Source organism: Sorex araneus, chromosome 2 (assembly GCF_027595985.1).
Source record: "Sorex araneus isolate mSorAra2 chromosome 2, mSorAra2.pri, whole genome shotgun sequence".
NCBI lineage: Eukaryota > Metazoa > Chordata > Mammalia > Eulipotyphla > Soricidae > Sorex > Sorex araneus.
This window is the reverse complement of record NC_073303.1, coordinates 284,820,637-285,105,859: the sequence shown is the minus strand read 5'-3', so window position 1 is coordinate 285,105,859 and position 285,223 is coordinate 284,820,637. Positions and strand designations below refer to the sequence as shown.

The 285,223-nt window shown below is 40.9% G+C and overlaps 3 protein-coding genes and 1 non-coding gene across 5 annotated transcripts in view; 2 read left to right on the top strand and 2 right to left on the bottom strand.

The window, feature by feature from the left end:
* The first annotated feature begins 42,535 nt into the window (after positions 1–42,535).
* Positions 42,536–62,486, top strand: PLAAT1 (phospholipase A and acyltransferase 1). Its single transcript, XM_004602998.2, has 4 exons — positions 42,536–42,930; positions 54,072–54,210; positions 56,549–56,817; positions 62,312–62,486. Exons 2-4 carry the CDS (start codon positions 54,072–54,074, stop codon positions 62,405–62,407), a joined length of 504 nt encoding a protein of 167 aa, XP_004603055.1. The 5' UTR covers positions 42,536–42,930; the 3' UTR covers positions 62,408–62,486.
* Positions 62,487–68,868: 6,382 nt separating this feature from the next.
* On the bottom strand, positions 68,869–199,584 carry ATP13A5 (ATPase 13A5). Its single transcript, XM_004602997.2, has 30 exons — positions 199,457–199,584; positions 182,444–182,617; positions 181,285–181,431; positions 180,985–181,055; positions 180,795–180,875; positions 165,725–165,794; positions 160,748–160,882; positions 150,837–150,909; positions 148,717–148,845; positions 137,955–138,125; positions 137,313–137,470; positions 134,535–134,723; positions 130,258–130,319; positions 127,556–127,706; positions 120,923–121,009; positions 120,128–120,284; positions 116,576–116,693; positions 111,981–112,105; positions 110,995–111,155; positions 108,520–108,645; positions 107,081–107,160; positions 103,515–103,557; positions 101,183–101,292; positions 98,447–98,543; positions 96,077–96,149; positions 88,099–88,273; positions 85,316–85,518; positions 75,734–75,822; positions 72,728–72,808; positions 68,869–70,764 (listed from the first exon to the last, which is right to left on the bottom strand). The coding sequence occupies exons 1-30, from the start codon at positions 199,517–199,519 to the stop codon at positions 70,504–70,506; spliced, it is 3,660 nt and encodes a 1,219-aa protein (XP_004603054.2). The 5' UTR covers positions 199,520–199,584; the 3' UTR covers positions 68,869–70,503.
* A 39,218-nt stretch (positions 199,585–238,802) lies between these two features.
* The window catches only part of ATP13A4 (ATPase 13A4), a 159,856-nt gene continuing 113,435 nt past the window's right edge, over positions 238,803–285,223 (bottom strand). The window contains exons 19-30 of one of the 2 annotated variants that reach the window (XM_055127706.1): positions 281,916–282,079; positions 280,997–281,119; positions 279,212–279,291; positions 277,331–277,373; positions 276,767–276,876; positions 271,798–271,894; positions 269,783–269,855; positions 254,714–254,885; positions 253,624–253,817; positions 252,450–252,538; positions 248,214–248,294; positions 238,803–241,052 (exon numbers count right to left, since the gene is read on the bottom strand). In XM_055127706.1, the coding sequence (XP_054983681.1) occupies positions 240,840–241,052; positions 248,214–248,294; positions 252,450–252,538; positions 253,624–253,817; positions 254,714–254,885; positions 269,783–269,855; positions 271,798–271,894; positions 276,767–276,876; positions 277,331–277,373; positions 279,212–279,291; positions 280,997–281,119; positions 281,916–282,079 (1,439 nt within the window). In that variant the 3' untranslated portion in view covers positions 238,803–240,839. The remainder of the gene's footprint in view (positions 241,053–248,213; positions 248,295–252,449; positions 252,539–253,623; positions 253,818–254,713; positions 254,886–269,782; positions 269,856–271,797; positions 271,895–276,766; positions 276,877–277,330; positions 277,374–279,211; positions 279,292–280,996; positions 281,120–281,915; positions 282,080–285,223) is intronic. The other variant, XM_004602996.2, reaches the window with a different exon arrangement.
* On the top strand, positions 260,740–260,846 carry LOC129402868 (U6 spliceosomal RNA). The gene has a single exon (XR_008628902.1). It is a non-coding gene; the product is annotated as a U6 spliceosomal RNA (small nuclear RNA).

Genomic DNA, 285,223 nt, shown 5'->3' with positions numbered 1-285,223 from the left:
GTAGAATGTCTGCAAGCAGTTTCTGGAACCAAAAGCTGGTATCGGCCCCGAGCTCGAGATTCCACCAGTGTCCCGCTGTTCCAAGTACATAATAATGTATTCCCTTGTATCCCATTCCCACGCCACCAGGTCCCTGTCAGCTTAATGGACATCATACTGTGGTTAACGCCACGCCGTGTTTCTTCCCGAGAAAGAAGGATATTTATTCTCAGCCGACTTGGGGATATGGCTTAGTTCAGTCTATAGAGATGGCTACCACTTTGATTGCCTTCAATATTTCAGCAAAAGACTTACTATTCTTGTTAGGATTTGCCCACCAAAGTCCGACCCGTTAAAAAGGAACCATTTCATATTGGTGATGATTAAATGACATTAGGTCGCGTGGCCATGGCAAGCGGCCTCGAGGCTTTGAATTTCTGTATAAAGTCCAGGGAAAGTACAGCCAGAAATTACACGTCGCTACAAACTTTAACCCTATTATGGTCCCCCCAAAGTCCAACCCATTACAAAGGAACCATTTCATATTACTGATGATTAGATGACATTAGGCTGCCGCGGCCGCGCGGTTTTGGGTTTCTATATAAAGTCCAGGGAAAATTCTGCCTAAAATTCTATCGCTACAAATCTTTTACCCTTCAACAAAAAACTCAGTGCTATTGTTTGGAGTTTTCCCCCCAACGGTAAGTCCCTGCCAAAAAGGAACATTTACACGTTGCTGACAATCAAGAGATATTAGGTTGTGCGGCCTGCTATCGGTCGCGACTTGGCTGCGATAGCAGCCTCGCGGTTTTGGATTTCTATATGAAGTCCAGGGAAAATTCTTTTGGTAATTGCATCACTCACTGGCAGCGCCTGGGCCAGAAGCTCCGAGCACACAGTTTGGAGGCATTTTGGGGGCGCCGCTCGTGTCCAATAGTGGTTCAGTTGCCTCCGGGGTCGATCTCACGCGGGGCCGGAAAGGAGCGTCCCACATGGCTCTGTGCTTAAATGTCGGCCGGCACGGGGTGGATCCGGAAGTCCCGCCCCATCGCTTTCCCGGGCTTCCTGCATAGTCTAAAAACCGGCTATTGCCTCCCTGCATTCAACAGAGAGAGTTGAGAGAGAAAAGACCATACCCCGCTGGCAGCGCCTGGGCCAGTAGCTCCGAGCACACAGTTTGGAGGCATTTTGGGGGCGCCGCTCCTGTCCAAAGTGGTTCAGTCGCCTCCAGGGTCGATCTCGCTCGGGGCCAGAAAGTCTCTTTCTTTCTTTCTTTCTTCTTTCTTTCTTTCTTTCTTCTTTCTTTCTTTCTTTCTTCTTTCTTTCTTTCTTTCTTTCTTTCTTTCTTTCTTTCTTTCTTTCTTTCTTTCTTTCTTTCTTTCTTTCTTTCTTTCTTTCTTTCTTTCTTTCTTTCTTTCTTTCTTCTTTTCTTTCTTCTTCTTCTTCCTTTCTTTCTTTCTTTCTTCTTCTTTCTTTCTTTCTTTCTTTCTTTCTTTCTTTCTTTCTTTCTTCTTTCTTTCTTTCTTTCTTTCTTTCTTTCTTTCCTTCTTTCTTTTCCTTCTTTCTTTCTCTTTCTTTCTTTCTTTCTTTCTTTCTTCTTTCTTCTTTCTTTCTTTCTTTCTTTCTTTCTTTCTTTCTTCTTTCTTTCTTTCTTTCTTTCTTCTTTCTTTCTTTCTTTCTTTCTTTCTTTCTTTCTTTTCTTTCTTTCTTTCTTTCTGTGTAGTTGACCAGTTTTCTCAGAAGCATTTGATGAGGAGGTTTTCCTTGCTCTAATTAATGCATCTATCTCCTTCATAAATGAGCTGTGTAGTGCTTGAAGCAATTTTATAGTGGGTAGTGTGTTTGTCTTGCATTCAACTGACCTGGTTTAGATTCTCAGCACCCCATATAGTTCCCTGAGGCTGCCAGGAGTGATTCCTGAGCACAGAGCCAGTAGTAAGCCTTGAGTATTGCTGGGTGTGGCCCCCTAAACAAAAACAAACAAACAAAAATTATAAACCATTTACACATTTGAAAGTTACCTTTGGATCACTGTGATCCATTGGTCTGACAGTCCACCTTTATTACAGTACCATACAGTTTTCATTACGACTGCTTTATATTATAATTTAAAGCCAGGAAATATGGTGTCTCATATTCGTTTTCCTTTGAATTACTCTATTATGAGAGTTGTATGGTTCCATAAAACTTTTATCGGCATCTGTGCTAAATCCTTGTAGAATAGCATGGGGCATTTTTATGGGATTGCATTGGACCAATCTAATACTTTGGATAGGGTGCTCATTTTAATGAAATTAATTCTTCAAATCCATAAATAGGAAATATGCATCATATTCTTGAGTTTTTTATCCCCTTTCAGTAGTGATTAATAGTTTTTTATATAAGACTAAATAAGACTCTTTTAGACTTTTTAAAATAAAAATCAAACAATTGTTTATTTGCGCATTGGATATTGGAAGTGCTCCATTATTGGTGCTCAGGCCCAATGACCTTGTTCTGCTCCAGCCCAGCAGTTCCAGGGGACATTTCAGATGCCGCTCAAGAGCGACTAGGGCTTGGTGGGCAGTACAGTGCTGGGGAATCGAGCCCCACGCTCCACATGTGCAAAGAGTGTGCACCAGTCCTTTGAGACATCTCCCTGGACTTTAGATCTGGCTATATTTCCTTCTGGAATGAGTTCTCAATTTTGCTATTAGCAGGAAGTAATTTACTAGCAAATCATCTGAATCCCGTTTAAAAGCTTTGTTAGATTGGGATCAACAATTACCCTTAATTAAGAGTCTTGCTTTTCTGGCTCACAGTGGGAAGCCCATAGAGTTCATTTAGCAACGTCTCCTTGAGTTGATCCAGCTCTGTCTCCCTGGACATTACATCCATTCCCTCCCTAAAAATCACAGTACACCTCTCCTTCTTTTCTGCTGTATCCCTGGTCTCCCTTCTGCACTAGTATTTTATTTCGCTAACAGCAAGGGGACAACTATGTGGAACTTTTGGACATCCACTTTGGGCAACGGACTCCTCCTGGTTCCCTGTTCCATGAGTCCCAACTACTTTAGCTCCCCTGTTACTGATCTCAGTCCCTCCTCCTTTAGGGAAACTTCTCTACTTAAGTCCTGACTCCCTTGCAGCCTGTCCAGATGGTGTTCAGGATAAAGGCAAGTCAATCACCACGGGGCTCACTTGGCACAGAGCTCTTGACGTTTTCTCTCATGAGCTGCCTGTTGTACAACTTCTGAAATCAATTCTTTTAAATATCCTGCCTGCTTTTGTATTGGTTTGAAGTGTAGGCTTCTTGACTATAGACTGAACACGATGGCCACTCAATCAATACCTGTATTGCAAATCACAATGTCCAAAAGGAGGAGAGAGCAAAAGGGAATGCCCTACCACAGACGTGGGGTGGGGTGGGAGGATGGGGTGGGGGTGGTGAGAGGGATACTGGGACCATTGGTGGTGGTGGAGAATGGGCACTGGTGGAGGGATAGGTACTTGATCATTGTATGGCTGAAACGTAAGCATGAAAATTTGTAAGTCCGTAACTGTACCTCACGATGATTCACTTAAAAATTTAAAAATAAAGTGTAGACTACTCATAGCAGAAGCCAAAGATGAGTGTTTTTCAAATTTACTTTTATCTTCATTGTTTAACTTTAATTAAAAAAAGCATACCTTGTTGATCTTGTAAAAAGTACTATCCGAGATATTAATTTCTAATATATGTTCCATGAAAAATTAAAATAATTCTGTTAAAATAGCTTGTGAAATGCATTTTTCTTGTCAGCAAACCCATAAAAGCTAATATGAATTGTGATTTTTTAAGAGACCATGTTAATTGCGTTTTTACAAATGTGCTTGACCACATAATCCATTTTTAATCAGATTATCTTATGAAAGTAATAGACAATGGAACATCAGTGGGGTAATGCCTTTCTTTTACTTCAACTTGTTAATTTTATTAAAAAATTATATGCCTGATTTAAAAGCAAATATGATTACAACTGGCTTTGAAATTAATTTTTATGTGGAAGTTAAACTTGGTTTTGCCTTTCTTTATCTCATGTTTTCCCATCCAAAATTTTTTCAGAAAGTCCTCAAGACACAGGAGATGGATGTGTCCATATGTGTCGAATCCCATTACTAAGTTTGCAATTGGGTCCTTTGAATATTTTATGCCGCAACACAGAAGGAAGGTTTTTGAGGGAGTAGTGCAATTTTGCATTATGAAACCACGTATTTCATTTTGACACTTTTTTTCCAAATGAAAAAGAAATTTTTTAGACACTATAAAATAAAGTCAGCATTTTTCATTCTGGGAAGTTATCATCTTATCACGCTGTTTGATAAATGAGGTGTCACTAAAGACGTGAGACTGATGAGCTTTCAGTGGCAGCAGCCTTAGCAGCTGCTGGATCTCCTCTTTTCCATTAATAATTAAATCATTTTAAGTGTGTCTTACAGAGCCACCCTCCTCTAAGACGGTCATGCAGCAAAGCTCTTGTGTGCTGTTAGTTTGAGACAACTCCTCCAGCCCCCAAGAATTGCTGAAGAATTGAATACAAACCGAAGAGAAATAATAGACTCAAGAATAATGGACTGAAAGAGATTCAGACTCATGGTGTGGGGGTCACGAAGATTGTACAACTGGTAAGGTGTGTGCCTTGTCCATGTTGACCCAGATTCCATCCCTGGCACCATATGTGATCCCCTAAGCTCTGACAGGAATGATTCCTGAGCACAGAGCCAAGAATGTGCCCTGAGCATTGACAGGCATGGCCCCCAAATAAGACAAAATAGGCTCAGGTAAAATTTGGGTCTCCTCTAAATCTCTACTGAGTAGTTTCCATCTCTTGAACTCATATTCTTCAGTGTGAAAAAGGAGTATGTGATTCCAAAGTCTCTCTCTAACTCTTCCATACTGTGGATCTTGTTGAATAAGCCCGTGTTAACTAAAAAGTGGTAAGAATGTCACTTCTATAGAGGACTGCCTCTCTGTAGGAGGGAGACATTTTGAAAAACCTTGGGAAATATGTCTGTCAAGCAACCTGTAAGTTTATTTTAGCTTGAGGCCTGTAAACAGAATAATTCTTACCCTTCAAATTTGGCCTTCATGACTTAAATAATTCCCCTAATCACCATCAATTTGTCAGCTGTCAAAACCTCACATTTTGGATTTTTGTCAAATGACAAAGGTGATGACTTTTCTCCTGGAACTTTATTCCACATTAGTGTCCCACTGATAGAAAAAGATTACCAGCCTAGAAAGAGATTTTTCTCCCCCAAGATGTAGTGGAAATGTGCAGAGAACTAAAACAAAAGGTTTTTGAATCCCTAAATGAATCCATGAGGGAAAAATAAGTCATTCTGATTCTAGTTACTAACAAAGACAGACAAAGCAAAAAAAAAAAAAATCAGTTGCTATGTTACTTCTCATAAGGCCCAGCTCAACACAAAGTGAAAAAGGATTTCCTGCTCCAGCTCTGCATTATCCTCAGTTGCCTTACTTGTTTGTATAGTCACAAAATTAAAGGAAAGAATCAGAGACCCAAGAATTTGCTCTCCTTGGAGACCCAGATTCATCTAGTACGGGCACATGCAGGATATGCTCTGTGCTCTTGCCCTATCTGAGAGCCAGGTGCCAGGGGGACATTGCAGGCTATTGTCTCTGAAGTTATACCAGCCTAGGAAACGCATTCACCTGGAGTTGTCGGTGGTAGTACCAGAGGCTGGTTCAAATTGAGGAGACTCGGATTAGCAAGAGGAGATGCGGGAGAGGGGGTAGGCCTTAGAGAAAGGTAACATCAAGAAGAGGAAGAGGAGATATGCGGGCTAATCTAAGGCAAGGTGAATGAGTAGAAAGTGGGGTTTGGGTAAGTGTTATGGGGAAAAAAATCCAAGCGGAGGATGTAAACACTCAGTACCCTTTGATGATTTCCTGTCTAAGAGGCTTAGCGGGGGCGACTGTTCGTTTCTTCTAATCCTTCATTCCCTACATTTTAGCCTTAAAGGGGAAGCAGAGTTATGTTTTCTCCTTGCTGGGTGATTAGACTCAGCTTTTTAATTCTGTGACATCATGGAGCATTAAGTGAAGATTTTGGTGAAGTTGTGTGGCAAGGGGGAAATTTTCTTAATTCCTCTAGACTTCCGTTTTCTCCCCCTGTAAAAATGTGGGTAATTTAATAGAAATAATATAAATGAGGATAATAGCTTTTACCTTAAATGGTGATGGATCTTAAATGGATGAGTACAAGTAAGGAACTTAACATGGTGCACATCAAAGTATTACATCATATTTTATTGCTTTCTTGCTTTGCCTGCTTCAAATTAGTTGTCCTTAGTAACTACCTGCTGAAGTAGGTAGTTACTATACTGTCACAGTCACTGTCACTGTCATCTGGTTGCTCATCGATTTGTTTGAGCGAGCACCAGTAACATCTCCATTGTAAGACTTGTTACTGTTTTTAGCATATTGAATACACCATGGGTAGCTTGCCAGACTCTGGCGTGCGGGCAGATACTCTTGGTAGCTTGCTGGGCTCTCCGAGAGGGGTGGAGGAACTGAACCGGGGTTGGCTGCATGCAAGGCAAGCGCCCTACCTGCTATGCTATCACTCCAGCCCAGTTACTATACTATACTAAATAACTATAGTCATTTCCAGGAGAAACCTCCTCTTATCCTTCAGGTTCAGATACCTCCAACTTAGCAGGGTGCCTGGCTTGTGGTAGGCACTTTCTGAATATTTGATTAATGAAAAAGTGACTGCAAAGAAATGTACTTGTACAAAAAGTTTAGTCAAAATGACATCTGCACTTATATATTCATCGCAGCACTGTTTACAACAGCCAGAATCTGGAAAAAACCCAAGTGCCCGAGAACAGATGACTGATTAAAGAAATTTTAGTACATCTATACAATGGAATACTATGCAGCTGTTAGAAAGGATGAAGTCATGAACTTTGCATATAAGTGGATCAACATGGAAAGTATCATGCTAAGTGAAATGAGCCAGAAAGAGAGGGACAGACATAGAAAGATTGCACTCATCTGTGGAATATAAAACAACAGAGTAGGAGACTAATACCCAAGAATAATAGTACATAATACCAGGAGGTTGGCTCCATAGCTTTGAAGCTGGCCTCACACTCTGGGGGAAAGTCATCCCAGATAGAGAAGGGAACACCAAGTAATATGTGATTGGAGATCCTGCGCGGGAAGGGAGATGCGTGTTGAAAGTAGACTAGAGACTGAACAGGATGACCACTCAATACCCCTATTGCAAACCACAACACCCAAAAGGAGAGAGAGATATCAAGTTGGAATGCCCTGCCACAGAGGCGGGGTGGGGTGGGGAGGATGGGATTTTGGGGGTGGGAGGGATATTGGGTTCATTGGTGGTGGAGAATGGACACTGGTGGAGAGATGGGCTCTCAAACATTGCATGAAGACTCTCTCTCTACTTTTGGGCATTGTAGCTTGCAACACAGACACTGAGGAGTGGGAAAGGAGGGGTATACTAGGGATATTGGTGGTGGGGAATGTGCACTGGTGGAGGGATAGGTGTTTGATCATTGTGGGATTGTAACCCAAACATGAAAGCTTTTAACTATCTCATGGTGAGTCAATAAAATTTAAAAAAAAAACATTGCATGAGGGAAAAACAAGCACGAAAATGTGTGAATCTGTAACTGTACCCTCACTGTGACTCACTAATTAAAAAATAAATTAATTTAAAAAAAAAGAAACTTGCACTCCTGGAAAGCATCCCTTGATCTTGGTGAAGGAGAATCATACAGTCACCATAAACCAGTATACTCGAGGTGAAGTTCTCTTGACTGATTTGGCTGGAAACTCTGCCACAGATGCCTGAACACTCATAGTATATGGCTGTGGTTATGTAGGCAAATGTATTTATTTTTACTACTGTTTCCAGATTTGAGGTTCAAGTCTTTTCATATGTGTATGGGAGCACAGCTTGCCTCCCCTTTGGATATTTTCACACAAACGTATTTAACTCTGGGCCAATAGAGTAGTAATAGCACTTTGTCCTGTCTCCCATAGAAATCTCTCCCTGAAGAGAGCAATTACAGCAGAATCTTCACTTCATCTGCTCTACGATATCTGGATGCAGGGAACTCATTATTCTGGTACCAATTTTCCACCCTGAGATTCAGCCACTCACTGCCTGGTTTGAGGTCCTTTCTATGAAATAACTAGCACATTTAATGTCTTTCTTGTGGGATCTCATTTCATATGCAGAAAAAAGATGGGTGGCAAGAAGGTGGTATGTCAGTGGTGGTGCAAACAGCAGGCTCAGGAACTGAAGCCAGTATTGGAGGAGGGGTCCCTAGAGGCTCATAGAAATGAAGGAGGTAAGAAGAAAGGCAGAGTCAGTCACTGCCAAGCTCCTACAACATGCTGTTCATGCTTCTTATTATAGAATATGTCACATTTTATGGAATTTTTCTGTTTATAAAAGTTGATCCCTATACATAGATAGTAGGCTTGGTGATGTAGATAGACACTGTCTTATTTCAAAAGCTTAGCATAGTCTATGACACACTGTGATTCATAAAAATTTTGAATGAGTGGTTAGAGAAGCAGATGGGTAGGTAGATGGCCAGGATATTAAGGAGAGGGGGAAAAGTGGAAGTTATTAAATGGGAATGATACAAGAACCTATATCCCTGCCACTTCTCAGGGTTCATCCTAGTGTAGAATATATCTGGGTTTGAACATGAAGGAGACTGGGCCCCTGCCCCTGGAAGGGGAGGATGGTGGTGGGAGAGAGGCATAATTTTCAGTCAGAAGGTGAGTTTAGTTTGACAGAGTATCACTTGTATCAGTTGTCATCCCGTTGCTCATCGATTTGCTCGAGCGGGCACCATAACGTCTCCATTCATCCCTGCTGCATGCTAGTGTAACTCAATGGCATCTGCTCGCTCCAGGGACACAAAGAAGTTTGACAGAGTAAGAAGTTCAAACGTGTCACTAACTGGAAATAGAAACACACACACACACACACACACACACACACACACACACACACACACACACACACACACCCCAAAATTTGGAATGGTGGCAGTAGCATGAAAATGAATTCAGTGTACCTAACCAGAAATACATCCATCCATATATATGCAGTAATTTAATGACACTTGATGTTTCTATATCAGGCAGGTTGATGGGAGGACTGTCTTTCTTCAGAGTCAGCCCTAAGGGAAATATTCATCCCTGAACGTTCCTTGAGATTCATCTCAGGCTAAAAGTGGGAACAATATTCCAAAGTGAATGTCTTACAGTAGATACAAGGGCCAGGAGGATTGCCCCATAGCTGGTATCCTGCTTCATGAGCAGAGGGGAGAAGGCAGATGGAATAGAGAAGGGATCACTAAGAAAATGATGGTTGGAGGAACCAGTTGGGATGGGAGATGCATGCCGGAAGTAGATAATGGACCAAACGTGATGACCTCTCAGTGTCTGTGTTGCAAGCCATAATACCCAAAAGCAGAGAGAAAGTGTGGAGAATATTGTCTGCCATAGAGGCAGGGGGAGGCTGGGATGGGGGGGTATATCCGGGATATTGGTGGTGGGGCATGTGCACTGGTGGAGGGATGGGTGTTTGATCATTGTGAGATTGTAAATCAAACATGAAAGCTTGTAACTATCTCATGGTGATTCAATTAAAAAAATAATAAAAATAAAAATAATTTCTTGCTCACATTCACTTTTTTCTTTTTGGGTCACACTCAGCGATGCACAGGAGTTACTCCTGGCTCTGCACTCAGGAATTACTCCTGGCAGTGCTCGGGGGACCATATGGGATGCTAGGGAATTGAACCCAGATCAGTTGCGTTCAAGTCAAACTTCCTACCTGCTACGCTATTGCTCCAGCCCCTATCCCATACATTCTTATCACTCAGGAAAACAGGCCAAACATGGTGCCGAGGCCAGTCATAAATTTGTATGAATTACAGTGTGTGATAGACTATGTTCAGTTCACTCATTATATTCTAGTCTAGAAATGCAGACCTGCATCTTGGCTGTCCAGACAAGCAGAGTGTGGTGAGAACCTGAAAAACAAAACTAATAAAGAGGGGTGGTTGGAATTACAAACTGTAAAGCTACATGGCTGTGTGTATTAACTTATTTACTCTAGGTCACAAGTCTCCTGTTGCTTAGCAGTTGTTATGTCTCCTTTCATTGCATCTTCTACCCTAGATGTATTGGTGGCAATTCACTTTTTTTGGTGCAATGGATAGTGTCTTCTATGTTCTCTTAAGTAGTTTAAAAACTCAAGTCTTAGGTATTCTGGAAGCCCTCTTGTTACTTAAGAAGCTTTTAGTGTCCTTTGGGAGAGAGTGGGTAGAATCAACATTTACTTTTAAAGAGGATGACCTGGGTAGAAGATAATGGTATATTTTTGCAGGCAAAGCTTGCAAGATCTGAGTGGCTTGGCCAGTCCCAGGATATGCAATATTCCAAGACCCCATTGCCCACTGTAGGTTGTTCTTGGCCTCAGAGAAGAGATTAATATGAAGGATAAATCTAAGCTGATATGACACTTTCCAAAACAAGGGTTTAAACCAAGAGAGAGGTTCGTAGACCAGATCATCTGGCAGTTTGTGAAAATAGAGGATCTTTTATATAGAGTCGAAAAGAGAAGAGAAGAGAAAAATCATGGATCAGTAGACCCCTCAGGACCAATCTGCACTGTATCACTGTCATCCCGTCGTTCATCAATTTGCTCAAGCGGGCACCAGTAATGTCTCCATTGTGAGACTTATTGTTACTCTTTTGGGTATATCGAATACACCACAGGTAGCTTGCCAGGCTCTGCCGTGCAGGCAGGATACTCTTGGTGGCTTGCCGGGCTCTCCGGGAGGGATGGAGGAATCAAACCAGGGTCGGCCACATGCAAGGCAAATGCCCTACCCGCTGAGCTATCACTCCAGTCCTCAGGACCAATCTAAGGAGAACTATTTCAAGTACTTGTATGTATTTTGAAGCATTTACATAAAAATTAGCAAAAGAACCCAGGATCATGTGCAACGTAGTTGACTTTGGTTACTTGAATCCTAGCTGTGGATGTCTCTTGTCACCTGAACACAGTCTCACCTGTATTCCATCCCCTGAAGTGGCTTCTGGTGGCTTTGTATTTCATCCAGACATTACTGTGTATATGTAGCAGTGATTATCCAATCTAGATTGGATTGTACTTCTTTCTTAGAACTGAGGGGCACTGGATAAAGATTTCTCTAGATGTGGCAACCTCAGCCACCACTCAGCTTGTGGGCTTTTGTTTTAGGGTTTCTGTCCCTCGATTTTGCTAAAACAAAGACAATGGAGAATTTGAATCAAGTAACTCAGGCTGATGTAGGTTATGTCCATTATCAGTACTCTTCTAGTCAATGCTTATTAGAAACACTACTGAGATTAAGCAAGCTGAGTTTATCACTTGTCAAAGAGAAGGAGATTGCACCAGACAGTTCGGTGAGGTGTCTCAGTAAGAGGATGTAGGTCCTTTTTAAGACTTAAAATATTTGGTCTTTTATTAGGCAATTTTGTAGGAGATGTGCAAAAACGTAGGTTTGCTCTGAATTGAGCATGCTTACGAAGTGGAACCAAGTTTATGAATGGATATCCAAATAAGTCTTATTATAAAAGATGAGACTAAAGCCACATTAAAGAAGCAACTGTCATTCTTCGCAGCCAGCAGAGTTGAGGGAGGAGTTGGAGGAAGTATTTGGCATCTTGTGGTTTACTCGGTGACTTTGCTTTTGTTTGTGCTTAGAAGAATATTCTGAAGTGGTCTTAAAGTGATAAAGTGGTCACTTTATCTGATCAGACTGGCCTTGTCTGAGGTTGGTATTCTCTGAGAGTTTGTTTTGTGCTGAAGAGGGGAGAAGATGGTTTATCATGAGAAGCAGTCTGGTGACTGATGCCAAGTTAGACAAAACCTTTTCTACAACTGGGGTTGTTGCTTTTACACCTTTCCCAGGCTTGTCCCAAATGTCATGGGCTACAAAGGCCCTTTTAAGTCAGAAAGGACAATTGACTCAGATGTTTCAAATAAAGAGATTTTATGAAGAAACTGCCTCTAAAGGTGTGGACTGGGTTAAGGAAACCAAGTAAATCACTCTAAAACAGCAGCAATGGTAACTTTAATACCATCACTACAGTCACTACCTTAACCTATATCACAGAAAGAGGGAATAATTATTTTTACTGGAACCATGAGAACTAGGGCCCTAACAATAAAGCAACCCTCCATCAACAAATGTTGGAGACAAGTAGCAATTATCTACAATGCTTTGATGAAATAATCAAAATGGGCCATAAAGGATTTAACCAATACTCTGTAGTGGGAAAAGAGTGCCTTTTACTGACTGAACACAAGAATTCAATCTATCAGAAAACTTGGGTGAGAGTGAAAAATAACCAGCAGGGTTTCCATTTCAAGGGGTAGCCAAAGTAAATTTGAGTCATCAATATGTAATTGAATCATGCAAATCATTGATGTGAATACTATAGAAAAAAAGACAGTAACATGTTTCAGGTAGTACGTTATGACAAAGGGCTGATAAAATACAGAGAACTTGCGGTTAGAATTTGGTCAACATCAATGATCAGATTCAAGAATAGCAACCAACACTGTCTTGCCAATTCATTGGCAAATAAAAAATCAATGTTGGATTTGAAGGAATGAAGTCTGCATACTACTTCCACAGACTAGCTAGACCATCGGAAGAAACCGTAGATCATATTTAAAAAGTGCAGGTATTTGTTGGCTTCAAATGTCTTAAAGATTAAGTCGGAGCATGGCTAGGTAACTTGGAAATGGAGAAGCACACAGTGACTGGGTTTACCTCCTGCCTGGGGCAGCAGGTACCCCAGCATTGTCACTCTAAAGGTGTAGAAGACCAGAAGGGAAGGGACTGAAAACTTTCAACCTATTAAAACAATATGGAGGATTTTAAATTAAAAAAACTGAGATGGTTTTCCAACACTTTCTACTTCTGCTGTAGAAAAATATACCAGGCTCGTCTTATTCAGTGATGCTTTAAGGGCAGTTAAGATTTATTTTAAGCCGGTATGGGGAGACATGTAGACATGAAAATTACTATCATGAATGGGGAAGTTAGTGTTATTCACAACTTGCAGAAACAGGAAGCGCAGTGTGCCACTCAGGAGACCCCATGGAGAGCCCCAGAGTCAGTCACCAGTGCAGGGAGTGAGGGCAAACACAGGTCAGAGTCTTTATTCTGCTTTGCAGGAGGAGAGAGCGAAGCAGAGTAAGCCAGCACAGCACTGAGCCTGAATAATTACAGCAGACTCTCCTAGTTAACTGGTTCATGGCTGGAATCATTAATTTTATGTTAACTTGGCTGAGCCATCGTTACCAGATATCTTGTCAAACATTATTGGGGATACATGTGTGGAGGTGATTTTAGAAGAGATTCTGTTTAAATCAGTGGACTTTGCTAAAAGCAGATGTACTCCATTCCATGTGAGGACTTCACATTACTAGTTGAAGCCCCAAATAGAATAAAGTCTCACTTCCCCTGGGCAAGAAGGCATTTGTCAGCTGACTGTCCTTACACTCAAATGGCAACGTTTCTCTGAGACTCGAGTCTGCTACCCTCACTAGCAGACTTTGGATTTACTTAGCCTCCACAATAAAATCTAAGTCATATATATATATATATATTTCCCATCCCACACCCTCGGCCCTACCCTGTCTCTCTGTTTCTATGTATCTCTATGTCTTGAGGAAATTTTTAGTACAGATGAATACTGATCAGAAGTTTGAAAGCTGGGTAACAGATGTGATTGGGGGATGTAGACTCTGGATTAGTTGGTTTTCATTCAATAGGCACATCCTTTGGTGTCCAATTCTCTTCCTCTGGGAATTGGTTTACACTAGGAGCAGTGTCCCTCAACTGCCAGCAAAGCCAAACTTCAAAGAGTAATGTCTCAGACATTACTGAGATATGTTTCACCTAAGTGATAAAAAGGGTAAGGTATGGAAAACATGGAATAGAGAGGCTACGAAGCTATGCTTATGGACACCAGTCTGGTGCTTACTCTTTTCTTTGTTTTCGTCTCTGTCCTCCTGTCCTTTTTTTTTTTTTTTTTTTTTTTGGCTTTTTGGGCCACACCAAGCTATGCACTGAGATTATTAGATTATTCCTGGTTCATGCACTCAGGAATTACTCCTGGCGGTGCTTGGGGGACCATATGGGATGCTGGGAATTGAACCTGGGTCGGCTGCCTGCAAGGCAAACGCCCTGCCTGCTATGCTATCGCTCCAGCCCCTGGTGCTTACTCTTAACGCACTTTGCATAATAGAATGAATGCTCAGCGATCCAAAAAAGAAATTTTTCAAGTCTACACAACCATTGAAATGGTAGGGGAGAAAAACAGTATGGTCATGTGCCAAGATCATTAACTCAAGTGGAAGGAAACTTGCCTAGCGATTTATAAGTTTACCTAAGAACTTAGACCCTTGAAAACAGACCTACTTAAAACAGGTTGAACAATGGAGCTTTGAGAGATCTTTCAGCAACAGTTCTGCCAGGCTGAGATTGTTTTCTTAACAAGCAGAGATGCTCAGAACAGAGGGACAGTGATAATGGGACCATCAGAAGTGATGCAAATGTGGAAGCTAAAGAATGACCCAGGTGAGTTTGGAGATTGCCAGATCCGAAAGTGAACACCCTTAAAAGGTATTGTCTTTCAGTGAATTATCTACAAGTTCTGCGGCTTTGCTTTCTTATTCCTCTGTCTAATCTCCTGCGGGAGAAATGGCAAGCCATTTACTCAATTTCCTCTATCAAATTATCTTCTTGGGCAAAGACTGACAGCATTTCCCAGACTTCTGTGCAGGTGAGTGTGACCTTACAACAGATTCAACGGATTGTCAGCAGCGTTCTGACGTATGGTTTCCAAGCTACGGTTTTTAAGAAGTAAGAGGTGCCTTATCCCTGCTCGGCTTCCTCTGTGGCTGACTGGCATGGCAACCCCCAGGGTGATCTTGTAAATCACAGGTTGAGGTGACAGATGTACAGTCAGCATGGGTTCCCACATGACAGAGGAGGGCCAACCTGTAGGCCGGGAACCCCTAGGTTGGGACTGTTAACACGAACAAGGAAATGTCTACTATTGTGGAGCCTTTGTTTACATTAAATTTATTATTACTATGACCCTAACTAAAGTTAGGGTAAATAAAAATCATTTTCTCCATTTATAAAGGGCAAAGAGACATGTTCCCCTGACTCCCTTTTCTTAGCATTTCCTTGGAGACATAATAAATCTGCGGTTTTTTTCCTCTAACCTTTGAAATAAAGATAAATCTCACGAGGGATTAAACCCAGCCTGCAGTTTTTACAATATAGAGATATCTCCAAAGTCATGAGCCAGATAACCTCTTTTATGTTAAAGTGCACCTCTGGAATTAACTCGGGGGGACTTCTCACCAGATGAATGGAAACTGTCACAAGCTTTAGCCCCATCATCTCTCCAGGAAACCAGACACAATTTAATTGTGCTTTCTACTACTTCATGGTATAAATGTGAGAGATTTGTAAAAAATTTTTTCTACTATCTTATGTGCATGCAAATCTGTCATTGCTCACTTACTTGATAATAAATTGTGCTCTTGGGGCTGGAGTGATAGCACAGCGGGTAGGGTGTTTGCCTTGCACGTGGCTGACCCGGGTTCGATTCCCAGCATCCCATATGGTTCCCTGAGCACCACCAGGAGTAATTCCTGAGTGCAAAGCCAGGAGTAACCCCTGTGCATTACTGGGTATGACCCAAAAAGCAAAATAAAATAAAATAAAATAAATTGTGCTCTTTCCTGTATACTGTAATGAAAGGGGCATTTTAAAATTTCTCCAACATTAACCAGAAATTTGCAAATGGGCTTTACTATAACCAAAACTTAAAAGTATTTCCATTTGGCTTATAGTCAAGCATCTTGTGAGGAGGAAAACAGAAACTGGATAGATGACAAAATGACAACCCCTGTTATAAAGTGGCAAAGCCCTTGGTAACAATGTCACCTTCAGTAACTTGGCAAAAAAGAACAAGTGTCTTGCTTAGGGGGATAGATTAAAAAAAAAGAGCCAGAATGTGTGCATGGTGGTGTGTGCGTGAGGTTAACAAGAAGAAATCAGTACATGTAAAGATTGTCTGTTCTTAAAGTAGAAATCAAAGGTGATTGGAATCTAGAAATTGGTCTGAAAACCAATTTGCTGGATTCCAAACAAGAGAAAACACAAAGGTTTTGAGCATAAAATAGTTATTATAAGAACTTGCTGATTTAATGAAGGAAGTCATTCCTGTGTCACAGATCAGTTTAAGGTGCCCTCTTTCTGCCCAAACTTAACTTAGATCTGCTCCCGGATACTGTCATGTTGAGAGAAAACATACATTATATACCTCACTTGAGCTCTGTGTCCAGGACAAAATTCGGATAAATTCATTGGCTCACGGCATTTGATAGACTAGAAGCACATCAGGAACCTACTATAGTTTTGAGGGAAATGTGCTGCTACAAGTAAGTATAATGCTAATCTTAAACCCTCTTGACTATGAATTTTTGATACTCCAACTTCTCATAGGACAGAGCTAGAAGCCTCAAGTGATGGAGTTCCTCTCAGAAGGCAGGTTCAAGGTTTTTAAAGAATTTCCTGCACTAAAGAAAAGGGCACTTCACAAGACCCATCCATTCATATCAGGTCCTTGGCTGCTGTGTCCTGAGTTGACTGTAAGTCTTGTCCAAAAAGAAACTTTTATTTGCATGTGTTGTCCAAATCTGCCCCTGTTTGATGGGATGACAGGAACTTTTCTCTATTGCCAAGCCACAAGTTAGATTATCATATGGCTCTCCTATGGATGGATGGAAAGGACCAGGTGTTATCAAAATATCCTGGTCTTGGAGATGAAAGATGAACTTTGTTCCCATTGGGACAACAAAAGGGTAAAGATTTTAGGAACTTCCACTGTGTATTGTATATTGTCTTTTCTCATTCAATTCTTCCCACCCGCCCCCCCCAACTCCCTTTTTCAAGAGTCTTCTGGAAACACTTAGAATATTTTTCTAATCTTCCAAAGCAGAAATTGTTGTCTATTTTTATTTTTATCCCAGATAGAAATATGTTTTAAGATAGGACAAAAATTCTGAAGCATAATGTGTTCCATACACATATACTCATTTGGGAAAGCATAGGAAAGCACTACTAACAAAGCTGTCTTTAAAAATAAGAATTCTGTTTTATTTTCTTGCAATTAAGATTTCACCCTGAGTCATAACAGTCACATTTGTTATCTCCAGTTTCTGCTTTTATGAAGATAAGTCCAGTATACTTAGTATAAATAAACATAGGTCATTATTAATTATTTCTAACACCAGCATATTCATGTCATTTTCTGCAAAGCCAAAGAAAGCGACAGTGTCCTCCCAGAAAAATGCATTTCTTCTTGCACTGTAGTGCTGGGTGACCCACAGTCACGCTGGCTTAATCATGCCTGCATCTGGCAATCAGTCACTCTTCTGGAAACTACATCCCATTAGGGATCAGCACAAAAAGACTCATGCCAAGTAGAAATGGGCAGAACACGCAATTCCAGACTCTGACAGTGATTGAACAAAGATTATGCCAAATCTCTGCCTGGTGTCCCAGGATATGAAACACGTACAAAGACATTGCAGGATAGTGGTTCAGGTTTCCTTCAAAATAAAACTGCCATGATTTTCTCATTGTATTATTTATTCACTGCAAATGGAGACAAATTATTTGATAGTACAGGCTTTGTCTGAATCTGAAGACGAAAGCCACTGGCTCCAATCTGCTGTCCAGAATTCTGAGTGTATAGTGAACTGTAAGGATTCGGGTTGTTTATCATTCCCATCTTCAGAGGCTAGGGGCCCCTCAGGCCCATCTGTCCTCCCATCTGCGGGGAGTCTTGCTGCAGTGGCAAGAGTCTCTTACCCACACGCCTGGCTGTCTTCCCCCGGGGCCCCTCGGAGGGGATGGGCTCCAGCTTCTCTCCCCTCCCCGAGCAGAGCTCCCGGTGGACAAAGACCACCGGAACCTAGCCACAGCCATGCTCAAGGTCCCTCTCCACATGTTTGGACTAGCCTCACGCATGAAAGTACCGGCAGAGGAACCCAGGTGTGTGTAATCCCATCATCGGCCAACATCCAGGGACTTAAAAGCAAGCTCCCAGAAGTGATATCTTATAACCTACTTCTCCCTCTGGGATAAACTAGCAAGCTACTGAGAGTTTCCTGCCCACATGGGACAACCTTGCAAGCTTCCCATGGTGTAATCATATGCAAAAGCCAGTAACAAGCTGGATCTCATTCCCCTGACCCTGAAAGAGCCTCCAATGCCGCATCGTTGGGAAGGCCGAGAAGAGAGAGGCTTCTAAAATCTCAGGGATAGGACGAATGGAGAGGTTACTGAGCCCACTCGAGAAATCGACGATTAATGGGATTTTGTGAACGTGATCGTGATTATTTATTCACTGCAAGGACATGGGACACCAAAAGTGAGCTGTGTTTCCCAGAGGAGGGGGTCACATGACATGAAAGGCCTACTCCAAGTACTGAGAAATAAATAGAGAAAGCAAAGGAAGCTCCTTGGCAGGCTCATAAAGATGCCAGAAGAAGCTAGGCCTAGGTTGCAGAATTCGGTTCCAGAATTCCTGGAATTGTGTCATGATTTTCCCAAAGTGAGATAGCCATGATGAAGTCAATGCAGATAGGAAATCAGATGTCAATCAGATGCAGGTAGGAAAGCCCCCTCCCCCATGTAGCCCTGATGTAGGCATTATGTAACTCCGACATAACCAATCAGTTAAGTAGTGAAAAGTCCCCTCAGACTGTGGCCAAAACTGTGGTCCGTGGAAAGCCCCTGTTATATAATGCTATGGTATAAAAGCCCCTCACTTTTGGGATTTGGGATGGTTAGTTCCAAGAAGGCTGCCAGCATGTCAGTGAGCTGGACAAGGGCCCTCGCTCGAGTTAACCAATAAAAACCTTTTGCTTACTGCATCGCAATCTGTCTTCATGTCATTTCTTCTGTGGGATCTCGGCCAATCTAATAGCACAGTGCAAGGGCCAAGAACTAGGCATTGAATGGTTCCACCATGTGGGATAGTATTATTAAAAGCAGACATACTGTATAAAGTCTGCTGTTCTGTTCCTACTACTTACCTTGTTTTGTCCCCTCTTCCAAGGACTTTATGTAAACCCTGTCCAATCTAAATAGATACGTCCTAGTACCACAAAAATCACAGAATGTTGGTATCAAAAAAGCAACCTGAGCAACTTTATTTTATTCCCTTGCATTTAAGAACTAGAAAAATTCAGTTCAAGAAGGGAGGCATGAATTATTCCACTTCAAACAATTACTAGATATCACTCAGGATGAGATTCCCAATTTCCTGTCTCCTGGCATAAAGGTTTTGTCTTCTCTCCTGAAACTTTTACATTTCCATTCAGATCATAAACATTGGCAGATACTTTATCAACTAAATCCAGGAGGATTACACTGGAGTTCTAACTTTCAGTGCTGCTGAAAAGACACAAATGAGGCAACCTCTCCATGCATTTTTTTTGAAGGAAAACAAATTGTTCAGTGTGGATTATTTTATGAATTGCATCCTTTGTGCTCATAGATCTTCCTCAAACAGAGATTTGCTGTTCAATAATCTGCAGTGAGAATGGATTGACTTGTCAAAAGAAGGACTTTATCCTCGAGATAAGGAAGTTTGCTCAGGTAGAGTTACATATCAATGACAGTCCAGTGAAAACTGTTAAGGTTGATAATTGGTTGTTAATTCATTTTTTCATTCATTTATCTATTTATCTACTGTGGGGGGGGGGCGGTATTTAAAGGCTATAATGATAAGGTTCACAGAGAACATGAAAGTAAATGAGGTTGTCTGCCGGCCAAAAAACTAGCTTCTAAAATCTTAAGAAGAACCAAACAATGGATATTAAACAGGGCATTTTGAATTGGTAAGTGGCGAGAGGAATAAGGTGTTTTTTGGATTGAAAATGTTAGCTGGCACATTTTCCCATGTATTCAAAAACTGACACATTTTGGAGGCCGGAGAGAGTGGATAAAGCACTCATCCTATACACAGCCAACCCAAGTTTGGTTCCCAGGACCACGTATAGGTACCCCAAGCACTTCCAGGAGTGATCCCTGAATGGACAGCCAGAAGTAAGCCCATAGCACCATGAGGCGTGACCCTAAAAACAACCACAAATGACGCGTTTTTAATTTTTTTTAAATTTTATAAAGTAGTTCATAATATTTTATTACATTTAATATTCAAACACCAATCCCACCACCATTACTCCTTCCCACCACCATATTTCAGGTCTTTCCATCCCACACCCCAATGCCTGCTCCAAAGCAGAACCAAAATAACATACTTTGTATTGTTTGATATGAAAAGCCTCTGAAAATGCTACAAAAAAAGTGTCCTTAGAGGAAAGAATGTGTGGGTGTGGGCTGTTGTATTTCACCCAGGAGCCATTAAGCCCTTCTATAAGAGATCACTAACACGTTGTTAAAGTTTGAGCCCTGTGTGCTTTATATATATATATATATACATATATATATATATAAAATTGTTGCACTATTTTTACAGATATATATATATCTGTAAAAATAAATATGTACATTTCTCTCTAAGATTGGTTACCTCCTACTTTGAACCCTATCAAATGTGGTGCAGTAATATTGGAGTATGGGTAGGGTGTGTGGTTTGAAGTATCCATGGAGTCCAGGATAGATTCACTCATGGGTGAGGCTCTGCCAAGAGTGTGGAGAGCAGCCATAGGCACGGTGATGGTTGAGTTCTGGAGGATTCGGCTGCTGAGGCTGGGCCCCGTGGGGCAGGGAGGGGTCTCAGCCGCCCCACTCCGGGGCGTCCTGAGTGAAACAGCCTGGCGTGGGGTCTGGTGGCATAGTTATGGCGAACAGGACACTTTTTTTTTTTAAACAAGACTTTAAAATTTTTTATGTTTCACTGACTGGTAGTAAAACATATATTTAAAGGGAACAATCTGATACGATTTTATTTCTTTTGACATCCATGAACACCTCAGTCAAGATGATGAACAGATCCACAACCCTGTAAAATGTGCTAATCCCTCCCTCTCAGCCCTCCCTGAATACACTCCTGGAAGCCAAGGAAAACCCTGACTGCTTTCTGTTACTACACATTAGGTTGCATTTTCTATGATATTATGTAAATGGTATTATCGGACTCTTTTTGTGTATGTTAGTTCGTTTTATTTTAACAGGACAAGATCATTAATATTCTATTTTTTATTACAATTCATAGCTAATAATTCACAGAATAAATACACAACATGTAGTTATTTTTCTTTTATATCCTTTTTTGAGGGAGTGGGGAATTGTTTTGGGGCCACACTTGGCAGTGCTCCGGACTCTGATCTCAGCAATGACTCCTGGTGGTGCTTGGGAGAATCAAATGTAGTGTAAGGGATCAAACCCAGGTCAGTCATAGCATCATAGCAAGACAAGCACCCTTCCTGCTGTTTTATCTATTATCTATCTATCTATCTATCTATCTATCTATCTATCTATCTATCTATCTATCTATAACGTATACATATATATATTTCACACAATTTAAATTTTTCCATCAATCAGTTATTAAAAGTTTAGTTTGTTTACATTTGGGGCCTATTACAAATAATACCTTAACCCAAATAAATCTCTGTAAGTATATGTTTTCATTTATTTTAAGTAAATACCAGGAAGTGGAATGCTGTGTCATAGGATAGATATAGGTGGCATTTTCTAAGATACAGTTCAACTATTTTCCAGAACTGCATGCCATTTTGCATTCTCTCCTGCAAAGTGCATTTCTTCAGATCCTTGCCAATACTTGGTGGTGTAGTTAGTTTTTAGTTTTTATTAATCTTCAACCATTCAGAAAGTATACTCATATTTTAATTTATAGCTATTGTTTTACAGAGAGGCTGTTAGTCTCTTTGGAAATAACCTTGATCCTCATTTACTATTTGTGTTCAGATTATATACATGATATCACAAAGAGAGACAAAAGGCACCATTGTGGAGAAAGCTATCATAAAGGGGAAAAAACAAGTAGCATGTGTACACACAAACACACACACAAACACACACACAAAAAAACAAACAAAACCAACCAAACAAAAAACATCAAGCTTGACATCGGAGTCAGAGGAGTCTTTAGTCCTGGGAGACAGAGCAGTGAAGGGAATGGAGCTCATCTTGCTCCAGTCATATTGGATTAATGAGTTTGCACTGGAGATAGAATTAATACACCACTATGGCAGAGGTACTTGAAGTGTGCAAGCACCTCGTCAAGGGTCTCTTTGCCTCATTGTCCCTATCACTTCCAAGGCTGACAGCAGGGATTTCTGTAGTTGAGTTCTTCCCAGTCTTCCTGTTGCAAATAAGGAGGAGAGGTGAAGTCTTTGCTCTGAGAGTGGTGTGGAACACTCCTGGGTTTGTCCAGGCTCACCAAAAACTCAATACCCAGAGCAGATTTAAAGTTGAAAAAAAGTTATGTTTATTGAGAATAAAGATTGGAGGGACTTTCAAATGGAGAGGCATGGGAGAGAGTGCAGTAGAAAGGTTGTTTTCTAGGGGTCTTCAAGCTTTTCTTCACAGTAGCACTGCTTGGAGTGCTGGTCTATTGTGAATAATATTGGGTTTGTCCTTTCAGCCATGCTGCAGGGAACTGGTTTGCCTTAAAGCAATGTCCTTGCTGTATGGACACAGGAAGACAGTTAATATTATGCTTTGTAACTTGGGAGTTGAGTGACTCCAGTAATATTTACTCCTGGGCATCTGCTTTCTCGACTCAGTTGCCCTTAGTTTCTAGCACCCCAAAAAACAGGGTCCCGATGAGGGACGGAATGGACCCAGGACAAGCTGTGAGCTACCCTGGCATTGAAATGGGCTAGGCCAAAGCACCAAAATACTCAACTATGAGTTGAGAACATGGTCATAGGCAAATGCTGTCATGATCCAAAAGTATTGACAAGACTAGGACTCTGCTGGGGTTAGGAAGACTAACCTGGCCTGAGGACTGTGGTCTGGAATATATAGTGAGATGTCCTCAGGAAGAACCAAACTTTAAGTTTGATATATTTTTTACTGTGCTCATACAGAATGACATTGCTGGAAATATTAGAAGTAGATTTACTACGACTAATTTAGTGGATTACTAGCTAAGGAAAGAAGAAAGCGACATACCCTGGATGGGATCCGGCCCTTAAGCAGATCTCCTAGTAATCTGGAGTAATCTCTTTAGATGAGGTTTTGTTAATCTCCTGGAGGAGTGGTTTTACCCCTCTTTGTTGATTTTTTAATGATCAACCCACCTTTATGTCACCACCCAATATGATTGCTATATAAACTAAGACTGTAAGAGAAGTAGGAGAGAAGACACAGAAGCAGAGCACAAAATGAAAGAGAATCAGGGAGTCATCGGAGCCAGAAGCAGGGAAAAGAAAGAGCACAAAGCGAGTGAGAGTCAGAGTCAGAAGGGACGGAGTCAGAAGTAGGGGTCAGAGTCAGAAGTAGAGGTCAGAGTCAGAAGTAGGGGTCAGAGTCAGAAGTAAGGGTCAGAGTCAGAAGTAAGAGACAGAGTCAGAAGTGAGAGTGAGAAAGGCTCCAGAGAGAGAAGCAGAAGGGCTCTGGAGAGAGAGATTGGAAGAAGAGAGTTCGGAAGAGACCAGAGGAGAGACAACGGAGACAGAGATAGAGAGACAAAAGAGAGCACAGAGGCACACATAGAAGCAGAGCACAAAGAGGAGCCATCCCAATCCGGTTCGTACACAGCAGCTCAAGAGCACCGAACATGAGCAGCAAGAGAGAGAGAGCCCTGGAACACACATCATTGCACCCATTCTGCACGCGTGTGTGCACGCTGATATTTTTTATACTCTATGACTACTGATGCTATTAAACCTTTAGTTGCACACTGAGTTCGGGTACCCAGATACCTCTAGGTTAGACTTTAAGAGAAGAATCTGACATTTCACTACTCTGTGCTGGGACTCTGAGTAAATCCTCTGGAAGCTGTTGGCTTTGCCAGTCGCTCAGAGATCTTCTTAGGTTGTTGACTTTCTCTGCCCTCAAGGATGGCTTACGTTTTCTGGCTGAGGAAGATTGTTGACAATTTCCATATTTTGGTGTGCGAAGAATTATAAAACAAGGTCACTGATTCTGTCTGAGAAGAGATCTACAGAACTGAAGGTAGCAAGTCATGGGATTTGTTAGGTAAGTGCTTGAGAAGATGAACTGTCTCCTGACAAGTGGCAAGGGAAACTGAAGACTCCTCTTTCACTCCAACACAGGGGCTGGCGGTTTCCCGGTTCCACCAGTTCCTCGTGACAGCCGTAGTATGGTGGGGGGAAATTTCCAATTCCAAGCGCCAACACTAAAGAGTTACTCAGTTTTCGTTGGTTGATAGGATCATTTAATCAAGATTATGCAAATATGAACATAGCCTTAAGGATAATTGAGAAGGTGTTTTAATTTTTTCTGTTAAATTAGAAAAAGTGTACAAAAGGGTGAGAGTCATTGATATTTGATAGAATATATGAGTCTATATTGATAGTCATTGGATGCCGTAGCTTGAGAGATTAAGGTAATACATAAAGGAACAGGAAACCAGATAGATTAAGAAAGAACCCTAAGAGATGGATAATAATGACAGACATTCATTAAAAGTATGATATGTCAGGTGGTATTCTCAAAGTTTTTAGGTCTTTGTGTGTACGTATAGACTCATACATGGGGCTTTTATATATAGATAACAAAGCAAAAGCAAAACCAACACTCTCCTTTCCCCAAAAAACCCACACAGCAAAACAAGCTAAGTTGTCCTTACAGAAAATATGGTTTTTTTTCCCTTCTTGCATAGTGGGGTTGTTGGAGTAATACATAAATCTATTCTCTTTCTATTGCTCTTACCTGTGAATTACTGTCAAAATCATCCCATTTTACTGGTGGAAAAAGCTGAAGCCCAATCAGGATAAATGAATTTTTTCAAGTTACTGAGTTAAGAAGTCAAGATTAAAAGCAAAGCTGACTGTGCCCAAAACTCATGACTCTTAGTCATTCTGCAATGTCAACTCTAGCAAGTAAAGAAAATACTCCTAAATTCAGAGGTTTGTAATATTTTTATCAGAGAATATAGAAAGTGTTTTATGAGAGATATAGCATTTTTAATTGTGTCTTTGCAAGATTGTGATAGTAGAGAATCTGGGATTTGTAAGGGTATGATAGGTTGGAAAGCATTTCTTTCTGACATTAAATGATGCCAAATAAAACTGTTTTGTACACAGTTTTGTTCACTCTAAAGTTGACCATAATTATAGTGGTAGCAGACGTTATCAAAGAATGCTTTTCCTTTTTCCTTCCTAAAAAGATGCCAGTATTCATAAAATTGAGACATTTATTTTGGCATATTAAGATTACTTGACTTCTTCATGCATATTTTCATACTACATTCTCATCAGAATATTTAGATGAATAAATCTGATTTTTCATTGCTCAAAAGAATCAAAACAAAACATATTTCACATCAGCATTCTAATGAGCTTTGTTTTAGTGATTAATTAAGTTTGAAATTAGTCAACACTTAATTGAGCTACAAAAATAGAAAATAATTATTCAAATGCTAGAATTCAGGGTGCTATGATATTCAAGTACAACAAAATCCTATTTAATCTTACCTAATGGGAAACTTAAGCTAATGTCTCATTTAGTTGTTTTTTTGCTTGTTTATTTGTTTTTGCTTCAGAGAATATGGAGATGGGAAAGAGGGAATATGATCAGGTAAGAGAATAGACCCACAGTTAAGCCCTATCTTTTATTTTGACAAGTAATAGATCTTCTTTAGTGGTGTTTTTGTGTACGTGTACTTGACACGTCAGTATTTTTTTTTTAATTGACTCACCTGTGAGACACAGTTACAAAGCTTTCATGTTTGAGTTTCAGTCATACAATGATCAAATACCCATCCCTCCACCAGTACATATTTTCCACCACCAATGTCCCCAGTATCACCCCCCTCACTCCCCTCCTCCTGCCTCTATGGCAGAGAATTTCCCCCATATTCTCTCTCCACTTTTGGGCATTATGATTTGCAATACAGATACTGAGAGCTATCATGTTTGATCCTTTATCTACTTTCAGCACACATCTCCCATCCCGAATGATCCCTCGAACCATCATTGACTTAGCGATCCCTTCTCTATTTTAGCTGTCTTCTCCCCCAGCTCATGAGGCAGGCTTCCAACCATGGAGCAATGTTCCTGGCCGTTGTCTCTACTACTGTCCTTGGGTGTCTGTCTGATATTCTGTAATTTATATTTCACAAATGTACACTTCGGTATTTCAAGTGAGTCATAAATGGTCTTATTGGGATATTTTCCTACATGAACAATTCTAAGTTGCATGACTCTCACAGCAGTTTGGAGAAAACTATATTCTCTCTATTTCTTTTCTTATTTTAGTCTTGTTTGGGATGACACCTGGTGATGTTCAGGGTTATTCCTAGCTCTGTGCGCAGGGATCACTCCTTACAAGGTTTGGGGGACCACATGGGGTGCCAGGGATTGAACCTGGTTCAGTCACATGCACTCCAAGTGCCCTACCTGCTGTACTATCTCTCCTGCCCTGATTCTCCCTATTTCTACTACAGGAAGCTCTCAAACTTAATAGAGATGCGTTACATAATCATCTGGAACAAAAGGAACAAAATGGTGTACATTTAACGCCTATTACATCTGCCAACTAAAAGGGCAGAACATACGCCCTTCTTAGCCAAATTTTATAATCTGTTGTGGTTAGTTACAAGTCTCTGTAGTATTCAATGAGATTATTTAATTATAAGTGAACTTGTTTTCTTAAAAAGAAGTTCATGTTTTTAATTCACACATGAACACAGACATGAGTCTAGACCCAGGCGTCTATGTGTGTTTATATCGCACATGCTCCCCACCCGCCACTGACGTTCAGACACAGCTGCCTGACAGTGCATAGAGTGGCCAAATGAACCAACAGGGGAGACGATTATAAAGGGGAAAATGTAAAAAGGAAATTAGTTACAAAAGTTGACAGGGAACATGGTTAGTAACGGAGTCAGAGAAGACTGACAGTCCTCCGGATATATGCACAGTGTGTGAAACAACTAAAAATAAATTCAGATTAAATTAAAGTCAGGCAGAAGAGGGAGAGCGTGGAGACATCAGGCTTCTGGGCTGGGGGTGGATGTGCTGTGGATGGTGATGATGACAAGTAGCTGCTATTTTTCGGTTGCCTCCTATGGCTAGTCATGATGTTAGGGGCTTGACTGAAGGATTTGCTACATTTTCATATTACAGGCAGCAAACTTTAGAAACTGTGTTCAAACCAAAGGGAGGTGATGCAAGAGGCAAAGTGCGCATGATTTAGGAATTGAGTAGCAGAACTGGAATTTGCTGCAAGAAGCCATCTGCCTAATTGTGGGTCAAGTATCAGACTCTGGTCTTTCTCATTGAATTCAGAAATAGATGTTTCTTAATCTGATATTTACCCTTCAGGCTCTTTCCAGAAGCTTTTAATTTTTTTTTGTTGTTGTTAATAATTTTGGAGGGGGGCTGGAGTGATAGCACAGCAGTTGGGCTTTCTCCTTTCACGTGGCCCACCTGAGTTCGATTCCTCTGCCCCTCTTGGAGAGCCTGGCAAGCTACCAAGAGTATGGAGCCCGCACGGCAGAGCCTGGCAAGCTACCCGTGCGTATTGGATATGCCAAATACAGTAACAATAAGTCTCTCAATGAGAGATGTTACTGGTGCCTGCTCGAACAAATCGATGAGCAACAGGATGGCAGTGACTCAATAATTTTGGAAGTTTAATCCAGTAGGGTTGAAAGTCTCTAGGCCTCTTAGTGACTTTCCATGGAGCCACACTCTTTGCTAATGTTTCGAAGCCGGAAGTGGATTGCCCAAGGGCACCTTTCAACATACATATTTCACAAATGTACGAGAGTTGAAGGTGTCTCAGAAATGTACCTGGGCTTTATAAATTTTCATGATTTATCTTAACTCCAGATAAGTTTTAGCTGGACTTCTTGACCTGCAGTAATCAATTTGCACAAGTATGTCCTATGGAAGAGATTTTAGTGACTTATTGCAAGAGTAGATAAAATACATTGTAAGTGCAATTGGAGGATGGACAGAACTCTTACTATGTGCCTGTCTTGAAGAGCAGTGAAGATAAAAAGGAAGTTTCTTTTCTCTTTTTAGGATTCATCTCTAAGAGTTCTGGGTTAGTTTATCTTAATTAGCACTAAGAAAAGAATTGGACCTCCAGATCATTTAATCCAGTTACTTACTTTCAAAAAAGAAAAAAAAAACCCTCTATTTAAGGTTTTCTATTCTTCCTAATTTTTAAAAAAAAGCAAGAAAAAAATGAATGGGATTAATTGTATAATTTCTCTATAGTTGCCATGCTAATATAAAGTGAAGTAACGCCAGAAATATACCTAGATAATCCTCTGATAGTTGTCATTTTAGTTAAGACTTGTTTTCATCTACATAGAAAAGGAAACAAAAATAATATCTCCCTAAATACTCAGAATGTTTTATTCAAATATAAAATAAAGCAGAGTAGACTGTCCAGTGTTAACATGGGTGCTTCAAAAATTAATTAGAGACTCAGGATCTTTTCTCTACATGTGGCCTTTATCCTCAGAGTCATACATGATTAGCAACAACTACCAGAGACTTAGCAGTGGTAATCTTCCTTTCTGTGAATATTTCATTACTACTCCATGGTGATGCTTCCATGATCTTCTCAGTGCTGAAAAATTAGCTGCTTATTCACACATCATTGAGGGAGGCTGGAAATGCAAGTTTTAGATGAGCATAGTGCCAGTTCAAATAAAAACGGAGTTCTGTTTTGAGAAAGCAATAGAAAAGGCTTCAAAGGGGAAACAATTGGGAAATGTAGCAACCCCCAAATAAATAATCATACTTATAGCTTTGATTCTTCCTACCTCAATTTACTAAAGTTAAATAGCCCAAAGAAACCATACAGATAAATATACACTTAATATATTTTATCCAGTTAACTCTCTCAGCACCCATCAAGGAAATTTTAGCTGTGAGTGGTATTCACATAGCAGTGACCTAACTGACAAAGCTTCTAAACTGCAGAGCTGGGGGCAGGAGTGATAATTCAGTGGGAAAGGAACTTGATTTGCATGAGGCCAACCTGGGTTTAGTTGAACCAAGTACTACAGAAGGTCCATCAAGCCTGCTAGGAGTGATCCCTGAGTGCAGAGCCAGGAATAAACTGGGTGTGACCCAAAACAAAGCAACACAAACAAACAAAACAGTGGAGTCAGATTTGAATCCTTGTTCCTTCTCTATGTGTATGACTGAATTTTCCTCAGCTGTAAAAGGGGGTGCAAGGAACTGGAATCCACCTCCCAAATAGCTGTAAATTAGATAAGCACAGCACAGTCCCCAAGAACTGTGTTTAGTTCATGGTGACCAGGAATAAATGTGAGCGTCATTATTTTCCAGAGATGCTTTCCATATTGCTTGCCCCATCTGACTTTTAATTGTTTTAATCCAAGCAGATGCACAATCATTCCAAGAAGAGTAAAAGTCTATGCCTGACTTTATACTGCAGAGAGTCACTCCCTGCTCGAGGGACACAAGAGTAATATCAGGGTAGATTAGTCTCTTCTGGAAGTTTCATAGACATTTCCAAAGCATGGTCTACATAGAGTCGGTGCCCAAGAAAGGTGCTCCTGTGTGTGACCAGCATGTCCTGTGACTGAACAGCAACCAGAATGGAAACAATGGCCACAGGTGGTCAATAGACTTTGAATGGAGACGCTCAAGGGGAAGTCCCAGGTTCCTGGTGGTAGAGATCAGCCAGTCTTTGACCTGGAAAACAGACTAAGTCTCAAATAATTTATTAAGTTTGATATTCCTAAAAGAAAGTCTTGTAGTTCAGTCATTATCTACAATTTTTATCTTTCCTGATTTGAACAGTTGAAGAGAATTTGGGACTGCCAAAGCTTTGACTTAATTCTATATTTCATTGCTTGGGTGAATTTTCTATTGTTTTGTTTTTGTTTTATTTTATTTCATTATTTTATTTTGGGGGGGGTCCCACACAGAGGTGCTCAAAGGTTATTCCTAGCTCTGCACTTAGGAATTACTCCTGGTAGTGCTCAGGGAACCATATGGAATGCCAGGGGTTGAACCCGGATCAGTTGTGTACAAGGTAAGCCTGTCCATTGTACTATCTATTTCTGCAGCACCTCTTATGTTTTTATTTAATTTTTAAAAAGTATTGATTTGGGTTCTATGAGTGATCTTTTCTCATGCTCACCTATGTTCATTGTGGCATTAGTATAATAGCCAAGATTTGGAGACAAACCAAATGCCCAACTATGGATGAACAGAAATTCCTGTTTTATTCATTTCCAATTATTCACATGCTCTAAAGTTTATTAAAGCCAACATGGTCAGCAGGGATGGAGGAGAGGATCCCTTTTCTTGTCTTCCATGTGAGGAAACAGACTCAGCATGAGGTACCCTATGTGAAATCCTAAGTGTTTCATATTGCAGAACCAGTACCAGGATTCAAACTCTCTCACTCAAGTGGTTAGCTTTTCAGCTCCGCCAGAAAGCAAATCAGCAGGGAGTCTGCTAACAGCTTCTGAGTTGTCAGAGAGCAGAATTTGCAAAGTGGCTTCCGAAATGGTGTTGGTGACAGCAGGTGAGAAAAGAACAGCTGTTTTTATTAGGTTATACTTTTGTGTCAGGGGCTTCCAGAGAACATCCTTCATTTGCCCTCGAGGAGCTGGTGTGATATTTCTTACCTTCATTCATATCTGAGGTCTTGAAGGGTACATGGTGTCAGAGGCATGAGAACTGGCACTTGTGATTAGCAAATGACTCCCTGGTGAGAAACACCAACCGATAGTAGATAAAACAAAGGCACGCCTGTTCACCATGACATTCCTGTAAGATTTCACTCACAGTACCTGCAATCCCAACTTAGTTACTAGGGACACAAATGTGTCTAACAAGCTTCGGGATTCTCAAAAGGGTCAATACTGGAGACTCCTTTCTCTGCTGAAGAGGAGAAAGAAGAGCAGGAATCACAGGCACTGCCTTAGGACATTATGGATCAAGTGAAATGGAAGAGAAAACGAGGGAGATGCTGCCTCATTTTTCTTGATGAAACATTTGAATCGAGCCTTGAACTCTGAGAGATATTGACCATGGAAGCAGGAGACTTCAGCCATACTGAGTGTGGAAACAAGATGGCATCCATCAAGGTCAGGGCATTTTATTATGCCTATAACAAAGGCATCATACCCCTATCTCTTACCGACCCCACCCACAGTGGGGTCGGTAAGAGATAGGGGTAGAAGGAGGAAGAGGATTCCGGAAGGTATAATGAAATATGCAAGGGAAGGGCTGAGGAAGTGCTTCTTATCTTGCAGATGATAGTGTAGGGCAGCATCTGGGAGGTGACAAGTTCAGATTTGCTTTGGACATAATGCCAGAGGCCTGTGGAGCTTACAGTGGGAGGGGTTATATAATGAAGGAAAATGAGCTTTGATCCCCTCACCCTACAAAAAATGGCAGGTGTCTGGTTGCAGAACTCTTGCATATCCTTTCTCTTAGAGTTGCTTCTGTTCTTTTTTTTGTTTACTCGACCCTTGAGTAAGATAATGAGGGTCAAAGTAAGCAGAGTTGGAGGTCTCACCCTGCAGTTGAAAACTGAGTGTAACTGTTGATCCCCTCAAAAACTTTATAGTTGTCCTTTGATAGCCAGAGGGGACTAGTTTCAGAACACCACTCTGGTTCCAGTAGACCCAAATCTGCAGATGACCAAGGTCCTTTTACAATGGCATTCTCCATACCTATAAGCTCTGCATCTTCAGCTTCCACCAGTTAACAATAGCTGTGAGTTGGGTTATAAATGTGAAAACCATGGTAAGAAAGCAGTTCTGTGTTTAAATGAACCCACACAGTTCAAACCATTATTGTTCAAAGGTAAACTTTTATCTTCCTTCCTTCCTTCCTTCCTTCCTTCCTTCCTTCCTTCCTTCCTTCCTTCCTTCCTTCCTTCCTTCCTTCCTTCCTTCCTTCCTTCCTTCCTTCCTTCCTTCCTTCCTTCCTTCCTCTCTCTCTCTCTTTCTCTCTCTCTCTTTCTTTCTTTCTCTCTTTCTTTCTTCCTTCCTTCCTTTCTTTCTTTCTTTCTTTCTTTCTTTCTTTCTTTCTTTCTTTCTTTCTTTCTTTCTTTTCTTTCTTTCTTTCTTTCTTTCTTTCTTTCTTTCTCTCTCTCTTTCTCTCTTTCTTTCTTTTCTTTCTTTCTTTCTTTCTCTCTCCATCCCTCCCAACCTCCCTCCCTCCCTTCATCACTTTGTTCCCTCCCTCCCTCCCTCCCTCCCTCCCTCCATCCATCCCTCCCAACCTCCCTTCCTTCCCTCCATCCCTTCCCTCCCTCCCTCCCTCCCTCCCTCCCTCCCTCCCTCCCTCCCTTCCTTCTTTCCTTCCTTCCTTCCTTCCTTCCTTCCTTCCTTCCTTCCTTCCTTCCTTCCTTCCTTCCTTCCTTCCTTCCTTCCTCTTCAATTTCAGTATCATCCAAGCATTCTGAATATATGAGAAACATTTCCATCAGGGCCAAAAGTTACCTCCAAGACTATGCTGAATATTCGAGAGGTGACAATAATACCACATTAACAAGAATCAAAAACCCAAGTTGAGTACTGGGACACACATTACAAGAGCTCTGCATGTAGGGCTGCAGGGAAACTTCTTTGCAGAGGCCAGGTCAGGGTGCCAAGACACTTTCAAGTAAGCTCTGTGCTTCAGGGCCCATCACAGGCCAATTACAGCAGATCACCTCACTGTACTTGATATGCAAAACCCCGGGCTCTGGCCCCTAAGCCGTGTTAGCTGGATAAGTCAGATATTGAGAATCAGTAGCCAAGGACTCTTGACATTTCTGATGGTAATAAGCTGCAGAGAGTCACTGTTCAAAGTTGCATATTAGGAAGCTGAGTTTGAGGCAGTCCTGGAAGAGTGAAGATTAGTTATCTGATAAAGAGAAGTGAGGGGTAAGCTAGGCAGCCTAGAGGACAGTTGTTTTGTCAATTCTGTGATCACTAATGGAATTAATCAGACAGACAGTTTGGGGTTGGTGAATAGGAAGGTCACTTGAGCTGAACACTCAGTATCAGTGATTTGTTTTCCCGGATGAAATGATTAATTTCTGGCTAAATTTTCCAGTGAGTTCAGTGAAGTGTTAAATTTGATGTATAGTCCAAGCCAGAGAGAAATGGGCACCTGTCATCCATTTTATCTAAACAATGTTTTATATATCTTTTGTAATAAATACACTATAATTTTCTTTGCAGTTGCATTCTTACTTAGAAACAAAACATTCATGCTTCCTCTTTGTCTATAAATCTACTTATTTTAAAGATTTAGTTTCCAAAGTATCTGAGCACCTACTTTGAGAAGAAACTATAGCAATTATTACAGAAAAAATTTATTCAGGTTTCTTAGTCTAGGGGCCAGAGAGATAGTACAGGATAAAAGGTGCTAGGCTTGAGTGTGGTTGACCCCTGGTCTGTTCCCCAGTATCATGTACGGTTCCCCAAGCATCTCCAGGTCTTACTCCTGAGCACAGAGCTAGAAGTAGCCCCTAAGCACTGCTGAGTGTGACCTCTCTGCCCCGAAAAGGACAACAGTGAAATAATTACTCAAAAATATTTATGAATTTGTTTCATTTCACATTAACCAAGAAAAGCAAGTTTTCAGTAAAGATGGGAGACCTGGAGAACAGTGAGGTTGAGTTCCACTGCGATGTATGGTCGAGCTGGAATATAAAACCAGGCCATCTGTCCTCACCACTCAGGAGAGATCTGGGTCAAGGGTCCATACATGACAAGCACTTGAATTTGGTGAAGAATCAAATTATCTCAAGGGCAGTATGTTCACTTTTAATGGCCAATTTCTTCTGATTTTCTGCTTTATAATTCAACAGAAAGAGCTGAAAGCCATTTTCTAATACATTGAAAACCTGCCAATTTGATATTAAGAGACACTACTTGTGAACTGGGGGCAATAGGCCTATGTCCTTAACCCAGATGTCACACTGGAGAAAAGCTTTTACAGCCAAGGGTGACGTTCATTGATTCCACTTTAACTGTTTTTCATTCATGCTTTGTTGCAAAACAATATCTGAGTGGCCAGGCATTCAAATGCCATACACTTAAAAATGCCCGACCTGACAGGAATATAGAACCAATTATGAAACAATGGACACTTTGGTGCCGTGGCATATAGTAAGTTTGTATATCGATACCAGACGTATTTCACACTATTGTAACCACCTAAACTACAATAAGTTTAAACATTGAATTAATTTTTTAATTGAGGCGCTCTAATTTGGAACCTTATTTAGAGTTGAACTTCAGGCATACACTGTACCAATCCCAATCCCACCAAATGTCACCTTCCCTCCTCTAATGTCCCCAGTTCCCTCCCACCCCCCCAGTGTGCCTCTTTGACAGGAACACTTTTCAGTTTGGTTGCTATAGTTTGGATCTCATGCTTTCAGTGTTGTTAGTCCTGTGATTCATATATATAGATATACAGCACGGGTGTACCCAAGACTCCACACCCTACCCTGTTATCTCTCTTCCATCTCTTTTCACTATACCTAGATATATTTCTGTCTGTCCTCATTTCTATAGCCTATGGTATGTCCCCTTTAAGACTTTGCAAAAAGACTGCCCCACAAGTTGCCATACTTTTCATTATAATACATAAAATCTTCACTCTCTCAGAGGAAATGATAGGGGATGCAGTGTGTGATGCACCAGGAGGAGGGGACGTGCTGAAGGTCAGGTGGCACAGGTATCTGCAGGGCCCATAGGTGAGACCTTCTGATTCTGGGGCTCAGGCAGTCTGAGACATTATTTTCTTTTGTGCCTGAGAATTGGAGGTGCAGTATACCAAGATTAAAAAGAAGGTCTCCATGCTTCCTCTCTCTTCCCTCAGAATTCTGAATGGAGTGTTTGTTCCTCTCCTAGTCCTCATTACAGACCTGAAATGTATACTCTGTTAGCTAGAGAAACCATTTTTCACTCATGGAAGTTGTGAAGACGGGAGCTGACTTGGGCATCCAGACCCTAGAATCTGTTTTAGACCGCCACACAATTAGGAAACATATTTTATTTTATATATATATTTTTAAGGATTTTTTTTTTTTTTTGCTTTTCGGGTCACACCTGGCGATGCACAGGGGTTACTCATGCACTCAGGAATTACTCCTGTCGGTGCTCAGGGGACCATATAGGATGCTGGGAATCGAACCCGGGTTGGCTGTGTGTGAGGCAAACGCCCTACCCGCAGTGCTATTGCGCCAGCCCCAGGAAAAATATTTTAAAGGAAAATTAATTTTCTACGCAACATTCTGATTGTCTGATTTACAAATGTTTCATAAAAACGTCATCTGGGTCCTTCGCAAAGCATGAAGAAGGATGGGAAAACAGGTAGGAAAATGGATAATGCCTCTGGCTTCTGTGCTCAGCCCCCCTCCACACAGCTGCTTCTCTCTTCTGCTCCCACTCTGAACCATGCTTGCCTTGGCCATTTGTCTCCTTCCCCTGATGTACCCTTCTAGCAACCTTCTCTAATAGAATTACATAAACAATATTTTCCGCATAATTATTTGAAGATGCTTTCTTTTAACAAAGTAGTAATTGGATTGAAAAAATTAGTCATATAAATGTCTACATTGGCCAGATGTGAAGGGTAAAAAAAAAAAAGCATTCCAGGGGTGGAGGAGAGTGTTTTATTGAGTGTTTCTGGAGCTCATGGTTCACCAAATCTCTAATCAGCCATAGGATAGAAGCAGGGCATATTAAGTCCGGAAGCTTAATTTGCATGGCAGTTTTATCCATTACACTGCTCTCCCTTCACTATCTTCTCTGAAGGCTAGAAGAGTTAAATACTTTTTTTTTCAGGCTCTCCTACAGGTAGGGGTAGTTCCTGATCCGTTGCTAGTTGGAAAACATAAAGGAAGTCTGTTGGAAAAATCTAAAGAGCACCTATCTCTTAAGGGAGAGAGAGAGAGAGAGAGAGAGAGAGAGAGAGAGAGAGAGAGAGAGAGAGAGAGAAAGAGAGAGAGAGAGAGAGAGAGAGAGAGAGATCAGGAAGAATTAAATTCTGACCTCACTGAAGCTCTTTTTTAAGGTAGTAAGGTAGTAGACAATGTCACCTGCATCACTTTGTAGCAATGGACCACCAAAGGAGGGAATGGCAGGGGTACCAGATGCTGAAAGATATCTAGACAATTGCTTATAATGTAACAGACACTGTAAAGCTAAGGCTCATCACAGAGAGAGAGAAAGAGAGAGAGAATAAGAGAAAATTTAGGTTCAGAGACTTAAATGAATTGCACATGTAAGTACTTAAGTTACACAGTGTGTATGGTAAGTCCTCAAGGCCATCCATAGGTTCTTGAAAACAGAGACTAAACGAAATGACATATGTGAAAGTAGCTCCAAGAATAAAGTGGATTTCTGCAAATCTGACCAGGATTTTGTTTTCCTTATCAAGTTTGTAATGAAAGGACGGTGGATGAAATGACATTGTTCAAGGACCAGCTACAGAGATTCAATTGTAATTTGAGTTTAGATTATAATAATAATAAAGTTGCTAAGAGGCTCCAGCCAGTTTTCCATGACAGGTGAAAGTCAAAATGTCTGTGCCAGTTTCAGCATGGAATAGCATTGTCCTTCTGAGTGCATGTCACCTAGGTGAGAGGCTTTGTCTAGCATCCTGTGAGCTTTCCCGGCAATCAAGCTTTCCAGGGTTTGCTTGGTCCCAGCAGGCTTTGCTTGTTTGTCAGGGTCAGGAACTGTCCAGTTGCCTCCCTGGAAACAAAGATAAAGGAGAAGACGGTCTCTTTGCGTACAGGAAAATTGCCATAGAGAGGGAGAAAAAAAACTTCCAGAGAGAGAAGAGGAATTTATAAAATTTATTTTACATGAAATCAATCAATGCTGTTAATCTTATTCTGAGATGTGCAAAACAGAACAAATCTGAATTCATGCACTGATCAATAATTCTGGATCACTTTGTTAGAGCAACGCTGTCTACTAGGCATATAATGCTCATTAACACATACACAATTAAAAATATCTTAGTAACTATATTAAAAACATTTTTAAACAAATGAAACTAAAAGCCAGGGAGATATTACAGTGGGTAAGACACTTGCCTTGTACATGGTCAATAAGGTTTTGCGCCCAAATATCCCACATGGTCCCCTGAGGCCCACCAGGATTAATCCCTGAGCACAGAGTCAAGAGCAAGCCCTGAGAAATGCCAGGAATGGCCCCCAAACCAAATAATAATGAAATTAAGGTTATTTAATTTATTTAACCATCTGTATTCAGATATTGCTTTCACATGTAAGATACACTTTCAAAAACTAACCTGCCAGATGTGGCAAATGGTTCATTGGCAGCCAGATGTGGCAGTTGACTACCCGAATGGGCAGCACACCTTTAGGAAGCCACACGTGAAAACATTTTTAAGGAGAAAACTGCTGTGAGGATAAAAATCTAAAGAGTTAAGAGCTCATTAAAGATTTTGCCTCTGTTCCAATGTGTTTTCAACCAATAGAGATCTTTGCTAAAGGACTAACATCTAGAATATTTGAAGAAGAATTCAGGACTTGCATTGAAAAGGATCACGGGGAATAATGACTCATCAAAGTGACAGAAGGAATAAGTGCAATGGTTCCTATATTTTTTTAAATGGCATGATATTGCATAGAATCTGTTCTCCGAGACTAGTGTAAATGCTTCATTTATTTGGGGGTTCTCCCAAGTTGTACTTCAGAAATCCTGTGGCTACACTACTCATCCAATTCAGGCAAAGGGTTCAAGGTAAGGGTACAAGGACATAGCAGATCTCAGTCTCTGGGGGCCAGGGACCACGAGGGTCACACTGCATGAGCTCCGGGTAGCACATGATGCCAGGAATATGAGCCAGACTCCTGAGCACATAGACTTGCACCTCTGCCCCTGTGTCATCTCCCCGACTCCCTAAATTCTTGATTTTATTACTTGTCTTTATACTGAACATATCTGCACATGTGTGTTTTTCCTTTAATATTATGCTCTTTGCTTTTTAAATCATAGATACAGAAATATAGATGAGGAACACATGTACATTCCCAAGAATAATCAATCTAACCAAAACAATGACATCCTCTCCCAATGTTCAAGAAGTGGGTGGTTCTGCACACATGGAAAAAAAAAATCTAGATTTTTTTTCTTTTTTGGATGTAGGTACAAATGTGGAGGAGAAAGAGATAGATGGTTTCCCCTATCTTTTCTGATCGAAACCTGACGTAAGCACACTGTATTGAGAGAGATACAAGTCCGTGAAGACATATAAACATGTTTTTGCTCAGTAATCCCTAGAATTTCCGAATTTCTCTGTAATTACACGTAGCAGGGAAAAACACGCATGTCTGTGCTAGCAGCTCCCAGCAATCTGTCAGCTTTCTGCAGCACAGTAACCCACTGATCACTGCTTCTGTCCTTCCATAAATACTGCAGGCCGCGTGCCTGTGTGCTTACCCAACTTCACAGGTTTCCATGGATACCGGAATTTTAGTGCTAAGGCACATTTACTATCGCTTTTCTTGTCACCAAGAGTCCTGTAAACACTTGTGCCTTAAGATTTTGTGCAGAAATTTAGCATTTCATACAAGACGAAGTCAGAAATTACCTTTTACAAAAGCGTTGCATGGTTTTCCCTAAAGCAAAGTTGCTGGAATCATTTATACTTGTGGCCTCTTTTACTGGGTGCACTTTTATTTATTAGACTAATAAAAGGTAATAAAGGCTTAACTACATTGTCAGTATCACTTTCAAGTGACAGCTATTTATACTATGTAAATGTTGCAATTAATCAATAAGACAACTTGCTCTGAATTTCGAATGGAGGAAAGCAACTGGGGAAGGCAGGAAGAGGAATATTATGCTTATATTTAGCCATTTTTATCCCTGAACATGGTAAAATTTTATTATCATTTCAAAGAATACCCTTCATGGTTTTAATTTATCATTTTTTTGTACCTATTAGGATTTTTATGTTTTTCTAAAAGTCTTTTTGCAATTTCATGAAGCTGGAAGTCTATGTTATTATTTTCACATTTCCTTCATGTATAACTGAAGCTCAAAAGACTCAAGAAATATGTCCCATGTTACATGTCAGTAAGTGCACAACAGAGAGCAGACCCGAAGGCTCACTGTTCAGAGCTTTCCCATGGGCAGAGAGTAGGCCGGCAACTTTTTTGGATGGCATACTCATTTCCTGTCATCCTTGCCACATGTTGACAGGTGTCTGCACCTCTGACGAGGCTTCATGGAATCAGCCTTTGCTCTACCCCATGCCTTTGATTGGACCGGAGATTTGGCTTATCCTAATGGACAAAACTCAGTCATTTCCAAAGCTGAGAATCATTCAGAAGCACCAGGCACAGAAATGATTCCATAGCTTGGATGCACCCCTCTATGTGAACTCAGTGGGGAAATAGGTTTCTAGCTTACATCATATCAACCAAGAACATAAAAAGGAGATTGAATGAGAAAGCTTGAGAGTTTGGGGGGTGGAGGGAGAGAACAAAAGCCTACCCATTGCATGGAAATCAAGAAAATTCTTCCTTTAACGGCATGGAATTTGGGCAGGTGGAGATGGAACTACAAAGGTGACTTTCTCAACTCTGCCTAATGATGCTCAAGTAGCCAACAGTTTCTGAGTTCTAGTAGCAAATAGCCCAGTCAAGGTTAGTAGATCTCTACAAAGATCATTTGCACACTAGGTCTCTCACACTCTGAATTTCTACAGGATTTTGTTTGTCTCTGTGGTTGTTTGGTTTGTATGTATGAGTGTTTTCATCTAAAAAGAAGACTTCTCAGTCACCTAATAAGTGAAGGAGCTTGAGTAAAGAAAAAGCCCTTGAGAGGAAGATCTGGGCCCTGCCACCTCCTCTCCCTTCCAGAAGCTTCACAACTCTAACCTCAAAGTGAAGTCCAGACCCAAGTAACCACAGGTTCATAGTCAGGATAGGAAAAGAAGATAGGATAGGACCTTATTTGTTTTACAACAAACATGACCTCTCCATAATAGTTATTTCAGTAAGTTGCAACACTTTCAATTCAACTAGGCACTCAGTATGCCATCCATGTGATGCCTGACCTATCATGATTGCCAAAACAATGGAATCTGGTTATTTGGCTATAACCTAATATTTGCTTGCTTCACATAACATGTGCAGTTTGGGGTATATCAGGACTACAAACTCTCCATTGAAGCAGTGTGGCTCAAGGCTAATTCTTCACTCTTTTTGAATGAAAATTTTGATTCTAAGTTTCTTAGTAAGAGCACCAAATGAAAGATAAACTATCTTTCCAGTTCACAGAAATAGTGGAAGCTCTCGGAGCTCTCCCAAACAATAAAGTTGTTTCTGTTTCTCTGACAAATTCCATTTAGACATCACATCAGGTTTATTCTTTACCAAATGCATTTTGTCCATACCGGGCAGGGACCTGGAAATAAAATTTATAAGATTTATTTCCTTTTAATTCTATTATGATGCATTTAATCACAATCCCCCTCCTCACGAAAAGATAATTTATCATTTTGCCCTGACTGAGCAACCCTCTTCAGTCCACATTCATGAATCCATAATGCAGGGAGACTGGATGATTAAGTGTCCGATTAGAGAAAACAGATTAACCTGGCAAACATAATAAATTTAGCTCATAAGCAGGATGACTTTATAAATGCTCACAATAACTCTCCAGTATAAAAATCACGAAGCACTTCCTTCAATGATGACTCAATTGAAATAGTTGGAGAACGTAAAGCAAATGCATGCTTATGGCTCTCTCTTTGAGACAATAGCCGGGTATGGGAAGGCAGATCTAATTCCTTTTACAACATTAGGCATATATTAGATAGGAAACTCACAAGAAATATATTAACTCATAAGAAAGGCTGTAAACTCTCAGGTGGTCTGATTTCCACTTTACCAATAATTCTAGGTAGTTACTACAAGCTTTCAATGACTTTTTCTAGACTCAGTGTTTCCCAAAGTTCCCATGCCAGATCTGGGAATTCAAACAAGACAGATTCACCCTTAACCCTCCCCCCCCCCCCCCCAAAGAATCTGATTTCCTTCAGAAAGGTAACTGCATCTTTAGAGAGTTCTTATTCTGTTTGTTTGTTTGTTTGTTTGTTTTGCTTTCTGGGTCACACCTGGCGATGCACAGGGGTTACTCCTGGCTCTGCACTCAGGAATTACCCCTGGAGGTGCTCAGGGGACCATATGGGATGCTGGGAATCAAACCCAGGTTGGCTGAGTGCAAGGCAAACGCCCTACCCGCTGTGCTATCGCTCCAGCCCCTAGACAGTTATACTGTTGTGATAAAAAGACATAACATTAGCAAGCTGGGGAATTTTTTTTAAGCTGAATTTCACTTACATCTGAGCAAAAATAGGTTATGACTTTTTTGAATTAAAGACCTGTAGGCAGGGCTCCACAGAGTTTCCTCTGCAACTCGCCTGGCCTGCAGGCTCGCATTTCTGGCCTCCCTATTTTAGCCACTAGAAAAGAGGGAAAAAAAAAAAAACAACAGACACTCCTTCTGTGCCACTTTATTTTTAAACTCCCATGGCTGTGTTCCTGGAGCCCTTTGCTGGCCGGCCTGACCTGAAAGAGAGTCTCCTAGGCACACTGTCCCGTCTGCGTCTGCGCAGGTCACGGTGGAATGAAACCTGGGAGCTTTTTAGGGGCACAGCAGGGAGGCGCAGGGCTTAGGGAGCCGCCCTTGAGAGTCCTGTTCTTAATCAGAATCCAAGAGTGTGTGGAACCAGGTAAATTTCTCAAAAGGAGGGGAAAAATGGAAGCTTGTAAGTGCAGGGGCTGGCGCACCCCTTCCCAAGTGGAAGCTGATCTCGAGTGCGGGATTGCTCCAAGGGAATTCTTTGAGCCCCAGTGTTTGACTCAGTCCAAGCGTGTGTGTGTGTGTGTGTGTGTGTGTGTGTGTTTCAACGTCAACGATGCTCAGTCAGATGGAGTAGTGTGTACCCACGATTAGTACACGGAATCAACCAGACGGGCACAGCTCCTTGAACATACCCCACCTTTACCCCTACCCCCACCCGCCGTTGGTAACATGCATGTTTGACACCATCAAGTCCCGGACTCAAACGTGAGACTGGGAGCATAAACTAGGGCTGGAGCTGGGGGTGTGGGTGCGGGGTGTCCCGGAGCGGGTCCCGCTGGCTACGGCTCTGTGCGCGTCTGCGGGAAGCAGGCGGAGCCGTCTCGGGAGAGGGGTTGGGCCAGGGTGCGGGGAGGGGTGAGGTTGGCGGGGCTGCAGCGGGTGCTGCGGGAGGGGGGTGCGGCGAGGGCGCGCGGCACCAGGGGGGCTCCGCGGGGCGGGCGGGAGGTGACCGTGGCCGGCCACTCCGAGCGGGAGCGATCGCCGCCGCCTTGACGTGGTCCCCTGCGAGCGGCTGCGAGATCCGGGCGAGCCCCGGCACCTCCTGCAGCTGCCACGGGGAGGAGCCGAGCATCCGGGCGCAGAGAGAGGTGCGCGGGCCGGGGCCGGAGGGAGGAAGGGCCTCGAGGGCCCAGGCAACCGTGTGCGCCCCAACGGTCAGAGGGGACCAGTGTCAGGCCCAGTGGAGTGGAGTGGAGAGCATCCGACCCAACAGCCACACGAACAAGCAGCCACCGGCCTCTGTCCCCAAGGCAGGAGACTCACTTCCGGTGAGAACCAAGTGTTTGTAGAAGGCAGATCCCGGCCCAGAACCCTGGGCTTGGCTTCTTGGCTGAGCAAGACTTCCACAGCCTGCCGCCCGGCAGCACGGGCGTGAATATGACTCATCATGCAAATAATAATTAGAAAACATTCGACTCGGGAAATACAGAGGATGCTATGGTACTGTGTTAAGATGATTTATGGGCTGGAGTCAAACAGCCACTCTGTTCTGCTCGGGCTGGGGCTCCGCGTTCTCTCATTTATTAAACATTTGCTCGGGGTTACTTGTGCCAGGCACGCTGCAGAAAACAGACTGGAGAGAGAGAGAGAGAAAGAAACAAGAGCTAGTTCTCCCTGCACCCAGTGCAAGAAAATCCCCAGGCGCCTCTAATTGACGCAGGTGTAGGAGGCGGTGAGTTGAGACCAGACACCTTGGAAACTCGGAAGGAGACGTCAGTTTTGGTCGACAGCAAGGAAACCTTAGAGAGGTGGTGGCACTTGCTCTGACTCTTTAAGGGTCATTTGGGAGCACTTGTAGTGGGGTTTCCAGGTCCAGGTAGAGGGGCAGTATTAGCAACAATATGTGAGGATTCTGGGTAGTTTGGTTTGGTAGTTAGTTTATGGAAGGATGGATACAAAATGGAGATGATATGGTGGGCACAATGGGGAACCAGTAAGCGGCAAGTCCTGGAGGAATTTCAAAGCAGAGAATGAGGGTAGCGACTGCTGGGGCTGGGGGGAAACCCTTGCATGAGGGGAGTGAGAAAGTTGGACCAAGAACCCTAGCATCCTGAGTGTCTATGATTTGCTAACCTGAAAGCACGAGGCCTGTGCCACTAACTCTGTTGATGGAACAAGCACTCAGGGTGAAAAGGCAGCTGTAGTGGAAAAGGGTCCAAATTGAGTTGGGGAAGTGTTGGAACAGGGATAACCTTAAAATGGCATTCCAGGCTGCCAGTGGCATTCTTGGGAGTAGTTTGTGAAACACACTCTTAGTGTTCCTGTAATATGGATAGTCTCCTGGACAGGGTCCGTCATTTATCAGCCTGTACTCCGTGCCGCCAATGGTAATTTCTTTTGATGCATCTCTAGGGACCAACACGAAGCTGTAAACCCGGCAGTCTGCTTTTGGTGGTTGAAATGGGAAATTTCTTGTATAGAAATTACAGCAACCTTCATGCCACTTTTTACCTTAAAGTGGCCAAACTGTTCTGTGCAGACAAACTGCTCATAGGAAGCTACTTTTGCCTTACCAGTATGAACACATAGATTACAGTTTAAGTCTTTATAAATGCATCTTGAATTGGTGAGATGCACATTACCTAACTGCACGTGGATAAAGTAGGTAGAGCCCATGCAAATCAAATGGCCCAGAGAGGCATTCGATTCATTTGCGTGAATCTGAGTCTGCGTACCTTTCTGTGTTTCTAGTCCCACCTTGACACATTTCCTGAAGAAGATCAGGCATTTCCCTCCAAGCCCCAATTCTCATCACTCTCACTATTCAAAAACTTCCTATGAAATATATACTCTGTGTGCTATTTCAACTTTTCTATTCAGTGGGTCTTAGAGGAGAGTGGAAACATGAAGTGTTAATACCAATTCCTTCGGTGAATTATGTGAATTGGTGGTACCAAGAATGAGCATGGCCTCTAGAAGACAAGAATTTCCTTCTAGGCCTGTCACTGGCCATTGGTGTGACTTTGCCTCTGAACCCGAACCTATCTGAGTCTGAGTTTTCCTTGCCTATAAAATGATGGTTGTGATCATCTGCTCATTACACTGGACCAGTCTAACTGGATTAGAAAGACTGCAGTGGTCAACAAGGGTCAGTATGCTGTGCCTGGGGAGAGGCCATTAAAACTCAAGTATCTGGAGCCTGACCTTGCCTGATCTATGTCCAGGTATGGGGCTTTTGTCACTGTGTGCACTTGGGTGAGTGCCTGAACCAGGGTTAATGTCAGATGCTTTATCTACTGTCCAGTTACTGTGAATATTACACCTAAGGGAGGTCTGGGGAATGAAATGGGAGAACATTAGCACTGAAAGAACCGTAGATGGATTCCTTCCTCTGCCACTCCCTCCACCCCAGGAGATCTGACATATCAACCCTGAGGGCATTTACAAATTCCCCAATATACATCTACTGCCACAAGCCATATTATTTTCTTATGAGACCACCTTCAATGAAAGAAAGAAACCGGGCCACGATTTATTTGTTAGTTACCCATTGAAGGTTATCTGAGTTGTTTCCTGTTTTGGAGTAATTAAAATAGACTATTGAGTAGCTATCAATGTATATACAGGAAATGCATGAAAATATGCTTGGCGGGGGGACAGAGTGATAATACAGTGGGTAGGGTGATTGCTTTGCATGTGGCCGACCTAAGTTCAATTCTAGACATTCCGTATGATCCCCCAAGCTCACCAGGAGGGATTCTGCAGTGCACAGACAGGAGTAAGCCCTGAGCACTGCTGGGTGTGGTGGTGGTGGTGGAGGATGAGGAGGAGAAGGAGGAAAAGGAGGAAAGAGAGGGGGAGGAAGAGAAAGGAAAGAAGAGAGAAGAGTAAGAGAAAGGAAGGATAGGGAAGGAGGGGGAGGAGAAGAGAGAAGAAGAGAGGTGATGGGAATGGAGGGAAAGAAGATGCTTCTTGTCTTCACTTTTCTGGAACAATAGCAGTGTAATTACTGATTTGTGTGGTTGGTGTAAGTTTTTTAAATTTTTTAAAGCAACTTTCAGCTTATAGCCAATGTGGCTGTACCATTTTAAAGTCTAACCAGCAATGAATGGGTGATCCAGTTACTTCAGATCTTTGTCTGATTTTTCTTTTTTTATTATTATTATTTTTAATTGAATCACTATGTGGAAAATTAAAATCAGGCTTAAGTCTCAGTTATACAATGCTCGAACACCCATCCCTTCACCAGTGCACATATTCCACCACCAAGAATCACAGTATACCTCCCCCTACCCCCCCACCCCTCCAGCCTCCCACCCTGCCTGTATAGCTGATAAATTCCACTTTACTTTCTCTTTACTTTGATTGCATTCAATATTTCAACAAAAAACTCACTTGTCTGATTTTTCTATGGACACTGTGTGTGTGTCTCTGTGTGTCTCTGTGTGTGTGACTGCTGCCATAGGTTTGTGGTGCTCATTGTTGTTTTGATCTGCATTTCCTTAGGGGTTTATAACTTGTTGAACAGAACTTGGCATCTGTGTCTCATTTTGGTGAAAACTGTCTTCCTATTTTTCTTACTGCTTAGTTATGAGAGGAGAGTGTTTTGCTTGTTCTTTCTACCAGTCCTTTCTCAGATATATGGTTTGCAAACATTTCCCCTTATTCTGAAGCATCCTTAGTCATCCTTTCAATAGGAACCTATGTGATGCAAAATTGTTGTATTTCATTTCAGCCAGCCTCTCCCAGTTTCCTTTAATGGGTAGAACATTTGGTGTCAAATCTAAGAACTATTTGACTAACCCAGTTCCTGAGGACTTTTTTCCTGTGTGTTTTGCATCCTATGTTTTATTGTTTTACATAAAATACTTAAGCACATGATCCATTTTGAGCCAGTTGTTGGATAAAGTGGGAGACTTAGATTCGGATTCTTCATCTGTTTAGAAAGAAACACCCAATTGCTCCTGTGCCATTTGTTGAAAATATTTTGTACAGTTGCAAATTACCTGTCTGGTTTTATTTTCTCAGTCTTAAAAATGAAGTGCTTGTATGCAAATTGCAAACTGTATGGGTGTTGTTCAAGCTCCTCCTCAGGTTCTGGCATCCCAGGTACCTCAGAGGGGCAATGAGGAGCAGATGGGGATCCATAAGCACCCCCCCTTACCCCAATTTCAACCAGGGCAGGGTTGTTTTTGGTGTTTAATATTTTATTGGTTCATCTGCTATTTAGTTTGATACAAGATCTCACTGAGAAAAGCAAATTTGATTAGCAGTGGGCTATGTAATATCCAAGATTCCTTTCTCTACAAATTGCTATGATCTGGAGTGATTTGATGTGAGAACCTGTAGCGAATATTCCTGTGGAAGGATGTGTGTTCACGGGCTCTTTGGGTGGCTCTCTCTCACCACCCACGTTTGGTGCTCTCGAGCCGCTGTGTATGGACAGGATCGGGACGGCTGTAGGCAATGGGCAGGCGAAGGAAGAACGAGTACCAGGCTGGTTGCTGATTAGTTACCGTTTATCAATCTCTCCTCTCTCCTCTCACACATTCTTCCTCCCTTGTCCCTCATTCTCTCCAGGTTCCCTCTTCCCTCTAGAGCCCAGGCTGCTCTCTCTCGATTCTGACTCCCGCTGCTTCTCTCTCCACCCTTATTTATGTCTCTCCACCTTGCCCTCTGGGCCCAAGCTCCACCCAATCTGGGAGCAAAAACAACATAAAGAAGCCCTTCCTGAGGTCCCCGGGCAAAATATTTCTTAAGGTGTTTTTCTCCTTTATTTTTGTATGGACACAATGAGAGATACATTGAGGCTTGTAGGACAGCTCTCCTGGGAACATCTTGCCACAGACCCAGGCTACAGAACTCAGGCCAGATTAATCATTCCTAACCCTAGCAGGGTCCATATCTAGTTATTACTTTTTGGCTCATGACAGCATATGCCAATGACCAAGCTCTTAACTTATAGTTAAGCATTAGGCACTTTGGCCAGGCCCATCTCGATGCCAGGGTAGCACGTAACTCACCTCTTGCCCTGGGTCTATCCAGTCCTTCATCAGGACCCTGCTTTTGGGGGTGCTAGGAAGTAAGGGCAGCTGAGACTCAGGTGGAGAGAACAGATGCCCAGAAGGAAAATATCATGTAGAGTCAAATGACTCCCACGTTAGAAAAGCACAATGTTTGCTACTGTCTTCCTGTGCCCATACAAAAAGGACATTGCTCTGAACAAACTATGCAAAGGACTTAAGGAGAAGAGGAAAAAAATATTTACAAGTCAACAGAGCACAAAAAAAAGAAGTTAGAAGTAAACACAGAGGAAAGGGAGCACAGTGATGGGAACAACCCAATAAACCTAAACTACCTGAGGCTATGTTATCCTACAAAAACCCACACTTCTTTACATGTTAACCTTCCATTTCCTCCGAGTGTCTTGAGAGGTTGCTCATATGAAATGTTTCCCTTTAATTCTGTCATCCTTCTTTGCAGATGTGATGGAGCTGTCAAATCCATTAAGTTCACTGTCACTGTCACTGTCATTTCGTTGCTTATCGATTTGCTCAAGCGGGCACCAATAACATCTCCATTGTGAGACTTGTTACTGCTTTTAGCATATCAAATATGCCACGGGGAGCTTGCCAGGCTCTGCCGTGCAGGCAGGATACTCTCAGTAGCTTGCCAGGCTCTCCAAGAGGGATGGAAGAATAGAACCCGGGTCGGCCGTGTGCAAGGCAAACGCCCTACCCGCTGTGCTATCGCCCCAGCCCACATCAATTAAGTTAGCTTATGTAAATCAATACACGAACTATATGTCAAGCATTGAAGGTGGCTTAGCTGTATTTATAATTTTATAAATGTTTGACATTTTGCAGGGGGCACATTCATCGCCCAGAACCACAGTGGCTGAGGGAATGAAAAGTGGACATGGCACAGCAGCCCCAAACAGTAACCTCAGCCTTTCCACACAGTCACCTTCCACCTGCCAGGCTCTCGCCAGTTCACGAAGCCCTGGCTGCAGCTTTCAGTCAGTTTGTGAAAAGCTGCTTGAAACATCTTTCTAAGGCAAAGTACATATGTTCGTATACTAGCCTCTAGAATCAGGACACCGAGACTCAGAACATTTGTGTGATTTGTGCAAAGTTATAGGACAAGTTAGCAGATCAGAGACAAGTATTCACATCTTCCCATTGTGTCCACTTAGATTGCCCTCTATATTTTATTTTATTTTATTTTATTTTATTTTATTCTTTGTTTTTTTTTTCGGTCACACCCAGCTGTACTCAGTCTTACTCCTGGCTCTGCACTCAGGAATTACTCCTGGTGGTGCTCAGGGGATCCTATGGGGTACCTGGGATTGGACCCAGGTAGGCCACATGTAAAGCAAGTGCCTTATCTAGCCCTTCCCCTCTATATTTTATAACACAAGGGTTTCAATGAGAATTTGTCTTTTTTTCCCGTTTTTTTGTTTTTTTGTTTGTTTGGTTGGTTGGTTTTTGGGTCACACCCAGCGATGCACAGGGGTTACTCCTGACTCATGCACTCAGGAATTGCACCTGGCAGTGCTTGGGGGACCATATGGGATGCTGGGAATCGAACCCGGGTCGGCTGCGTGCAAGGCAAATGCCCTACCCACTGTGCTATTGCTCCAGCCCCTCAATGAGAATTTGTCAATAGTTGGCATTTGCGACTGTAGCACTTATTTTCTGTAAAGTGGGATAATAGCATAATAAACTTAAATAGCTATAGGTTTTCTAAGGATTAAATAGGGTTAATTGAGATAGCGCATTTAGGAATGAAGAAGTTATATTATTTAGAGAGCTCTTCATGCAGACCTCGATTATTACTGTAAGCTTGGCTGGGTCTCCAAATTCTAATAGCATCACCGGTCAGTTGATTCCTAGTCACAGGAAATGTGTTTGTTTATATCATAGTGTATTATCTATTTTTCTTCCTATTACCCACATGGCTAAATTGTGAACTGTGATATTAATAAGACTCAGACATATTTGAGAGGGTGGTTAGATTTAATGGTTTCCATAAAGTTGTTTTAATAGTTATTTTTCAACAGATGGACAGCTTACATTTGGCCACATTTCTGTGACAGTGTGATGATTGAAGTTTTCAACAGATGGCACCCAAATACTTGGGAAAACGCCCTCCCAATATTAATTGTTGTAAAAAAAAAAGACTTTGCGAGTGCCAGGGAAATGATAGTTTGTCTTCCCAAGTCCTTAGCTTGTGCTATTATAATTATAATTTAAATGATTTGGAAGTTTTCCTTTCTGGCATTTGGATTTATTTTGTAAATGAGCACACATATCTAGATTAGAGTGAGGAATGACAAGGAGCAGTCTGTGGTCTAATAAAGAGTCAACATGGACAGAACATCAAATCTCCTTTTGATTAAAAACCAATGTGCATGACTTCCTCTTGTAGAGTTATTCTACTTCTAAACCATACATAGAAAATGTAACTGCCCCTAAAAGTCTAATTGTCAGAGACTTACGTGTTCTTTCTGAAGAGTATTGATATATATATATATATATTTTAATTAACTTTAACTTTATTTTTTTATTTTATTTTTTTAAATTTTTTTATTGAGTCATCATGTGGAAAGTTACAAAGTTTTCAGATTTAAATCTCAGTTATACAATGCTCGAATACCCATCCCTTCACCAGTGCACATATTCCACCACCAAGAATCCCAGTATAGCTCCACCCCGCACTCCCACACCCCTAACCCCCCCACACCCCTAGTCCCCCCACCCTTAGCCCCCCCCACCTGTGTAACTAATAAATTTCACTTTACTTTCACTTTGATTGCATTCAATATTTCAACAAAACTCACTATTATTGTTTGGAGAGTCTCTCCCCTAAAGTCAGACCTGCTGAAAAGGAAGCATTAGATAATTTGTTTTCCATTGCTGAGGATGAAGAGGTATGAGGTCGAGTGACCACACTTAGCGGCCTCTCGGTTTTGGGTTTCTGTATTTTAGTAACTAAGTCCAGAGAGATATCTGCCAGAAGTTGCATCATTGCCAACTTGTACTTCTCAGTTACATTATATTCCACATATGAGTGCAATCTTTCTATGTCTGTCTCTTTCTTTCTGACTCATTTCACTCAACATGATACTTTCCATGTTGATCCATTTATATGCAAATTTCATGACTTCATGTTTTCTGACGGCTACATAGTATTCCATTGTGTAGATGTACCAAAGTTTCTTTAACCAGTCATCTGTTTTTGGGCACTCTGGTTTTTTCCAGATTCTGGCTATTGTAAACAGTGCTGCAATTAACATAGAAATACATATGCCATCTCTACTATACCTTTTTGCCTCTCCGGGATATATTCCCAGGAGTGGTATTGCTGGGTCAAATGGAAGCTCAATTTCTAATTTTTTGAGAATCATCCATATTGTTTTCCAAAAGGGCTGAACCAGTTGGCATTCCCACCAGCAGTGAAGAAGAGTCCCTTTCTCCTCGCATCCACGCCAACACTGGTTGTTTTTGTTTTTTGGGATGTGGGCCAGTCTCTGTGGTGTGAGATGATATCTCATGGTTGTTTTGATCTGCATTTCCCTGACGATTAGTGATGTGGAACATTTTCTCATGTGCCTCTGAGCCATTCGGATTTCTTCTTTAGGAAAGTTTCTGTTCATTTCATCACCCCATTTTTTGATTGGGTTGGCAGTTTTCTTGATCGGGTTGGCAGTTCACTGGTTGTGGAGTTCAACCAGTGCATTGTATATCCTTGTTATCAACCCTTTATCGGATGGGTACTGCGTAAATATCCTTTCCCATTCTGTAGATTGTCTTTGTACTTTGGTCACTGTTTCTCTTGAGGTGCAGAAGCTTCTTAGTTTGAGATAGTCCCACTTATTTATCTCTGTTTTCACTTCCTTGGCCAGTGGCGTGTCAGCTTTGAAGATACCTTTGGCTTCAATGTCGTGGAGGGTTTTGCCGACCTTGTCTTCAATGTACCTTAGGGATTCTGGTCTGATATTGAGGTCCTTAATCCACTTTGATCTGACTTTTGTACATGGTGATAGGTGGAGGTCTAAGCCCATTTTTTGCATGTAGCTGTCCAGTTTTGCCAGCACAATTTGTTAAACATGCTTTCCTTGCTCCACTTCGCCTTTTTTGCTCCCTTATCAAAAATTAGATGGTCATATATTTGGGGGGATGTGTCAGAGTATTCAACCCTGTTCCATTGGTCTGCCGCTCTGCCTTTGTTCCAGTACCAAGCTGTTTTAATGACTACCGCTTTGTAGTAGAGTTGGAAGTTGGGGAGGTTGATTCCTCCCATTTTCTTTTTCCCAAGAATTGCTTTAGCTATTCGTGGGGGCTTATTGAGTATTGATATTTTTAAAATTTTATTCTGTAATGGATGGAGCGATAGCACAGTGGGGAGGGCCTTGTATGCGGCCAACCCGGGTTCGATTCCCAGCATCCCATATGGTCCCCCAGCACCGCCAGGAGTCATTCCTGAGTGCAGACCCAGGAGTGACCCCTGTGCAACACTGGGTGTGACCCAAAAAGCAAAAAAATTTTTTTTAATTTTATAAGGTAGTTCACAATATTTGATTATATTTAACATTCAAACACCAATCCCACCACCATTACACCTTGCCACCACCATATTTGGGATGTTTCCATCCCAAGCCCCAATCCCTGTCCCAAAACAAAACCAAAATAATATATTTTGTATTGTTTGTTATGAAAAAGTGCTAAAAATGCTACAAAAAAGTATCCATAGAGGAAATAGTGTGAAGATTGTTCGATTTTGGCAGGGGCCATTAAGACCTTCCTTAAGATATCACAAACATGTTGTAAATGGTTGAGTGATGGGTATATATATCTAAATGTGTATATATATTCATATGTATATCTGAAAAAATATCTGATGTATATATATTTGTATATATATCTGAAAAAATATATATAAATACATATATGTATATCTATTTCCCTCTATGATTGGTTGCCTTCTATTTGAACCCCATCAAATGTGGTGTGGTACTCTTGGAGAATGGGTAGGGAGTGTCTTATGATGTATCGTGTTCCAGGAATAGGTTCACCCGTGGGTGATACTCAGCTCAAGCATGTGGGCGGTGGCCTTGAGCATGGTGGTGGTTGGTTCTGGACTTTTTCAGCTGCTGGGGCTGGATAACTTGGGGAAGGGAGGGCTCTCACCCGCACCACTCTGGGATGCCCAGAGTGAAGCAGCCTGGCTCGAGGTCCCGTGGCATGGCTATGGTGGGCATCATATTGCTCCCTTCCGGGAGAGAAAGCCATGCGATCTCTAAAGAGTATTGATTTAGAAGGGGGAAAAAAATCTCGCCAAACCATTTTTAGACACAACCGTCAATATGTTGATCCTAACCTTCCAAGCTGTTCCACTTTTGCATTGACCACCTTGCTGTTTCTTTTAACTGATATTGGGCCAGTGGAAATCTGTGGGAGTGTTTGTTGTTGTCACAGTGTGTAACGACGCACATGATATTTAGTGGGTGGAGGCTTGAGTGCTTAGACGCATACTGCACAGTTGAACACAGAAAGAAATTCCCTATATCCTATGGTATACCTGAGAGTCTGGGTGAACAGTCACCTGATCCTGGAACTGATCTCTGCTTAAATTAAATGGCAGAGCAAGTTTTGCAATGTAATTTTTTCCCATACAGAATATTAACATCTACATATCCCTCTGTTCTTCTATTTGATTGTGTTGCTCATCCTTTGCTTCTCAATCCTCACTCTCTCATGGTAATTAACGACAAGCATATAGACACTTTAGGATATCTTTTAGGTGGTTATGGAAGACCATTTTACCATAGTAAAATGAATATTTCCTTTCCTTTACCTAAAAGGGCATTATAATATAACAAAAAAATCATTTACAAGCAAATCATTGTCACTCTCACTGTCACTGTTATCCCATTGCTCATCAGTTTGTTCAAGCGGGCACCAGTAACATCTCTCATTGTGAGACTTATTGTTACTGTTTTTGGCATATTGAATATAACACTGGTAGCTTGCCAGGCTCTGCCATGCGGTTGCTATACTCTCGGTAGCTTGCCGGGCTCCGCGAGAGGGACGGAAGAATCGAACATGGGTCGCCTGTGTGAAAGGTGAACACCCTACCGCTGTGCTATCGCTCCAGCCAAGGCAAATCACACTATCCATAAATTTCTGGATTTAAAGGCAAATAAAATGCTTATAATAAAATGACACTGGGGCTAATCAGGAAGCACTGGTATGAAAAAGTAAACAATAAAGACAAAATATTTCTTCATGTTTCACATAAGCCAGTGTTGGAATTATTTGAAGGAAAGGGCAGTGCTGTGGGTTAAAGGCATTAACTGGGGCGGAGGAGGGGTCCCACTAACTTCTCCATCCTTCTGCGTCTATGTCATCAAGTGAGTTTCAGACTGGCAAGTTGTATCAGATCTTCTTGATGTCTGTCATTACAGATGGCGTTTAATGGTTGCTTCAGTTTGAAATACCCTGGCAACCCCAAGCAAGGTGACTTGATCGAAGTGTTTCGTCATGGCTATCAGCACTGGGCTCTGTACTTGGGTGATGGTTATGTTATCAACATTGCACCTCTAGGTAAGGTTTGTTCTCATCAGCTCCAGAGAGATGTTTTGTTTTCTTGTTATACGAGGGAAGAAAGCATGAAATCAAAAGGGAGATAAAATGTAGAAAGTAAAAATGTCTTAGATGATGATCTGGGTTTAGGGAGGGTCATTAAAGTGTCTAGGACCAAGTGGCATTGAAAATATTGAAAGGCCAACTGCCAGCATTACAACTTGGAAATAAAAAAAAAAAGGCAATTGAAAAGCAAACCATCAGGTGGGGAAAATACTTTCCAAAAATAAAAATGTCTTTGTATGTCACACCAAGAGATTATTTCAGTTCATCCAGCATCCATTTATGTTTCAAATGCTATTCTAGGTTCTGGGGCTATGTAAATATCATCCTGTGAGGTAAAGCTTCCAATTTAGTGGAGAGAAAGAGAGCGACAGAGAGACAGAGAGAGACAGAGAGAGACAGAGACAGACAGACAGACACACAAACACACACACTCACAGAGAGAGAGAGAGAGAGAACAACATGCAAAAAAGCAGCGTTAGAACAGTAACAGTAATAATTAAAATGGCAAAAATAAATTAGTAAAATGGGATGAGGATGCTGTGATTTTAAATTATGAAAGTAATATTTGAGAAATGCCTGGAGTGTGGTGAGGAAACAAGGTGGTAATATTTGGGAAATTTCTCAGACTGGGGGGCAGCAACCACCAGAATTTCAACACCCAACTATCTCCCCTAATAAGTAGAGAATTGTGAACAGTGTGTAGAAGAGGAACAAGCAAAAGTCAGCTTTTTTCTTTTAGAAGTATCTACTTTGGGGGCCAGAGCAATAGTACAATGGGTGGGGCATTTGCTTTGTGTGCAAACAATCCAGATACAATTCATGACATCCCCGCAGGCCCCCCACTAGTTATTCCTAAGTGCAAAGCCAGGAGTAACCCCTGAACATTGCAAAGTGTGGCTCAAAAACCAAATAAACAAAGATAAATTTTAAAAAAGTATATTTTTAAGTCATCTAGCAATTGTAAAATAATAACAAGAGACTTTATGCCAATCCCATTAGCAAAGTTAGAAAATGGTGATCAGATCATTGGCAATGGTATAATAAAGTAAACAGAAAGATGCTGTTATGGAAATCTAAATGAATAAAATTGTTTATGACAACAATTTAATAATTTTTCTGACCTTGTCATTGTACTTGCATGAATCATTCTGGGGAATTTTTATAGATCTACACCAACATATATCTGTATAAGGTACTCACTTTTATAATGGTTTAAAAGAGATAGTGCCTTAGTGTTAGTAGTGAAATGGTTAAATGGGTTCTAATTTAACCATAAGACAATGAATGAAAGTTTACGTTGCATGACAACAGAAATCACATTTAAATAAGCTTAATCAAAAAGTCGAATTTATTACTTCACTGAAGGCCATCACTGAGAGGACAGTATGGTGCTTATGTCAGAGTTGCCTCTTTGTAGGGTTTTGAAGTTCATTGTTTATAAGAACTATCAGTGTAGGGAATCAGAAGGAGCTTTGTGCCACATCTAGCAGACAATGCCTACATGGTTATGTTCAGGTACAGGACTTAACCTTTTTGGCCAAAGGAACTGATGACCCAAAATTGAGAGTCCAGGCAACCCCAGTTTGCTTTTTCAGAGGACTGGAAGACCATTGAAATCTGAGTTTCAAATTGGAGCCAACTTGTAACCCTGTTAAAAAAGCAAGTACAAACAGCAAAGATACGGGGTCAGTACCATATCCAAAGATACAGGGTCAATACTGTAACTAGGAGTCTGCTAATTTAATATACTACTGCTATAGCCCAAGCATTCAGAGGCTAAAAAACAGGTAGCATTATAGAATACATGGACTGAGATTGCATCTGTCCTAGGTCAGAAACATATACCAAGAAGATCTCTAATATTATCAATTCATAGTTGGGGTTGGAGTAATAGCACAGCAGGAAAAGTGTTTGCCTTGCATGTGGCTAACCCAGGTTCAACCCCCAAGCACCACCAGGAGTAATTCCTGAGTACAGAGCCAAGAGTAATCCCTGAGCACCGCCAGGTTTGAGCCAAAAAGAAAAAAAATTCTTAGAGAATTTGATCCTCAAGAATAGGTAGAATTTTCTCACCCAATTAGTACTATGTGGAAATGTAAAATTTCAAAAAGCTTTCTTATACTTTCTGTCAATCAGTACTCGGTGTTACTGGTACAGGTTGACGTGATTCTGTTTGGTTTTACATGCATATCAAGGCTGGTTTACTTATTCCAGCCCTTCCAAATTTCTCAGAGATCATTGGTGTTGGTGGGGCTGGCTCATCCCACGTTGCTAACCAGACTTCTGCTTACAGAGGATGGCGTTGCTGCGGCATTTACAAGCGCCAAGTCTTTATTCAGCAGAAAGGCCCTGGTGAAGATGCAGCTCTTGAAGGACGTTGTGGGAAAAGACACCTACAGAATAAACAACAAATATGATGAGATCTACCCCCCTCTCCCTGTGGAAGAAGTCATGCAGCGGTCGGAGTTTGTCATTGGGCAGGAGGTGGAGTATGATTTACTGGTCAATAACTGTGAGCATTTTGTGACATTGCTTCGCTATGGAGAAAGCGTCTCAGAACAGGTGAGCTTCCTTTGGGATCTAGAAGCCCCATGTATTTCTTCAGCTACATAAATAATGCCTTTCACTTGGAAAATTGTAAGTGTATGGCTGCTGCGGGTTCTAAGGCAGCCAACAAAATATGAAGAAATAAGTACCTATGTGCAAACACCGAAGCACAAAGGAAGGGGATCAGGCTGTCTCAGGTCATGTGTCGAGTTCGTGTCCCATCTTGACTAGGACATGACTATCATGAATTTGGTGCTAAAAGGGGCTTATGCAAAATTAAGACCAAAGCTCTCTAATATACTAAGAAAGAATACAGACTTGTAGAGTGGAAGCTCATTTGCTAAAATCATTAATAGCCACTTGAGATGCTTTTTTTTGTGAAGTGGAGGCCAAGTGAAGACATCTCATTATATTGGTTGATGCCCTGTCATTCTTTGTTTAAAGAGAAGTTTTGGCTTTTAAGTGTATCTTTTGACTCACTGAGTTTTGGTGGGCAGGTGGTAGGGGGATGAAGATGGGGTCAGGGAGAGCACTTAACCCACTTTATGTAGTTTGCCACTTTGTCACTTATACCACTGTTGGGTGGCTTGGCAGACTCCTAATGACAAAGTACTGTTGATTCAATGAACCTTTCCTGCCTATCATTGCCTCAATCTGATTCTAATATCGAAGACTTATTTGTTCATTTATGTGGTGGTCCAGGGAATTGAACCCTAGACATCACGCATGCAAGTCAAGTGCTATACCACTAAGCTTTATTATGAGCCTCGACACTGATGTCTTGAACTAAAGATTTGTTAAGATAATTTGAGTATCTTAAAGTGGTAGCTATATTATGTAAACATCTTTATCACAACAGCTTGGGAAACTGGGAAGTGGAATATCATATTTGTTTTTATTAGGAAATAAGTTAATTTAACTTAATAATAAGTTAATTCACTTTATTAGAAATTGAATTAACAAATGAGTGTTCAATTCCCATGTAGTAGTAAATTATTTCTGAGCCAGAGCACATTTTAATTATATAACTATCCATTCTAATTCCTGCTCACCTTCCCATTGAAAGCAGTATAACTAGGAAAGAGTCCATCCATCTTTGATAGCAATAAAAAGTTTTCCCTTACTTGTACTTAATAAACTTTTTAAAAGATGTGATGAGATAAAAAGGAATTAGGGAAGAAAAAGAAATTCTTGTTTTGACTTATTTGTGATCTATCATTTTTTTCATCAAACTCCATAAAGAATGAACCATTCAGGTAGTTAAGAAATAGATTCAGTTGAGCTCTCTGCTTTCTCTGATTCACCTAAATGCATGTAAAATTTTCAAAGGTGTTCCCTCCTCTCCTCTCAATGAAGGACAAAAATTAATCATTGAGGATAATGAGTGGTAAAACACTTATTATTCATTCCTCTGGATCTTCCTTTCAACAATTAGGTAGCCTGGAAACCTTAAAGGTGTTTTCCCATCCTGCCATTTCTCTACATGTCTTTGTTAAGGAATTTCTAAAAGTTTGAATTCTATGCCAACTTTTTGAGCTACTTTCCCTGATTTTTCTCCCAGGTTTCGATAGTTAACTTAATAAACTTCTATTTTTAATATGTTTTCAGAGCTTTAGACAATATTGTATGATGAATAAAGAAAAAGCTTGGCTTTCCTTAAAATGGTTTATCTTTTTTTTTAAAAAAAATTTATTGAGTCACCATGTGGAAAATTACAAAGCTTTCAGGCATAAGTCTCAGTTTTACAATGCTCAAACAACCATCCCTTCACCAATGCACATATTCCACCACCAAAAACAAACTCAGTATACCTCCCACCCCCCCAGGCCCCCCAACTCCCCCCCCCCCGCCACCTGTGTAACTGATAAATTTCACTTTACTTTCTCTTTACTTTGGTTACATTCAATATTTCAAAAAAAAATTCACTATTATTGTTTAGAGTTTTCCCCCCTAGAATCAGACCTGAAGAGATGATGTCTAGAGGTCCCTGTTGCGGCCGCGCGGTTTTGGATTTCTGTATTTTACTAAATCCAAGGAAATTTGTGGCTGGCGGTCGCCATGCCCTTTGCTCCCAGCATGGAAAAGGAGAGACAGAGACAGAGACAGAGACAGAGAGACAGAGAGAGACAGTGGGACTGAGAGAGACAGAGAGAGACACAGAGAGACACAGAGAGACACAGAGAGGGGGGGGGAGAGAGAGAGAGAGAGAGAGAGAGAGAAAGAGAGAGAGAAAGAGAGAGAGAAAGAGAGAGACCTTTCCCCTCCTGGGCAGACCTGGGGCCGTGGCTTAGTTCATATTCATAGTCTAGGGACATTTCTGCGAGAAGCTGCCGGTACCAAAAGTACTTTAGCTGGTCTCCGGGATCATTCTCGTGCAGCTGCGGAGAGGCCGCACACGTGTGGCACTGGGGTCACATCTCGGCTAAAATGGTTTATCTTAAGGTTTATATAAAATTTTGTGTTCTGTGGGTTTTGACAAACATATAATAATGACACATCCATCAGTACCACTATAATATCATTCACAGTAGATTTCTTGTCCTAAAATATCCTGTTTTCTTCCTAATCATCCTTGACTTTCCTCTTAACTCTGACAGCCATCGATCATTTCACCCTCTCTTTTGTAATGCCCATTCCAGAATTTCGTAGAATTCATCACTAAGCAACATGCATTTAAAATTCATGTCTTTTTTACTTTTCATTTCTTTTTATCACTGAAAATATTTCACTAAGTATACCACTAATCTACTGAAGGACAATTTGGTTGCTTTCAAGTTTGGGTCATTTTATTTTATTTTGGGAGGCGAGCATCCCCAGAGGTGTTCAGGGCTTACTCCTAGCTCTGTGCTCAAGGATCTCTCCTGGCAGGGTTAAGGGACCATATGTGATGCCAAGGATCAAACCCAGTAGGCCGTGTGCAAGACAAACTGTCTACCTGCTGGACTATGGCTCTAGCCCTCAAGTTCGGATCATTTTAAACTGCTATAAACAACAATGTAACGGTTGTGTAAATACAGATTTTCAATTGATTTGGGTAAAGAGCAAGGGACATGATTGCTTCCTTGTATGGTAAGGGAATGTTTAGTTGTATAAGAAGCTGCCAGCCACCTTCCAAAGTTTTTGTGCCATTTTGTATGCCAACCATGAATGAGTTTCTGTGGCTCTGCATACACTTCGATCCTGGCTGTCATCTGCACTTTGGGTTTTAGGCTTTCTATCAGTTATGTGGTGGAACTTCCTTGTTTTAATTTGCAAATCTCTAACTCCCATTAAAGCCCCTATTATATGCTGATTTTCTACGGCATATCATATTTGTTAATGTGTCCCTTGAAGTTGCTCTTGCCCATTTTTAATTAGGTGACATATTTATTTTAAGAGGTCATGACATATTTTTGATGAACTTTATCAGGTTTATCTTTTGCAGATGTTATTTTCTTCTTCTCTCCTTTGGGGCTTGTCTTCTGTACTTAAAAATATCTAAAATCAGCATTTCTCAGAGTTATTGTCTAAACAAGTAGCTAAGACGTGTTTGTTTTGTCTAAGCTAGCCACACCCTTGAACAGATCTGGACAAGTTGCACACACAACAAGTATGCAGCCAGATTTGATAGCTTTATAATCCTAAATAAGCTGAGAAGTAAAATATTGGGTTCATACTGGCTTACCAGGAATATCCTGTAAATCTTGCAAGTCAGATCCTGTTATTATACACAACGCCCAGGGATTATCAAAATTACATGGGATTTGGCCATCTCGAACACATTTTGAGATAATCATTTAGAATTTAGGGAACTGCATGCCCCGAAGGAGGTGACTTTGCTAGAATATTGTTGTCTGTGCAATCTCATGGGATTTTTGTTTAGAATCAAAGTGGATTAATGAGATTTCTTTGACACCTCGGTTCCTAGTGACTGAGTGGTCCTCAAGTGACTTAAATTTCCATCTTTCTGAGGTAACCCTATGCGCAGGGTTCTCCTCCTTTTCCTAGAGCTATTCCCTGTTGCAGGACACCTCTGTGGGAAGAAACCCACTGCCTCTTCCATTCCCCTGTATCAGGCCTTCATGGGAGCTGGGCATCAGCTTGAAATTGTTGGAGCAGTGATCTCGATCTGTAGCTCTCAGTCCCTGTCTGATTACTGGTTCTAACCACTTTAGAAATTTTGTCCTACACCTTGTATCTTCCAGGTCCTTGTTTTGCTCCTCTTAAGGTACCTGGGTAACTTCATGCTGCCGTGAGTGTTGACTGTCTTCTGGGAAATAAAGCAAGCAGTCACTCATTTAAGAAAGAAAAAAGAAAGCAACCAAGGAAAATTAGAATTACGATCTAAAGTCAAATTTGTGATGGTCATGTTATTTGCCAGCGTCGTTCTCCCTGGCAGCTGGTGATGGGGGCAGAGCGGGGAATGACAATTGCAGACTTTCCCCCCTACGCACCCCCGGGTGGCTGAATGAAACACCTTAGGTGCCCATAATTGTGCCTCATTTGGCATCAGCCAAGGCTTTTGCTGCCTGTATCCAGCAGGCCATTTGCAATTAGGGCAGCAGCTTGGTGTGGCAGTAACGGGACAGACTCAGTGGTGGAAGCCTAGGGGTTAGAGAGAGCGCATGCTCAAATGTGTGCTGGGTTGGGCTCCCCTGCCGACCAGGTCTCAAAATCATTTTGGGAAAAGCATGTTTTTCTGTGTTTGATAGCCCAGTTCCTAAATCCCTGAGAACAACTCGACAACTGTGGTTTTCAGAATACCTGATGACTCCAAAGCATCTGAATGTGACCTTTGGATCATAAAATTGTACTCAAGCCCATGTGGATGGGAGGCAATATTAGTTGAGTGCCATGAAAGCCATGAATATTCATTAGCCGCCTCATCATGATGATGATTAATACCCTGAAAGCTTGTAAACGTCTGAACTCTTTTATGGACAATTGAGCTTGAGAGTGGTTTATTTTCATTTGTCTACATGTGAATTAATTTTTGACACAATAGTTAGCATTAGTATTGACTTCTCTTAAAATTTATTTATTAGAATAGAAGTTATGCGTACCAAATAAGAGTTTATAGGTATTTGGCATAGATCACATCCCTTAATTATTTTGCTAATCAGAAAACACACACTCATATGTTTAAGGGGTGCCGAATGCAAAATGGGGACACAAATAATTTACAGCACCCCAATATTTTTCCAATAATATAATGCCACTTTTCAGCTCTACTGGAAAGTGCAAAGGATGGTTAGTGTGAATTACGTGTATAATGAGTTTAGAAATTTTCAGGGACTATAAAAGGTAGGAGAAATATATACCCATGTATTCTTATATCTTTGGCATATTTACACAAATAAAAAATTTATTTATTCATCTTTATACAGAACTTTAATTTTGCATTGTGCTTCAAATTTATCCAGTATGTATTCTGTAGTTGTTGAGCTTGAAAAACAAGCTAAAGAGTGGGTTCCGGATGCCTTGTGATGCCTTGGATAAGAATGCTTTTTTATTTTTTATTTCATTATAGGCCAACAAAGCAATAAGTTCCATTGGGTTTGTGACGGCAGCTGCTAGTGTCTTCTCATTGCTGGGCTTGTTTCCAAAAAGACAAAGAACCAAATAATATTAACAATTTACTGAAGAGACTTTGGAACTGAAGGAATTTGTGAGGAGCAGGGGAATAAATTTTTTTTTTTAAATGAGGATGTATACTTATTTTCACTGCATCGTTATTGTTCCAAACTCCAAATGATGGATGGCAAGCTCTTTAATAAATTGCTTACGGATGTTATCTCTTCATCGAGCCAAGAAGATTCTCCTCCCTACCCACAGAGATTTGCTGTGACAGCTTGAACAAGAAACTGTAGCCTTTTGAGTGAGGCCGCAGCGGATCTTAACAAAATCACATCATATTTTATCTTCTACTATAAATATTGCTTTCCTTTTCCCTAGGGGTGACTATTTTGAATTTGCCAGAGGGATGAACCACTTATATGCAATTTTTGAAAGAAACGTTAAGTTCCGTAAATGGTTAGGGTTGACATCTAAATTCACATTCCTTTTCTAGCCAGAAAAGATACTGCTAAACTCAACAATTGGTTAAGGCACTTTGAGGAAGTTTGATTAACAATCCAATAGAAGGTGCATTTCTATCTCTTTGCTCATGCTGAGATGGGATGAGGCCGCGTTGGAGAGGAAGGAAGGGTTCTTGGCTCACCACCTTTCACATACAGTGATTTCCCTGGAAAGATTTTACCTGTCAGGTATATGTAAAGGGAGCTAAGGACAAGCACAAAGGTGTTACAGGAGTAGAATGGTGAAGTGCCAGGTGAATTTAGTCTGTCACTTTAAATCTTACCCTGGAACAGATAGCCAATTAAAACAGATAACGGGTAGCTGGGGGTGGGAGATAAAGCAGAGAAAAGGAAGCTTCTGGCCAATCTCTCTCTTCCCAAGTTCACCTGTGCCCAGATGGACTGCAGGATCTGGTAGGGCTTTGGTTCCCCGGACAGATGGCCAAATATAGGCAGGGCTCATAGGTCTGGACAGATGGCAGGGCTCATAGGCCCAGAGAGACAGCAGATTTAGGCAGGGCTCACGGACCCAGCCACAGGTAGGTACTGAGCACAGGCGTCTCACCCATGCATACCTTCACATGTGAACAGACTGGGGAGAGCTGAGATGTCAAGGAATTGCTGGGGTGCCATGCAAAAGAAGTCCAGCGACAAGATTTCAGAGTAGGAAAGTGTGCGCTGGATAGTGAACAGTGTCCCGACCCAACCGGGCCATTGAACACTGGAAGCAAGCAGACTTCAAGATCTAGTTGTACACGGGGACTGGGCAGTGTCAATGTCAGTGACATTGTACATGGGTAAAAAAGAGGTCTGGACATTTGGGGAAGGACCTGGATCCACCAGTTTGAGCTGTGCAATGAACTCAAACTTTTAATCATCTGAGATTTGCATGCAAATAGTTCATGCAATTCTCAAGAACCCACTGACTGAGGAAAATCTACCTTTGTGGTAACACTTCTACCAGAATATTATGAACTCTTTTCTTTTTGTTTTTGGGGTCACACCCGGCAATGCACAGGGGTTACTCCTGGCTCTACACTCAGCATTACTTACTCCTGGCGGTGCTCAGGGGACCATATGGGATGCTGGGAATCGAACCTAGGTCTGCCCATGCAAGGCAAACACCCTACCAACTGTGCTGTCGCTCTAGTCCCTACCAGAATACTATGCTTCCTTTGATGTTTGAATTACTTCAAGACTTTGACCCCTTAAAGTTTAGTAAGAGGTTCAGCCTAAACTTAACTTTAAATGTATATTTAAGATGCCAGATTCAGAAAACAACCATTTGTGATACTTTTTATTATGACTTTTCATTTAAGGAATATCATGGTCTTGATTTTACTCTCCCACTTTATTGAATGCTGGAGGGAGAGACATTACTTTTAAAATACCATCCCATGTAGTTCTTGTGGGTAGTATGTGGGTCAAAGTCACTAGGCTCTAGAATTACACAACAATATGAAATGACTTCACAAGCCATACCACCCACCAATGGTGTCCTTCAGACCATCATCACAAGTATGACATTAAAGGAAGAGCTCATTGCAGGGAGGTGGAGGGAAGGCAGGTAGTGGGTGAGGGCTAGAGTAAGAGAACAAGGATCATAGTAACTCATTACAAAACAGAAACGCCAATGGAAGTCTTAAACCTATTAAACTGGGCCATAATCTATAAGACCGAACCTTGGAAAAATTCTATAGCCTAACTGAAGACTAAGAATATCGACACAGACAGATCCTGTACTGAAATGGGGGCTAGTAAAGACCCTACTTGTCTTTTTCCCTAGTTCCCTGCATAATCCCTTTCCCTTTCCTGCTGCTAAGGCAACCACTCTAAGTACCTTTATGCCCGAACTCTTTTCTTCCACTATCATTCTGCTGATGCCTATCTTAACCAGCTGTCATGATCCAGCCTTTTCCACCTCATTTTTATGGAGTTCAGTTTTCTGTTTCTTTTATCTCACACTCAAGAAACCATTCATTACAAGTGGACACGTTCCTAATATTGTCAAATTAAAGAGGGATTGGCATACACTGAATGTGTTACTTCCCAAAGTTATACTTACCTTTTACAATGAATACTATCTTACAGATGACTGTATTAAAATAAAGCAAATCTTTTTATTTATTTTTGGTGGGTCACATACCTGGTGGTGTTAAGGGCTTACACCTGAATCTGTGCTCCAGGGTCTGGCCTGGACAGCTCAGACCATTTGGGAAGCCAAGTATCTAACACCGATTGGCTTCATACAGGCAAACACCCTACCTGCTGTCCTTTCAGTCCTGCCCCAAAGGAAGGCAAATCTTAACCCAAAGTAAAAGGAATTGTGTACAGATTGGATACATACTGCATAATCCTCATCCCCTGTCTTTTTCCCAGTATTACTGGTACAATATGAAAAAATAAAAAATAAAAAAAGCTTCACTGGAATATTACTGGAAAGACACTGACTTGGTGGGGAGGGTGTGTCGTATTGAAATATTTTATGTCTGAAACACAACTGCTAACAGCATTCTAAACAATGATCCTTAAATTAAGATGGGTGAAACCTTCTCGAAATGATCATTGATTTTGTTGCATAAAATTTTTTAAAATAAAATCTACTATGATTATACCATGTAAACTATCTGGAGCTACTCAAACATGAGGAATATACATAGGAATGGCAGCCAATGAAGAGTGGACTTGATGGCTGAGGATTTCTGAGTTATCCTCTAGCCAAAGCTTTCTGAAGACTCACTGGAGAAGGTTGTTGGAGCAATGCCAGATAATGTCACAAGCGTTCTCTCATGGGTTACTGGATCTTGGATTCATTTATTCAAGGCTTCAATAGTGACACTTAGAGGTAAACTCACAAAGTTAATAATCTGTTTTCTAATTTCAAGTGGCCACTCTGGATGACCAGCTGCATTTTTCCAGGAAGTGGTCATTTGATCTGTAGTATGCTTATTGTGATTTTATTAATTTTTTTCCAACAGTACTAAATATTTCTCTGAGCAAAAATTGAAGTATCAAATACACTTCCAAACAGCTTCTATGAAGCAACTATTACCCTGGTACCAAAAGCAGACAGAGATACCACAAAGAAAGAGAACTATAGACCGATATCCCTAATGAACACAGATGCAAAGATCCTCAACAAATATTAGCAAATAGAATCTAACAACTCATCAAAAAGATCATATACCATGACCAAGTAGGATTCATCCCAGGGATGCAAGGATGGTTTAACATTTGCAAGTTAATCAACAAAATTCATCTTATCAATAAAAGAAATAATAAAAGCTATATGATCATATCAATAGATGCAGAGAAAGCATTTGACAAGATCCAGCACTCATTTATGATGAAAACTCTCAGCAAAATGGGCATCGAAGGAACTTTACTCAATATAGGCAAAACCATCTACCACAAGCCCATGGCAGGCATCATTCTCAATGGGGAAAAACTTAAAAACCTTCCCTCTAAGATCAGGCACAAGACAAGGTTGCCTGCTTTTGCCACTCCTATTCAATATAGTACTGGAAGTCCTGGCCATAGCAGTTAGACAAGAAAAAGATATCAAGGGCAACAGATAGGAAAGGAAGAGGTCAAGCTATCACTATTTGCAGACGATATGATACTATACTTACAAACCCTAAAAATTCTACAGAAAAGCTCTTAGAAACAATAGGTCAATATAGTAAAATGGCAGGCTACAAATCACCACAAAAGTCCATGGCTTTCTTATATACAAATAATGAAAGAGAAGAAAGAGACATTAAAAAAACAATCCCATTCACAATAGTACCTCAGAAAATCAAGTACCTTGGAATCAGCTTAACCAAAGAGATGAAGGACCTATACGAGGAAAATTACAAAACACTACTTCAAGAAATACAAGAGGACATTAGGAAATGGAGACACATCCCCTGCTCACGGATAGGGAGAATTAACATTATCAAAATGGCAACACTGGCCAAATCATTATACAAATTAAATGTCATACCTATCAGGATACCCATGACATTTTTCAAACAAATAGACAAAATACTCCTGAAATTCATATGGAAGAATAAACCCACACGAATAGCTAAAGCAATCCTTGGGAAAAAGAAGATGGGTGGCATCACCTTCCCCAATTTCAAACTACTACAAAGCAGTAGTAATTAAAACAGCATGGTATTGGGCTAGAAACAGACCTGCAGACCAAGGAACAGAGTTAAATATCCTGTCACAGACCCCCAAATATATGGTCACTTAATCTTTGACAAAGGAGCAAGAAATGTGAAGTGGAACAAGGAACGCCTCTTCAACAAGTGGTGCTGGGAAAACTGGATAGCTACCTGCAAAAAAATGAACTCTGACCTCTTTCTAGTGGCAGGCACAAAAGTCAGATCAAAGTGGATTAAAGACCTCAATATCAGACATGAATATACAAGGTACATAAAGGAAAATGTAGGCAGAACTCTCCATGACATTGCAGCTAAAAGCATCTTTAAAGATGAAACAGCACTGACCATGCAAGTGGAAGCAAACATAAACAAATGGGACTACATCAAACTAAGAAGCTTCTGCACTTCAAAAGAAACAGTGACCAAAATACAGAGAGAGCCCACAGAATGGGAAAGAATATTTACTGAATACCCATCTGATAAGGGATTAATATCCAGGATATACCAGACACTAGTAGAATTGTACAAGAAACATACCTCCAACCCATTAAAAAAATGGGGAGATGAAATGAACAGAAGTTTCCTCAAAAAAGAAATACAGATGGCCAAAAGGCACATGAAAAAATGCTCCACATCGATAATCATCAGGGAGATGCAAATCAAAACAACAATGAGATATCATCTCACACCACAGAGACTAGCACACATTCAAAAAAGAACAAAAGCAACCAGTGCTGGCATGGATGTAGGGAAAAAAGGACGCTCCTTCACTGTTGGTGGGAATGCTGACTGGTCCAGCCTTTCTGGAAAACAATATGGACAATTCTTCAAAAAACTAGAAATTGAGTCACCATATGACCCTGAAATACCACATATGGGAATATATCCTGAGAATTCAAAAAGGCACAGTAGAAATGACATCTGTACCTATGTGTTCATTGCAGCACTGTTCACAATAGCCAAAATCTGGAAACAGCTCAAGTGCCCTAGAACAGATGACTGGTTATAGAAACTTTGGTACATCTACACAATGGAATACTATGCAGCTGTTAGGAGAGATGAAGTCATGAAATTTGCTTATAAATGGATAGACGTGGAGAGTATCATGCTAAGTGAAATGAGTCAGAGAGGGACAGACATAGAAGGACTGCACTCACTTGTGGAGTATAGAATAACATCACATGAGGCTGACACCAAAGGACAGTAGATACAAGGGCCAGGAGAATTGCCCCATAGCTGGAAGACTGCTTCATGAATGGAGGGGAGAAGACAGATGGAATAGAGAAGGGATCACTAAGAAAATGATGGCTGGAGGAATCAGTCGGGATGGGAGATGTGTGCCAAAAGTAGATAATGGACCAAACATGATGACCTCTCAGTGTCTGTGTTGCAAGCCATCATGCCCAAAAGTAGAGAGTATAGGGAATATTGTCTTCCATGGAGGCAGGGGAGGGTGGGAAAGGGGGTGTATATCGGGGATATTGGTGGTGGGGAATGTGCACTGGTGGAGGGGTGGGTGTATGATCATTGTATGATTGTAACCCAAACATGAAAGCTTGTACTATCTCATGATGATTCAATAAAATTTTTAAAAGAAGTTTATCTGAGCATGTAAACATATATACATACGATTCTGTGTGTATATATTTCATATGTTAAGTCCTTGAGTTTCTATATGTGTGTATGTTGTGTGTGTGTTTGTGTGTGTGTCAAGAGCAGAGTTTCACTTTATTAGCCCCTCTCTTCCCAAAAGAAGGAGGTACATGAAAAAAAATTATGATCAAATAGATATCTATTATGTTCTTTTCTTTTTTTTGTTTAGAAAAACAAGGTTGCAGCGTTTGTGTGTGTGTGTGTGTATAAGCGTATGTTATACATTTATTGAATCAAGATTTTTTAAATATGTATGTTATCTAAATGTCATAGTGTATCGACTCAATCTACTTTAAAGGTCAAATTGTTAAATACAGATCAGGAAAGCTGATATACCATTTTTTCCCAATTGACATCCCCTTACTAATCTTAAAGTAAGACATTTATCTTTTTCTCTTTTTGTAATTGCTGCATTAGACACATTTTAGAAATTATCACCCTAAAAGCTGTGCAGTCAATAAAAAGTTAAAAAGCAAAAGAAAGATGATAGATTTTGCATTTGTGCTGCTGGTTTGAGCAACAAACTATAATATTAAAAACAATGAAATGCTGGAAATATTTTTTTCTGCTCTAAATGTTTCAGAATTAAAAAGGTATTATTGACCCTCACTTCATAGTATCAGTCATCTAGTTAGCACTCACTGAACGGGATGTGCTTATCAATGAGTTACCTACCAAATTGCTTATGAAGGATCTATTTGGAGAACACACACACCTTTTAATTACATGGAAAATTCATTAGGAGTAATGTATTCTCAAGGTTTTAATGAGGTTGATGAATATTATAGTCAATGGTAACAATATATTTTTAAAGGCAATAACAGTTGTTGTAGTTATAATGTGCATCCAAAAACTTAGACTTTAAAAAAAATCATAAAATGGAACTAAGTTTGGTTAATAGCTGCTAATAACCGCCCTGCTCTAGATAGAAATACAATGGTTCCCTTCCCGAGGATGAATTTTTAAGTTGAGCAATTCTGAATTTGAGTCAGTTTTTAAAGTCATAAATTGAAGTTTTTCTCTGTCAGCAATAAGGAATAAATACAGGTTCCATGCTTTTAAAATTGAAGAGTACATTTTAACAGTTATTTAATTACTTTTGTAATCTGCTTTGGGCCTTCGAGCTCACTGGCCCCATAATGATATACTTTAGGATATGCCAACTTTGGTGGAGTTTGCTTTTAGATATTAGCTATGACCAAGTCAAGATTATGTAGAAAACTTTCCCTCCCAACTTCTACCCAGTTTATAGGGTTAGTTTTATGAGGTTAAATGCCAATCCTCTGGGAAAGAAACAGAAAGAGGAATTGTATGACACTACAAAAAGATACTTAGATAAATATTATTCATAACTAAATATAGATTTAAAAAATTATGATTGTTGCTTAAAGAAAGCATTGTTGCCCCAATTAATTTCTTTCAATAGATGAAAATAATGAGTGAAAGTTTTGAAGATCAAACTCTTCTTTTATTAAATTTCATACTTCAACTGTCATGAAAAGTTGTGCACATTAGTCAAGATATTTCTATGCAAAGTGAATAAAATTTGTTAGAATAAGAGTATAATCCACAAAGTTTATTTTTCCCTTATTGGCATGGGAAGTCATGAAAATTAACATATTTAAGGGAATAGGATGGCATGTAAATAAACAATAAACATATTTAAGGCATTTGTTGTAAGGCATAACACACTGAGAAATGAGAAATATAAGTCTTGAACTCAGATGGAGGGAGAAAAGATGAGGGTAGACTGCTATCACCTCGCCCAAGTGTTTTTGTACTGGGAGGCTGCGGGGCGGGGGAAGCAGATGCCATTGAAGTATGGACAGCAATTCTGATTACAATCTGGTCCAAAAATGCTGTTCTATGGTTTGGTCTCCCCGTTCAAGCTTTTCTTTCGGAATCTGTTCAGAGCTTTCATAGCCCATGTTGATGTAGAATCCATTTTTGCCATCTCCTGAATAATCTGTCCCTTTTGTGGGAGGCCACGCTGGGTCTTCTGCCAGCTTCTTTTGCCAGGTCCTATACTGGCTTTTGGAATAGAATCCAAGTTTTTTCTTGATCAATAGCCAGAGTTCTCGATTTTGAAGAATGGCATCCTGGAAAATCGGGTGGGAAAATGATCAAAGTCTAATTTATATCTTCCATAGGTAGGCTGCTCACCCCTATGTCCTGCCCCTCAGGTCTCCTTCTGAGATGTCCACATTGTTTCTGTGACAATGGGTAGTGTCTCTACAGTCCCCATGAAGTTTAGCAGCTCCTGATTGTCTGAACAAGTGAGAGCATATGGGATCACAGAAGTCTGATGGTAGCTTACAGCCTATCTTTCCCATAGAGCTCCTGGTTAAAATCATGGCAGGTGGGGCCAGAGCAATAGAACAGCAGGCAGAACTTTTGCCTTGCATACAGTCAACCAAATTCAATCCCCAGTACCTTATACTGTCCCCTGAGCACTCTTAGTGATTCCTGAGTGTAGAGCCAGGAATAAGTCCTTAGCACCCTTGGGATGTGGGCTAAAACCAAAAATCAATCAATCAAAAAATAAATGTCTATAAATAAAAACCTGGCTGGCGAGTTTATTTGGACATATTTTATCACCAGACTGAATTAATAATAATGATGCACTTAAGATTAAACTAAAAATCATGGCTACCTGCCACATGAAAGGTGCCAAATAAAGATTTGGTAAATAAATGGATAGATGAATTTGATATCAAATTATTGTATATTATTTACACAATAACAATTGGTCAAATTTTTTGGTCAAAAGACAATACTTTTGTCTATAACAAATATTCTGTGGATTATGTTTTATACTTGCAATCTTCTTAAAAATTATGATGATTGTATTACATATATTCAAACTGTTTATAACAAAACAAACAGCATATATTTTTCTTTTATTTTTTTAAATATTTGACTACAATCCAATATTTTCTAGTATAGCTAATGTTATGACAAATACTTTGGAACATGTAATTTTTCTTTTGATTAATTTTTACTGCTTCAAAAATGGTATATCTCAGTAAAAAGTATGAGCAATTTTGCACATGTTTATGGCAAAATAAGCTGAAATATCTATATGTGTATAAGTATTTATATAGATAAATAAAAATATATATGGACTAATCCCTTTTCCCAAGTCTCTTAGAGACCCTGAATTATTTTTTCTTTAAACTTTCCTTAAAAATAGTATTTGATCTTTTTACTGAGTAAGTAAAGTCACTTAATGACACTGAATAGGAGAGAAATTCTATAGAGTAGAAGACTGTCAAGGTAAGAATTTACTAGCTTGAGCAATGACTTCCTTTCTTTCTTAATTGAGGAAGCTCTCCTGAAGATAGTTCTTTATTCTAAATGGCCTCATCGAATTTTAGACCTAGAAGGTCACCTGGTCCACTAGACTACTGAGAATATTAGGGAAGTGCAATTCAGTGCCCTCATGTGAGGCAAAATTAGTTAATTTAGTATTTGGCTTGTATGCTCAGAGTCTGGAAGCATTTCTGGTGAGTTTTTGCTATGTTTTTGGGCCACACTTGGCTCTGTGCGGCATATGCCCGGCAGTAGTTAAGGGACTATATGCAATGCCAGAATTTGAACCAGGGTCATGGCCACAGATGCATATGGTAACTTTTATACCATATCTCTGGACACTGGTAGCATATTTTTTGAGAGGGGGGGCACACCTGAAAGTGCTCAGAGCTGACTCATGACTCTGTGCTCAGGGATCACTCTCAGTGGGGTTTGGAGCACCATATGTGGTGCCTTAATGGAACCCAGGTGTGGGCAAGTCAAGTGCCCCCTACCCTCTACACTATGGATCTGGCCTCTGCTGGTAGCATTTCTATGCAGCTTTCAAGGAATTTTAAATTGTTCTCAAAGAAATTTTCCTCCAAGTGAACCTATACAGTTTTTACAAAATATTTTTTTAACTAATACTTAGTAACAGTCACCTTGAGGGACAAAAGAGGTTGTTCTAAAAACTAAGCATCAATTGAGAATGAGACCCTTTATTTGTATATTTCTCCCAAAGTACTAACAGTAATATGAAAACTACATTACCTCTACAAAGAAGACCACACAGAACTGGACGAGGGCTGCCATCAGAATGGAAACCCTCCATGATGTTATGGTTGGGATAAGCTGTTGAAGAGAAAAGTACCAGTATTATACCTTGCACACCCTCCACTTTGAACAAAACCACATATTGACTATCTTATCTAATGTACAGATCTGTACCAACTTTCTGAGCTGGCAAGCAGGCATTGCCTTCTCTACAGAGAAGAAGGTCAACATGTCGCCCAAGGACTGGATGCCACACAGTAAATGGCTGAACCAGCTTACACTAGCATGGGCTCCAACTCAGCTTTTGCACCCTCTGCTGCCTGCTGACAAACATGGAGTAAATGTGCCTTGGGTCACAGACACGAAACTTGACCCACTGGAGCCAGTGTGTTATTCTTCATCTTCTCAAGCAGAGAGAAGGGCATACAATAAAATAATTCCTCTAATACTATCATTCTATTGATTTTCCTGGACTAGAGAGATAGCACAGCGGGGAAGGCATTTGCCTTGCATGCAGCCAACACGGGTTCGATTCCTCTGTCCCTCTCGGAGAGCTTGGCAGGCTTCCGAGAGTATCTCGCCTGCACAGCAGAGCCTGGCAAGCTACCCGTGGCATATTCAATATGCCAAAATAGTAACAAGTCTCACAATGGAGACATTACTGGTGTCCGCTTGAGCAAATGAACAATGGGACAATGGGACAATAGTGCTACATTGCTACTAATTTTCCTAAGGAAAAAAATGATTTGGAACTTACTCTTTTAATAAAGTGATATATTTGGATAAAACATATGGAGATGGAGGTTCAAATTTATTTTGATTGAAAAAAAACTTGAAAATTTTCTGGGCAAATGGTCCCAAGCACCAGATCTGATGGCCTGCTTGAAAGTTGAAATCACCAAGACCATTTGTTTTTCAGGATAGAAGTACTGATCACCAAATACATTCATTGAATAAGCATGAGAGGCACAGTTTTTCATGAGAGGCTCAGTTGGAAAAAGTAGTGACACAGCCCAATTTCTAACCCCAGTTGGGTGGGAATGATGGTATACTTGCTGAGCTTCTTTGAGATGCTCCCACTAGTATCCAAACATTCACCTTTAATGCTAATCATTACTCTGATAAGAACTATCTCAAAGCAATACTTCAACCGCCTCTTACTCCCAAATTAAAACAGCCTCTTGGGGTGGCTGAAATTCTGTACACCCAGACAAGTGCTATTCGGAGAAGACTGTGGGTCAAGAGCTGAGTGGAGATCTACTTGGCTCTTTCCCACTACCGCTGCTATCTGGATATGGGATATCTAGCCCTGAGCCTGGAAGTCACTTGCCGCAGTTTATTTAGAACTGTTGCGTATGTGCCGACCTTTGCTTTGAGCTTCTGAATGACTAGGGAATTACGACTTCATCTTCTAGCTATGTGACCCCAGTGCCAAGCACACTCTGTGGCTTCATAATGTTTCATAAATGACTGCAAGGTCTGGGGTTCATTTCCTAACTGCATTTCTCTATGTATCTTCTTGGTTCACCAATACAGGCTTTTTGCAACCATCTGGTTTGTCTAAAGCACACTGCAGGAGAGTGCGGAGGTATCTTTCAGGAGCCCTTGGTGTTCCCAGTATAACATCCAAATTTCATTGACTGCCTTCATATACCCAGCCTTCTCCTTTCTCCCCACCACTCTCATTATTAGCCGTGTGCCCTGTCTGGGAAGCAAAGTCTTCATTTTGTTTTTATCACTGACACTCTACATACTTTTGCGCATCCAAGAGAAAAGGCTTGGTCCTTCCCTGGCTGCATTCATCACTACCTCCTATTCCCAAAGATAGTCCTATCCTTCATGACCCAGATCAAGTAGCCACTCCCCTAAGAGGCCTCTTTGGATATCCTCCTTGCTCAGTTCAAACCAGTTCTCTCTGACTTTGAATTTTTTATCAATTTGAATGAATTCAGCTGGTCATACTATCACTTTTGGTTGGTTTGTTTTTTTTTTCCTTGGGTCACACCCAGCTATGCACATGGGCTACTCCTGGCTCATGCACTCAGGAATTACTCCTGTCAGTGCTCAGGGGACCATATGGGATGCTGGGAATTGAACCCTGGTCGGTCGCATGCAAGACAAATGCCCTACCCGCTATGCTATTGCTCTAGCCCCTCATACTATCACTTTAACTTGAATAAACTCATCTTGACTACCAAGCTATCACTTGGAGGTTAGAAATTGATCCTTATCTCATGTCTGTTTCTCTCACAATGCGAGGCCCAATAATGAGTTACATAACCTCTTAATAAATCTAACTTAAAATTAGTATGCCCGGAATCAGTGTTGTCTCTGAAAGAAAATACCCGAAGTCAGTGTCAGGATGGGGCATAATTGGCCCGTGAGACTGCTTGTTCTTACTCAACACAGCATGGATGGAACTAGAGGATCACATGCTGAGTGAAATCAGTCAGAAGGAAAGGGATTGATACAGAATGATTTATCCTATATGGAACTTAAAGACACACAGCAAGGGAGCAACAAAAGTCCAAAGGCAACATAATGGAAGAACTGATCACACAACTAGGTTTGGGAGGCTGGTTTGAAAGGGGATGGGGGTGGTGGAGCATTTGGGAGAAGGAGGTAGGAAGGTACACTGGTGATGGGTATATTGTCGGAATTATGTGCATGAGGAAACCATTACTAATAGTATTGTAAATCAAAGAATCTCAATCAATAAAAATGTTTTAAATATACTTTATAAACAACCTCTAGTATATTTTTAAAACAATACATTCTGACGTACATTCCTAATAGTATTATAAACTACAGAATATCAGCAACAAATGAATTTTGAAACTACATTATAGACAATCTCGATTATGCTTTAAAAGCAATAGATCCTGATGTTAATGCTTTACATTAATTGTATTAATATGCAATGGAAGAATAAAGCACCAAGCATGCAAACATGTCCCATTGTGCGTGTGAGTTGTGCCAGAGGTGCAATTGAATACCACTTACCTCCATTCCTTTGTGTATCACTTGAAAATCAGAAAACAGAATGAAAATTGTGATGCCCAAGGCGGAGAGCAGCAAAAATGAGAATATATCTGAAGAGACATCAAACATTATTTTTAGACGCTAAAGGAATGTTTTGTATAATTTGGCACATACTGCAGAATCAATTATCTCTGTTGGGCAAATACCAAATACATCTTCAGATGTTTTGATATATCCTCATATGTTTTAAAATATGTTCTAATACTTATACAACAGAGGTGATGTCTCAGAATATTTCCTCGAAAGGTTGTGGGGTAGAAAGAGGCTAACAAAGTGTATATTAGGCGGTGGCTTCAGTTAACGAGTCCTGGGAAGGAGGGACAATTTGCAGTCAGCAATGGACATAGATGCTCGGACACTGGGCAGTTAGTTCACCATATATGCATAGATATGCAATCCTCATGACAGCAACTCATTCTTTGTTGCCTGAAGAATATTGTCCAGGGACCTTAGATTGACATCCAGGAGCTTCCAGAATCTGCCAAACTTTTCAGTACTGGTTTCTGATGGTTCTTCCTTAAGCTCCATGGAAAATTAAACCAAAAACATGCTACTTCGAGGCCCCCTTACTGTTCAGCTTCTGTGCACTGGTTCACAACCTGTCTTGGCAACTTCTACTTTTTCTTTAAAAGTTCCCTTCAGGGGCTAGAGCAATAGCACAGCGGGGAGGGCGTTTGCCTTGCACGCAGCCGATCCGGGTTCGATTCTCAGCATCCCATATGGTCCCCTGAGCACCACCAGGAGTAATTCCTGAGTGCAGAGGCAGAAGTGACTACTGAGCATTGCTGGGTGTGACCCAAAAAGAAAAAAAAGTTTCCTTCAAAGGCTGCAATCTCTTTAAAGACTCCCTCCTTATTAAGTTAGATTTTAAAAGATGTATCCAGGGGCTGGAGCAATAGCATAGCAGTAGAGCGTTTGCCTTGCACGTGGCCGACCGGGGTTTGATTGCCAGCATCCCATATGGTCCCCTGAGCACCAGGGTAATTCCTGAGTGCAGAGCCAAGAATAACCCCTGTGCGTTGCCGGGTGTGACCCAAAAAGCAAAAAAAAAAAAAAAAGTATCCAACATCCTGGTTTGGATCATCTTCCTATGTCTATAAACTTGACTGCAACCATTTGAAAGTGATTTGAGCTTGTTTCTCTGGGACTCCTGAATTAAAGTGAGAAACTAGCATCACATCTGCTATGTTCTTTCTCTTCAGCCTAATCAAAGTGCTTGACTATGGGCAGTTAAAGTTCCCAGGACACACTGTACCAACGTCATGGTTCTTATCCCCTCCATCCCATCCACTCTTGTGCCCAGAAGAACACCTAAGAAATTTATAGATGGTGTCCAAGCTACTTTTTTGGAGAGAATTAGCACTTGTCGGATACATGAATAGCAATTAGGGAATGGAGAGAGTATATCTGGCAGATCAGGTGCCTTGTGTGTGGTCAACCAGGGTTCGATCTCTAGCAGCCTATTATTACCCCAAGTCTGCCAGGAGTGTATCCTGAGTGCAGAGCCAAGAGTAAACTCTGAGCACAGTGAGACATGGACTGAAACTCATAAAAAACTGCATTTAAACATTTGTATTTTTAAATGTCCATATTTTTAATATAAAAATTAAAGTTTTCTACTATGCAGGTAGGGCGTTTGCCTTACATGCAACCGACCCAAGTTTGATTCCTCTGTCCCTCTCGGAGAGCCCAGCAAGCTACCAAGAGCATCTCACCTGCACAGCAGAGCCTGGCAAGCTATGCGTGGTGTATTCGATATGCCTAAAACAGTAACAACAAGTCTCACAATGGAGATGTTACTGGTGTCCGCTCGAGCAAATCGATGAGCAACGGGATGACAGTGACAGTGACAGTATTATGCTCAGTTTGCCTCACTTATTTTACTGTCAGTGTTCTACTGGGTCCAGGTTGTTTTGCTTTCTTTTGTTTATAAGCCATAGCTGGCGATGCTCAGAGGTTATTCCAGGCACTGTGACCAGGGGTTGCTCCTGGCAGTTGTGAGGAGTACCCATGCGGTGCTAGGGACTGAGCCTGGGGCCACCCTGTGATCCAGAAGGTGCTCCAGCCCATTCTGGCCCTCACCCCCCAGCTCTTTAATGATCTATGCCAACCAGAAGCCACAAACAACTGCTTCCATACAATAGACTCTATTTTTGAAGCCATCAAAACTGCCTTCACCCTCAGACACCTATGCCCACTGTATTTCCTTGACTCACATTAGATATATAGCTTAGCGCAGCACCTCCTGTAAGAATAGAGAGGCTTGCCTGAGAGGGGTGTAAGGCAGAGACAAGAGGCAAGGCCACCTCTCCAAAACTAAAATGATTTGAACAAGCCAGTGATAAGAGGACCCCTAGAGTTGGGCACGTAGAATTTTCATGTACTTTATTGCTTTCAGGACCTCAGCCTCTAAATTCAGGACATAACTTGCTGCTACTAGAATAGATCTGAAGAGTATCATGATGATCTCTCCCATATGCGGCTTATAAAGAAGCACAGTAGGAGAATAACAAATGCCAAAGGAGGCACCAGAAAGATAGTACAGAGGGTAGGGTTTGACTTGCACACAATCAATCCAGCGTTCAATCCCCAGCACCTCATGTGGTCCCCTGAGACCATCAGGAATAAATACTGAGTGCAAAGTCAGGAGTAAGCCATGAGCACCATTGGGTGTGACCTAAAATAAACAAAATAAAGCCCAAGGCATCAGAAACTGAGAATTGATCTTCAGTTGGGAGTTTACCATGAACGGGGAATGTGAGTGATGAGGGACACTGGGGCAATGATAGAGGGAATGATTGAGCGAACACTCAACACCTGTGGGGGTAATGGGGATGTTTTCTGCATGAAACTCAACCATTTACCATTTTGTAAACTATGATGACAGGAATAACTTATTTTAAAAATAAAAATGATGAAATCAAGCACCATTTTCTTGTTCCTTATTTTCTACAACACTTTCAGTCTCTCAACATGAATGGACAGTCATTGAAGATATTTTTCATATACAATTTTATTGTATAGATCTCTGTTCCTGGTTTGTTGAATTTTCTAGCCATAAAAGAGTGTGGATGTGTGATGAAAGTAGATAAAGGACAAAAAGTGATGGCCTCTCAGTATCTGTATTGCAAACCATAATGCCCCAAAGTAGAGAGAATGGAGGAAATTGTCTGCCAGGGAGGTAGGGGGAGGATGGGAAAGGGGGGTATACTGGGGAGATTGGTGATGGGGAATGTGCACTAGTGGAGGGATGGGTGTTTGAACATTGTATGATTGTAACTCACACATGAAAGCTTATAGCTGTATCTCACGGTTATTCAATAAAATAAAATAAATGAAAAATAAAATAAAATCTCAACCAGGAAAAAAAAGAGTGTTGAATTTTGTGAAATATTTTTCCTGTATTATGAACATGATCATGGTCATACATTTGTTTCCCTCTATTTATTACTGTGGATATTACATTGATTGATTTCTATATATTGAAAGATCCTTGCATTACAGGAATAAATCCCACTTGGTCACACACACACAAAAACAAAATGTAAACAAAACTAATTGTGTTCTTGAATGCTTTGCTAAACACTTGAATACCAAAATTCACTCATTATAAAAGTTAAGTTTAGCCATTAAAAAATTCAAAGAAATAATAAAGAGGGGCTGGAGCAATAGCACAGCGGGTAGGGCGTTTGCCTTGCATGCGGCTGACCCGGGTTCGATTCCCAGGATCCCATATGGTCCCCTGAGCACCGCCAGGAGTAATTCCTGAGTGCAGAGCCAGGATTAACCCCTGTGCATTGCCAGGTGCGACCCAAAAAGCAAAATAATAATAATAATAATAATAATAATAATAATAATAAAGAAAAAAATGAGAAAAAAATTTTTGCTAATCACTAGAATAAAATTTTATTATTAAAAGTGAGTTTTAGCCACTAAAACATTCAAAGAAATACTCAAGAAAAAATATTAGAAAAAGCAAAAGTGATAAATTAGAATATAGACAGTTTTCTGAATGATTAAATCTGAGTTGATTATTTGTTTGTGTAGGGGCTTTATCCAGGGGTAGTAAGGGCTATTTCCAACTGGGTTCTCTGAGAATTATTCCTTGTGGCATTTGAGAGACTATGAGTTGCTGGATATTGAATCAGGTTCATGCATGCAAAGAATTTGCTCCAATCTTCTGAGTTGTCTCTATGGCTTCAGAGTTTACTCTTCTAAACTTTTAAAAAGTAAGGAAACTTGGGGCTGGAGTGATAGCACAGTGGGTAGGGTGTTTGCCTTGCACGCTACCAACCCGGGTTCGATTTCCAGCATCCCATATGGTCCTCCAAGCACCATCAGGAGTGATTCCTGAGTGCAGAGCCAGGAGTAACCCCTGAGCATCTGCCGGGTGTGACCCAAAAAGCAAAAAAAAAAAAAAAAGTAAGGAAACTTAAAAAGCAATACACTTCTAGTACAGATAAGTAAAATATAACACAATAACAATCAATATTGCAGATATTAAAAGGGCTTGAAATCATCAGAAATAAGATAGGACACAAAATAATATGCTGAGGCTCAATAATATCAATGAAATAAAATTATCTGGAAAAACACTTGTTTTAAGGAATAACTTATGAAGAAGATAATCTAAATTAATTCTGAAAGAATAATGTTTTTAAAATTTTGGATCACATTTGGAGGTACTCGTGGCTTACTCCTAGTTTTACACTCTAGGATCACTCCTGGCAGGCTCAGCAAAGGGGTGGGGGAGGGGGTGGCGAGTTGAGGGGGGGTAAGGGAGCAAATCAATGCCAGGAGTCAAGGGATCAAAACTGAAATAGTCAGTGACTTGCAGGGCCTCTGTCTACTATAGCACTCTGTCCCCAAGAGGAATTATTTTAAAGGAAGGCTGGAAACCAGGGAATTTACTGCTGGATCATTAAAACTGTATAAGAATAGATTATTCTTATCTATTACTAAGGTTGGAAATTTTCAGATTCAATGAAAAACCTAAAAAACAAATATCATACAAAAATCTGGACCAATTCTATTTGAAATGTTGATATTAAAACTTATAAACAATATCAGTGTAACACTCACCACAAATAAATAGGGTCAACAGTAAGATTTAATTAGAAATTTATTTAGCTATTTAAAACCAAATTAAAGAAAAAAAGAAATAATCATATCAGTAGATTATAGGAAAGCATTTGATAAAGTACACCTTTCATTCTTTATTTTAGTACTGTTAAATTTGGGGCCCACATCCAGTGGTGCTCAGGGTTACTCCTGGCTCTGTATTCAGGAATTCCTTCCTTCCTTCCTTCCTTCCTTCCTTCCTCCCTTCCTTCCTTCCTTCCTTCCTTCCTTCCTTCCTTCCTTCCTTCCTTCCTTCCTTCCTTCCTTCCTTCCCTTCCCTTCCTTCCCTTCCTTCCTTCCCTTCCTTTCTTCCCTCCCTCCCTCCCTCCCTCCCTCCCTCCCTCTCTCTCTCCTTCCTTCCTTCCTTCCTTCCTTCCTTCTTCTTTCTTTCTTTCTTTCTTTCTTTCTTTCTTTCTTTCTTTCTTTCTTTCTTTCTTTCTTTCTTTCTTTCTTTCTTTCTTTCTTTCTTTCTTTCTTTCTTTCTTGTTTTTGGGTTACACATGGTGATGCTCAGGTCTTATTCCTGGCTTTGCACTCAGAAATTACTCCTGGTAGTGGCTTGGGACCATATGGAATACCAGAGATAGAACCCAGGTTGGCCCAGCAAGGCAAACACTCTACCCACTGTACTATTGCTCCAGTCCCTATAGTCAAGGAGTCGTATAACAATATTTAATAACATACAAAGCCATTAATATTTAATAAGTGATTTATAACCCCATTACTTTGGTGATGACCATGTCAAGCACATAAAAAATGATTTGGTAGAAAATGACACCTTGTCAAATACATGTACTAGCAATCACGTTAGAAAATATAACAGGAAAAATATGCAAACAACCAGACAGAGGAAAGGGACATGAAAAAAGCAATCCCATTCACAATTGTGCCCCAGAAAATCAAATATCTTGGAATCAGCTTAACTAAAGAAGTAAAGGACCTCTACAAAGAAAACTATAAAACTCTACTCCATGAAATAAAAGAGGACATGAGGAAATGGAAACATATCCCCTGCTCATGGATAGGGAGAATAAACATTGTCAAAATGGCAATACTCCCAAAAGCATTATACAGATTCAACGCGATCCCTATAGGGATACCCATGGCATTCTTCAAAGAAGCGGAGCAAGCAATCCTGAAATTTATATGGAACAATAAACGCCCACAGATAGCTAAAACAATTCTTGGGAAAAAGATGATGGGAGGCATCACCCTCCCCAACCTTTAACTCTACTACAAAGCGGTAACAATTAAAACAGCATGGTACTGGAACAAAGGCAGAGCTGCAGACCAATGGAACAGGGTGGAATATCCCCACACACAACCTCAAATGTATGATCATCTAATCTTTGATAAAGGAGCAAGAGATGCGAAATGGAGCAAGGAAAATCTCTTTAACAAATGGTGCTGGCACAACTGGACAACCACATCAAAAAAATGGGCTTAGAACTTGACCTGACACCATGCACAAAAGTCAGATCAAAATGGATTAAAGACCTCAACATCAGACCACAAACCATAAGGTACATTGAAGACAAGGTAGGCAAAACCCTCCAGGATATTGAAAATAAAGGTATCTTCAAAGATGACACGGAACTAAGCAATCTAGTAAAAACAGAGATCAACAAATGGGACTACATTAAACTAAAAAGCTTCTGCACTGCAAAAGATACAGCGACCAGAATACAAAGACTATCTACAGAATGGGAAAGGATATTTACACAATACCCATCAGATAAGGGGTTGATATCAAGGGTATATAAAGCACTGGTTGAACTCTACAAGAAGAAAACATCCAACCCCATCAAAAAATGGGGCGAAGAAATGAACAGAAACTTTACCAAGGAAGAGATACGAATGGCCAAAAGGCACATGAAAAAGTGCTCTACATCACTAATCGTCAGAGAGATGCAGATCAAAACAACCATGAGATACCACCTCACACCACAGAGACTAGCACACATCCAAAAGAACAAAAGCAACCGCTGTTGGAGAGGATGTGGGGAGAAAGGGACCCTTCTACACTGCTGGTGGGAATGCCGGCTAGTTCAGCCCTTTTGGAAAACAGTATGGACAATTCTCAAAAAACTAGAGGTTGAGCTCCCATTTGACCCAGCAATACCACTGCTGGGAATATATCCCAGAAAAGCCAAAAAGTATAGCCGAAGTGACATATGCACTTATATGTTCACCGCAGCACTGTTTACAATAGCCAGAATCTGGAAAAAACCCAAGTGCCCTAGAACAGATGACTGGTTGAAGAAACTCTGGTACATCTATACAATGGAATACTATGCAGCTGTTAGAAAAAATGAGGTCATGACATTTGCATATAAGTGGATCAACATGGAAAGTATCATGCTAAGTGAAATGAGTCAGAAAGAGAGAGACAGACATAGAAAGATTGCACTCATCTGTGGAATATAGAATAATAGACTATAAGACTAATGTCCAAGAATAGTAGAAATAAGTACCAGGAGATTGTCTCCATGGCTTGGAGGCTGGTCTCTCATTCTGGGTAACTCAGGGAAGGGACCACCAAGTAAAATGTGGTTGGAGGTCATGTGGGGGAAGGGTGATGCGGGCCGAATACAGACTAGAGACTGAACACAATGGCCACTCAACACCTTTATTGCAAACCACAACACCTAATCAGAAAGAGAGAACAAAAGGGAATTCCCTGCCATAGTGGCAGGGTGGGGTGGGGGGAGACGGGACTGGGGATGGCGGGAGGGATGTTAGGTTTACTGGTGGTGGAGAATGGGCACTGGTGAAGGGATGGGTTATCAAACTTTGTATGGGGGAAACATGAGCACAAAGATGTATGGATCTGTAACTGTACCCTCACGATGACTCTCTAATTAAAAATAAACTAATAATTAAAAAAAAGAAAATATAACAGGAAAAGGTCTTTTACAATAACAGGAAAATTATTAAATCATAGGATTAATTTTTAAAAGTGCAGAATCATAATGAAAACACTAGAACATTTACTAAGAATGGGCCAGAGAAATAGTACAGCACACAAAGCATTTGCCTTGAAAGCTGCTGACTTGGGTTTGATTCCCAGTACCCTGTTTGGTCCCCTGAGCCCCCAAGAAGTGATCGCTGAGTGCAGAGCCAGGAGCTCATCTGGGTGTGCCCCCCTCAAAATAAAACAACATAAAATAAAGCATGAGACATGACATCGCCGTTAAGGTGAAAGCTAAGTTGTATAAACAAAGTCTTCTTAATGTATCAAATTTTCAGATATTTTTTAATTCTGAAAATTTATTGTGGAACTTATCCAGAAGAAAAAGTTTTTAGAAAATAAAGTAAGAAATTTAAGAGAAACAAAGATAAATGAGGGCATACCAATCTTACTAAATTTATAAAACTAAAATTGTTAAAGTATAGTGGTAGATCAAAAAACTGGTAAATATATTATTGCTGAAACAAAACTTAGTCTAGAAAAATTAACTACATTAAAATCAATATATACGTATGGGCATATAAAAATAGAGAGTGTATCTAATAAAATTATGTAAATGAGTAAAGCAAACATATTTGCATAAATATGGTAAAGGTAGTATTACATCCAGTTTTAAAAAAATGAACAAAATTAATAAAATCTGCTTGAAAGCTAATGGCTATTTAGATAAACTAATTGATCTCAACCTTAAACTACAGTCCAAATTTAACATCAAAATTTTTTAAATCTAAAAACCAGAAAAATAATAATTTCTGTGAGATGTGGTGAGAAAATTTTACTGTGCATAAAGACAATGAAAAATGTCACAAAGGAATAAAGAGAACATACAAATAAGAAAAACAGAAGCCCAAAAGAAAATATGGATGAATGAATAAATAACTTAGGAAAGAACTGATTAGTTGAGTGAAAATATGATCACCATCTGTGATCAAAGAAAACACACCGATTACAGTAATCAATCTGGTTTTATAATGCTACTAGGAGACCAACTCGGGCATGAGTTGGTTCAAAAATATTGTACACTAGTTTTGCTTATCTGTGTGTATTTAAAACAATTATTGATGATTCACATTAGGACAGGATTCAGGTGACCATTCAGTAATGAATGGACTGATCGATCCCTAGGCTCTCCCTAATCTCAATTCTTAATTTTATTTTATTTTATTTTTGCTTTTTGGGTCATACCTGGCAACGCACAGGGGTTACTCCTGGATTTGCACTCAAGAATTACTCCTGGCAGTGCTCAGGGGACCTTTATGGGATGCTGGGAATCGAACCTGGGTCGGCCGCATGCAAGGCAAACGCCCTACCCGCTGTGCTATCTCTCCAGCCCCCTCAATTCTTAATTTTAGACTAAGGCAATTGCTTCTATCTCAGCACCTTACTTCAGACTTGTCTTTCTGGGCAAGTGGAAACATTCAAAATATTTATTTAAATCTTCATATACTTACAGTTTCTGTAGACGGGTTGTCTGAATGGCTTTCCCTTAGAAAAGACAAAGGCTAATGTAATGCAGTTTATGGTGGTGATGGGCCACAGCGTGGTACCCTCATAACTTATCGTGGAAGCAGGAGTCCAAGTTGCATTTCCAGTCCAGTTTCTTTCCAAACTCACATTTGTGGAGAAATCACTTTGGTTGATCAGATAACAATCACTACAAAAGAATCACCAGTGTTTAGGGGTCTTTTATTCCATTTTTCTCATGCTGGTTGGAAAAAGAAAACAGGTTAATTCTTCATTATGGTGGGGTTATCTGTAAATTGCCTCATACATATTTAGTTCTCATTCACAGTTCCTGCCTCACAGCTCTCCAACGTATTGGAATTTTCTAAGTGTTGAAATGAATCAAGCTAACTGTTGTAGTGTGAATGAGGAGAATTTGGGGAAGCATCTAAGGATTGGGGTTTGAGACCTAGAGAGACAATAATTTAATTAGAGGGTTGGAGTTCAAATCTCACCCAGGACCTACAGGGAGGACCTGGAGATTGAGTTTAATTGCCAAAGGACAATGAAATAAGTCAATCAAGCCTGCTTAATGAAGCCTCCACAGGGACCCCAAAGAAGAGGATTTGGGGAGCGTCCAGGCTGGTGAGCTACTAAGGTTCAACTGGAGAACGGCATACCTGGAGAGGCAAAGCGGTTCTGTGTCCTCTCTTAGTACCTAGCCCCAAGCACCTCTTCCAACAGGCTGCTTTGGAATGACAGTCTTTGTAAGAGTAATGATCTAGTGAGTAGATATATTTTTTTCTTTTTGGGCCACACCCAGCAGTGCTCAGGGATTACTCCTGGATCTGTACTCAGGAATTACTCTTGGCGGTGCTTGGGGGACCACATGGGATGCCAGGGATCAAACCCAGGTCAGCTGCATACAAGGTAAATGCCCTACCCACTGTACTATTGCCCCGTGAGTAGATAATTTTTCTCTGTCACTGTAAGTTGCTCCAGCAAATTTATTGCACCTAAGAAGGAGCTTCTAGAAATCTGTTTTGTAACTAGTCACTCAGAAGCACAGGGGACAGCCTGGACATGTGACAGGCATATGAAGTCTCAGGAAGGAGTGGTGGGAATCTTTAGTTCTGAAACCAGTTGCTCGGAAACACAAGGAAAACCCAGGGCTTGGCACTGGCACCTGAAGTAGTCGAGGGAGATTGAGCCTCTGACCTGTGGACTCTAGTGCTACATATTAGTATCACAGTATGGAGGGTGGGGTTGCTTGGGGCTATACCTGGCAATGCTCAGGGTCTATGCCTTGCTTTGTGCTCAAGGGTTGCTTCCTCAGTGCTTAGGGGACCATGTGGTACATGGGATCAAACTGAGGTTGTCCACGTGCAAGGCAAGTGCCTTGCCTGCCACACTATCTCTCTGGCCCTATATGTTGTCATAACTGCATTGAATTCTCAGATTCCCTGTTGGTGTCCAAGAATTATTTGTTGGTGTGCAGAAGTCTCTACATTTATATGCTTATATTGATTTCAGGACATAGTTTTTTTTTTTTTTTTTTACGTAAATTCCCAGCTTTCAAGTTGTTTCATCCAAGAACTACTGGTAACAACAAATTTCATCATAGTTTGCTCATTTTTTACAATGACAAAATGAAACAAAACAAAATTTCAGAAGCAGTCCAGATTGCTCTTCATCCAGATGTCCATGAAAGCTTTCTAACTTATGTCCTGAGATTGAATCTCCTCACTCTAATCCACTCTTTTCAGGATCTTCCAAGGATCTGAATATTACTCTCTCCTGCCTATGAATGTCAATAGATTTGTCATACTCTGGTGTCAATCTTTATGGCCTTATCTTTCTCTAGTCTTCCATGAGCTCCTACTCCAATCCATAGAAAAGTTACTTGGTCCGTAGCTATCACAATCTGCACATCTTTGGATAAGTCCTTCTAATGAGGACTTTTTTTTGAAACATCACTGTATTTGAAATTTTATTTTCCTCAGTGATGCATTTAGCTCATTTCTTTGCAACTATTCATTTACATGTTTTAATTTCCCATCGCTGGGATAATCACTTTTGAATATTAAATTGTTTTTTTGGTTTTATTTATTTATGCTAGTTTTATTTTACCAAATTCACAACAAATCTTTAGAACCTAGCCAGGTGGGGCACATAATGTTAGCTCAAAAGAATATTCATGGTATGAATTTCCAAGTTTTGATTAATCTTTTTGCAATAATCATTATTTTCAATAATCAAATCCATAAATGTAGTCCATTGGTTTTGTTGTTCAGTTTGAAACTTTTAACTATGTTATAACTGCTTGTAGATAAGATTTATTTTTCAGCTATGAATTGAAATGCAACACTTAAGTCTTATTATTCCTGGGTCCCTACGGTTCAGAAATGTTCTTTGCCTTAACAGATGTTCAGTTAATGCTTGCTGGATAAATTGATAAAGAAACAATTAGTAGTCACAAAGCAATCTTGTACAAAGGGGATAGATGGCATGAATTATAACTTCATGCTGAATTTGTATTTAATCTAATAGTGTATTACATTGCAGATAAGAAAGTTTATACCTAGTATGGCAGAGCTAGCCAGTGACAACAGCAAGATCCATTGTAGTTTTGGGCTACACTAGTTGTCTCCTAGATGCAATCTTTACTTCTTAGATCATGCACACTTCAATTTTTTTTTTGAAGTTTGGGTGGGTGGGAGGAGCTGGAGAGGGGGTGGGGAAGTGGGGTTTAGTGTTGAGAATAAAAGAAAACTGAAAAGCTAAACTTTACCTGTATTTGTAGACCTCACAATACCAGGGCTGCTGCTTTACACAAAGAAATGCACTGATCTGCACAACGAAGGTGAAACAAGTATTCAAAATGACTGAGAGCAGCAGAGGTGGAGAGAGGAGTTGTCCTGCAGGTCGGTATGGTGCCAGCTTTGGGTAGGCATCTGTATAACTCACTGAAAGACAAATGCGTTTCACCTGTTATCATCCCATGATGGAAACTGCAGAATCGAGATGTATCTTATGTTGACTCTCTACATTTGGTTTAAGATTCAACAAACATAAATGGACATTTTACAAGGCAAGCACATAGCACACTTCCACATTCCAAGATACCAGCTTTCGTTTCTTCTGTGCTCTGATTTTCCCAAGACGCCCTTCCACATGGAGAAGCAGAAACATCTTTCACTAACAAAGGGGAAGTGGAGAGGTGGGGTGAGAAAAGTAAGGAGGCATTTTACAAGACTACTCTTTACATGCCAGGAAGTTTGAAAAAAGCATCTTCTAGAATTCATCCCGTTAGCAGTCTCTGAACATTTAAGTACTCTGGGGTAGTCACTGGAACGTTTTCTTAGCATGAAAAAAGAGGACTTTAGGTGAACATTAGACCCCACTAATAAAATAAACCAAAAGAAATCTTGGTTCCAGACAAGAGAATTAAAACACTATATGCTTTAATGCAAATTTTGTTTTTAATTTAAAGATGTTGGCAATGAGCAACGATTAAACAAATCAACAATACAAGGCAACACCCCAAAATGACCGCATCATTCATAGAGACATTATGTTCTAAAAAATTGATAACTTCTTCATCAGAGCAGAGAAGTGCGATGAGGCCTGGAATTAGAAATATTATATTTCAAGGCTTGAACCATAGCCATGTTTTAGTAATTGTTTTCTCCACTGTCAACATCTTCCTTTATTCTAGCTTATTGCTGGTCTGTGATGTAAGGAAAAAAGCAGAATGTGTATGTTTAACATTGTGCTTAGGCGTCTAGATACAGAGCATTGAGGAGCAAGGGTAGAGCTAGGGAAAATTAAAACGAGAGTGTGTCTCAATTTGCTCAAGGTGTGCTCTGTATTAATCACATAAAATCTCTACTTCTTCATTTTTTTTGCATGTATAAAATGAATATGTTGGAATATTTAAATGGTCTCTAAAGGTTTTTCATACTCATTTATTCTAAAACTTTATTACTATCTAAGGCCTTGTAATCAAATAACCAAAACTTTATGCAACTTGATGCTCCACTTCCTTCTCCCCAAGACCAAAATGAAATCACTAGGATGAAGCAAAGAAACCCTGGGGAGGGCTTATTTTTCAGATGATGTGACAACTCCTTTTTTGAGAACAACTACGCTGTAACATTATTACGTCTAAGTAGCACTGGGCTCTGCTTAGATCAACACAGAGCCTTAAAATACCTTGGTAATTATAAGGATCCCAGATAGAACTGGCCAGTGGAGACTGTGCTGGCGAGGAGACTTCATTCACCCCATCACCTGCTTCCTCTCATTATCATACTAAAAGCCTTGCCAGAGATCACCTTGTCTTCCACCCTTTGCTAGACAGGCAGTGTGTGATATTATCTGTTCACTTGTATATTCCCCAGCTGTGTGTGCTTCTTGCTCTTCCCCTCATACATATGCATGATTTTCTCAGGAAGTTTTATAGGTATGGTAGACTATTACATCATCTTAACACTACTTGACACAATGGCAAACACTCCCTTTGCCCTCTCTGAAGCTTACTTTACAGTCTGGGCTGGCCAGACTCCCTTCCCAACTTAAAAGTTGTTTTCTTGCCAATAAAGCTCCTCTTTTCCAATCGAGCTACTTCTGTGATTTTTTTGCAAAGGACATTTCATCTGTTCTCAAAGAGCTTGAAGTTCAGCGCAAGACACAGATGGGCTGTGTGATAAAAAATTTATGCGAGGGCTGGGTGAAGCTCCAAAGCACATGTGTAGCATATGTGATGCCTAATTTCATTCTATGGTACCCCTAGCACTGCTGGTTTTCACTCCAGTGGTGATGTCAAACATTCCCAGACTTAAGTATCACCTCGCTTGAGCAGAACACCAAATAGGACCCTACCAGGCCTTCACCATCACACAAAGAGTGGTCATAGGCCCTTAACATCTCTGGGGATGGCCCTGAATTAGAAAAAAAATAATAATTGGTTTCACCTTTTTGACTCCTGGAAGTTTTCTGTAAACCACTGGGATAAAGAATGTAGTTGGCCTTGGGAACTCCTTGGAATTTCCTTAGTTGATTAGACTGTTTTTGTTATGCATAAAAAGTCATAAACTATAGTTTATGCTAGTAGAAAAAACTATGGGTGAGCCTGAAGATCATTTGTGCTGATGAGATGACTCATCATGGGCTGCCCATGCCAAGTTATAGACTCTATGAGTAAAGGGTTGGAACTTTGAGTCAAATGATGTTAACCCAGCATTCAGAGATAGGATGGAGGCTAGAGCTTGAGTTCACAACTATGGTCAATGAGCCAATCAACTATGCCTTCACAGTGAGTTCTTATGTGATGTAAGTTCAGCAGAGTGTCCCTGTTTGGCAAACCTCTGCATTAGTGTCATACATTGATGTGCAAAGAGTAGGAGGCATACTACTTCCCTAGGAAGGGGAGAATAGAAGTCCCACATTTAGGACCTTCCCAGGCCTTATTCTATGAAGGTTTTTTGGACTGATTCTAATTTATTTACTTTCGTTATACTGTAAAAGGATTTTGCCATATTTTGCTATGCTATAAAGTTGTAACTATATACATAATAATTTCCTGAGTTCCTTGAGTTGTTGCAAATATTGAACCGAAGGGAACAGCTTAAACCCCCCAAGTTTTTGAATAGCCCTCTTGAAGTGTAGGTGCCATGGAGTCCCCTGAACTTGCAGCTGATATTTGAAGTGAGGGGAGTGTTTTGGGGTTATGCCCTTCACCTGTGAAGTAGGACTTCTTTCAGCAGTTGGCAACAGATGTCATTGTGTGGGCACACAAAGGAAAGGGCATACAACGTGGAATGTGGTCTACTCTGATGACAATTAGACAATGTAGAGTGTGGTAAACTTGGAAGACAGAAACTTCAGTCACTGGCATTTCTTTTGGCCCCAGTCAAGATAGAATGTGACCACAGAGTTCATAAAAGGGGGTGGGTAGCAGAGAAAGGAAAATTGTGTGTCTGTGTATCTGGCTTCTTGATTTTTGGTCTTCTGTTTCTCATGTGTTTATTATATATTCCTGCAATTTTTCTCTCTTTTTATTTTTTTTTCCTAAAATAGGAGTATTGCTATTTATTCAGCCATTGATTATGCTGATTGAATTTCTGGTGGTTTTTTTTTCCCACAGGGATTGTGGAAAGTTGGATTATTGTTCTCATTGCCATAATCTATACTTTATGACTGTTGAATTTGGGCTCTAACTAGGTGAGTTTCTCTGGTCAAAGAGATGCTAAAGAGGGTAGAGGCCTGTTATCCCATTGGATTTGCTCTGCAGCTCAGTTCTCAGATCTGTCATAGAGTAGGCTGGGTCTGTTCATTCATCCTAATACAAGAATGAAAGAAGGGCAGACCCGAATCACTCATGATCTTGACCAAGACTCAGTGACATGCATTCTAAAGTAGAGTGCCTCAGATGAGCTCACCTAGATCAGCTGAATGATGGTCCACTTAAGTAGTCACAAGTGGGCGTTATTAGGCACTAAATGTTGGAAAATTATTATGGAATATCTGATTTTACAGAATCTTCACATAAAATATTTCAATTTTAAGAAAACATAGATTTATAATATTTTATAACAAGAAAAGACACACCTTATAATAAATAAAAATTATTATCTTTTTAAGGTACCTAATGAATTTCAGAGGCTAAGTGCTTTGTGAGTAGTATCTTTGTTTCTATTTAAAAGCAAATAAAATAGGTATTTTTAAACTCATATTGTTGTGAACAACAATTGAGGTTCAGAGACATAGAGTCCCTTGAAAAAGACCCACAGTTAGTGAATGATATTGCAATGACAGCAACTCAAATCTGTTTGATTGTAAAGCCCCATGTTCTCTGCACTGTAGGGTATTGGAATGGTATGAATCTCGTGAATTAAAAAGAATGAAACAAGATGATCTGAAATATGAGCTTGGACAAAAATGCTGTTTATCAGCAGCAAGAAGAACCTTTCTGAATTGTCCAGATTTTCTAAAAATGATGATGATATATGCTATCAGATTGTGTGCAGAGGAATGAAAATTTGTGAAGTATTATATTTTACCAGAATTCATCATTCCCTCCTCTGAGTTTCCATAGCACATTACTCAAATTCATGCTCAAGTCCAAGGTGTCTTGCATTAAATCTAGTTGTTTACATATGCATTCGGTGGGCTGTGAGTTCCCTGAAGGAGGAAATCCTGTCTCATCTCACTCTCTGTCCCTTACTGAACAGAGAAGGGGGCCTGAGGTATGAGCAGATTTATCAGTTTCACAAAGTTTCCTCAAAACAGAGTTCTTAATTGTTTCAGTATCCTTTGGATGTAATATAGCTTTGCTTCTTCTAAATAGTTGACTGAATTTACATTAAGGATGTGTTAAGTCATGTAAGTCAAATGTCATGACACTCATAAACCTACTTCAAATACTTGCAAAATTCTAAGTATTGATCATGAGAGTTTGTTGAGAATTTTTTCTTTATCATCAGATGCTTTAGGGTGAATAAAGACCCAGAAGAATTAGGAGTTACTGAAGCACTACAAGAAATTAGGAAAAAAATACAAAAGGTGTCTAATGGATGCATACTTTCCTTCAACCTCATCCAGATGCCTTCTTCTACAGGGCTTACGTAGAAAGAAATTACCAGACTCCACCTTCTTCATAGAAATTCGTGTGGGACAAAGGGTGGGCATCATTTTAAAGTTAGATAAAGAAATGTTCCCTCCAAAACATTTGCGAATAAGACACTGAGAAGCTGAGCTAACCAGCTAAAGTAAGACAAGCAAAAATATTAAGGAAACTTTAGTAGTTGAGTCACCCTTTAAGGCTACTTTCAAGGTGGATGAGTAAAAGATAGATGGAAACAATGAGAACAGAAAAAAAAAGAAAAAGTCATCAGAACATCTCAGATTCCCGATTTTAGATCTAATTTGAGCATGTCTTGTTGGGGAAAATAGATGTAGCTAGAAGAAATTTCTTTCTGGTTGACTTTTCTACCTATGTGAGGTAAATTAGATTGAAAGACATACATTTTCCCGTTTGACTTACCTCGTTTCACCTCATCTTCTTGATTTTCCCTTTTAACATGTTATATTGTGTTTTAGCTTGCTGATTTTGCATAATCTCTTAACATTTTATGGGAACAAACCAGAGTGCATATAAATGAACAAGTGAATGTATAAATTAAATATGTGATGGCATTGTCTAATCCCAGGCTAACTCAGGAGAATCTTGAGTTTGGAACCTGGAAGTGCAAACATTTGGATAAGATTGTTTGATTTTCAGTCCTACCATCTGTAGAGGGAAGTTCACAGATCTCAAGCTGGCAGTTCAGAGTCCATGATATAAACCAACAAACTCACCTTTTTGAATTTTAAGTCCTGGTATTTCTTTGCACATGCCCTACAATGTGCTAAAGTTGAAAAACACATGCCTTTTATTTATCAGGCTCTGTCTCACTCCTGCTGCTTTCCTCTACATGAAAATCTGCCTGAATTTAGTTTCCTGTTGTGTGATATCACTTGCTAGGAAAGAGATACAGTCACACCCATCAGTAAGAAGCCTATTGCTCTGAGGGTCTATTCCCTGAAGCAGGCAACCCCAAGCAGGTAACACAGGGAATGCCGAGAGGATGCCTCCTCTGCCAGTGTTTGCTCCAAGACTGTCCAGACTTTATCTGAAGAAAGTATGGAATTGTATGTAAACATGAAATATGGACTTTTTATATCCAAAGATGAGGTTGTTTTAATGCCTCAAACTGACCAGGAAATGTTCTGCCTGGATAGAGCTTGTAGTAGTGGAAAGCAAAAGTGCTCAGAGGCAGAAGGTGAAAAACGAATGTGTGAGTTTTTTGGTTTGTCTGTTTTTTTTTTTCATTATGTATTATCATCACTAATGTACTCACCACATACTGCACCAATACCCTTATGTTCATGCATAGTTGGATAAATTACTCTCATTTTGGCTGTGCATTATTCTTCGATTCCTTTTCTGAGACTTTTATTCCCATTGTGTAACCTTGAGGAGTTATCATCCCTCCTCCCTACTCTCTCTCTCTCTCTCTCTCTCTCTCTGTCTCTCTCTCTCTCTCACTCTGTGTGTGTGAACTCTAAGATGGGAAATAAAATTTCACAGGGTGACCCTGTAGCATTAATATCAATTGACATTGTCACGAAGAAAGTGAACACAAGGATATTGGAGTCAGATTCATGACCAATATTATGGAATCAAGTAAAAGTTCAAAATAACAAACTCAAAGTCATCTATCAATTCTTAGGCAGGGCTGGGACTATCTCTCATGGTAAGTCTATTGTACACAGTGTAATTCTCTCCAAGAAATCATCAATTTATGCAGTCACCTCAAAAGAAGTGAGAGAGAGAATAGGTACAGAGAGTATCATTGTATCACTGTCATCCTGTTGTTCATCGATTTACTCAAGTGGGCACCATAACGTCTCTATTTCTCCCAGCCCTGAGATTTTAGCAGCCTCTCCTTACTCGTCTTTCCCAATGATTGGAGGCTCTTTCAGGGTCAGGGGAATGAGACCTATCATTACTGTTTTGGGCATATTGAATACGCCACAGGCAGAGCCTGGCAAGGTACAGAGAGTATTCATCCTATAATGAGAGTTTAGAGTGTGCAGTGGACTGTGTGTACATTCTGCATGCTTTGTATTATCAGATTATCCCAATTCTGTAAGAACATTTCACACGATATTTTCCAAAGGTTTCAGAAATAATGAGTAGTAGAATACAACCACAACCTTCACCCGCGTGCGACTGGCTGTTAACATAATCCTTGGGATCTTTGTGTGTCCTTTTTCTTTTTAGCATCACTAACTATATTCAGAAGTAAATCGTGCAAACTTCTTAGAAGTATGTGACATTGTAAAGTCATTATTATTGTAGTATCATTACAAAACTATCTAGTCATGTGAATATTAATAACATGTAAAATATTTTAATGCATTATGAATAGATATTTCAACTCCAAGAATCAAAATTGATGTCACTTATATCTCTGATACTGGTAAATTTTGTCATTGGGTTGATATAATAAATGACTGTAATATCAGTTTTGTGTTTTAAGATGCTACATGAAATTCTCAAAGTTATTAGTATCAGCATTGCCTTATGGTTTATCTGTTATTTTTCATAACACTCCCATGTTGAATAAGAAGAAGGAAACAATTCTCCCATTCTTTTTCTTTGCTCTTGGTTGAGACAGTCACCTTTCTCACTTATTAAGAGTTACTATCAAGTCCTGAGTCCTTTGATAGGTAATATATTATAAGTGCCATCTAAAAGGAAGGAAATGAGCAATAACTCTTGCAATCCATACCTTGCTTTTGAGAGAATTGCACTAGAATAAAATGCTCACATTTTTCTCTCACACATCAAAGACCTAACAAAAAGTCAGGTTTCCCCTTGATGCAAAGCATAGCTGAACAATGGAAAGTGACCTTTGGGTATTAATTTTTTTAATTCCTATATCCTAATACATTTTTCCGTATATAAGACTTAAGTCTATAAAGAAATCTGATTACATATACCATTATATGAGGTTAAAATCCATTTTTCTATTTTGATATCTTAATATCAAACATGAGAATTTCATGCCTCAACTTACCTTCCAATAATTATGTCAAAAATGCATGGATAATGAGTTTTGGTAGTTAAGATGCATCTTTATAAGACATTTTTATTTGTGTATGTCTAGAATTGCATAGACAAATACTAAGAATACAGTTTAGTTTACTAAATATCTTACTTGTTAAGCAGACCATCAAGGTGATGGCTACATCTTGCATAAGATACTGGTAATTCCCAAAGAGTTGTAGTTGCTGAAAAGGTAAGAAAAAATATATAAGTAACTTCTGCCATTACTTCATTTTTATCATTTCCAATTTTTTTGTTTAAATAGCAAAGAAACAACCATTAATTTTTCTCTCCACTTTAGGGAGAAAAATAACACATCTAAGATATATAACATATCATTGGCTAGAATAAAATCAAATTAAGACTTTTTTACTGATTAACTTAATTTCATATTAGCAGGGAGAATCACTCCATATTTGTAATGTGAGCTAGTTGGGAAACACCATCGACAAAGTAATTCTAGCAGTTGAAATCCCTATCTAAAATTTAGTACAGGTTAATGCTTACAATTTACGATCTTAAACTCTGAAGTTTTTCTTAGAACTTCCAACTTAAAAGTCACAGTCTTAAATCGTCCAGTGACATTTCTCTCTCTCCTCCATGGATCAAATTTTCAGTATTGTTGTCTTGGAATCCAGTTACTTTCACAAGCTAAACAAGTGCTACTATCCCAGGCAAGGCCTGTGTAGACTTTGGTCTCGCACATCTGCTCCTTTCTAAAGCTTCTGTGGATGTAGCTCTGGGGTAGAACACTCACCTTGAATGTGGGGTGTCTGGGTTCAGTCCTTGGAACCACAGAGAGACACATAAAAGTTTGTGTAGATATAGCGCTTTTGAAAGTTTATGTTTATGGCATTGAAGTCTTTAAAGACAAAACTAAAATCATTTCTCTCTGAGAACTTGTCTTACAACCAGGGCTGCCTAAAATGCAGAGTTGCTGGCTGAGCACCAAATTAGATTCTGAGTATATTATAGACCAGATGTCTGAAAATGAATGAAAAAAATATTTCCAACATCTTAGAGGGTAAAATCAAGGCCCAGGAGTTTCTAGGTAAAATCTTTGGGGTACAGTCTTATTTGGGTTTAGTCTTATTTAGCATCTGAGTAAACAACTTGAGTATGTACTATAGATACATTTCTATATGTAAGACTTTCGAACTCAAGTTCACCTCAAATTTTTCATAAGCGGGAGAGATAAGAAGCAGGCAAGGTATTTGTTTGCTTTACACACAAATGATCTGGGTTCAGTGTTCAGGACCCCTTGTGTCCCTGGAGTACACCAGAAATGATCCATGAGTTCAGAGGCAGACATCCTGAGCACAACTGGTATGACTCCAAAACAAAACAATTTTTGATATGCTGAAAATTGTCTCATATTATCCCTCGTGGCCACTATTTTTTTCTGTCTTGTTTACTTTTTTTTTCCATATTCTTTTCCTCCCAGAGTGGTAAAATTATATATGTTCAAGGTGAGAGAGAGATACTCTTAAAGGTAGTTTTAGTTTTCATTCTAGGAACAGCCTTCATACAACCATTAAAATCTTTGAAAATCAGTCAATCTGACTTATCAGAGGGAAATAAAGGCTTTGGCAGATGACAAGACATCATCTGCCCTGAGAGACAGAGATAGAGCTTGAATCTAGATTTCCTAACCCCTAGTCTTATTCATATTTCCAGTTCTTATTTCTGGCCACCTAGCTACCCATTCCTCCTGTGTATAATTCCAGATAATACCATTATCTCACTCACCACTAAATAGATGAATCATAAATTGATCCTCTCAATTATTTAATTATACATCACTCATTCATTTTTCTCAGAAAGTATTCCTGGAGCCTATTGGATTATTTTACAGTAGATTGAATTATAACGGAACTAATGATGATTACTTTGTATCCATACTTATTTCTCCATATATCTAATTAATTCTTAAATAAGTATTTTATCAAATAATTTAAAGTCCTTTTTTTAAAAAAAAATAGCTAAGTTTTGTTAATGATATATCTAAGTGTGCAGTTTCTAAGTAGTTTCAGAAGCCAAGCTCCATAGTATAGTTTATTTGTTTGTTTTTTACAGCTTGTGAGTTCTTTAATATCAAATTCAACAACTTCTTTCTTTTGATCTCTTCTTAGTCTTTTGTCAAAAATATTCTACAGTTGAAGATTGATCTACTTCCGACTGAGGTATGTTTAGGTTACCCTGAAGCTTTCCATACTTCAAGTGAAGAAACAGAGACTCGGACAAGTCAAGTGTGAGGTTATGAAGATAAAGCAACACTCCTAGAAAAACTGCCTCACCTCTCCTGACTTCTAGCCCCATGTTTCATATACAGTTACACCGCAGCCCCAAGTTTCCAGACATCTATTTTCAGAAATGTCTTTTATTTATAAAACATGAAGTCCTGTGAAGGAACTGCACCTCAAAGAATAAAGCAGGACAAATATGCAATTTGAACTGGGCAAGAAATTAATTTGGTTCATACCCAGTAGAGAAGTGATGTACCACAAAACTGGATTATGCCATACATGGTCAGGTACTTAAACACCCCAAAGGATGAAACCAGAGCTGCTCGGCCTTCTCTGCACACAAAAAGATAAAAATAACTGGTTAGGTATAATATGCATTTCCCAGGCTCTTTTATATTTCAAAAGAAGTTCAATTTTTAATAGTCTGTTGATACACATTCCTCTAATCATGGATTCATCCTCTCAATTATTTAACTACACACTCACTCATCTATTTTCTCCTTGAATCATTACCTTACTCATTGATTTATATACTCACATTTACTTGAGGCACCAGTATTATTATGAGTATTATTATGAGTATTATTATGAGGCACCAGTATTAAGAGTCATGGAGGATATTAAGTGAATTAGGCACCATCTTTATTTTCAACAAGCTTTCAGTGAATTAAGAGGATTAGCATGTACATTATAAACACAATACAAAAATTACAATAGGGTGCAAAATGTCATGAGTTGGCTTGCCTGTGACTCATTAAATTCTAATAGTACTTGCTTCCTGGGAATTATAGTGTGTGTGTGTGTGTGTGTGTGTGTGTGTGTGTGTGTGCTTGTGCATGAGAAAGAGGGAGGGGGTGGAAGGGCAGAGAGAGAAAGAGAGAGAGAGAGAGAGAGAGAGAGAGAGAGAGAGAGAGAACTTTAGAGAATAAAACAAAGGGAGAAATGTGCTGACATTTTAGAAAATGTGTATATGACTCCAATATTTTTTTTTCTTTTTGGGTCACACCCAGCGATGCACAGGGGTCACTCCTGGCTCATGCACTCAGGAATCACCCCTGGCGGTGCTCAGGGGACCATATGGGATGCTGGGATTTGAACCCGGGTCGGCCGCGTGCAAGGTAAACGCCCTACCCACTGTGCTATCACTCCAGCCCCTGACTCCAATATTTTAAACAAAATGGCTTCTTTTAACATCAGTGAGGCAAGAAAAATTCCAGGTAGATTATAAAGGACAAATACAAGAGTAAAAACTATTAAGCTTAACCATTAAATATTATTTCTTTGAAAAATTCCATTTGAGTTGTCAGTCTTTGAACTGAAACATGATTGGGTAGTAGGTTAGGAAAGGCCAAAAAAGCCTGAGAAGTAATTTCTAGGGAGGGAGCAGGCAACATGGCAAATAAGTTTCTTTTTATCAAGGTAGAAGTGATTCTACCTGGCAGCTTTGCATATTCTTTGTGTCCAGTCTCTGGTGACTTGGATACTTAGCTGCTCAAAGACTTTGTCAATAGAGCAAGACAATGAGAAGAAAAGCCTAAAACAGCCAAACTAATAACATTTCACTCAGGCACCGCAAGAAAGTTTGGGTAGGAAATGAGCCACAATGCTCCAGGCATTTCCACCAGGCCATGAAGCACTATCATTTGTTTTCAATCCAGAGGGTAGAGTAGAAGACTAAGAAGGGTTAAGCATGGCTGCATCTCATTTTTTACACTTGTGTAAATGAATACACCAGACTCAAAGGAAAATGAAAAAAATATCCACATGTAAAGAATCTTGAATGACACCCCCGACCCCATGACTACTTTCCCTAATGATTATGAACCCCAAGTAGCTCACTCATTTCTTTATGCATTCCACAAACATCCATCAAATACTCAGGTGAACACCGCTCAGGGATGGAAACAGTAGCACAGAAAGAAGTAAATAAGGTACCGTCCTTGCCCTAATAGACTGGAACCTTAACAAGAAATCAATCATGTTTTTGAGGATAAAAATGAAAACTCATGGATCAGAACCTGCATATCTCAAATCATATCTTCTCACTCCTCGGGAGAATATTTGCTCAGGAATAAACATGCATCAAAGATAGACAGGCAAAATGAGCCTAGCAGAACTGAACCATATCTAATTTTTATGAATCTATGAAATATAAAAGCAAAGAGTTTCTACCCTGAAGTCTTACTCAACCATCTGCCACTAGAGAAATTTTGCATTATGCCTTGTGTTTCAAAACTGTCTATTGCACTCATAAATGTGTAGGTCCACATGTGACAGAAAGAGTAGCTAAAGTTCAAATGCCTTCTGGATAGATCCAAGCAGGCGCTTTGTGCACACAGGCAGGAGATTGTGCGGCCTTCACCACTAGCGCTTCAATCTCGGCAACTCTGCTCTGAAAAGTCCTCCAGCACAGCTGCTCTCTTGGTCCCCCGAAGTCCTATATTTCTGATAAGAAATGAGAGTACAGCAGAGGGAAGGGAGCTTTCCTGAGAAAATAAATCGATCTTAGTCATATGCTCTTCCCCACCCATGACCAATTGATTGCAGAAGCGTTTTAGTCATCTTTTTGGAAATTTACTAATTTTTAGTTTGAGCTCCTCATCATTTGAAGGTGACCTGGAGTAAAATTGTCCCTTCTGCTTCCTCACCTATTCCCAAGTCCAGGATGCTTCTGTCATACAGAATAGTAAAGAGGGAAGGTAAGAAATGCAGTCCATTTTGAAACATCATCTTGAGCTTTCAACTGTCTCCATAATTTCTTGTCCATTTATCCTTTACAGCAGAGCAAAAGTCACTTTATGTCACTTTTTCCAGATTATCAAATGATACTCATAGTCCCCTTAGTGTGAGCTCAAGCCTGCAATAGCTCTGTTGTGACATTTACCTCTTCCAGTTCAATTCTGTCTGTTCTCACAGGCAGAGAAGGGGTCGTTTGGTTTGGGGGTGGAGCGGGTTAGGGGAAAGTGAATTACCTGATGAGATGAGGCACACACTTGATGTTGGCTATTTTCGAGGTGAAAGGGGATGCCACAGAAGCCTCCTGCTCTGACAATGAGATGCCAGCATGAGCCATTTTCAAAGCCTGGAACAGTAAATCCATGTTACTCACATGATTCCCAGGACCAGGCCATAACTATTCAAATGCCGTGAGGGTTGTTCTTTATTTTGTGGAAAATTCCCTATACCTTTGCACCCCTGTGTCTTGGAATATAACCCCTGTATCTGGAAAATCCTCCTCCTGATCCACAAAGTTAACTAAGGAGTCACCAACTAAACAAGGATTGAAGAGTGTGTGTGTGTGTATGTGTGTGGTATGGCAATCACAGGGTAGGATATTAAAGAATGGGGAATAAGTGCATTGGTTGTGGAGTTGGATAACCAATGTGAAAATAAAAGCACTCATTAATAAACTTATTAACAAGGTAACAACTATCATAGTTCTTACACTTAGCAAATCAAAATCATGAACCATGAGAAAGATATAGATATCAATCTTCATTTTTCCCTCAGCAACCAACCAGCTAACTTGTGGGATGAGGTATCTTCCCAGAGAATCTTCACTGGAGCTAAGGATTAGATCACACTTAAAGACTTGTAGAACATACATTAGCTCAATGAAAAAAAGGGCTCATTCATTTTTTATCCAGACTGAGAAATGTCCAGAGTATGGAGACTGTGTTAGTCAGGCTGCTCACCTGATTGATTTCTGCAAGAAATTCTGTGGACGTTCAGAGACTATAATTCTACATTTTATTCTCTGGCTGTCATATGTCACCTGATATTTATTTCCCTGCCCCCCCCTTTATATCTATTTTGTATCTTCATGATTTCAATAGAGTTTCATGCATGATTCTTTCCTGTACTAGGAAATGACCTCTTTAGGGGTTGGGACTATATTCTTTACAGCAGAAAGCTTGATTTCTATGCTTTGTTTAAACTCCAAGAAAGTAAGGAGAATGAGTATTTATATTAGATTTTGAGATACAGAATAACAATCAGTTGCTTCTCATGAAACCTAAAGCAGAAAAACTCCTAACACATCTCTAAAGATGAGTATTATTTCCCATAAAACTGAAAAATTTAAGAAGGAAGTAGTACAAGCATCAAATAAGACTTGAGAATTACAAACAATTCTGTTCACCACTTGTCCTACATATTAGTTATGAAATACTATTATGTATACACAAATATTTGAGGCAAGCTCCTGTTTCAAACATGTCTTCAAGATTCATGTTCTACCTTCCTGTTGTAGATGAGAAAGAACATGTTGAAAATCATTCCATTTCAGTGAGATTTCCTGTTCCTGGAGTGAGCAGATATCATTGGGCTACACTAGCATGCAACAGGGACAAATGGAGATGTTACTGGCGCCCGCTCGAGCAAATCGAAGATCAACAGAATGACAAGTGATACCAAGGAGCTTGGTTTAGAATTTCTTCAAGTGCAAGGACTTGTGGATAAAGCACACTTTCAAAGAGAGAAATTTAGTAGCACAGAGTGTAGGGCGCTTGCCTTGCATGCAGCAGGGCTGGTTTGATCCCCAACACCGAATACAGTCCCCTAACCCCCACCGGGAGTGATCACTGAATGTAGACCAAGAAGTAAGTCCTGAGCACAGCTGGATGTGTCCCAAACCAAAATAAAACAAACTCTGGAGTAGATTTCTGATAGAAATAAATACAATTTACACATAATTTTAAGCCTTGAATCATCAGTTTCAAAATTTCCTGTCATTAAGACTTTACCAGATCTGTGATTTGCAGCTAGGGGCTGAGAAGAGTGTATCACCATTAAATCATTTCCTTTTCTTGCGGGTTTCTCAAGCAGGTCTGCTTTCTAAACCACCTAGCCAACTGGGCCAGCCACTTAAATGCTTGGGTCCGGAGAGTAGATCACTCTCAATGTTTCTGGGGGCCACCAGAACCACGGATCACACTCTGTATGCTCAGCACTTGCCAGGGAAACATATGAAGTTGACAGGGAGCCTTGCAATACCAGGAATTGAATGTGGGACTTTGTGCATGCAAAACAAAAGCTCCTTTCCTTTGAGCTTTCTCTCTAGATGCATTTTTTTATTGATAATACGAGAGATTTAACCTAGTTTCTCCAGTAAAGCTCCTCTGGCTTGGAAATTTGGGACTCTAAGTAGCCTCTTTTAAAAGAAATCACTCTAGAAATTGCCAGAAAGCAGCTCGAGTGGCTCAACTTCTCACATTACTACTATATGTCTCCAACCTGCAGTCAGGCAGAGATGGAAGTGATGGGTTGTGACCTGCCAACGTTAATAGAAGTAATTCTACTCACCCCACAGTCATTTGCTCCATCTCCACACATGCCCACATAATAACTGCAAGAAAAAAAGAGGAGTTGATATCTTCCCACTTGAGTGATTTTCATCATAACTATCTCCCATGTTTACAGGTATCTGTATTCATGTGTGTTTGTTTGCATCCTGAACACATGTGGAATCAGATGCAAGGAAAATGAATTGGAGAGAAATTTTCCCACAGACTAGAGTGGAGAGCTGGTATACACCTCAGCTCTCGAAATACACATCTTGAAAATATGAAAGTCCACATCTCAGATGGTGGATGTGGGCGACCAGACACATACTCAGCACACATGTGACAGCAACACATGGACACAGGTAACAAGTGGGCCTGGTCAGTACATGTGCACATGCGTCCTTCCTTTGTTCACATTGGCATTTATAGGGTCTCTTCCAGGCTTCTGCTTATGGGGTTTTCTACCGAGGGAAGAATCTGTTGCTAGGGTAGTTGCCAAAGGGGTAGAGTTGGGAGCAGTTGATGGTCTTTGAAATTCCTTTCTTGGTCTTTTTTTTTTGCTGGAACTTCTCTGGGGGTTGTTTGGGGCCAGTGGGGTGGGAGTGGTGGGTTTGTGCTGGCACCAGGTAAAGGTCTTATCAGGCCTTAGTTTCTTTCTGTTTTAAAACTAATTAATGAATTATTTTTTAAACAGAATCACCATGATAGAGCATTACAAAATTGTTCATGATTCCATTTCAGATATACAATGTTCCAATACCCATCCTTCACCAGTGTAATTTCTAGCATCAGTGTCCCCAGTTTCCCTCCCAGCCCTTCAAGCCACCTTCCCACCCCAGCCTGCCTCTTTAGCAAGGCCTTAGTTTCTATGTCCACAGGTAGGTTTTTGTAGCCAGTGACTACTGGTTTTATTACTTTCCAGGAATCCATTGATTGACATGGGCCGGGGGGCTCGGAGGGGTGGGTGGGGTGGCAGGAAACTCTTCCCTACCTACCTGCCTGTTTGATTATATGCACCAAGGCCAAGTTTAAGAATGTGCAATCATATCATAGCACTTCCTACTCAAGCTAATGCACAGATTATAACCAAATCCATCTGTGTTTGGGTGGCTGACTGCTGCTGAGAGTTCAGACACTAGAATGAGAAACATTTGGAAAATGATCTAACAGATCTAACTAGGGACATATACATATATTCTTGATGCATCTTGGAGTGAAAATGAGATAATATGTTCCCCATCTAGACCCATTTGGTGTGCAGACATAATGACATAAATAAAAGACCAAATATTAAAGCTGTCACCAGAGGAATTTCTGATGCAAGACATACTGTTCTATTATAAGTAAATAATGCCTTATGTGTATTGATTAGTGACAACATGAAACAATGACATCAGTACAGGGAAAAGTTCTCAGAGAACTTTACTGACACTTAAGAAATTACTATTCTTATAGGTCAAATATGATCAAATGCAAATAAATTCATAAAGTCTACTAGTATATGGCTGTTCTCTATAAAAGTTACCCTAAAAACATTCACATGAACTCCTACTTATGGCACGACTGTGCCTTTTTTGGTGGCATACTTTCTTCAGAATTAAAGCATTTGTCTAGTCTCTAGATCACACCAAGAATCTTATGCACATTGCTAATGCTAAAAGACAGGAAGAGAAAAATCAGAAAATAGAGAAGACACTTCATTCAGTGGATTTCTTCCTGAATTGATTTTTCTTTAGGGGAATACGACTTTTCAAAATTAACATTTAAGTTGGCAAATTTTTTTAGGTGTTTGAGAATGGTAAAATTACTTTCTTCAGTCAATATCACATAATGAACATGTAAGTGAAATAGTCAGTTTAGACACTGGTAACTAATCCAGCCTCAAGGCATTATGGGAGTTAATGCGAAGTTGTTAGAACTTCCCGAAGAATGCTTAGGCAACAAAAAATAATAGTAAAAGGCAGTCTCCTGATTTTTACCTACCACTTATCAGCAATTATCTAAAGTTTCACTCAACCCTGTTCCTTTTCACATCCCCACAGTCTATCATTTGTAGTTTTTGCAGCAAGTAATAGGTAGGTCTGGTCTAAGAAAGAACCATTTCTCTGTGATACAATTAGGTTGTCATGTGTGTGATGTTCTTGAAGAATATAAGGAAGAGATATATATATGTATATATGTATATATATATATTTCTTCTTTTGATTCTTACCTCAGTCTCAAGACCTAACCCCTGGCAGGGCCAAATACAAACACCTTTATACCTTATTCCTCAATCATTCCATGTAATAATTCTCACTTCCCCAAAGTTCCTATCTCCAAATTATATTCTCCCTACTGGTTTTGGCTTGTTTTGTTTTGATTAGTTTTAGGGCCACATTCAGAGCACAGTGCTCTTGACCGCACCCAGAAATCACTCCTGACAGGACTTAGAGAACCATATGTGGTCCTGAGGATAGAACCAGGCTGACTGTATGTAAGACAAGTGCTGTGCCAGCTTCAGTATCACTCTGCCCTCTTGTCCTAGTGCTACTACTCTCTGTATTTCAGCAGGAGAGCTTCCTTTATTTTATTTATTTATTTATTTATTTATTTATTTATTTATTTATTTATTTATTTTTTGCTTTTTGGGTCACACCTGGCAACGCACAGGGGTTACTCCTGGCTTTTCACTCAGGAATTAACTCCTGGCGGTGCTCAGGGGGACCATATGGGATGCTGGGAATCGAACCCAGGTTGGCCACATGCAAGGCAAATGCCCTACTCGCTGTGCTCTCACTCCAGCCCCAGGAAATCTTCCTTTAATGTGCTGTATGGATCAACAAATTTTTTTAAAGATCTCTGGAGTGAACAACTTCTACAATGGCCTTCAACTTCTATAATGTTATTAATGGAACACTATGATCTACTCCCTCAAGTGTGGGATGGACCTAGTGACCGGAGACTCTGACAGATAATAGAGCAAAAACAATGCTAAATCCCTTCAGAGATGAGGATATGTAAAACACTGACCCTTATCCTGGACCAACAGTAGAGTGAGTAGGGTGTTTGCCTTGCACAGGGTGACCCAGGTTCTATTCCTGGCACCACATATGGTTCCCTGAGCCCACCAGGAGTGATTTCTGAGTTCAGAGCCAGGAGTCCATCCTGAGCACATGACCCAAAGACAAAAAAGAACAATTAGTGATGCATTCCTAGCCTGTAGGCTCTATTTGCTTGTCCACACTCGGGACAACTAGCTCCATATTGCAAACTTCCTCACAATATGACCCCTGCAGCAAGAACCGAAGGGTTATTTGTTCAACAGCCAGTAAAACACTGAGACTCAGGAACTGAATCTCATGAGTAACACCTGAGTGAGGCAGGTGGCACAACCTTCTGCTCAAGTGCTGAGCTGCCTGCAGTCAGCCACTGCTGGGTTGCAACCTGTGAAAAACGCAGAGCCTGAAGACTCTGCTCCTCCACACCTGAGTTCTCGACCCACAAACATGAATCATAATAATGTATTTCTAAGTCACTAAGTCTTGGGGTAATTTGTTACATTGAACTGCCAACAACACTCTCCTTGCACACAGCAACACCTACTTTAACTTTTGAAATTCTTCGATAAGACTTGATTTTTGCCCAGGTGACATTCTTGCAAAAATGGTTCCATTCACCAGAATCTAAAGAGAAAAATAATCATTGAAATAATGCTTTTTAATAACCAGCACAGTCCTGAAAAAAATCACTCTTGGACACCAGGTTAAGACAACATTGAGTGCTTTGTCATTAGACCAAGTGTCAGGAGAAGAAATAGCGCGATTTAATCCCTTAGTATCTAACTCACTTTCAGTCCTCTATCACAAAACTCTATTGCTTCTTAACAGGGCTGTGTTCCAAGACGGGGGTTAAACTTTAATTAATAATAATTAGTAGAAAGTAGCAGAGCATATGGTTTTCAAATGCTTAGGGAAATATAGTTATTTTTATTGGACACTGTCTCCGTAATTACAGCACAGATGAGAAAAAAGAGAAAGACCGGAAGTTGAGAAGCAGGGTGCTAGTCTCATTTCTGTCCAACTAACTGGGACAGAAGGACATAATTCTATGACAACCCCCGTCTCTTCTTCCCTATGTTACTGAAAAGAAATGTACTCATGTTACATCATTGTGAAGGCCAGCAAATATATAATGCATCATTTGCTCACAGCTCCCATATAAACGCTCAGTGAGTGACTTAACCACTCTGAGCTTCAGTTTTCCCATTTCAAAACAAGGGATGAGAAGTGGCTCGAGAGCTAGTACAGCAGAGAGGGCTCTTGCCTTGCACATGGCTGACCCAGGATCAATCCCCACTATCCCATGTGGTCCTCTGAGCACCACTACAAGTAATTGCTGAGCACAGCACCAAAAGTAAGCCCTTAGCAGCACCAGGCATGGCCCCAAACCAAAAACAAAACAACATAAAGTGGAAAGAAGACTAACAGCTCCCAAAAAGCCTTTGGTCTCTGCCTGGAAAGGGGACAGAATGTTTATGGCGTTGCTGACAGCTGGTTCCTGCCCTCAGCTTGTGCTCTGCCATCCTCCCTCACACTGACAACACAGCCCCACACAGCGCTGTTTCCAAACAGACCCACAGAAGACAATACACCAAGTGATTTTGGAAGCAAACCATGGGTCTTTGTTTTTCCCTGTCTGATTTCAGAATCTGGACATGAGCAGGACAGAGAGAGCAGCCTGCTAGGAGCTGGCTTTCAGAGGGAAGCTGACCCACAAAGTAGGTGGCATATTTAGAAGCCTCTGGATGGGAGGGCCTGGCAGAGGGGCCGGAACAGAACTCAGACTCTGAAACGGAGTCACGTGACTCTGCAGGGCCACGTTGAAGTTTGGTGGGCTTGGACATGTCTGAAGCAGCCACATCCCTTTGGGATGTTTATTCCCGACGTCTGAGGCAGAAGCAATAATGATTATCTCCACCCCTCTCCTCTGTTTTTATAACTCCCGACTTTGAGGAATTAAACACTTTAATTTCCAATACTTACTTTTGGAAGCAGGCTGCTAAAATGCTGAGTTATCACTTGGTATGACTTCCCACTCATTGCAAAATGGTAAGAGCTCACTCTCTCTCCACCAGGCAGTAAACTGTTACTGATGTTAATGTAGGTTTCCTGAAATCAGAAGAACATAATTCTATGACAACCCCTGCCTCTTCTTCCCTATGTTATTGAAAAGAAATGTACTCATGTTACATCAGTGTGAAGGCCAGCAAATATATAATGCATCATTTGCTTACAGCTCCCATGTAAAACAAGACATTCAAAATGTCTCTCCAAATTTAAGGAATATCTCACACTTTGACAGCATGATGATCTTGATCCTGTGCTGGGAGATAATATGTGTGTGTCAGTTGACTAAAAAAATTACTCTAAGTTAGCAGTTACTGATTCCAAGTAAGAACCAAAAGCATTCTTGCTTCCTTTTCATCATCTTCATGCATCCTCATATTTCTTAAGATCTCTAACTATTCACTCATTTATCTGCTCAAAATACTATGCCTAAATTCTTTATTGAAAATAGGTACACTTTCTTGGTGCTGGAGCAATAGGACAGTGGGTAAGGTGCTTGCCTTGCATGTTGCCGACCCAGGTTCGATACCCAGCATCCCATATGTTACCTGGAGCACTGCCAGGAGTGATTTTCTGAGTGAAGAGTCAGGAGTAACCTCTGAGAATTGATAGGTGTGGCCCCCCAAAGAAAACAAAAACAACAACAACAAAGCCCAAAGCAGATACCCTTCCTTCAGAGCCTAACTTCTTTCAGCACCTGACCTCCTCTCTGCCCAGTAGCTAACCTATTGTCTTATGGCACCCAGATTCTGCTCCACACCCTAAGTCCCACTGTACCAGCCTTACTCTTATACTGAGACTCTTCCTCTCATCTTTGGTCTGTAATTGTATCTGTCACTGGGTCTTGTCCAGCTTGGTTCTGACCCAAGAGAAAGTAGCTGGTGAAGTATCTGTATCCGTCAGGCCAACAGCTGACAGTGCTTTTCTTCAAGTACCATTGCTAAGATGACCTTACATTTGTGTAGGACTTTGAACTCAAATAGCTCAGTAGGAAGTGACACAAATTTATTCATTAGTGGAATCCATTTTAGAAAAAGCCTTACATTTGGAAGGAAAAAAATATTTTGATGTGCTGAATTGAGAGAAAGGTGATATAACCCTCCTCCCGCTGACCCCTTTGCAAAAACAGTCACAAAACACATGTTCTCAGGCATTTCATATGAAAGATAAATGGAATCTCCCTTGTTTGTAATTCAAAAGTGGATAGAGGGAGGGGGTGAGAGGGAGACAGATAGAAGAAAGAAAGACTTCCTGGCAGCAACCAAAACTTCAGAGAAGGGTTAAAACTTATGAATGGTGGTAAGAGTGGATTGTTTGTTTAAAAATTGTGATGGCCGAACCAGAGCAATGGTACAGCAGGTAGGGCATTTGCCTTGCACATTATTGATCTAAATGCATCTGTGTAGTTTGCACAGAACCTAAGCTTTCCAAAGAGCTCAACTTCCAGGAAGAATTTTTGCAGTTTCTTATATAGTGGAGCATCTCTTTGAATTCACACAAAGGCAGAGGCTCTACATTTAGTAACGAGTGGTGCTGTACTCAGTTCTTAGTGGGAGACACTTGTCCCATCACAAGAGAGCAGGAAATTTAGGGGATAGAGAAGACCAATAAGCCTAACAACTATCAACTTTGGGTCTTCAGCACAGCACTACCTAAATGCTAATGGATTGGGGTGAAATAAAACTGATTTGAATTTTATTTCCTGCTGTCCAACGCCCCAGTTGTGTGTGTGAGTGTGTGTGAGTGTGTGTGTGTCTGTGTGTTTTGCTTGGGCAAGTTTACCTAAGGAGGCCCCCATTCTCTTCTTTGTAAAAGGAATAACTTGGGTGGCTGTAGAGGCCAACTACGAATCTCACGAAGGAAACGTGGTTCTCAAGTGCAAGTGCATGTCAGAACCACCAAGATTCTGATTTCATCAGTAAACTTTCAGAATTGGAAAGCTTAAAAAGGCTTTCAGGGGATTTCTCTAGCCAGGACTGAGAAAGGCTAGTGAAACGCTAAGCAAGCAGCTAGAGAGAGAATACAGAGTAAGGCAGTTGTCTTGCATGTACTGCCCCAGGCTTAATCTATTCCAGGTGCTCCCTATGTACCTTCCTCCCCCACCCCCCCCCAGCACCACCAGGAGTGACCCCTGAACACAGAGCCAGGAGTAAGCCCAGAGCACAGCTGGGTGTGGCCCCCAAACAAATAAATCAATGCTAAATATTAAATGGAAAACTACATAAAGCTGCAGAGAGCTGTGAGCAATTTTTTACTGTGGGTTGGTGCCCGCTCGAGCAAATCGATGAGCAACGGGATGACAGTGACAGTGACAGTGACTTCTAATGTCTAGATAGTGGGGGCCTGTTCCAGAGCTGTATTCCATCAGGTCAGGCCCATGGAAATGCTCACATTCTTTCCAGGTCCATTCTCTTGGCTCTCGACTAGCTTCCAGGTCACAGAGGCGGGAAGAAACTTTTCCGGTTCGTTGGCTTCAACGAGGATCACTGAGTTTCCCCGGGGAATCATGCCAGAATTTTTTGCCACAGTAATAGCCGTTTGAAGGTTGTCACCTAGATGAAAGTAAGATGAAAGAAAGCCAGTGTGCTTTAGGTATTTCCCGCTTAGCCACCAGAATTTAGAGCTTTTCTTTCAGTCCTCATATCACTTTGTTGGTGCTTTGGGGTGCATGCAGGATTTTCTGTCACACTATAACCAGTGTGATCTCCATCTGTTCAGGTCTCTCTGCCCCCAGTGGTCTGATGCAATGTCTGCCTAGCCCCTCCACCCCCCGTGGTATCTAGCATTATATCCTGAACATGTGTATTTCCCAAATATACATGCATAAATAAATAACCAGGTAAGCCCTTTATTGCAAATCTGCTGGAGGCGGAATGCTCTAAGTTGTAAACATAATGTGGGCTCCGTCGGACAGCTTAAAAGCATCTCTGAGATACAGAAGACAATAAAGCTAAGAAAGAGGTACTGAAGGATGGAACCGTGTTTGGATTTGATTATCATCTGCTCTGCCTGCCCCTCCCTGCAGGATAGTCTAACAGCATCCTAGCCTTTATGCAGACATCTCACTGGTGTTCTTGATGAGAACACATCCATTCTGGCATGTAAATACTGCCTGGGCCCATGATGCAATTCTGGATAAAAAGGGTGGGTGCCTCCAAAGCACCCAAATGCTCTCTGCTTCCAAAGCTCGTGGTTGTGTTGGGGCGGGGATGGGGGGGGGCACATATCTTCTCAGGCAACTGGAGCACCAGGTAACGTGCTTGAGAGTGAAACTTTTTTCTTTCTACCTCAGTTCCATGAACTCCCTGAATTTCACAGGGCACACTTGTCTTATGCCTGAGATGCGCTGTGCTTGTCCAGCCTCCGGAAGCTCTTACCTGTAATCATCACGGTCCTGATGCAAGCCTCCTGCAGTTCTCTGAGCACTGGTGTGGTCTCTTTCTTCAAGCGATTCTCCATTATCAGAAGCCCCAGAAACGTTAACTCTGACTCCACCTTCTCTCTTTAGATTCAGAGGAAAAAAATACATTTGATATTAAAGGGCCCGAAAGAGACAGTATAGTGGCTAAGACGCTTACTTGCCTTGCACAGCTGGTCCCAAATTCAAACATGAGCACTGCACCTGCTACCCCAAGGACTAGCAGGAATGATTTCTTAGTGCAGAGCACCGCCAGGAGGGGCCCAATATCCCCCCCACCACAAAGTTGATTATTAAGGCATTCTCCAGGTTCAAGTTTCTTTTCTTTTTAAAATGTTATGTTCTATCCAGGTGATAATGGCACATATTTAAAAGTAGCAAGAAGGGGATAGTGCAGGAATTAACGCACATGATTTGCACAGTTAGCCCCTGTTTAATCTGTCAGACCACTTGGTCCCCTGAGCATAGCTCAACATGTACTAGAAGAAGCAGCCGAGCACTGTGGGGGTCAGTCCTAGAGACCTGGAACCAGAGAGGCCTGAGTAATCTGAACTGCAGGAAAGGGCTTCACCGCATCTTTGAACCCTGGTATTGAATTGGCAGGCCCAGTTAGCCAAGAATTATTGGGTATGGGTGTTGCTGCCTTCCTGAGCACTATCTGCAAGCTCTCTCCCATTCTATGTGGGGGTCTTGGGCCACACCCAAAAGTGCTCAGACTTATTCCTGTCTCTGTGCTGAGAGACATACTTGGGGGCGCTCAGGACACCATAAAACGTTCTGGGAACCAAACCCAGATCAGCTGCATGAAACATGAACATCCTACCAAGCTGTAATATCTCTCAAGCCCTCCTTTTTAAAAAAACTAAAAAAAACACCCTAAAACTAAAAGCTTATAATGTAAACCAACTATCCTTGTCTTCACAATATCTTTCCTTTCTCTTTTCTAGACTTTATCCACTCTTATCTATTCTGGCTGGGCTGCTTCTTCCAGTTTTTGCCTTTTTGCTCTTTTATTTAAGCAAGAGGAAATTGCTACTTTTAAGTGCTTAGTTTTCTGCTGGTTTAAATTTTTCGGTTTTACAAATCACATATATATGTGTAGTCGGGTAGACAGTACCAGAGCTTGCCTTGTGGGTCACTGGCACTACATATAGTCTCCCAAACATTTTTACAGATCACTTCTGAGCACAGAGCCATGGATATTCCCTGAGCACTGCTGGCTATGGCCCAAGCTCTCCCATCCCCCCAAACACCATAGATATGTATATGTTTAATTTCCAAATGCTTCTTTGTAGCTTTTAATAACTGTTTAATAGCTATTCATTAAGTATCTATAGCATGCAAACTAGTGTGGTCAGAGCTGAACATGGAGTCATTAATTTCAGCTTCTATCTGTGACCTCCAGGAAATAAATTCATGGGATCAGTTAAGAATTTAGAGAACTTTCAGAACTTGAAATTGGAGACTGGAAATATAACTGGGTTATGTTAGACGTGATCTCCCCTCTGAAGTAAAATAGATCTCAAATGATGATGCTTTCAAATGGCAATTTGGGGATCAACATTCTTCCTTGATCTCTTATAGTTCTGTTTCCTGTCGAGAATAGAATTAAGATTGCAAGAGAGGAAGGGGGAGAAGAAACATAGGGCTCTAACTTTTTTGCATACTCTCAAGAAATTCCCTGTGCTCAATCCTGAGACTCCCTTCACCTTCCATTGTACCTGGCATATAGACTTCTGCAGGTGGATCAGCCTTCTAGCACTGCTCTCTCTGACATGGCTTATGGCCACAGAGCCTTCTGTATCATTGAGCAGCTGCCTCTAGCCTACTTAGCTTGTGTCTAGCAGAAAGTAGGTTTCCTTGGGTATTGTTTCTTTTCTATCATAGTTGTAAAAGTTGAGAACAAGAGAAAATACATGATCATTAAACCTTCCTTATAAGAGAGGCCAGAATGATAGTACAGTGGGTAGGGTGTTGGCCTTGCATGCCATTGACCCAGATTCGATCCATGGTATCCCATGATGCATCCAGAGTAATTCCTGAGTACAGAGCAAAAAGTAATCCCTGCCACTTGCTGTGTGTGCCTCCCTTCCCCTCCCCCCACACACGCACACACTAAAAAGGAAGAAGAAAAAAAAGAGATCAAAGTCAGATTTCCTGATAAGAAGACTGACTCAAACTTGAATAGAAAGACAGTGCATAAACTTCTCTGCAGATTGAAGAACAAATTGCTAGGTCTTTCAGCAAATGTCCATTCACTAAATAACTACTTTGCTTTAGACATTGCGATAGACACTTCCAGCATGTACTCAGAAAACCAGAGATGAATTCTGCCTATGTGTGAATACAATAAAGGAAAATTGACCTTAATAGAGAATTTTCTAAATTCCCATCATTTCACCCATGACTTTCTATTAAAACTGAGTTAATAATTGTTCAATACCTAGAGCAAAAATTGGCCCCAATTTTGCTGTGTCTGTTTTATAATCCACCCCCTGTTTACTGCTTCAGATATTTTCATCTCTTGTTGCTCTACAATATTCCTAGGAAAATTCTGTCAGAACCTTTGCACCCACTCTTCCTGGTGTCTGCAATATTCTGCCTCTATATCCTTGCTCCCTCATTTGACTATGCTTTTTTCTCAAATGTATTCTCTCAGAGCATTTCCTTGATTACCCCATGTAAAATGGAATTTTCTGCCATTTTCAATCCTCTGAGCAGTTTATTTTTTAAATCATGGCAGAATGGTTTATGTTTTTTAGTCAGGACATTTATCACTACCTGATCATACTTGAATAAACTTATTTTATTATTTACTTGCACATATTAGGATAGAACATACACTAAAGCAAGGATTTTGTTTTATTCACTTCTTAATCCTCAGATCTTGAAGAACATAGTCATGCTCAAATTTTAGTTCAGCTATAATAAAGTTCAACAGGAATTTCCTTATTTTTCCAATTAAAGAGGGAATCTCGATAAAGTATCCCCTGCCTGCCCCCCACCATTGTCCCCGTGCCCAAGTCCTTTCAAGAAACTCTACTTTGATGCATCAGTTTTTGGAATATTTTGATTTACTTAAGAAGGAAAGTTTTCTAAATATCACTCGATTTTAAAATAATCAAGATCTCAATTCCTTATATTGCTTGAAATTGTAAGTAAATTCCAAGAAGCACAATAAACTCCTAATAGTCTTTGGGAAAACATATGATAATTAGAAATTAAGCATGCTTTTTCGTCAGTTTCTTCTTTTGTTACATATATAATAATGCTTATTTCACTAAAGCATCACAGCTGTGTTGATGTGTACAGCTGGGTGGTGGCTACTCTCACTACATAAAGAGTTGCTTCACATGTGACTTTAATTTTTATTATTAAAATTTATAAATAAAACCCCCCCAAAATTCCCTTCTTGAATGCTAAATCTGAGGGTATCATAAACCTATTTCAGAATGAACTTTGTGATTTTACTTAGAAGATTAAAATGTCATTGAAAAGCTCCTTAGAGATCATTCAACCTGACAATCTGTGGACAGGGAAAAAGACACAGTGTAAGGAAAGGGTAGTAATTGTTAAATATATTAGAGTAGACATTAAAGGTTGTAAATAGTGATACTGAACCAAGGATATCTTCAGCTTAAGCCAAGAGACTAATTCTATATAAATGAGGAACTTTCTAAAGGAACATACAAAAAAATCAAAGATAAGTAACACAAAAATGACTTGTTATTCAATTTCCAAAGTCTTACTCTATTCCTTTGTAAAAAACAAAATTCAAAAATATTCTTTAATATCTGGAAAAATTTGAGAGAAAAATTAATTCACAGATTATGCTCTAATGAGGATGATTCCTTTCACTGTTGTAATTAAGAATATTGACATATATAAGAACTCAATTTTCATTCACTCTTTCTGCAGATCTGAAGGAGCTGTACTATTTACCTCTGAATGAAGTCAAGTAAATTTTTCTGGAGACTTGCTTTTCTCCCCTTTACACGTATCTCTCTTGCTTGTCTCTACTTGCTTTTTTCCTCTCTGGAAAAATCTGTATTCTCTCTTGAGCATGCATTTCCTCTCTCCTCCCATCACATGTTTCTAAATAAGTTTCATTCAATAAAACAATGTTGTTTCACATACTAGTACTACTACTAATAATATGAATTTGAAAATCCTTCAAAGTTCCATATGTCTCCTCCGCCTTCAACCCCTTGGATGTAGGACCCCAAGTCAGTGCCCATATTATGCAATGATATTGGAGGAGGGTTATTTAGTTCAGACTGGGGTGGTAGGAACAAGTCAGAGACAACTCACCACTGGTTGGGAATCAAGTGGTCTTGTCTGCTACATTTGTTCTATTACTCACCAGCCTTGTGCTATGAACTAGTTTTCCCCAGTTGCTTTAAGAGTTGACCATCTTAGATTCAAGGAACAGAACGAGATTCATTCTCCATTTCCTATCACCTTCCTGAGCAAAAGGTGTTCATTTTTTCAACTCCAGGGCTTCTTCATTTCACACACAAAGCTTACCCTTGTGCTAATTTCTGGAGTCCTTACCTGGATAAACTCTTTGCTTCTGAAACCTTTCTCAGCTTCAAGGTTTTATGGGCAAGAGCAATGACGCGGAAACCTTGCACTGTGTAATTCTTCAGTTCATTTTGGAAATTCTTGGGAACTTTCAGGAAAAGGAAACACATCGATGTATGGTTACAATGAAATCCACCCACTCCTAAGCAAGACTTTGGGATGAAGTCACTATTTCATGTTTAATACATAATACATATATGTACATGAATGTACATAGGAACTCCGCACCAGGCTGTTTTTACTCAGGGCATCCCAGAGGGGGGGCGGGTGAGAACCCTCCCTGCCCCAAGGGACCCAGCCATGGCAGCCGACCTCCACTACCCAACCGCTGCCACGTTCTAGGCTGCTTTCTGGACACATTATAAGACACTTCTTACCCATTTTCCATAATTACCACACCATATTTGATGGAGTTCAGACAGTAGGCAACAAATCATAGAGAGTATACACATATATCTATATCTATATCTATATCTATATCTATATCTATATCTATATCTATATCTGCATCTACATATATATCTATATCTATCTATCTATCTATCTATCTATACATACATACATACATACATACATACATACCTCTCGGAGAGCTTACCAAGCTACCGAGAGTATCCCGCTCGCACGGGCAGAGCCTAGCAAGCTACCCAGGGCATGTTTGATATGTCAAAAACAGTAACAATAGGTCTCATTCCCCTGACCCTGAAAGAGCCTCCAGTTGATGGGAAAGATGAGTAAGGAGAGGCTGCTAAAATCTCAGGGCTGGGAGGAATAGAGATGTTACTGGTGCCCACTCGAGTAAATCGACAAACAATGGGATGATAGTGATGATACAGTGATAAGTACATACATATATATAAACTATAAACTATATATGTATATATAAACTGAGAAATGACAAATTAAAAAACACAAGAACATAGATCAATGTGCTCTTATCCTTACATAAATGATACTAAAGATACATTGGTCAAGTGGATTTGTCAAACTGGGTTCTGGCAGGACAGACCTCAGGACTATGTTTACTTAAATGATATAAGAAAAAAAATCGATTCTCTCAGTTTTTAGACTGACTCAGTAAACTCTAGGCTAAATCTGGCTTAACCCTACTTGTTTATATTTGTAAAGTTTTATTGAACACATTTGTGACCATTTATTTATAGATAACTATGGCTGTTTTTAGGCTTATATAACAAGACTGAGTAGTTGAAAAAGACCCATGGGCCTGAAAAATTCAAAATGTTGGGCTGAGAGATAGTACAGAGTTTAAGGCCCTTGTCATTCACATGACCAAGCTTGCTTCAATATTTGGCATCATATAGCACTGCAAGGAGTGATTCCTGAGCACAAAGCAAGGAGTAAGCCCTGAACACTGTCAGGTGTAGCCCATAGTCAATAAAGTAAGAATAATGTAACAAAAGTAGCAGATAGGACCACTTGATCCCCCAAATATTCTTACTTTATGAACTGATGGGCTCCAGTTTACTATCTTTCTGCTGAAAAGGTCACCTTTAGATCACAGATGAGACATTGTCAACATTTGTAAATTTTGACATGCCAATCATAAATAATAACATGCTTATAAAATCTTTATGGTTTATGACATGTTTACTGGAAAGAAGCACCCTATAATGGGAGGGGGGACAAAGGTTGAAAAACACCTGAAGTCTAATTTCTGACGCCAAATGACTCACTAACTTAGGGCATGTTCAGTTTCTTTTCTGCAACACAATTTTCCATATTGTTGGTCACCATGTTCCCATTCTGTAATTGTTTTTTAAAAATTATTTAATAAGCTTTATTAAATGATAGGTGAATCAGGCAACATCCTGTCGAGCAAGTAGAAGAAATCTCCAAAAAGTTGTACAATATGAGGGATTATATAAGCAGATCATTCTGTAATTCTTTAATTATAAAAGTTCTGTGTTTCTAAAATAATCCTGGAAGTGTGGGCATAATTCAAGGTAGTTACCAGTTTTATTTTTCATAAATACCTGAGAAAATAATTTAAGACGATATTAGCATATGTTAAGATCAGAAGTTTGGACTCAAAGAACTGTAGAATGACTAGAAGAGATGGTAAGAGACTGAAACCCTTACTGACAGAGCAGAGGCCATAGTGACTGTTTAAAATTTCAAAAATATACTAGTATGTTTGCAGAAGGAAAAAGAGAACAGAAAAGTACAGACAGTGAATCAGTGAAGGATGGAGTTAACGGCAGTTATAAGTACAATCACTCACAAAAATGGGAGGAGGGGAGACATTTCTAAGGCTAAAAATAATAACAATAAGATTCCCAGTAGAGAAGTTAAAGCAATCATATGCCAAATCTGTAATTCTGTGCACAAGTTGATGGCTATCAGCAATTGTAAGAAGAATATAGATGAAAATCAGGAGGAAAAAAGGCCAATTTTATCCAAATGAACTCATTTGAATGCCGCAATATTCCCATAAAGCAGGCTGTCACTCAGAGAATACCTATGTTTATAAAACTAAGAAACAATACAAATCAGCTCAAAATTTGGCTTAGAAAGATGAAATTGCTGCAAAAATTGATCAATCACCCTGCTCTAACACTATCTAATATGCCCCAACCACTTACTGCCCATAATCAAATAAAACAGATAATTTTCCCTTAGGTAATATAATAAAATAAAATATTTCATTTTTGTCTTTTGGGGCCATGCCCATCAGTACTCTGGGCTTACTCCTGGTTCCATGCTCAGGAATTACTCCTGTCAGGGCTACGGGGAATGTAGGTGGTACCAGGTATGAAATCTGAGTTAGTTGCATGCAAGGCAAGCACCTTACCAATCGTGCTACTGCCCTGGCCCGAAAATCACTGTCATTGTCACTGTCATCCCGTTGCTCGTCGATTTGCTTGAGTGGGCACCAGTAACGTCTCTCACTGTGAGACTTATTGTTACTGTCTTTGGCATATCCAATACGCCACAGGTAGCTTGCCAGGCTCTGCCATGCGGGCGCGATACTCTCGGTAGCTTGCCAGGCTCTCCGAGAGGGGCGGAGAAATCGAACACGGGTCGGCGGCGTGAAAGACGAATGCCCTTCCGCTGTGCTATCTCTCCAGCCCAGGCCCGAAAATAGAATATTCAATCTTTTTTTAATTTTATGCTCTCCTTCTGTAATCTATTTGTGCCCCATAAGGAGAGTCAACTCCCAAGTACGCGTGTACAGAATTGGTTCAGTGTCTTGGTTCCCTCAGAATGCTTCTCATCCTCATCCACCGAGGGTTATGACTCCTCTGCTTCTCTCCTGGCATCTGCTACTGGCTTCACATTTTGTTCATTGATATCCCATCGAGGTTGGGTCTTTCAGAATGGGCCATGACAGACACTGACCACCTGCCTCTCTACCTTACAAGGATCATCTGTGACGTATCAGACTCAGGGTCTACTTCCTACTCACCTGAAGACAACCACCTCTGCATTCATAATTAAGATTTGCTGTCTTTGAGCTTTAGAACACATTATCTCTTCCAAGAGGACATGGGCAGTGGGTACCTGTTTCAGATCTGCAGAACCTGACCAACATCTCCGGGGCACCTTTCATGTAGACATGCAGCTGATCCTCCCCCTCCAGCTGGGCCACCACAGACATCCTTTGCAGGCTCGAGGAAAACGGAAATTGGCACAAGACGGTGATGGCCGCCACGGGACTCTGCCGGTGCACCAAGAAAGGGGAGCTTAAGAAGTTTTGAAATGAGAGTTAGCAAACGTATGTTTTACTCTGCAGTGAGCCAGCAGTGACTCCAAGGATAGTACAAAGTGGTACATTTGTCACTGGATTGGTATTTTTCTGGCTGCCTTGAAATTGAGTCCTTCACCAAGCCCCAAGCTTGACTGCCAAGAGAAATCCAAATCACCTTCGAGGTCAAGCTCACAAGTAAACTCCTCTTTCCAGAAATAGTATTTACTTCCACCTCTGGACTCTTCTTGCTCTTTCATCAGCCTTTATTATAGCACTTGGCACATTGCATTGCACTTATTTGTACCCATATTGATTTTTCTGCCAGTCCACATACTACTCCAACACAAAGCCCAACACTTTTAGTTTTGAAACCAACACTTGCAATTTTGAATTCCTGAACACCTAATGCAGTTATACATAATCAGGAATTCAGTAAATGTTCCTTGAATCAGATAATAGGTAGATTCAGAAATGAATGTATGAGTAAACCAACAACTGATGCTATCAGGATAAGGCAATATAATAGAAATATTCTAGTAGGTTACAGTCAGTGTAGTTTCAACAGTATTAAAGAGAAAAAGTTATGTGACAAAGCAGCAAAAGCATACCTGGCTAGCATTCGGACCTGGTTTTATTATAACGTTAGAGCCCGATGTCCCAATTTTGCAGTAGTTTGCATCGCAATCTTCCATTATCTGTTTGAAAACAAAAATATTCATGAGATTCCTTAGAGAAAAATAACAAGGAAAAATATCTCACTTGCATAGCTCTTTAATCTTTTCAAAGTCCTTTTCACATATTCTCTCTTTTAGGCCAATTATCGTAATACTATCATTGTCAAATTTCTGTTGTGTTGATTTCTACCAAGGACCTTATTGTAAAATGTCAAAAAGTTAGAAATATTGTGGGTATATTTTAAGTAATCGGAGAAAGAAGTGCTAGCTAAAGCCAACACTCTTGCTAAATGGTATGTCTAGAATTTGGAGGAACGCTTAAGTGGAGATGTATTGTCTCAGGAGAGTTGAAGGTGATAGGTTCTCAGGATCAGCATTGAGATTGTATAGGGGGTAGGAGTCAGGTTTGACTGTGTTTGAAGTTAAAAATGAAAGTAAATGACAGGCCATTGATAAAATTTAGGAGAAAATAGTAGTTTTAGGCATAGAGTAGGGTCAGGGTTAGAATACGATTTGGATTAGGAATAGAGGTAGGGATAGGGTTAGGGTTTGGTTTGTGTAGGGGTTAAATGCTAGGAATTTCGTTGTTCATAGTTGAAAATGGAAGTTAAGTATAGGGTAATTGTTAAGTGTTGACTAATTGATAATTTAAAGGGTAGGTGATGGTCAGCATTCTCTCTCTATATATATAATACTATATTTATGGAATTTTATTTATGGTAATAGTTTAAAATGCAAGTATTGGAATATTGTTAAATTTAGGTGAATTGGTAGGTTTAAGCCTGGGATAGGGTCAGGATTAGTGTAGGATTATAATAAGATATGATTAAATTATGTGTTAGGATTGTGTAGGAGTTTTGTGTTAATATTTTCTGTGTTAAAGTTAAAATTAAAAGTTAAATATAGTGCAGTTGTTAATCCTGATCCTAGCCTAAAACTACCAGTTATCTAAAATTAAGAACTGCCCTGCACTCTAATCCTATCTTAACTTGCATTTTTAACTATTACCATAAATAAAATTCCATAAATATAATATTGCATATATGGAGAGAATAAACCCTGAGCCCTTTATATGTGCCCTAAAACCAAATATAATAAATAAATATAATGTTATTTATTAAATTTTGTTTAATTGTTACCTTTTAGCCTATGCATGGGTAAGGTTTAGTATAGACTGAGGTTAGGATTAGAATTAGGTCTAGGGTTAGGTTTAGGATTTTTGTAAGTATTCAATGTTAGTTTTTCTGTGTAGAAACTTTAAAATGCAAGGACATTGGTGGTGGAGAATATGCACTGGTTAAAGGGATGGGTGTTCGATCATTGCATGACTGAAACTCAAACATAAAAGCTTTGTAACTGCATCTCATGGTGATTCAATAAAAAATAAAATAATTCAAACAACAAAAAAGCAAGTTTTAGTAGAAGGTGAGCATGAAATTTAGGCTAATGGGTAGGTTTGGCCTAGGGAAGAATCTGGTTTTGTATAAGGTTAGTTAGGATTAAGGCTAGGATTAGGTTAAGATATGTGTGTGTGGGTGGGTGGGGGGGTGTTATTTGATTTGGAAAAAATTAAAGTTAGAAATTAAATAAAGTATAGAGACATTGTTAAATGTGTTCTAAATGTTCATTGGAAGCTACTGCTAGGGGAAATCTCAGTATAGGCTAGTATTAGGATTAGGGTTCGGGTGGAATTGGAAGGTGCTAAATTTTGTTTGAAGTTAAAAATGCAAGTTAAGTAGATGATTATAAATTTTGTCTAATGGGCAGGGTTTGGTCTAGGATAAGGTCAATGTTAGTAACCCTAGGCTTACTAGGATTAGGGTGTGGTATGCATAGGTGTTCGATGTAAAGTTAAAAATGAAATTATAGTACAGGGAAATTCTAAACTTTAGGCTAGGAATTCATTTTAACTTTATGCTAGGGTCAGGTTTAGTATAGGCTAAGGTTCTGATTAGGAATAAGAAGTGGGGGTGTTTTTTTTTCTTTTTCCCCCTCACCCCCCTTCCTGCGCCTCATAGAATCACCGTATAGCTCCACCCCGCCCCCCATCCCTAGCGTGCCGCCCCCCCCCCCCCCGCCTGTGTAACTGATAAATTTCACTTTACTTTCACTTTGATTACATTCAATATTTCAACAAAACTCACTATTATTGTTTGGAGTATCTCCCCCCTAAAGTCGGACCTGCTGAATGGAAGCATTTGGTAATTTGTTTTCCATTGCTGAGAATGAAGAGGTATGAGGTCGAGTGACTGCACTAGCGGCCTCACGGTTTTGGGATTCTGTATTTTAGTAACTAAGTCCAGAGAAATATTTGCCAGAAATTGCATCACTGCAAACTTGTACTTCTCAGTTATATTATATTCCACATATGAGTGCAATCTTTCTATGTCTGTCTCTTTCTTTCCAACTCATTTCACTTAACATGATACTTTCCATGTTGATCCTTTTATATGAAAATGTCATGACTTCATGTTTTCTGACATCTATATGACCATCTAATCTTTGATAAAGGAGCAAGAAATGTGAATTGGAGCAAGGAAAGCATGTTTAATAAATTGTGCTGGCAAAACTGGACAGCTACATGCAAAAAAAATGGGCTTAGACCTCCACCTATCACCGCATACAAAAGTCAGATCAAAATGGATTAAAGACCTCAACATCAGACCAGAATCCCTAAGGTACATTGAAGACAAGGTCAGCAAAACCCTCCACGACATTGAAGACACTGGTATCTTCAAAGGTTGTATTTAAAGTTAAAAATGAGAGTTATGTATGGAAAATAGTTAAATTTAGGCCAACTAATTGCTTTAGGAATAGTTTACTGTCGGAGTTAGTGTAGGGTTAGGTTTTACATTAGTATTACAATTAGGATTAGTGTTTAGGTAGTTCTGTCATGGTAAGATTTGATTTTTCTGTGATCGTAATTTTAAATGAAAGTCGCAATTTGGGCTATTGTTTACTTTAGACTAACTGTTCTTTATAAGAGCAACCTAGATTTGGGTTTAGTACAGGTAGAATGAAGATTTAAAATTAGGGTTAAAGTTAGGGTTATGTTTTGTGGAGAGTTTAGGTGGTAGGCTTCCTCTGTGCAAAATAAAAAATTCAATTTATGTATTGGGTTCTTGTTAAATTTATGCTAATTGGTAATTTTAGTCCTAGGCTACAATTAGGGTTATTATAAATGTACAAGGGACTATTTCTCAGACTATATTTATGGAACTTTCCTTGTTAAGTAAGCAGCTTAACAAATAAGCAGCTTGCAAATTAGAAAAGCAAATTGAAAATTCTTTATATCTACTGGATATTGTAGCAGCATATTGTGTACCACCTGCTCCTACCTGAATTTCCTAACTTTAATGCAAAGGTCTTTGCTAACATTTGCAACACAATAAAGGGTTGCATTAGTAAATAAATCTGGGAACTGCTATTTAAGCAAAGTAAAATCAATTTAACTTTAAAGTTTTATAACTAAATTGAAAGAAAATGAATTGAATATGTATTATATATGTGTGTATATATGTAGGCATATATATGTATATATGTAGACACTACAGGTCACAAATTAGAATACATATCTCAAGTCTCCTTCATTTGATCTTGGAGAAATTACTTGATTTCTTCATATCTCACTTTCTTTTGAAAAATATTCTGACTTCCTATTCTAGTGCTCTTATAATTCTCAAGGTCTCACCCTTATGCTCAGTGAAAGGTCACTAACCATCAAAATTTATTTAACTTGAGATTGTTTCTCATTCAGTTTTACACTCTGAATAATTTCACACATTTGTGCTTTGTTTAGGATGAATACATTTGCTCTTCAAGACATATTTTATAGAGCTATCCTGGAGTTTTATGTTCCAAACAACTTGTATGTTTCTTATACAGATAGATCAATCTTCTGATGGAGATGTGGGAACTTTTAGCAAGAGGATCAAAGTCACATGTAGTAATAATTGTGTCAGCTCTAGTAATGTGGATAAAGACACTGCTGACAATAATTACACGAATCCCTCACCGTTAAGATTCAGCAAAGTGATTACTGTTTTGTCTTGGTGTCAATTTTTTTTCACAGACAATGCTCCAAATATATCTTCCTAATGTCAGACAGTTCCTTGCTTATCCGGTTTCCCCTTTTGTTATACGGATTCTAGTAAGCTACAGTTTTATAACAATACATCTTTAAATCAGCCTCTTTGTGATGTCTACTTCTCGTGTCTGCAGTCATTTGTTTCCATTCTTCTATGACTCTGCTTCAATGCTGGTTTGGAGTTTATGCACCATAGTAAGTAGCTTTAGAACTCTGTAGGGCGAATGAGCATAATGAATTGCCTACTGAATGAACTATTTGTTGGGATGCTCTTCAATGCTCATACTCCCTTTAGGTTCATGGTCTCAGTGCTCACCACCATCCAAAGGAGAGACATCATTACCCAGGTGCAGAGATAAGGTAAAGACTTAAGAGTTTTAGTTTTTGATTTGGGGGTTCTATAGCAAGAAAGTGGTTGAGTGGAGAAGTCTCCCCACACTGTCAAGATAGCTTTCCTAGATGAGTTTCAACCACTCAACTGTTGTTCACAGTAGGCTCAGGAGGTCTTTCAGTTTAAGATCTAAATTTACGTTGCCCAGCAGCTACCAGCCTCCTTCTATTACAATTTAAATTAATAAAATTTAAAAACTAAAACTTCGACTCCTTGACATTTCAAATGCTAAATGATCAGATTTACTAGCGATGGCAATATCTAGTGACAAGGCCTTATATTCTTATTTCTCATAGGGGTTTTTGGAGAATAGCTCTACTGTGTTTTGGCCCATCAATAAGGATTGTGAGCAAATAGGTTTGGTAAATGATGCACCCAGTATTTCCTACTGAACATTCACAATACACTACAGTATAGTAAATAAATCCTACATTAAAGACATTGACCTAACATTGCTTAAACACAGTTTCTGAATTCATTCCTGTCCTGTTGCACTCATTAACAGAGCTTTTTGTATTGGAAGATAAGAGATTCAGATAGGATCAGGTTTTCCTTGATACATTATTATAAATCTTTTTTAAAAATTATTTTTTAATTTTAATTTTTTAAATGAGATATACAGTTACAAAATTGTTCATGATTTGGTTTTGGTAGTCACATAATGTTCCTTGAAATGTCAACCAAAGTTAGAAGAGCTTTTGTGCTTTTGATTCATGATTGCTTTATACTCTGCAACTGCAAGGAAGGACAAAAGCATGCAATTTGCTGCAACTTGAATGAAACTAGAGGATATCATGTTAAGTAAAGTCACTGTCACTGTCATCCCGTTGTTCATCGATTTGCTCGAGCGGGCACCAGTAATGTCTCCATTGTGAGACTTGTTGTTACTGTTTTTGGCATATCAAATATGCCACAGGTAGCTTACCAACCTCTCTGAGAGGGATGAAGGAATCAAACTGGGTCGGCTGCGTGCAAGGCAAACACCCTACCCACTGTGCTATTGCTACTGTTCTTAAGTGAAGTATGTCATAAAAATAAATACAAATAATGGATGGTCTCACTTACCTGTGGTATATAGAATAACAGGACAAGAGAATGAAAGAGGGGGATACGTAGGTCACAGAATTGAGGACAGGGAAGGAAAGAAATCGGTCAGAGGGTGAGGTGGAGGGAGGGTGGGCAGATATAAGAAGAGGCAGATGGGAGGTAACAGGGGCTGCAGACATGGACCTTGGACACATTGATGGTGTAGGTGTGTGGTATATCTCTACAAATGAACCACAGAACCAACAAAACTGAAAGCATGAGATCCAAACCACAGCAATCAAGTTTAAAAATGTTCCTGTCAAAAAACCAAGCTGCATAGAAGTCAGCCTCGCATGCTGGGGGAAAAGGCAGCTCAGATAGAGAAGAGACCACTGAGTAGAGTGTGCTAGGAGGGCCTGCTCGGGATGTGAGATGCAGGCTGAAAGTAGACTATAGACCAGACATTATGGCCACTTAATACCTCTACTACAAACCACAACACCCAAAAGGAGAGAGAGAGCAAAAGGGAATGCCCTGCCACAGAGGCGGGGTAGGGTGAGGGGAGGGCAGGGTGGAGGTGGTGTGAGGGATGCTGGAACCATTGGTGGTGGAAAATGGGCACTCATGGAGGGATGGACACTTGGCCATTGTGTAACTGAAACGCAAGCACGAAAGTTTGTAAGTCTGTAACTGTACCTCACGGTGATTCACTGTCACTGTCATCCCGTTGCTCATCGATTTGTTCGAGCGGGCACCAGTAACATCTCTTATTGAGAGACTTATTGTTACTGTTTTTGGGGTTTTAGTGAATCACCATGGATATGCTATGGTGATTCACTAAAACAAAATTTAAAAAAATAAAAATAATAGAAACCCCAAGCTGCAGAGTGGAAAAGCAACTGGGGACTTTGGCGAAGGGAAGCTAACACTGGTAATTGGGTTGGTGGTGGAACATTGTATGCCTGAAACTTAACTGTGAATGACTTTGTGGATCATAGTGCCTTAATAAAACTTTTTAAAAAGTGTTTCTTCATTGCACTGAAGTAGGAAACTCTCACTTTACCCAAGAGGTTCCCTCAAACATCTTGAGGTCCAGAGGGTCTCCCTGGATGGTCCCGTCCAGAAGGATAAGAGAGTGGCAGCTGGCCATGGCAGCACACAGAGGGCTCCATGGCAATGCCTTGCCTGAGGTAAAGCTGTGGACCTGCTGGAAGCTGAGAGAGAAGACAAGGAGTGAGGTAAATCAAAATTGTGTGTAGCACCAAAAGATAGTACAATAGTTTGGGTCCATGCCCAGCATGCACCTGATCCAGATTCAATTCCCACAAGCATGTCGTGTCCCAGGGATCACTGGGAGCAGCTCTGATGCACCCAAGAACCACCAGGCTCGGCCCTGGAGATCCCTGAGCCCCAGCTGGCTTAGCAGGTACTCCCTGGCACCATGGGGCCCCAGCAGCGTGCCATCCTTGTGTCTCATGCATTGGACCACCAGCCAAGTTAGAATTGATGGTGGGTTCCTTGTGACTCCTGAGCACCACTAAATGCTCTCCCCCACCCACAAATCATTTTCTATATTGTAGCACTGTAGCACTGTCGTCCCATTGTTTATCAATGTGCTCTAGTGGGCACTAGTAACATCTCCATTGGAGATTTGTTGTTACTGTTTTTGACATATTGAATATGCCATATGTAGCTTGCCTGGCTCTGCCGTGCAGGCAGGATACTCTCAGTAGCTTGCCGGGATCTCCGAGAGGGACAAAGGAATAGAACCCCGGTTGGCCACATGCAAGGCAAACACCCTACCTGCTGTGCTATCGCTCCAGTCACTTAAATATTACTCAAGTAGAATTTCAAGTATACCAAATCTCTGTGCTGAAAACCTTCACTAGTTCCTCACACCTGGTATACAAGGCCTCTCTGTTCCAATTCTATATTACCTAATAAATACTCTCATCCCACATATTAACGCTAGTTCCACACAACTTCTCTGGAGCAAACTGAAACTCTCTGCCAATATCTATACTAGCTCAGGGATTTTCCTACCCGTGAGCCCTTGTTCACCTGAATTTCTTGATGTATAACCAAAATATGCTGCCTGCAGATTGCTCTTTATGAAATCTTTTTTAGAGCTGTATGTGCATTACCCTGTCAACGGTTTGCCACTGGCCAATCAATACTCTAATTTTGGAGTACTTGGACATAATCACAGAAGACAGTTGTTGCATTACGTGCATTCAGAACACTAGGTGGCAGTACTGCGAGAGGATTTTTAGATGACTAGCTAATGAGAAGAAGGGAAAGGGAAGACCCTCCACCAGTACCATTTTTTTGTATCTCAGGTATAAGTATGTTTGGAGGCAAGGGAGAGATCGTATAGTGGACAGGGCATTTGCCTTGCATACACCTGAGTGCTGTGTCACCCTGAGCACTATTGGGTGTGACAACAACAACAACAACAGCATCCAAAAGTCAAAAGTATGTAATGGAAATCCAGGGCTTATTTCTGCCTCCGTTATCTGGGATCGCTCCTGGGGTGGCCATCAGGATCATATATGGTGTGAAGACTTGAACCTGGGGGAACTGCATGCAAGACAGGTTCCCAATCCACTGTACTCTCTCTGGCCCAGTGAGGTTAAGTAGTTTTATTTAAAGAAAAATGCTTAGGGAAATGGAGCGACTGGGGAGAGAAAAAGAGAGAAGGGCTTATGTGTTAGAGAAAAAAAACTCAGGATTCACCAGAGAGAAAAGACTGAAGGTACAGATTTCCGGTTGAGGTGTGGGTCAATCTCCCTGGGGAAGAATGAGTTATAAAGGTAAAGAAAGGAATACACACCTCAGGTTGAGATGAGGGCCAGCACTAGGGTGTTGAATGAGCCCGTCCTTACCTCTTAGAGGGACATAGTGGTGAAGAGTTGCAGGCACTTTGGTGGTGTGGGGTGCAGTCAATGTGTACAGCATTTTCAAATTCATCCCATTTCACTTAACACCACTGAAGCCATCCTACCCAAACTATTTTTATAAATTGGTGTATGTACGGACTAAAATATTTCTCTTTAAGCCCTTTGGCTTTATTCCCTGAAATTCCTGGCTTAGACATTCAACGACAAAAACTCATTTTCTCCTTTTCCAGTGAACTGGCCCAGCTTACTTTTCACTCTTCTTATCTTAAATCCAAGTGACATTATATCTCATTATTTCTATTCCTCTCCAAAACTTCAGTTCTCTGCTCTGGCTAGTAGATTCTCTGTTTGTTTGAACAAAGGCCTGGAGGATCAGGACCTGACGCCATCGCCAGCTTGGGTAGTCCCTGCATGACATGTGTGCCCTCATACTAATCCTTTCGTGGCCTCTGCCACACATTAAGGCTGGGCCCATTTGCACCATTTTATTTGCCAGCACACAAACCTTATGAGGGAGAAGAATGAGTTCTTTTGGAGGAACCCACCTGGTTCTCCACCACATTAGTCCCCGAGGAAGTCTTTACAGTTTTTAATTAGGCACAGCCTGAATTCACTCTTTGGTGTTCTGCCTCATTCATTCAGTTCCTTAATCATTTGGCTCATTCCATTCCATTTTTCATATGGAGTTTGAAGGCCCACTTTCCTGTCTGCTTCTAAACTTAGAACTCATTTAACAAGTAAGACCAATTTGACACTGGTTCCAGCTAATTATTATACATATTTTATGTCACATTTATTCTCTGACACTGGAAAGAAGGATTTCAGTACCACCAATTCCACAGTCTGTCTCCACAGAAAGACCTACCAATTATCAGCAGTGGGGACAGTCCCCCAGAGGTCCAGTCCATCTTCTGTAAGAGTGCCAGTCTAGGACAAGAAGTAGAATTGGTATTAGAACAAGATTTAAACTTTTAACTGTGATTAATGCAAACCATATTTAATGGAAAAACAAAGCTCGCATGAAATCGAAGTATAGCTGGATGTCCAAAACCCTTGCTTGTGTCAAATTTAAAACCAGAAAAATATACCTGAAAGGAAGATTCAGGAAGTGATGTATGATTTCCCCAAAGACCATGTTGATAATCAGATGATTTTATTTGACAATTATGCCACTATGCAATGTTTGGGTTGTTTTTTTTTTCAATTTATTTTTTGTGAAACACTTGTTAAGTAAGAGAGGTTCAGTGGTTGAAAATCCTAAGCAAACAAGCTAGAGTTTGACTTTTCAGTGGGCACCTGCTGTCTTCTAAAGCAGGGTTCAGATTTTTTCCTTTTTTTCTAAGGCTATTTAATTCACAGTCTGCCGTCTGGTTCAGAGCAATTTTCTAAAAATATGGGTGACAGGGTGACTGTCCAGATTGATAATGAAATGTTGATAAAGGGCCTTGGGACTATAGAGAGTAATGAAGTGCTAATAATAAATATTAATTAATGCTTGTGAATGGGTTTATTGTTAGATCAAGAGTAAAAAGGTTGGGAGATTTGATTTGCTGTATTATGGAAGAGAATCTGTCAGATAATATAACAGAGAAGGCAAAATGGAACTGAATATAATCACAGCCCTTTTAATTTGCTCATTGCTTCATAGTTGATCATTAATTATAGACCTCTGGGTCTTTATATGGTAGAATCCTCACTCTGCTAAACACCAAGCCAGAGCGAGACACAGGCAACAGCTGCTTCTTCATTGCCAGGGCAGAGAGGAACACTACTCCAAGTACCAGGGAGTATCATTTTCAGCACTGACATCCAGATCTTTGACACTACTTTTTAAGGCCATCTCAATATAGATTCTAAAATTTCTAGTTTTTTTCTATCAGATGGCATCTTAGAGTGTGTAGCATTAACATACTGCTTTTACAGTGAAGTGCTTACAGTGCCTTCATTTCTTATTACTGAGTAAGTGGGTAGAGACACTGGTAGGTTAGGGATGAAGTATGCAGTGTCAGGACCACATAGCATCTAGGTTGGAAAAATAAAATGAGAATCCAGCCATCTGGAGTCTTCCACTAGACCACAAATGTTAAATGAATTCTTTAAAACATGTGGGAGTACAAAGCTCATACCAAGGTTATGAATTAAAGCCGAGGTCTTATTGCTTCTCTTCCTAAATAGCCAATGTGCTTGCGGTGAGTTCATGCTTGATGAACAACAACAAAACAAAGCGATTTGTTTCCCTTCCCTATACCTCCATTTGTAAGGAGGCCAACTCCTGTGTTTAGACTCTGAATCCCCTTGAGTTGTTCTATTTCAAAAAGAGTTAGTGACTTAATTCAAACTGAAATGTTTCCTTGATGATCCGATTGTGATTTCAAACATCAATATTTTGAACGTAGAAACAGATAACGCCACAGTGAAACAGAAATGGGACCATATTATTACTGTATGTGAAAATGACCCTTTTGCAATAAAACTATCGTAAATTGAAAGAAAACTAAATTATAGTTGAGGTTCTAAAGGGAATAAGATTGAAAAAGAAATCTTAGCATAAAAAATAACCTAGGTTTGGGCTGAAATGAATAGCAAAGCAAAAGAGAAATTGCTTTAGAGAACTTATAACAAAGCAACATAAACTGAAAAAAAAAATATAGAAACAAATATTCTCAGAATCCCAGTGGTGAATATCTTCTAAATTAAAATAGTTAGATAGAAGTTCAATTAATTGTGGAGTGCCTTGTGTCAACATCAAATTGATATTGTTACAATTTTTAAAAAGCTAGAAATAGACTGAGAAATGGCTATTGTTTAGTCTTTATCTTTAAGAGTCAAATTATGGATTAAAATTTTCATTTTTCCACTTCCCAATCAAGAATTCTTTGCACTCTAATATGTTTGCAAACCCAGTCAGAGTTTGGTAGACATACTAAGGAACATTCTTTCTGATACAGGCAAAAGAACACATGATTCACAGAGAGAAAATCTTTCTACAGAAATTCAAATAAATGTCTTCTAAAAAAAGAGAAAGATTGCAAACAGATGATTAGGTCATGAATATATTTCATAAAGCTGCCTCCTCTATTCTAGCATAAATGAGAATGCTGAGTAAGTAATGGGGATCCCTAGGAGAACGCAAGTGGTTCTTACCTGGGCCTGAATAGAAAGTGAAGTTCATTTTTTAAGTTCCCTGTATTAGCTTCTCACTGGTGGTCATTGAGGACTTTCTTGGTCAGAAGAAAGAAGAAAAGAATAGAAATGCAATATTCTAAGCACTATGCCACTTCCAACTGTGGACCAAGAATTGTTAAATATTCTCCCGATGTCTCTCCTGTCCTTCTGTATCCATCCCTCGTTGTTCAGTACAGTGAGTGAGTGAATTCTTATGCTGCTTCCAAATAAGCTCCTGCTTTATTTCTACCTCCCTACCATCCCTTCTGAGCAATTTTCTCCAGATGGAATAAGCAAACAATAAAACACGCCTATAAGACTCATTGTCCTTCTTTTAAAAAACTAGGGGTGCAACAGCCATGGTCCAGAGACTCCCATTTGAACCTCAAAATGGATTAGTGCCCTACAAATATGTCTGGAACCAAATCATTTGCAATCTAGGATTCCAGAAGTGCTCGGCCACAAAAGCGGCCACACAAGTTCTCATGATATTCAAAATGAGCAATAGAAAATAAATTATCTAGCATCTGCCCCTGGAAGGCAGGCTTGAATGGTGGTGGGAAAATTTGAGCAAAATGTAATGCCCCAAAATAGAGAGAGAGTATGGGGGAAATTGTCTGCCATAGAGATAGGGGGAGGGGTGGGATGGGGGTGGGAGGATACTGGGAACATTGGTGGTGGAAAATGTGCTCTGGTGGAGCAATGAGTGTCTGATTGTTCTATGCCTGAATCTCAAACATGAAAGCTTTGTAACTGTATCTCATGGTGATTCAATTTAAAAAGAGAGAGATTCTCCCATTCTCCTTCATAATGAGGCCCCAATTCTTAATTTGGCACTTTAGGCCCTGAGTCACTGGGAGGGTGTCACTCCAACCTCGTTACCCATCAAAAAACCTACAGCCTTGTCACACCTGCAACACTTGGCCTTGCTTCCCACCTGCAACAACCTCTCCTCCTGGTGGTCCTGAAATGTTTGCCACTGATCCTGGGACCCACTCCAATAATCAAAGTCACAGTTCACTAGTGAAAATGCCCCCTCATCCTTGGCAGATACCTGCACCCCCATCTTTGCTCGTTTTTCTGCAAAGAGTCATCTAACTTCATTATGGCTGTCTCACTTCCATCTTACCTGCTTCCCCAGCTAGATTGTAAATTTCCCAGGAGCTGCGAATAGCTTATTAATGGGGCTCTCTGCCAATGTCAGTTAACTAAAATAAATAATAGATATTCTTAGTTCATTTTTCAAATGCAAATCAACAGAGGACATGTAGAAACTGAGCGGCCACCCCATCTCACTTCAATGTAAGACAGAGGGCAAATCTGACCACTGCTGGTCCGCAAGAAGAGAGTCATGGTAAAGTCTCTCAGGACCTGTCCTGCAACAGTCCTCCTCCTCATCTGCATGTCCTCCTCTCCTGTCACCTCACAGAGCCCTGCACAGAAATAGCCTTCCCTTGTCCTGAGTCCCGACACCCTGGGGAGTGAAGAAAAGAGGGACCAGCACCCAAAAGCACATCATTTCCCAAGTCCTCTTGTTCTTACAAGAAACGAACAAGGAAACATGAATATGTGATAAAACACATGTCGAAGCTCCTCGGGGAACAGAAATGTCCTTACTTTTCTTCTTAAAAGAGAGTCATATGAAAAGAGTCATATAGAAGTGTCCTTATTTTTGTCCTGAAAAAAAGATAGTCATGTAGAGGCTGTTATAGTAAGAAATGTTTCGAGGCAAATGAAAGGTATACAAAAAATATTAAATTTTAGGGGAAGAAATGCATGATGTGATGGCATGCCCATCTAGATAGAACTCAATGAAGTGGGCTTCTCGAATGATCTTATGCTAACTCATCCCACACCCTCTCTGGCTTCAGTGCGCCTATTTGTGAAAAGAAGGAGGTGGATTAGACATTAGATAAGACAACATGGCAGGCAGTGCCTTGAATCATTCGACTCCAACCTGGAAAGTTTAGCTCATACTTTGTCAAAGCACACGAGGTTTATTTGCCCACACATATTGATTCTCTGTGGGGAGATGCAGAAGATATTCTTTTTCTTCAGCCTCTTCTGGGCATACACGATGCTCGTGGTCAGGGCAGCTGGCAGCACAGGAGGGACCGTCACAGTGAGGAGGAGGAGGGCCATGATCGCTGTATCATTTGGAGAGACCTGAAAAGGGACAGAGATGCAGTTTTTCAGAGCAGGACGGCACCTTTCTGTCACCAAAGATAAAATATAAAGGAGACTACAACATCAAAAGTGTTCTGACAGTCTGAATGGTCTCGGTGCACAGGTTCTCTGGGTGGGGCTGAATGTCCCATTGCCTACGCAAAGAGATTAACAATGTTTTCCACTGCAGATGGACAGAACCTCAGACCACTACATCAGGACTACCTTTCCCAGACTTTGCTTCTCACCATTTATTGGTCTCTTCACCCAGACCAGACCTTCCTTCTCTGCTCATCACTTTATCCTGATGCTCAGGGCACAGGAGGAGCCATACATTGTAGCATTTCAAACCGAAGACTTGGCTGTTAGCTTATAGATCTCTCTCCTCTGCAAACCTATAAACTCTGTGGGTACAGTGGCCAGAATGAGGTCCTTTGGGAAGTCATCTTAGGATTCATGCTATTTACTGTCGATACAGAGTTTATGCCTGTTTCTGACAGCCAGGAGGTTATTCAGCACCAGTGCATTTGGTAATCTGATATAAGCTATGATCAAGATTCTTCCATGAGCTGGAAAAGTAGCTCAATAGGTCTCCATCATTCTTTGCCTGGGTTTGATCCCCAGTATTCCATGGTTCCCCAAGAACCACCAGGAGATGCCCCATCCCCAAGCACAAAGTCAGAGTAACCCCTAAAACTGCTAGGTGTAACAGAAAAAAACCACCACAACAACCAAAAAACAAAGGCTCCCCCATCATCTCCGCCTTTTCTGGTCATCATTTGCAACAGGGAATTTGATCATAAACTTGCATCATTTTCACAATCACCTACTGTGTTAGTTTGCGTGGTGTCTTACTTTTTAAAGAGACTCCTCTCAATAATTTAGGATATAAATATCTGTTGCTTACTATATTTAATAGATTAAATTAAAAGACTGACGCTTACATAATCAACTGACTTGCCCAAATACAAATGCCAGTGAAATGTGAGGCTCTGAACTCTAGGCCATCTGACTCCAGTGTGTTAGACTGTTCTCAGATCATCACAACCACAGGAAGGTTCACAGAGATAAACATAATTGAAAATACAGAATGATGGAAAAAAAAAAGAATTGCTTGTTTTACTTTTCACGTGTTCTAGATAGTAATGGCTCTACCTTCTATAAACCTACCGAGTTTCATGGAATTAAGTGTGAAGTTAGCTACAAAATCCTCCTTTGTACATTAGAAACACAAAATCAAGTTCAGTAACCATGGCTACGAATCCCATCTCAGTTGATCACAAAATCCATCAGGTCCTGTTGGATCCAGAGATGTGATCACAGAGATGTTTTGACCCTAAGAAATGGATCTGTCTAATCCTGAGCCGATACTGATAGAGGCAGCCGAAAGTTCTGACCTACCAGAATATAGTTTCTGTGGTTAGTCTTAATTGCTTTGGTATGCATTTGATGTTGGGTTCTTTCCATCCTTCACTGTCAGTCTTTCTCATCTGCAAAATGATCTTTCTGCATGTAATCTCAGTGTTTCTGATTCCCGGAGAAACTTTCATACTCCAACAAATTCCACCTCTCTGGCACTGACACTTGACCTTACTCTTTTCAGAATCTATACTACTCTTGTGAGCAAGTCTTGCCTCTGCTCTTGACTGTCCTAGAAATGCTCCCCGAGGCTCATTCCAGATTAAAAAAGACTACTAGGAGCTCTTCTTCTCCTTTAAATTGCAAAAGAAGTGTTGAACTTAGCTACTCCTTAAAAGTGCTTCATCGAACTTTTACTGACCACATAGGGCAATTTATATATATGCTAAATGGAATTAATTAAATAATAGTTTGTTTCATGAAATCAAATATAAAATTTATTATCTTTGTCAGGCTGGAGCAATAGCACAGTGAGAAGGGCATTTGCCTTGCATGCAGCTGACCTGGGTTCAACTCCTCCGTCCCTCTCGGAGAGCCCAGCAAGCTACCGAGAGTATCCCTCCCACACGGGCAGAGCCTAGCAAGCTACCCATGGCATATTCGATATGCCAAATACAGTAATGATAGGTCTCATTTCCCTGACCCTGAAAGAGCCTTCAATCATTGGGAAAGATGAGTAAGGAGAGGCTGCTAAAATCTCAGTGCTGAGAGGAATAGAGATGTTACTGGTGCCCGCTCAAGTAAATGGATGAACAACGGGATGACAGAGACAGTGAAGAAAACTCTTTTAGAGAACACTGACTAACAATGTTAACAAGAATGAAAAAACACTCATAATTGCATCTAATACTTTTAAATTAAGTTCTTTAGAAAGAACTTGGGCCAGAGCGATAGCACAGTGGTTGGGCTTTCGCCTTTCACATGGCCAACCCGAGTTCGATTCCTCCGCCCCTCTCAGAGAGCCTGGCAAGCTACTGAGAGTATGGAGCCTGCACGGCAGAGCCTGGCAAGCTATCCGTGCATATTGGATATGCCAAAAACAGTAACAATAAGTCTCTCAATAAGAGATGTTACTGGTGCCCGCTCGAACAAATCGATGAACAACTGGATGACAGTGACAGTGAATAGAAAGAATTTATCCTTTTGAAAAGTATCATCCCCAATACTTACCCCACGGTACAGGTAAACACCTAGAGCATAGAAAAAGCCCAGGACTCCAAGGCATGCCAGGAACACTATAAATTTGAAGGCATCACTATACAGCTTGAAGTTCAGAGGCCGGGGATAGAGAATGGATCTCACCAAATCCCCTTTAGCTGTATTGTACCCTACAAGAGGAGGTAGAATAAGATCTTTACTACAGTTTCCTCTCAGGCCAACACACATTACATTGAAATAAAGATTGCTTAATAAGGTCATTTGAATATGAAGTACTACTATGGCATATGTGCTTACAAGTCAGTGTGGATAATAAAAGCATTTACTGAAACTTGTTTAGTTTCGTTTTCGCTGTTAGTCTAAACTAAGGCATGCTGATATTATCACATCTACCGTAATGTGCACTGGATCTGCAGAAGAAATCCAACCTGGGGGTTCCTGGGGACATTGGTGGTGGAAAACATGCACTGGTGGAGGGATGGGTGTTCGAGCATTGTATGACTGAAACTCAAACATGAAAGCTTCATAAGCAATGGGATGACAGTGACAGTGAATAGAAAGAACGTATCCTTTTGGAAAGTATCTCACAGTGTATCTCAAAGTGATTCAATAAGAACAAAACAAATGGCAGCAACAATAAACCCCCCTACAAACCTGTTTGCAGAACAACTGCTCTCACTGGTCCTTGTCCAGAGGGTTTGACCTGGATAACTTCAGTCCCACAGAAAAGGACGTGTTTCCGGTAGTCCTCCAAACTGTGGCATTTCCAGCCTGCTGTGTTATCCTCATGGGGCAATGGTGTCTTTGTCACAGGAATACTTTCTCCTAAAGAAAACGGTATCTTATTGTTTCTGTGTGAACTTGGATGGTTATTTGAGGTTTGTGCTTAGCAACTTCAGAAAGTGTTTAAATGGAGATAATCCAGCCTTAAGTTCATTCCTTGAGCTAAATGACTTCTTGAGGTTGTTAGTGATATAAATAGTGATAACCCTAATTATATTTCAAATATTTATTTAAATTATGCCTGTCTTTCCCACACCTGAATTTTTGCAGTGCATAATTTTAAAAGAGGCCTATTTTAGCAGAGTTGTCATGTATATCCCAAAGTGTTCTTTAAGCCCAGCCTTATTCTAGGCAGTGAGGACGTTCTAAGAAATTCACATAATTATTTGCTTTCATCCATTCGTTGATATCTCATTCATGCATTTATTCAGCAAATATGATCAACAGTATACAACTTTGAGTTGTATACTGCCTAGGTATTGGAAATATAAATGAATTAGACAGAAATAGTTCCCACATAAAGCTCAGGTAGCCAGGAAGGTAAATAATGGCAAATAATTAGTTAAGAAACAATAAGGTACTTGTTTTGGCAGTAAGGTTAAGGAAAGATTTCCTGAACAATTAATAAACTGTCAATTTGAAAGAAGAGTAAGGCCACCCAGATCAAGGAGAGAAAGAACAGGAAAATGAATGTGATGGTAGAAGCAAGCAATACTGAAATAACAGTACTGAAATGACAACTGGTGCCATACTCAGTTCTATATTGATTCTATAGGTTGGATTTGAGAGCTTGTTGGAGAGACAGAAACTAATACATAACAAGATAAAGGAAATAGTCCCACCCTTTTGTTGAGTCACAGATTTCCTTCCAGAGCATCTTTGGTCCTTCCGCTTTATGTGGAATCATTCCCCAGACCCTAATTCCTGACTCTCCTAATGAGTTTGCTACATAGAGTTCATCCCTGTGTCTGTGGCCCAGGGGCTTCACTGACAATTCATTTGACTCTAGTTAGTTGCACTGACAAAGGATTAGCTGTTATTAATTCCTTCTCTGTAGTGCCAACAATCTCCAGATAATTTGAAGTTACAGTGGAACTAATCTTTTTTTTATGAATAGGTATCTCAACCACACTACCCTCACCTCTTGAGTTAGAATAAACCTCCAGTCTTTCCTCCTGAGTTTCTCCCTTCCATTAATACTGCTCCATGTCCATTTCTGGTACCAGATATGGGTGATTTTCTTTTTCCTACAACAAGCAATTCTACCATAACTGCTGGTCATCCTACAATTTCACTTACTGTAATGCAATTGCTAACAGCAACTCATCCTACAGGTTATGGAACATATTACTCAAGACTGCATCCAATGAAGAGCAGAACTGGTCTTCAGTAATAAGCTTGGCACTGGGGCAGGGATGAGGAGGATAAGTTAGAGAAGGGAACACTGGGATTATGAAAGAGGCAGGCTTTGGTGTGGGAAGGAAGCTGGAATATTGGTGGAATGTAGTGGGCACTAGTGAAGGAATTGGTGTTGGAAAAATATGTACCTGAAATTCAATCATAAATAACTTTGTAACTTTAGAATTCATGGTGATTTAATTTTTAAAAAGACAAAAAAAAGAAAGAAAAAAATAGTCTTCCCAACATCTGATGCCAAGTATCACTGTCATCCTATTGCTCATCGATTTGTTCGAGCAGGCACCAGTAACATCTCTCATTGAGAGATTTATTGTTACTGTTTTTGGCATATTCAATATGCCATGGGTAGCTCGCCAGGCTCTGCCGTGCGGGTGCGATACTCTAGGTAGCTTGCCGGGCTCTCCGAGAGGGGCGGAGGAATCGAACAAGGGTCGGCCGCGTGAAAGGTGAACGCCCTACCGCTGTGCTATTGCTCCAGCCCATGCCAAGTATAAATCTGAAAAATCTGAAATTCCCATAACCCTTTTCTCTAATTTAATTAACTGCGAGAGTGGCTCGCAGAATTTAGGGAAACACTTAAGATTTGCCAAATTATTAAAAAATACGACAAAAGATGCAGATAAACAGATTGGGTGATGCACAGGGTGAGGTTTGAGAGGGTGCTGAGCAAAAGAACTATCTTGTCCTTTTGAACAATTACAACATGTTCCTTGGATAAGGAGGGATCTACCAGTCTGGAAGATCTCCTGAAGCCCCTACTATTGGGATTACATATAGGGCTTCCTCACAATAGCAAGATTATACCAGTTCCCAGTCTCCCTCTCCTTCACAGAGAACAAATAGAAGGGGTGGCTAGAGGGGCACTAATGAGTCCCAGCTTTGAACCATGGCTTAGTCTGGAAATAATCAAGAACCAAATGGAGCTCACCTACTCTCGGCTCATTAGAGTGGAAGATGCTCCTCCTAGTACTCTTTTCATCTATGGATTTACAAGGATTTGGGGAGCTCTGTGCAAGGAAACAGGGACAGAGATAATACAATGCCTGTAGCACTGTGGCACTGTCGTCCTGTTGTTCATCGATTTGCTTGAGCGGGCACCAGTAACATCTCCATTGTGAGACTTGTTGCTATTTTTGGTGTATCGAATATGTCACAGGTAGCTTACTAGGCTCTGCCGTGCGGGCAGGATACTCGCGATAGCTTGCCGGGCTCTCCAAGAGGGACAGAGGAATTGAACCTGTGTCGGCTGTGTGCAAGGCAAACTCCCTACCTGCCGGGCTATCGCTCCAGTCCACAATACATATCTATTAATTGGTCTTTCTCCTCCAGTCTACTTGTCCTGTTAAGTCATCCCTCATCATTTCCAGATGAACCTGGTTAAGTCCCATTTTTGTCAGCTTATTCTTTTCTCAAGATGCCTTGTGCTTCCCCACTGCCAGTACCAACAAAGCTCAAGCTCTCTTTTGGGCATCTCAATCTGAGTATCTGTGACTATCACTCCCAGCTCACACCGCAGCTTGCATGCCCCATGCTAGAGTCCCACTCTGCAAATATTCTTCTTCTTTCTCTGATGGGAAGGGGACTACTTTAGAGGCAAAGGAAATTGGCTCATGGTTCAAAAAACACAAAAACACAAATTTTAGAGACAAATAGAAATATTAACAACACTTCCTGGCTCCAAGATTTTCAAAGGTAAAAATGAGTTTAACATTTCATCCCTTTTTCACAAACCATTCTATTAGCAAGATGATCTGTCATATTTCTAATTTAGAAACAGTATAATATTGATTATAGTTATACAAATTTAAGTTTTATTTCCTCCCCTGAGAGAAACTGTGGTTAAGAACATTAACATGTATAACTTCTGTCATTCTTGAAGAAAAAATTCTTCATTTTCTGTTATTCTTCATTTTCTCCACTAGCACGTAATGGGTTCAAAATATATTTTTTTAATGCATGGATGAATTAAATAAGAATGATTACCCAGGTTTTACTATAATTGGTTTTACAAAACTAGTTTTCTACCATGGCACATTTTTCATACCTCAAGGTAAAAAAATCCATAAAAGATTTATTAGAGATCTTGAATATTTTTCAGGAAATTCCTCTTAGTCAAGCATTATCCCTAAAACATTTTCTTTATAGAGTTATGGTGGGCTGGAAGGACAGTACAGCAGGTACTATTTGCCTTGCAAGCAGCTGACCCGGGTTTGAACCCTCACACCCTATATGGTTCCCTGATCCCTCCAGGAATGATCCCTGAGTTCAGAGCAAGGAGTAAGCCCTGATAACTGCTGTATGTGGCCCCATTTTTTTTTAAAGAATCATGTTAATTTTTTGTATGGATCTATAAGTTGCATTCTAAATGACTCTGCAAGAGAGACAACCTATTTACAAATTTCCAAATCTTTGCACCTCATTATTTTGAAGACTGGAGCGGTAGCACAGTGGGTAGGGCATTTGCCTTGCATGAGGCCAACCTGGGTTCGATTCCTCCATCCATCTCTGAAAGCCCAGCAAGCTACTGAGAGTATTCCACCTAAATGGCAGAGCCTGGCAAGCTACCCATGGCGTATTCATTATGCCCAAAACAGTAAGAACAAGTCTCACAAGAGACGTTACTGGTGCCTGCTCGAGCAAATCGATGAACAACGAGATGACAGTGCTACAGTGACAGTGCCTTTGTAAAAAAAAAGGCAGACACTTAAAATAATTTCAAATGTTTTTCTGCCTTTGAATCATAGAATGTTAGTCCACAGTATAGACTCAGTGTGATATAAGGGCATAAATTATTGCACATACAGTTGATGGTATGGGGTTGGGCAGGGATTCAATCAATCCAGGATGGAAGTCATTTGGAGCTAATATTTCAGAGATGATTCTAAAAATAAATGATTTTCCACTGAGACCATTTTCAAGTCTCTTTTAGACTATTTAATTATTAACAAAGAGTCTCATATCTTGGACGTTCTTGGAACTCAAAAAGACGGCTGGGTTTACCTAGAAACATGTGGAGGCTTAAGGAGGGTGGAGAAGCTTCAGGAGGAAATGCTCTCATCACTCTTTGTTCATTTGGCTTCTGTTATCTGAAGATTCTGTTGCTATGAAATAGATTTCCCCTCTTGTTCCCAGTGATCTAAATGTCTCTCTTGGTAATAGTGTTGAAAATTGCATGTTACTTGTTTATTCTTATTTCTGGAGCCACTAAACTTAAACTGCTCGAGGGTAGGGGTCCATTCTCATTTGTCTTGGTGCTTCTAGCACATCACAGTATCTGACACAGATTGAAGATAAGTAACACTGCACTGTCATCCCATTTTTCATCAATTTGCTCGAGCGGGCACCAGTGATGTCTCCATTGTGAGACCTGTTGTTACTGTTTTTGGCATATCGAATATACCACATGTAGCTTGCCAGGCTCTGCCGTACGGACAGGATACTCTCAATAACTTGCCGGGCTCTCTGAGAGGAACGGAGGAATCAAACCTGGGTCGGCTGCATGTGAGGCAAATGCCCTACCCGCTGTGCTACTGCTCCAGTCCAGATAGAAAGTAGAAAGTAGAGAAGAGAAACAAAAAGGAAGAGATAACATATTAATTGATTGATTATGAGCCTTTCTACAGGTTACAAATATAAAATAACAACAGTGGGACATTCCTGTGTGTTCTTCTGGGATCACTGTACATTTCATGAATATGCACTTAAATTAATCCTAAATTCTAATGAGAAGAGAGTGAGAGAAAGTGATTGTGGCAGAGTGAATGTCACTCCTTTCCCACTTATTTGTCCTTAAGAAAATGAGGCAGTACAAACAGAGGTTTTGGGGAAAGGAAGTGGAATGGCATATAGGCTTGTTTTATTTTCTTCGGATAACTTTTAGCTGTCCTAATATATGTCACAGTGCACTCATGGTTCCTCCTCCCCACTACAGTGTCAGCTTCATGATGTATAGATATAGTCTACTGTCCACTGATATCTCCCCAGCACCTAAGCGAATAACGTAAACAGTAGAGTTAGTGGACATTCATGGATTGAGGGAATGAACGCTAGAAAAATGAATTGCAATCTCAGCTTCACCACTTTATAGCAGTGTGGCTCTGGGTAATTATTTACCCTTTCTAGGCCTTATATTTTCATATTTTATAGATTTTTCAAGATGGATTAATAATATGCGTAAAATATCAACTAGAGCCTACTACTTATGAAAACTGAAAAAAATTTAGCTAATGTGCCAAGAGGAAAAGTCAAAATAGTAGTCAGTGTTCTGTCCCTCATATTTCCTTTTGCTACTGGTTGCTTTGTGAGGCACAAGCTCAGGAGGGAGATTATTGGCTCAGGAGGGAGAGAGGGAATAATTAGTCAATTACCAGTTTTCGAGTTCCAAAACTCATTTGGAAGTTGTATCATGGATTTTGGCGATAACTTGAAAATTGGAACAAAGCTTTCCTGCCCACCACAACTTTCCTCTCCTGCTTTTCTAGCTGAAAAAGCTACCTGGACTAAGAAGTGGAAAACCCAAAGGAAAACTACATGTTGTATGTTTCTGGAAAAAATAAAATAAAAAAGGTGGGGTATATACCTCAAGGTAGGATAATGGTTATGGAGACATTCTAGAAGTTAGAAGACAGGGAGTTCCATCACTTGTTGTGTGAGTAGACTTAGACTAGGGGGCTACCCAAACCATGAATGGAGTGAGAACAAAAGAAAGAAGAGCTGCTACAGACTACTCACTCTTCTCAGAGCCTTCACCCCTGGCTTGGGGTAGCCAGGCTAAGATGGGGAGGGTCTGCTCTTTGGCAGAGTTGTTCAATTTATATCAGATGCTTCATATTGCACTTTTTCAATGATGGTCAAATTTGGGTTGTCACTGTCACTGTCATCCCGTTGCTCATCGATTTGCTCAAGTGGGCACCAGTAATGTCTACTGTTTTTGGCATATCAAATATGCCTTTCCAGGCTCTGCCGGGGGTGGGATACTCTCTGTAGCTTGCCAGGCTCTCCGAGAGGGGCAGAGGAATCGAAACTGAGTTGGCTGTGTGCAAGGTGAATGCTCTACCCGCTGCGCTATCGCTCCAGCCCATAAAAATAAATTTTCTTACATATGTACATTTATGGAAATACAATGAGATTAAGGAAGAGGAAGATCATACAATGGACAAGTACCCAGGACATGATTACATAGGAATAGGTGATGTCTGGGCCTATAACCATCATTATTTTTACTGCCACAGTTCCTTACATCTAGAAATAAATGCCATCTCCAAACCTGATCCTTCATTTGCTGGCTGAGCAGTTCTCCCTCTTCCTCAGTTTCCACGTCTGGAAATAGGGTTTTATAATAGTTCCCTCTAGTTCAGCTTGTTTGGTGCCATTGCCAAAAAGAGCTTGTATTATTTACAAATGCAAATTTTTACAGAAATGCTACAGGTATTTGCTGCTTTTCTTATGCGAATGAGCATAGGGAAACATTTGCACACAGGGAAAATATGTGAATCACACTTGTGGACTTTAGAAATGCATTTGCAGTTTCATAAATCTAACTCTAATCTGATGGTTTCATCAGTGTTCTTTCCTCAAATTAACACATAAATTGGGAATATATGCTGCCTCTAAAATAAAGCCGTTAGAGCCTCATGGTACTTAACTCTTTTAATGCACATTTTTCTTATGGTGCCAGGAATCCAAAACATAGATCTAGTTGTAAGCCTGAGCACAGCCAGATATGGCCCCCCAAACAAGCAAACAAGGGTAAAGAAACTAAAGGCAGAAAATATTAAAATTGGAAAACATCAAGCTACAAAGTTTTTACATTGCAAACAAAACAATACAAAAAAATAGCTAAAGTAAAAAACAATGCACTGAAAGGAAGAAAATGTTCTCCCTGGAAAAAGGGCTAATATCCAAGATCTATAAATCACTCAAACAATTCAATAACAAGAAAACAAAAACCTCATCAATAAATGTGAAGAGAAAATGAACATATAATTCCTCAAAGAAGACATACAGATGGCCCATGGATTTATGCAAAAGTGTTCATCATCACTGATTATCAGAGTAATTAAAATCAAATTAACAATGAGATATCACCTCACACCAAAGAAAATGTCCTATATTAAAAAACCAACAATCAATGCTGGTAAGGATTCACCTCAGATTCTCTGTTTGTGGTTCTATTATCTGATTCTCTGTGGAAAACACCTACAGATTCTCAAAAACGTTAGAAACAGAACTTCCATGTGACCAACCAATTTTACTTCTTGGCATTTATCCCTACACAAAAGCATGAAATCAAAAACATATTTGAACACCTATATTCTTTGCAACACTATTGACAATAAACAAGATCTGTATACAAACCAAATTCCCACCAATGGATGACTGCATAAAAAATTGTGTGACTCACATACATGATAGAATACTACTCAGTTGTAAGAAAAGATAAAATCTTTACATAAATGAAGATGTCAGAGAAGGAGAGAAGTGGAGGGTGTAAGTGAGAATTGATGGTCTGGAACTGATATAGGGAAAAGACATAAGGGTCTTGGAATCATCTGTGGGCTAGAGGCAAGGTATCTGTATATGTATACATCAACAGGCCCAGCATACTGTAAGCACAGAAATCAAACTTAATAATTCAACTTAGAATCTGTGTCTGCCAAGGAGACAGGTTGGAGTGTGAGAGGGAACTTGAGTTATTGGTAGAGGAACATAGTCACTGATGGTAGGTCTGGAGTAGACAACAATATATGTCTGAAACTCTATGGTTAACACCTTTGTCAATCACTGTGTCTAAATAAAAATTAATATTTTAGATGAAATCTTGTCTATTTTGCCTCAACTTGGAACTTGAGCGTTTCATGCATAGTGTAGTGAGTTAAAAGATTGAATACCATGGTCTCCTTGGTGGAGTATAAGAAAACAAAGGGGGTGGGCTGGAGTGATAACACAGCACGTAGGGCATTTGCCTTGCACGCGGCCAACCCGGGTTCACTCTCCACCATCCCATATGGTCCCCCGAGCACCGCCAGGAGTAATTCCGGAGTGAAGAGCCAGGAGTAACCCCTGTGCATTGCCAGGTGTGACCCGAAAAGAAAAGAAAAGAAAAGAAAAGAAAAGAAAAGAAAAGAAAAGAAAAGAAAAGAAAAGAAAAGAAAAGAAAAGAAAAGAAAAGAAAAGAAAAGGGAATAAATAACGCTCAGCAGAAGCAGCCTGGAGTTCTGCTTACAGAGTGTCTACCAAGCAAGGTATGAACAGGGGTGGCAGGTGATTAGAGACCTACGGGCAGGAGTGAAGGGACATTGGCACTTCATGGTGGGTGTGGTGCAATAACATAGTAAGGCTGGGAGATTATTTTTAGAGGAATAGATCCAAGTGAATATTGCCATTTGTAAAAAGCATTGTTCAGTATTTCTCGCTCTCTGGAATTCTCCAGTTTTTTTTTTTTTTTTGAAAATGAAAGCAAGACTGTGCATTAGAGTCCAACACCTAATACACTGAACTCTGTGACTGTCCTTCACACAGAGGTCTTCATAGCCATGCTCTCGTTGATGCTGAGAGAGATTTCTATTCAGTCTCAGGCTGCTTGGAAATGCAAGACAGTTGCTGCCTTTGAGTAAAGAGGCCAGTATTTCTGGGGCTTACATTTTGAACATTGGGTACTATGGCAACATCCTGAATGAAAGATATGATCAACATGCAAATCCTCATCACTACCATTATAAGGCAGTTAGATTTCAACACATTAAAGGGGTATTTTGTAATTATACTGAGCATATTTATGTTTGCTCCATTTTCTCGTCTCAATTTTAAATTAAGAAGGCTCATTTTTAATGTGAAATCTGTGTTGAACAATTTAGGAATAGATTATAACTTCCTTTACATTTAGGTGATGTTAAAAACTCTGTGTGTGTGTGTGTGTTTCACTGTTTGGAAACAAAAATGCAACAATCTGTAAACATAAGAGAAAACTTTAAGTAGTTTCTATTAGTATGTGTGTAATGTTATTTAATATTCTCTCATTACTATTGTGTGTGTGATTTTTTTGATTTGTGTTTGCTTTGGGACTATATCCTACTGTGCTCAGGGCTTACTGCTGGCTCGGTGCTCAGGGATCACTTCTGCTAAGATTTGAGGAACCATATGCAGTGTCAGGAATTTAACCTGAAACACCTGTGAGCAAAGCAACACCTTCCTTTTCTCTGTAAAAAAAAGAAAAGAAGAAAGAAAACAAAACAGTGGCTAAAATAAAAACACCTCACTGAAAGGGAGAAACAGTTCTCACATCCATCTCTGAAAAAGGGTAGACCTCTTTTCCCAGTTATATTATCTACCTGGCCCTAATATTTTGTACTTTTTGTTATTGTTGCCTATATTATATTTTTCATGGTGTAAGGATGTTTCACACCATAAACAGAAAACTGATTTTCTGGTGAGTGAAATTAATTGGAGATATGATTCCAAAGAACATAATTGTTATACTTCCTTTGTATGAAAGTCCAACTCATTCTCCTTTCCTGGGAAATGTGGAGCTCAATTTTCCATTGAATGAGCATAGTACTATATGAAATCTTTATGTCCTACCAACTATGTGAGTTGGTGCTTTAGGTGATTTTGTTTGGATGTGTATAATTACAAACAATAATATTATAAAATATTTTTGTCTTGGGCTGGAGCGATAGCACAGCGGTAGGGTGTTCGCCTTTCACGTGGCCAACCTGTATTGGATTCCTCCGCCCCTCACGGAGAGCCTGGCAAGCTACCGAGAGTATCGCGCCCGGATGGCAGGGCCTGGCAAGCTACCTGTCGAGTATTGGATGTGCCAAAAAAACATAACAATAACTCTCACAATGAGAGACGTTACTGGTGCCCGCTCGAACAAATCGATGAGCAATGGGATGACAGTGACAGTGATTTTTGCCTTCCACTAAACTCTCAGCACCCCACTCACCTAGAAAATAATTATGTCCTGTATTAGACTTCTCTTTTAGCTTTGTGCTTATTGTATTTTCACACTAGTTAAATGAGTATTTTCACAAAAGAAGACTTGTTTGCATATATATAATTTTATCTGCATGAATAACGTGTATCTTCCTCACCCATTTCCTCATGTGCCTAGTATAAAGCAGTAAGTATAGGTTCATCTGCTTTTCTAATATTTGGCCTCATGTTTGATTGAGAAGACTTAGTGGATAGTTGGTCCGTGACAAATGCCTACCTGTAAGCATGCCTTCATTCACCACGCAGCTCCCATCAATCAAAATAGCATCACATGGCAATGATAATTTTCCTGGAAGGACAAGAATATCTCCGGGAACCAGGAGCCGAGATTCCATCTCCTGCAAACCTACACAACAGCAAAATTTCTATGAACAGGTGACATGTTTCTTTTCTTTGTTTTTTTCTCTTAAGAATAAAATTGAGTGAAGCTGTAGAGATGCTTCCGGACCCCATGCCAGGCTGAGTCTCATCTGGGACACTCCAGAGTGAGGCAGGGAAGACCACCAGCCATCGAAAACCTCCACACTCCAATACTGCCAAGCTCACTGCCGGACTCCACAGGCTCAGGACGAGCCTCATCCAGAAAAGAATGTGTTGAAAAACTCAGGTATGCAGGTTTTGTGACTGAAATTCCCAGATTCTCACAAAGTCAGGGATGGGCTGCCTCCCCTCATCTCCCTGTTCTTCTGGAAGCCTGGCAACTACACCCCTAAATGGCTTCTGACATCATTTAAGCTAATTAACTGGCCATGATCCAGAGACTCATAAATGAATCTCAAAAGAGATTGATAAGCTGCAGAGATGTTGTTGGACCTCAAAGTCACCATCCAGTTAAAAATTTAACTCCAGCTGTATCACCCCTTTCAAAATTTTAGACTTCCTGGAGCATGGGGCAGCATTTCTGGCGTGCGACATTTCAAACTCTACAGCACTGATATACTAGGAGTAGCACACCACATTGGACGGGATGTAAATTAGAAGATAAACAATATCAATTAAGAAAAATATTAACACAGAAAGCTTAACATGTAACAACATGTTCGTAATCTCTTATTCAAGGGCTTAATGGTCCCAGGGTGAGAGACAACAAACTTCAAACATTTTTTTCTAAGCAAACCTTTATCTGACCACTTTTCAGTGAATTATTCATAACAAGTAATATAAAATAAATTACTTTGGGCCTGCTATTATTGGGGCAGACTTGAGTGGTGGTTGGAAAATATTGGAAATAATGGTGGTAGAAAGGTGCAATGATGGTGGGATTGGTGTTGGAATATTGAGTGTAATAAATCAGCATGAAAAACATTATTAAAAATTTTTAGTTAAAAAAGGGAATAAAAGTGACTGAGAATCCTTTATCAACCTATTGGCCAAAAACTACCCTGCATGTTCATTGACCTGTTCCAGACCTGGTCCTTTGAAGTACAATTTCCCAAAGAACCAAACTGAGGGTATTGATTCCTAGACCATATCAATGTATTCACTCAGCAACAAGATCTCATCTTCTTCCTGGTACTTGTGACAGTGCTCTGGCCCTAGAAGCTATTCAAGGGAATTGATCAATGATGAAATGTGCCTTTGCTCTTCTTGGCTGGATTTCTGATCCTCTGTGGCACACTGCCCTTGTATTCAAACATAGGGTACACCATCCGGACAGCTTCCGCTGTGCAAAGTCATGACCATCCTCCTATCCCAGGCTAATTCAAAGTAAAAGACAAGCCTCCGTCCAACCAGCCATTTACAATGTTCTAAGAGCTGGGTTACAAATGAACAGAACAAAATGTGTGTTGCAGGGACTGCTTGGGATGATTAGTTGGGGGAAGCCAAAAAATGAAAGGCTTAGGGGATAATAATCAAATGAATGATGTAAGGTAAGCTGATGAAATTTGATGTAGCCCAGCTATGGGGTAGGAGCCAGGACTGGCATGAGGGTGAGGCATGAGAAATAGCTCACAGAACTCAACAAGGCACTTATTGTCAGGGTCCTGCAGGGGTAGGTCAGCAATTCAATATTTGCAAGCTCTTACCTCCTAAAGCGTGGGTCAGCACTTGTGACTCCACCAATCCCACCCCCACTGCACCTTCCCACCACCATCATTTCCATCATTTCCAGTTTTTTCCAACCACCACTCAAGTCTGCCCCAATAGCAGGTCCAAATTAATTTATTTTGTACCTTATGGCCCCTTTTCTGTTTTTCTTTGCTCTTTTATTCTTTGGATCCACCTTATTCCCAGCCCCAAGTTCATGAGAAAATTCCATTTTTTTTTCATAACTAATCACACATGAGTCCACCCTGGAATACTAGAATGCTAAGGATAGCAGGACATATCACTTACCTTTGCCTTTAACGGTGATTGCAACCTGGACTTTGTTGTGATCCTCCACCAGTTTGTGCAGCTTGACTGATTGCTACCAAGTTAAAGCCAACATTTAAATATTAGATGTTCCATAGCCTGACAACCACCATGCCAATGCAGTACATGCTAATCCTACTTTCAAAGCCAAAACAACTCCAGACAGGCTCAAGTTCTACTAATTTTGACACTCCTGCTTCTCTACTTCAGCCCTTCCCTCACTCAAACCCTTACTTGCAATAGGAAATCCACTCGTTTATTTGATGAATTCCAAGATAAACAGTACCCAACCATGGTGCATAAAGCTAAAACACTGAGGATGACCCGTTAATCTGGGGAAGGAGAATAGGAACAATTTACTCCCCACTTTGCATTCTCTGTTTCTCTGTAAAACAACAGAAGCTGAATTTGATCTGCAAATGATTTCCTATTATAAGAACTTGTGAATATTTAAACTGTGTTTTGATTACATGGAGAGTAGCCATACTTTATGAACTGGTGAGTTTTTACATTAGATAAACCTTCAGATCAGAATCTTATTGCTCTGTTCAGCTGCTACCATGACAAGTGTAAGCCCCTTTTTCTCATCGGAAAGTGGAGATAATATTGGTATCTATCTTTAAGTTTCTTTAGATTAATTAACACTTATCATATATATTCCATTGTATAATATTCATGGCTATAGTAATAGCTCAAGGAGTATGAGAATGATGAATAAGAAAATCGTTGTAAAAGCAACTGAGTACAGTTAAGAAGATTCTCTGGAGGTAGACTTAACTAAATATATTAATAGAAATAATATCATATCACATATAGAACTTAAGAGAATTAACTCTGCAAAAGTTAGGGCACAGTAGTAGTTGAAGAAGTGGAAACAGCATCCCATAGAATAACTCAAGGAAAAGGAAATGAAAGAGGATGTCACCCACATAGTTCCCCATGAGGACTATCAGGGCACATTAGCTGAAAGAGCTTCAGATCAGACCAGCTTAAGAGCCCAGGACAATGACACCTGTCTGTATGGACGTCAGCTATCTGCATAAGGGGAAGAAATCTGAATACCATCAACAGCACTTGAATACAATTGAATTTAATTTGAATATAAAACTTTTTCTTTTAGATGTTAGAGTAAATTATTTATATCTGTTCTACCGACGATGTTTGATGTTACAAGTGTCACTAAGCTCAGTATTGCATGTAATTATCCAACTTTCCTCTCGAGAGAACACAATAAATTCTACATACATATTTATATAGAACAATTTATTATTTACTTGAACTTTGCATGTAAAGCTAAACTTCAATCACTTGGGCCAATTGAGTGGAAGAAGAAATCATATTATTTCTGGGGAGGTATTTGTTGCTCAGGAAGTGCTAACTTGACTTCCTGAAATACTGAAATATGCCTATTGGAGCAATTTTGTTAAGAACCGATAAATCATCCCTGATTCTGTGGCAGAAACACCAAACTGTGTGTCAGGCTTACTCATTGACTTACCCAGTACTTGCATTTAGAAATTATCTTGTAAGTTAGCTGTTTCTTCTATAAATAGCTGAAATTGAATTGATTCATTTAAAGTTTCCTTTATGTTTTAAAGAGTATACTATTTTTTTTTTTTTTTTTGCTTTTTGGGTCACACCTGGCGATGCACAGGAGTTACTCCTGGCTCTGCACACAGGCATTACTCCTGGCGGTGGTCAGGGGACCATATGGGATGCTGGGAATCCAACCCGGGTTGGCTGTGTGCAAAGCAAACATCCTACCCGCTGTGCTATCGCTCCAGTCCCCAAAAGTGTATACTATTGACTTATTTTGCATCTTATTTATATAAGAGAAAAAGTCCTAACCTTCAAAGATGACATGTACAATGTCATGTACATGTCATGAAAATGACCTAGATGATCACTTCTAGAAAAAAAATACACCTGCAAACTTCTACGATGTCACATATGTTGTATACTTCTAAGATAAGGACAATGGTTTGATTATTTTTTCATCTTCAACATAATCCCTTGAAGATAAAATCATACAATTTGTGACACCTTGGATCGAATTGAAGAATGTTAAATGAAGTAAGGTGGAGGGGAGAGGACAAACACTGGATATTCTTACTTATCTGCAGTATATGGAGAAACAAGACAAGGAAATGGAAAATAAAAAAGTGATAGCAAACCCTTGGTCCTGGACCACAGAAATGACTATGTCAGAGAAGGGGTAGTTTCAAGAATGATGAGCAGGTGGATTGGGGGTAACATTAGGTAGAATATTCAATATTTTGGTAAGGTTGTGATAAGGTAACCTCAAAACATGAGTCAACATTATGGTAAGCATATCACCATACTATAATAATCTAGATTAAAAAAATATTTTGCTAAAAATGCAAGGTGGAGAGAGAGGACAGAGAGAGAGAGAAAGAGGGAGAGAAACAGAGAGGGAGAGAGAGAAAGAGAGAAGAGGGAGAGAGAGAGAAATTTGTATTATTGGGTGGTGGAGAGCTGCTGATGGATTTATAGTGGAACAGTATACCTGAAACTGTACTTGTTAAGAACTTTATAAGTCATGCTGCAATATTTTTTCAATATTTATTTTATTTTTAATTTTCTTTTGTTTGGGGGCCACACCCAGTGATGTTCAAGGGTCCCCCTGGCTTTCCACTCAGGAGTTACTCCTGGTTGAACTCAGAGGACCATCTGGGATGGCAGGGACTGAACCTAGGTTAGCCGTGTGCAAGGCAAACATCCTACTCTCTGTACTATCATTCTGGTCCCCAATTTTAATTTTATTAAATCATCATGGATTACAAAGTTATTCATAGTTGGGTTTTTGACATATAATGTCCCATCACCAGTCTGGCCACCAGTGGCAACTTCCCTGCACCATGTTGCCAGGTTCCCTCTTCTATCCCACCACCACACTCCAGCCTCAGCCTGCCACCATAAAAGCACCTTTGAACTTGATTATTAAAGTTTAGGTCTCGCGATTGCATTATTTTTAACACTGTGGTGGACATTGAGCTCTATCATTTTTAAACACCACTGTTGTACCTGAGTCCCCTTGGCCCCTGACCCATTGCTTCTCATTTATCTCTTCTCACCTTTCTCTTCACTCTATTTCTTTCCTTTTTCTCCCTATACTCTGGGGCTAAGGGATCCAGAGTAAAACTTTTAAAAATTATAATACTTTGATTGAAATAGTATCTGCAATGTCCACAATAACAACAAAACCAAATAAATAACAAACAGGGGCTTGAAATGTTAAAGAAACTTAGCCAGAATCTTTTACTTACTAAATATTAAACTTAGCAATCAAATACAGGCTTGCCTGATTCTAAAGTCTTTTCTCTTGATTAATATGTTCTCCTAAACTACTTGCAAATAGCTTTTATTTCCCTGTTAGTAAGATGAACATTAAACATCCTTCCATATAATTTTTTTCTTGCTTAGTGAACTCTTTCAGTCATTGCCATGATAATTTCAACTTAAGTGGATGATACTGAATACATTTGCAAGAAGTAATGTGTGAATTAATAACGGTTGGCTGTAATTCTCAAAACAACCTTAAGGCATAAAGTGGGATTGTTGATTGAATTTAGCATTCTAGATAACCTACCACCCTTCGACGATCCCTTATAAGTCCTTAGACTATCCACCCTGGTTTTCTACTCACAAACTCTTTCTAATCCTTCATATTAAGTCCTACTTAAAAGTGACCTCCACTCAATAAGCCCCTACTATCTCCCCACCACTTTGAATTTGCCTATGTTTGCTAGTGTCCTGATCGTCCTGATCACATTATATAATAGCTGTCTTCTCATCAGGTTTTCCTTGAAGAGGAAGTTTGAAGACAAAAGGGACCCAATAGACATATGTGTATGCCTCAGAGTTTATCATGCAACAGACCCTTGGCAAATATTTATTTAACAAATCTGAATTATTCTCCTTCCCCCAACAGCACTGGAGTAAGATAACGTGAGCATTCTCTTTAAGGGAATCTACTCTGCAATTCTGCCAGCTTGGGTTTCTATGACAACCAGCCAGCTTGGAGGAAGCCAAGGCAAGCTGTGATGCTTGCCATGATTTTGAAGCTCAGTACTGAGTCTCGTTAGGCGCACTCTGGTTTCTTCCGTCCCTGCTCAGTGGGTCCAGGATCAGTTTCCAAGGCAAACTTACATATGGTTATTAATCAGCATCTGTTACTCTGTTTGTCCTTGTGTCTGTTGTGGCTGGATTTTCTCCAGGGATGAGGAATGAGAGCATTAACACAGGTATCTCTGGGGCCTGACTCAATCACAGCTGAAAACAAAGCACCATGGACTGGATACTCCCTGTGCTATCACCAGCCACTGACCGCAAAGTCAGTGGTAGAGTCTGTGACATATATCAGTGTAAATCCAGTTCAATGTCCAGCTTTGAGCTCACACCTTCATCAACCTTGTAAGAAAAGACTTGTAGAGGAGTGCTTCTCAGCTTACATAATGTAAGGTGATATCTTCCTCTGTGTGCCATGATTTAGGGCTAGTGTACGTGACAAAATATTTTATACCAATGTCATTTTCAAAGCAGGCGTTCGGTTAGCTAAGTCTTTATAAGTCAGTGAAATGGTGCTCTTCAGTGCTGCTCAATAAAAAGATTTAGACCTGACAATGGATACTTCTTCCTTTCCTACCCAACTGCCCTTCCCCATCTGCTTTTTGTTAAAGATAATAATTCACGGTCTGTCACTGCCATCCCACTGCTCATCAATTTGCTTGAGCGGGCACCAGTGACGTCTCCATTGTAAGACTTGTTGTTACTGTTTTTGGCATATTGAATACGCCACAGGTAGCTTGCCAGGCTCTCCTGTGTGGGCGAGATACTCTCGGTAGCTTGCCAAGCTCTCCAAGAGGGATAGAGAAATCGAACCCGGGTCAGCCACGTGCAAGGCAAACAACCTACCCACTGTGCTATAATGATGATATTAAATACCACTAAATCCACTAATATTTTATACCACTAATCATTTACTACTACAGGTTTCTTGGAGACTGAAGCTTTGACTTAGAGTCAAAAATGTAGGACTGGGGTCCACAGCTACTGTTACTGAGAATGGGCGGGTCACCTTATCTCCCTCTCACCTCCTCACCCTCCCTCATGTAACAATCACACGTGGATCATTTTACAGTTTGTCACACTCACAAGCACAAGATGCAAAGATGTGGGAGCACATTAAAAATTGAAGAGTGCTGATTCATTTTGATTATTGAGCACTTGCAACTAAAAACAAGATAGAGTTTCAGGAAATTGGCCCGTTGTGTAGCGTGTGCACAAGGTGCCAGACAGGTTTGCTAGGATAAGCTTTTTACTCACAAGTTCTAGCTGCTAATGAGATTAATGTCTACGCTCTGCTTTCTTTTCCTCTCCTTTATATTTTCTTTTCTTTTCTCTTCTTTAAATAATCTTTTTCAGTACTGCAGAAGTCTAAAGCTCGAAATCAGTCACAACCTTGAGCAAAAGCATTTAGGATTCTGTTAAAATGTATAACTTAGAATATTTAAATTCTATTAAGGATTTAAAAAAATCAATATTTAGCAAATTACAAATAGAAAATATTAAATTTTGGTGGAGGAGATCTTTGTTGGGTGAGTCTACATCTGTCTGTTTTCAGGGATCACTCCTGGGTCTATGCTCAGGGATCAACTACTCAGGTGACCATAAGTGGTGCCACAGATCAAAACTGGATTAGCTACATGTAAGGTAAACACCTTACCTACTGCACTATTTCGCTGGCCCTGAAAAGACCTTTGTAAACAAAACAAGAATCTCAGAAATCATAAAAAAATTCTTATTTGGTCACATTCAATTTTTATATTAAAAATAAAGTCAATATTAAAATTAAAATTTCCCACAAATGAGAAACATGCAAATCTCTATAGGGAGAATATAATGTGTCTAATCTCACTAGCAATTGGAGAAATGTTTATTAAAGCATCAAAAAGACAATTTTTTAAAAAGATGAATTAGGGGCAGGGGAGATAAAGCAAGTGGTATGCATGAAGCATTAAATGCAAACCCCAGCCCCACATGTCTGAGCTCTCTTGTGGCCCCCCTAAAACTGCTCAGTCTTATCCCTATACCAAAGCAAAACAAACTTGAAAATGTGTTAGACTGAAAATATTTTAAATATAAATATATAAACACCAAACACTGCTTAGGATATCTGGGGAAATAGATTCTGTTATATGTTGCTGGTGGGGAAGGAATTATTTCATTTAGAAAATGAAACTTTGTAGTATCTATTATCTCCCAAAATAACATTCTTTACTTCAGTAATGCATCTTTAGGTAACTTTGATAAAACAAATATACTAATATATAAGAACATACATGTTACAGTTTCTGTTCAATTTTTTTTTTTTTTGCTTTTTGGGTCACACCCGGCGATGCACAGGGGTCACTCCTGGCTCATGCACTCAGGAATCACCCCTGGCGGTGCTCAGGGGACCATATGGGATGCTGGGATTAGAACCCGGGTCGTTTTTTGTTTTTTGTTTTTTTGCTTTTTGGGTCACACCCAGCGATGCTCAGGGGTTACTCCTGGCTTTACACTCAGGAATTGCTCCTGGCAGTGCTTGGGGGACCATATGGGATGCCGGGGATCGAACCCGGGTCGGCCGCGTGCAAGGCAAACGCCCTACCCGCTGTGCTATCACTCCAGCCCCAGTTTCTGTTCAATTCAATACGTTAGCTGTTACCTTTGAAGATAAGTTATTTTTTCTTATTTTATACTTAATATTTGATATTTAATATTTCTCTTTAATATTCTCTTATTGTCCATAAATGAAAGAATGACTTGATACATTATAATTTACCAAAGAATATTGCATCAATTGTAGACATGATTTGGAATTATTTGTTTGCTTCCTGGGTGACCCTTATTTATGCATCACTAAGATGCAAGTTCCAGATTATCTATCTAGTAAGATCTTATTTTTGTAGCACTGTCATCCCATTGCTCATTGATTTGCTCAAGTGGGCACCAGTAACGTCTCCATTGTGAAACTTGTTGTTACCGGTTTTGGCATATAGAATACGCCACGGGTAGCTTGCCAGGCTCTGCAGTGCGGGCAGGATACTCTCAGCAGCTTGTTGGGCTCTCTGAGATGGGCAGAGGATTCGAAACCGGCAAGGCAAACGCCCTACCCCTTGTGCTATCATTCCAGCCCGGGGATAGTGTAAGGAGCATAATATCACCAAACAGTAAGCCCACATCTTCTTGGGACTCTGATTGCAGGTGACGGAAACTCAACAAGCTAATTTAAGCAGAAGATGGGAATTTAAGAAGATGCAGGGATGTTTTATAAAACCTAAAGTTAAGCCAGAAATCATGGGTGGCATTTGGTTATCAAATTAGATATTCCATTATAGCAAAGTTTCTTTCCAAAACCAGAAGCTAGAAATTCTATTTGGGTTCTTCACATAACACACCTTTATTACACGACACTGGTAGGATACTACAATTTGTTTCCTGCTGTGACTGAGCAGAATGTGTCTGATCTCTTATTGTCCTGATGTCTGCATTCATAATTTTGCTCATGTTCCCAGAGGTCAATGAAAGTAGGAGGTATTGCTCAGTAGGAGAGCATCTGCCTTGAATGTGTGAGGCCCTGGATTCCGTCTCTGATTCTAGCACCTCCTCTTTCCAACATAGGTACGGAGTTCACCAGAAGGACAGTCACTCTTCTCCATAACTTTGCAGCTAAATAGAATGAATCTGACACCAAAAGAATGCATCTAACACCATCAAAGGAAGGTTAGTGGTTATTACATTTTTGTAATTTAAATTAGTTCCTGGAAAAACACACTCAGTCATTCATTCAAAAACAAAACAAAAAAACCAGAATTCTTCTGTCAGTCACTCAGCAGCCCAAATGTCTTTGTTTAATCTTTCATTTTTAGGCCCAGTTTTCTAATTCTTGATATACTTCTACCTTTCTTTCATATTTCATCAAATAGTTAATAATTCAAATTTATAAGCTCATAAACTAGATACAAAATCAGTTAGACAGAATATTTGTTGAGTGAGTGAAATAGAGTTGGAATAAAAGGTCTCTTTCAGTCAGAACAGTTCCCACATTTTCAGGCTAACCCAGAGCCAGAGTTTTCTCTGCTGTCAGCTGTAATCCATATTGCCTTCCTTTCGTCTTATGTTTGACTTATGTCTGATTTCTAAGCTGGCTCTGGGGCGACTTTGCAAAGGGTCTTCTGCTAAGAAAACACCCACGTGCAGTAGTTTGTTCTTTTATGAAGTGCCAGAAACCTTGACTCTGTTGCAAACCGCTTTTGTGACTAGCCATTACAACCTATGTCTTAGTTTCTCGCAGATGAATTCGAGACTGTATGGTTTTAACATTTCAATAGCTGATAAGCCAACACAAGAACCATTGCTCCCCATATCTGGGCCACTAATTCTACAGTCAAATTGTGAAAAATAAAGCACATAATAGAACTATTGTTTGTGGGTTGTCTTCATGATTCTGACGAATCTTAAGCAAACTATCAGAACATTTTTGAGAAAGATACTTTGGGGAGCTGAGATGTCAAAGGTCATGGAACCATTAGTCACATTCAGCTAAATTCTATTTCAGAATCAATTGCATCATTTATGAGACAGCTTTTCTTATTTTGAGAAAGAGTACTTTTTGAAATGATTATAAAGGGTGCAAATACAATGAAAGAGTGATAATGAAGTATAAATTTACCATCATGAATAAGAATTTACCTTACAGAGAATCCTAAGAACTAGCCAGACAGTTCAAGAGGAGCTATAAATATTGGGAGGAATTATAAAACTCCTAAAAACCATGTCCTGATTAAGATCGTGCTTGCATAAGACAAACAAACAAACAAACAAAACAGATAAAGCATCTAGTAAAGAGTGAACACACAATGGATCAAGATATAAGTTCAAGGAAAAATAGTATATCTTGCAACATAAAAGAGAATAGCTGAATAAAGCCTCAAAGAAAGAGGGTTCAGAGACAAATGTAAGCAGGTTAGTACTGCTACCTTTTCTTCTATTTGGTCCAACAAAAACCTTATGGGGGATATAAGCATGAATAGTAGTAAAAATATTTGTCTCTTCATCTAAGATCAAGAATCCTGAAGAAAAGATATACCTTGCTATGTCCATCTTTGCCATATTTTGAGGTCTTTATAAGTAAACACCACATATTGAACATTATTTCTGTAGCTATAATTGTTTCAAATGATGATCAGGATTGGAAGTTGTGGCAATATAAAATTATTATAAAATTAGAAAGGATTACTTTCAAATTCAGCAGTACTGACAGATCATGAGAAATTTGCAAACCAGTACCAGTCTAGAGACTCTCCTTTCAGTAGCATGTTGTAATGTGGTCTTAAGAGATAGAAAGAGACAGAGTCCCTAATCATTATTTGAGTACCCAGATCCATCTATGCCTAAACTAAAATCAGCCTTGAAATTTCTTATGTGAGTTGCTTTATTTAGCTCAAGTTGGATTTCTATCACTGCACACTGAAAGAGATTTGACTAATATGCTTGCTTAGGATGCTATCTCTTATTTTTCTAGAACTATGACTGGCACCATTAATCCATCCCAGCATTCTGCCCCATGTACTCAGGCACAACTCAAAGTCCTTCTAAATACAGTATTCAGGAAAGCCTTCAACTGATGATCAGAACAGGCAAATATATTTAAATCTAAATTTCTGAAGCTCTCCTCTGAGATTCCAGATTTAGTAAACACTTGCTTTTTGCCTTTGTATGCTTATGTTGCTTATGCTTAATAAAACAACTCTCATGAAAACTTCATGGATTTTGCTCCATGTGAAGTCAGAAGCAATATAGAATCCAAGCACAATTTCAGTTCTTACCTGTCGCAAATCGTACACAGTTAAAATAATGGATAAAACGGTCAGGATGATGATGGCCACAGAATATTCTATGTAACTTAAACTCAGCCACAATATTAGTGTAAAGGCTTGGAATACATAGAATGGATTTAAAACCTGCAAGTACAAAAGTAGAGATTTAGGTCAATGATATCATTTCTTTATATAAGTTTTCCCCATTTATTAGAATTGTTTGTAAACCCCACTAATACTTAATAATTCACTTAGCATTTCATTGATTTTTATGTCAAGCACACAGAAAGTGATTTGGTGAAAAAAAAATCATTTCAAGTACTCAAAGGCACAAATTGACCACTCGCATCTATTTGAAATTTTCAAAAACATTTTACTAGCCTAGGCCTCAGAGAGCCAGGAAACCTGTGCTACTATGTCTATTCCGACAGCAAACCCCACTTCAGAGGAAATTATTAATGCAAGTGCAATTTTATGATTTAGTGTTTGTTGTAACAAGCAATATGGAGCAAACTATGTTGTTCCTGCTAAGGGGACAGGCTTAGGGGGTGAGTGAGAAACTAAGGACATTGGTAGAGAGAAGATCACACCAGTGATGGGATTGGGATTGGAACACTGACCACCTGAAACAACTGTATGATGAACAATTTTATAAATCACAGTATATAAATAAATTTCAAAAATTACACAGGAATAAAGCTGCTCAAAAAATTTCTTTTTTAACTAGGCAGAGAGATAATACCAACCCAGGTCTGATCCTGGATACTGCATATGGTTCCTGAAGCACTGCTAAGAGTGATCTCTGATCAGAGAGCCAGGAATAAGCCCTGAGCACCATCAGGTGTGGCCCAGAGCTCACTCCCCCAAATATTGAATCAATTAAAAGAAAGAATGAATACTTACCTTTTAAAAGAAATTGACCCACAATGGAGGAGAAATGTGACTCAGTCTCTATTGCAGGTTTCTTTTCCAACTCATTACATGCTATATTTAGTCAAGGGTACAATGACAGTGAATGACTCTACTGTTTTTATTGCTTTTTTGTTTTAGAGTAATTTTGGTTTCTGTTCATTTTGGTTTTTTGGTTTTTTTTTTTAAGAGGTGGCACTCCCAACTGTGCTTAGGGCTTACTCCTGGCTCTGTACTCAAGAATAACTGCTCGCAATATTGGGGACTATATGGCATGTCAGGAATTGAACTGAGATGTCAATGTGAAAGGGAAGAAATGTACCCACTGTACTATTTCTTCAGTCCTCATGCATGTCATTCGAAAGCAACATATCTTTATGTGACAGAACATAGGAAGAACTTGTGAGCACCAGCAGATCAAGTTTTGAACAAGGAGAGATGCAGAAGAGATCCTACCCAGACCTACAGTGAAAATTATGAGCAAAATGTATCACCACCTCCTAAATGGGTTATTCATGCAAGTGTTCTTGGCCCTAGATAGTACCTTCAACTTTTTTATTTGCTCAATTTCTAATTTTGATCCTGCTGACTCTACTATTGATCATAAGAGCAAACAAGGCAAATCCAGGGACTAGCAAAGGTCACTTGACATAGATTATGAGAATTAGAAAAGATCTTGCAAAATAAGGTTTGGGAGAATGGCACTGATTTTGTTAGCTAAAAATCAGTGCCATTCTCTCATACCTTTATTTTCTCTAATTCTCTAATACAGCAAGTAAACTGTATGTATGTTTTAAGAGTTTCATAAATACTTGGCTGATTTTGTACACTGAAAAAGCATTTTGTTATTTAGTGTTGCCAATTATTTCTATTGCAACATCCTTTTCTTACAAATTATAGTTCTTTTGTCTACTTGGCATAAAATGTTCTAATTATAGATTATGCACCAATGATAAAACAATTTTGAGTCTATATAAACTCAGTATAAAATCAATTAAATACATGTAGAAAAAACAACACCTTCATTAATAATGTAGCTTCTTTATATTATTTTGAAATCAAATGCAATGTAGTTTTTACATGCACTGTTTTTCTATTAAATGCTTAGTAAACAGATGCCTGAAAAATACTAGCATATCAGAACAGATTTTATTATCTTGTCAAAATGAGTGGAATATCTGGAATTATTTCTGTTCTCATCATGGTGTCATTAAATAGTTGCAGCAAAGCTTCCAGACTCATATTCCTCAAGGAGTTTCGTTCAAGGTGAACTTCTGAGGTTGGGTCAGGAATGAGAGCAGAAGAGGCCTCACCTCACTATACCCAATCTATGGCTTCTCTGGTGTCTTCTGGGGTAGTTATCACCCAATAATCTGTATAATAGAATACTATGGGTATTGGACCAGAGATCATGTGATCAAGTTCTGCCTGGACCTTCCCATAGTGAAAGACATTGTTATTAGGCATCATCTGTGTCCTCAATTTCCATGTATAAACCAGCGGTTTGGAATGGATGGCATGTCTTTGAACTCTACTTTTGAGCTGGGAAATGAACATAAAGAGACTAGCACTCCTTTCAAAGTAAAGCAGGTCTATACCTGGGAGACCTCATGGAAATTTGAAAATTTACTTGAATAAGAAGTTTTAAAAGCAAACAGTCTTTGAATAGAGAAAGAAGTATAGGAAAGCCAAAGATATTGAGAAATCTCAGGGTGTTCCTTTCAATTTTGTTGTGGATTTAAGAAGGCACTTTAAAAATAGTCCTATAAAATGCATCTGATTATGCTGAAAAGCAAAATGACTATCTTTGAGACTAGAAATAGACTGGAACCATACAGTGTTGAGTAGGTACTGATAGAATCATCCTGGATTCTAGACAAGCATTCATGGTGATTGGGAGTCCAGTTCTACAGGGAAGAAAACAAAGTGCCCCACAAGTAACAGGGAGCAAAACACAGATTGGCAGAGAAAACCAGTGGTACCAGTAGACTTCTTCTACCCTATGGCAGAGACAGATAAAAGTCACAGTAGGCACGGGGTCATCAGCAGCACTCGAAGTAAGGAAGGAGAAAAGAGAAAATAATCAGGCTGGAGAGACAGTACACCAGATAAAGTGTGCTTTTGCCTTGCACACAACTGGACCAGGTTCTATCCTCAGTACCACATACGGTACTCTAAGCACCTGTAGGAGTGATTCCTAAGTGCAGAACCAAGAGTAACCCCAGGCACAGTCAGGTGTGGTCCAAAAACAAAGAGAAAAAGGAAAGAAATAAAGTAGGAAAGAATTCCCAATGCAGCCATGACCTTGGCTTAGTCTGTATTTGGGTTGGTCCCAATCTCCAGTAGAGGCTCCAGCTCTGATCTGGGCCTTAAGGGCAGGTGCAGAACCATCCAGAAGGGAAGGTAAGCACAGAGGAAAACAAAACGAGGGGAAAGTCTCAGTAAAAGTGCTCTCACCCTAAATAACAGTAGTAACTGCTTCAAAGCATACAAGAAATGTCTTTTTTTAAAAAAAATCAAGAGCAAAGATGAAAAGAAAGAAGATGGAAATAGTCATCAAACAATGTGAAAAAAAAAGATTAAAACCCTCCAAGATCATAGAAGTAATAACATCATCTGATCTTCATCATTTCAACAACTGCACCCAAAAACTTCAATAGATTTTGAAACAGGAGCCTGGCCATTGGAAGGGACTTTTAAAATATGTTTGACTGGTGAAGGGACACGTATTGGAACATTGTAAGACTGAAACCAAATTATGAACAACTTTGTAACTGTGCAACTCATAATGATTCAATTAAAAATTTAAAATTAAAAAATATATAAAAAATGTATTAGAACGTTGGCACTGTGGCTCAGGGGAAGAGAGGTGCTCTAGATCTTCCTTACATGCATAAGGTTCTGGATTGGATCTCTGACAACACATGCACTAAATTAAATTCGATGAATTTGATTTTCAAAAGAGTGGTTAGGAACTAGAGGAATAATATGGTGGCCCAGAGTACCTGTCTTGCAAGTGAATTGTCACAAATTGAAATCTCTGGTACCCCACATGTGTCAAACACAAAGAGCTTGGAATTTTTTGTTTTGCTTGTTTGGGGGGCTAGGGGCCACATCCAGAGGTGCTCAAAGATTACTTCTGACTCTGTGCTATTGGCACTCTGGGGACCTCACTGGGGAGCAGAATTGAGTCTAGGTTGAATGCTGGCAAGGCAAGTGCCCTACCCACCGTTCTACCACTCTGGCCTTGACAGTTGTCCTATTTGTGATCCTTGGTACCAAAAGTAATTTCCAGCTGCACCACAGTCAAGTATGTGTTTGAACCACACAATAATAGGTGTGACCCTCAGTGAGCACTGCAGCTAAAAAGCTGTGAGAGCCTAGTAGCCTGGAAGTACAGCTCTTATGGATACGTATACAAGCACCAAAAGCAAAGGAGTGCAAACCTCAGTGAGCACAGTGGCCACAGTGCTCACTGAGTTCCTTCCCATTAGAAAAAGACCAGTTAGAAACCTCAAAATAATAGACAGGTTTTTAAAACAAGAAAACTGGGGGATTATAGAGATAATACAGAGATTACGGTGCTTGCTTTGCCTACAGACAACCTGACTTTGATCCCCAGCACCACATATGGTCCCCAAGCACTACCAGGACTGATCTTTGAGCACAGAGCCAAGAGTAAGCCCTGAGCACTGCTGGGTCTATCCCAAGCTGCCCATTTTCTCCCCAAAACAGAAAAGGATGGACTAAAGCCAAAGGAGAAATAACAAATGTAAGTCGTGTGAAACACCTCCTTTGTTTATTGCAGTCTATCCGTATGTTGCTTAAGATCCCTGAGTCCTTGGACACTGAAAATAAAGGAAGAGAAGCTGGAACAATAGCGCAACAGCTATATGCACAGGTATGCTATATGCACAGGTATGCAGAAAGCCTTGCTTTATCCTTAACACCTCATGGCCCTCTAGCAATGCCCAAATCCCGGAGTGGTCTCTGAGCACTAACCATTGTGACCCCAAAATAAAATTGAAGTCAAACAAAAGTAAGCTAAGACAACTAACAACCAAAGGTGACAGTTACCTGTTTAACCAGCAGCTTCCATATGGGCTGGATTTCCACCTCAATAGCGTTGGGCCCGCACACTAGTCTCCTGTGGGAGAGGGAACAACTATTAGAGTCATGATATCAGTGACAGGTGAGCACAGACCAAATTAAGCAGAACTAAATTCCTTTAGCGATTGTGTGCCTTCAATCATAACTTAGGTGTGTATCCTACAATAACATACTTCTAAATGAAAGGCAGTGCATGATGCAAAAAAGTGTTTTTCTGGTTAAAAATAAAAATCTTAAGTACTGGGGCCAGAGTGATAACACGGTTTACAGTGGGTTGATTTTGCACAAGGCCAACCCAGATTCATCCCCAGCATTCCAAGCAGAGCCAGGAATAATCTCCAAGCATCACCGGATGTGGCCCAAAACTTAAAAGACAAAAAATTCTTAAAAAAATTCCTAAGTACAAGTCAAGATTTAAGTTGCAAGGCATTGAGTTATTTTCTAAAAATGGATTCTATTTTAAGAGCAGTAAAAAGAAGACACAGGTATGAATATGTTTATAGAGTTTCTTTTGTTCTTGAAGTTATTTTACCATGGAATCTTCAGTATCTGGGGAAAAACCCTAATACATGAATTGAACACAACATGAATGAATTAATTCACAAACTGCAGGGTGCTATATCAAAAACCACTCATATGTACCTTACATGAGAGACCCTCATTTTTGGACTGCAGTTTATAATTTAGAAAGAATCTTACAAAAAGATCATCTCATTTGATCCTCACCATCTAAAGGAAAGAGCCAATAAGCTCATTTTGTCAATGGGGAAAACTACTCAGTTCAAGGGTTTGGATTACATTTGTATATTTTTGGGGTGGTGCTGAGTGGTCCCCAAGCTGTGCTCAGGAGGCCCAGAGACCCCTCCCTCCTGGCCATGTTCTGTTCTCTGACAATCCAGCAGCTTCAGATTTCAGGCCCGATGACACAGTGCTGCTCTGAGCCTGCAGTGCTGGGAATACCCAGGTTATCCCAGTAGGGCTCAAGTGCCTGCAGACTGATGCCCATCAGTGCTTCAACGAACATGTGGTGCCAGGCTAAGATGCATGCAAGGCAAGTTTTAATCCCTGTACACTCTTTCTAGCTCCTATAACCCATGTATCTTCTAATCAGAGATGACAATGTTAAAAGTCCTCTATAAATACCTCTAATCATCTAATCTAATCATCTCTAATCATCCCATTATTCCGCTAAGATTTCATTTTATTGGTTCCAGGGAGGTAGCTCAATGGACTGAAGTGGTTTGCATGCAGAAGCTCTGGGTTGATGTGTGGAACTGCATGGTGCTCAAGCTACAACTTGTAGAGACCCCAAAGTGCTGAGCCAGGAATAACCCCTTCTACCACAGTACTTTCAGGAATACCTACCTAATAAATAAGTAGGTAATCATCACTATTATAAAGAAACCCAAAGGTCAGATAAACTAAGCACTTTCCCAGGTTCTCAGGGCTAGAAGAAAAGCAGAGGCAGTCTTTAGACCGTGCTCTCCATGACCCTGCAACCCTACCCCAGTATGTCACAGGGACAGAAAGAGGAATCCTGGATCTTTGATCTCAGGTGCAACCGAGGGAGAGTTCAACAACCCAGCTTGTTCAAGTTCCAACTCATGCTTTCCCACAGTAATTACTTGCAAGAGTCAGAGAAGACTTCCACTATGGACTTCTGATTCCATGCCAAGGAGTCATGGAGACCCAGGTCATGGGATCCATCCTGGAGTGCTGTTGTTTTCACAGTTCACTCAGCCTCACCCTCAGAAGAGACTGTCATCGAAGCACTGTATGCTCAGGGATTCTTTCCCAGGATCCATGGAAGCAACTTGGGGACCATGGGCCCTCACCTTGGACTTCTGTGACTTGGCTAGGAAAGCACCCCCTCCATTCTTCACTTTGTGACCTTGGGACTCAATCTGACAACAATAACCAGGGATGGAGAAATTAGAGCTCCAAGAAACCCGAGTTTGAATGTCACCAAGCTTTCCTGGTTCCCTCTGCCTGGAACCAGTTTTCCTCACATGTTTGCATGACTCTCTCCTTCATTTCCAACTTTTTATTAGAGTAGTATTTCAAGTAGCACCTTTTCATTTCCTTGATAATTCGATTTAAAATAGCTGGAGCCAGAAATAGCACGAGGGCTCAGGCATTTGCCTTATAGGCTGCCAACATTGAGCACTCCCAATGCCCAACAGAAAAAAATAAAATATCCACCAGAGGCCCCAATACCGAGCCAGATTCTTATCTCCTTAACTCACTTGTTTTTCTTTATTGTGCATTGAATCATCTGATCTCTCAGTTTATTTTTTACATTAATAAAAATTAACCTTGAAAATATATCAAATAAAATTTTTAATTGTTTTATATTAGCAAGATTTTTTTTTTGGAAGCAGGAATTGAACCCAGGGACTCACATATCCCTAACTCCTACCTTTGTAATTTTTCCGTGTGACCTGATGCCACTTCCGGTAACATTTATGGAGCCTGCTCTGCTCTACGGAGTTAGTGGGCTGGCCCAGGACATTAGAATGACAAGAGAATCCTTGCACTAGGTGACACTAGTATGCAAGCAGAACCTCTGGAGGGGACACCTAAGTGAGGCTCCTGCTTCCTATGGGTCAGCTCTGCCATTCTCCCTCCACCTCCAGGCCTTTCAGAGAGATCCAGGGTGGCACCCAGAGAAACGTGGGGTCTCCGAGGGGCAAGATGGCTGCGGGGGCCTGTGCCCACTTCCCGGCCCTCTCCTGGGCGCTGCAGGACGAGAGCAACAAGACGCGGCTGCAGAATTAGCTGTGTGGAAGGATGCAGTAGTGTCTCAGGGGCTGCAGTTCCAGCTGCGGGGACTCCTGGGCACCCGACAGGCATACCTGGCCCTGGCACGGGTCCCTGCGGAAGCTCGTGGTGGGGGTGATGTGCGCGAGGGCCACAGGAGGTGAAGGCCGTGCACCTGCAGCAGGTGGCCTGCTTGGCGGCAGTGACCCAGCTGCACCTGCGCAAGGCAGAGCTGGACATCCAGAGGGAGGAGGCCACATCCAGAGCCGAATGGGCCTCCCGAACATGTCGCAGTACATCCGCTAGCTAAAACCAAGGACTGAGGAGCTAGAGGCCCAGGCCGGCTGCTGAAGGGTCCTCGCGCCTTCGAGGACCCGCTGACTTGGACAGGCTGGGCCTTGCGCGCCACCTGAACAAAGGACTCTCCTGCCTTAGTCATGGGACAAGGGGCTGTTGGGCGTGGGCACAGCACAGCAGGGTGCACAGTCTCTGCTGTCCCCACTGTCCCTCTGTCCCCGCGCCACGCACGCTTCTTCCTCTGTCTGCGCAGCTCAGAGAGTGACCCGGACGAACTGGCCGTGCCCTGCATCCAGGGTCTGGCATCTGAGGCCATGCCCCGAGGAGCAGGGACTGGAGCAAGGCAGGGCTTGCCGTGCCCCCCCCTTCTCAAATGCTCGGCCCCCAGGGTAGCAGGACTCAGAGGGGGTGGTTGGGCTGGTCCTGCCTGCAGTGTTCACCCATCTGGACCTGGCCTAGACCAGGAATCCGGCCTCACGCTGAAGAGCAAGGACAGTGGATCGCCCAGAGCACCGGGTACCAGCCCAGGCTGGGGGCAGCGCCCTGCTGCGAAGCTCTCTTTCGGGACAAGAGTGCCCTGCTGGGAAGGGTCTGGGTTGCAGGCAAGGGTGGCCCCTGCCTCCCCGTCTCCCCGCACTTCCTATGGCAGGGAACCCCCCTCTGACTTCCCGGGAGTCCCATCCTCAGTGGTCCCCAGAGTCCAGGGACAGGGTGGATGGCAGTGGGGTGCACGCATGCTGCCCATCACCTTGTTTGCACACTGCCTGTTCACAAATTCATATGCCCCTCAGGCAGGAAAAGCGGAAAAAAGGAAAAAAAAAACGCAGGGGGGGAGCTGGAAGGAGTAATAATTTTTACATGTAAAGAATAGATGATGGACTCCACTAGAATATCAGCTACAGGGTTTAGACACATACAGATGCATATTCTGATTACAGTCTGTAATAGGGCTTAACATTTCTAATAGCCTCCAGAATATTGACTGAATGAATTAATGGATGAATGAAGGGTGAGCCTCAGTTCATCCCTAAGAGTTTGATGATACGTGTCTAATGAAACTGCTGTCAGCAGCATACAAAACAAATATGTGAATCATTTAGCACATGGTCCTAACACGAGTTCATAATATCAGCCATCATTGAAGTCTTAACAATGAACTATTTTTTTCTCTTCCCTATCAAAAATTTTTGTTCTTATTAACAGCAAAGTATCTTTGAATGGTATCATTTAGATCCTAGCTTGTGCCTCAAATTTCCTTAATTTTCTTTATGGCAGGCAGAGAACATTCTGAACTGTTTTTAATAGAGGTACTGTGACTAACGTAGAGAATGTTCTCTAAATACTGGCGATTATAACGAGACCTTTTGTGACCCACCTCTATAATATCCTCTTTCCTAACAAGACTGAAAACTCAGTCTACAGAATTACTGCAGCTGTTGGGGCTGGAGAGATAGTACATCGAGTAGGATGCTTGCCTTGCATGTGGCTGACCCTGGTTTGATCCCTGGTATCCCCTATAGTTCCTAAAGCACTGCCAGGAATAATTCCTGAGTGCAGATACAGTAATAACCCCTGAAGATCACTGGGTGTGGCTCCAACCCCCCCAAAAAAAATTACAGCAGCTGTGTAAAGTGCTTAGAATGAAGCATGCCCAGTGCCTGGTGCCTTACGTTTTCTCTGGTCTCTGTTGAGATGTTTTCTGCTATTCCCAAGAAGGAGAAGATCCAGCAGATCAGTATTTGCCATCACTAATCATCTTTAGGGTTCATCTGGGTCAGATTTGAATCAGCCTAGAGTGCCCCTGGCCACTTTATCTTTTCCACTATCTCTTGCCACATGGCAGGCACTGTGTTTAAGTTTATAAAGTAATCACAGTTTCTGTGCATGCCAGACAAAATTGTCAAGGACAATAACTAGTGGCAGAGCAAACAGAGGAACCTGAGGCTTACAGTTGTGTCACATGGGGGAAAGGACCCAGGAGCAAGTGAGATTTCATAGCCTGACTTTAAAATCCCGACAAAATGGCCGAGCAAAGAGGCCCTCGAATTATTCCAGGTGGACTCCTAGAACTAAATCAGCTAAATTCATGAAACAGACTGACCTAATAAACAGAACTATTCATTAGAGGAACCATTGCTGAGGAAGCAAAAGCACCAAAAAGATTGAAGAATTTCTTAACAGAAAAACTGCAGAGGGCAATTTCTTTGCTGTTAGGGCTGTAGTTGAAGGATCACCAAGGGTGCCTGCATCCCCAAGATATTAGTCAATCTATGAAATACATTTCTGAAAATCCAAACATGAATGTCTAGGAATGCTTTCTCTGGGAGCTATTCTATGTCCATCCTAAAATTGATTATTTGTTTATCCATTCATTTCTTATCAACATATTCACTAAGTAGTTGGAAATACTCTGTGTGTGGCACTTACGTGTCCAGATGGTAAAGACTAGAGAAAGATGGGGTACAGGGGGAGGAGAGAGAGGGGAGGGGGGAGAACTCGGAGGGGGAGGGGGCGAGGGGCTTCCAGGTAAAGGAAGAGCACATCAGAATAAACAGTGAGGGTGGGGGTTGTTTGTTTTCTTTTTTAACCACGCATGGCTGCTCTGCTCTCATGCCAATAAGCCTCTGCCTAATCCTTGGCAAAGAAAGAGACCTGTGGCTTTCTGAACTCATAAAGCTAAGTCAGAGGATTCTGCATGATCTACTTGACCAAACTGCAGAATTTTGAGGTAGCAAGCTTCCAGGTTTTTCATCAAGTTTCCAGCTGATTTGGATAGCCAATCCCTCCTTTTCCAAACATTTCTGCATTATAAAGAAAAGCACACACAAGAAATTCACAGCTCATGGAACAGGGAATTCAATTGCTGAGATTTGGCAATGGTTATATAGTGTCACACAGTATGCTATACTATATAGGGTAGTAGGGTCCGCCCATTAAAAGGATAATAACAAGATTGCCATGTTTTGAGAAATTGCTTTCTGCAGGGAAAAGCTCTATTTTAGCAGTGCCGGAACCAGCTTCTGTACTTTAATGAAATATTTATACTGAGAAGCTTCATTTTACAAATGGCATAAAAGTCATTTTAGTTTTTTCACATTAGTCCTCCTCTGTGACCTGTCCCTGCCTTTCATTTCCTAAAGCATCTTTTCGAGAGAGCGAGCCAGGCTCTTTGCAGGGTTTCGGGCTGTGGGTGTAATCTAAGCAGGGGCTTGCAGTCAGCTTGCCGGAGGGAAGGACCTGGAGCAACCCCAACATGAGAAATCAGAAAGTAGAAATGCAGGGTGAAGGAGGGGGCACTGGAGCAGAGGTGGTGATGCAACAAATCCTAGGCAGGATATCATCATGGAGACCAGAATGTAGGCTCACTGATGTCACTATAGGAATCTTTTCTGTAACAAGATATTGGAGATAAGTGCTTTTACACTTTTAAAGCAGCCAGACACAAAGAATCACTGTAGCACTGTAGCACCGTAGCACTGTCTTCCAGTAGCACTGTCTTTCCGTTTTTCATCCATTTGCTCAAGCGGGTACCAGTAACGTCTCCATTATAAGACTTGTTGTTACTGTTTTTTGGCATATCTGATACACCATGGGTAGCTTGCCAGGCTCTGCTGTGTGGGCAAGATATTCTCGGTAGCTCTCAGGGCTCTCTGAGAGGGATGGGGGAATAGAATCCCAGTCGGACTCATGCAAGGCAAAAGCCCTACCCACTCTTGCTATGGCTCCAGTCTTTGTTTTCTTTTCCTAACAAAGAATCACAAGTCTGAGAAATTCAGTTTATTTAAAAAAAGAGATTTTTGCTCTCAAAGACTCAAGTTTTATTAAATGCCCTACATAAACTCATGTTTTTCAATAACTTTCTAAATTAAACCGAATAGTAAGAACCATGGCAATCTTACTGGCTTCCAGAAGAATGAATAAGGTTACTCCTCTACCCTGGTCAACCATTCCTGCTTCCTTCCTCTACAATTTGACTGTTTTTCCAGGAAACAGGCTTTGAAAGAAGATAGAAAGCCTTGGCACACAAGCGTGATTTCTGAGTTCTACTTTCTGTAAGTCCTGAAAGGTAAATGAGTTGAGTCTCATACTCTAGGATAACATTGGTTTGTCCTTTCTCCCTGGCCACAGGAAGTTTAGATTTATTGGGTTACAGTGTTCCTGAGGCACTCCCATTTCTCTGTGTTTAACCTCTTCTCTGTGCTCTGCTTCCCCAACCGGTCAATCACCTTTATCCCCAAATCAGACTCTGCTGACTTAGAAGGTCAGATCCTTCCAAGGACTCTGGAATTTGTATTTGTAAGTGAAATATTGCTTTTCTCTACTCCTTATGTCCTTTGCATGTTGCTTTAGAGCAATGTCCTTTTTGTATAGACACAGGAAGACAGTTAATGCTATGCTTTTGTAACTTGGGAGTTAATTGACTCTGAATAATAATTACTCCCAGGCATCTCTCATGTTTTCTCACCTTAAGCCTCAGTTGCACTTAGGTCCTAGCGCCAAAAAAGCAGGGTCCCGACAAAGGGACTGGATGGACCCACGGCAAGCTCTGGGCTACCTTGGCATCAAAACGGGCTAGGCCAAGCACCATAATACTTAAGTATAAGTTAAGAACATGGCCACGGAAAAATTCAGTCATGATCCAAAGAGAAACAACACGGACCTGCTTAGGGTTAGGAAGGGTTCACCTGGCCTGAGCACTGTAGTCTGAGATCTGTAGTAAGATGTCCCAAGGAGAGCCACCCTATAAGCTTAATGTATCTCTTACTGTGTCCATACAAAATGGCTAATATTATTAAGAAGTAGAATTAATATGAATGTTTAAATGGCTGTTGGACTAAGGAAAGGAGAAACCCACCCCTAGATGGTATTTTGCCTTTAGGCAGGTCATCTTGCTGGATGAGAATTTGTCCTAGAAGAAGCTTCTTCTGAGGGAAGGACTTTACATCTGTCAATCCTATGACCTATATGTAATTACTACCTCAACCCCTCATGATTTGGGATTATAACTAGGGCTGTAAGAGTGGTCGGAGGAGGAGAATTGAGGTAGGTAGAGGAGGAATAAGGGAATGGGTGAGACTGGAAGGAGGCAGAGGGAGACAAGATTGGAATAAACTGCAACTGATCAACAACCAGCCTGGCTTTCATTTCCTCCTTCGTCCACCCATTGCCATTGGCCATCCGGGTGTGGGAAGCAGCCTAGACCACTGAGCAAAGGGCGCAAGAGAACGCCAAGGCTTTGAATTCATTTTTTGAATATACATCGCAAAACTGATCTTCTTTATTTCTCTCCATCCCAATAAGCTCTCTTCTGAAATAATATTCACCAGGTAATAGCTTGGAACTGTGCATCTGTGGCAGACTACTCTCTTTTGCTATCACTTGGATTTCTCTTTCTTGGTGCTAATTAGTATTGTTTCCTTCCACCCTCAAGGCATGACAAATGCTGCAAAGTAAATTTGCCCTGCAGACTCATCACGGTGAGCTGATTGTGTCTCTTCCCACCTGCATTCCAAGGACGCCACATTGGTAACTTGAAATCAGACCTGGCTGGAGTATAAAAACTGGTCAACCCTACTCACTAAAACAGTTTCTCCTGTGTTTTAACAGATAGTACAAAGGGTAAGATACTTGCCCCCTTTCCCATCAATCCCAGTTCAAATCCCTAGCAGCACAGACAGTCCCCTGATCAATGCCAGATATCACTCCTGAGCACAGAGCCAGGGATAGTCCCTGAGAATCACTGAGAATTGCTCAAACCCCCAAACAGAACTCTGACCAATTAAACAAGAAGATTACCAACAAGCTGTGAAGTCTCGAGCTATCCCCTATTTTGGGGTGCCTATCCCTCTAGTAGCAGAACAGTTCCCTTTAACTTTCAGGAGGCTAGGAAAAGAAATCATGAGTAGGCTGAGCTGGTCAATTGTCTGAAGAGACAAGTGATTTTTTAAAAGGCCATTTTTAAAGGTTTTACACCAAGGTATTTCTCTTTCTAGATACAATTGTAAAGAGAATAATTTTCTTAATTTCCTTTTACTCCAAGTCATTGTTTCCATATAAAGAGACAACAGATATATGTGTTTCCATTTTACATCCCATCACTTTACTTAATGCATTATTTCTAGTAATTTTAGTGGAATTTTTAGAGCTTTTCATGTACATATATTTTCATGTCATCCTATGGTATTAAGAACTGGTGGAATACCACTCTGCCATTAAAAATACTATATAGCATGCCCTTTGAACCAAATAAATAGATCTTGAGGTTACTGTGTTAAGTGAAATAAGTACAGAAGTAAAATACAATTGTTATATGGTTTCACTCACATGTCGAATATGAATAGTCAAAGTAAACAAACTTATAAGAACTAACAAAACTTGCTCCTAGATTTAAAAAACAAAGACAAAAACAAAACTATGGTTATTACAGGAGGGGAAAAAAAAAGTCAGATGGGAAAGATGAGGAATGTGGTCTTTTCAGTGATGAGATGTCTGCAAAAATTTGGTTGCTAGGGTGTGCAATTTTACACATATAGTAGTGCAAATTCTGTCACTGTCATCCCGCTGATTTGTTCGAGTGGGCACCAGTAACATCTCTCATTGAGAGACTTATTGTTACTGTTTTTGACATATCCAATACACACGGGTAGCTTGCCAGGCTCTGCCTCGGGGGCTCGATACTCTTGGTAGCTTGCCAGGCTCTCCGAGAGGGGTGGAGGAATCGAACACGGGTTGGCCACGTGAAAGGCGAATGCCCAACCGCTGTGCTATCGTAACCTCCTGAAATTCTATTATATTCTAAGTCAACTACAAATCAATAAGAAAGTCCTATAAGGAAGACTTGACTAGATGGGGGTGAAGTCCGGTGCTTTTCCATAGGACTCTGTTTCCATGAGATTCACTTGGTCTGCGAACTGCCTAGCATAGAACTAAGACAGAAAATAGCTTCCATTCAGGAATGAGTGAAGACAGGGCCCCCAAACCTCCAGGTTTTTCTACTCTCTTCCTGATGCCTGCTGGCAATTTCGGTCCAGGAAAAAGGTATCTCATCTGATATCCTGGTTTGCTTTAACTACTAAAAAAATGAAAGCTATTTAATTTATGCATTTTCCCTCAGCAGTTGCCTACTAGAAAACCTAAAGACAATATCGTATTTAGATTACACAGCTTTTTCCCACCAAATATGTTTGCATATTTCTTTCCCTTTCTTCTAAAAGTATGCCTTTAGTTTATTTTTTTTTTGTGCCAGAGGGCATACTTGGCAGTTCTTAGGGCTTACTCCTGGCTCTGAACTCAGATATCACTCTTGGTAGGGCACAGGGATCATATATAATATCCAGGATCAAACCTAGGCAGGCCACATTCAAGGCAAGCAACTTTGGCTGTACTATCTCTCCAGACCACACATATATACATATACATGTATATATACATATATATTACTGATGTATCAAGGTTTTATAATATAACATGCATCCTTGTTAAAAAAAACTATAATTTGATATTTGTATCCACTGCATCATGATAACTGTCAAGTCTAGTGTTCATCCATCATTAAACAATCGAATTATTTAACCTGTTTAAATGACCACCCAACAACCTCCCTCTAGAAACCACAAATTCTGTTCTATCTACATGTCTGGTTTTGATTTGTTTTGTTTGTTCATTTGCTTTTAAAAATAATCTTCCACCTATGAATAAAATCATGCAGAATTTTTAGATAATCTGGTTTATTTCGCTTATCATCGTACCCTTAAGTTCCATCACTATCCCTACAAATTGCAATATCTTATCCTTCTTATAACTGAATAGTATTGCATTACATGTGTGTATCATATGTTCTTTATCTGTTCATCTACCTACGGAGATTTTGGTTGCTTCCATATCTTGGCTATTGGCTCTAATGACCTTGCTTTTCATGCAAGAGAGCTCAAATCTCATAGGAAATTGATAACATTTAAACAATCAGCAATGTTCAATATTTTTAATACCTTGGTCTTATACTAAAAAAACAAGCAAAAGTGTTAGAGGGGAAATATTCCATAGTTTACTTACTTTCTTTAACCTCCTAATAAATATCCCATAAAGTAAAATATGCCTATATGTTTATAATTAGATTATGTCCTCAGTATTTGGAAAACTATATTCTTTGTCTTGCTTATTAGATTGTCAAGTTCTTTATTGTGTAGACAAGATTTAAATTTAATTATGTATGATGTTTATTAAAGCTTGGCATTTAATAAATAAGGATAAATGTGAGGTAGCTACAGTGATGGAAAATCTTTCCTGTGGAAATGGTTTCCTAGGCAGAATAGATCTTAATTTATCAACTAAATTTCCTAAATGCCCTAGATCAATCCTGTAAATGTGTGTGCTTAATACTATTAAACCGATATATTTTAATGACTTTGAAAACTTTTATATATTTTAATGTAGTAAGCGTAACATCTGAAATTTTATATATTAATACCACTTCTAAGACTGTACAATAGTATTATAATCTAGTTGCTCAGTTCATTTGTCATACTGTTCAGGCAGAGAAAAACTTAAAAATACTAACAGCTAAGTCATTCTCTGACTCAGTGTGCCTGCAAATTGTGAAGAGATTCACTGAAAAGGAAGAATTTCTTCTTTCACCACCACTCCTAGCTCCCACTTTAGAGATCATAATTGTGGGAATAGAGTCCAAATATCTTATTTTAAGGATGGAGAGAAAGTTGAGGCATTAGGACATTTGCCTTATATAAGAAGGCCACTCTGGTTCAATTCTTCATATCATGTATGGTCCCTTGAATGCCACCAGAAATGACTCCTGAGCACAGATCCAGAAGTATGCCAATGAGCATCACCAAATATGACCCAAGAAAATAAAAAACAAAATGAAAATTAAAAACAAATACGAACACACACAAATAAATCTCAGAAGAGAACAACATGCTGCACAGATGCCTCCTCACCCTGTGCCACACTGACTCCATTTGGGGTACCTCAGAGTGGGGCGGGTGAGCCTACCACCTGCCCCAACAGACCCAGCAGCTGAGACTGTCCTGAGCCCAATCACTGCCATGCTCGTCTTCACAGGCTCAGGACAAACCCCTCATGCATGACAATAAATTCTCTGAAAAACCCAGGTATGTGGGTTTTGTGACTGAAATCTCCAGGTTCACAAAGAGTCAGGAATGAGCACCCTCTTCCCATCTCCCTGTGCTTCCGGGTGCCTGCCAGTCATGCCCACAAACTATCTCTGAGTGTGATATAAGTTCATTAATGGCCATGATCCAGAGACTCAGAAATAAATCTTAGAAGACAACAACACCCTGCAGAGATGCCTCCAGACCCCCAAATTACCATCTAACTAAAAATAATTAATTCCAGCTCTATCACCCTATTTAAAATTTTCGAATTCCTGGAGTGTCTGGCTGCAAAATACTTTATGCCACTGATGTACGAAGAGTAGCACACCACATGTGATGGGTACAAAGTAGAAGGCAAACGATCTTAATAGAATATTTATATACACATATATATGTACATATGTACATATATAAGCACACAAGGCTTAACCTTTAACAACATGTTAGTGATCTCTTATACAGGGACCTTGTTGTAGGATAATATAGCCTCAGGTAGCTTAGGTTTATTTGGACTACTCCCACCACAGTGCTCCCACTCCTCTGTGTTTATTTGTAACTTCTTTTTTTTGTGCTCTGTTGACTTGTAAATGTTGTAAATGTTCTCTTCTCTTTGAGTCCGTTGCATAGTTTATTCAGAGCAATGTCCTTTTTTGTATAGGCACAGGAAGACAGTAGTAAATGCTATGCTTTTGTAACCTGGGAGTCATTTGGCTCTACATGATATTTTCCTCCTGGGCAACTGTTCTTTCAACCTAAGCCTCAGCTGCCCTTACTTCCTAGTGCCCCCAAAGGCAGGGTCCCGGCAAGGAAAGGGATGGACCTAGAGCAAGCAGTGAGTTATGTGCTACCCTGGCATCGAGATGGGCCTGGCCAACGTGCCTAATGCTTAACTGTAAATTTAGAGCTTGGTCGGGACAAATGCTGTCATGATCCAAAAAGTAGTAACTAGATTCGGACCCTGCTAGGGATAGGAATGATTAATCTCGCCTGAGCACTGTAATCTGAGTCTGTGGCAAGATGTTCCCAGGAGAGCTGCCCTACAAGCCTCAATGTATCTCTTACTGTGTCCATACAAAAATAACCAGCATTAAGATGTTGATGGAGATTTTGGACTGAGGAAAGGAGAAAAACACCTTACGAGGTATTTTGCCTGCGGACAGTCAGAAAGAGCTTTGGAATACCTGTAGGTGGTGTTTCCTTTGAACCTGGTGGGCCCTCAGGAAGAGCTTTCTTATATTGATTTTGCTGCTCCGGCCCAGAGACAAGTAAGGGTGGAGAGACTAGTGAAGAAGAAGGAGAATCCAGAGAGCTGGGATCCAGGAACGAGGGGCTAGGAAGGAAGAGTGCTGGGGGAGAGAGATAAGAGAAGCTGTCAGAGTCAGAGTGCAGAGAGGAAAGAGAGAACCCAGGCTGCGAGATGGGGGGCGGAGAGATGAGCGGGGGAGAGAGAGGAGGAGACAGGAATGAGAAGCAGTGTGAGACTAGAATGGGGAGCTCAGGGAGGCTGGACCAGGCGCGTGCAGAGAGTAGAATAAACGGCAACGGATCAATCAACCGGCTTGGCCCTAGTTTCCTCTTCCGTCTGCCCCAAGGCCTGAGCTTCCCCGGAACCCAAGCAGCCAGAGAGAGAGCTGTCAGGGGCCTCCCCCTCCGACCCTCTCCCCCATGCCCTGGCGGATGTTTTTTACATTTTATGGCTCCAAGGTGAGATACAACAATTTTCACACACTTTCCTCTAAGGAAAACTTTTTAGATCATTTTTAGCAGATTATAACAAGCAATATAAAATAAATTATTTAGCATCAGCCTTTGGGGCATGCTTATTATGTGGTGGTGGTAAAATTCAAAATAATGGTGTAATGATGGGAGGGTGTAATAATGGTGGGGTTTGTGTTGAAATATTGATTGTGAACAACTTTATAAAATAATTTTCTTAAAAAAATTTTTTAAAAATGAATACTCAAAATATTTAATTCCACAGTTTAGCTTGAAAATTGGTATTCCTGCTGACAAAAGAACATCAGATAGTTAATGTCTCTAAAACTGAGTAAGTAATAAAAGTGATTGTTAAGTTCTAGGAAAGACATGTGATGGATTTCCTTTCAGATTCATCAGGATTCACCATTTCAAGTCACAGATTATAGAAAGCCGGGTCTTTGGATTACCTTGACTTAATTAGCAGCATAAGCATCTAATTCATGTGCATCAGTGAATAAATTCTCATAAATATACCATTATTCTCCCACTAGTAGTGATCAAGTCATGATAGTGACTTAATCCTTTTATCCTTATATTCCTTGTACTTTGCAAAGTGCATGTCATAGAGACATCGAGTTAAGATATCAATGAATGGATTTATTTATTCCACAAACTTCTACTAAGCTCCTACCATGAATCAGGCATGGTCTTAGGTGCTACAAACCTGGTAGTAAATGTCACAGTTGGTTGAACAAACAAAAGGCTCATTTTCAGGGTTACTATCCATAATGAAATGCAATCATCATGCCGTTTTTTATGTCTCACAGAGGATTTGGAAGTTAAGAAAATGATATTTATGAAATGACTCAGACTTCTTAAGGGGAGAATAAAAAAGGCAATACATAAAAGATATTCTACAATCCTGGGAGTAAGGATCAAATGTTATTTGACTGCATTTGTTCTTGTAGTCTTTTCTCTTGGATAAGCATGCCCAAGACCGGAACAAGGTGGCATCTCTATGATGCCTATAAATGAGCGGCTTTCTATGAAGTCAGTGAAGCGTTATGCTGACAGTTCACTGATCATTAGCTCTTTGAAATTTCAATTTTGTGCCGGCACAGTTCACTCTCAGAGAGTGCCACAAACCTTACCTGATCTCTTGTTCTTCACTGGTCAGACCCAATCCGAAAGTGTGATGTATGTCATAACAGGAATTGCTGTCCTCCAGCGACCTAGGATATGATCCAGACAAGAACCACATATTAATGCATATTTCTCAATAAATCTGTGTTCGTCCCTTGGACCCTAATGGAGTGGTGAGGAAAAACAAAGTAGACTTACCCAACTTTCTGAAACCTTTTTTCCAAGTTGTCCCAAGCATACCTGATTTTCTGCACTTGTATGCATCGCAGCTGCAATGACAAATGTTATAGGTGTCATTCACAAAGAAAAGCTCATCAGGGGAGGTAAGGGCCCTTTAATACAGGTTTCCATGTAGCACTCACTCTCCCTAATACTGTGCTATAACTGTGAGCCTGGAGGTGTAATAATAAAAATTCTCAGCCATAACACAGTCTTCTTCTTTTTGCTTTTTTATTTAAACAACAAAAGATACCATAATCTAGCATTCTTATCACTTACTTTTAATTCTGGCTTCAGTACGGCTCGATTTATGACAGAGTGACTGTCTGCTACCAGGAAATCTTCCGGGTTCTTGCTTATAGGAAACTTCAGTGTGGATAAGTAGAGGGTCATCACCTTCTTCCTAATATATCTTTGAAATTCATCCTAAAAAAGACAGTACTGTTCATAAAATTCTAAGAATGTATTAAATAAGGTACTCCATCAACCAAAGCTCTGCCAAGTGCTACGTCAGTAATTCTCAAGATGTGGACCAAAGACCAGAGAATTGGACTTATCTTGAAACTTATTTGAAGTGCAAAATCTCACTCTACCCAAAATCTACTGAACCAGAAATTTCGGTTATTTAACCAGCACTCTGTGCTTTAAAAAACCACACGGGAAATTTAAAAAAATGAATGCATTCAAAGTATAGAGAGAATAAAATGAAGATTATTAAATATTTAGGTGGGGGCTGGGTGGGAGGGGGTATATTGGGGTTCTTGGTAGTGGAACATATGCACTGGTGAAGGGATGGGGGTTCAATCAATATATGACTGAGACTTAAACCTGAAAGCTTTGTTATTTTTTTCATGGTGATTCAATATAATAAAATTTAAAAAAAACATGGGGAATTCTAATTTGCACTCAGAATTGAGACCCACTATGCCAGATAATTATTTGGAAAACATACTTTTTCAGAAATGTTTTATAGTCAGAAGAGAGTGTCTGGTTACCTAGATGTTTAAAATGTCTAATTTACTCTGGTGATGGATATAGTGTTGGAATGATGTATGCAAGAAAAGTATAATTCCCAACATTATATATCTAGTACTTCATTTAAAGGATTAAAAATAATGTTTAAAAAAAGATAAATGTTTTATTTTCTCTCAAATATGTATTGTTTAAAAATTGGCCAATCATTCCTATATTACTCTTTTAAGATTTTAACACTAATATCCATCATTCATGTTATGGGTTAAAAGCACTGATAAATTAACCTGATGTGGTAGAAGTTTCCCCAGGCTGACAGGGAGGAAACATCCGTCATCCCCAAGTTAAAATAATATGCAGGGTTGGTTCTGCAATCTCCTATTTTGGAATAAGGAAAGTCCTTATATAATTCTACCCCCCGTAATGCTAGTCAGTCATTATCTGCAGAGCACAGAAGGGCACGCACCGTTGTTCTCAGTAGAACAGTGTCTGCTTCTTGCAAGGAGCATGGGATGCAGTGAGCCCACACCCGCCACTGGGGTTTCCAGTAGAACACCAGCAGAAGAAGCCCGCATGTCAGCACAGAAGCCACCAGACAGAGGGCTCTGCGGAGATTCTGAGTCTGGTAGCCAAACACCTCCTAGAGAGTAAACAAAAGAGGACATATCTTTACTATTTCACATTAGTATATCATTTTGTTCCAAGAAACACAAACTTCAGAAGCAGGGATTGAGTTTGGAGAGAAAACTGGTTTTGGCTGACTGAACCAGACTGATTGCTCACAGCAATAAAACAAAGACTCATTGTACAATTTTGGTGCATAGTACTTAAGGGGGCTGGAGCGTTAGCACAGCGGTAGGACGTTTGCCTTTCATGTAGTGGACCCGTGTTCAATTCCTCTGCCCCTCTCGGAGAGCCTGGCAAGCTACCGAGAGTATCGCAACCGCACGACAGAGCCTGGCAAGCTACCTGTGGCGTATTGGATATGCCAAAAACAGTAACAATAAGTCTCTCAATGAGAGACATTCTGATGCCCGCTCGAACAAATCAATGAGCAACGGGATGACAGTGACAGTACTTAAGGAGAGGAGAAAACTTGCCTATAACCCTTTTTATTTTCCCCCAATTCCAGGACTCCAACCCAGGGTGCAAGGGAAGTACGGTACCACTGAGATACATTGCTGACCCATTGCTTTATAAGCTTTTAAAGTTCACTTCAGATTTTTATAAAATGTCTCATGTATTGGGCCAGATTTTCTTCGGGTATAAGTTAAAAAAAAAAACTCTTAAAGAAGGGATCACTAAGTAATGATGGTTGAAGGGATCATTCGGGATGGGAGATGTCTGCCGAAAGTAAATAAAGGACCAAGCGTGATAGCCTCTCAGTATCTGCATTGCAAACCATAATGCCCCAAAGGAGAGAGAGAATATGGGGGAAATTGTCTGCCACAGAGGCAGAGGGAGAGTTAGAAAGGGGTGGATACTGGGACATTGGTGGTGAGGAATGTGCACTGATGGAGGGATGGGTGTTCGATCTTTGTATTACTGAAACTCAAACATGAAAGCTTTGTAGCTGTATCTCATGATGATTCGATTAAAAAAAAAACTCTTAAAATGAAATTATTGGGGCCAGAGCAATAGTACAGCAGGTAGGGCTTTTGCCTTGCACACAGCCAACCTGGGTTTGATCCCTGGTACCCCATATGATCCCCCAAGCACCATCAGGAGTAATTCCTGAGTGCAGAGCAAGGAGTAACCCCTGAGCATCGCTGGGTGTGATCCGAAAATAAAAAATAAGTAAATAAATAAATAAATTGAAGAAATCACAAAATTGTGATTGGTGATTCATACTTACATACTGGGCTTTATTCAAATTCAATTTTATTTTATAATAATCGATTTTTTCCTCATTGATTTTGCTCAAGTCTCCATTGTGAGACTTGTTGTTACTGCTTTTGGCATATTGGATACACCATGGGTAGCCTGCCAGGCTCTGCCGTGCAGGCAAGATACTCTTGGTAGCATGCGGGCTCTCCAAGAGGGGCGGAGGAATCAAACCCGGGTCGGCTGCATGCAAGGTGAACACTCTACCGGCTGTGCTATCACTCCAGCCTGTTTTATAATAATATGATTAAGAAAAATTTAAAGCCTAAGCAAACTCATGCTTCTAAAACAGTAGGGTGATATAAATTAAGAAATTATATCTGTGAACATGAAAGATTTCTGAAAGATAGTTTATAGGTATCTCAGCCAGAGAATAACAGCAGAAGTAATTCACTTTTAGAATAAGGTAGTTAATATTTGTAATTGCAGGATCAGTCTCTTGAAAAGTGTTCTTTTCCAAGATTTCCAGAGGAGGTTTGGCACCTTGGTATGGTTAATCAGAGTCCTGTGTGTTCCCATGAGTGAATAATAGCCCTGATGAATGCAGATTACCTAGATTAGTCTTCTTCATATAGAGCTATTCTATAGAATAATCCCGTCTTCAGGCAGGGCAAGCATCAAAAAAAAACAAGATATTATCATTAAAATCATTCTCTCTTCTCCAGGTAAGACCCCCTCCTCTCTCTCCTGGAATCCTCAAGACTTATTCCACTCTTCGCATAAGAGATAAATCCTTGGTCTGTCCTATTTACTTTAGAAATGACCATTACACAAATTCTCCATACGCAAGTGATTCAGTTGGGACTTTTCTCCCCCAACCTATCTGATGCTGTTTTTTTTGTTTGTTTGTTTGTTTGTTTGTTTTTCATCTGTCCCACTAGAGAAGGACCCAGAGTTACCCCCTCTCGAGTCTGACATGTCACCATGAACTGTGTAAAGCTGGAGATGTGGTTTCAGGGGAGAAAAAAAACACGGTTAAGCAACCAGATTTGTTCACTGAAAGCCAATGTCTAGTGCCCATTTTCTATAATGAAATTTCACAGCATTGCATTCTAAATTTCACAAACTGAATTTTTACTGTATTTGGAAGACCCAGAGGAATGATGATTATTAATGGCACTGTTACTATTGCTTCAAATTCAGCTGTTATTTTTTTGTTATTGTTTTCCCTATGGCTCTGAACTCCTGTGTCTATATCGCAGTGCTGCACTAGCAATAAATTAAGTTTTTGCTGGCTTTCTACAGCACTTTTAACCCTGGAATATCCTGGATTTTATACTAGCAAAGATCATGCTATAATAAATCTGTTGGCTTAATTTCTTCGAAAATGTTTTTATCTTCACCCGGTCCTTTTCATAAAAACTTTTGAATACAGAACTCTCTGGTAGATAAAGACTTTAATAACAGCTATTGAAAGTCATCCTGAAGCATAACGAAAAGGTCAGACACAGATCTAAGTTTGATTCTACCACTACTAGTCATGTGGCCTTAGGTAAATCCAGTTCTCCTTTAGGGGAAAATTGAGTTCATTTCTCAAAAAAAAATTTTTTTAATGCATATCTCCACAAAGATCCCAAGCTTATTTAGTTTACCACCTCTTTTTCAGGAAAAAAGTTACTGCATCTCTCTAGAAATATTTTTTATAAGCAGATATACAGAAAGCACCCCCCCCCCTATTCTATAGCATTACTACCCACTGGATTACTCCAGAGTAGCATGAGACTGGGAGTGGAGGGGGAAGAGGGGGGAAGTCACCCACATTGGGAAAGACTGCTGGAATACTTGTGATCCAGTGGAAAATGTTTCTGTAAGCACATTTCAAGGCAATTACAAATCTGAGACCCTTTCTACTGCTTCTCAAGACTGTTAACTACATGGAGGCGTGGGAGGGGGGACTGTTCATCGAGCTCAGTGATGCAGAAACTCTGCTCTGATATTATTCATATAAGGCATAAATGCAACTTAGAAATGTGTTTTCTGCTGTTAAGTATAGTTTGGGCTTGGTTTCCTTTCTCACCTCTTATCTTACACAAGTCCATTTTAATTTTTTTCTGTGAATTATAATTTTATTGGACATAGGGGCTACTCCCAACTCAGTGCACTGTGGATCATGTGTTGGCAGGGATCTACCCCAGGTCTCTGTCTGTAAAAGCATACACTCATCCCATTGATCTTTCTGGCTCCAACATGGATGAGTCTTCCAGGCATTATGCTAATCGGAATTAGAGAATGAAAAAGACAGCATTATTATAATTATATGTGAAGTATATATATTTAATTTTTTTTTGCTTTTTTGTGTCACACCCAGCAGTGCACAGGGGTTACTTCTGTCTCTGCACTCAGGAATTACTCCTGGCGGTGTTCAGGGGACCATATGGGATGCTGGGATTTGAACCCGGGTTGGCCGCGTGCAAGGCAAATGCCTTACCCTCCGTGCTATCGCTCCAGCCCATATTTAAAACTTTAAAAGCATTACTAAGATACAGAGGTGAGATTAGTGATGATTACCAGAAGCAGGGCATGGGTACCTCAAGGAAGCAAAATGGGTGATGCAGGCCAAGCAATATCGACATCCAAAGCAAATGAAAACCTCATGGAGCTGTAATGTGCATCATGTGACTGAAGCAAATTCTGTAGAACATAGCTAAAGGTTGCTAAGAAGTTTCTAAAAGACTAATCCCCCCCCCCCCCCGGGACACATTTGATGGTGCTGCAGGCTTACTCCAGATTCTGCACACAGGGAATCACTCCTGGCAGTGCTTTGAGAACTGCACATAGTGCCAAGAATCTAACCAGGGTCAGTTACCTGCAAGACAAGTTCTTTACCCCTTGTACCATCTCACTAGGCCACAAGAGTAATCACAAAACTACAAACAATTCTGTAGCTATACACACTGGTGGATATTAGCTAGTCTTACTATGGTCATTTCACAGTATAAAAGAACTGTGCTGCATGTATGAAATTAATATGATATTTTATGTCAACGTATCATCACTAAAATATTCTAACAAAATGCCCTTATATTTAAAAAATACAAATTCTGACATATACAATAATATGTATGATTTTCACAAAAATTACACTGGGCAAATGAGATATCATAAACCAGGACACTTTTTTATTTACAGGAAGTTCCAAAATGAACAACAACAAAAAACCCTTCTGCTGATAGTTGTCATTGAAGTACATACTTAAGATCTATAAATTTAAAGTATACTCTATCACTGTACATATATGATTATAAGCAATTTTAGTCTGTTTATTAGACTCTGTTCCAAGTAACTGGGAATTACTTTAATTATTTTAATGTAGATAGACTGAGGACAAAAATAGCAGGAAAATTTGAGAAGTGAATGAAAAAGAGAAGAGTCAGGGAAGGGACTTCTATGAGAAAAGGAAGATTTAAAGATCTGGGAAGTCTGTCTCCTGGTTAGATATTGGGAAGTTCTGACTTCATCTGAGCAAAGGTAAAATCATATCCCTAATGAACTTACAATGATATTAGAGATTTCATTGAAAGACCTATTTATTATGGAAGTCATGTTCTCTAATATCAACATAACTTATTTTCCTCTGCTTGAAGGAAAGTAGGAAAGAAGGAAGAAAGGCAGGGAGGAAGGGAGGGGGGGCAGGAATTTGTGACTGAAAGAGTCACTTACAGAAATGTACAGCTGTTGAACAAGGAATGGAAACAGTCTTAGTCTTATTGCTTCTTTGTTGTATTGACATTACAAACCTTGGTTTGTAATTCCTTTCTCCATTGTTTGCTCAGATTTCCCAGATTACTTCCAGTTATGTGACAAGGTATGGGGCTTGAGGTTTTGTCTAATGAGAACAAGACATTTTTGGCTGACATTGTTTTAATCAAATCAACTCTCTGTTGGCTTGCCAATATTGGTGTGATGAGAGTTTTTCACAGTGTATGTTTTTATTTCAGTTAATTAATCTCAAGCATTATTTGATTGATCCAAATTATTGCTTTTTTTGTCAGTGTCACTCATATTTCTTCTAAATGTTTATATAAGTTTTGCAAAAATCCACTGAAAAATTCAGGGTAGAGAAGCGGGTAGGAGCCATACATATACCAAAGCGAAGAAGGGGGGAAAAATTCAGGGTCATGTAAATGTAGATACTGAGAATAGTGAGAATCACAAACTCTAACCCATTCTGCTGAATTTCTGATTGTAAATTTTGCCCCATACTGACAATGTGACCTCAGTGTTTAACTTTACTAAGTCTCCATTTCTATTTCTGTGCTTGGAGAATCTTACTAACACAGACCAAGTAACGTTGTGGAGATTGCCTTAAAAAGGTAAGCTCTTGGGGCTAGAGTGATAGCACAGCAGGTAGGGCGTTTGCCTTGCTCTCGGCCTACCCGGGTTCCAACCCCAGCATCCCATAAGGTCCCCTGAGCACTGCCAGGGGTAATTCCTGAGTGCATGAGCCAGAAGTGGCCCCTGTGCATCACTGGGTGTGACCCACAAAGCAAAAATAAATAAATAAATAAATAAAAATAAGCTCTTGGTCAGTGTTAGCAGGAGATTGAGACGAGGTTCAGTCAAAGAAAGAGAGAGGGAATGATATCTGTCTTCAGTTGTGATACAAGGAGGTCATTAATAGATTGCTGAAGAAAGTGAGAAACCCAGGTTTGATACCACCTATTATTAGTGGGGTACGCTAGCACAGAGGCGGGGTTCATCTGTACATGAACTTGAATTTCATTTTTCCTAAACTGTGATGCTCCTTCACTTTTTTGTTCCCACTGCAATTCTATATTCCACTCACCCAGGGAAGAGAATCTTTTCCATTCCAGAATACAGAGGAAGTGCGTGGATTAGGAGTAACGATGAAATGTGCAAATGCCACTGGACAGAGGACATGCTAAAGGCATAATTTAGAGTCCTACTATCTGGTCTGTCAACCTGCCCTCTTGGCCTCAAGACACTCTTGCTTCAGCTCTTTGCTCCATTACTTACCAGTTAATATGAACTGAGTAAATGACTTAAAATTCACTGAACTTTAGAATCCTTGAGTGGGAAACTGAACTGGTTCTAAAACACAACAAGCATAAGCTGGTGTTGCAGTTTTAAAAGAATAAAATAACTGAGGGTATGGCATGAGAACGCTAAGTTCAAATCATACCTCTACCACTTAACCACGTACACCTGTCTTGGACTTTCTCCTGGACGATTGCAGTTTTTACCTCCATAAATGGAAGTAAGAACAATAACTGTTCTAGGGTTTCTCTGGGAAGCTAATGAATAATTCCCACAAGGTAGTTAGTATAGTTCTAAACCACTTGGATCACTCAACATGTATTGAGTCAATATTGTCTTACTATATTAATATTATAAACATTAACAAAACCTTAGTAGGATTAAAATTAACTAACCACACCAGACTTTTTGTGTGAAATGATTTAACTATGCAATAATCAGAATCTAACGTGCTTCGCTAACACTATAAATTGTGTTTCTCTAAGTGATTGATCCAGTACTTTAAATGGAATTTTTGATTTTTTCCCGCAGATCACAAGTTGTCACAACTGAAATCAAAGACAGATCAAAAATGAAAGTTGCTCACTTTTTAATAAGATGAAATTCAATAAAGCCTTGAGGATAAATACCAAATTGATTCAAAGATTAACTAATTATATTAACTATATATAGTAAGCACACATGCACACCATGTTTTACTTTGGGTGAAATTCTATGAAAGCGATGGCCTTTGATTATTATGTAATGTGACCCTAGATATGGAAATAAGCACCAGATTCTAGTTCAATGAGATTAAATCAGAGCATTACTAGTAAGTAAATCACTGTCATCCCATTGCTCATTGATTAGCTTGAGTGGGCACCAGTAACGTCTCCATGTGAGACTTGTTACTATTTTTGGTGTATTGAATATGCCACGGGTAGCTTGCTAGGCTCTGCTGTGCAGCCGAGATACTCTCGGTAGCTTGCCAGGCTCTCCTAGAGGGGTGGAGGAATTGAACCCAGGTCGGCCACGTGCAAGGCAAATGCCTTACCTGCTGTGCTATGGCTCCAGCCCAGTAAGTAAATAGAACTCTTAAAATTGTTTTCCTGTCTTTTCTTCATAGATATTGTTAGAGTAACCAGTAGCAATGAAAATGAGATCAGCCACATTTTCAGGATAGCAGTTACCAGTCAACTTCATCTAAGCCTGGATTCTTCCTAACTATCCTTTTAGTGAGATCCTCTTCATTTTTTATGAAACTGTCTGGGTGGGACCCCTGCCTGTTTCAAATTGTCCTGAATAGGTATTACATTGGAGGCGAGGATTATATATAATGTTCTCTCTTGGTTTTGTAAATATTTTATTTTTATGTACACCTTCCATCTGTTTATCCACCCAAAATATTCATTATAGACACAGCATGCATAGAAGCAATAATTTGTGATTCAAATCCTTTGGAATGGGTGTTTTAGGTTGTAGTACATAATATTCTCTTACAAATAAGATATTCACAGCACAAATCATAAATTTAATACTCAAGCAAGACAGCATATAGATATTTACTACAAGTACCTTCTGTGAATTGCAGTACCAGTCTCTACTATGATATGTTAGGTTTTCCGTGCATATATGTTCCAGTAGCCCTCTAAACGGCTCCTTTTTCTGTGTAGTTCTCAAACTTTTAGAGAAATTCTAGTTCTCAAACTAGTTCTCTTGCCCTTAAAGGGTCTAAATATCCATCAGACCTTATCATCGTTTAAAACAGCACCAACAAAAAACATAGCACTGAGTTTCCGTTCATTATTCACAATCACCCTCTTTTGTCTTTATCAGAACATGCCAAATTGTGTTCCTTAATGTGTTAGATGGGAAAGCGTTCTTAAAACTCTGTTCTTATCTCTAAGTCAGCCGAGTCTCAAGGTTCTTTTCTTTAATGTTGAATTAATAATGTGACTAGTTAATGGATTGTAATAGTTTTGTCATTGTTCCTCAACCTTGTGTTAGTGGCTTGTCCTGTAGCTGTCGTCACCTTTGTTCATTAGTATGATTTATTAAGCATTGCCTTTTGAGTGTCTTAGGTCACTTTCATTTTGTTTGCATCTTACTGTCATCATCACATCACTGTCATCCCGCTGTTCATCGATTTGCTCAAGCAGCCACCAGTAACATCTCTATTGTGAGACTTGTTGTTACTGTTTTTAGCATATCGAATATGCCAATGGGAGCTTGCCAGGCTCTGCTGTGCAGGCAGGATACTCACAATAGCTTGCCGGACTCTCCGAGAAGGACGGAGGAATCGAACCCGGGTTGGCTGTGTGCAAGGCACACAGTAAGAATTTATTTTTTTTCTTTGACAGAGGAGTGGACTCCCACACGGTGCTCAGGGGACCAAGGACATAAGACAAGATGGCTCAGTACTTAAGGTAAGCAATGCAGTGCTGCTCCACAGGCTGTTGTGGGGGCTGACAGAGCATCTTATGAGTACTGGGGGGTCTCTAGAACTATATCTTGTGGTGCTCGAGGGGCCATAGGTGCCCCAGTTCCAAATGAGGTTCCAACTTATGGCCAATTATGTATCTCTGACTGCTAAGCTACTTCCTTGGTGCTAAGAATTTATCATCCTTTGAGATCCTACTAAGTACCACTCAATCCCCACTACAACCTACGAAACAGGTATTATTATTATGTATTAAAACATGTATTGGGGCCGGAGCGATAGCACAGCGGGTAGGGTGTTTGCCTTGCACGGGGCCGACCCGGGTTCGATCCCCGGCATCCCATATGGTCCCCCAGCACCGCCAGGAGTAATTCCTGAGTGCAAAGCCAGGAGTAACCCCTGAGCATCGCTGGGTGTGACCCAAAAAGCAAAAAAAAAATTAAAAAAATAAAAAATAATAATAAAACATGTATTACCTTTAATCATATTTATGAATGATTTTATGGGTAAAAGATGTTTAAAGTCATTATTGATATCACTTGACCTATTAAACTTCTGAGCTTTATCTGAATTAAGGAAGGCCCTTCTCTCTGTAGCAGTGTGAATCAAAATTTAAACAGATGAACATATTATTATTCTCAGATACAGCAATCACCAAAAGATAAATGGTATTGCTATAACAGAAATACTCATGTGCAGCTTTCCTGCAAGTAAGTGTATAACCGGGGTCCTTGATGGGAGAACGAATAACAAAAGAGCAGTAAGAGGGTACAGGCAGATGAGTAGGGAAGCTTAAGGAACCAGAATTTCCCTTAGACTGCACATACAGCCCAACATGGCATCTTCCATTTAAAGTAGAATTTCATTCATTTGTGGAGTAAATAAAAGGAGGAGGTGTCTCAGGTATCTCATTCATATTCCTCTCTTGGAAGAAAACAGCAAAACAGTGTGATATACAGAGGAACTTAAAACATAGCTGGGCTCACTTCCTCCTGGGCTGCACCCTGTCTTGATGGATGGCTGAGGCAATGTATTCATTTTGCAGAATAAAATTTGGAGCAGAGGTGAACTCTTGCAAAGACTTGTTTCTTATGAAAAGATACTTTTTTTTTTTGAGTATGGAAAGACTGAGATAATCCTCCCTTGATTTACTTTCCAGCCTCTTGTTGAACCCATTTGGTAAAGAGGGGACTATTAACACAGCTGAGCCTTGGCATCCTCCTAACACATTTTACGAATGTTATATTCTTATCTCAGCACCGAATTTGCTTACACCCAGAATCCTTCCTGCCACCAAGTTTCATAGAACTGCAGTCCTTGTTCAACCAGGATGCTGGGATTTCCAGGAGCCCATCACAACACTTTGCCCTTTCCTAACTTACATTAAATGCACATTTCTTCACTATTGTAGAGATCCTGATTTCCAGAATTATATAAATTTACAGTGTTGTGTTGAACTGGAAGACGCCTCAGAATACACTCTGACTTTTTCAAGGCAAAACCTATTAAATTTTTTCTTTTCAATACCATACAGACACGATGTATTATACACAACTTCATCAACTTCTCTTAACGTACATACCTCCGCATTTTTCAAATTGTAAGTTGTAACCCTTGACTCCTTGCCTAAAAGAGACCCTTTATATTTTCTTTTCACATTTACTATGTGTGCTTGCCAAATCTTGCGAGTCAGAAAGGCTAAATTAAATCCATGTCATTTGGAATCAGCGTGAGTGATGGACCCTGAACTAACGCCAGACCTGCTGTCTTAGAATCCAGAGATTCGCCACGGTCTCTCAGGAGGTAATATCCATGACATGAATCAACCATCTCCAGAAAGCAAAGGCAACAAAGCGCAGTCAGAGAAGAACCGGAACCCAAGACAGGTACATACAGGGTGTATCTCCCTGCCTGCCTGACTGTGAGAACATAGAGTGTTTACATTTTTTCTCTCAGGAAAAGTAATGATAACTAATCATAGTAATGGTATGTTGTCAACTATCGCCCATTGAAAACATCCTATCCATAGTTCTTTACAACAGTAATTCTTTACAACAAGAATCATGAGGAGTCACACACACACACTTACATACACACACTCTTATGATCATACATACACACATACACACAGAGGAAGAATTTTATGGAAACACTGTGTGGGGATTCACAAAGACCATCAATGTAGTAAAAGCTCTCCTTCTATCTGCCTCGCTCTTTTACCTAATATTTCTCAAGCCTAGTTGATAGGGATAAAAAGGAAACTTTGATAGAGGATAGTGATTGACAGTATGGTTCAACAGAATATATTTGTGGAAACACTGATGCCTCATTCCATACTCACCACCGTAATGGAAAGTGCTCACCTCCTTTTACAAAAGACTCAAAGAAATTAAACTAAACCAGGAACAGGATTGAAAGCCAGATCAACCTCAAACAAGATCCCCTTCATGGGACCCTGACAGACCTAAGGCTCCAGCTCACTTAGGCTTGTGAAGATTACTGTGGGCTCTTGGAGGTGCCACAGCTGCTGAAGGAACCTCAGTACAGAAAGCTAAAAGAACTGTGAATGGAGGGACTGATGGAACACTTGGGTGGGAGAACAAAAACAATTTTGGGGTCAAATGAAAAAAAATGAGGTGAATGAAAAAGGAGACAGCTAGGGCCATAAAGATAGCACAGTATAGTACAGTGGGTAGGGCATTTGCCTTGCATGTGGCCAGCCCAGACTCAATCCTTGGCACCGCATTTGGTCTCTTGAGCACCATCGGGAAAAATCCCAAGCACAGATCTAGGAATAAACTCTGAGTGCCAAAGAGTGTGGTTAAAAAGGAAGGAAGGAAGGAAGGAAGGAAGGAAGGAAGGAAGGAAGGAAGGAAGGAAGGAAGGAAGGAAGGAAGGAAGGGAGGGAGGGAGGGAGGGAGGGAGGGAGGGAGGGAGGGAGGGAGGGAGGGAGGGAAGGGAGGGAGGAAGGAAGGAGGGAAGGAAGGGAGGGAGGGAGGGAGGGAGGGAGGGAGGGAGGGAAGGAGGGAAGGAAGGAGGGAAGGAAGGAGGGAAGGGGGGGAGGAAGGAAGGAGGGAAGGGAGGGAGGAAGGAAGGAAGGAAGGAAGGAAGGAAGGAAGGAAGGAAGGAAGGAAGGAAGGAAGGAAGGAAGGAAGGAGGGAGGGAGGGAGGGAGGGAGGGAGGGAGGGAGGAAGGGAGGAAGGAGGGAGGGAAGGAAGGAGGGAGGAAGGAGGGAGGGAAGGAAGGAGGGAGGAAGGGAGGAAGGAGGGAGGGAAGGAAGGAGGGAGGAAGGGAGGGAGGGAAGGAGGGAAGGAAGGAAGGAAGGAAGGAAGGAAGGAAGGAAGGAAGGAAGGAAGGAAGGAAGGAAGGAAGGAAGGAAGGAAGGAAGGAAGGGAGGAGGGAAGGAAGGAGGGAAGGAAGGAAGGAAGGAAGGAAGGAAGGAAGGAAGGAAGGAAGGAAGGAAGGAAGGAAGGAAGGAAGGAAGGAAGGAAGGAGGGAGGGAGGGAGGGAGGGAAGGAAGGAAGGAAGGAAGGAAGGAAGGAAGGAAGGAAGGAAGGAAGGAAGGAAGGAAGGAAGGAAGGAAGGGAGGGAGGGAGGGAGGGAAGGAGGAAGGGAGACAAAGAAAGAAAGAGAGAGAAAGAAGGAAACAAAGAAAGAAATAAGGAAACAGAGAGAGAGAAAAAGAAAGAAACAGAGAAAGAAAGAAAGAAGGAAGAAAGGAAAGAAAGAAAGAAAGAAAGAAAGAAAGAAAGAAAGAAAGAAAGAAAGAAAGAAAGAAAGAAAGAAAGAAAGAAAGAAAGAAAGAAAGAAAGAAAGAAAGAAAGAAAGAAAGAGAGAAACAGAAAAAAGAAAGAGAGAAAGAAAAACAGAAAGAGGAAAGGAAAGGAAAGGAAAGGAAAGGAAAGGAAAGGAAAGGAAAGGAAAGGAATGGAAAGGAAAGGAAAGGAAAGGAAAGGAAAGGAAAGGAAAGGAAAGGAAAGGAAAGGAAAGGAAAGGAAAGGAAAGGAAAGGAAAGGAAAGGAAAGGGAAAAAAGAGCATCTAAAGACTTCTAGAGTTAGCTAGTAGTGGTGGGGGGATGCAGGGAGCAAGCAAGAAGCTGTAAGGTCAGTGAGGGCTGAGTCTGGAGGGCATCTGTCAGGGGCCCTGGTGATCATGAAGTGAGACTGTGTTTGTTTGGCTCCTCCCTGGCACCGGACTCACAGCATCTCCTCCCTGGAGATCTGGGGGCCAGAACACAGGAGGAAGGAATGACAACAAGCCTCAACTCAGGAGGTAGATGGAACACTTTCTATTTGTGCTGAGCTCACAGGCCCTCTCTGCCCTCTTGAGTTCTCTGTGGGTGTTTGATTGAAGGAATTTATTATTTGCCCCAACAGTATGTAGTTTTTATTTTGGATCCTCTCACACAATCACAAGCAATTCACTTGAAAATGATGACTGCAAGTAGAAATTAGATTGGGCCATGGGGGACCTTCAGGAAACAAAGACCAAGGACAGATTGCAAAAGTCACAGACTGAGGGCCAGGAATGCATTGAAGGATAAAGCATAAATAAAGGAGACTCAGCATAACAGGGTCCCCAAGTGCCCCATGCTCCCGAGCACCCTCAGAGTGACGCCGGTAACCTCTAAACAGGCTAGTTATGTCTCCCACCTCCAATGAATATTTTTTAAGTCCTAAAGTTAGGGCCTCAAGGAGTAGTACAGTGACTTAGAGTGCCTCATCTGCAAGAATATGGTCATGAGTTTGACTCCCTGGTGCCCTCATGTAGCGAAACGATTCAGGCAGCTCTGATCTTTATCCAGGCAGCCCTGCTGCTCACAGTCACCAGTCCTGCAAGTGATTTCCGGCCACATTGTCCTTAGGTGTGTGTAAGCACCACAAAAGGGGGTCTTACACTCACTACAAAACACAACTAGAAAGATGCATTGGGGCTAGGAAGTGTGGCACTTGGTGGACAAGGATGCGATCAATTTAGAGTGCAAAGCTCAGTAAGCGTGTCACTGAGTGTCATCTGATGAGTCAAAAATGTGCAAGCACCGTGGGCAAGCATGTGTTGCAAGCCCAGCCACTGTCACTACAACACGGGTGAAGGTGGACGGGGTTCAAATAAAATTTCACATACTAACATCCGTCTGCGGGCTGACACAATATCATGGCCAGCTTTAGTTTGATTATTTTAAAAAGAGAATTTGTTTCCAGAATTTATGATACGTTTGTTTCACATAGACACACGTATTTCGGGATTTCCTTTCAAACCGTTAAAGATCTGACAGTATGGTGCTGGCAGACCTGTAAGCTAGCTGTCTCTTGGAGCTGGCCAGCAACTTGCTCTTGAGCTTTTGCATCTAGGTCACTCCCGTGCTCTTCAAGTTTGCCTAACTCATCAAGTTCCTGGGCCCATCTGTGTTCTCTCCCCATGCTCAGGAGGAAGAATTGCAAAAGAGAAATCTCCAACCCCTTCTACCCCCCAGTGTGTCCTGACAACAGGAGGTAAGCATAGCAAGATTCCTGAGCAGAATTCTTCATGCCTTTCTCTGGAAATTTTGGATCATTGACCAAAAAGAAAGCAACTGGAGCCTGAACCTTTATTGATGAATTATCGAAATGATAACCATGCCAAACTCAGCGATTAAGAAAATTAAAATAGGAGGTCACTAATTTTACAAATGTTGTATCCAGTGAGAGAAAGATGGTCATAAAATAATTTTTCTGTGTGTGTTACCAGGCGTCTGCTGGATGATGGAAGTATCAGAAGTGACAGAGTTGTTTGAAAGGGACCAATGCTAAGTTTTCATTCTCTCTATGTCTTTATTCTGAAGATTTTAAAGCACTATACCAGTTTTCAGGATCAGTTCCATACAATAATACCTACATGAGCTACATTTGTTGTTTAAATGTTACTGCAGTGGAAGTGGAAAAGATCATGCTAAGAGAAATTAGTTGAAGGAGAAAGACAAATACAGTGTAATCTTATTCATATGCAATGTATGAAGAAACAAAGCAAGGAATGAAAACTATCTCATGAAAACAAACTCAGGACGTGAAACCAGAACTGAAGGTAGCTAAGTGGAGAGAAAGTAAGAATGGGGGTGAAAAGGACCTATGGACAGTGGTAGAGGGGTAATGGTACTTTGTCTAACAATGAACCCCTAAAACATAAACATTTTCACTCTTGTAAACCAATGTTACTGCAATAAAATTTTTAAAACGTCATAACAAAAAAAGGTATGTATTTCCTAACAGTAATGTTAAAGAATTGTTAAAAACAGGTGAAATTAACTTGTTTTATGTTTTATTTACTGCAACAATGTTGTCGTTTCAAAGTGTAACCTGTGATTGTGGCACTTTAAAAACAAAACCTAGGGCTGGAGAGATAGCACAGTGGGTAGGGCATTTGCCTTGCATGTGGCCAACCCGGGTTCAATTCCCAGCATTCCATATGGTCCCCCAAGCACTGCCAGGAGTAATCTCTGAGTGCATGAGTCAGGAGTAACCCCTGTGCATAGCCAGGTATGACCCAAAAAGAAAAAAAAAATCCAAAAAAAAAAAAACCCAAACCAAAAACCTGTGATTTCAAGATCTAATGCATTATATATATGTAGAGCACATTTTTGCTTGGGTCAGCTACACTGTAGTGCTTTAAGAACCTACATGTGACCAGGAGCAGCCTTATTGAAGAGTGAGAGTGATTTTTGAAAGTTCTCATTTTTCTTAGATTCACAGAGCAGGGTAGGTGGAGAAAAGGCAAGTGTGAATTCCCCACAAATTCTGCAGAGAACCTGGCCATGCAGCAGGAAATCAACGCCCACCTACGCCTGAACCAGATGCGCCGGTTCCCTGTTGCAGCATCCCTCAGAGAACCTGTTGCCGGGGAAGCAACACGTGATGTGGAGGGAAGGGACAGCCCAGACTCCTGGACAAAACCCAGCAAAATGACCTCGGGCAACTTACTCAACCTGCCTGGCTCTCAGATTTCTCTTTCATAAAGGATTAATTTTCTTCATCACTGAGTTCTGAGGAGCAAATAAATAATCAAAGTAAATCTTACACCAAATGGATACTATAGGAATTTACAAGCTTTTGATTGATGGTTCTTTTCCTACACACACACACACACATATAATATATAAAATATATATATATGTTTCCTTCATGCATATAACATATAAAGTGATAGAGATAGTGATAGTGATTAGAGACATGAGAACTCTTTTTTTAAAAAAAAATTTTAAATGTTTAATTTTTTTTAAACATTTATATTTTTTAAATGTTAAAGAAAGTACAAATATCCCTAAATCCCAGGTTCCCCCCACCTCTTTCTCTTCCCTGTTGTATATACAACCTTAACATATATGGTTATATATGTATATATATAAATAACTTAAAATCTTTATTCTATCCTCTTATAAGTTATGCTTTCAATTCACAATTCTGAACCTAAATTATGCAGATTTGTTCTTGAAAAAGAGAGGAGAGGAGATGAGAGGAGATGAGAGGGGAAGGGAGGGGAGGGGAGGGGAGGGGAGAGAAAAGGAGGGGGGGGAGGGGAGAAGAAGGGAGGGGAGGGAAGGGAGGGGAAAGGAGGGGAGGAGGGAAGCCGAGAAGAAGAGGGGAGGGGAGGAGAGGAGAATTTGGTTGTTTTTCCCTGGGTTTGCCCATTTACCTGGAGTTCCAGATAATAAGGGCAGGAGGGGGGCGATAGGTTTTGTGGATATGCCAATTCTCTGCAAACTGGCTGAGTAGGAAACATTCATTGGTTTGATTTACATAAAGATGGCAAGAAGTTATTACATAAACAAAGCAACTTTCAGGAGCCTGGATGGGATAGGGGTTAAGGTGCTCGCTTTGAAAGCAGCCAACTCTGGTTTAACCCCCAGAATGGCCTATGGAACCCCACGCACCACAGAAATGATCCCTGTGCGCAGAGCGGGGAGTAAACCCCTGAGCACTGCTGCATCTGACCCCGAAACCAGAAAGGGAAGCGGGAATAAGCCTCCTGCACCCTTCTCAGCCTCTGCAGGCTCCCCCACTGAGAAAGGTGTCTCTGTCTTGTCTTCGGGTGTCCAGAAGGCTGTCCCAGTAAGACTTAATCATCTCTAGTCCTAATGCAAGCCCTTTGCAGTAGCCCCGAAGGCACCGCGGAAGGACTGCCTTAGAGGGTAAAAGAACACTCACCAGTTCATTCTCCTCTCCCGCGTTGAGCAAAGCCCGGTGTTCCTTCTTCCTTTGCTTCTCCATTTAAACAGGACTTTCAATGACTTTGAACTTTTCGACCGATGTCAGAGCCAAAACCCCAGGTCCAGGTGTACGCAGCACAGTCCAGCTACTTGTCATTGCTGTTCGCAGGTGCTTTTAAAATCTCTTAGCACATACCTTACCTATTAGGCTAACAAAGGAGAGAGAGGAAACATTCTCAGCCACGGGATTGGTCTGTTAATTGATCTGCTTATTATTTTTTCCCTTTTCCTAGGGCTTATTTGCTGAACTGTTTATTAAAGCCTGTAGACTTAAGCTATTGAACTAGAAAAACAAAACATTCCATGTGCTGTCCCTCAGTGTCAGCAAATGGAGAAAAGTTGCTACTTTGTTAAAGACTTGGATGAATAAAAGTTAATCCAGGACATGAATAAAATGAACTGTAGAAAAGTAATGGGCATATTTTAGTTTCATTGAGAAAAAAATTATTTTTGAGTCAGAGGAGGGGTGGTTCAGGCTATATCTGTCAATGTTCAGGGCTTACTCCTGGCTCTGTGCTCAGGGATCGCTCCAGGCAGTGCTCGGGTGACTGTATCTGGTGCCAAGCATTGTTTGACAGAAAATAAAGGAATTATTTTGGAAACTAAGATATCTGAGTTCTAGTCCTTACTTACTGCAAACCCTGAACAAACCACTTAAAATTTTTTTTTTTTTAATTTTAAATTTATTTATTTTTAATTAGAGAATCACCGTGAGGGTACAGTTACAGATTTATACACTTTTGTGCTTATACTTCCCTCATACAAAGTTTGGGAACCCATCCCTTCACCAGTGCCCATTCTCCACCACCTGTAAACCCAGTGTCCCTCCCACCCTCCCCAATCCCATCTCCCCCCCACCCCACCCTGCCACTGTGGCAAGGCATTCCCTTCTGTTTTTTCTCTCTAATTAGCTGTTGTGGTTTGCAATAAAGGTGTTGAGTGGCCGCTGTGCTCAGTCTCTAGCCCTCATTCAGCCCGCAACTCCCTTCCCCCACATGGCCTTCGACTACAATGTAGTTGGTGATCGATTCTCTGTGTTGACCTTTCCCCGGAACGTGAGGGCAGCCTCGAAGCCATGGAGTCAACCTCCTGGTACTTATTTCTACAGTTCTTGGGTGTTAGTCTCCCACTCTGTTATTCTAAATACCATAGATGAGTGCAATCTTTCTATGTCTGTCTCTCTCTTTCTGACTCATTTCACTCAGCATGAAACTTTTCATGCCCATCCACTTAACTACAAAATTCTTGACCTCCTTTTTTCTAACAGCTGCATAGTATTCCATTGTATAGATGTACCAAAGTTTCCTCAACCAGTCATCCGTTCTGGGGCATTCGGGTTTTTTCCAGATTCTGGCTATTGTAAACAGTGCTGCGATGAACATACATGTGCAGATGTTGTTTCGATTGTACTTTTTTGCCTCTCTGGGATATATTCCCAGCAGTGGTATTGCTGGGTCAAATGGGAATTCAATATCTAATTTTTTGAGAGTCGTCCAAATTGTTTTCCAGAAGGGCTGAACCAGTCGGCATTCCCACCAGCAGTGAAGAAGGGTCCCTTTCTCCCCACATCCTCTCCAACAGCAGTTGCTTTTGTTCTTTTGGATGTGTGCTAGTCTCTGTGGTGTGAGGTGGTATCTCAAAGTTGTTTTGATCTGCATCTCTCTGATGATTAGTGATGCAGAGCACTTTTTCATGTGCCTTTTGGCCATTCGTATTTCTTCCTTGGTAAAGTTTCTGTTCATTTCTTCGCCCCATTTTTTGATGGGGTTGGATGTTTTCTTCTTGTAGAGTTCAACCAGTGCTTTATATACCATTGATATCAACCCCTTATCTGATGGGTATTGTGTAAATATCCTTTCCCATTCTGTGGATAGTCTTTGTATTCTGGTCACTGTATCTCTTGCGGTGCAGAAGCTTTTTAGTTTAATGTAGTCCCATTTGTTGATCTCTGTTTTTACTAGATTGCTTAGTTCCGTGTCACCTTTGAAGATACCTTTATCTTCAATATCGTGGAGGGTTTCGCCAACCTTGTCTTCAATGTACCTTATGGTTTGTGGTCTAATGTTGAGGTCTTTAATCCATTTTGATCTGACTTTTGTGCATGGTGTCAGGTCAAGGTCTAAACCCATTTTTTTGCATGTGGTTGTCCAGTTGTGCCAGCACCATTTGTTAAAGAGGCTTTCCTTGCTCCACTTCACATCTCTTGCTCCCTTATCAAAGATTAGATGGTCATACATTTGGGGTTGTGTGTAGGGATATTCCACCCTGTTCCATTGGTCTACGGCTCTGCCTTTGTTCCAGTACCATGCTGTTTTAATTGTTACTGCTTTGTAGTAAAGTTTGAGGTTGGGGATGGTGATGCCTCCCATCATCTTTTTCCCAAGAATTGTTTTAGCTATCCTTGGACGTTTGTTATTCCATATGAATTTTAGGATTGCTTGATCCATTTCTTTGAAGAATGTCATGGGTATATTTATAGGGATCGCATTGAATCTGTATAACGCTTTAGGGAGTATTGCCATTTTGACAACATTGATTCTCCCTATCCACGAGCAGGGTATATGTTTCCATTTCCTCATGTCCTCTTTAATTTCATGGAGTAGCGTTATGTAGTTTTCTTTGTAAAGGTCTTTTACTTCCTTGGTTAAGCTGATTCCGAGGTACCTGATTTTCTGGGGCACGATTGTGAATGGGATTGCTTTTTTCATGTCCCTTTCCTCTGCCTCATTGTTTGCATATATGAAGGCCATGGATTTTTGGGTATTGATTTTGTAGCCTGCAACTTTACTGTATAAGTCTATTGTTTCTAAGAGTTTCTTAGTAGAGGTTTTAGGCTTCTCTAGATATAGTATCATGTCGTCTGCAAATAGTGAGAGTTTGATTTCTTCCCTTCCTATCTGGATGCCCTTAATCTCTTTTTCTTGTCTAATAGCTATCGCAAGTACTTCCAGTACTATATTGAAGAGGAGTGGTGAGAGTGGGCATCCTTGTCTTGTGCCCGATCTCAGAGGAAAGGCCCTTAGTTTTTCCCCGTTGAGGATAATGCTTGCCGTAGGCTTGTGATAGATGGCTTCGACTATCTTGAGGAAAGTTCCTCCAAACCCCATTTTGGCGAGGGTTTTCATCATGAAAGGATGTTGGATCTTGTCAAATGCTTTCTCTGCATCTATTGATATGATCATATGGTTTTTATCTTTACTTTTGTTGATATGCTGGATTATGTTGATTGATTTCCGAATGTTAAACCATCCTTGCATCCCTGGGATGAATCCCACTTGGTCGTGATGTATGATCTTTTTGATGAGTTGTTGGATCCTATTTGCTAGTATTTTGTTGAGGATCTTCGCATCGGTGTTCATCAGGGAAATTGGTCTGTAATTTTCTTTCTTAGTGGTGTCTTTGTTTGCTTTTGGTATTAGGGAGATATGTGCTTCATAGAAACTGTTTGGGGCAAACCACTTAAAATTTGAACTTTTGGTTCTAACAGGTACAGTGTCAATAACGATAGACTCAACATCTTAAGATCTAAACTGCTATTTGTAAAAATTTAATGAAAAGTGGGGTCGGAGTGATAGTACAGTAGCTAGGGTGTTTGTCTTGCATGCAGCCAACCCGGAATTGATCCCCAGCATCTCATATGGTCCCCCTAGCAATGCTAGAAATGATTCCTGAGTGCAGGAACAGGAGTAACCTTGAGCATCGTCAGCTGTGACCCAAAAAGCCAAAAAATAAAATAAAATAAAATAAAATAAAATAAAATAATGAACAGTAGGCAAATTACAGCTTCCATCACATTCAGTAGAAGAGAAACTTTCATCATCATAGAAATTAGTCCAAAAGAAATGAGTCACTGAATTCAAAATTAAAACCCAACAACCAGTCTGTGATTGCTTTCTTGGATGGGGAACAGTTGTGGACTTTTACCCAAAATCTGTGAACCAGTTCATCAGTTTGTCTCTGAATAGCCACTTGTGCCTTTTATTACTGTCCCCCAAAAGGCACACTCAGAAAGGGAAATTCTGATCCTAACAGGGACTTTTTTCAGGCAGGGGGCGTGCCGCAGTGTGACTCAGTGGTTAAGTGAACGCCTTGCCACTTATCAGGGCCGATCAAACGAGAAACTCAGTCACGGATCATGAAACAGTTTCAGTAGAAACAGGCCAGCAGGTTAGAAGATGGTCACTAGGTCTCCAGAAATGGTTTTTAGAGAAAGGAAATAGGGAAACAGTTTTGAGGAGGGTGGGTTTCAGGCTGGTGGGACACAGAGTGGTGGTCAAATTTATTTGCTCAGAGGCTGATTCCCTGAGGCCGCCTTCCATATAGATTTCAGGTCAAGGTTCTCATCTCTGACCCTTTAGGGAAGAATAAGGAGGAACATCCTTGACATTCTCCACAATCCTTCACTAGACAGGCTTTTCAGTTTCTAATATTGGTTCAATTCTTAGTTTCCTCATGCTCAAATTCCATGAGACTGAGTTTAGTTCCCAGTGTGGGGGCTACTTTCCATCTTGGGTCAACCTTCGAAGACTGAACCCAGGGATTAGAACAGAAGCAGAAACCGTCACGTTCAAGTGAACTGTCCGAACTGATGAACAAACAGCACAAGCTGAGCCACTGCTGGAAAGCTGAGCAATGGGGTTCTGGAAAGTAACTAAGCAACGTGAGAAGCCAAGAGGAGGCCTTGGCCAGAAGAAGTTGAAGAGTTCACATCCCTGCCCACCCGTGGCTTCATACACCTTTGTGAGGAGAGGTCAAATGGCTTCTTCTCTGGCCTTGTGTGTTTCCCTTCCAAACCTTTTGGGGACATTATTTTCAATACTTTTGTTGTGCCACACTTTGCTTATGTCATACATCATGTACTGTGACTTGAGAGTAGTCTGTGAGTCTCAGGGTTTGGAAAGATTTACAATACTTCCCTCACAATTTGATATGTTTTGCAGGTTGTTCTCACTCATCAGTGATATATAATTGGACAAGGAAATGTAATGTAATAAAGGGGGGTGGCCTAGATCAGCCTGGACTCCAGAGAAGGACAAGGAGGGGAGGAGAAGGACAGAGAAGGACAGAAATCAAAGGAAGAAGGAAGAAAGGAATGGAAAGTAATGGGGGAATCAATCTGGGTCAGGGCTTTGAAATGTGCCTATGGAGGAGGGCGTGTCGGGAGGAATTTGGGGAATGCTGGTAGAGAAAGTTGGCATGAGTGTTGAGGTTGGTGTTGAAATGTTGTGTGCCTAAAACCATACCATCAACTAACCCTTTGTAAATCATAGTTCTTGAATTTTCAAATATTTAAAATTTCTTATGTTGGGGCTGGAGCAATAGCATAGTGGGTAGGGTGTTTGCCTGGCACACAGCCGACCTGGGTTCAATTCCCAGCATCCCATATGGTCCACCAAGCACCACAAGGAGTGATTCCTGAGTACAGAGCCAGGAGTAACCCCTGAGCATCTCTGGGTGTGACCCAAAAAGCAAAAAAAAAAAAACACAAAACAAAAATTTCTTATGTGTTTTCAAACAGAAAAGGCTTTGTCTTTTCTCTTGTTGAGAAAAAATCTTCAATGCCAAAAGCTGCAAATTTCCAGTAGCAGTGTTCATTAGGGACTGAGTTTTACCGTTATAACGCAACTAAGATTATAATCACTGATTTAAAATAGAAAAAAAAGGTCAACTGATTAGGTTCTAGGAACAAGCGGAAAACAAGATAAAAGATCTCAATCTCTCCCTTTTCTATATGCCTTTACCTGAGATCAGTATCTTGTGACTTTTCTAAAGAGGGACTCAGGGGGTAAGATTAACTATTTTTGTGTGTATGGGGATGAAGGGGTTGATATGTCATAAACTGCAGACACAAGACCCCCACCAGGACCACCATTCCATCTCTTGACTCCAGCATTCTGAATTCTGGTTCCCAGCATCCCCCACCCCTTCCTGTTTTGTTGCTCCATAAACTAGTTGTCTGGTTTATGGAGCAACATAAACCTGTGTCTGGCAGTGGTCAGTCTGTCAAACTGATCCTGGACAGCTTCCAGGACTTGGTTGAGTAGTGCTGGAACCTCTCTGGCATCTGGACACCCTCAGGCAGAGGAAACTGGATTTCGTCTCGTGATTCACTCTGGTTGACCCTTGGGAACAAACAACTCCAGAATGGTGAATCCACTGAGTGTCCTTTAAACCACACTTCCTTAAGTCTTTCCTAAAACTTGTTTAAGTCTTTCCTCCATGCTCTAATTTATACAAAAGGGCAAATTTCTGAAATATATTGCTTTCTCTCTTCTTCTACTGGTAACCCATCAAGGAATCACAATAACACATTACATTTACTTTTAATAAATGTTTACCATAATTTTGAATAAGCACAGTAATAAATACAGACTCCTTTTATCTATACTCTTTTAAGCTTGAACAGTCTCTCTGGACTCTTGGTAAAGGGTTAGAGCACATGGCCTTTCTTGGGCACATCTCACCATATTTCCCAGATTACAGACCTCAGGCCACTTTTTCTAACCCCATAGGGTTCTTTTTAGTTGCTTTCTTTGGGTAAGAGCCTATTCTCTGACCACGTTAGCACTTAGCACCTTCATCCCATGTTCATTGATTTTCTTGAATGGGCACTAGTAATGTCTCCATTGTAAGACTTGTTATTGTTCGTGGCATATTGAATACGCCATGGGTAGCTTGCCAGGCTCTGCCATGCGTGCAGAATACTCTCGGTAGCTTGTTGGGCTCTCTGAGAGGAACGGAGGAATCAAATCCAGGTCGCCTGTGTGAGCAATGCAAACGCTCTACCCACTGTGCTATCACTTCAGTCCACTCTTGATCAATTAAACTTCTTGTGGGACCTTAGACTCCTTAATCTTGAAGCAAGGGTAGCTTACTACTCATCCCAGTTTTATCTAAAGCCCTTGATTGGACCCACCTTTAAGGGTGTTAGGAATAAAGGTCAATCTTAGGACAACAGAACCTTAAGTTTCAAGTAATATGATGAATGCCCAGGAGTTTCAAGATTCACCTGCACACCAGCATTTTTCGGAGTTAATTAGCTCTCATATTACAAAAGTGGACAGAATCCCCTGCCCCCAGCTCCAGGCTGTTTTCACTGGGGCCCTCTCAGAGGGGGGTGGGTTGAGTTTTCCTCCTTGCCCCAAGCAGAGCTCCAGCAGACGGAAAACTCCAGAACCAAGCTGCAGTCATGCTTAAGGCCACTCTCCACATGCTCAGATGAGCCTCACGCATGAAGGACATGAAGGAACCGACAGAGGAACTCAGGTATGCGGGACCCGTGGCTGAGATCTCTAAGACTGCTCGAATAGGGACTGGGCCTCCTCCACCCAGATCCCCCGTTTTCCAGTACCTTGGCAATCACACCCAAAAACTGCCTTTGGCACCATGTAATCTCATCAATGGCCAAGATCCAGAGACTATAAAACAAAGCTCCAGGAAGAGAGCAATGCAGAACCTTGCACAGCAGAGCCTGGCAAGCTACCTGTGGCATATTTGATTTGCCAAAAACAATAACGAGTCTCATTTCTCTGACCCTGAACACGACAGGGATGAATGGAGATGTTATCGGCACCAGCTTGAGCAAATCTATGAACAATGGGACGACAGTGATACAATGATTACAAAAGTATAGCATTATCTGTCTTCCTGTGTCTATGCAAATTGTTCTAAATAAAATCATACAAAAGACATATAGTAGAGAGAAAAGCAAATATTTCACTTACATCATAATGCAGTCTTCCACAAACATTTCTTAGATTATTTAAAACAAATATATGATATTATCTCAAACCAAATTGTTTACATTTACAAAATCCAGTTCTTATAAGCTTGTGCATTTTCACAATTTTTATACAAATATAACTGCACATTTAATCAAAGTGACACATTTTTCAAAATAATTCAAGATTTCAAATGAGACCATGCTTATTTCAAATCAGGGCCATGCTGACACAAGTCTGTAAGGCTATTCTGACACTGATGATGTCCTGACTTCTCTTCTTTAGCTTTAAATTCCGGAAACAGTCCATTTGTTATAGGTTATGTAATGCTGATACACAGCTCAGGAAATCTTATACAGTTTAAGTTTATATCTTTAAAACAATCCTTAAAAAGCACATAGTCTAAAGGACAATCATTAAAAAGTACAAAGTTGTTAAGTTACCTATGTTCACCTTAGTCTGAAGGTTGAATATTTTTCTTTCATTAGAGGTCAGAAACCTAATATTCTGCCAATCATTTGAACTTCAAACTTTCCTTCAGATTTTGCTCCTGGGGACAAGAGTAATGCTATCCCACCTTTAATTTATTAAGTGGAACCCCCTCTGTGAGGAGCCTGAGGTGGTGTGTTATGCATCAAAATATGGACACAAGGCCTCTCAGGTCATTTGCTAGATCATTGATAACATGATTAAAATAATATAGGCATTGAGAGGCCTATTTTATGAGCCATCTTTTCTCAAATTCAAACACAAGCACAGACCAGACAACACTGCTAAGTCAAAAATAACAAAACCAAATTTCAAGAATAACAAAAACCAAATCTCAAACATAGGTACAATCAATCTTTTTTTCATGAATAAGTTGTATAACACGGTACTGGTTAGAGTAAGTTTTTGCATGCCTCTTCTTACATCAGATCTGTTCTGCAAATGGCCAAAGATTTCACTCAGAATTGAAGATCTCAATTGAAAAATCACAACTAAGTGAAATATCACAAGGATATCATGACACAGGATACTAGGCAAAAGGTTGTTCTGTGAGATTTATCTATCTAATTAATCTTTCAAACTAAGTATATCTCTCTACTTAAGTGTATGCCTATCTAACATACCACCCTCTGCCCCCTTTCTTTTTTTTTGCTTTCCAGGCTAGTAGCTTTACGACTGTGGACATCTTGGTCTGTTGGTGGTGCAGGCTTTGCAGTGGGGTCTCCACACTATACCTGATAGTGAAAAAGAATGACTACAAGAGAATCTGGTAGAATTGGCCTAAGGGATGAGATGTGTTTTAATGGATCAGTACTGGTAGTACCATCAGCCACACTTCCAAAGTAGATGATTGTCAGAAAACATTTGCAGTTTATGAGAGAAAGTACCTACAATTTCAAGTTGCAAATGCTGTATGCCAAGAGAAATATTTCCCTGATTAAGCAAATGTTTTCTAATAAATTCCCATGAATGCTGTGTTTCTTTATAAATTTGGGGAATAACATAAAACTGAGTAAAATTCCAATCACATTTTAAATGAACTTCAGTTTGTAGGTTTCTTATCTCATCCTCTAGAACCCTGTTTGTTAAGTCTGATATTTGAGTAATAATTTTCATATCTATTTGTTGTTGACTGTGCCATAAGAAACTAACGTTTGTACACCAGTTCTCAACAAAATGGATGGTTCAGATGCCCTGGTGAAGGGCAGTTCCAGCTGCAGCCACTGTGGCCATTAATGCTAATAATCCCTAATAATCCCATGCTTCCCAAGCAAGCATCAATATAAACCTCCAAGACCACTTCAGTATCTTCTCTAGAAACTTTTTCCGTAATAGACATAGAAAGGGTCTTCCATGTCTGAGCAAGCTTAACAAGCATCCACATAGCAGCCTGGACTTTAAGCAAGTAAAGGGAATCAGTAGCTCTTAAACAGAAGCTTGAATTTAGGCAAGTGAATAATCTGCAAAAAAACACAGAGTAAGGTTTGTTTTTCTTGACCAAACCTTACTTTTCCTGTTAAGATAGCGTGAGGTATTCCCACACAAGTTTGTATAAAGCAAGTTTTACTTTTTTTTTTTCAGCCAGACTCAGTTCCTTTACTAATATTTTGATACTTCCCTATCCAGCCTTTCCTGGGTATTAAAGCCCCAGCAAGCCTCCACCGTTCCAGATGTTGAGGCCGTCGAGAATACAGGGCATTGAAGAAGAAAATCCTCCCCGTGTTCCATAGTACAGTGGTGTTGGAATAAGCTGTAGGAGTTCCAGTTTCTCCAATAATTGTCCTACTCCATGTAAGCAATTTTCTATTTGTACTGGCTAAACAAAAAGGACTTTAATCAATGATCTGTCCATGGGGAGAGAGGCCGGGAGAAGTATTTAGTAGGATTCTACTTACTCTGCTTATTTATTGTTCCCATTGTATCCCAAATCTACAGTCATCCGAAGATTTGACTTTACGAGTTGCCATATTTGGCCGGGAGATATTCGTGACCCACCCAGGACATTTAAGACAATGGCTTCATAACAATTGTAAAGCTACATCCCTGCTGCCCTGTAGTATTTGGGGCCTAAAGCCTGAGCTGATTGGCTAGTGAGACAATGACCTCCCTTGCCTAAACAGATGGGGAAATGTGGAAAATCCAAGAGTGGAGTTTCTGAGGAATGTCTCTTCTCCATGATTTTTCTGGGCCTCTAGGGTCCCATGAAGCACACGTTAACACAGTTTCATTAGCGAATGGCAAAGGTGGTGTATTCTCCCATCCCCTAGCAGCATCTTACTTTCCTGCATAACTTATCCACACCTGCATCACGGCAATCATAACTAGAGACAGAGCAGCTGGTGTTTTTACCAGTATTTTCTGGATCAATACTCTGCCTGCTGGGTGGGCAAACTTCTTCATTTGTCCCCAACTGGACAGTAATGCTTGTTGGGCCTTTTCCATCACTGTCTTGGATCTTGAAGGAATAGGTTTTTCTGTAACAATGCAAGCATATCTTCTTTCCCAAATTTTACTCTTCCTATTTATTCCATTTCCTCTTTTCTTCATCCCTAGAGTAGATGTGCTGATTTATCTAGATAGTATCACTAGCCTTTGTTTTTTGACTGCATGAATTTTTTTGTTGTCCTGAAAGATAAAAAAAAAATTAGGGTTTATAAGACTTTATTATTTGTTGCCTGGGGACTTCCTGTTTATGCCCCACTTTTTGTTTTTGAAATTGAGCTTTTATGAATGATGAATACTTTAATTAGCAATTATAGATGCCTTTAGGTATATAAAGAGTTCATAAGTTTCTTCCATGGGCTCCTAAAGACTAAGAAGTTCTGTATCTTGCACTATTCTGACTAGAAACTGGCTATCAGAAACACTGTTTACCTCTCCTGTTATATTCTTTAATAATTGAGTCACTGCCACCATTTCCACTCTCTGAGCAGTGGAACCCCAATAGCCTGCATCCCCATTACTGCTTCCATCAGTAAAGTAGGTAGGTACACGGGTCAGAGATTCTGTCACTGTCACTGTCGTCACTGTCATCCTATTGTTCATCAATTTGCTCAAGTGGGCACCAGTAACGTCTCCATTGTGACACTTGTTGTTACTGTTTTTGGCATATAGAATATGCCACAGGTAGCTTGCCAGGCTCTGCTGTGTGGGGTCAGAGGTTAAAATGATATAATTTCGGGTAAAATTCACTTAGTTATTTTTAAAAATTGAAACAATTTAGAATGAGAGAAATGATTATCAATTTTCCCTACAAAGTCAGAAAGTCCTTATTGCCATTGCAGACTCATTTGGAATGCTCTTTTCACATATAGATTAGTAAAGGAATGACTATTTTATTTGTCTTGATCAGTTAACTGGCATACATGGCATTGTCCTGAATTATTTTTCCTATTTTATCTAAGTAAGTCTTTGGTCTTTTTTGTTGAATATGAGGTAAAGAGATCCATCCACTATTCTTTCTTGTTGATTTCAAACTCCTGTATGGGAATGTTTAGAGGGAGAAACTACCAAGCCTCATTTAAAGAGATACACACTAATTGTACTTCCTGAATTCTAGCTTGTGCCCATTTTAATTCTAATTTCATAAATGGAGATTCCCAAAATTGGCCAGATCCAGTTTATATCTCCGAATGATTTCTCAGCCATGTAGGGTGTTTAAGTCATCAATGCTTAGCTGAATCTATTGAGTCACAATGACATTCCGATTTATTAAATGACCAAAATATAGTATTGGATATTCCTTCTGAACTAAACAAACCTTTGCCTGAACCAATTGTTTTTTCAGTACTGTAATAATAGCTTGAAGCTGATCATCAGTTTGGGGGGTCTTTAAGATACCATCCATAAAATGAACAGCACAAACACAAGGGAATTCGTTGCCTATCTGCTCTAAGGCCAAGTAACAAAGTGACAAAATGTGGGGACTGGAGTAATAGTATAGCAAGGAGGGCATTTGTGATCCACTCCCCTCCACACCCCCCTAATCCATGTGGTCCCCCATCCCCACCCCCAGCTCCACCAGGAGTAATTCCTGAGTGTAGAGCCAGGAGTAACCCCTGAGCATCTCCGGATGTGACCCAAAAAGAAAAAAAAAAGACAAAAGGTGGGGCTGTTTAACATTCCTTGACGCAGAATGCTATCTGACTGTATGCCCTAGATGATATCTGACTGTATGCCCTAGATGATTTAGCTAATGATAAAGGAGAGCTTTTATAAATTAACCTTGATCAAATATACAGAACATACAGTTTAAACAACAATATCACATTTGATTGTTTTTTTCAGTTATAGGATATTTAGATCAAAAATTTCTTTTTCTTTTTTTTACTTTTGGGGTCACACCCAGCGATGTTCAGGGGTTACTCCCGGCTCTGCGCTCAGGAATTACTGCTGGCAGTGCTCAGGGGACCATATGGGATGCAGGTAATTGAACCTGGGTCAGCCGCATGAAAGTAAAATGCCCTCCCCGCTGTGCTATCACTCTGGCCCCAAATTTCAATTTCTTAATAGGCTCAGTGGCCAGTTCAGAAAACTCTCAGCTAACTTTTGGTATAAGAAGTTCACAGTAAATAAGTGAAACAATGAGACTTTTAAAATTGTTGGGTCATCAGAAAGAAAGAGACAGACATAGAAAGATCGCACTCATATGTGGAATATAAAGTAGCTGAGAGGTACAAGCTTACAATGTTGCGATTCCTGGCAGACATTTCTCTGGACTTAGTTACTAAAATACTAAAATACAGAAATCCAAAACTATGCTGCTGCTGGTGCGGCCTCCTGACCTCATATCTCTTCATTCTCAGCAATGGAAAACAAATTACCAAATGCTTTCTTTTCAGCAGATCGACTTTAGGGGGGAGAAACTCCAAATCAATAATAGTGAATTTTTTGTTTAAATATTGAATGTAATCAAAGTAAAGTGAAAGTAAAGTGAAATTTACCAGTTACACATGCGGGGTGGGGGGCTGGGAAGGTGGGGGGAAGGGGCGAGGTATATTGTGATTCTTGGTGGTGGAATATGTGCACTGGTGAAGGGATGGGTGTTTGAGCATTGTATAACTGAGACTTTAACCTGAAAGCTTTGTAACTTTCCACATGGTGAATCAATAAAAGAATTAAAAAAAAATTGTTGGGTCATGTGGGGCTGGAGTGATAGCACAGCGGGTAGGGTGTTTGCCTTGCACACAGCCAACCCAGGTTCGAATTCCAGCATCCCATATGGTCTCCTGAGCACTGCCAGGACTAATTCCTGAGTGCAGAGCCAGGAGTAACCCCTGTTCATCACCGGTGTGATCCAAAAAGCAAAAATAAATAAATAAATAAACAAACAAACAAATAAATAAATAATAAAAATAAATAAAATTGTTGAGTCTTTTGTTACTGATCTCTAGTGATTATGCAGCTTATCCCATTTGTAAACTGAGTGGCCCAAATCTGTGCCTGAGTATTCCTACTTCTGATTTCAACCTGGCTTTAACATTCCAGTGTTCAACACACAGACAGAAAAATCAAACACAAACAGAAGTGGTCACCATCTATACATACACAATCGCACATACACGCAGCTGATGGATTGATAGATTTATTTCAGCTGTTATTCTAACCCTTCCAGGGTGGCAGGGAGGAAACTGATGTGAGGTATGAAAGGAAGAGACAGCGCCCAGGGCTAAAATAGCTCAGTCACGATTGGAACTTTGTCCCACCGTGTTCCCAGACTGTTTTACTTGGAAACTGGCCAAGAAAGCACTTTTATTTGTATAAAGTTGGCAAGCTAAATTACAGCCAACTGTTGTAAACCTAAGACAGTGAGATGTTACGTTGTCGGCTCTCCTTGCTCTGAGGGAGGGAATTAATGATTTCTTAGCAGACATAGGGAGAGGCTGCCTTGATGCCTTCTGCCAGAGGGATAGTAAAATAAAGTTTAAATCAGTTTCTATTCAGTTACTATAATTTCCAGTCTCTAGGAATCACTGCCATTGAGGGCAGGATTGGCTATACAACACGCATGGGTGCACTCACCTTTTTAAAGTCAGTCAGCATTCTCCATATCCCTGTCTTCTTACATATCACAAAACTAAAGAGTTCCACGGACTATGGGAAAGTTACTTATCTAAACAAACTCTTTTATAAGCTCTTTTAATGTATCCACCTTTGTTGGGAAGAGTTTTCCCCCAGCGTGCCCAGACACATTGCATACTGGGACCGGGCAAACATGGGGCGAAGGATGTTGGGCACTCGGAGAAACACCCTCCTGGGAGCAGCTGATGACAGTTCACTTTATTGGCAAATACACACATATCTTATAGAGGGTCTTGGCTTACAGAAAGGTCCAATCACAGAAAGTTCAGCATTATTGGCCTATCGCCTCTCCAACTCTGCTTTGCCCTGGCCCTATCCCAATCAAGGCTAGATGCTGCAGTTAGGATGACTTGCTAAGCATATGTGACAGTCCTGGGCTCATCTGACTAAGTAGGTCAAGTGAGGCTCAAGGCTGAACGCCCTGTGCTGGCTGACACCCTGTTCTTGCCAACTTTGCCCAGATATTTTCTTGTGCGAGACTTCGCTTCTGGGTTGCTTTGCAAGGTCTGGTCTTATCTGCTCCAGTGCCCATCACGATGCTCCACATCTCCCCCTTTTTGGTTAATTCAAAGGCTACAGTGTTAACAATAGAAAGACCATAAAGGGTTAATCCCATTTAAAGGTATATTGCCTTATCATTTCCCGTGCTAGTAATACACTTAAACTAGCATATTAAATTGACTCCTAGTCATTTTGTATGAACACAGCAAGAGATATAGGAGGCTTAGAGATGGCTCCTCCTGGGCACATCTCAATATCAGATCATAGTCCTCAGGCCAGATTAGTCCTTCCCAGCCCGAACGAGGACCTGAGAAGCTGTATCTGACTCCTCCCCACCAAGGGCCACCCCGGATGAACTTCTGTCAGCCTGGGGATGCATCTGAGGCCTCCTGTGAAGTTCACGCTTCTTCAAAAGACCTAAGGCACTAGCAAAGGGCCGAGAGACTGGCAGAAATTTCAGGGGAAATGCTTTCTTATCTCTCGCCTGAGCCCTAGAGACCAGAGACTGGATTTGGGACCAGGAAGGTTTGGTGATCCAGGGAGTGATCTCACACACTTGTCCCTCAAAAACCTCACCCTGAGACCGGCTAAGTTTCATGCCATGAGAGTTTAAGATCTCTTGCAGGTTTCTTAGAATAAAAGAGAAATTGGAGCTGATAGGCCCCTCTATAGAGGGAGAAAGAAGGAGGGGGTGGAAGGGGATGGGAAACTTTTAGGTGCTCGCCCAGTCGAACCCCTCAGGGGATCTTACGGTTCCCTTGGCATTGGAGCACAGGTATAACCCCCCTTCCAGGTTGCTCCCTTGCAGGGCAAGTCTCCTTCAGCTGTTACGGGATCCACGGAACCGCGGGTTGGAGCCCACTCAGACCCCGTAGCCGAAGCTGTGGGACCTTATTTAGTCGCTCTCCAGACACTCACTTGATGTCCCTTACTCACACGTTCAGAATTCAAAGGTGGAAGGAAAAGAGGCTGCTCCAGGGCTTGTGCTGGCACAAGCTGTGAATGAACAGAGAGAGACAGCTCGGGATAAGGACACCCGTCACGTGCCGTGGGGGAAAGAGTTAGGAGGACAATGAAACAAGGAAAGATGGTTGAGGAGCTGAAGAAGTCTGGTCAGGATCAGTGGAACTCTGACCCAGATCGGGTCAGGGGAACTTACCGTCCAAAATGTCACTCTGATTGCCCTCAGAGGTGCCCCACATTCAGGTGCCAGATGTTGGTAACAGGTTTCCCCCAAAGTGCCCAGACAAGTTGCACACCGGGTCTAGGCAGACATAGGGCGAAGGATGACGGGCACACAGAGAAACACCCTCCTGAAGCAGCTGATGACTGTTCACTTTTTTGCCAAATACACGCATATTTTATACAGGATCTTGGCTTACAGAATGGTCCAATCACAGAATGTTTCGCATTCTTGGCCTATCGCCTCTCCAACTCTGCTTTGCCCTGGTCCAATCCCAATCAAGACTAGATGCATCGCTAAGCATATGTGACAATTTCTGTGTCTTGGGCTCATGTGAGTAGGAGGTCACATGAGGCTCAAGGCTGAACACCCAGTGCTGGCTGACATCCTGTTCTTGCCAACTTTGCCCCAATACTCCCTCTTGTGAAGCTTCGCTTCTGGGTTGCTTTGCAAGGTCTGGTCTTATCTGCTCCATTGCCCGGGTGGTTTTCCACTGAGTTTTATTACTTAGTGTTTTTTTTTAAATAAAGTTTTAACTCTCAGCATGAGTATTCTCGATGTGCTCAAACCACTGGTTCTTTGAGAACACTGATTGTTAGGAGCAATCAAGGGAGAGACTTCCTCTCATCCCCTTCACTCCTGTATGATTCTTCTTAAATTTCTTCCTTTCATACCTTCTGCTCTTTGTGTACTCCTCCTTCTTCTGATTGTGATGGTTGTAAAGCTAAAGAAACCAATTTGCAAAGGGACCAGCCCCTTGTCTGAGGACCTTTCTTAATTCCAAGATCACTTTCTTCTACTGTTTCAAGTCTAAAGTTCCCTTCAAGGGCAGCCAAGTATGATGCTGCTAAATGCTTGAATGGTTGTTGAAAGGCTTCCTGTTTCATTTTTCCTCCTGATGTACACATTGGTGATTTTAGGAGTCTAATGAACTCCCCCTCTTTGGAAGTACTTTGCTCATTATTACCTTGACTAACAAAACCCCAGAACACACTCACCCTTGGAGCTTTGCTCCCTCTTCACCCCAGGACCTTGATTTCAGCTAGAACCAGTCCTGCACCTTCAGTTCTGCCTCCTAGCAATTTGTCAGGTTTTCCCAATTATAATCGACGTGTGACAGTTCCTACTGTTTCAGGTTCCTGTTCAGGCACCAGTTATCAGGTACCAGCTACTAGGCACCAGCTCTGGATGAACAGGTCTACAGCAGGGACTCCAGGAGGGTTAAGGAAAGAGAAATCAGAGAGAAAAAGCAGGGTGTTGGAGGGCTGAAACCTCCTGGAGAGAGAGCCCCTACCATCCTCCATGTAGTGTTTATTGATTAGAACTGGTAATTATCAGGAGAACAACAACATTCTTTGTTGTTCTTCTTGACTTAAATCAACATAACTATCTTGGTTTATCCAGGTGAGACTTTGACATTTTTGAGGGCATTAGTTTATCAGGATAAACATAAATGTAAAGGGCTTTCTGAAGGGGAAATTCTTCTGGGAGAGGGAACAGAGATAGGGCAGATACAGGACCCCTGAGGATGGGGGAGGGGGATGAGGGGGTGAGGAGGTTGGGGGTGGAGCCGGCAGTATTTCATCTCCTAATTTCCGTTTCTGGATTCTTGTTCCCAACAGTATTGTTCCTATGATCTCACCCAAACCTGAGATAATTTTGGTAAATCAAAATTGATTTCAAATTTTATCGGTTAGTTTGAAATATGCATGTCTCTAAATTAATAAAGTTGAATACAGTGATTTTATCCTATCTGTTTATTAACCAAAATGCTCTCATGCCACACAAATGGGGAGTAAATTGACTTTACCTTGCAAGTTTTTTGACTAGACTGAAGATAAGGTTTCTTGTACTAACACTGCCAACAAATGTTGGTATGCATTTTCCAAGTCAGGTAAACTTGTTTGAATGGTAATGATAATAAAATAAGCTGAATGACAGAAATATCTAGTAGCAATTTGTCTCTGCGATTTTTGGTAGTTTAAAATTTTATTTGTTTTTATTTTTTGGATTTTGCTCAATGCTCAAGGACTATTCCAGGCTTGTGCTCAACAATCACTCCTGGTGTTGCTTGGGGGACCATAGGGGACATCAGGGATTGAATCTAAGTTGTCTACATGCAAGGCCAACACCCTACCACTGTACTATATCTCCAGCACTGAAAGCTTGAAATTTTAGAGCTACATATAGGGTAGAGTATCCTATCTTGGGCCAGAGAGACAATACAATGGGTAAGGCACTTGGCGTACATACAGGTGACCTGGATTTCATTCCCTGAAGCACATAAAACCCCTTGAGCACTCTTGAGAGTGATCCCTGAGCATGGCGCCAGGAGTAAACCATTAACATGGTGGATCTATGCCCCTCACTTTCTACATATAATGAGAGTGCATATTTTTTGAAGCTGGCTTTTGTGAAGTAGACTGAAGAAAAGTAACAGGACATAATGTAAATATAAGGAAATGTTTAAAAGGCTAGTGAGGAAGGTGTCTTGGGGAAAGAAACTATGTGTGGTCAAGTTAAATAGAATCTAATGAGGGCTTATGATAAGGAGTTTTAAATTTTGCTTCATTATTTGTAAGATGCTTAAGAAAAACCAGTCCCTAACTTTCTTTTCCTAAAAACCAAACAAAACAAATGTGTTCTCAAGACTGGTTACTCATTTTGCTGTGTTGGGGTCAGACCCGGCAGTTTCGGGTCTTGCTCCTGACTCTGCACTCAGGGACCCCTCTTGCTGGGATTTGGGGAAACTACAGTGTCAGGGATCCAACTATCATAATAATAATAATTATATCATCCAACTATAATCATAGCTTACTTTCATTTCCCTTTTTCAGTTAACAAAGTTTTCATATATAGAGAGGTAGGGGAAGTTAAAAAGACTAATCTTTAAAATATTCACTAGTTGTTCATAATTACATCATCCCCTCTGAATTAGACTAGTTCTTGCTTTTGGTTTTGTGCACAGTTACTCCCAGTTTGGTGTTGGGTGTCTCTGCTGGTGGTGCTCAGAGGACCATATTGTGATGCGGATCAAATCCAGACCATGTAGAGCACGTGTTATAGGCCATTGAACTATCTCTCTAGCCTTTAATTTTATATGTTTATTAAGAAAATAAGTATACTATAATCCATCTATGAGCCAGTCAATTTGTTAAGAATAAGAACTTTTATCATCTTAAGTGCCTGTTTATTGCCCCCTTATTAATGGTGATGGGTTGGAGTGATAGGGCGTTCATCTTGCACGTGGCCAACCCAGGTTCGATTCCTCTGTCCCTCTCGGAGAGGCTGGCAGGCTACCGAGAGTATCCCGCCTGCACAGCAGAGCCTGGCAAGCTCCCCGTGGCATATTCGATATGCCAAAAACAGTAACAACAAGTCTTACAATAAAGACGTTACTGGTGCCTGCTTGAGCAAATCGATGAGCAATGGGATAACAGTGATACAGTGCTTAATGGTGATATTTTCTGTTACTTGTAACTCAAAGACACAAAGTATAATTTTTTAGAATTCTGATGGTGCTGGGGTCTCTGGGTGACATACGTGAAGTGGGGAGGAGAGAGGCGGCAGCCTCCAGAAGAGAGTCTGCCATTGTCACTCTATCCACCTCTGCCACCCCCAGGGGAATGGCTGCGGAAGCCTAGGATTGACACGAGTCTGCTGTGAGCCTTGCTCCTTGCAGGAAAGGACAGCCGGTCCCAGACCTTGCCCACGCCTTTCGGGTCCTTTCCTTTTCCCTCACAGAAAAGTATTTCAGGAGGAGATGAGCAGTGAAGTTAAAATTGGTTTTATTTGGGGGTTATGAGAAAAGCGGGGAGGAGAGAGAGAATGTGAATGTGAGGAAGCAAGAGAGCACATTCAAGAAACATAGGCTTCCCCCGAGTGGAGAGGGAGCCCAGCGCACATAGGTGCACATCCAAAGAGGGGAAATGTGGGTGGCACGGGCTCGGGCGCTACATGGGCTCAGCAGCAACAGGCAGCACCCGGGCTTGGGCAGCAGATGCTTTTACTTCCTTTGAGTCGGCTTCTCCAGGGTTTCTTTCGAACTGCCCCACAGGGTGCTTCCTACCTCATTGCGCGGGCGGTTGCCAATGGGTAGAGTCGATGGTCTTCCTGGACATTCTTTTCCTGGCCTTTGCTCCTGCTGGAGCTTCTCTCCCTGTGCTGGTGCTGGTGCCAAGTGAAGGTCCTGCCAGGCCTTAGTTCCTGTGTGCACAGGTGGGTTTTTGGCTGCACTTAGGCTGACACTTTTATTAGTTCCCAGGAATTCAGTGGAGGAGGAGGTGAGGGGGCCGAGGGGGTCTCTTTCCCTATCTGCCCACCTGCCTGCCTGCTTCAACTCCATTCAAGTTCCACTTAGAAATTGTATAAGAAAACAACAGACATCCCAGACTTGGTGCTAAGGCCCTTCCGATACACTGTTGAAAAATAAAGAATCTCCACCCCTAAGGAAGTTACAGTGGTTTGGGAAAGGCAAACAAGTAAACAGCCTCCTCGCAGGAAGGTCAATTAATTCAAACTGAATGGGATGAGACCCAGTTGACAAGGAAGTGACAAAGGAAGCTGGAAGAGCCAAGATGAGCAAAAGGTAAGCGGGAAGAAAGAACCCGGGGCTAGTTGCAGGCTGGAAACACATTCTAAGCCAGAGAACAGAAGAACAGGATGCACGAAGGTTGAAGAGAAGTGAGTCAAGGTGAGCCTATGCGGGGTGTGAAGTGAAACCGAAGACACTAAAAGGATGGTCTGAGAGAAATGAGTACAGGTGAGCCTATGCCAGGTGTTAAGTGAAATAAACAATATAAGGACAGGTGTTGACTGAGTGTTGACTGAAGGCAGTGGATGTCAATAAAGGAGCACCCAGTCTATATGTCATGTCCGACTGGTCGGTCCTGCCAATGGACTCACTCCTCACCAACACCACAGCTCTTTCCTACTGAAGAACAGGTGCCCTTCCAAGTACAAAATGTTTAGCTTCTCAAAAAATCTTTTTAAAAAATGAAATGATGGGGGGGTTGGAGAAATAGCACCTCGGGTAGGGCATTTGCCTTGCACACAGCCGACCCGGGTTCGATTCCCAGCATCCCATATGGTCCCCTGAGCACCACCAGGGGTGGTTCCTGAGTGCATGAGCCAGGAGTAACCCCTGTGCATCGCTGAGTGTGACCCAAAAAGAAAAAAAAAGACTGACTTTTGGGGGCTGGAGTGATAGCACAGCGGGTAGGGCGTTTGCCTTGCACGCGGCTGACCCGGGTTCAATTCCCAGCATCCCATATGGTCCCCTGAGCACCGCCAGGGGTAATTCCTGAGTGCATGAGCCAGGAGTGACCCCTGTGCATTGCTGGGTGTGACCCAAAAAGCAAAAAAAATAAAAAATGAAATGATGGGGGCTGGAGCGATAGCACAGCGGGTAGGGTGTTTGCCTTGCACTCGGCTGACCCGGGTTCGATTCCCAGCATCCCATATGGTCCCCTGAGTACCTCCAGGAGTAATTCCTGAGTGCAGAGCCAGGAGTAACCCCTGTGCATCGCCGGTGTGACACAAAAAGCAAAAAAAAAAAAAAAAAGAAAGAAAGAAATGATGATGCAATAAAGCAAACAAATTTTTGAAGCTCTCTTCTAAGAAACCTCATAATTATTAATGTTCACAGGTATGTTGGTGGTAATAGGTGAGTCCACTGGCCCCAGGGGTGTACATATCGATATTTGGTCTATTCACAATATAGAAAATTAATTCTTCATTTAGAAATTTGCATAATAAAAGCTAATAATAATAATAATATGCTTGCAAATGCAGCAAATATTAGTTTTAGTCACTAGAAGAACAAATTCTGTGAAGAAATATTTATGTTTTCTTTAAATTCTGCCTCCATGGTAATCTTCAAAAGACACTAGAGCTTAAAGGGTCTATTGTTAGGTGACCATAAGCTAAGGAGAGTGAACCACACCTCAGTGGCTAAGTCACTCCTTTGAAGTCTACTGGTAGTAGTCACCTATTGTGTTTCTACATGTAACTCTGTGTGTGCAGGGGGAGGATGGTGTAAGTTATGAAATGGTCTCTTACAGCAGAAGTGTTAAGCAAGTTAAGCAAGTCTCCAGGTGACCTTATGGCATAGAAATGACGGAGTAGTTATTTGGCTAAAAAGTCATAGAACCCAAGAGGCTGCTTTTTTCAGCTGGGCTCTCTGCATCTTTACAATCTCAAGAAGCAAGATTTTTAATTATCTGAGACTAGAAGTAGAACACAGTGCATGCCTATGAACTGCAAATACAAATATTTTAGTAAGGAGGAGGAAGTTTCCTGTACCATAAGAAATGAGGTGGGGCTCAGAGTCAAGCAGGATGGAAAAAGCCCAACAATAGACACAAAAAGAAAGAGCATTAAAACGTGCACTGCCCACAGACAATCTGAAAAAAACTAATGATCCCAGTGGAAGGCAGAGCTTAGACTTCTGAGGTGTCTCGCTGTCCAGAGTGAAGCGCAAAGTAAATTACAGAGAAACTATGCTTCCAGAGGACAAAGAATAAAACAGATATTGAAAAAGGTTTGCCTAAAACAACAATAAAAGTCACTGAGTGAGGAAATGCAATGGTTTAAAGGGGGAAATGCCTAGATCACCCTTGTCTCAGAGAATAGGAGGGAGAAGGAAAGAAATCGAGTGAAGTGAAAGGGGAGAAGAGATAGATGAGCCTGGACAGGAGTTCAGGGGGTCCTGGTACCTCAGTGATGTTAAGGAATATAGAACTAAAAATCCAAACCGCAGAGTCAGCACCATTGAAATCATGAGACCCAAACTTTGACACCCAGACTTAAAAGATGACTCTCAAGACAGCAGGCAGGGCCTGGGTAGAGGCTAGGAAAGGGAACCTGGGAATACTGGTGCAAGGAAGTTGACACTGTCCATCAAAAACCTAACTATGAATAACTTTGTGATTTATGATGCATTAATAAAATAAAATTGGGGAAAAATATAAATAAATAAAACAACTGAAAAAACATCAGTCAAGACTTAACATCAGGTTTCTTGTTTTTAGCACAGATTAAGTCTGCCTTCTCTCCTCTCCTGATATTTTCTATAGAATTATGCTTTATCCTGTAGAGCTGAGGAGTGAGGATTACATCAGCAGCCTGATGGTGCCTTCAGACTTTCAGATGTCCCAAGATTGCTGCTGTGCTTTTGGCCAGACCCCAACAACATGGGACTAAGTTTACCAAGATTAAACGGCCAAAAGTTAGGTATGTGGGAGCCACACCCACAAACCACTTCCGGATCAGTTATATAAGCTCATTTATTGGCCTTATTACAGAGACCCACGGATCTTGAAAGAGATCAAAAGATGCAGTTAGGGCCGGGGGCATGGAGCAATGCGGGCGAGCAGGCACACCCTGCAGGGCATATGCCGATAGTTTATTTCTCTGGGAAAGATGGAAACATGGGCCCTGATCCAAAGACACACAAAAGAATCTCCAAACCAAGCAGCTCACTACAGAAATGCCTCCGGACTTTAAGTCAGGCTGACTTCACGAGGGTGCCCTCAGACAGGGGCAGGTGTCGTCCCTCCACCCGTCCCTCCACCTGACCCCTAAAAATACTGGCTGCCACCAGCTTCCAGAACCCAATGAGAAGTGCAGGCTGTCATCATTGGGGAACTCGGAGAGGTCCGGGTTGAGTTTCCCTCCCTGACCCAAGCAGAACCCTGGCAGCTGAAAACCTCCAGAACCCAACTGCTGTCATGCTCAAGGCCACTCTCCACATACTCGGACAAGCCTCACCTAAGATGGGATGAACCTCACCCAAGAGCAGACTGGCAGAAAAAACCCAGGTATGCGGGAACCCGTGACTGAGATCTCCAAACCTGCTTGGATTGGGACTGGGTCTTCCCCCCAGGTCCCCAGTTTTCCCGTAGCTTGGCAGTCACACCCACAAATTGCCCCCGGCACCATGTATTCTCATCAACGGTCAAGACCCAGAGACTACAAACTAAAGTTCCCATTAGAGAACCACACAGAATCTCCTGGCCATTATATTCTATCCATAACAAGTAATACGAAACAAATCATTCTAGCATTGCCTTTACAGCAGGTTTGAGTGGTGGTGGGACTGGTGTCAAAATATCATATGTAACCAAAGTAGAGAGGGAGTATGGGGGAAATTGTCTGCCACACAGGCAGGGGAAGGGTTGGAACGAGGGTGGGGACTCAGGGGGAATACTGGGGATTTGGGTGGTGGAAAGTGTGCACTGGTGAAGGGATGGGTGTTTGATGATTGTATGACAGGAGCTCAAACTGAAAGCTTTATAATTATATCTCACGATGAATCAATAAAAGGGGGGAAATAATAGTAAAATAACATTCTGAATTTTTAAAAAAAGTAATGTGGAGTTTATGCCCAATTCAATCAGCTTAATCAATAGCTGAATAAATAGCAATACTCCTACATTTAAAAAAGAGTGAGGATTACAAGACTGGGGAGAGAGTCTGACTCTAACTCTAACTCACATACTTATTACATGAAGAGATAAGGGGCCTACTGGAAGGTATTAAAACCATACTTCACCATCCTCCTTTGCAGAAACAGATTCCTTTATCCAACTTTTCTATGACCTAAAAGGGAAACTGGTGTGGATTTGAGTGTCTTATAGATATCCAGTTTCTTGTGATTTTCTTTAATGACCATGGGACACTTGCTGTTGTATCCCATTTTATGTCCATTGTTGCATGCCTAGATAGGCAAGAATGTTTAGTTTTGATAAACTGATTACTAAACCAGCAATCACAATTCTTTTCAGTGGTTTTACACAGTATACATGTAGTTTTAGTTGTTCATGGTGGTGGTAGCAGAATGACTTCAGTAGAGCAGAGAGGAGGGCCCCAGCAGGCAGGAATTTAGGCTAAAAGATCTTGTTTCTCCACTATCTCCAGCAAGTGGTTTATATGACTGTAATGAGGAAACATGGTAGAATACATGGAAGATAGTAGATAAAGGTTCCCATTGGCTAGCTCTAGGAGAGTTTCTCGGCTGCATTAGAGTTGACTAGAACTTAGATCACCACATCAAACTAAAAGGCAGACTAGGAAACGTGGTCCAGCTGTGGGGCAATAAATAGGAAAAATAGCTTCATTGTTTATCTACCCAAATCTTCCCACACAGACCTAATAAAGATACCAGTGAACATAAGAGATAAATGAATTGAGTTGATTCGGCCCCTTTCCTCAGGAAACTCAGAATCTGGTGAAAGCGCCAAAACCATGCAGAGATGACTACTAGACAAGGAAGGTACAATTACAAAATATGGAGTAGACTGAAAGGTCATAGTATAGGACAGGAAAGAACTAGAAGGGCATCTGGTCTCTGAGTGAGCCCTGTACAGAAATAACAAAGTAGGAAGATTTTGAATCTTGGGACCTTTGCTAACAGAATTAGTTACTTGCATTTCCAAGGAGCCAACTTTGTTTTGAGACTTCACTTTACAGGTCTTTTCATTTTGCTTCCTCATTTTGCAGGTCTTCTCATTCTCTTCTGGTTGTTCTGATGATTGATCTTTTTTAAAAAATAAAAAAGATCAATAATAAAATAAAAGGGGGAGATAGCACAGCGGGAAGGGAGTTTGCCTTGCATGCGGCCGACTCGGGTTTGATTCCTCCGTCCCTCTCGGAGAGCCCAGCAAGCTACCGAGAGTATCTCACCCGCATGGCAGAGCCTGGTAAGCTACCCGTGGCGTATTTGATATGCCAAAAACAGTAACAACAAGTCTCCCAATGGAGTCGTTACTGGTGCCTGCTCAAGCAAATCGATGAGCAACGGGATGACAGTGATACTGTGATACAGTGAATAAAATAAAAAAATAAAAAGAATGAATTGTAGTTGAAGCAATACAGTTACAATTGTGTTGATATTTAAGATTTTGATGCAGTTACTGCATTTTCACCACCACTGAAGTTCCCCAGACCCTCCACTGATATCTTTAGGTTATTTTTGGTATTGAATGACTGTTTTAAAATTGGATATCTCTAACCAGCATGACAATAATATTGAGCAGTGATCACTCTGAGCAAGAACGGTGCTGGAAGGAGGCCAAGTAATATGCATGATACCCTTTCAGTAACAAGTATTGCAAACAGCAGTGCCTAAGAGGAAAGAGGAAAAAGTGTCTGCCATAGAGGCAGGCTGGGGAGTTGATGAGAGATGGGACATTGGTGGAGGGAAGTGGATGGAGCTCAGACATTATACAATGGCAACTCAATCATGACCAACTTTGTAACTTTGTATCTCACAGTGATTCAATAAATTTTAAAGAAATTTTAAAATAAATAAATATAATCGGGTCTCTTAGGCTCTTTAAGGCCGTGTTCTCCACAGAACTAAGCAATGAAGTAGAAACAGAGATAAACAAATGGGACTATATTAAACTAAGAAGCTTCTGCACCGCAAAAGACACAGTGACCAGAATACAAAGGCAATCTACAGAATGGGAAAGGATATTCACCCAATACCCATTCGATAAAGGGTTGATATCAAGGGTATATAAAGCACTGGTGGAACTCTACAAGAAGAAAACATCCAACCCCATCAGAAAATGGGCCGAAGAAATGAACAGAAACTTTTCCAAGGAAGAGATACGAATGGCTAAAAGGTACATGAAAAAATACTCTGCATCACTAATCATCAGGGAGATGCAGATCAAAACAATCATGAGATACCACCTCACACCACAGAGAATGGCACACATCCAAAAGAACAAAAGCAACCGCTGTTGGAGAGGATGTGGGGAGAAAGGGACCCTCTTACACTGCTGGTGGGAATGCTGACTGATCCAGCCCCTTTGAAAAACAATATGGACGCTTCTCAAAAAAATAGAAATTGAGCTTCCATTTGATCCAGTAATACCGCTTCTGAGAATATATCCTGGAGAAACAAAAAAGTATAGTCGAAATGACATTTGCACTTATATGTTCATCGTGGCACTGTTTACAATAGCCAGAATCTGGAAATAAACCGAGTGCCTGAGAACAGATGACTGGTTAAAGAAACTTTGGTACATCTATACAATGGAATACTATGCAGCTGTTAGAAAAGATGAAGTCATGAACTTTGCATATAAGTGGATCAACATGGAAACTATCATGCTAAGTGAAATGAGCCAGAAAGAGAGGGACAGACATAGAAAGATTGCACACATCTGTGGAATATAAAATAACAGAGTAGGAGACTAATACCCAAGAATAGTAGTATATAATACCAGGAGGTTGGCTCCATAACTTGGAAGCTGGCCTCATACGCTGGAGGAAAGTCATCCCAAATAGAGAAGGGAACACCAAGTAAAATGTGATTGAAGATCCCGTGCTGGAAGGGAGATGCATGCGGAAAGTGGACTAGTGACTGAACAGGATGGCTACTCAATACCCCTATTGCAAACCACAACACCCAAAAGGAGAGAGAGAGAGAACAAATTGGAATGCCCTGCCACAGAGGCGGGGTGGGGTGGGGGGATGGTATTGGGGGGCTGAAGGGATACTGGGTTCATTGGTGGTGGAGAATGGACACTGTTGGAGGGATGGGTTCTCGAACATTGCATGAGGGAAAAACAAGCACGAAAATGTGTGAATCTGTAACTGTACCCTGACTGTGACTCACTAATTTTAAAAAAAGGGGCCATGTTCTCCCTTGAACACATATCTAACTTGATCTGTTTCTTTGCTTATTTTTTTCCCCACTCTGGAGAAGCCGTTCTCTCTTGAACATGTATTTTCTCTCTTTCTCTCCTCTCACATCTCTCTAAGCAAGTTTTGTTCAATTAAAAACTATCTTACTTCTATTTGTTAGGTTAAATATTCATGGGATTTCTGGGTCATAATAAAAGATAATGCTTAACTATATTAAACACTAATAAACTGATTTTCAGTGGAAAAAAACTATATTAATTCACACCAAAAAATAAGATTAAAGTGGGTGTCCTCATTGATTTCTAGGGCAACGAGATGTCCCTGGATCTTCAGAGACCCAGCTATGCAGAAAGGTCAGGTTCAGCTCCCTTTTTAAGTAGTGTTTAGTGGATATTTTTGTTACCATGTCATAGGTGAGACTCTCTCCAGAGAATAATCCACAGGAATTCATAAGTTTCCTTTTGGAATATAGTTCTTAAACTTGATCTTTCCTGAAAATCTCCCAAGAGCTCATTATAAAAAGAAAGTCCTAGGCCCAACCTCAGAAATACTCAATCAAAATCTTTAGGTGGGTTCTGGGAAGATGTATCATTATCAAGCTCTATTGAAGGTCTTGTGAGGAAGATTAGAAATATAGCCTAAAAGGGAAAGATGTCTTATGGTTTTCTGAGTGTGCTATCTCACACTTGTCCCCATAAAAATTCATCTGAAAACTTTCCTGCCAACTTCTATGTGCGTAAAGACATTTTTGTGGTCTAGTTCCTTTGGAAACGATATATTTGCCACTGTGCATTTTCTTCCTGGTAGGAATTCCTGCTCTGTTGATGGATTTTTCTTCCTTGAGGTCAGTCCATTTATCCCTGCCCTTTGTTAGTGCGCTTAGTATTCCATTCTTGATGAAACAATCAGCTAGCTAGGTTCTGTGGTGGAAAGCATTGCAGTGAGCTACGTAATACCTTGTATTGTTGAAGCTAGTTGAAAACATAGAAAAACTCTCTTTAAAGTATATTATCTTTGCCACCTTCCAGATAAGAGGTAAAAAGGAGGATTGATGTTGGGTTTTTTTTTTTTTTGCTTTTTGGGTCACACCCGGCGATGCACAGGGGTTACTCCTGGCTCTGTACTCAGGAATTACCCCTGGTAATGCTCAGGGGACCATATGGATGCTGGGAATAGAACCCGGGTCAGCCACATGGAAGGCAAACGCCCTCCCCCCTGTGCTATCGCTCCAGTCCCCAGGAGGATTGATGTTGGACTATGTTCAGGTCTGAATTTCTCAAATCCTCATCTTTACATCTGGTGAGATCACCTGAAATTGATAGTAAAATCAGTTTGTGGGTCTGAGAGATATAAGAGCAGGTACTATCACCATACAGTCTCCTAAGAATTTCCAAGAGTGAGCTGTGAGCACAGAGCGATGAACAAGTTCTGAGCATAGTTTCATGTACACCCCCAGCCCCCTCCTCCCAAAAAACCCAAAACAATGTGTATTGTAGCAACAGTTTCACTGTATCACTGTCATCCCATTGTTCATCGATTTGCTCGAGTGGGCACTAGTAACATCTTCATTTATCCCTGTCATGTACTAGTGTAGCCCAATGGCATCTGCTCCCTCCAGGAACATGAAGAGCACGTTGTTGTTACTGTTTTGGGCATATGAAATACATCATGGGTAGCTTACCAGGCTCTGCCGTGCGGGAATAGCACCAATTTAGATGTTTATATTCAAAACTATTCTGAGCATGCTCACTTCAAAATGCCTAAATCCATTCCCCACATTTGTAATATTTGTAATCATGCCACCATATCCTAACCCTTTTCCTCCTTAGGATGCCTCTTTAATTAACAAATGTGATTAAACTCCTAATTTTTTAAGGAGAGACATACCAGTTTTAGAAATGATGTTTTATGTCTGTTCAGCACCCATCACTAATCTGAGTGGTCATCAGTAATAGGAAGGGAACAGAGAAAGGAGTTGAGTACCAAGGTGCTGAACTGAGTATCCCAGGGTGTCATTTTAGCTACTAGTCAGAATGCAGTTATTGATTTACTTGGCAAACATAGTTAACACTTAGCAATCGTTCTCGCTGGTATTGACTTTGTTCAGCCAACAAACGAACAGATGGCAGTCTGTGTAGAGTTGTTCTTGTGGCTGGTCATCTAGAAAACCCTCTAGACTATTAAATTCAGCAGACATTCTATTCTTACATAGCTATTAAGTACAGAGTACAGGAGAATGTGGCATAAGCTTTTGATAAGCCTAAAGTCCTTGACAATAGTCAATACATTTTCAGCAGCATAAAATGAGCTATTGAATTCTCCTGAAACAATCATAGTGCCTTAGGCAAAAAGAATGGTCAGAGCAAACTCCGGATGGTTGCATGGAAAGTTTTAGATTATGAAGAGAAGAAAGTTTGACCTACAAGGAGGTAAGTAGAAGGCAGGGATAGCATGAGAAGTTAATGTTTATTAATTATTAGAGCAGAAGGTTTCCATTTTCCCACCTCTTAAGAAATAGGCTGATCCTAGAAGGGACGCATACTTAAGCCCCTTAATATTTGTTTTTGTTTTGTCTTATTTTTATTTTTTTAATCATTTCAGTTGGGTTCTCTGGAAGCAGATCCTGAGACAAGAACTTAAGTCAAAATAGATTTTTGAATGACATCTTTTTTAACAGACAAGCTAGCGGAATAGAAAACAACGATCAGAATGCTATTTCCTATAAAATCTTAATTTTATCCCAACCATCCCAGGGAATTTTGAAAGGGAAACTTCACCTCTGTGTCCTAACAGTTGGCAAAGGAGAACTATAGAATATTATTCATTGGCTTAGGACTGTTTGGGCAGGGAGGTTGAGGACTAACGTCTGACACTTCAGAGGCTTAGCTAGGACAGGCCCAAGGGCTCAGGAGCAATCCTTCTCAGTCACAAGTCATAGACAGAAGGAAACACACTTATGCTTTTATGGAAGCATTGAAGATTTCCAAAAAGAACCGAGCATATCACAGGCAATATCTGCTGTCATTCTCTTTTCCACTCATCACAGACCATCCTAAAGTGAAAGCTTAGCAAACATCTGCATAAACTGGAAATGAAACTATTATGAAGCAATATTCCCTAAGCAAGGAGTGATTTCTTCTTTCACATAATATTTATTGAGAACCTATACTCCATTTGCCACTCCTGTGTATAGTGTTTAGATTTAAAGATGGATGATTCTTTTCCTGTAATACGATGTCTTGACTGATGCATAAATGCTAGGAAAACAGTTCCTAAAGTAAAGCTGGGAGGCCCAAGGTCACTGAGTGCCTCTAGGTCTAAGACCTGAAAGCATTTAAAATTAAAAAAAGAATAGACTCCATAATAGAATGTACTGTAGCACTGCCATCCCATTGTTCACCGATTTGCTCGAGTGGGCACCAGTAACGTCTCCATTGTGAGACTCATTGTTACTGTTTTTGGGCATATCAAATACGCCGCGGGTAGCTTACCAGACTCTGCCGTGCAGGCAGAATACTCTCAGTAGTTTGCCAGGACCTCCGAGAAGGACGAGGAATTGAACCCAGGTCAGCCGCGTGCAAGGCAAACGCCCTACCTGCTGTGCTATCGGTCCAGCCCGATAGTATTAGTTTATACTAGAATAAACTAATTAATATTTAAATTAATATTTTAAATCAATACATTTAAATCTTCAAAACAATACCAGAGGGACTATATTTTTAGCATCCCAGACAGAAACAATTAGATAAGAATCACTTGCTTTAAAGGCTCACACCAAATTTCAATGCCTGTAATGCATAGTCTCAATTCCTTGAGTAAAACAGAATGCATGTTGCAAATTGAGGTTTATATGTCGTTTCTATAAATAGTTTTATTTATGTATTTATGTTTCCTGCCTCCTCTCCCTTCCTTCTTCTCCCCATTGCTGCTAATGTTGTTTGAATATATTGTTGTTGGCTGTAATATTCACTCATTTTAAGCTGTGGTGCTAGCTCTAGGTGAGACCTCAGGTGGCAGTTTTCACAACAGCAGGGCTCACCAGAGTTTGTATATATATTTTTAAATATTTTAGTATTATTCTTTTTGTTCATGGCAGAGTCTGGCAAGCTCCCCATGGCGTATTGGATATGCCAAAACCAGTAACAACAATGGGTCTCATTCCCTTGACCCTGAAAGAACTTCCAATGCGGCACCATTGGGAAGGACGAGTAAAGAGAGGCTGCTAAAATCTCAGGGCTGGGACAAATGGGGACATTACTGGCACCTGCTGGAACAAATAGATGAACAACAGGATGACAGTGACAGTGACATCCTTTTTATTCAATTAAAGTACTGTGATTTACAAATTTATTGATAGTTGAGTTTAGGCATAGAATATTTCAGCACTAATCCCACTACCAGTGTCACCCTACCTCCGAGTGTTCCCATATTGTCTCCCAACCCCAACCTCCACCCCATCCCTCCACCTGTCAACTTGAGAGGCACATTACAAAGTTCCAGACGTTGCAACTTAGATCTGTTTGTTTGTTTTGTTGAACCACCATGAGATACACATTACAAAGTTGCTCATGATTGGATTTCAGTCACACAACGTTCCATCACCTGTTCTTTCGCCACCGTACATTTCTCACCACTAATGTCCCCATTTTCCCTCCCAATCCCCTCCTCCCACTTGCTTCTATGGCAGGCACTTTTCTTCTCTCTCTCTCTCTCTCTCTCTCTCTCTCTCTCTCCCTCTCTCTCTCTCTCTCTCTCTCTCTCTCTCTCTCTCTCTCTGTCTCTCTTTACTTTGGGGCATTATGGTTTGCAATACCAAGTGCCAAAAAGCTATCATGTTTCTTCCTTTACCTACTTTCAGCACTCAGTTCTTGTCCAGAGTTAGATCTCATGTTTCAGTATTGTTGAGTCCGTGTTTTGGACATGTGGTGATACCACTCGCCCATATCACAAGTATAATTGAAGCCCTGATGCCTGTTCACCCCATTACTTCCCATTCTCTTCTCCCCCTTTGATTTCTTTCCTTCTCTATCTGTCTCTTCTCCAAACACCGGGGTCAAAGGTACATTTCCTCATCCAGTATTCTATATACCACAGATAAGTGAGATCACCTACGTTTGTCTTTCTTCTTCTGGCTTATGTCACTCAACATTTCTTAAGCTGTGGTTCTTACACGTGGACTTACACTCTTAGTTGACAGAAACCAATTTTGACTGAGGGGCTCCTGATACACATGCATCCGCTCAGCGCACATTACCCTCTCTGCTCCTCTCGGTAGTTGCAATGCTTGCCTGCACACAGCTATTTGCGGTGCATTTGGAAATCGCTTGCAGTGGGCACAGACAAAAGCAGAGCAGCCAGGATCAAATAGCAAAGCTGCCAGGTTTATGCTTGGCATTTAAGGGACATTTGAGCTCACGCATTTGCAAGGCAGAAGTCTATGCACCGGTGTTATTCCTCTCAGGTCTGCATAATTTTTCATAGAATTTTTTATCCCTGGTTGAAATATGTTGCTGACTTTGAATAAAATCTTTCAAGTTGAGACACATTGTTCTCTTAGAAATTTTTAACTTTTTTTTTTTTTTTTGGTTTTTGGGTCACACCCGGCAATGCACAGGGGTTACTCCTGGCTCTTCACTCAGGAATTACTCCTGGCGGTGCTCAGGGGACCATATGGGATGCTGGGATTTGAACCAGGGTCAGCTGCGTGCAAGGCAAACGCCTTACCCACTGTGCTATCACTCCAGCCCCGAAATTTTTAACTTTTAACACTAAGAAAAAAAAAGTTACCTAAATAGAATAACTGAGTATTTGCCTAAATGGTCAGCATTAAATGCAATGATGTGTTTTTCTCCTTTTGTAAAATAAAATTAAAAGAATTTAAAAATGTTATTGTTTCTTTTGTGTACAATATTTTGTATTAAGAAATGTTACTTAGAAAAAGGGGGGGGCTGGAGTGATAGCACAGATGGTAGGGCGTTTGCCTCGCACAGGGCCTACCCGGGTTCGATTCCAGCATCCTATATGGTCCCCTGAGCACTGCCAGGGGTAGTTCCTGAGTGCAGAGCCAAAAGTGACCCCTGTGGATCGCTGAATGTGACCCAAAAAGAAAAAAAAAGAAATGTTACTGACACTGGATCCAGAGAGATAGTACAGAGGTTAAGGTACTTGCCTTGCATGTATCTGACCCTGTTTAGATCCCCAGAACCTCCATGTGGTTCCCTGAGCCCCATCAGGAGTGATTCCTGAGCTCAGAGCCAGGAGCAAGTCCTGAGCACCATTGGGTGTGACCCCAAACTAAAGACAAGCAAAATTTCTTTTCTTTTCTTTCTTTCTTTTTTTTTTTGCAAATTTTTTTTTAGCTCTCATGCTTTTGTAATTACTGTTGCTGTCTTTCATTTCATTTCATTCATTTCATTATAGGGCACTTTAATCCCAGTGCTCTAAGATCACTGGCTTCCTTCCTGGTCTCCTCAACTCCGTAATCTCAGCGTTTGATATTCCCACAGGGGATCACATACCTTAGCTCAAATGTCACTGTATCAGTAGTACCTTCCCTGACCTCCTTATTTAAACTGCACCCCCTTGGTACTTAAGTCCCCTACCCCCTCACTGCTGACTCCTGCCAACAAATCAACAATTCATATTTTTAATTTTATTTCTCTTCCAGTCCCACTGAGATTTCATTTGCTACTTGGCTTCGTTATCCATCTCTTTCTGCTGAAATGTCAGCTCTGAGGGACAGTGACTTATCTGCTTTGATGGTTACTGTCTTGCTATCTTGAGCAGTGCTTTAAGAGTGCCCAGTAAAGGGCTGGAGTGATAGCACAGCAATTTGCCTTGCACACAGCTGACCCGGGTTCGATTCCCAGCATCCCATATGGTCCCCTGAGCACCACCAGGAGTAATTCCTGAGTGCAAAGCCAGGAGTAACCCCTGTGCATCCCTGGGTGTGACCCAAAAAGCAAAAAAAAAAAAAAGAGTGCCCGGTAAGTAATTGTTGAATAAATGAGTGAAGAGCTGAAAAATAAAGGGGTTAGACTAGGAGAAGCATCAGTACAATCTGATCTGAAGTCATATGAATATCAGCATTACTTTTCAGAAAAGAATCTATGAAGTATGTTGACTTCTCTGTGACCACACAAGTGACAAGTCATTGCCATTGAGGTCTTGCCAGTCATTTAAGCATCTGCATTCTGCACCCCAGGCAATTTGCTGCATTCAAGCACAGAAGAAAGAAATGTCCGAGATGAAGCCAGATATGGCCACACAAATGGTCATGGTTTTTTAACTGAGTAAGTGTACTTTATTTGATGACTTTAAAGGGTTTCAATCCATACATGGGACAAGATCAGACTTGGGCAACAGATTTCACAGGGATTTTGAGAAGCAAATAAGATTCAGCTGGAGAGACTATTCAGAAGCTCCCAAAACCATGCAGTCTGGGGGAGATATCTGTGAGAACAAACTGCTGGGACTTAGGAGTTGATTAGAGAAGGGATAGTGGGACTGTTCACTGCAGACTTCATGGTTATAAAAGTCAAAGTCCTAACTTACCATTAAGCCTCATTCATTTCACAATTAACCATTTTTGGCTTACAACATAGTGTGGATACTGCCCCTTGAGTCCGTATGTGTAACTCCATGTGTGATCCATCAACATACAGAAGATCTTTCAGTGGAATTGTCACCTTGTCCTCTCCCTGCCAGGCCCCCCACCCGCTCAGGCTCAGCCGTTCCCCTGGTTGTTATATGCACAGCCATTATTGAGGGTTGGCAAGTCTTTAGATCATTCTTGGAGTTGAAATCCTAAGAAGAGTTGGGAGGAGACATTAAGAAGATGAATCTGGTAGAAGCCACACGATCCTCTGAATGTTGTTCCTTCAAGGGACATTGAGTTATACTTAACATTGTTCTTCTCAGCAGATGAACTTTAGTTCAATAGCAGAATCTACTAGATGTGTGGAACATAAAGAGTCTTGATTTGGAAAACAGTAGAGTTGCACTTTAGACTTCAACCACCTGTTTCCTAGGTATGTGACCTTGAACAGGTAATTTTCTTTCAACCTCCATTTCCTGAAGGGTTAGATAAACATTGAGTAGAAAATAAATGAAGACAGTGGGGTTTATATAACTGATCAGGAAAGGATAAAGTATAATCTGAGAAATGACAAGTGAACTAAACCCTGAATGAGGAACCCTACATGAGGATGTGAAGTTGAAGGAACCTGAGGGAGCATTCAAGAGTAATAGGACTGGAAATACTGTCTAGCTGAAAAAGTAACAATCATGGTGAGCATGAAAAGGCATGAGTAACTCACTCCTTCATCACCTTAGCAATTCCAGCAGAGGTGTATTTTATATTGTTATGTGCATGCTTGTTCAATTTTGAAGAAAGTAATTTTGTTGCTCAAGTTTAGAGGGTTATTATATTCATCTAATGGAAACTACAGCGAAAGAATAATGTCATGAGGCAGTAGTTTTCAAGTGTTTGTTTGCATAAAGACAGGTCTGGTGAAAAGCCAAGAAAGAATCCATACGACCCTAAGATTCTGTACAAACCAGAGACTGAGCCAAGGTCAAGGGGCGATCCAGGTTTCTGCTTCTGGAAGCAACCAGAATTACAGCTGATGGCGTGAAATAGGCTTACAGGGCTCTGGTTTCATGCTTTTACTCTCTCTGCTGTGGAAACTGACCTTTACTGTGTTGATGGTCAGGCTCAAGAGAATGTCTGTGAAACTCAACGTTCTCTCTGAACAAAAGGATATGTGGAACAGTAATGCACTGGGCAGTTGTCTTGCTCACCTGGTTTTTCAGCAACATTTTATGGGTGGGAAGATAACAAACAATAACCCAGTAACTCTGGCAAACTTGTCAACATTTGAATTCAACTCCCGCTCCTCTATGCACTTGCTCTGTGCCCTGGGACAAGTTACTAGCCTTGAGAGAGTCTAGAAAGCAACTTTTTAACAAGGGAAAAAATTGGGAGAGATGGAGTACTTCTTCCACCCTTCCCATAATCCTAAACTTGTGATAAGACTTTAATGAAAGAATGAGTTCGCAGGTACTCGCTAGACCAATCTGTATTTTAAAGCTTTGTATATAAAGTGAGAGAAACAGCATCCGTAGGGTCAGGGAATGATTAGAGCTTTATAAAACACAAAACATTTTGCTCAACGTTACCTCACAAGACTACATCCTTCTTTTTTTATCCAGAGGGAAAGACTGCATTGCAGAGAGAAAGAGACAGGTTTGAAAACAGCAGAATTATAGATTTTACTGCTTCTTTTATACAGAATAATTTATGTTAGCATGAACTAAACCCAAAGCTCTAAATAAATAATCGTTTTCCCGGTTATTTTCTGCAAAACGTGTACATGGACACTTCTGGGAGCCAGTAAGGCCACAGATGGCGCAGACAGATTTCCCTTCTCAGATCATTAGCGGGTTAGTGACGGAGCGTGGTCAGTCATGCTGCCTCTCTCTGGGTAAGTGCTGCCCACTTAGGAGTGAACCTTCAGGTCGTGCACTCAAATATTTTGGACACTGTGACTGCCCTTTTCTCTTCCTAGCCCTGAGAGCAGGGCAGTGGCTCTGCCCTAGGGTTTGGGAAACTCTCCATGTTTTCCTACTCCAAAGTGCCCGATATTTTTTTTCTAAGGAAATAACACATAACAGAAATATCTCCTAGCTCACCATTTGGTAGCCAGGACCTCTCATTAGAGCCTCTTTTCTGGGCCGTTAGCCCCCTCGGACCTCAATGTCCAAGGCACAGAGCAGCCACCTATGTTTGTTCACATCCAGAGACCTTTTAGGGTGGAACCTCCCTCTCCACTGTCTGATATTTCCTGTGGGCAACAGTGGCAAATGGTCCACATCTCAGTGAGATAGCACGTCTGCCGAGATTGAAAGGGATCCCGCTGGTAGGGCGTTTGCCTTGCACGCAGTCGACCTGGGTTCGATTCCCAGCATCCCATATGGTCCCCCGAGCACCGCCAGGAGTAATTCCTGAGTGCATGAGCTAGGAGTAACCCCTGTGCATCGCCTGGGGTGACCCAAAAAGAAAAAAAAAAGAAAGGAATCCCGCTTAAATAATTGAGTTTCACATGATGCCTAGCTTTCTTTTCTAATTGGTCGTAATATTCACTCACAGCCCCAGAGAGAGTGAGTGACTAGGATCCTGCTTCCTGCTTCCACTCTGACAGGACTGATTATCAAGTCGAAACCCTCACACCTGCCGCAAGTCCCATTCAGCACCAGCACAGGTCAGAGTTTCTGCCATGGTAATTTGATTATAATGGCCACATTCAAGGCTCTGACTTCCAGTTTTACTTGGCTACCCACTTTCCACTCTTGCACAAACTGTCTCTAAGACTAAGACGTAATCTTTAAAGTAATGAATCTCTTATTGGGGGTGGGGGTGGGAGGTAATGTGGGACTGATGGAAAACCAGAGAGCCCTCTGTTCCTTTTTCCTGCCAGGGCCATATGAATTACTGAGGATGAAATCATTGGGGAGCAAGGCAAGGGCAACCAAGTCTCAGAGAGACAGCGACTTTGGCTCTGGGTTGGGGTTGGTCTTTAACCTGTCTCTAATTCAAGTCTGGCACGTTACTTGGTTTTAATGTAAACACAATGTCCTGGGATTAACCATGGCTAGCCTCTTCCCTTTGGCAAATATAAAATTCATTCCTGTTTGGCTGTGAGATCATACTGACCATGCCACCTTAAGCTGTGTAATTAGAAAGTTTTCAGTAGCAACATATTTGTTCCAAAGATGTGTCCAAGAGCTGGGTTTGCTCTCCTCATAATAAATCTCAGTTTTTTCATTTATAATAGGGGAATGAGAAATTCTTCCGTTCAATCTCGGAAAATTGTGCAATTGAAATGACCTAGTGGTTGTGTAAGAACTGGTGCAAGCCTCTTGCAGATTTTGCTAGTCCAGTGAACACAACACAATGCTCAGTTCAGCAGGAGAACAATTCTGGTTTAGAAAAAGATATTCAGAGCTGCCATCTCACTGCTGAGGTGAACATTGTAAGAGGAAACATTTCTTTCTGTACTAAGGAATGTAATGACTGTGCAGCCTATTTTAATGCTTCTTCACACTCTAGTTTAAAGCCAGAAGCAATAAGGCACATTCGTGATTGAGAAACACCATGTTCCCAGAGTTCTTGCCATTGAAGTCATCAACCATGCTCAAGAGATGAGCCAGGGACAGGAATATTTAGAGGTCTGATTGATAAGCAACAAAGCCAGATTGATGTGCAGACCAAAACACTTAACACCCTGATCAGAACATTGTTTTAGAATTTGATGTTCAAAACGAAAATTGGAGCCTATATTTAAAATAGAATTTTAATTTTGTTCTCCTAGAATTCAGTTTTTCTATTGGGCTAATAAAACTCTAGGTGCTTTCTATGCTGGGTAAATTTAATGTAAACATTTTTTTTTCTTTTTTTTTAAATTTTATTTATTTTTAATTAGAGAATCACCGTGAGGGTACAGTTACAGATTTATACACTTTTGTGCTTATACTTCCCTCATACAAAGTTCGGGAACCCATCCCTTCACCAGTGCCCATTCTCCACCACCCGTAAACCCGGCGTCCCTCCCACCCTCCCCAATCCCATCTCCCCCCCACCCCACCCTGCCACTGTGGCAGGGCATTCCCTTCTGTTCTCTCTCTCTAATTAGCTGTTGTGGTTTGCAATAAAGGTGTTGAGTGGCCGCTGTGCTCAGTCTCTAGCCCTCATTCAGCCCGCAACTCCCTTCCCCCACATGGCCTTCAACTACAATGTAGTTGGTGATCGCTTCTCTGAGTTGCCCTTTCCCCGGAACGTGAGGCCAGCCGCGAAGCCATGGGGTCAACCTCCTGGTACTTATTTCTACAGTTCTTGGGTATTAGTCTCCCACTCTGATATTCTATATACCATAGATGAGTGCAGTCTTTCTATGTCTGTCTCTCTCTTTCTGACTCATTTCACTCAGCATGAAACTTTTCATGCCCATCCACTTAACTACAAAATTCTTGACTTCCTTTTTTCTAACAGCTGCATAGTATTCCATTGTATAGATGTACCAAAGTTTCCTCAACCAGTCATCCGTTTTGGGGCATTCGGCAAAAAAGTACAATCGAAACAACATCTGCACATGTATGTTCATCGCAGCACTGTTTACAATAGCCAGAATCTGGAATGTAAACATTTTTAACAGTGATTTTAATGTAGGAATCTTCTTTTTCTAAGAATTAAATTCATCCTTAAACTTAAAAAAATGGTACATAATGTGTGGAGACTTGCATCAATGACAATATACAATTTTGTGACACAAACTATTTCTCTCAAAACTATGGGGGCAAGTAGGGCTTAAGAGATAGTACAGTGGATAGAGCACTTGCCTTGCACGCAGCAGACCTGGATTCAATCCCTGGCATTCCATCCATATGTTTCCCCCAGCACTGCTAGGATCATCCCTGAGCTCAAAGCCAGGAGTAGGCCCTGAGCAAAACAATAAAAAAAGGTGGGGGTGGAAGGAGGAGCAGAGGAACGAGGGGCTAGGACTATGAAATGAGGGGTTTCCAAAGTACAGGTGTTCGCAGGGTCAGGAATCTAGACCAAGATTGCTCTTTGCTATGTGCCACTTCCTGTTCTTTAACAACAATAAAATTTACATAATGTCTGGGTCTGGGTGCAAGATATATATATATATGTGTATATATATATATATATATATATATATATTAAATGAGCCCTTATTCAAAACTCAAGAGTTTCAAGATGGCAACAGAAAAGGCGTTAAACCAAAAAACCCTTCTGGACATGATGCTATGTGTGAATGCAAAGGTCATGTTCCCACTAAAAAGACCACCCTAAATGCACAAGACTATATTTTCCAGCAACTTCTTAAATCTTTGGTTAATGAGTGTGATGAAAGAGTTGTATGCCACTTTTGGGGTGAGGCAGTGACTGTTCCTTGTGTGATGTTCATCTTTCCCATCCAAAGAAACATGGAGTCCATGAGTAGAGTGTCTGGAGCCATTAGATAGAAGGAATCACCGTGCTAAGGAGAGCTATTCCAGAGACTCATCTGATCCAAGAAAGATGCCATTTCACATTAAGTCACTGAGATATGGGAGTAGATTATTTCTATAGCGCTGATTTAGCCTATCTTTTCTGATGGAAGGGAAGGCAAGGTGTAGAAGGAAAGATCTTAAACCTGAAAAACTATAAATGAAGGGATAGTAGGCAGTGATGGTTATGTAATGGCTCCCAAGTATTTTTCCGCCATTGGTTAAATAGAAATGCAAAAAATTATCTTTAACAGGTTTCAATTCTATGACTATACATAGTGCTAATTTCCTCACTTAGAAAACATATCGGCTAAGATGAAAGATTGCACAGTCTCCTTCCCCTTTAGCTTTCCAGTCCTTGGCTTGTTCTTGATTCACTGGATACCTCAAATGCTTTCAGAAGTCAGGAGGAAAACACTCTTCTGTGGCAGTGTTATGCGCTGGAAAAAGCATTTTATCAAACAAACTTTAATTAGTCACCACTATTGGATAATTTTTGATTCCCCAGACTCCATCTGATACTCTAAGAGTCTTGTTGCTTAAAACATAATCACAGACAGAAATTGACCCCGTTTGTCACCATTTCTTCTTGACATCCATTTGGATTTTCTTCTGCTTCACAGTTGCTCCTCGTTGCTCTCAAACACGGGATTGCTGTAAGAGACTCCCCTGCCACATCTCGGTGTGTCAGAGTAAGAGGTTTGGTTTATTGGAGGCCAACTGGGATCATTCGCCAAGGCTCTCTGCCATATCCGATACTGGCTTTTTGATTGATAGCCAAAACATTTTTTGATTACCATCCACAGGGCTTTGTTTTCAATAATGAACTCCTGCAAAATAAGAGAAAGTTACTGCATACAAAAGGAGTTTTCAGGCTACAGTCCATTATAGAAAAGAAAGCATGACTGCTCAGATCTAGCTTAGTTCTAGCTTAGTGAATAACTTGAGCCCTGGGTGGGGGGCAATTCCAGGTCCTTTAATGGGGTAAGTCTTGCCACTCAGAATTGGCCACTGTACGGAACTATTGGGAGGAGAAGAAAAGGTAACATAGTTCCAAGAATCTGGAACCACAGCTTAAGGTAATCTTTCTCAAGGATGACATTTCTTCTGAATCTCATAGAAAAGTCGAATTCTTCATTTTCCTTCAAGTCTATTCCATACTATGTCTATATTTGAAATAATGTAAAAAGACATTTAAAAAGTACGTATTTGGGGGTTGAGAGTAGTACAGGGGTGATGTGCAGGTCTTGCATGCTGCCCACCAAGGTTCAACCTCCAGCATCAGCCCTGAGCACCACCAAGATAGAGCATGAACACCAATCAACCCCGCCTGCAACACAATACCAACACACACACACACACACACACACACACACACACACACACACCCTAACTTATCTACTACCAAGTAGATCTACTGGTGCTTACTTATTCCCCTTATGATTGTAGTAGCGAGTCTTTAATTCCACTAGCAATGTAGGGCGTAGCATGGAGTAGATCCCTCTTCACCAACCTTCTAAACTATTAACTACAAATGGTGGCTCTGTCTACATAGGTTTCTGCTCTTCACCTGTGAATATGAACGTATGATTCCAGCATATGGGGTCCTCAAGGATTTGTAGGCATTTCCTGAGAAATATATCTATCATTTTATTTCATGAGTCAGACTGATTCTTGATGAGAACACAGGTTATATGTTACAATTTACGGTACAGGCACCATAGAGATGCCCTGGCCTTGCGCAGTCCTGGCTCTGTACTCCATCACTGCTGGTGGGGTTGAGGGACCATATGGGTGCTGTAAGTGAACCCAGGTTGACCTCCTGTGGCACAGCAAGTGCCCGCAGTACTATCTCTTCAGCACCCATGAGTCTCATTTTTCTCTTATTTGGTCACCAAGGGTGACCATCTCAGAGGTTGTCATGAATAAGAAAAAATATGAGTTAAGCTGTTCCAAAGAAAAACTAGTTTTGGTCCCTGTTGGAATCTTTGCTGAGGAGTTTATTCTACAGCTACTAAAGGAGCTGGCCATATACAATACTAGTCCTCAAAGCTACCGCTCCTGGCTGTATGAGCTCCTGGCTATATGAGCTCCACATTCATGTGTGAATCTTTCTCTACACAGGGAGGATGGCTAGCTGACTATTAAAACCCACAGACCTCTCATCTGCATCTTGCAAACCTTATGGCTCATCTCACCAAACCTGTTATTCTACTTTTTCACAGCAAGGTTTCTTGTTCCTTAGAACCTGGGTAGGCAAGATCATAGGTATCCAATTAAAGGTTTCAAAATCTAACTTACCTTTGGGAAACCTTAGCAGCTTTAAACAAAATCAACAAAATAAAACCCACACAGAGACTTTCATGTCCTGGGTCTGACCTTGAGCTTTTATATACTGCAACACTTAGAGTGATCTGCTATTCCTTTGGGGAAGGGAAATCAAAGCCTGTCCTACCACTGCACTCTTCACTGTAAGTTAAGTGCAGAACTGAAAACTCAAAAGACTTGATATACTATGTTTTTGTATATTTTTGAGGGCAATACCTAATGACTGGGCTGGGGATTGAACCTGGGTTGGCCACATATAAGGCAAGCATCCCTGCACCCATTTCTTAAAAAATAAAAATAAAATTTGCCAACAGAACTCTTTTGGCTGGCTACTCACATAACCCAGACTTAGAAACACACATGTATCTAGAATCCATGAATGCTCACACAAGTAATAAAGAAAGAAAGGGACGTTCAGCAGGAACTTATATCATGAGACTCAACTAAGGATGGTTCTTGCAAACCAGTTTGTTTGTGGGCTGTGGAAAGAGTAAGATGAGAGGGAGGAGACGGGCTCAAGGGGCTAAAGTATATGCCTGGCCTGCAGGGACCCTGAGTTTCATTCTCAGCACCACATGGTCCCCTGAGAACTGCTTGGAAGGTATCTTCCAAAGAAAGAAAAAAAAGAGGAGGGCAGGGGAGGGGAGGGGAGGAGAGGGGAGGGGAGAGAGGAGGGGAGGAGAGAGGAGGAGGAGAGGAGAGGAGAGGAGAGGAGAGGAGAGGAGAGGAGAGGAGAGGAGAGGAGAGGAGAGGAGAGGAGAGGAGAGGAGAGGAGAGGAGAGGAGAGGAGAGGAGAGGAGAGGAGAGGAGAGGAGAGGAGAGGAGAGGAGAGGAGAGGAGAGGAGAGGAGAGGAGAGGAGAGGAGAGGAGAGGAGAGGAGAGGAGAGGAGAGGAGAGGAGAGGAGAGATAGAAGGGTAAGGCAAGGCAAGGCAAAGCAAAACAAAGCAAAGAAAGAAGAAAAGAAAAGGAAAGAAAAGAAAAAAGAAAGGAAAGGAAAGGAAAGGAAAGGAAAGGAAAGGAAAGGAAAGGAAAGGAAAGGAAAGGAAAGGAAAGGAAAGGAAAGGAAAGGAAAGGAAAGGAAAGGAAAGGAAAGGAAAGGAAAGGAAAGGAAAGGAAAGGAAGGGAAGGGAAAGGAAGGGAAAGGAAGGGAAGGGAAGGGAAAGGAAAGGAAAGGAAAGGAAAGGAAAGGAAAGGAAAGGAAAGGAAAGGAAAGGAAAGGAAAGGAAAGGAAAGGAAAGGAAAAGAAAAGAAAAAAAGAAAAGAAAAGAAAAAAGAAGGAAGAAATGAAAAAGAAAGTAATAGCCCTTTTGCCCTATCCCTAGTTCCTGACTGGGAATGACTTTTCAAAGAAGATACAGAACCAGGTTAGACCTAGGAAAGCCAACACAGGAGAAAGGAGGTGCACTACCTCCACATCTCTCAGACCTGGCCAGTCCACCCCAGGGATCTTAGGCTGTCATAGCTGGAGCCCCACATCCCTCAGAATAGTTGTTCAATGAAACACTGAGGGACAAGAGGATTCTGCTCTCCTCCAGGCCCACCACATAAATCAGAACACATTAATTTTCCTAGGAGTGATAGCACAGCGGGTAGGGCATTTGCCTTGCATGTGGCCGACCTGGGTTTGATTTCTCTGTCCCTCTCAGAGAGCACAGCAAGCTACCAAGAGTATCCTGCCCACACGGCAGAGCCTGGCAAGCTACCCACGGTGTATTCAATATGCCAAAAACAGTAACAACAAGTCTCACAATGGAGACGTTACTGGTGCCCGATCGAGCAAATCAATGAACAACGAGATGACAGTGCTACAGTTATCCATAACAACCACTCCAATTTGTGGCCGAGGAACTGCTTAGAGCTGGAAACCTCGAAGGCCATTTTTCGCACTGAAGCTCCCAGCCACCCCCAGGAACATCCTGGTGTACCTGCATCTCTCACTCACCAAGAGAAACCAAGAAGAAACTTTCCCCCTGCTATTAAATTCCCTTCTCCCTGCGGTAGGGGTGAGCAAGGCCACCTGTTATATTAACTCACTGAATAAACCTTTATCCCGCGCCCATTAAAGCAAAGCAGGGCCTGAGCTACCAGAGCTGCTGAAAGCAGTTCTCACCAGCAGAGTTCAAAGGAGGGTAAGAGAAAAAATACATATATTCACACGAGGGAAGCACTTGACCTGAGGATTATGAGCTCAATATCTCATCCTCCTCGCTGTCTACCCCAGAAGAGCACTCCTGAAAGAAACACTCACAGGAAAGGGGAAGAATATTCTCGTGGCCTGAACGAGTCACAGAAGTGAGGCAAAAATAAGAGAAACTCAATCACGAACAACTTGTTAACTGGATATCTCAATATTCAATAAAGAAATTAATTTAAAAAACTTACCAGAACCTTGTACTTATTGAACATTTACTATGTACTTTACACGCCCTGCTAATAATCACTCAGTGTGTTAAGGAGCCCTTTATCATTCCCATTTCACAGGTGAGGAAACAGAAACAAAGGCATAACTTGCTCAGTTGGATAGCAAGAAAGGGCAGAACCAAAATGAAATCCAGGCTGACCACAAATATTTGCCCAGAAGAACAGTTTACGTTCTTCGGGTGTTTTGGTTTTTTTTTTTGCTTTGTGGGTCACACCTGGCGATGCACAGGGGTTACTCCTGGCTCATACACTCAGGAATTACTCCTGGCGATGATCAGGGATATAGGAGCTGGGAATCAAACCTGGGTCAGCCCCATGCAAGGCAAACTCCCTACCTGCTGTGCTATCGCTCCAGCCCCAGTCTACATTCTTCTGGGTAAATATATTGACAACTGACTTGTCTCCAGCTTGGGATTATGGCATAACTTTCTGTTAGATGATTCTAGAATAATTCCTCCAACTCTTCCCTGCCACTGAAGAAGAGGGGAAAAAATAAATCATGAATGGCCTCAACCCACCCACCTAACTTTAAGGCACAGAGGCACCATCTCAGAAGCCTTCTCTGGGGGTTGACAGATGACATAAAGACACCGTTCTAATAATTGTGGCATAAAGAACACCTACAGGTGGGTTGTACTACTTTTCATTTCTTTCTGATTACGTGTTCATACTTCAGAAGGGGGGGATAGCTTGCTAGTGCTTCTCTGTTTCTTTCTTTTCCTGCACTGAAAACATAACGTATTATTATCTGAATCCATCTGCACACCCTTGGTCATAAGTGCAAGCAAGAAAGGCTCACACCGATGCCTTGTAGGACAAAAAGTGAGAGAATAAGGATCCTAGTGATGTCACGGAACCACTGAACTCACCCTGAGGCCACTCTACTCCAATCTTATCACTAACTTGAATTCATCAATGACTCTGCGACTTAGTTCACTATCAGTTGAGCTTTGTTATGTGTGCCCACCAATGCAGGCACCAGGATAGATTCATCTAGAGCCGAGTGGCACATGTAGGCCATTTAGGAGGGAATAGCATTTCAGTAAATGGAAATGTGGTGGAGGGAAGGTGGAATATTCTAGTAAAGAAAATCAGTGTCATCACAGACAGGGCAAATATATATATATATATATATATATATATATACATACATACATAAGTCTGAGATGATGCCCATGAACTGCCCCCGGCTACTATTTAAGCATCTTAATGGCCACGATCCAGAGAAACACAAGAGAATCTCAGAACCGAGCAGCTTGCTGCAGAGATCTCTCCAGCAATTATCTAAAATTATCTCTCCCTAATTATCTAAAATTTTGGAATTCCAGGAGTGCATGGCTGCTCTTGTGACCACATGACATCTTATGCTATTCATAACAAGCAATACAAAATAAATTGTCTAGCATGGCCTTTTCTGTAGGTTTGAGTAGTGGCAGGAAAATTGCAAATAATAATGGTGGGATTGGTGTCGAAATATTGAACGTAATCAAAGTGGAGAGAGAGTATTGTGGAAATTGTCTGCCATACAGGCAGGGGAAGGGATGGGATGGGGTGGAGGGGGGGATACTGGGGATTTGGGTGGTGGAAAATGTGCACTGGTGAAGGGATGGGTGTTTGATCATTATATGACCGAAGCTTTGTAACTGTATCTCATGGTGATTCAACTTAAAAAAGAAAAAAAAGATTCTACAGAAGTTTATCCCATGAAGGACATATTCTGCACCCTGGAATAAAGACCCCTGCAGTGATGTTCTTGTGCTAATTGGTGGCTTTGGAAACCATATGGCTGAGCATAGGGCTTCTCAGTATGGGCGCTGGAACAGCAGCAGCAGAATCACCTGGCGACTTGTCAGAGCAAAACCCTGTATACCTGCTGTGGACATCCTGAAGCAGAAACCCCAGGGCAGGGCTGAGCAGCCGGTGTTTTGACAAGCCCTCCTGGGGCCCCAGTGCCCTACTCATGTTTGAGAAACCCTATCCACCAGGGGGGAGAGAAAGAGGAGAGAGAGAGAGAGAGAGAGAGAGAGAGAGAGAGAGAGAGAGAGAGAGAGAGAGAGAGAAGCTCCAGAGACCTGCTTCTTTGTCTTGTCCTGCCACCCACTCCTCAGGACCCTTTTCTCTGTGTAGCAAAGAAGGTTGGCTGAGCTGCCATCTGCAAAATCCTACAGAGTCAAGTACAGGTGCTCTCAGCCAACCCTGAAACCCCCTTCATGGGAACAGTTTAACTTTGTGTGTGTGTGTGTGTTTTGCTTTTTTTGGGTCACACCCAGCTATGCTCAGGGGTTCCTCCTGGCTCTGCACTCAGGAATTACTCCTGGCAGTGCTTGGGGGACCATATGGGATGCTGGGGATCAAACCTGGGTCTGCCACGTGCAAGGCAAACGCCCTCCCTACTGTGCTATCGCTCTGGCCCTGAACAGCCTAACTCTGTAACCAGGAGCAGGAATAGGGGCAGATGGGATCCTGACGCCTCTTCCCCTGAGGAAAGGGGGTTTCCTAGAGTGCCCCTACCCAGAGTGAGTCCTCACAGCACTGACAGTAGGGAATGAGAGGGAGGGCAACCAAGGGAATGGAGCAAGCGGGCTGAGCAGTGGAGGGGATGAGACGCTCGCTAGGGCTCTCATTTCCCAGTGGGCAAGTACAAATGCTGCAAGTTGTTAAGGGAGAGAAATCAGACAAAAGGCCGCATGTTATGATTATCTTTATGTGAAATGTCCAGAGTAGGCAAACTCATAGAGACAGCAGATTCGTAATGAGGCAAAGGACAAAAGAGGGGCTGGGAGGTGATTGCTGAAGTACAGCGTTGGCAGTTGCTCAGTAAATAGACTAAAACCCACCTAACTTTACAGTCTAGAAAAGGTACATTACCAAGTACGTGAATGGTAACTTGGTCCCAAAAAGTACATTGAGTTGGATGTCTCTGGGGAAATGTTAGATTATAATTTTATTTTCCAGCCGTACTTAGAGATGGAAAAGGAATACTTGGTTTGAAAATGATCAAAGAGAAACACCAGTTCCTATGTTGCCAAGGGAGGGAGTCTATGGGATTATTGAGTCTTGTGAGCTAATGCTGTTTCTTTTCCAGACTCCAAAGACACACACACACACACACACACACACACACACACACACACACACACACACACGAGAGAGAGAGAGAGAGAGAGAGAGAGAGAGAGAGAGAGAGAGAGAGCAGAGAGAGCGGGGAGGGGAGAATCATCATCAGCCCAAGGACACTTACCTCCACTACAAGGGACACAATGAAATTGGAGCTGAGCATAATGACAATGTAGATTCTCCACAGGACAGGAGTGCAAAGCAGCTGGTGAGAGACAAAAAATAAAAATAAAAATACAGTGTTGAAGACATGTATTTGCAGAAAGGGCCTTATATGTTCACTGTGCCTCTTATGTCTTATATGTCATATACTGATGTCATATACTGGAGGTGTCATACATTCCGTAAATCTTTAGACTTTTGAGGATACTTATATGTTTACGGGTTCACAGTATATACTTTATAGTTTATAATTCACTCACGTAATGAACATACAAGCGTGTGGAAGGATTACACTCAGTGACTTGGGCATTCATTATTGCTTGCAGGCTTTTATCTTCCTTTTTGAGATGTAATTTCAAAATCTTTTCAGATAACTGGTGAGTTTGCAATACAAATAATAATTTATTTTGTTGCCTTCCTTGGTTTTGCGGTTGTGGAAGAAGGTGGGAACGAGGTTTTACTTCCAGGTGGCTAGGAGGATAGTAGTCTTGTTGTCTGTCTTTTTTCTGGCCATTAACGCCTACTGTCAGCCCTGAGTCTGGCTTTCCCCCAGAGCTATGTGTGCAACTGCAAAAGGTGTGCCATCACAGGATACCCACCAAAAGCCAGAGAAACAGAACCACCATCACCTCATCCCCACTTTCTTTGTATCTTCTTAACCCCGCCTCAGATACGTGGTATATAGGAAAGATATGACATTGAACAAATGGAGCCACTGGAACCTTGAACTCAATGAATGAATGGAAAGAAAGTCATGTGCTCTCATTGTACCCAGTGCAGCCTCTATTTTTCTTTATCTACCAGTGGGAGCAAAAACTGGGACAATTCTTTGGACAACACTGCCACGAAAAGTTCAAATCCATTTCTAGGAATGTAATCCAATATACTTCCACATGGCTAAAATGATGTATGTATCAAGTTATTTTGTCTAGAATAATAAAAAATTCAATGTTTATCTATAGGAAATTACATGATAATTATTAGACGTATTTTATTTTTCATCTGTATGCTTATGTACATTTATAACAAAATACAATATTTGTATAAAAATGAGGAGGAGGCTCTATTTACTGATTATGAAGGGATTTCCCAACACGAAGAATGAAGCATGGGCCTGTGTGTGTGGTGGTGGCCATCGTGAAAATGTTCATTCGGGTTTCTTGCTGCAAAAGGGATGTCTCGAAGATGCCCCAATCTCTGTACTCAGAATCTCTCCTTACCTAAGCCTGCCAACTGCCCTGCATCGGTAATGGAGTAGCTCAGGTTTTCTGATTACAAGGCATACTGGGACTCACTAGATAGGTAACTTTGGCTTGACCATCTGAAAACGGTGATGCAAGACTCTGACCTCTTTCCCACCCTTTCCCCTTCACAGGAGTCAGAGCCACATCAGAGTGTGATGCCTTTCCAAGCTTCTCATTTTCCAGATCTCCTGCCCATCGATAACACATCTTATGTCATTTTGACATCTACCCACCTCAGAAGATCTGAACAAATGTAACACGTGCAAATTGATAGCGTTCTCATAGTTAGGTAAAGGGGTATACGTGATCATCTGTCAGTACCTCTACTGAGAACCATAGTGCTCAGAAGGTGGGGGGGATAGAGAGGAGCAGATAGAGAGAGACAGAGACAGACACAGACACAGAGAGACAGAGAGAATAAAAATGCCTGTCACAGAGGCAGGCTGGGGCAGGGGTGAGGAATGAGGGGTTTGGCAGAGACTGGGGACATTGGTGGGTGAGAAATGTACACTGGTGAAGGGATGGGTATCGGAGCATCCTATGACTGAAACCCAATCATGAGCAACTTTGTAACTGTGTATCTCATGGTAATTCAATAAAAAATGTTAAAACAATTTTTTAACTATGGAACAAGAGTATACAGGTACATATTTGTGTACATGTGTATAAAATATATCGGAAAGTCTTTCAAATAGACAAATATTACTTGTTGCCTCCAGAGAGAGAAGCTGTTTGGCAGCTGCAGGGAAAGGATGGGAAAGAGAACTTCAAACGGTGCCACTGCAGCCAATTTTCCTTAAATTATGTAATTTTTAAAAGAGTGAACAATAACTAGGTTACAAAACAGCATGATTCCATTTAAAATATAATAAACTTCATAAATCAGTCACTGCACTTTTATAATGCATGAATTTTAAAGAATAGAAGGATATAATGAGCAATCTTATCACTTTACTGGCCTGCATATTCACATTTTCTTAAATAACCCCATAATTTTGTGGAATAATAATGAAAATAACTATTTTAAGGTGGCTAATAATTCCTTATAGAGACCTTTGTCAGTATGTTGGCAATGATTAAGCAGAGTTTTCCTCTGAACCTGTTCTGTTCCTAATTTTGTTGTAAGAGAGGACCTGGACTCTCCCTAAGCACCTTCATCAGAATGTGGCCAAACGCAATAAATCTTAAACTTAAGAGCCACAAGATCAAGAAATTTTAACTCAGAAAGTCTAGTGCAATTTATCTCTCTGAGAATGCGCTCAAAGTCATGAAGACTGAGAAGCATCATGGCAGTTACTCTGATAACCACAATGAAAACATTATTTAAAAAAAAAGGTAAACAACACAGATCCTAGCTGGTGTCAAATGTCGTTTATAGGTTTGTGAAGCTATTGCTGTCTTGAAATGTATTTTGTACTTCAAGGATTGGTCCACATTTCAGGGACTTCTAGGTACTCATCAGTCATTTGCTGCCCTTGTGAACCATTCATTGTGCAAGGCATTAGAAGTGTGGAAACCGTTCTTAAACTTTGGAAGAATGAGCAAGGAAAGGTACTGATGCTAACAAAACTCACCTTTGAGATGGCAAGCCAGTCATGCACACAATGCAGTAAATTACAAACAATAGGACCTAAGGAATATACAGTAGGCGGTGCTTTTGCCTTGCATGTGACCGAACTGGATTTGATCTCTGGCATCCTATATGACCCCCTGAGCCCACCAGGAGTGATTCCTGTGAGCAGAGCCAGGAATAAGCCCTAATTACCAACAGGTATGGTTCAAAACTAAAAGCAAACTTCAATTCCATCTGCCATTTTTTCTCTATACTATTTATTGGTCTAGAGAGCAGTTAATAATGATTGATTTTAGTTCAAAAGTAGCATTTTTAGGAAATTTAAGTACATCTTTCCTTGATTTGATACGTGAAATGCCTTTCTATTATATAGTTTCAAAGGTTCCCCCAAATTACAAAATCTAAGGATGTATGGGCATCTTTAAAAGTGTTAAAGAAGCACGTGTGAACAATGAAAAAAAAAGGAAGCCCTTAAAGATTTTTTAAACTAGAAATTTATATTGGAGAGTTAATCAAGAAAGTGTTATAGACAAAACTGTTTTAAGCAGCTTAAGTACAGTAGACTTTAGAGGGAAATTCTCTCACTTGAGATAGGGCACTAGCTCTCCACGAGGCCAACCTGGGTTTGAACCCTGGCATTCCATATGGTCCTGAGTGCAGAATCAGGAGTAGCTCTTGAGCATCACCAGGTGTGGCCCCAGAATAAATCCCACTGTCAACTTGTTTTTCATCGATTTGCTTGAGCAGGTGCTAGTAACGTCTTCATTGTGAGACCTGTTATTGGTTTTGGCATATCAGATACGCCATGGGTAGCTTGCCAGGCTCTGCTGTGCGGGCGGGATACTCTCGGTAGCTTGCCGGGCTCTCCGAGAGGGACGGAGGGATCAAACCCGGACCGACTGTGTGCAAGGCAAAAGCCTTTTCCACTGTGCTATTGCTCCAGTCCAAACTAAATCAAATAAATAAAGTTTATAACCTCAAAAAAAATGTTTAGTGCTGTTGAAAAAATCAGAATCAAGAATAGGACTTTATTTCTTGGTCATCTTAAATAAAACTATATTTAAAATACAGCATTATTTTTAAACTTTATTATACCAAAAAAATAAACAGTATTGAAAACCTATGTTAATTGTAATTGTGACCTGTTTTTGAAGACAGAGAATTGTGTAACTGCAAGTTGTCAGCAGCATCATCATCACCACCATCACCATCATCATCACCATCATCACCATCATCACCATCATCATCATCGTCATCATCACCATCATCATCATCACCGTCATCATCATCATCATCATCATCACCATCATCATCATCATCATTATCATCATCATCACCATCATCATCATCATCATCATCATATTCCAGAGATAAAACTTACATCCAAACGTTTATATAATTCTGGAATATCAGCAAATAGAATGAATAAACACACTCCCAGCTGTATGACCAGAACAAGGACAAATATATCTGTGGAGATGAAAAACAAGACACTATTTTGAGAAATCAGAGTACAGATTGACACATTCATTAATAAACACATTCTAGATTAGCACTGATTCAATGGACTTGATTTCTACTTCCATATACATCACAAAAGGTGGAAATCATTCATTTCTGAGCAATGGGTTACAACACTACAATTTCAATGCGTGTCTGGTAAAGTGGCAATTTTTCAATGTGGCAATTTTTCAATGCATGTGATAAATTACAATTAATTGTAATTGTGATAAACTATATAAATTGCAGTAAATTGTAATAGTGATAAATATATAAATTTTAATAGTGATAAACATACATAAATAGAGGATAACATTACCAAAATATATTTTCAATAAGTGCCTTGAAGGAATCTAAGAATATGAGTCTCTTAAATACAAATAATCTTTTTCCGCTCTTTTACCAGAAAAAAAAAAGATGGGCTGTAAATAAACAAATGTTTAAATTGCAATCATGCAGGCCAGCACTTGACTGCTGGCTCATCCCAGAAAGAAGGGCAAAACAATTTTCTTTGAATACATTTTTATGAGGATATTAAGCTTTCAACTTTTGCTTCTAAATCTTTTCAATCATTTCATCATAATATACAAATATAGATTCCACTTCTCTTAATAGCCTCCACATCATAGCCTCCACAAGCATCTTGTATTCAAGTTCCTCCAGGATAGACCCACTGCCAGACCTCCGATCATACAATGACATCCTAGCTGTTGTCTTCCTCGCAGGAAGACACATATCAGGTGAATGCTGCAACTCTCCTCCCCACCATCTCAAAAGTGCGTTCTGACAAGCAGAAAAATGAGTCTTCTCAGTAGACAATAACCACAAGAAAAGACACCTAGAAGCCAATCTTTTGGTATGTGAAGGGAAGAGGTGAGGAAGGAAGTCCTAGTCTCGAACACAGCTTGAAGAAAGGAAGCAACAGTTCAGAAACAAGTTGTGCAATATGCTTTCCAGAGCCATGGAACGCCCTGGAAGAAGTAGTGATGAGCCCATGCAAGTCAGCTCTCCCCTTGGTTGACTTCACCCCTCATATCTGATGCAATTCTACTCACAGTTTGTATAGGTGGGCTGCCGAAATGGTTTTCCTTTGGAGAAGATAAGGGCCACAATGATGCAGTTGATGGTTCCCAAGAACCATATAGTGGTGTTCTCAAAACTTGTGACAGCACCATTGCTTCCAATTTTGTCTGGAGTGGTTGGAGCGATAGTTAATTTGGAGATGGTTTCGTTGGGAACTGTGCAGGCGCTGAAAACGAAATCAAATATACTAATGAGATGAGATGACAAGCTAGTATGAATCTCTTGAATCAACACAACTCCTTGCCCCCAGCTGGAGAAAGCTGGCTAAATTGGGGGAAAGAATGTGCTGTAAAAAATCATGAAAAATATACCAGCACTAATAGACCTGATAGATCTTTGGGATAGATAAGAGAGAGGGGTTGGGGGGAGAACTAAACTTATTATTTATTTCATAAACTGGCTCTATGCGTGTGTTAAGTGTATGAGAGGTGAATTGTTCTCTCCTGAAAAATCGTGTGTGTTTAAAACCACTGCGATTGTTTTTCCACTTTTTAAATTGTTTTTAGCTTTTTGGACCATACCCAGCGGTGCTCAGAGGTTACTCCTGGCTCTGCCCTCGGGAATTACTCTAGGCTGTGCTTGGGGGACCATATGGGATGCTGGGGATCGAACGTGGGTCAGCCACATGCAAGCCAAACAGCCCTACCTGCTGTACTACCACTCTGGTTCCAAGACCGCTTTTTAAAACAGGGTGACCATACAGTTGGTCTTCCCTTAACACCAAATTTAAATGTGAAGGGAAACTTTTAATAATTCCATGAGAGTGTCAGGCTTACACTGAGGCTGGCCAGGCAGACTGTAATGTTTGGGCACTCTAGGCAAAAAGGAAAGAAAAAAGATTGTAGATCATTCATCATTATCATACAAGAGCAGAAAGACAAGTGTCCATGGATAATGCCATCACTCTGAGTTGCAGAGAAGACATGGCCATTGGACATGATGCCCACACAACATAAGGAAGTCAGAATGAAGACTTTGGCAGCATGAAGACTCGTTTGCATCCCAGATGATATGCACCAGAAATTAGGATGAGAAAAGCAGGAATCAGGTTGACGGTCATACCTGTGCCTCTCTGCAGAATACCAGGGTTGCCTCTGAACCAGAATGAAGCCCGCGATGTGCATGGCCAAGCTGAGGAGAATGTTGAGAATCACGGAGAGCAGCAGAGGTGGGGAGATGAGCCGTCCTGCAGGTCTGAAAGGCACCAGCTTGGGGTAGGCACCATTCAGATTCACTACAATGTAAATTCAGAGTTGGTGATGATGAGGACAGAAGCATGCTCTCTTGTTCATCACATGAACAGCATCACTTCTCGGGCCCCGCTTTGGAGAAAAGTACAGCCCAGTGGAGGGATAAAATGATAAATAGATTCAAGCTCAAGTTATATGAGAAATTCTTCGAGGTCAGCTGTAAAACAGCCACATCTTCTTTTGCCGATGAAATAGGCAGACTATTAAGTTATAGGGGAGGGAATGATAAAATGCACACCCCCGTGCACTGTTTGTCGAAATGTAAGTTGACACAAACCTTCTATGTGGCAAGTTGGCAATAAATAGAGAGAAAAATGCTCATAACTTTTAACATAGTTATTCCACTTCTAGAAATTCATCCCCAGCTAAATAATCAGAGGGAGAAAAATGTTCATCACTGTACATTTAGAATAAAGTACCATGCATCCATCCTGGGGGACAGCATGTAGTCAGTAAACGGTAGTGCTTTAAGGTGTTCCATGACAGAACTAAGAGGGATGCTAGCAAAATGGCAGAGCAAGCAGTCCCTATCACCACAGCAGCCTTGAAAGACAAGCAGAAACCATCAAAAACAAGTTTGTCAGAACTCTGAGAAACTAAGATGATCATAGCAAGCAAACACATGTTGAAACAAGAAAAATGCAACGTAGGGCCAGGGAGACAGCTCAGGGGTGGTCAGGGGTGCCAGTCTTTCAAGCGCAGGGTCCTGGAGGAGAGCCTGAGCATGACACAGCTCCGGTGTCTGTGGGGTGTAGTTTGGAGATCACTCCTGACTCTGTGCTGTGGGGATATGCAGTGCAGGGTTCAGTCGCCTGCAAGGCGAGCGCCTCACCACTCGCACTCTCTCTCTGGCCTTTGTTCACATAGCTTCTAAGTTGAGTGTGGTGCTTTCTAAGCGTCGCCCATTCCCCCCTTGCATCATGATGCCTGTACACACAACTGGCTCCAGTGCGGCCAGAAATCCGTTGTGCTGCCATTGATCCCAGCAGAGAACTGCCAGGCATAAACACGGAAGTACCACTCGAGATTTTAACTTGTGATCATAGGTTTTCAAGATAGGTACTCCGAGCTTCTCTACTATTTCTCCAGGACCTGAGTCAAGAATTTAAAACAGCTGTTGTCGGTATGCTCCATGAACTAAAGAAAAGCATGGGGAAGGAGAGGAAGTACATTAAGACATTTGCCTTGCAGGGAGCCTACTCTGGGTCAGCCTCCAGCACTTTACATGGTCCCCTAAAAAAACCACCTGCAGTGATCCCTGAGCACAGACCCAGGAGTAAGCCTTGAACACAGCCAGGCGTCGTCCAAACTCATCACCCCAAAGTGTGAACCCTGGTGAGTATGTGTGGAGCACTGGAACAATCCCAGAGAAGGTAATTTGTATGTCCAACTAAGACCACAAGCCCCAGGGAGCACAGGTACAGTGAGAACCGAGACTGAAGGAGTGCAGTGAGCACCCAGTGGGCTCCCCGCCCTGCAGGGCACCGCAGCCAAGTGTGTGTGAGACCCCAGCCACTGCAGCCACCACCACCATGACAGCCACGACATCAAGAACAAGGAAGGGCAGGGGGCGAATACAAGGTTTTTACATTTGAAAAACTAAGTTCTTGCATCCTGAGAGACAGTGCAGGGTTATGGTACTTGCAATGGACATGGAAAAGTCCAGGTCAATCCCCTGGCATGGTGAATTGTTCTTAATATTGTTGTGCACTCTGCAAAACAATATATATACACACACGCACATATTTATATATAAAGAAATATATTCAAAGACTTTAGTTGTTTAGTGTTGGGGCTGGACTGAGCTATCAGGGCGAGCCCATGTATACTGTACCGTACTACGGACAGGAACATAGGGACCCATGAAAATGGGTGAGATTTCTCGTGTGTCCTGACTGGTTTGGATGAAGCTGAACATTTTCCCCCTTCAAGCTGCCTTCAGAAAAATAATTTCAGAATACTGAAAAGAGCAGTTTTTCCTTCTCTCACAGAAGCCTGGCTGGTCTTTGACATGCAGATGGTGTTAGCCAGGCCTGACCTTTGAGATTGTAAAATGTAGGCTCTGGCCCAGCTTTGTCTTTGGGATGCAGATTTCAGGTGCCTGCCCAGTTTGTATTTGAAGTGGCAAGCACAGCCTAGTCTTTGGGATGTAAATCCAGGTACCTGAAGAAGGTTTCAGTTTCGGTTTTGTATCTTTCCCTTCTCAGTTCTGTATTCTTTTCCCGAGGCTATAGGCCTACCCATACAAGGAAACGATATGTTCCATTGTCTCAATGTTCTCCCTGTAACATTTTTTGATGCCTTTGGTGACGTCACTATATTGCGCCCTTTAGAGGTACCATGATCAATAAAAGGAGGTCCACGAGGCCATCTGCCTTTGCTAAGAGCCAGAGCGAGCCTTAGTCCTCCAATCAGTGATTATTTCTTCCGCGTTCCTATCTCAGCGCCTCCGATTGCAGAACGTTCACGCAACAGTTTAGCTTTGGAAAGTAGAATAAAAGATGGATCTTTAAATTTGTTATACCTTATAATTACAAAGTTCCACATGACTATAAGGCATAACAAATTTAAAGATTCATCTTTAAATGGAGCGATAGCACAGTGGTTGGGCGTTCACCTTTCACGTGGCTGACCCGTGTTCGATTCCTCCGCCCCTCTCAGAGAGCCTGGCAAGCTACCTAGAGTATGGAACCTGCACGGCAGAGGCTGGCAAGCTACCCATGCGTATTGGATATGCCAAAAACAGTAACAATAAGTCTCTCAATGAGAGATGTTACTGGTGCCCGCTCAAACAAATCGATGAGCAACGGGATGACAGTGACACAGTGATCTTTAAATGGAACTTTGTGATCCTGGACTCTGGGCTCAATGGGATCTGGGAGCAGATCCTCTGTCTGCTTCCCCCAGTCTCCAGCGACCCAGGGGTCACACCCATAAGCCACCTCCTGCTGGCGACAGATAATCTCCTGATTGGCCACCCTCCAGAACTCACAACTGCTTCTCCCGGAAGGGAGCATAAAATGAAGCCCCCATAACCATGTCACTGGACCCTGCGCCAGGCCGTTTTCACTTGGGGTGCCCCAGAAGTGAAAGCCCTCCCCACCTCAAGGAACCCAGCTCCAGCAGCCAACCTCCACTACCACACTCCAGGCCACTTTCTGTACCCTCGGACCGAGCCTCATACATGAATGAACATATTCGTAGACCGTGCTGCCGCTTTGTGTCTGTGGAACACATCATCATAGAGGGAAATAAATATATATGTCTGTCGGAGAGCCCGGCAAGCTACCAAGAGTATCCCACCCACACAGCAGAGCCTGGCAAGCTCCCCGTGGCATATTCAATATGCCAAAAACAGTAACAATACAGGTCCATTCCTCTGATCCTGAAAGAAGTCTCCAATCATTGGTAAAGACAACTAAGGAGAGGCTGCTAAAATCTCATGGCTGGGACGAATGGAGACATTACTGGTGCCTGCTTGAGGAAATAGATGAACAACAGAATGACAATAATACAGTGATACAGTGATGCCTTATAATACTTTTCATATGCTTTTCACAATCAATATATGGATATTAAACAACCCTAAAAGTAAAAAAATCAAGTTTTTTATCTAAAGAAAAGCAAATCTAAAATCTGGATGTTCCTGTTCATTTGTTTTGTTTGATTTGGGAGCGACACCCAGTGATGCTCATGGATCACTCCTGGTGGGGCCCCAGGAACTATGATATGGAATGCCAGAGATCAAACCCAGGTCCACTGCAAGCAAGGCAAGCACCCTACCAGCTGTACTATCTCTGCAGTCCCCGAATATTCCTATAATAAGGAAGACAACAGTCACAGGAAAACGAAAGCTGCTTTCAAATTATGACTCCAGGAAGAAAAACCAGGCCGATCTGTATCACATCAAATAGCAAAATGGAGCAATTTAAGTTACACTGAAATAGATTTGGCTTGAGGTGAAGGAGAAATTTGGAAAGAGAAAGCCTAGTCAATGGTGTTCTTTCACCCATTGACTTAGAAAATATTTGGTATGCTCTTTGTATGTTGAGCACTATTAGAAGTATTTGGAATTTAACCATGACCAAATAAGTGCTTTTCTGACAAAGGAACACTTGGAGGAGGGTAGGCAGGCAAAAGCAAATAAAAATGTAAATGAATATCATGTTTTCAGATCGTGAAAAAAAGGCAGAGTTGTATAATAGGCAATCAGTGCTTGGCCACTATTCAAATGCTCATTCTGCGGTGATGATATTTCTGCTTTCATGTAAAGAACCAGAAAACCTCAGTGGCACAAGGATCCCAGAGGAGAGGAGTTTAGGCAAAGAAAATGGAAAAAAGCGAAAGTTCTAGGGTGAGCACAGTTGGTAAAATATAGGAAGAATGTGGTTTCCACTAAGACAAATACAACAGTGATCTGCCAAATCAGCCACAAATACAGAATTTCATATTTAAACTTACAGACAAGTTTTAAACAAAATCTAGGTGAGAAAAGCAAATGGACAAAGAAATTCGATCATAGTTGGACAGAGGATGTGAAAGTGAAAGCTAAAAATTAGAGGGAAAACAGAAAAATACTGACAAGTCAAGAAAACAACTGAAAAGAGGGGCCAGGGTGTTACAGCAGTTAGGGCATGTGCCTTGCATGAGGATGACCTAGGTTCAATTCCCAACATCTTATGTGGTCCCCTGGGCACCGCCAGGAGTGATCCCTGAGCCAGGAGCATCACCAAAGAGGTGACCCCAAAAGAAAACAACTGACATCAATATAACTGACATCAACAAATATTTAACATTTTAATAATCACCTTAAATCAGGAGAGGGACATGCAAGCAGAGGTCAGAGGATCTAAGGGACACTCCCAGTAATATCTGGCCAATTCGGACAGAAGGTTTGATGTTAGGCCTGGTGGTGTGGTGCTACTTGGATTTGGGGTGCTGGTGGTCACCAAAGCCACATTTGGCTATACTTCGAGGCCTTTAGAGCTCTTCGAGGCTTCTAGAGCCTCTAGAGCTCCAACTAACAGTGGTTGGGGCCATGTGGTGCCAGAGATCAAAGACAGGTGTATACAAGGCATGTGCTTCTGACCCCTTTGCTATCTAACACATCCCAGCATCTTTAATTTTAATGTTCTGAACTCACCAGGTATATGGTATAGAATGGTAGAATAGTTCAAGGCCTCAAATTCAGGGTCCGAAGATACTCAGGGGTCAGTGGTATGTGCCTTGCATGCACAAGAATCTACATTCTATTCCTGGTACCCCATCCCCAACCCTAGCACCACAAAGTGGAGAGTCCTGGGTGCCTCTCAACCAACCATCAACTGATGGGTCTTGGTAGCTTCCAAGCCATGCAAGGGAGGACCTGGAGGCTCAGCACAGCTTCTAGCTTTGTTGGTTGAGTACTATCAGGAGTGAACCTGAGACTTCCTGAACACAGCTTGGGAGAGCCTTTTCCAAAAAAATTCCAACTGTTTCCTGCCACAGAAAACACATCTTAGCTTCCAAGACAACACAGACTCAAAATAACTGATTGCAAAACAATCCTACTAGCAAGTGTTAACTTTTTAAAAAAATGTATGTGCTCTACTCTAAATCATATAACATATTTCCAGCTCAAAGGAGTAATAAGATATAAGGATTAACACTAATAGCAGTAAAGGGTTTCTACAATAGGAAGATTATAATTTATGTGTATCAAATGAAGAGCAGAAGGACATACTAAGCAATTATTAATAGAATAATCAGGGTGATATTAACAATACAATAGCATCCCACATAAAATTATGAACATATCAACTAAACAGAATAAAAAGGAAATAAAAATCTTTAATGATAGTGCTCGTTTGGGCTGCATATATACTAAAATTGTACAGATAAAGAGAAAGTTAGCATGACTCCTGAACAAAGATGACATACAAATTCATGAAGTGTTACATATTTTACAAAAGGTTTTTGGACCAAGCAATATGAAGTAAATTTGTTATATGCCTGCCAAGAGAGTAAAAAAAAAAGGAAACCTCATTTATGACAGGAAATATATGATTACTGCAATAAGGTTCAAGTACAAAATAAAATTTAATGCATCCATATTTCTATAGTTTAAAATAGTACACCAATTAATCATTACAAATGGACATATGTTGATTTATCCTCTGATAATTCTATTTTTGCCATTTCTTTAAATTTTATTGGATCAAGCAACATCAAATAAATTTGTTATATGCCTGCTCCCTTGGAGAGCTGGGACCTTCAGCAAGGCTTAGTGTTACAACACTGTATGCCTGAAACAATTCTATTATGAACAACTTTGTAAATTATGTGTTTTAATTAATAAATAAATATATATATTTAAAAATAAATAAATGTATATTTAAACTTGAATGATAAACTAGAACAGATTGGCTTAATGTATTGATAACAATAGAACATTTGTCTCCCAGTCCAATTCACTTTAAAAAAATTTTTTTAAATTTTTTATTAGAGAATCACCATGATGTACAGCCACAAACCCATGAACCCCTGTGCCCGCATCCCACTCATATAGTGATTGTTTACCCGTCCCTCCACCAGTGCCCACTCACCCCCACCAACGATCCCAGCATCCCCCTCACACCCCCACCCCATCCCCCACAACCCCACCCCGCCTCTGCGGCAGGGCACTCTCCCTCATTCTCTCTCCTTCTTGGTGCTGTAGCCTGCAATAGAGGTATTGAGTGGCCTTCCTGTTCGGTCCACAGTCTACTTCCAGTTCGCATCCTCCAACCCGAATGGGTCCTCCCAACATCCTCCACTTGGTGTTCCCTTCTCTATCCGAGCTGCTCTCTCCCCCAGCATATGAGGCCAGCCCCCAATTCACTTTTTAAACTAATGCACCTTTTAAAATTTTTTACAAGGATAAATACTGGGACACAAAATCTCAATGAGTTTATGAAAAATGAAATAATACCAAGTATTTTTTAAGATCATAATGCCAGAAAATTATAAATCAACCACAAAAAAACATAAAACCTCATGCATATAAAAATTATATCAGCAAAATTTGACCCTCTCAGCAACCACTGGGTCAAAAAAGAAAGTAAAATTAAAAATTAAAAATATCTAGAGAAAATGAAAAACATATAAAACCACAGAATAAAAACATTAGAACCTGATATACATGAAAAACAACACTAATACAGAAGTTAGAATACAGGTATTCACTGTATGACTGAAATCTAATTATGAACAGCTTTGTAAGGGTCTATCCCACAGTGATTAAGTACAAAAGTTTTTTTAAAAAAGCAGTAAAGACAGGGGGAAAAAGATCACATATAACAACTAAGAACTAAATTTTCTCAACAGAAACGTTAGTACACATCTTCTAAAGGCTTGCAAAATTTATGGAATTTAGTGGCCTTACACTTCCTTAATTTTGCTGAGAAGAAATTTGTTCTCTAGATTGGTTCCTTTGTATTTCATAGAAATTAAAGTTACTGTGTAGTCAATGAAAAAAATACAGGTATTCATAAAAATATTTTTTTAATGAGAAGTAAAAGATTTTATCTTACTGTGGTGATTTGGGACAATAGCGACATCGGTCAGGCAAAACCTTCGATTGAGTATGATGTGGTCAATTTCATTGTGGAACTGTCCACCAGGAGACTCCCATGACCAGCGTTTAGATTCGGCCTTCTGGAACTGTGAGTTACCATGGATGGTCTTGGTCGACATGATGAACTCAGACAGTCTCTCACCCTGATGGTTCCATTCTAGGCCAGGGGTCCCAATGTGGAGTTCTTCGGGCAACCTTCTCAGTCTTATCTTGGCATTAAAATCACCAACAATAATCTTGTAGAAGGTGTGGTCTTCTTTATAGAACCTCTCCAGTTCCATATTGAACTTCTCAATTTCTTCTTCATCGTAGTTGGATGTTGGTGCATAGACGACGAAGATAGAAATTGCCGGCAGTGAGCCATATATATTCAAGCGTAGTTGTCCGATTCGGGTTGTTAGGCATTCAAATGAATCAATGCTCATGGTCAAGTTTGTGTTGACAAAGACACCAAAGCCACCAACACTTCTGTTGTCGCATGTTCCGAGGAACAATCCTTCTCCAGTGTCGAAAATGGAGTAATGTGATTGATGTCTTCTCATTTTGGTCAGACCAATGACGTCGTACTTGATCTTCTGCGCTTGCACCATCAGGTCCTAGATGGATGCTTCCGATGCCAGTGTACGTGCATTGAAAGTACAGATAGTCACTTTAGTCTTTCTTCGTTGGCAGTCTAGTTAGTCCCTGAGATTTCTTCAGCCTCTCCTTGCTCATCTTTATTAACACTGCCTTATTGGGGTTCTTTCAGTGTTGGGTGAATGAGGCCCATTTTTGTTCTTGTTTTTGGCATATTGAATACGCCATGGGTAGCTTGCTAGTCTCTGCCATGAGAGCAGGGTACTCCTGGTAGCTTGCCAGTTTCTCTGAGAGGGATGGGGGCTTTTAGGGAGGCCTCCAATCGCCCTTAGAGGTGTTCCCATGGTTCACACCATATTTGAACCCTATCAAATAGGGTGCAGGAAATATGGAATATGAGTATTAAGTATGTTATGGTGTGTCTCGTGACCACAGTCTGGAGAGCGGCCTGGAGAGTGGCAGTGGCTGGGTAGTGGATGTAGTGGGGGTCAGCCAGTGAGGTATTTATCTGGCTTGGGTAGGGTGAGGCATCTGGGTTTGACCCCCCTCCCTAAAGTGCCGGAGATTGGAGGAGGCAGACAGAGGATCTTGTTTCCAGGTCTCGTTGGGCCTAGAGTTCAAGGTCGCAAAGTTCTGTTTACCTGGTTTTGTGGGGCTTCACTCATGCGTGAGGTTTGGCCCAAGTGTCCGGAGAGCAGCCTGTTGACCCAAAATTCCAAATGGGATTGGACCACCATCTCCTTCATGCAAAATTCTATTTCACAGAGCAGGGAGAAAGGTCTGAAAAGTTTGAGTTTAAGAGAAGAACTCCCAGAATGACCACCAACTGGGATCTCTTTGGCACTATCGTGGCAACGTGGAAAGATGCCGTCCTTGACAACATCGACAAGGGATACGATCGACTGGTTCAGCACCTCCATGACTGCACGAGGAATGCCGAGAGTGAGAAAGCCACAAACAGACATCTGTCTTTGGAAACTCTTAAGCTCATTCGTCAACATGGTTTGGCGCGAGCCTCAGGCAACCACAATCTAATGTCTGAGCTTGCAAAGCTGTGCAGAGAGGCTATAAAGTAAGACCTCAAAGAGAGAAGAGCAGCAGTGTTGACTGATGCAGCAGAAGCCGGGAAAAGTATTTGCAACGCTCACCTGTCCTTTGCCAACTACAAGACCAAGATGATGGCCCTCCGACGTCCGACATATATCACATCTTCCAGAAAGGCAATGAAGAGGATTATTTACAACTTCTACTCGGATCTCTTTGACAGCCATATCCACCTGCCCACATACCAAATTCTGAAGGATGGATATGTCATTCCCAACGTCCTCCCTTCTGAAATCCAACATGCCATTTCATCAATAAAGACGCGTACAGCACCCGGTCCAGACAAGGTCAGACCCAAACACCTGAAGACTCTGTCACCAGTACTCATCAATACATTGGCTCGGCTCTTCACATGCTACCTGTCTGAATGCAAAGTTTCATCCCAGTGGAAAACCAGCAGGACTGTTCTGTTGTACAAGAAAGGAGATATCCACGACATCATCAACTATTGCCCAATCTGCCTGCCTTGTCGTCTACAAGTTGTTCACTCGTGTCATCCTGAATAGAATAGGCAGAACACTAGATGAAGGACAACCACACAAGCAAGCCGGGTTCCGAAAAGGATTCAGCACGATAGATCATATCCACACAGTGACCAAACTCATTGAAGTTTCACGAGAGTTCAAGATGCCGCTCTGTCTAACATTCATCAACTTAAAGAAGGCCTTTGATTCTGTTGAGACTGAAGCAGTCATTGAAGCCCTAGCCAAACAGGGCATTCAAACTCAGTACATTAAGATCCTCTGAGAGCTGTATTACGGATTCACCACCAGGATCTCACCATTCTACAAGGAAGTGATCATTAACATAAAGAGAGGGGTTCGGCAGGGATTTCACCAAAACTCTTCAATACCACCCTCAAAAATGTCATGCGACGACTGGAATGGGAAGGAATGGGAGTGAAGACGGTCAGCAACTACACCACCTGCGCTTCGCTGATGACATTGTTTTCATAACGCCAAACATTAGCCAAGTGGCACAAATGCTGGCCGACTTCAATCATGAGTGTGGAAAGGTCAGACTGCAGCTGAACCTCAACAAGACGATGCTCATGAAAAACAAACTAGTCCCTGGTGCTCCATTTGCTCTCAATGGAACAAACATCTCCAAATGCAGCAGCTATGTGTACCTGGGTCAAGAACTCAACATGAGGAACGACTTGGTGCCAGAACTGCTCAGGAGGAAGAGAGCAGCGTGGAATGCCTTCAAGAGCGTCAAAGAAGTGGTTAAGAGAATGAAGGACCTCCGACTCCAGGCACATCTTTTCGATTCCACCATTCTTCCTGCGCTAACTTACACCTCAGAGACCTGGACCCTATGCAAACAGGATGAGTACACTATTCAGGTATCCCAGCGAGGAATCGAAAGAACTATGCTAGGAATATCACGTCTCACTCAAGTGAGAGAAGGAATCCAGAGCTTCGACCTCCGCCGACGATCAAGAATCAGGGATGCTGTCTCATTTGCCAAGACATCAAAAATCAGATGGGGCGGACATGTAATGAGATTCAGAGATGACCACTGGACTAGAGCTGTTACTGACTGGACTCCACGGGATGTCAAAACACCATGTGGCTGCCCTCCAACGAGATGGTCAGACTTCTTTGTTAAAACCCTGAATGAACAGTTTGAGGCTCTTCCTGTTCCTGGAGGGAGCAGATATCATTGGGCTACACTAGCTCATGACAGGGACAAATGGAGACGTTACTGGCGCCCGCTCGAGCAAATCGAAGATCAACAGGAAGACAAGTGATACAAGTGACAAGTGGTGATTTAATCTTATAGTTGTTCCCTTAGAGTTTAGAATTTACAACAGAATATAAATAAATGTGATACAAATAAAAATGATACCAAAAGGTTCACTGTCACTGTCACTGTCATCCCGTTGCTCATCGATTTGTTCGAGTGGGTACCAGTAACATCTCTCATTGAGAGACTTATTATTACTGTTTTTGGCATATCCAATACTTCACGGGTAGCTTGACAGGCTCTGCTGTGCGGGCACGATACTCTCAGTAGCTTGCCGGGCTCTCCGAGAGGGGTGGAGGAATCGAACACTGGTCGGCTGCATGAAAGGCGAAAGCCCTACCGCTGTGCTATTGCCCCAGCCCACCAAAAGGTTAAGAACTAAATTTAAAAAATATAAAATAAATGTACCCTTAGCTATATATGTAAAAATAGAAAACTCTAATAAATAGAATCAGAAATGAAAAAGGAAAAATTACCAGTGATATCACAAAAATGATAAGGTGATTATAACATTATAATCACCTTATAATGTTGTGCTACTGTGAAAAACTGTACAACAAATTTGATAACCTAAAAGAAATGATTAAATTTAAAATGAATACAAGCTGGCAAACCAAAACAATAGAAAACCAAGAACCAAAGATAGGGAAATTGAAACACTAATTAAAAACTTCCCATAAATAAAATTCCTGGAACAGATAGTTTTTCCAGTAAATTTTACCAAATTCCTGAGATTTATTTTAGCTTACTCTCCTCAGATGCTTCAAAAAAAATGAAGAAAGAATAACTCTATGTATTTTATGAAGCCAATATTATCTTGATAATAAGATCAAATAAGACCACCATACACAAGAAGTAAATTCAATTTATTTAAAAATTAAACTTATGTTTCTAATGAATATATACTTTTATAAGTTCAACAAATTGTATTCAACAATATATTCAAAGCTATACCTATTATCAAGTTATAGTTATTATTGTCATATAGTTAGAATTAGTAGTAGTAGTTATATACACTCTATCTAATAAAGATTTATTCTTGGTACACAAGTCTGGTTCAGCATGTACAAGTAAACCATTATAATACACTAAGTCACAAATTAGGGTTATAAAAATAATATGGTAATATTAGTAAATGCCAAAAAAGCATTTAACAAGATTCAGCATCTACATATAATAAAATCTTTCAGTAAAATGGGAATAGAAGAAAGATATCCAAGAAAAAGATCATATTATTAAAACCACAATTAATATCCTCAATGGTAAAAAAATAGAAAGCTTTTCTTTTAAATCAAGAACAATACTGATGGACAATTTCATCCACTATCACTAATTTTGTTTCAATTTAGTATTGAAAGAAAAGCCAAAGCAATTAGACAACAAGAAATAAAATGGGCAAAGATGGTAACAATAAAGAACAAGAAGAAATTAAGAAACACAATCTTATTTATAATTATGCCAAAAGTGAGAGACAGTATGGGTTAGAGGTGAAATTGAAGAAGCAGTAGGAGCTGAATCACGTTGGATTAAAAAATAAGTTAAAAGCCACTGGAACATTTTGAGCAAGAGGAGGACAATAAAATACAGATTTAAAAAAAAATATCCTCTGGGGCCAGGGGGTTAGCTCAAAAAAAAAAAAAAAAACATCTTTAACTAAGCTCTTGCTTTGTAGGCAGGAATCCTGGGTTTGATGCTTAGTTCTCCAATCACCACTGTACTGACACCTGAGCACAGAGTCCAGAGTAACCCCTAGAAATCGCCAGGGATGATGGCTCGAAAATAAAAATAAACAAAATAAATGAAAACAACCCTCTCGAAGCTGTGTGAAAGGTAAAGAGGATTCAGAGAAGATAGCAGGAATAGAAGCAAGATGGACTGCAGCAATCCACAGGAGAGCTGTGACTGGTTTCTGAGACTGGATCTCCTAGAAACGAAACTAAAGGAAGCAGGGTATGTTTCAGAGCTAGATGTACAGGTTGGACTAATAATGACTTGAACAAATAATAGGGAGCCAGCAAAATTCCCTATTTTCAAGTTGTTAGCTACATGAAAATACGGAATTTTGCTGTATTTTATTCACCAAATTATTCCAAGTTTATAGCACAATAGTCGTAAGCTTAGTAGATACTTCATACTTGCATCAAATATTTGATCAAGTTGAATGAAGTTTTCTTTTGGCATGTTTAGTTTGAATTTTGTCAAATATTCAAGCTTAGCTGAAGAGTACCTGTGAATTCAGAGTTTAGGATAGACATTCAGGCTGTATGGAGTACATATTCGTCATGGAATTCATCAGCATGCAAACTTTAGTCATCAAACTAGTTGAAATCACTTAAGGAGAGGTTACAAATAAAAAAAAACCCACAAGTGAAACCCAGTGCAAATCTTCCAACAGTTTAAAATTTAGGGGACAGCTACAAGACCAACGAAAGAGATGATAAAGCTGAAATCATCCAAATGACACATAGATAATCCCAAAGACTGTGGATTCAGAAAAGCCAGAAGAAGCAATCATTTGAGGCCACCAAGAGCAATTGAGAAATTCAAGGACAAGGAAGTGGTTTGACCCTGGGTTTGAAGTGGTCTGATTCAAGAAGAGGGACGTGGCCATAGATGCTGACGGCAAGGAAGGGACAGTGGGCTTGGCAAGAGTCATCACGAAGGTGGCAGCTCGAGTGTCGTGTTGTTGTGCTGTTCCTCTTGAGTCCCTCCTCCAAAGACGGTGATTTTAAACAAGCTGGTGTGATAGCTGTTCAGATTAGGGTGAGAGGAGAAAGAAGGAAAACAAGTGCAAGCAAAGCCATGAAGCAGGTCTGCAGATGAGGCCTGACTGAAACCTCTTTTGAGTGTGTGGGGGAGAGGGGGGAGCGGGGAGGTAGGGAGGGATTTTTGGTCACCTCTGACTGTGCTTAGGGTTTACTCCTACCTCTGTGCTCAAGGAGCACTCCTGGTGTTGTTCTGAGGACCAAACCAAGATCAGTTGCATGCAAGGCAAACCTTAACCCCTGTACTCTCTCTCTCCAGTCCAACTAACACCTATTTGAACGTGTTAATGACATGACCCTTCTAATCAGTGGTGGCTGGTGCCTTCAACTCATACCGGCTCTCAAGAGCTGTTTGCTAAAAGATTTGCAAGCCAGCTATAGAAAATAGTCATTCTCTCAAGGCAAGTATATGAGCAGACAATTAAATAAATATATTGGAAACAAAGATAATGAATTTCAAGATAGATTGTGTACAAATTTCCCTGTGATGTTTTAGTAGTCTCTATGTTTTTGAAGTTAATAATGGAAAGTGTGTCCAATTGAGTGTATGACACATCTTTAACCATTATATCCGACACAATCCCTGACTAAGGAAATAGTCTTCTGGCATTCAAGAACTGTTATCCAGTTCAATAAACAAGTTGTTCCTATTACTGACAAATGACTGAAATTACAGCATACATCTTCATTGTTTTGCTCATTCAGGTAAAGAAAAATGTCAACTAGCATGTCTGCCGGAACTAATTCCATCATCAATTGCAACCAAAGGTTTCATGAATTTGTAAAGATTCAGTGAAGGCTTCTGAGAATCAATGAACTAAGTAAAGTTTGCAGGAAGCAGCACTACATAGTGTTGTTATTTTAAAAATTGATCACTACATGATCTCTGCATTCTGTCAAGTTTATAATAGGCTTATGTTGATGTATATGTGTGTGCACGCGCAAAAAGTTTTGAAGAGCCAGTTTTTAAACATTTTGCAGTTTACCTCAATCTCCCAAACAGTAATCCACACCACCTGATCAAATATCACCAGTGACCCACTCTCCTTCCAAGCACCAACCAATTAGATTCATGATCATAATCATAACTTACTTGTCACACCAATAAGAGTTGTGATGGCCAGATCCTGGAACAAAAACTGGTAATTTGAAAGGCTGTTCGTCTCCTGAAAATGAAAAACAAAGCAACTCAAGAAAGTTATGCCTTTGGGGATGAAGTTAGATCTGAGCTGCATTCATCTTTTCGCTGTAATATATTCCAAGGAGAAGATATGACCAGAAGCATATTCATGTTGGAAGGACAACTAGTGGACAAGTCTGTGACCTCCCCCAGCCAGGCAAGGCCCTCCACATGCTTTCTGGGGTGAGCCTTGCCCACAGCCTCCCTCCCTAATGGAACACAGCTCACAATATTCATTTCATCTCTGTTCTCTTTGCTAGTTGTTAGTAAATAAGTTGGATCCAGCATAATTATACAGCAAACTCCTAATTGCAACACATGACAAATGTGGGGTGATCTGACCAAAATTTCACAGTGTTATTAACAAGCAACTTTAAAATCTAGAGGGTAAAAAATCAGAAGGTCTACTGATTTGGGGTTACTTGCTTCTCTCTCCACTACCTCTCGGTGGAAAGAGACAGGTAGAAAGATGATCCATGTTTAACTCTATTTTTAAGTGTGGGTTATTAGAGTTCCAAAATAAGGTTGCATTTCTATAAATAGTTCCTGCTTCAAGTAATTTATTAATGAGTGGGGGAAAGATAATTAATCTGGTAATTACAGAGAATGGGGGGTTGGCTATAGAGTGCCTGCCTTATATATGTGAGGCTCTGAGTCCAATTCCTAGTACCATGAAAAGGAAAAAACGTGGAAATAACTGAACTAAAACTTTCCACCCAGTAAAGACAAGACAGAGAGATGATTATAATGATAGAATTCCCTTTTTCAGTGCTACCATCATGAACCAAAAAGGCCCACATGTTGGCTTCACAAACAACAAGCACATCTAGTCTTCTAGATTTCATTCAATAGTAAAAGCCATCACAAGACCAGTGTATGTGTGTGTGGGGGGGGAAGGGGCTGTAGGATATATCAATTTGCAGTCACTGTATTTGGAATTCAAGATATGTTAGCTCGTGAGAGTTGATTGCTAAATTTTCAGGGTGTTATTAGCTGGTTGTCAGGCAAGCCAATATAAAAAAGTTCAAGTATACAAATCTACCACTAACTGGATTAGAGTCAAAACAAACAACAATAATCAATTTTCAAATCATTAATATTTAAATTTGTATACTTTAATAATTAGGTCTTATAAATTATTAACATTAAAACTTAAATATTCAAGAGGCAGCCCTCCCCATTATTGTTCTATGTTTTACAGTTATCAAGGTATTTGAAATAAATTTCAACTCTTACTGATGTCTCATCCCAACTCTATGGCCAATGACACCAGGTCACTAAAAACAACCATAATGAGAGTGTTTAAAACTTCTGACACTGCATGGGGCTGGAGTGATAGCACAGTGGGTAGGGCATTTGCCTTGCACGCGGCCGACCTGGGGTCGAATCCCAGCATCCCATATGGTCCCCTGAGCACCGCCAGAAGTAATTCCTGAGTGCATGAGCCAGGAGTGACCCCTGTGCATTGATGGGTGTGACCCAAAAAATAAACAAACAAACAAAAAAAAACTTCTGACACTGCAAATAATACTCAGATTTGGCTTGTGTTTTGCAGGAAAAAATCTCTATGAAATATTGGCCAGCACTCCAGCCAACAAATTATCTCCTTAACGGATACCTTGCAATGGTAAAATCATGCTGGAATTGGAAAAACAGAGACACAATCCATGAAGATAAAAAAGTAATAGCTAGGGAGAGAAAAAGATTTGGTTGTTATTCTCAGTCACTGCGGGGTTAAGATGTCAGTGTCAAAGAGTCCAGGAACGGACAAGACAACTCTTTCCAGGTTTATATTTTAATTGGCTGTTGGCACTTGACTACAGTGTGTGCTGTCTTCCTTGAGAGGCCCTGCACGTATGAGGGTGCGCCAGCCCTGATACTAGAAATCCAAGGAATCGCTAAGCAAAAAGCTAGGTCCCAAGTCATACCCAGTAGAGCAGCAGAACACCAACATACTGAATCATGCTGTACAGAGCCATGTACTTAAACATGCAAAAGGAAGTGACCAGCGCAGCACGTCCTTCCCTGTGTAAGAAAAGAGAAAGGAATGAAATGAAAGCCACGTGGGGAAATTGCTGTAGATTTTTCTCTGCTGTTTGGCTGAGTTTAGGAGAAAAAAAAAATCAAAAGCCTGATTACTTGACTGTTTGTCTGACAGTCTGGCCCCAGCCCTGAGCCAGTGGGAGTTGGGCTGTCAGCATGCTAAATGACTAGATTTTCAGGAGAGAAAATGCCAGGCCAGGGTCTACAGGCCCAGCGACAGAGCTCACAATGGGAGTTACTCTTGTTCTTTCTGTGGGCATTATTTCAGCTCCTGAAATGAGCGTTATTTCATTCCCAGGTTCCTAAGAAACCTGGGAAGTGACCCTGCACCTCTCATCTTCTCTCTAATGTGGTTTGGAAGCTCATTTTCCTTCTTATAGTTTCTTCACCTGTGAACTGTAGCACTGCCGTCTGGTTGTTCATGGATTTGCTCGAGTGGGCAACAGTAATGTCTGCATTGTGAGACTTGTGGAATTTAATTAAGTCGGTGGGAGAATGGGGGGGTGTGTGGATGCTGTGTTCATGCAGGGGTCCAGAAGTTTGGCCAATATTTCCCTTTGAATTCTATTTGACAGTCCCAACTTCTACTGAACTAGGACTGAGTCAATGTGTCCACTTAAATTAGTCATAAATTAAATTTAAATGGAGTAGAAATAATGAACACGCCCAGTTGTGTTGATGGCTTTGTTAATATAAGGATATATTTAAAGCATAAAGTAGATTACTTTTAAAATGTCACTTTCTACAATCGAAACAACATCTGCACATGTATGTTCATCGCAGCACTGTTTACAATAGCCAGAATCTGGAAAAAACCCGAATGCCCCAGAATGGATGACTGGTTGAGGAAACTTTGGTACATCTATACAATGGAATACTATGCAGCTGTTAGAAAAAAGGAGGTCAAGAATTTTGTAGTCAAGTGGATGGGCATGAAAAGTTTCATGCTGAGTGAAATGAGTCAGAAAGAGAGAGACAGACATAGAAAGATGGCACTCATCTATGGTATATAGAATAACAGAGTGGGAGACTAACACCCAAGAACTGTAGAAATAAGTACCAGGAGGTTGACTCCATGGCTTCGAGGCTGGCCTCACGTTCCGGGGAAAGGTCAACTCAGAGAAGCGATCACCAACTACATTGTAGTCGAAGGCCATGTGGGGGAAGGGAGTTGCGGGCTGAATGAGGGCTAGAGACTGAGCACAGCGGCCACTGAACACCTTTATTGCAAACCACAACAGCTAATTGGAGAGAGAAAACAGAAGGGAATGCCTTGCCACAGTGGCAGGGTGGGGTGGGGGGGAGATGGGATTGGGGAGGGTGGGAGGGACACTGGGTTTACGGGTGGTGGAGAATGGGCACTGGTGAAGGGATGGGTTCCCGAACTTTGTATGAGGGAAGTATAAGCACAAAAGTGTATAAATCTGTAACTGTACCCTCACGGTGATTCTCTAATTAAAAATAAATAAATTAAAAAAAAAATAAATAAAAAAATAAAATGTCACTTTCATTTGTTTCTTTTGGGGAAAATAATTTAAACACCCTTGTCATAAGGGTTCCTTCAGATTCCAAAATCTAATTCTCACATGATTTAGTCAGGGATTAGCTGCTGACATTTGCCCAGCCTAGAGGCAAATTCTCTTTCCCCACAACTTCCACCCTCATCCCTTAGAAAGACATTCCCACTGGACCCAGATGAAACAGGTAATCCACCTCTTTGGCCACCGTCCTACCTTTGTTCTTGCCATGATTTATCTGTGCTTGTGTCTAGTCCCCGACTTCCTCACAGACTCCTTATGCTACTTAAGGATGTTTTATTTTCCTGTTTCTGGGTCCCTGTCAGTGCCCCAAAATAGCACCTGCTAACTGGAGCACATGATACTATGATACTAACTGCTTACTCTATATTTATTTGCCCAATGCAGGAATAACATTTGAGAAGTTGGGACAAGCTACCTAAATCACTGTTTTAATGTGGTGAAAAGAGGACAGTGTTTGTAGATTAAACACATTTGAAATAAATAAATTCTAACACCATCCCCCAATCCAATGTGGCCATGTGTATTCGTTACTCCCTATGTCACATGTTCTTTGTGAAAAGGTGACCATTCCTGTGCCCAGGCTATCTTGAAGTATAAGCTAGGCATTAAAGCACTATATTGATAGTAAGTATGCTATTGCTATAACCTATAGTAACCATAATGTAAACCATTTCAATCATTCAAAAATCCAGTTCTGTAAAATGACAGATGGGAAGGAAACCCCAGGGGAAATTTAAGCAGGAGCAGCAGCGATGAAATATTTTGAAGATTGAGGATAAAACGAATGCTCCAGGAGGAGCAAAGGTAAGTCAAAGGGCCACAGCACATCCTTTGCATGCCAGAGGCCTGGGTTTGATCCTGGCACCATGTGGTCCCTAAAATACTGCCAGGAGGGACCCCCCCACAAAGCATAAAACCAGAAGCAGCCTCTAGTCACCATCAAGTGTAGGCAAAATAACTAAAGAAAACAAAAGTATAGTCTAAGGAAGCAAAAAGAGGCAAATGAGAAATAAAAAGTTGTTATCAATCCCTTGTGATAAAGTGTCTAAGGAGATACATTTAAAATAAGAATAACTGGGGCAAAGTTGATGGTCAGCCATAAACCATTTGCCTAGTACATATAAGGTCCTGGGTTTGACCCTAAGACTGAAAAAAATCAAAATAAGATAAATTATAATAAAAATATGATGATAGTGATATTTAGTACTTTCAACACAGAAATCAAGTCAAGTCTAGTCTTCTAAAACAAATTAAAAAACCCTATTCAGGAACTTAATCTAGCAATGTGACTACTCTTCTCGGTGTTAAGTCTATCTCCTGGTAAATGTATTTGAGAGGGGACCATTTGACCACAGTCTGCCACAAAGCATAGAGCCCTCTCCTTCCTGGGACACAAAATGTTATTGGTCTTTCACAGGCAAACCATGGAATCCATACCTAAAGCTACACAGCAATTAAAACACTGCCTGGAGGACTGGTTCACAGTTGGAAGCCTGCCTCCTGCACTGGGAGAGAAGGCAGTTGGGATAGAAAAGGAACCACTAAGTCAATTATAGTTGGAGGGATTTCTGAGGATGGGAGATGTGTGCTGAAAATAGACAAAGGACTAAACATGATGGCATCTCAGTAGCTGTATTATGAACCATGATGCTCAGAAGCAAAGAGAGAGTAAGAAGGAAAGTGCCTGCCATAGAGGCAGGGGTGGGGTAGGGGTGACAAGAAGAATACTGTGGATAGTGGCGGTGGGTAAGGTAGACTAATGGAGGGATGGGTGTTTGATCACTGCATGACTGAAACTCAATCATGAAAGCTTTGTAACTGTATATCATGGTGAGGGAAGGGAAGGGAAGGGAAGGGAAGGGAAGGGAAGGGAAGGGAAGGGAAGGGAAGGGAAGGGAAGGGAAGGGAAGGGAAGGGAAGGGAAGGGAAGGGAAGAGGAGGGGAGGGGAGGGGAAGGGAAGAGGAGGGGAGGGGAGGGGAGAGGAAGGGAAGGGAGGGGAGGTTAGGGGAGGGGAGGAGAGGGGAGGGAAGTGGAGGGAAGGGGAAGGGGGAGGGGAGGAAAGGGGAAGGGGGAGGGAAGGGGAGGGGAGGGGTGGGGAGGGGGAGGAAAGGGGAAGGAGGAGGGAAGGGGAGGAGAGGGGTGGGGAGGGGGAGGGGAGGGGTGGGGAGGGGGAGGGGGAGGGAAGGGGAGGGGAGGGGTGGGGAGGGGGAGGGGAGAGGGGAGGGGAGGGGGAGGAAAGGGGAGGGGAAGGGAGAGGGGAGGGGAGGGGGGAGGGGAGGGGGGAGGGGAGGGGAGGGGAGGGAGGGAAACACATGAATCTCAAACCCAAGCAGCTCGCTGCAGAGATGCCTCTGGACTTTGCAATAGGCACCTCTCGCCGGGCTACTGCAGACAGGGGCAGGTGCTACCCCTCTGCCTGGCCCTAGGAACCCCGGTGGCTGCTATCTTCCAGAACCCAATGAGAAGTCCAGGTATGCAGTAATGGTAGTGGCAAATGCCGGGCCTCATGGGACAGGAGAGGAACGGTCCCTCTCTTTACCTTCCCCGCCTGTCCACTCCCTCCCCCAACCCCGCCACCCCGACAGGACTCTGAGATGAAGCCCACGAACTGCCTCAGGCTACTTATTAAGCTCTTGAACAGCCATGATCCAGATACACACAAACACATCACGGAACCAAACAACTCACTGCGGAGATCTCTCCAGACCCTAATTATTAAAATATTAGAATTCCAGAGGATATTATATGCTATTCACAATAAGCAATACAAAACTAATTGTCTAGCGTTGCCTTTTCAGCAGGTTTGAAGGGTGGTGGGAAAAATCCAAATAATAATGGTGGGACTGGTGTTGAAAAATTGAATGTAATCCAAGTAGAGAGAGAGTATTATGGAAATTGTGTGCCACACGGCAGGGGGGGTTGGGATGGGAGGTGGTGGATACTGGGGATTTTGATGGTCAAAGATGTGCACTGGTGAAGGGATGGGTATTTGATGATTACATAACCGAAACTCATACATACATGAAAGCTTTGTAACACTCTCATAGTGATTCAATTAAAAAAAATTTTTAAAAAGTAAAAAGAAAAGGAAGGGAAAGAAAAGGAAAGGAAAGAAAAGAAAAGAAAAGAAAAGAAAAGAAAAGAAAAGAAAGGAAAGGAAAGGAAAGGAAAGGAAAGGAAAGGAAAAGAAAAGAAAAGAAAAGAAAAGAAAAGAAAAGAAAAGAAAAGAAAAGAAAAGAAAAGAAAAGAAAAGAAAAGAAAAGAAAAGAAAAGAAAAAAGAAAAACTCTGCCTGGAGAGTATGTCTACTTACTTGATAAGGTGAGGCACACACTCAATGTTTGGTGTTTTGGAAGTGAAGGGTGAAGCCACAGAAGCCTCCTGCTCTGATAAAGAGATGCCCACATGAGCCATTTTCAAAGCCTGCAAGCAAAATATCACCTTAGTGTCCGAACACAGCCATCCTGATGCACTAAGACCACTTAAGGAAAGGCTGTGAACGGCAGGGGGCTCGGAGACCTAGCCCTGGCCAGAGGTGGCTAGTCCCAGCACTTTGTTCTTCCTGCTGTAAGAGACGGCAGAGCTAGAGAGACTGTCCAGTGGACTGGAGAGCATGCTTTATTTACAGGAGGCCTGGGTACGAGCCCCGGCACCTCCTATTTCCCACACGCCACAGGAATGTCCCCTCAGCACTGTCAGTGTGGCCCCAAACCGCTGAGTTATTGTTGTGGCTCTGACCACAGCCTTCCCAAACCTTTCATATCAGCTTCTCAAGAGGATGGAGGTGGCGCGTATGCCAAGAGATAACTATCGCTAATGGGCTTCGGGCAAGCATGGTCGAGAGTGAGGTCATGCCCCCACGCCGCCAGCTACTCACCCCACAGTCATTGGCTCCATCACCGCACATACCTACAAAGTAACTGAAAGGCAGTCATGTCAATTGCAGAGGAGATCAAAGCCATCTGACTCAACCCGTTTTCTAATTAAAAAGATAAAATGAGCTCATTGCTTAGGGTGCAAACGTACGTAATTCAAGGGTGTTTCCCTAAGGTTGGACTAAAAGAAAAATTGGAACTCAGCAGTTCACGCGATCCTTTGAGAAACCCAGCACACCATTCTTCATTCCACAGCCTGCAGAGACCTCCCGTGAGCCACGTCTCAGGAAGGAACTTTGCCGGCCATGGAATGGGTGCTTCTAATCTAGGATGAGACAGTCTCGTCAGTAGAGAGAGCAAAGAACGGAAACTAGATCTAGATTTCTCTCTGTTCACTTGATTGTCTTGACCGTCATACTTTCTCCCCTACAAAGCACTGTAAGTGCACAGTGTGGGCAATTACCTGATAACTTTGAAAATGATGAGCAAGAATTTGTGTGTGCTGTTAATACAGCGACTGCCGTCAGCAGTCACTCAATGGAAACCATGTGGCTTTCCTACAAAACATGCAGCCTTGGACAGTGGCAAAAGAAAATGCATGTCAGCTTTGAGATTGCTTTTTGAGCCCGAGTGACTATTTGCTCCCTTGAACTGTCGACAAAGATGAAAGACAGGCTGTATCTTAAAGAAATAGTACTTGGACAGGCTGGAAAAGTGTGCATCCCTCCCATACTCCCGGTGCAGGGCAGTTTCTCCACTGTGCTTTCAGCCAGGGCTCCTGACAGATGCACTCACAGGAAATAAAGGATTCCCAAAGATGTGCTCCTTATTTGAACTGCCTGTTGTGTTAGGAGAGTCCTCATGTGTTTGAAGAGGGGTATTTTTCTAATGTTGGATACAGAAGATGCCTTGGCATAAGGGTTTTTATTTATATGCTTATGTGAATGTCATCATCTGTATCTCCCTTTGGCATAGCTGTGATGAGAACTTGTAAAAGTCAAATCTAAATTTTCATTGTACCTTCATAAATTGAGCTCAAACTACCTTTCCAGGCTGATTTATCTCCACACCTTTCCTTGCTCTTTATGGCCTACCTCAATGGTGCTCAATGCTGAACGCAAAATTGACTCAGGGGTTGAGAGTTTTTAAATCACTGGGACCCACATTCCTCCCATGAGCAATTGTATGAAAACTTCAGGACAATCCGTGTTGATATTATAATTTTCTCAGTTTCCAAGTTGATTGTCACATGCAGCCAGGTGAGGAGTACTGTCCTTGGCCTGGGAAGATGGCTTATAAGATGGGAGCCCCAGTTGGAATTCAGGTTCTGACCCCAACTCTGCAAGGTTCCCTAAGGCCAACCAGGTATGAACCCCCCTGCATAATATGACAAAATTTGGAAAAGAAAATGAAGATACAGTGAGAGAGGCACATGTTTGACAAATGCAAGACCCTGGTTTAATACCCAGCACTGTGTAACCTCCAAGCAATGCTGAACCTAACGGTCCCCAATACCACAGAGCTTGAACAATACAACTTTGGGGCACTATCGTTAATGCTTGTTAGTCAAGAATTTTAGGGAAATTCTCTCCCTCTAAAAATGCATATTTTGTGGGAGAAAAAAGTCCAAACTAAACAAAGTGGTATCTTGCACCTCTTATAACCCCCAAGCATCATGCTTTATGTACTTCTGCCATTTGCATTGGTAAAGAACTTACCCCAGGGAGCCAAGATGGTAGATCAATGGGTGAACCCATGCTCCGTATGCAGAAGACCCAGGTTTATACCTGACACCATATGGTTCCCTGAGCACTGACAGGAGGAACACCTGAGCACCACTAGGAATGTCTCCCAAATCAAAACAAGGTAAGAAAAGAACTTACTCCAATTTCTGAAATTCTTCCACCAGACTGGACTTCTGTCCTGGAGACATTCTTGCAAAGATGGTCCCATTGATGAGTATCTGTAAGGAAACCCAAAGGAAAATTCTTCATCATGTGACCCAGGATCACATGCATGGAACGACTGGTGACACTGAGAATACTGACTGGGTCATGCGATCCATGAATGGGAAGACCAACATTTCTAAGAAGTGGCCTTTGGATATTAAGATACTCTTAGGGATGCTGAACAGCAGATGAGTATGCAGTGGAGATCAAATTTCAGTCAAGGTGACTGCTGAATAAGTCGTTGGTGGAAATTATGATGTACAGGAATTTCACTATGCTCTCATGGAAAATGTGTTTCTGAAAAATTCTAAACTCATCAGACCCTTAAGCTAGTTGAGTCTGAGAAATAGTTAAAAAATAAGAAATCAGCATTCTAAGAGAAGAAAAGGAGGAATGGCTTCTCAAAAAAACTTATCATAAATTGCAGAAGTATAGCCTAAAAGTGAAATAGTGACTACTTGCCATTCACAACCATCTGGTCTTGGCCAATGGTGATGGTGATGTTTAGCTGATGTTTCAAGCCTAATTTGGACAATGGAGCCTTGGTGGTTCAGAGTTTAAAAGGCCATAGAGGCTCTGTTCACCTGATCTTCATTCTACAGTCTCAGTTCTTCGTGCTAAGAACAGATGTGTGCGCTCTTGCTCTTCTTGACAATAAATTAAGCTTAGACTTCACTCAGTCTTTCAGTCTCTGCTACAATTTTTTTCTTAAACAGTATGTCAAATGATAAGTAATTAAATGCAAGTAATTATTTTTGGGGAGCAGTGGTGTTATCTCTCTTCAGTTTGTTTATTATGCATGTGTGTACATATACATGCCTGTGTGCATATTTTAATACATATCACTTACCTAAAAAAGGTTTGGAGCGATAGCACAGAGGCAGGGCATTTGCCTTGCATGTGGCTGACCCGGGTTCGATTCCTCCACCCCTCTCCGAGAGCCTGGCAAGCTACCAAGAGTATCTCACCTGCACAGCAAAGCCTGGCAAGCTACCCATGGCGTATTCGATATGTCAAAAACAGTAACAACAAGTCTCACAATAGAGATGTTACTGGTGCCCGCTCAAACAAATCTATGAGCAATGGGATGACAGTGATACAGTGATCACCTACCTGCTCAATTATGAGCTTTTTTCCTCATTAAAATTTTTGATTGTACCCTCTACTATACCAAGGTTTATTTTTTTATCCAAAACCTAGCAAGAATTTCTCTATTCTTGGCCTGCCTTCTAGTATAATCGTAGGATTTCCACTAGAATGTAAAACCATAGCAATATTGTGATTGCCATTTTGAAGCAATACTTATCATTTGAGAAGTCATTGAAATGTTAATCTTACAGTCAGTGGGAAATTGGTTAATCAAGTTTAATTATTTATATCTAGGAGCAAATGAGCTAGCAGTAACTTAGGCGAAGCTCTCTGCCAATCTTAGAATATATCTTCCCTATTATTTTATTTTGATTTTGGGGCCACACCTGGCAGTGCTCAGGGCTTAGTCGTGGCTCTGCTTTCAGGGATCACTTTTTGTAGACTCAGGGACTATATGGGGTGATGGTGACAGATCTTAAGACAACTCTGTGTTAGGCAAACACCCCACCCACTGTACTATCACTCAGCCTATATCTACCTATTTAAAATCTTCACACTACATAAGATCTTGCTGTATACATGATGGCATCTTCATCTTCACCTGTAGACTGGGCCCCTCTTAGGACTTACCTTCGGCAGTAGACTGCTGAAATGTTGACTTATAATCTGGAAGGATTTTCCATTTAAAGCAAAATGATAATTTCCTTCTCTGCCACTATCAGAGAATTCTTCCCTGATGTTAATATAACTGTCCTGTAAACCAAGACACAAGTTATTTTAAAAGTGCTAGGGAACTGGAAGCATATCTGTGAGAAGCTATTCCAGTCTGGATTCTCACTTTGAAAGTCCTACTACAAGATTGATACCTCAGAGAAGCACTTTCTCTTTGCTGAATCAACCTTTGCACCTCACAGCCTCCAGAGAATTGAAGACTAACACTTACTCATGTCCTGTTCTCATACTGATTTGATCTCAGTGAGTCCCAGAGATGAGCACATTTCACACATTTCAAGTGTAAAATACAAAAGCACCGTAGCTTAGCAAATCTCTCCCTGTAGTGAGAACTTATTTTTTTAAAAAACAGAATTAGTATTGTGACAATAGAGAGAGGATACTGATAAGATTGGATATAAATGATTAAAACCTTTTTCTCCTACCCTGAAGACACACTCTGATTTTCCAATGCATAGAGAAGGACCTCTCCTAGAGACTAAATTCCCTCTGAACCCATGGGGCAGGCTAACATGCAAGGGGAAACAGAAAATAAGATTTTCAGCTCACTTACTATATTCATCATCAAATGGAACCAATGGTTTTTTTTTTAGTTTAAAAGAGTAGATTATTTGTGGAACCCAGGAAAATACCATACCTTAAAGTTCAGTAGGTACAGCATGGGACAACTTATGCTTACTCTCTGTTTGTGGCATGACTGAACTGAACTGCGTATGTGCTAGGCATTTGGAGGATACTGAGTCTAGACCACTGATGCTAGCCAAAGCTCATCAATCACTGTCACTGTGAGTCAATAGCAACAATCTCTGTTCCATACCTGATTCCCGTATGCAGTATGTTTCTTTTCTTCTACTAATTTCCAAGATAAAAATGCAGAAGAGGACCCGGTGGCTTCATTTGCCTCAATTAGAATCACCTTCTGGCTCTCAGAAACCATTCCAGACTTTCTGGCCACTGTTATTGCGGTCTGAAGATTGTCACCTAGAGGAAATGAAGAGGCCCAAGATGAGTATGAAGTGATAAAACCAATTAATGTGAGACTTAGAGAATGAGGGTGGAGAATTTAGACCATATATTAGATATGAAGAGGAATCATATTGAAGTTGACCCCTGACCTCCCAGGGTTCCATGATGCCTTTCATGGTTCTTACTGTTGTTCATCTAGTTACTTCATAGCAGCCCATTTTCCCAAGCAGGCCTTGGGAAAATGAAAATGGGAAATAAAAATAAAAAGGCAAATTCAGACCTGTTTCTGTCATGGGTTAGGAGTTTGGTTCAACAGAGCCTTACAGGTTTAGTATAGTTTCTGGTGGTCCCACTTCCAGACAAACTACATAAACACTATCTATCTCTTCCACTGATTATAATGGAAAATTTGGGGCAAAAATCTAAAACTACTGCTCAAGAACATCGGGAGTAAAATAAAAGCAAATAACATGTAGAAGGAAGTCAAATTTAGAGAAATGAGGTGGAGAGATTATTACATTTTTTTACAAAATATTGAAAACAAATATTTCACTGGATTTCTTTAATATAAAAATAGGGATAACCCAAGAAAAAGCCAACACACCTGAAGCTAAATCAATAGAAATCAATCAATGTAAAAATGAAATAAAATTTGAAAGCCAACTGAACAGAGTCTAAGTGTGGCTTAAAGTCTAGTAATTGACTTTTCTTTTTGCAACACAGATGCTTGATTTAAGTCTTGATGCCCAGGCACACACTTCAAAGCTCAAACAATCCCAAGGCAATCACATGATTGCATAGTCTGGCCCTCTATTCCCCACTCCCTGCCTTGTCTCATTTTTCAGAAATCCTGATTGATCTAGATAACTATCCACTTCGAATGCAATTGTGCCTTTTCCTTTTTCTTTCTTCTTACTTTTGATCTCCTTCTACAGCTTCAATTACTACTCTTAGGTTTTAAATTCACCTATAGCGAATCCATGAAACCTTGGTCTCAGTTCTCAACCCCAGTATCATCAGAAACCCAGATCCATTCTCTCTGTGGCCCAGGTGTACTATGTAAGTTCTATAACAGGAAATAATTGTTCTTGTAAATAATAGGTCTCTAATTTTTTCAAAGTTTCCTGATTGTTGTTGCTGAATGATATCTTATAATCCTGAAAAGTACTCCAAGCATCAGTGAATTACAATATTGACTATTTGGAGGAAATATCTAGGAGAAGGAAGCTTACCAGGATTTGGGTTAGTAAACCCAGGCATTATTAGTAATAGTGTAATTATTAAGATGAGACCTATGCAATAGGGAGAATCAATGTTGTCAAAAATGGCAATACTCCCCAAAGCATTATACAGATTCAACGCGATCCCTATAAGGATACCCATGACATTCTTCAAAGAAACGGATCATGCAATCCTAAAATTCATATGGAACAACAAACGTCCATGGATAGCTAAAACAATTCTTGGGAAAAGGACCATGGGAGGTATCACCCTCCCCAACCTCAATCTTTACTACAAAGCAGTAACAATTAAAACAGCATGGTACTGCAACAAAGGCAGACCCGCAGACCAATGGAACAGGGTGGAATACCCTTACACACAACCCCAAATATATGATCATCTAATCTTTGATAAGGGAGCAAGAAATGTGAAGTGGAGCAAGGAAAGTCTCTTTAACAAATGGTGCTGGCACAACTGGACAACCACATGCAAAAGAATGGGCTTAGACATCGACCTGACACCATGCACAAAAGTCAGATCAAAATGGATTAAAGACCTCAACATCAGACCACAAACCATAAGGTAGATTGAAGACAAGGTCGGCAAAACCCTCCAGGATATTGAAGATAAAGGTATCTTCAAAGATGACACGGAACTAAGCAATCTAGTAGAAACAGAGATCAACAAATGGGACTACATTAAATTAAAAAGCTTCTGCACCGCAAAAGATACAGTGACCAAAATACAAAGACTATCTACAGAATGGGAAAGGATATTTACACAATACCCATCAGATAAGGGGTTGATATCAATGGTGTATAAAGCACTGGTTGAACTCTACAAGAAGAAAACATCCAACCCCATTTGAAAATTGGGCAAAGAAATGAACAGAAACTTTCCCAAGGAAGAGATACGAATGGCCAAAAGGCACATGAAAAAGTGCTCTACATCACTAATCATCAGAGAGATGTAGATCAAAACAACCATGAGATACCACCTCACACCACAGAGACTAGCACACATCCAAAAGAACAAAAGCAACCACTGTTGGAGAGGATGTGGGGAGAAAGGGACCCTTCTACACTGCTGGTGGGAATGCCGACTAGTTCAGCCCTTTTGGAAAACAATATGGAAGATTCTCAAAAAACTAGAGGTTGAGCTTCCATTTGACCCAGCAATACCACTGCTGGGAATATATCCCAGAGGAGCAAAAAAGTATAGTCGAAAAGACATCTGCACTTATATGTTCATTGTAGCACTGTTTACAATAGCCAGAATCTGGAAAAAACCTGAGTGCCCTAAAACAGATGACTGGCTGAAGAAACTTTGATACATCTATACAATGGAATACTATGCAGCTGTTAGAAAAAAATGAGGTCATGAAGTTTGCATATAAGTGGATCAGCATGGAAAGTATCATGCTAAGTGAAATGAGTCAGAAAGAGACAGACAGACATAGAAAGATTGCGCTCATCTGTGGAATATAGAATAATAGAATAGGAGTCTAACACCCAAGAATAGTAGAAATAAGTACCAGGAGGCTGTCTCCATGGTTTGGAGGCTGGTCTCTCATTCTGGGCAACTCAGAGAAGGGAACACCAAGTAAAATGTGGTCGGAGGTCATTCGGGGGAAAGGTGACGCGTGCCGAATGTAGACTAGAGACTGAACACAATGGCCACTCAACACCTTTATTGCAAACCACAACACCTAATCAGAGAGAGAGAACAAAAGGGAATACCCTGCCATAGTGGCAGTGTGGGGTGGGGGGAGACGGGACTGGAGAGGGTGGGAGGGATGCTGGGTTTACTGGTGGTGGAGAATGGGCACTGGTGAAGGGATGGGTTCTCGAACTTTGTATGGGGGAAACATGAGCACAAAAATGTATAAATCTGTAACTGTACCCTCACAGTGATTTACTAATAAAAAAAATTAAAAAC

Coding starts and splice junctions, on each gene's coding strand:
- PLAAT1 (XM_004602998.2), top strand. CDS start 54,072: ATGGCGTTTAATGGTTGCTTCAGTTTGAAATACCCTGGCAACCCCAAG. Junction 54,211..56,548: donor TATCAACATTGCACCTCTAG/GTAAGGTTTGTT, acceptor TTCTGCTTACAG/AGGATGGCGTTGCTGCGGCA. Junction 56,818..62,311: donor GAGAAAGCGTCTCAGAACAG/GTGAGCTTCCTT, acceptor ATTTCATTATAG/GCCAACAAAGCAATAAGTTC.
- ATP13A5 (XM_004602997.2), bottom strand. CDS start 199,519: ATGGAGAAGCAAAGGAAGAAGGAACACCGGGCTTTGCTCAACGCGGGA. Junction 137,471..137,954: donor AGCAGTTGTTCTGCAAACAG/GTTTGTAGGGGG, acceptor CTCCTCTTGTAG/GGTACAATACAGCTAAAGGG. Junction 96,150..98,446: donor GTACATCACTTCTCTACTGG/GTATGAACCAAA, acceptor TTACCTTTTCAG/CAACTACAACTCTTTGGGAA.